Below are 234,337 nucleotides of genomic sequence, written 5' to 3'. Positions count from 1 at the left end.
CAGAGATTAGCATGGCCCCTGCGCAAGGATGACACGCAAATTCGTGAAGCGTTCCATATTTTTTTGGGAACGCATGTAAGAATTAAAGATTTTAAAATTAAAAAAAAAAAAAGAACCATGAAAAAGAAAAAAAAGAAAAAAAAAAAAAAAAAAGAAACATAGGCTCTAGGGTCTCCGCTTCAGTAGTTTCAGCTCCAAGACTCCAGAGCACAGGCTCAATAGTTGTGGAGCTCAGGGCTTAGTTGCTTGGCTGCATGTGGGATCTTCTCAGTCCAGGGATTGAACCCATGTCTCCTGCATTGGCAGGTGAAGTCTTTACACTTAGCTACTAGGGAAGACCCTTAGGGCAGTTTTATATTACAGAACCCTCCAGAATTTTGAGTGAGGCCGTGAAATTGTGTCTATATGGGGAGAGCGCCAATACAAAATATGTTAGTCCCCCGAAAGTGCTGTTAATAGTATGACAACAACAACAATAAAGCCAAAATAAGTCCAATACCAAACTGCCTTCTTTTGTAATACAGGGTGAAATGTAAAGAAGAGTCTACCTTAACTTTAAGATGTGGTACAGGTCTTCCTTGATGGTCCAGGGGCTAAGACTCCATGGTCTCAAGGCAGGGGCCTGGGTTCCATCCCTGGTCCAACAGTTGGATCCCACATGCTGCAACTAAGGATCAGCTAAAGATTCCACATGCCGCCAGGAAGATTGAAGATCCCAAGTGCTACAACTGGAAAGAAAAAAAAAAAAACCTCAAAAAGATGTCATTCAATAAATACCGTTTGAATGCCTGCTGTCTTCTAGATATTGGGGATGTGCCTGTTCCTCTTGAAGCTTTGATTCTAGTGGAGTAGATGGATATTAAGTAAAACAAACTGTCTACTCTCAGGTAGAGACAATTGTAGATATTGACAAGTGCTATGAATAAAAATAAATCACTAAAGAGTTAAACTTTCCAAGTGTGGCTCAGTGATAAAGAATCTGCCTGCCAAGCAGGAGGTGCAGGAGACACGGATTCAATACCTGGGTCAGGAAGACCCCCTGGAGGGGGAAATGGCAACTCACTCCAGTATTCTTACCATGGACAGAGAAGCCTGGCAGGCTACAGTCCATGGGATTGCAAACAGTCGGACAAGATGTAGCAACTCAACAGCAACAACAAGGGAGTTAAAGGGTGTGAAGGAGCCAGTTTTGGATGGAGTAGTCAAGGCAAGACCTTGCAGAGGTGACATTAGAACAGAAAACTAGGTGAAGAGATGTCTCAAATGAAGCATGTGAAAAATCTAGGGTAAGAACACTCCAGCAGAAGAACAAGGGCAAAGCCACTGAGGTGGAAACACATTTGGCATGTTCCAAAAATAGCCAGGAACCTGGCCAGGACCCGGGTGCAGGAAGAAATAGGGGGAGAGTGGTAGGAGAAGCTTTTGGAGAGACCGTGTCAGACTTTGGGAATTCATTCTAAGGGTGATTGGAAGCCTGAGCCAGGGTTGTATTTGGCTCCATGTCATAGAAACTTCACCACAGCGACTTAACCAAATAAGGGATTTATTATTTTCTCACATAACCAGGAGTCCAAGGATGGGCATACAGGGGCTGAGGCAGCTGCCTTCTCATTACTTTCCTGACATCTTTGTTGTGGCTGCTCTCCTGTTGTGTATTTGCTTTCTAGGCAGGAACAAAGAAGAGCAAAGGTCGAAAGATACAGAGTGGGACTTCCCTGTAAAGCAGTGGACGGGAATCCGCCTGCAGTGCGGGGGACACGGGATCACTCTCTGGTCCAGGAGGATCCCACATGCCTTGGAGCAACTAGGCCCTAGAGCCCCAACTACTGAGCCCATGCTCTAGAGCCTGCGTTCTGCAACTGCTGAGCCCCTATGCCACAAGGACTGAAACCCATGTGCCCTGGAGCCATTAAGTTGCAGACCCTGCTCTCTGCAACTAGAGAAAGCCCACGCGCAGCATCGAAGACCCAGTGCAGCTAGAAATAAATAAATAGTAAATAAGATGCAGTAGTGTGTACATATCAAATAAAGTTAAAGCCAAATGAACTTAAAAAAAAAAAAAGGTACAGAGGACAACAGACTCTACTTTTCTAAGGAAAATAGTGGCTTCCTTAGAATCCCTATCCAGTAATTTCTTATGTCTCATTGGTCAGAACTGTGTGTCACGTGGCCTCCCTCACTGCAGAGGAATCTGGGAAATAGAGGTTGTAGCTTTGCCTATATCTCTTCCCAAGAAGTGGGGCACAGGATGGGAGTGAGGGTGGGCATGAGGATGTGGGGTTGGTATTGGCTAGGAAACTGGCCAGCCAAAAAAGTCATCATGGAGGATTCTGAGCAGTGGATTGACATGATCTGATTTATGTTTTAAAAGTGATCACTGGCTGCCGTGTTGAGCAAAGGGGTCAAGTATGACTGCACAGATGACAATTAGGAGGGTATTCAGGTAGCTTAAGAGTGAGATGATGGTGGTTTGGCTAGGGTAGCAGTGGTGGTTGAATCTGCAACACGTTTTGAAGGTAGAACTAACAGGAGCTGCTGACAGATTAGGTGTCAGGGAAAGAGGAGTTCAGAATGAGTCCCAAGACATTTATTCATGTGGTTATGTGAATAATGTGCCATTTCCAGACTTGGGAAGGCTGGGGGAGGATTTGTGGTGGGAGATTAAAAGTTCTGTTTTGGTTGTGTTAGTTTTGAGATGCCCATTAGTTGTTGAGGGAAAAATGGGAGATAAGATTCTGTACCCAATGGGTGAGGTGAGGACTGGAGCTTGAATCTGATGAGATATCAGTCAGCATGTGGAATGCCATTGAAGCCACGGGCTGGATGAGAACAAGTAGGGGGTAGGTGTCGGCAGAGAAGATAAGGATAGACGGAGAGTTCCCTGGGACACTCTGCTGTTTAGAGGAGACTCTAGTAAAGAAAGCTGAAAAAGAATGTCCAGAGAGGCAGGAAGAAAACTAGGAGGGCATGACATCGTGCAAGCCACGTCAGGACTGTATTGCAAGACAGAGAGTTATCCATTTTGTCTGGTGCTGGCGAGAGATCCAGGGAAGTCAAGGAAGGTGAAGAATTGACCATTAGATGTAGTGACAGTCATGGATCACTTTTTAAAGCTACTTTTCACTTAATATCTTTGAACATATGAACACACACACACATACTTTTATCAAAATGGCTAAATGTGATCATGTATTTCCTTTCATTTGAGGTAACCTTTTTTTTCTTTGTTTGGCTCCCTTGAGCTTCCCTGGTGGCTCAGATGGTAAAGAATCTGCCTGCAATGCAGGAGACCTGGATTTGATCCCTGGGTCAGGAAGATCCCCTAGAGAAGGAAATGGCAACCCACTCCAGTATTCTTGCCTGGGAAATCCCATGGACAGGGGAGCCTGGCGGGCTGTAGTCCATGGAGTCAAAGAGAGTTGGACACAACTGAGCGATGAATACTTTGGCTCCCTTACCTCACCTTTGACCTCCCCTTTTCCCTCCATTCCTCTTGAAGTTTTCATTCTAGTGAAGAGATAGACAAAGAGTAAACTCCCAGTGGAGAGGCTGTGATTGCACCCTGGGGTGTATCCTTCACTGGTTTTCTCCATACATCTCATACATCCCCATTCTACAAGACTCTAAGTACATAGAGACCCATAGCAGGTTGCTAAAAGGTGACTCCAATTTTGGCTGAGGCTTTAAAGTCTGACAGCAGGTGTTGAGTGTCTCCCAGAGTCTAGTCCATTCTGTAGAGCTTATGTCACCTGGAAGTTATCAAAGTGTCACGAGGTTGCAGAGGGAGAGAGAATTTCTTTGGAGAGCGTGCTGTTTGCTCATCTCGGGTCAAGTGAGAGATGGGGCTGCAGAGAACTTGTTCCCTGGCATTTGGACAGCCCTTGTTTTCTTTCCTTTTAAAAATTATTTATTTATTTATTTTTGGCAACACTGTCTTTGTTGCTGTGTGCGGACTTTCGCCAGTTCCGATGAGCAACTCTATCTAGATGCTGTGCGAGGGCTTCTCATTGCTCTGGGCTCTTGGGTGTCAGTAGTTGTGGCACATGGGCTTAGTTGCCCCAAGGCATGTGGAATCTTTCTGGACCAGGGATTGAACCCCTCCCTGTTCCCTGCGTTGGCAGGCAGACTGTTAACCACTGGACCACCAGACAAGTCCAGCCCTCATTTTCAAAGTGCACCTTTGGAGATGATGTGCTTGAATTCTTAGTTTGGGGTTCTGGAGGAGGAGGAGGATGTATTCTCAGTTGATGAAAAAATGAAGATGAAGTGGAAATAACCTGGATGGAAGGACTTTGTATTCTGGGTGCGAATTAATTTGACTGAAATAACAAAATCCTATTCTAATGGCAACAAGACAGTATGAAAGTTGACAGTCTAGTGATGGTATGGTGGCTGAAAAATGGCCTCATGGACCAGGATCTTTATACCTTTGTGTCTCTGCTTTCCTAAGGTTTAGTCTTTGTCCTCAGGCTTGTTACCTCATAGTCGCAAGGTGGCTGCTGTGCCTCCAGGCATTATGCTCGCAATTAAAGAAAGAAGAAGGAAGAACAAATGGCAATTAGGAAGGTATTCAGGTAGCAAGATGATGGTGGTTTTCTCGTTGAGTCTGCACTCTTTAAAAAAGTTAATATTATTTGATTATAATTTAACTATAATAGATTGTAAGTCTTTGAGTTTTGGACAATGCATAGACTCAAATACATTTACCATCCTACCACCTTGCTCAAGTTACTGAGGGTTCCCATTACCCCGAAAGTCCCCTCATGGTTCTCGGAAGTTGCCTCTTTCCTACCCCTGGTCCCCAGAAAACTGTTATACTTTTTGTCACTCTAAATTAGTTTGCCTGTTCTAGAATTTTATACAAACAAAATCACAGAACATTTACTCTTTTGTGTCTGGTTTCTTTCACTTAGGATAATATTTTTAATATTTATCCATATTGTGGGTATGAATAGTTCATCCCTTTTTTATTGCTGAGTTGCATTTCATGGATAATTATACCAGGACTTCTGAATCTATTCACCTGTTGATGGTGAATTGGGTTGGGCTGTTTCTAATTTGAGCCTGTTATAAACATAACTGCTAGAAATAAAACTTTGTGTGGACACATGTTTATATATATGTTGGGTGAATACTTAGGAGTGGAATTGCTGTGTAATATGGATATATATTTGTATTTATATGTCTGTATCGGTGTCTGTGTCTACATCTCGCACACACATAGCCTCTCTTGGTTCCTGGTTTCCTGTTTTTCTCTTTTTTAACGTTTTCTCTAATATTGGAATATAGCCAATTAACAGTGTTGTGACAATTTCGGGTGTGCAGCATAGGGACTCAGCCATACAGTATCTGCGTATCCATTCACCCCCAGACTCCCTTCCCATCCAGGCTGTCACATCGCATTGCTGATTTCCTGCTTTATTCAGTTGGCTATACTCTGTTACTATTATTGTTTAATTCTGATGTTCCAGTTGTCCTTCGTTTGGTCACTGGGGGCCGCATGGAACGGGCCCTTTGGACCACCTCTCCCCTCCTCTGAGCTCTGCCTCACTATTTTAGCACCATGACATGTTCCCTAGTGCTTATTTTGCCAATACTACTTCATAACCATCAAATATTACACACATTCTTTTGTGTGTATTAAAAAAAATTAAAAGTCCAGGGAACCTCAAAAAAGTTGTTTCTCTTTGCACCTGAAAAATTGAGGGCAATATTGGACCACCCTCCTGGCTTTCTGGGCCTTAGATCTCTGGGTGGGGCTTTGGGAGAATCAACACCCAGCACTTGGGTAGGCGCCGAGTTTCAGGGATGCCGCTGTACCGTACCTCCCCACCCAGGGAGCTGCAGCCTAGGTACGGAGACCGTCCTGTCTAGTGCTTTTTGTCTGTTCTTTAGCAAATATAATCATCTCATTTTAATTCACGACTGGAGCCAGTGAGTCCATACCCTAAACTGATATCAGGGAGGCGGCAGGAACCACGAGGCTTTACAGCAGGTCTCCTTTCTGTGTGAAGAGACTCTATGCCTCCTCTGTGCGCAGAAATGGCCTTGCCTCTCCTTCTGCACCAGCTGTGTCGGGTCCTGAGCCAGGGCTTCCTCAGCCTCTGTGTTTCCTGAGCCTCTCTGGGAGGTGCTCCATCCCTTTACAGCCCGTGACTTCTCTGAAGAGTCTTCTTCACATGTGGGTCCACTGGACCCAGTTCAAAGCCTGGTACCCAGTAGGTACTCAATAAATTTCAGCTCTGTCTCCCTCTCTCCTGGCACATGCCTGCAGACACGCATGCAAACACACGTTCATTTACTCTATAAATAAGTAAGTTAATGAAAGTTCCCTTATACTTGCCTTGGGGGCTTTCGTTTCTGTTTCCAGGTGAGAGAAATAAAAAATGTGAACTGCTTTACATTTCTTGGGTATAAGTACTATATAAATTTGGGATTATTATTATTATGGTAGATTATTGAAATACTTTGCTTTATGACTTTCATTTTAATTAGGGGAGGTTGACTTCAGACGGCTTAATATCTGGTCTTTGGTCCTGAAGGGAGCAATATGACATTGGCAGGGGCCAGGCCTGGATGACCTAAGAGTAATTTTTCTCCTGATTCTGTGACTTAATGCAATAAAACCTCTCAGTTGAAAAAACTTAAAGAAATACACTTGACATACTTCAAATCCTTTCTATAAATTGTTGAAAAGATTTAATATAACCGCCAGTCATAAAATCTTTAATTTGACTTGACCTTCCATGGTCCCAATTCTTACACATGCAGTTTTTATTACTAAAGAGTAAATGATGGATTTCCTGTTATTCGAGGGAATAAAAATGCCCTTCAATCACCTCCTCCTACAACACAGAGATCTGAACATGTTCGGTTCAACTCTAAAAGATAGGAATGATCACAAAATGGATTGTAATCTGGAAGTATTTTGTCTTCTATGAATGCAGGCATCCCTTATTTTTATTATTGTCTTTTAAAAAGCTCTAGCCAAGGATAAGGTTCAGCAAGTTTGGTTTAGGGCAAGATCAATAAAATAAAATTATTTTTCATCAGTCCCCATTAGAAAGCCTGAGCTGTGCTTTCAATATAAAAAAGTATTTCCCAGCGGGTTGAAGATAAAACTTTTGGCAAAAACAATGAAACAAGGATGTGGCTTAACTAGGACCTTTTGTCTTCATTTGGCAATGTCCGGCATGCAGGCTTTGGGGAGGCAGTTGTGTGGTGGAAAGAGCGCTGATTTTGAAGTAGGGCAGAATTTGAAATTAGCTGACCATCTTAAGAAGATTACTTATACTCTTGGGCTTAGTGGGAGCCAACATTCAAGATGGTCCCATGACTTTCACTTCTTGGTTTTCATACTCTTGTGTAGTTCCTCTGGCACTGAAGAGGGCTGACCTATGTAACCAACAGGATAGTGAGGGATATGTGACTCTCTGAAACTGGGTCATTAAAAAGAGACATTGTAACTTCTGCCCTCCACTCTTGTTGATCGGTCATTCTGGGGCAGATCAGCTGCCATGTCCTAAGGACACAAGCCACCCTATGCAGAACCTCATGGGGTAAGAAACTGAAGCCTCCTGTCTACCGACTGGCATCAACCTGCCAGCCACTGTGAGTGACCCACCATCCTGGGTGGGTCCCCCAGCTCCGATCAAGCCTTCAGATGACTTGCAACCTGGCCAACATCTTGCTTACAACCTCCTGAGAGATTCTGAACCAGAACCACCCAGCTAAGCTATTCTCAAATTCCCAACCCGCAGAAACCTAGATAGCAAGTGTTTATTGTTGTTCTAAGGTGCTAAAGTTTTGGGGCAATTTGTCATGTAGCAATAGATAACAGAGAACCTTAGTGTCTCACCCAGTGAAAGGATTCTAGACCAATCCTGTAGGGTTGTTGAAAGTGAAAGTCGCTCACTTGTGTCTGACTCTTGCGACCCCATGGATTATACAGTCCATGGAATTCTCCAGGCCAGAATACTAGAGTGGGTAACCTTTCCCTTCTCCAAGGGATCTTCCCAACCCAGGAATCGAACTGGGGTCTCCTGCATTGCAGGCAGATTCTTTACCAGCTGAGCCACAAGGGAAGCCCAAGAATACTGGAGTGGGTAGCCTATCCCTTCTCCAGGGGATCTGCCCGGCCCAGGAATCAAACCGGGGTCGCCTGTGTTGCAGGTGGATTCTTTACCAACTGAACTATCAGGGAAGCCCTGATAAGGTTGTTAGGATTGAATGAGATGAGACATACAAGCAATCCAGTCCAGTTCCTGGTACGTTAGATGGTTGGTATCGGACAATTACCATCGCTTGTAATACTTTCAAATCTTTGTAACACGTGTGATGCTTTTTCAGTTCAGTTCAGTTCAGTCACTCAGTCGTGTCCGACTCTTTGCGACCCCATGAATCGCAGCACGCCAGGCCTCCCTGTCCATCACCATCTCCTGGAGTTCACTCAGACTCACATCCATCAAGTCCGTGATGCCATCCAGCCATCTCATCCTCGGTCGTCCCCTTCTCCTCCTGCCCCCAATCCCTCCCAGCATCAGAGTCTTTTCCAATGAGTCAACTCTTCACATGAGGTGGCCAAAGTACTGGAGCTTCAGCTTTAGCATCAGTTCTTCCAAAGAAATCCCAGGGTTGATCTCCTTCAGAATGGACTGGTTGGATGTCCTTGCAGTCCAAGGGACTCTCAAGAGTCTTCTCCAACACCACAGTTTAAAAGCATCAATCCTTCGGCGCTCAGCCTTCTTCACAGTCCAACTCTCACATCCATACACGACTACTGGAAAAACCATAGCCTTGACTAGATGGGCCTTAGTCAGCAAAGTAATATCTCTGCTTTTGAATATACTATCTAGGTTGGTCATAACTTTTCTTCCAAGGAGTAAGCGTCTTTTAATTTCCTGGCTGCAGTCACCATCTGCAGTGATTTTGGAGCCCCAAAAAATAAAGTCTGACACTGTTTCTACTGTTTCCCCACCTATTTCCCATGAAGTGATAGGACCGGATGCCATGATCTTCGTTTTCTGAATGTTGAGCTTTAAGCCAACTTTTTCGCTCTCCTCTTTCACTTTCATCAAGAGACTTTTTAGCTCCTATTCACTTTCTGCCATAAGGGTGGTGTCATCTGCATATCTGAGGTTATGGATATTTCTCCCAGCAATCTTGATTCCAGCTTGTGCTTCTTCCAATCCAGCATTTCTCATGATGTACTCTGCATATAAGTTAAATAAGCAGGGTGACAGTATACAGCCTTGACGTCCTCCTTTTCCTATTTGGAACCAGTCTGTTGTTCCATGTCCAGTTCTAACTGTTGCTTCCTGACCTGCATACAGATTTCTCAAGAGGCAGGTTAGGCGGTCTGGTATTCCCATCTCTTTCAGAATTGTGCTAGGTCCTAGTTGGGGCATATGAGATATTTTAGTTTGGGAATGTAGGCTCTAGTTCCCTGACCAGGGAGCGAACCTGGGCCCCCAGCTTTGGGAGCACCAGAGTCTTAGCCACTGGACCACTGAGAAAGTCCCTTGTGATACTTTTGATGCACTCTTTCCATCCCCATTGATCACAAGAGTTTTCCCACTACACTGATTGTACCTTTTGAAGATTGATCTTCCTTTGCTGAGCCCCCCTCTGCCCCTGTATTTTGGAGGAAAGAGCATTCGTATGCTTAACCTTCAGATATACTTCTGTTAAAATTTCTTCTTAGACAGTTACTTCACTCTTGCTGAACTTAGCTAGTTTCCTGCTTTTTTGTTCCAAATTCTGTATGTTTTCTGAAAATGAAGGCTACTGTTCATTCTAAAGGCTGGCGGGTGGAAGGGGATGGAGAAGAGAAAGCTCGAGAGACCTTGCGTTAAATGGGATACTCTGCTACCTGCTCACCAGCTTTCTTCCAAAAAAAAAACTCAAGGCCAGCTTTTGTTTTATTTGTGCTTATTTGTGTGTTTAAACAGGTAACAAATTCACATGGTTAAAAATAAGAATGTCAAAAAAAGAAAATTCCCGAGGAAGTCTCTCTCCCACCTGTTCTCATCCACCCCATTCTGTGCCTCCTCCCCCAGATAAAGAACCACCTTTCATGGTTTTTCATGTATTGTATAAGCAAATATTATCAATAGCATGTGGCCTTATTTCTCCCTTTATTGCAAAAAGGCATTAAGCTCTATATATCCTCCTCTATGCCTTCCTCTTCTTCACTTAGCAGAATAGCCTGGAGAGCTTTCCGTATCAGTGTAGTGAGAGCTTTCATCTCCTTTTCATGGCTGCATAGTATTCTGCCATATGGATGTACCATACTTTGATTAACCAGATCCATTTTGATGAATACCTGGAGGTTTCCAGTAGGATATTATTGCAAACTGAGCTGCAACGACTAACACTGTGTGCATCTCATTTCTGAAACATGCCCTAGGATAAATTCCCAGAAGTGTGATTACTGCTCAAAAGGTATATGCACTTTTGAATTGAATAAATAGAGCTAATTTGACCTTTACCTAGACTGTGCCACTTTGTATTTCTATCAGCAATGTATAACAGCCTCTGTTTTCCTGCAGTGTCAACTACAGAGTATATTATAAAGTTAGTTTTCCAAGTTCCCACATTAATGATGCCTGTGGCTTGGGAATAGGGATATTTATGTTGAAAACATCAGCTGATTTCTATGATGTGTTTCTTCTCTTACTTATTATCAGGTAGTAATTCATATACCATCTGCTCAGTGGGCAAGGTGTTCAGTGGGCTGGTGATTACTTGACATGAAAGAGGGGAATAGACCCTGGATGGGGTTGGACTAGGGCTTCACCGGTGGCTCAGCAGTAAAGAATTGCCTGCAGTGCAGGAGACATAGGAGACGCGGGTTCCATCTCAGGGTCAGGAAGACTCCCTAGAGGAGGGCATGGGAACTCACTCCAGGATTCTTGCCTGGAGAATCCCATGGACAGAAGAGCCTAGCGGGTCACAAAGAGTCGACATGACTGAAGCGACTGAGCCCAAGCACGGGGTTGGACTAATGTCCTGAGATGCTCCTTCCATCCTAATTATCTGGTCTGATGCTCTGTCTCATCCATTGATCTCATCTTCTTTCCTCCCAATAAAACTTACATATTGGAGTCATGTTCTAAAAACATTTGGTAATTGTTTCCTCCAAAGGCGTACTTTGATATCTTAAGTACGCATCAACATTTCACATACAAGCCCATGGTGGACCTGACCGTATGAGTTTCCTTTTCCTCGGGTGACGGCCAGGCTGGAGGAAGACTTGCCTGGGTGTGGAGCGGAGCCGGGTGATTTTGGCAGTCCCTCCAGGAGACATGTTTGGGGAAACAATTTCTTTCCTACAAGAAACAGCCCAGCCATTCACTGCCCAGAGCAGATCCATTCACTGGCCTTAAACACTGTCTAAAGTCCTTTGGGAATCAACCCAAACACAAATCTAGGATGTTTCCTCCTTTGCTTCCCTTCAAAGTTCTTTGCTCCTATTATCTAATCAATCTTCATAGCAGGTTTTGGAAAGGAAGATGGTTTTCCTCCTGTCATGGGGACTGCAAGTCCGGAAGCAGGAGGAGAAGAAGGCGGGTTTCCTGTAACTGTCCTCCCTTTGGGGCCTCTGGGAGAGTCCTGTTCAGTGTCGACTTCTACCTTCTCTGTCTCTAGGTGGATGTTTGGGGCTCAGACATGTTCTCTAGTCAAGTGGTCCCCAACCTTTTTGACACGAGGGAGCAGTTTTGTGGGAAACTGTTTTTCCGTGAACTGGGGTTGGGGGCGGGGAATGGTTCAGGATGATTCTCATAACGAACAGGCAACTGAGATCCTCGCACGCACAGTTCACAGTAGGGTTTGTGCTCCTATGAGAATCTAATGCCGCCACTGTTCTGACAAAGAGGAGAAGCTCAGGTGGTAATTCGAGTGATGGGGAGTGGCTGCAAATACAGAGGAAGCTTCTCTCACTGGCCTGCTGCTTATCTGCTGTGGCCTGGTTCCTGACAGGCCATGGACCGGTAGCAGTCTGTGGCCTGGGGGTTGGGAACCCCTGACCTACTCCATGAACTGAAGCCCCTCTCCCACTGGCGCTGGCAACTCAACCTTGTGAATTCTGTCTAAATGCTAGTAAGATGACTTTGGGTAAGCATAAGTCTTTGAGGCTCTGTTAGATAGGAATAGTAATCTGCATGGTCATGGGATAATTGGGAGGAAAAAATGAGATCATGTACATGAAGCTGCTTGACATATCATAGCCAGGATTCGTTGTCAGGGAAAATAACCGACCAACCAGCCAAATAAGCAAACACCATCATTTTCATCATCAACAACAAAATGATTTGGTCCAATCAGTTCAGTAGCCCTCAGAAAAACATCCCAGCCAATCAGATGGGACCTTTATAGTCCCTGGCTGCCCCTATTGGGTGAGTCACTGTGCAAAGCAGGGATACAAGGAGTTTGGGCTCTGCAGCTGGCTGCTCTGAGTTCAAAGCTTGGCTCCACCACTTCCTGGGTGGGTGTCCTTGGAAAAGTTACTTAACTGCTTTGTGCTCCAGTTTCCTTGCCTGTAAAATGGCCATAATAATAGTGACCTGCTTTGTAGGACTCTTGTGAGGATAAATGTGCTAACTCATCCCAGGCACTCAGCTCAGTTCCTGGTACCTGCCCTTGTTGAGCTCCATCACCATCCGATTTTAGAACTGTGCAAAGTTGGCCCAGCTCCAGGGTAATGCTGTTTCATGGACTGGTCTCTATTCATAGCATGAAAAATTGCTAAGAAAGGCAGTTAAGATTACTACGAATTAGGACCACAAGAAGAGCCAGGAAGAGGCTTGACTGTGTTGTGTAATGCCATCAAATGTAAACCGGCTAGTTATATATCTGTCCTGCGAAGAACTGGTATGCGCAGATGAAGACCAATGGGTCAGCACAAGACTCCTTTCAATGTCTTTCATGGGCTTTTAGCTCACAGCACAGCAGTCATGCAAAGGCTGGACAGGAAGCTGGGCTGTAGGATAGCAGAGCAGATCATAAATCAAAGGCATGCTCCCTCCTACACAGACGGCAGGAGGGCCTGGTGCCACAGGACTTGAAGTCCCCGTTCCCCCAGGAAAATGAAGTATCAGGGATCAACCATCACATCACTTCTGTCATCAGCTAGTTATAAGGAAAGGTCAGAGAGTTTGGCAAATTCTTACTTGAAAAGAGATCTCTTTGGCCCATCTGAAGACTCTCAAAATGGTGAAGGGGATTAATCAAATTGTTTCTGACAAAGACCATGAAAACAAGGGAATTTAATTTGAAAATTAGGAGCATGTGAAAACTAAAAGGCACAGTTCGAGCCAAACAATTTGAGGCGATTCTCAGCATTCATATGGATTACGTTACGAAGTCCAGAAGAGGCTAGGGAGCAGGAGGCAGGAACATGATGGTCACCAAGTTATCATGGCTGGGGAATGCATATTAATGGCAATGAAATCACCTAATGTGTGCTGAGTCCTTACAAAGTGCCACAGGGGAAGCCCAAAAATACTGGAGTGGGTAGCCTATCCCTTCTCCAGGGGATCTTCCCAACCCAGGAATCAAACCAGGGTTTCCTGCATTGCAGGCGGATTCTTTACCAACTGAACTATCAGGGAAGCCCATACTGAGTGTCACATGCAACCTGAAGCATTTTACACATATCAGCTCCTTTAAAATTCTCAACAACCTCATAGGTATGTGCATGCTAAGTTGCTTTATTCATGTCTGACTCTTTGCAACTCTATGGACTGTAACCCACCAGACTCCTCTGTCCATGGGATTCTCCAGGCGGGAATATTGGAGTGGGTTGCCATGCTCTCCTTCAGGGGATCTTCCCCACCTAGGGATCAAATCTGGGTCTCTTATGACTCTCCTGCACTGGCAGGTGGGTTCTTTACCACTAGCACCACCTGGGGAGCCACTAACAACAACCTCATAGGTAGGTACTACTTCTACCTTCATTTCTAAGACACAGAGACTGACCTGTTAGGAGTCATCCAGGATTTGAGTGAAGGTTGTGTGAGAATGGGACCCAACTCCCTGCCACTACCCTGGCCTGCTACCTTGCTGGTGCCATCATTATGGTGGGACGTGTGTTGCTTGGTGGCTTCGCAATGAGTCTTTTTTGTAGTATTTATTTATTTGGACGTGCCAGGTCTTAGTTGCAGCACGCAGGATCTTCGATCTTCATTGCAGCTTTCGGGATCTATATGATCTTTTAGTCGCTGCATGCGAACTCTTAGTTGTGGCATGTGGGATCTAGTTCCCTGACCAGGGATCGAACCTGGGCCCCCTGCGTTGGAGGTTCAGAGTCTTAGCCATTGGGCCACCAGGGAAGTCCCTTGGTGAGGAATCGTGATCATTGACCATTTCTTGATTATTTCCCTTGATCAGGGAAACAAAGCAAGTTGGTGACCAGACTTGCATTTCAGGGGGACGCCTCTAAACCCATTAACAGGGAAGAGAGGGTACAGACATCCTCCTCCCGCCACCTCCCCCAACCCATGTGTCTTCCTTCCCACCCCCTCCTTCCCCCTTCCTTCCTCTTCTTAACTTGTCAGTATGGACAACTTAAAATGCATACTCGTCATCTGCTTTAACCATTATCAACCATTTTCAGCCTCATTTTATCTACCATCATCACTTTTTTTTTCCTGGAGTATTTTACACTAAATCCCAGAAATCATATCATTTCACCAGTACATACATATGTTTAACAGATAGGGGCTTTTTAAAAAGCATAACCACTATGTCATTATCACACCTAATAAAATGAACAATTAATCCTGAAAACATCATCTAATCTCCAGTCCATATTCAATTTTCCTCTATTATCTTAAAGATTTTTTTTTTTTTATAATGGATTTGTTCAAACCAGGATCCAAACAAGGGCCATCCATTGCATTTGGCTCTTGAACTTTCAAAGCCTCTCTCTCTTTTAAAAATTTGTTTATTTGTCTGCCCTGCTCCAAGGATCCTAGTTCCCCGACCAGGGATCTACCCTGCACCCTCTGCCTTGCAAGGTGGATTCTAAACCACTGGACTGCCAGGGATGTCCTAAACTTTTTATTTTGGAAAAATTTTAGGTTTATAACGAAGTTAAAAAGCTTGTATAAGAGTTCCTATATATCCTTCACATCATTTTGCTTAATGTTAATCTCTTAGGCAACCATGGTGCATTTGTTGAAAGTAAATTAACGTGAATACATTACTATTAACTAAATCTCAGAGTTAGTTAAGATTTCATCATTTTCCCCCCCACTAACATCTTTTTTTTTTGTCTGCCCCAGGATCCAATCCAAGATACCATATTGCATCTGGCAAGTCTCTTTAATCTAATCTAAATTTTGATATAATTTAATCACCTCATTTTTTTTCCCTTCTCCTGCCAATTATATTGGGAAGAAAGCAGGTTAATTGACCTGGGGAATGTCCTGCATTTGTACTTGACTGATTGCCTCTGGTGTTTTAAAAAAATATTTATTTTAATTTAATTTATTTATGTCACTTAGTTGTGGTATGCAGGATCTAGTTCCCTGACCAGGGATCAAACTCAGGCTCCCTGCAGTAGAAGAGTCTTAACTGGTGCTGGACCACCAGAGAAGTCCACAAATGATTTTTTTTCCATATTTCTTTATATTGAAGGCAGTTGAACTGAGCTGTAATTTACATCAAGTGAAATCCACCCCTTTTAAAAAACATATTGATTTTTATTTATTGTTTAGCTGTGGTGAGTCTTAGTTGTGACGCACAGAATCTTCAGTCTTAGTTGCAGCATGTAGAATCTTGCTCCCTGACCAAGGATCGAACCTGGGCACCCTGGATTGAGAGTGCCAGAGTCTTAGCCACTGGACCACCAGGGAAGTCCTGCTCTCGTATTGTTTAACATGTTCCTCTGTTTCCCATATTTCCTATAAATTCATGATTAGACGTTGAGTCTTCGTTAGACTGAGGTTCCATGTCTTTTCAAGACAGGGCTTCTTCGTGGATGATGCTGTGTATTTCCCATTGCATCATCTTATGAGGCACATAATGACTGGAGGTCCCACTTTTGGTGAATTTTGGAGGAGCTTTTTGAGCCTGCCTAGCATATTTATTTTCCAACGCACTTTTTCAAAAAAGCCCATTTGCTCTCTTTGGATTAGCATCATTTGCGTTAGACAGAGTTTCTTCTTCTTTTTTTTAAGTCTTTATTGAATTAATTACAATATTGCTTCTGTTTTATGTTTTGTTTTTTTCTGGCTGAAAGGCATGTGGGGTCTTAGCCCCCGACCAGGGGTCAAACCCATATCCCCGGCATTGGAAGGTGAAGTCTTAACCACTGGACCACCTGGGAAATTCCTAGACAGACTTTCTTTCTTTCTTTTTTTCACACTGTCTTCTTAAGCGTTTTTCTAACCAGCTCTCACCAGAGGCAGAGTATCAGTGCTAGTCATTCTACCCTTAAGGTTCTCCTCATTGTCAATGGACTTCCCAGCTGGCTCAGTGGTAAAGAATCCGCCTGCCAATGCAGGAGATGCAAGTTCGATCCCTGGGTCAGGAAGATCCCCCGGAGGAGGAACTGGCAACCCACTCCATTATCCTTGCCTGGAAAATTCCATGGACAGAGGAGCCTGGCAGGCTACGTCCATGGGGTCACAGAGTCAGACGTGACTGAGCACACACACTGTCAACGGCAAGAAGGCCCTCTGAATTGGCATTCAAAGCCTTCATGATGCGTCTGTGGCAGTCCAGCTGTACTGGCCTCATCTGCCCTCGCCCACATCCTCTCTGTTCAGCCCCCTTCTGCTCCTTCTCCTTCTTTCCCCTTCTGGACACTGCCCCCACCTTTCTCTCTGGCAAACTCCTACTCATCTCTTGGTCTTAGCTCTCAAAGGGCTCTTCTGTGACCTGTGACATCTTTAACTCCCACAGGCTGGTCTGGCCATCAGTCCCTCTCTTGGGACTCCCTATACACCCCTTGAAGGTGTCACACTGCTTGTACCTGTGGGTTCACTTATTTGTCTACTCAAGTCTTCTGGGTCCTGAGCACCAAACCATGCACAATCCATCTTAGCTCATGCAATTTCCCGACACTGTGTATATATGGCTTGCTCTGGGATATGTGCATGTAAGGAAGTAAGCAGTGAGAGATGATTCCAGAAGGGTAGTGAGGCCAGTTCATGAAGGGCTTTGAATGCCAGTTCAAAGAGAGTTCAGACTTTGTTCCGTAGGTAGTGGGGAGCCACAGCAGGTGTTTGAAGGAGAGCAGCCAGGGCAAGGGCTGAGGCCAAGAGGGCCTTTAGCGCTGAGTGTCAGGCTCAAAGTGAGGTCCAATCTAAATCCTTGACACTCTCTGCAAAGTCCTGGAGGGCAATGATATGATCTGCATTCTAGAACCATCTTTACTGAAGGTCACTTAGGGAAGAATTGGAGACGAAGTGAGGAAGAGAACCAACAGACACGAAGCTTCTGTAGACCTGTGTGTACGTGTGTGCTCCGCTGTGTCCGATTCTGTGCAACCCCATGAACTGTAGGCCACCAGTCTCCTCTCTGCATGGGATTCTCCAGGCAAGAATACTGGAGTGGGTTGATATTTCCTCCTCTAGAGGATCTTCCCAACCCAGGGACTGAATCTGCATCTCCTGTGTCTCCTGCATTGCAGTCAGATTCTTTACCTGCTGAGCCATCGTCTTATATGTTTGAATGTAAATAGGTATATATGTTCCTATTGACCCTCGATGGGAATATGCTTTCCGCCTCACAGACAGAGAAGGAAACTGAAGTTCAGGGAGGTGAAGAAAGTTGCCTGAGGCACCCTGTTGTCAGTGTGTGAGCTGGGGTTCTGTTGGGCCTGGATGCTCGCTGGAGGGTCGGCAGGCAGCAGTGGGAACATCGGCGAGAGATTCCAGTGAGGCCAGACGTGCGGGGCGGGGTGGCATCCTGAGCCCCACCCCCACACCAACTGGGGAGCACTGAGGGATGTATACTAGACTCGGGGGCTGCTTCCCCATGGCAGAGCCCCTCTGGGTGGCTCTGTGAGGGGGCCCAGGCCAGCCTGAAAAATGCCCATGCATGGAATCAGACAGCCACGCAGGCTTTGAAACAAAACAGGTCACTTACTTTGTCCCCCTCCTCCCCATAAGATTTTGATTAAATTGACAGGGTCATCTGGTCACCACCAACGCCTTAGCTTTAATAGTGTCTTAATGTTAAAACCCTTGAAATAATTTTTGGCTCTCCTTAAGCATGAAAAGACTTTCCCCCAAAGCCTTTAATTCTGCACTCATCTATTTTTCCAATCAAAGGCAACTCCATGGCCTTTCATGGTCTTAATTAATGGCTCTGTAATCAGAATTCCACTCCAGTTGCCTTCTCTCCCCACTCCCCCCTTTATCCTGGTTTCTCAATGAAGAGCTTATCTAGAACTTGTCCCGACTTCAAACAGACACTTCATGATAGTAAATTGCAATGAGGTTTTATCAAGTGGAACAGCCTTTTCATTCTCTTTCTTTTGGGTCTTGGTATTGGTGCAAAACCTCCTTTAGGGCACATGGTCTGCCTTGCTCTCTGCTTTTCAGCAAACCATGCCTTCCAAGAAGCATGGGGAAGGTGTTTTTGATTATGTACAACAAAGACCTTATAAGATGTTGGTAAATCCTTATAAGACGTTGGCAGGCTGGTGTTTATGGGGTTATGTGGAGCCTTTTGGTTAGAAGCTTGCACCCGACAGCCCTTTCTGAAGTACTAAACTCAATTTTGGATAGAGATATGAGTAGGAAAGGTATCAATCTCTCTTGAAATGAATGTCAAATTCCTTCTTTGGTCTGGCCATCTATAGGGCCCACCTGGCATTTTCATTTATGGTTCTCTCTTTTTCTTTTCAACTTTTCTTTAAAAAAAAAAATGTATTGGACTGTGCTGGGTCTCACAGCTGTGGCATGTGAGATCTTCAACCTTTGTTGCAGCATGTGAGATCTAGTTCCCTGACCAAGGATCAAGCCCAGGCCCCCTGCATTGGAAGTATGGAGTGCTAGCCACTGGACCACCAGAAAAGCCCCTATTTGTGGTTCTCTCCTTTGCTTTGTCACCTACAAGGAAGGAAGAATACAGAGTAAATAGTTGTGTTGCTCAGGTCCCCAACTTTATTGAATGTCCTCCAGAAACCATCCGTTGGAGGGCAGCTCTGTTCTCTGTTCTCTTCCTGGGGACTTTGGAGAATGAACCAAGCGGTTCACTGATTTACTCGGAAGTCCAGCCAATATTTATTAAGCTCAGACTGAGTGTGATGCTGTTAGGTCCAGGGAGACAGAAATGGGTGGGAAACTCCCCTTGTTCTTAGAGTGTGTGGTGTGGGAAATAAAAAACAGGCTAAGAGGTAAGCACGGCAGGTGGAAGTGGGTGTGGACATAGAAGGATCTCTGGGAGCACAGCATGGGTATCAATCCTAGTTGGGGGATTTGGTGAAGGGCTGTGTCCTGAAGAACTCTCACCAGGAGGAGACTGGGTGGGGAGGGAAGAGTGTCTTTGTTCATTTGTGCTGAGATAATACCATGAATTGGGGAGGTTTACAAGCAGCAGAAGTGTGTTTCTCATGGTTTCTGGAGGCTGGGAAGTCCAAGATCTAGAAGCCAGCAGATTTGGTGTCTGGTGAGGGCCTGATTCTTGATTCATAGAGGGTCATCTTCTTGCTGCATCCTCATATGGCCAAAGAGGGGAGGGAACTCTCTGGGGTCTCTTTATTAGGGCACTAATCCCATTCATGAGGGTTCCATCCTCATGACCTAATCATCTCCCAAAGTCTGCACCTCTAAATACCATCACATTGCTGATGTCCAGTTGCTCAGTCATGTCTGACTCTTTACGACCCCATGGACTGCTGCATGCCAGGCTTCCCTGTCCTTCACTATCTCCTGGAGTTTGCTCAAATTCAGGTTCATTGAGTTGGTGATGCCATCCAACATCTCATCCTCTGTTGCCCTGTTCTCCTCTTGCCATCAATCTTTCCCAGCATTAGAGTCTTTCCCAATGAGTTGCCTCTTTGCATCAGGTGGCCAAAGTATTGGAGTTTCAGCTTCAGCAACAGTCTTTCCAATGAATAGTCAGGGCTGATTTCCATTAGGACTGACTGGAGACAAACTAAGACATTCCCTTTCTTCATTTTTTCACCTAGTAATCTCATTAAAAGGGGCTTCCCTGGTGGCTCAGATGGTAAAGAATCTGCCTGCAATGTGGGAGACTCAGGTTTGATCCCTGAGTTGGGAAGATCCCCTGGAGGAGGGCATGGCAACCCACTCCAGTATTCTTGCCTGGAGAATCCTTATGGACAGAGGAGCCTGGAGGGCTAGAGTCCATGGAGTCGCAAAGAGTTGGACATGACTGAGCACACACACACACACACACACACGCACAATCTCGTTAAGTTTTTAGGGGAGCATTTATTTAGCTGTATCTACCTTAGTCCGCAGTTTCTTCTTATCACCATATTTGAGTTGGGCCTTTGGTGTTGGCAGCTGGGCAGACTCCATGTTTTTAAGTGTTTTGTCATTGCTGTTGTGTTAGTTGCTCACTAGGGAAGTGCATTTTAGGGTTTGCTTTATTTTTGGCCGCATTGCACAGTGGTGTGCGGACCAGGGATGGGACCCGTGCTTCCTTGCAGTGGAAGTGTGGAGTCTTAACCACTGGACCATCAGGGAAGACCTAACTTTCACTTTTGATACTACTTTTTCCCCTTTCAAACTCGTGTTTGTTTAAGATCCTGGGCTACTGTGGTAGCCGTCTGATTTGCTGTTGTCTTTGTGTGTTTGATCATTTTTTTTTTATTCCTTATAAGAGAACACAGAGAGAGTTGACTTGCTAAAGCCATATGTGAAGGTTAACAATGCTGAAAAGATCTAGATGCCTGCAGTTGTCTCCTAAATGTCTGCTTCACTAGGGAAACCGGTAAGCTTGCACTTGTACGTATGCTGAGCAAGGAGGGGTTCCCTTTTATGGGAGTGGGTGGAATTTTACGGGTGTCCAGGTAAAGAAGAAAACAGAGTCAGCATCTTCCATTCTATCCAGGCTCTGCTCATATTTTGCCCCTGGCCAAGTACAGAGAGCTTGGAACAAAACAAAGAAGCCCCTTTGTTGCGACCATAAAGCCACCTTGAGTCCATCCAGCCCGCTCCTGTGCCGGTCTGGGATCTGGAACAGCTGGGAAGGAGGGCTGTTGGAGCAATCAGTATGAAAACCAGCCGGTCTCTACCATTGCTTCCCTGAACTTCTGGGAGAATTACAGGATCTGTGTCCTAGAAGGGGACTGGTGGGGGAGGGGAGATTTCTGTTTTAGATTAACAGGAGGATTTATCATGCCAGAAGGTCAATATTTACCTTGGCTTCAGCTTGATGAGTATTTACTTCTCTGTTCAGTTGTTCTCTTTGCTGACTTCAGCAGAAGCGAAGATCTGCTTTTTGTCTCTCCAAGAGGATGCTGACTGATATTTTCTTATCAGAAAGGCCTGGAAACAGTTGCAGAGGAGCCCACTTCTCAAGGGTGTGTGTGTGTGTGTGTGTGTGTGTGTGTTGGGGGGCTTGTCTACTTCCACCAAGAAATCTGATCCCTCTTTGTACAAACAAGCCCGTTTCTAAGGCTCTTTTGAACTTACAGACCGGCGAGAAAGCACAAAATCACAGACAAATCACTTCTCTCGTCTCCTCGTATGAAAAATGGGGAGATTATGAGAAGCCTGATGGTCTGTGTCAGAGTTGTGGTGAGTGGTCAAGGAGTTAAGGGCTCAGTGGCACCCTGATGACCCTTATCTGTCCAGTTTCCATTTTATTGAGGTCCTGGGGCAAGGGGCTAGGTGATGCCCCAAGATTGCCACGGAACTAGGGAGAGGGAGCCCAGCAGTACGAGCTGTATACCAACTCCAAGGCTTTAATGCTTGACTTCTCGGACTCTTGGAACAGTGGCTTCTGCCTCTCGTGAGGCTTTAACACATATTCGGTGAGTGCCGTGGGCATAGTTTAGAAATACAGAGATGAGTACTTGTGTGGCGCATGAACCAGAGACCCGCTGGGGTGGCTAGACTCTGAGGAGTCCCTGGATCTTTCTGAGGACACCAGAAGGCCCTTTATTTCAAGGCTGCTCAAACTTCCCCATTCTTGCTGCCACCCCCAATTATGTTTAATCTTGAAAAATAATGCAAATGGCACATTCTACTCAATGATGTTCCCGTATTTGTTTTAAAATGAAGTTTTTTTGCTTTAAATTGTTGACCACAGTGAAAGATACACCAGATTTATCCCAGGCTCCAGATTCTTTTAAGAAAGCTCCCAGCACTCCTGGGTTATGAGCCCGCTTGGGGGGTTTGAGAAGGGAAGAGGGGGGCATAGTTTAATTTTAATCCCTCACCAAAGCTCTGCAAATAATAACCATTAACATTTATTGAACATTACAATGCATCAGGCACATGATTCCATGAACTTTGTGTGAATAATTCACTAAATTCTTTTAGCAAATCCATACATTGGGTACTGTTATTCTGATTTTACAGATGTAGAAGCTCAGAGAGGTTAAGTAACTTGCCCAAGGTCACAACGCTGGTACCCTTTGGAATTAAACCCTATTACCTGGTGTCCTCTGGAGGTGAGGGAGGGGTTAGAATGTGATACCACACATTCCATGTGATACCACACATTCTAAGAACGGAGAATTCTTCTCCATTCTTCTTGGCTCCCATGCCCTCTTTGGAGCAGGGGAGAGTGGGTACTGGAAAAGACTTTAGAGACAAGCCAGTCCACTCTTCATTTTCCAAATGAAGGACCAGAGAGGGAAAGGGTTTACTCTAGGTCACCCAGCAAGTCAGCAGGGGCACCAGGAGCAGACCTGGGGCTTCTGGGTCTGAGTGACCTGTGTGATATCACATTTCTTTTCTTGATTTTCAGCGTCTTTGCATTTTTATCCCTTGCCGTCTAAGTGGAATCTCCTCTTGTTATCAGAGCATTTGTCCCGACTTCCAGCTGGTTTAAAAAAAGTTCTCTCTTTACTCATGGCTGTGCTGGATCTTCGTTGCTGCTCGTGGGCTTTCATTAGTTGCTGCGGGTGCGGGCTCCTCTCCGGGTGCGGGCTCCTCTCCAGCTGCAGTGCACAGGCTTCTCATCGTGGTGGCTTCTCTTGTTGCGGAGCACGGGCTCTGGGGCACATGGGCTTCGCTGCTCCACGGCTTGTGGGGTCTTCCTGGACTAGGAATTGCATCTGTGCCCTCTGCTTTAGCAGGCAGATTATCAACCACTAGACCACCGGGGAAGTCCATGCTGTTGCAGGAAAAAAAAAAAACCAAAACAGTTATTTTAACTCTTCCTAAAAACTAACGTAAGCACCCTGAGGGTACTTGCTTCTCTTAGAGCATTCACTGCACCCAGCAGAGTGCTGGGCTTGCAGAAGTTTCTCAATACACATTCATGGGGCCAGAGTGAACTTTTTGTCTTAGAGGTGAAACAGAGGACCAAACTCAACCAACCGCCTTAGTCCTGAGGTTTCTAGGATGTATTAATCCTTTCCCTAAAGCTTTTCATCCTAAAAGAATCATGCAGCTAGGGAAGAGTGTTATCCCTTTCTCTCCTTGGTCCCTCTAGCTTGGGTGCCACCCATGGCACCGGAACAGTGAGTTTAAGATAAAAAGTGAACTCTTGTTCCTCTGCTGCGATGCCTACAGCATAAAGCCAACTTATAGCAACGTGGAATTCCTCTGGTCTTTAAGGTCTCATTATGCAAGTGAAGGAGAGAGAGGAAGAAGACAGATGCTCACAAATTCCTGGTAGGGGGGAGGGATGACCTCATCATTTATTGGGTGTTGGAAAACAGCCCAAGGAACACAGTTCAGATTCCATTTGGGGGAGGCACTGAACATTCCCTGATAACCCAAATTCTCCAAATCTTTTAAGCCTTGAGAAAAGGATGGAAGGCAAGATGAAGAAAGTGGTCCTTGGTCCAAGTGATGTTTCCCATTAGGGGCTGTCCACTCAGAGATGGACTCTGTGCATCCTTATTCCTAGCTGGAAACTCTGGACTTGGGAAGTGTGGAAGTCCCATTTGAAAGGCTGAGGCATAGGACTTTCCTGGTGGCCCAGTGTTAAGAATCCACCTTCCAATACAGGGGACATGGGTTTGATCCCTAGTCAGGGAACTAAGACCCCACAAGTGCGGGGCAACTAAGCCCATGTGCCACAACTAGAGAAGCTCATGTGCCACAAGTAAGACCTGATGCAGCCAAGGAAATAAAAAACAGATCTGTGTGCAGGTCAGGAAGCATCAGTTAGAACTGGGCATGAAACAACAGACTAGTTCCAAATCGGGAAAGGAGTACGTCAAGGCTGTATATTGTCACCCTGCTTTTTAAACTTATATGCAGAGTATATCATGTGAAATGCTGGGCTGGATGAAGCACAAGCTGGAGTCAAGGTTGCTGGGAAAAATATCAATAACCTCAGATATGCAGATGACACCACCCTATGGCAGAAGGTGAAGAACTAAAGAGCCTCTTGGTGAAAGTGAAAGAGGAGAGTGAAAAAGTTGGCTTAAAGCTCAACATTCAGAAAACTAAGATCATGGCATCCAGTCCCATCACTTCATGGCAAATAGATGGGGAAACAATGGAAACAGTGAGAGTAGATTTAAAATCTTCTTTATTTTGGGGGGCTCCAAAATCACTACAGATGGTGACTGCAGCCATGAAATGAAAAGATGTTTGCTCCTTGGAAGAAAAGCTATAACCAACCTAGACAGCATATTAAAAAGCAGAGACATCACTTTACCAACAAAGGTCAATCTAGTCAAAGCTATGTTTCTTCCAGTAGTCATGTATGGATGTGAAAGTTGGATTATAAAGAAAGCTGAGCACCAAAGAATTGATGCTTTTGAACTATGGTGTTGGAGAAGACTCTTGAGAGTCCCTTGGACTGCAAGGAGATCCAACCAGTCCATCCTAAAGGAAATCAGTCCTGAATATTCATTGAAAGGACTGATGCTGAAGCTGAAACTTCAATACTATGGCCACCTGATTCGAAGAACCAACTCATTGGAAAAGACCCTGATGCTGGGAAAGATCAAAGGCGGGAGGAGAAGGGGATGACAGAGGATGAGATGGTTGGATGGCATCACCGACGCAATGGACATGAGTTTGAGTAGATTCCAGGAGTTGGAGATGGACAGGAAGCCTGGCGTGCTGCAGTCCATGGGGTTGCCAAAAGTTGGACATGACTGAGTGACTGAATTGAACGAAATAGTAAAAAAAATAAGATAAAAAGCCCAGGCAGGATTTGAGGGAATTGAGTGGATAAGGATGGGCAGTTTAGGGAAGGGGTGAAGAGGACTGGATGTGAAATCTTGGGGCTTGTACTCATGAGAGTGGTGATGATTTAGTCACTAAGTTGTGTCTGCCTCTTGCCATCCCATGGGCTGTAGCCCACCAAGCTCCTCTGTCCATGGGATTCTCCAGGCGAGAATACTGGAGTGGGTTGCCATTTCCTTCTCCAGAGGATCTTCCCGACCCAGGAATTGAACCCGGGTCTCCTGCATTGCAGACAGATTCTTTACTGACTGAGTTGGGGAATCCCTCAAGAAGGTACATATAGGAATTGTATATATGGAGACACACTGAGATATGTAACAGGAGGGTAAGAGTCATGGAACCTGCGTGTTCCCTCCACATTTTCAACAGCACCTTCCTGTTCGTCTTCTAACAACAATCCCACAGTTCTTCTGTAAAATGGGTCACAGTCCACCAAGCATTTCCATACTTGATGGCTTCTCTCTAGTCCTACCTGCATTTGAGGAACTAGGAGCTTCCCACTGTTAGCAGGCTTAGAGCCAGCTTCAGGATGCCAGCCCCTAGGATGCTGTGGGGAGAACTGGAAAAAGATGTCAACCTGGGGAGTGGGGCACAGGCTGGATTTCAGCTCCCACTGGCCCTTTGTGCTGGGTACAAGCTCCGAGGGGATAACACGGTCCAGAAAACACCAACTTGGGGTCACGTTGGCCTTGGGCTCAGTGTGTGATCTGGGACCCACTTCTCACACCTGTAAAAGGTGGAATTGTATCATGTCCTCCCCCAGCTCCTTCCCAGATATGATGCTTCACAAATCTGTGAGTCTAGGGACAACTTTGCACCCCATACGGAATGCCTCCTTCCTCCAAAGTATCTTCTTGGCTTAGATAGCTGGCAGGTGACAGAGTCTGGAGGTAAAAATGGGAGATGATTCTGCAGACATCTGGATGTGAAAAGATTTAGTTCAAAGAGCCTTGGACAAGGAGCGTGTATCTTTCCTGCTTAACATTTTTGAGCATCAGTTTGTACCTCTGAAAAATGGGAATGGCACCACTTAATACAGACCACCATGCTGTAGGGATTAAACCACACTGCCCAGGTGAGCACGCGAGGAACAAGGTGGGTGCTCCGGAAGGTTTGCGACCTGAAGGTTTGGTTGGGAGGTTTCTAAAGAGCTTGTGTGCAGGGACCCAGGCACAAGGTCTGGCTTTCGGGGCGCGCGGGTCCCGGGACCCCCAGCGGAGCAGGAACACCCTCTCCCCCGGCTCGGCCTCCATGGCGCCTCCTCGGCCCCGGACCGCCGAGGGTTAATGAGAAAGCCCCACGCCCCCTTTGACGGCGCAGAGCCCACCTCGCCGAATTTGAAAAGGCGGCCCTGAGAGGCGTGGGCGCCCCCCAAGCACTTCCAGCTCGGACCCCGGCTCCGCTCTCTCGTCGGCGCGCTCGCTCGGCTCCGGCGGGGGCCGCCGGTGCGCTCCCGACCGTCCTCCCGCCCGGGACTCCGGGTCCCCGCGGGCGGCCGCGCAAGATGAAGCTGGCTCTGCTCCTGCCCTGGGCGTGCTGCTGCCTCTGCGGGTCGGCGCTGGCCACCGGCTTCCTCTACCCCTTCCCGGCCGCGGCCCTGCAGCAGCACGGCTATCCTGACCCGGGCGCCGGCTCCCCCGGCAGCGGCTACGGGGGCCGCCGGTGAGTAGCCGGGCGCGGGGGTGCGGGGTGGGGGGGTGGGCGGCGGGCCCGGGGGACTCGGGGAAGCCGGGGTCTGGAGGCGCGCGGGGGTGGGGGCTTAGGGGCTGCAGATCATGGGGTTGGGGGTTGGGGGCGCGGGCGGCCGGGGCAGGGGACGCCGGGTGGTTGAGAACTGGGGGCCTGGGGACTCGGGGCGGTCCGGGGCTGGGGGCGCGGAGGTGGAGATTGGGGCTTGGGAGGGTGGGATTGGGGGCTGGGGGCGCAGGACGGTCGAGGACTGGGGGGTGAGGACAAGGGTGATCGCGTGCTAGGGGCACCGACTGTGGGGGCTGAGGGCGCGGGGCCGTGGGACCGGAGGTGCGGGGCTGAGACTGGGGTGGTCTCTGGCCGCGTCCACCCCCCTTCGTTTCCTTGCTCTCCGAACCTTCGCCCCTTCGGCTCCCGAATCCGAGCGGAGGCGGCTCAAACCTGCAGCGGGGGTGCGCGGAGGGGGGCGACCGTGGCGGGCCGGGACTCGGTGGCCCAGTTCCTGCAAGTTCACCGGCTCACGTGGCTCCGCCGCGCTCACCTGCACGGCCGCGGCTTTGTGTTGGGGAGCAGGTTCCCGCGACGCCAAGGCCTTGCATTCGGGCCCCCCACTCACACGCCGGCCGCCAGAGACACCGGAGGGGCGACTCCGTCCGGCCTTTGGGGCTGGGCCCGCGGAGCAGCCTGGGCTGCGACTCCCCAGACACCGGGGAACGGGGACCCGGCTCGGATCGCAAGAGTCCGCGGCGGCCTGGGAAAGGGAGCTGGGTCCCCGAGCCCGCGGTGCCGGGACGCTCCCGCGGCCACCTCCTCTGCCGGCAGGTGGCGCGCTGGCCACCCCAGGACGGTTCGGGCAACGTCTCCTCAATCCGTGATTGGATCCCCCCAGAAAACGCGTGAGCCCGCGAGTAGAAGTTGCCAAGTTTTTCGTTTGCGCAACTCGCCCGAATTTAGCCTTTCCCATTTAATAGTAATTACGACTCACACAGCTGTGTTACCGTTCTTGAACACATCCTGCGTTGGTGCCAGCCGTCTCTTTTGATCCTAAAACCACCCCAGGGTTAGCGATTAGAGTATAATACTGTATTTTCTTTAGCCGAGGAAACATGGGCTCCGAGAGAGGTCCCCAGGTTCAGTGGCAACTCAGGACTCACCTCCTGTCTTCTTTCTCCAAATCCTGTGCTTTCTAGGGTACCACGGGGCTTATTGTTTACGGAGCAAGGCAAGAAGCGACAAGTCCCGGTTCTTTTGTCTTCCTTGGTGTTTCCCAAGCCTGGCAGGGCTGCCAAGGTGAATTCTGGCAGAGGCTTGTGTTGAGGAGACCGGGAAGTTTTGTGTCGGTACACTGCATGCCTGGTTCAAGCAGTTCTCAGAAGAGCATATAAAAGTACTTCTGGAAAATTTTGCATGCAATTTAATTTCCTTCCTTTTGCTTGGAAATGCTCACCCAAGGCTTCTATTAGTATTATTCTCCAAACACCCAGAGTAGTGTGGAATCTGCACACTTCCACAGGAGAATATTTTAAAAACTAAGTTTTTCAAGTTGAAAAATGATATTTTTAAGAACTCTCACTTATGAAAAATTCAATCTATATGTAGGTGTATACATGTATGTATGTATGTATGTATACAGTTGGTAATAATAATAGTGTGTGTGCTCAGTCATGTCTGACTCTTTGCGACTCCGTGGACTGTAGCCTGTCAGGCTCCTCTGTGTATGGGATTTTTTCAGGCAAGGATCCTGGAATGGGTTTTCATTTCCTCCTCCAGGGGATTTTCCCGACCCAGGGATTGAACCCACTTCTCCTGTGTCTCCTGCTTTGGCAGGTGGATCCTTTACCACTGTGCCACCTGCGGAGCGCGTATCAAGTTGGTAGGAAACCATTTTTGGCCGTTTCCCGCATGGAGAGACCTGGGCTTGACCAGGTCAGAGGAGAGAGTGAAAGAGAACTCCCATTGCCTCCACCCCTGCCCCCGCTCTGTCTGCATGTGTCCCGTTTGCATTTTTTACAAGGAGCATATACCCATGCGTTACTTTTGTAATTCAAATGTGTGTGTGTGTGTGTGTGTGTGTATTGGGGTTGGGGAGGGGAGGTGTAAAAGGCTCCTGCAGCCTGGACTGGGCATGCTGAGAGGGACCAGATGGGAAGTCCATGCAGGGAGCCGGTGAATGGGGGATGTGGGTTCTGGCGTTTGGTAGATTGGAACTCGGGGACTTCCAGAGATAATTTGGAAAGGATGGTTTTGGCACCAATAAAAAGAGTCCCAAACAAATGTCATCTCGCAGAACTCTTTCCACCAGGTTAGGAGCAGGGAGAAGGTGTATTACGTTCATGGAGGAACTGGATGACTGTGGGAAATGGGTTTCCAAATGGGATCCTGGGAGGTGCTAAGGAGGTCTGGGGCAGGTTGAGATAGTTGCTTTGAAGCCTGACTGAGCCTTCCCACCTGAAGGCCTGCGTGGGCACTGCAGGCACTGGAGTCGGGTCTGGGCGAGTTGTGGGCGGGTGTCACACGTTTCTGAGTCTGATTCACTCCAGCGGCAGCAGGCTTGGGGACAGCGTTTGGCACCGGGCTCTTCACAGCGTTGGCCTCTGCTTGGCTCCATACATATGTTTACAGTGGCTTGGTTTCAGTTGATGGGCAGGGTGACAGGGCTGTTTCTTGACAAATGGTCTTCTCTTATTTCACGGTTATTGGTCCCGTGTTCTCTTTTCTCTGTGTGTGTATGTGCCTGTGCCTGCCCTCCTGGACCGGGCATCTGGGTCTGACATGTTCTGGGTGCATCTTGCTTTTTATGCCGGGGTGCTCTGCTCTGGTCACCTCCATTACAAGCCCAGCGTGGGCCTCTCGGATGAAGCTAGTTTGGCAGAAAGAAAAGGACATCAATTCCTTAGAGACCCATTTCCAGTAAAATCTTGCAGCCCTGTGTTTGGGCCACTAATGACTTTTGTCAGCCACAGAGGGTTCAGATGCCAAGTAAAAGCTAAAGAGAAATGTAACATTAATTGACCAGGAGGCTTGCATAAGGATGGAGCCCCCAGCTCCACACCCTTGTCCTTCCATTGGACCTGAATAAGGCTAACACATTGGTGAAGCTCTTTGAAGTGAAAGTGAAAGTCACTCAGTCACATGTGCCTCTTCATGACCCCATGGGCTATACAGTTTAAGAATTTTCCAGGCCAGAATACTGGAGTGGGTACCTGTTCCCTTCTCCAGGGTATCTTCCCAACTCAGGGATTGAACCCAGGTCTCTGGCACGGAGTGGGTACCTGTTCCCTTCTCCAGGGTATCTTCCCAACTCAGGGATTGAACCCAGGTCTCTGGCACGGCAGGCGGTTTCTTTACCATGTGAACCACCAGCCTGTGTATTACAGTCTCCTTCCTGTCTCCCTCCCCTGATCATTCCCTCCCTCCCTTTCGCAGATGGTGATTAGACGTCTCATCTGTTATCACCTCCTCATGTCTGTATCCAACTCTAAAGGGTCCAGCACAGCAGTGAGTGACCAGAGCATGAGTGAAGACCAGAGACAGGGCCCCTCCACCCGATTCTGGGTGCACAGTTCTCAGCTGGGGAGGGAGAGGTTTTAATTTGAATAAGAGTTTTAATATTAATTCTTGGAGTGAGAATGTTCTGCTAAGAGAAACCTGAAGAGTGGTGAAGATCTGCCCAGATTTTAAGCAGAAGAAGGAATGAATATACCCACAGGGTGGGGTCATGGGGCAGGAGCGAGGGACAGAGTTGCTTTTGCTTCTGCCCTGAAGAATGGCTTGCGTCCCGTAAACCTGTTCCTCTTGTACAGGGTGTGAGGCTTGAGGACAAAGGGAGACCACGTGCTGCAGGGCTGGGTGTTTATAGGTTATACAGTAAGCTAATGGATGGTTAAATAAGTAGGTTTGATCTTCCAACCTTGAGTAATTGCTCCATATACTCAAAGGTCCGGATAGTCAAAGCTATGGTTTTTCCAGTAGTCATGTACAGATGTGAGAGTTGGTCCATAAAGAAGGCTGAGCACTGAAGAATTGCTGCTTTTGAATTGTGGTGCTGGAGAAAACTCTTGAGAGTTCCTTGGTCTACAAGGAGATCAAACCAGGTAATCCTGAAGGAAATCAATGTGGAAAGCCAAGTCCTAAGAAGAATTCTCAGATACTTTAGAATTCGCTGCTCTGGAAAATGGTGGTAGGAGGAGGAAGGCTTCGCATGGACCAGCTGTCTTCACTGCTTTTTTTGTCTTAATTTTTTTGGCAGGGAAGCCTGGCGTGTGGCAGTCCATGGGGTCAGAGAGAGTCGGACAGGACTGTGAGACAGAACAACCTCTTCTTTGTTGTTGTTTAGTTACTAAGTCATATCCAACTGTTTTCGAGGTTATGGATTGCAGCATGCCAGGCTCCTCTGTCTTCCACTGTCTCCCGGAGTTTGCTCAAATTCATGTCCATTGAGTTACTGATGCTCTGCCACGCCCTTCTCCTTTTGGTTCAATCTTTCCCAGCATCAGGGTCTTTTCTAATGAATCGGCTCTTCACATCAGGCGATCAAAGTATTGGAGCTTCAACTTCAGCAACAGTCTTTCCAATTAATATTCAGGGTTAATTTCCTTTAGGATTGACCTGTTTGATTCCATTGCTGTCCAAGGGACTCTCAAGAGTCTTCTCCAGCACCATAACTCAAAAGCATCAATTCTTCGGCATTGAGCCTTTTTTATGGACCAACTCTCATATCCGTACATGACTACTGGAAAAAACATAGCTTTGACTAGATGGGCCTTTGTCAGCAAAGTGCTGTCTCTGCTTTTTAATATGCTGTCTAGGTTTGTCATAGCTTTTCTTGCAAGGAGCAAGCGTCTTTTAATTTCATGGCTGCAGTCACCATCCTCGGTGATTTTGAAGCCCAAGAAAATAAAGTCTGTCACTGCTTCCACCTTTCCCCCCTTCTGTTTATCATGAAGTAATGGGACTGAATACCATGATCTTAGTTTTTTTAATGTTGAATTTCAAATCAGCTTTTTCACTCTCCTCTTTCATAGTCATCAAGAGACTCTTTAGTTCCTCTTCACTTTCTTCCATTAGAGTGGGATCATTTGCCTATGTGAAGCTTTTGTTATTTCTCCTGGCAATCTGGATTCCAGCTTGTGATTCATCCAGCTCAGCATTTGGCATGATTTACTCTGCATATAAGTTAAATAAGCAGGCTGACAATATACTCTTTTTGCAGTTTTGAACCAGTCAGTTGTTCCATGTCCGGTTCTTACAGGAGGCAGTGACCAAAATCATCCTCTTCTTTAAAAGGAGGCTTTTCCCCTTCTGCCATTAACTTGGTGAAGAAGGGCAGTTGTCCTGTAGGATCCCAAGTTCTAGATTTGGCTGGCTACTCCCAAGTGGTGTAAATAACTTGATCCACTATCCCCTGTATCTCATCTATATTAGAGATTAGGTGTGAATGTTTGATTAGATTTAAGATCTTTTATTTGGGAGAGTGGGGGAGGGCAGAATGTTTTATAGTTGGTCCGGTGGATCTTGTAAGATCATGTGTTATGGACTGAATGCTTATGTTCTCTCCACCCCCTAATTCATATGTTGAAGCCCTAACGTTCAGTGTGATGGCATTTAGAGATGGGGCCTTTGGAAGATAATTATGAAGATGAAGATTTAGATGAGGTCATGAGGGTCAGGTCCCCATGATGGGAATAGTGTCCTTATAAGAAGAGGAAGAGAGACTAGAGTGTCCTCTCTCACTCTCCCTTCCAATGTGTAGACCCCAGAGTCAGCTGTCTGCAAGCCAAAAAGATAGTCCTTATCAGGAACTGAATCGGCACCTTGATCTTGGACTTCTCCGCCTCCCAATCTGAGAAATAAATGTCTGGAGTCTAAGCTAGTCAGTCTGTGGCATTTGATAAGGCAGCCCAAGCTGACTAGTACTGGTGGACATGACTTTTTTTTTCTCCTGAAGCGTTGGGTTTTAAACCTCCACCAGAATACCACTGTCCACAGGTTCTCACTTCCTCCCCTCTCTTTTCTTCTCAATTCATTTTGAAGAAACTAGGCCTTGATAGCATTCTCCTTGTTTAAGGTTTTGTTGATTATAGAGCTTTCCCCTGGCTCAGCAGTAAAAAATATCCGCCTACAATGCAGGAGACTTGTGGGAGACGAGGGTTCGATCCCTGGGTTGGGAAGATCCCCCGGTGAAGAAAATGGCAACCCACTCCAGTATTCTTGCCTGGAAATCCCCTTGGACAGAGGAGCCTGGTGGGCTATAGTCCATGGGGTGACAAAGAAGAGGACACAACCGAGCAATTAAGTCTCATACAGAGGTGGTGTACTAGCTATACTGTTCTGCACTCAGCTTTGTTGTTTCACGATGGACTGTGGAGACTGCGCTAGATCAAGGCATAGGTAGCTTTCTGCATTTATTTCATTTTTCACAATTTAAAAATTTGTGGTTAAAAATTTTTTTAGCTACATAAACCATAAAATTTACCGTCTTAACCATCTTTAAGTATAGAGTTCAGTGGTATTAAATACATTGAGTGTGGCCTACCTGTCAGCCCCATCCATCTCCAGACTGTTCATCTCGCCTGCATTCATGTTTGTAGCTCTATAGTGCTTGGTGGTGCCAACGACTGTAGTTTTTTTCAGCGAGCCCCTAATAATAGACATTGTGTTACTCTAACCTTTTGTGTCACGTGTAATGCCACGGTAAATAGCCTTGTGAGTTGTTTGTTTCATGTTTTTAAATTTTTTAAAAACCTTTGTGTTTGGCTGTGCTGGGTCTTGACTGCCGCACAGGCTTTTCTCTACTTGTGGCGAGCGGAGGCTGCTCTTGAGTTGTAGGGCGAGGACTTCTTATTATGGTGGCCTCTCTAGATGCAGAGCACAAACTCTAGGGTGTGTGGACTCAGTCGTTGTGGCTCCCAAGCCCTAAGGCACGGGCTGAGTAGCTCCTCGGCATGTGGAATCTTCGCGGACCAGGGATCGAACCTGTGTCTCCTGCATGGACAGGTGGATTCCTTACCATTGAGCCACTAGGAAAGCCCCTCATTTCATATTTTTGCCAATGCCTCTTTAAGATGCATTTTAAAAAGTGGGCTTTCAGAGTGAGAAGGTAAATACGTGCATAATTCTGCCAGATAGTATCATAGAAGTTATACTGTTTTGTATTCCCATCAGCAGGTTTTTCTTGGGGTGTATTTGAAGATGACACTTCAGTGATGCTGGGTCAAAATGGCCTTGGGGAGGAGATGAAAACAGCCTTCCCTGGCCAATGCCACCTGTCAGTTCCGCCCACCCCTCACATTTGTGAGGTCACAGATGGAAAGCTGAACATTGTATGTATGTATGTATGGTAAAGAATCTGCCTGCAATGCAAGAGACCTGGGTTTGATCCCTGGGTCAGGAAGATCCCCTGGAGAAGGGAAGGGCTACCCACTCCAGTATTCTTGCCTGGAGAATCCCATGGAGAGAGGAGCCTAGCAGGCTACAGTCCGTGGGATTGCAAAGAGTTGGACACTGAGGTCTAACACTATCTGTTCAGTTCAGTCGCTCAGTCATGTTTGACTCTTTGCTATAAATTATTAAAATAAATTCTGTCACTGACCTTGACAAACACATCCTACTAATGACCTGGGGGTAGGGGGCTGAGGCTCACTTTTAGAAATCTTGCCTCCGTGAATTTTGTGCGGGACTTGGCGATGCAGGAAGACCCCCCTTTCTCTTCCCTCCTTGTGCCCCAGACAGCTCGCCCTGGTCCGGCCTCACCCACACAGCCTGGACGCTCCCATCCAGCCCACCACCTGCTCCTCATCCAACCACTGCCACCTGGCCGCATCTCCTGCCTGAGTGTGTCGGGGAGGGAGTTCTGGGTCCCTGGGTACCCACACTTGCTCTCAGCGGGGCTGGGCTCTGGGGGTCATATCCCCTCAGCCCCATGGTCTCCTTGCTCTGTGGGGTGGGATGTGGCCAGAGGGGGCCAGACTGGGGCTGCAATAGCTCACTGCCTAGGATGGGGCTCCTCTTGCCCAGGTTTAAGGCAGTTTTGGGGGGATGTGTAGTGAGTCTTGGGGATGGAGCAGGGATGTGTGTACCCCAAATCCTCAAAAGTTGGATGGCCTTTCCCCAGAAGACCATTGCCAGAGAAGGTCGCGGTGACTGAGCTAAGCCATCTGCATCCAGGTGTTCCCACCCCGCATGCTCTTCCTGGTCCCCTGTTAGACTGTGAGGACTGCAGGGGATGTCACCTGCCTGTTGGGGGCCTGGCCCAGGGCTAGGAATAGAGTCGGGCCCTGCCAGTTGTGTGGAGTGAACCAGATTGTATCCACCAAGGACTCACTGAGGCTGCGAATTCAGAGCGGATGCGGGTCCTGCCAGGGGTCACTTTGCAGGTGAGTGGCATGGGACACACAGGAGCTGGGGATGCAGAGATCCCTTCCAGAGATGACGGGGAGCTTTGGGGAAGGAGGGTCCAAGGTGGCTCACAGGGATTTTGTTCTGGCTCCTTTAGAAACACATCTGTATTCTGGCCTGACCTTCAGAGCTTTTACCGATTTTCACACTGTTTTAAGAAGTGACAGGATGGAGTTCAGAACTTGCAACTGCTTTTGGTTTTCCGTTTAGAAACTCTCTGGCCAGTCAAGATTTTGGAAAGGGTCTGATCTCTGACATGCTGATAGTGCTGGAGCCGGGCTATTTCTTCCTTCTTCCTCCGGGCCTCCCACCTGCCTCCCTCCCCCGGCTTCCCAGGCAGGACCCTTGGACCTGTGCAGGAACCAAGGTGCAGTGCTCAGCAGGGCCCACACTTGGAGTTCAGGGCTTTGTCTCCAGTGCTGTCTCCCACTTCTCAATGCTCATTAGCCTTGAATGCATGCTTTGTAAGGGAAGTCTGATGGGACCGTGTCGCACCAGGGACTTGATCCTCAGTGTTGACCATGAGCCACCTCTTAACACCTCCCACCACCTCCCTGGTGTTTGTTCTCTGCTACTCACTCCCCACCCTCTGGCACCACAGGTCCACCTGGCCTCCCCCTCTCCACCCCTGCCCAGTGACCACTGCCACCCTCTGCCTCTGGCTGGAGTCTATATGTGCACTCCAAGAGGGCTGGGATTGGGTGCGTGCGCCCTGTGGCACCCTGAAGTGGGGCATGGCAGTGGTAGACCCCACCCTGAGCTGGCAGCGCCATAGTGTGCTTAGTGGGCGACTCAGCAGGGCAGACCCTGATCCTGGCATGTCCTGGGGAGAGATGGTAATACCCTGAAAGGGTGCCCATGCACTGTATAATGATGGGCCTTTGGGAGGGGGAGATGCCTGGTTTGACTCCCCTGCCGCTGACCTGGGCGATGCTCCAGCCCGCTGGCTAGTGGGAAAGGTGGCGTGCGTGTGCACTTACACCCCGTGGAGTTGCAGGGAGGGGTCTGCCCTTGCTAACCACGAGGGTCTCCGTGCATAAAGGAATACACGTGAAACACTGAACAAATGACAGGTTGAGAAAGAGATAGTAGACAGTATCTATTATCTTTACTGACCCAGCTCTTTGAATGAGGGGTCCCGTAACTTCAGTTTGCACTACGTCCCACAGATTATTTAGCTGCTCTTCGATACAGCATCCCCTAAACAGCAGGGCACTGACTGGCTCATCAGGATGAACTGGGGAGACTGAAGAACTGGATGACCAGACCCATGCAGACTCAGGAAGTCTAAGGCCTGGAGAGCTGTATCTACTGGCCTCCCCAAGTGTTGTTTTTTTTCTTTTCTTTTCTTTTCTTTGATGCAGCCAGGTTTGAGGAGCACTGCATGGAGAACAGAGGTTTTTTTTAGATTCTTTCATCGTGACCCATAGTAGGAAATACCATTTATATGGTGCTTGAGTCTGTCACACGCACACACACACACACACACACCCTTGAAATAAATTTCACAAAATCGTGCTTACTATTACCATATGTGATCCTTTCTTTTTTATTGTATTCTATCTAGTTCATAAAAAAAATGCTTGCCAAGACTCAGAAAATTGATTCCTGCAATGAGAGACCCCTTGCTCTGGGGAAATGCAGGGGTCTTTTGGCTTCCCACCCTCCTCTTCCCAGTTCCTGTGCCTCATCCTCTAGGCTCATCTCTGACTCTGAAGTCTCTTTCTTGTTTCTGCTGAGCTGAGGCACTTGTCCTGTCCGCTCCCTACCCCATATCTCGGCTCCACCCTCTTCTGGGGCGGTCACAAACCCCCTCCTTCAGGAAGTCTTCTAGGATTTCTCTGTTCCCTCTCTTTGGGCGGTTTCCTATGCCTCCTGTATCTATGGTTGCCTGTGGGCTTTGTACCAAGAACTCACTTCCCGTTCTCCTTTCCTGAAGATAGAATCCTTTGTCTTACCTGTTTCCTCCCAAGCATGGCTCTGACTGGTCCACCAGGGAGCTGAGTGCATGAGCCAGCCTGTGCCCTGAGCCGGGCTGTCTGCCACCCACCCACGTGAACTTATCCAAGCTGGGAGTTTAACCACCCAGCCTTCTCAGCCCATGGTCAGGGTCAGTCAGCAGGCTGGAGCTGGGGGCTGAGCCTTGAGGGCAGGGGCTCTCTGCCCTGAGCCTTGAATGGGAGAGGCTCTCTGCTGATTCCACATGAGTGGATGGTCCTTTCCGCCCGCTCATGGGCCCTGTCCCTGCCACTGGATCCACGGTGCCTGGAGTCTTACCTTCAAAAAGCCACTAACAAGCACCTACTGCATGCTTAGTGCTGGGGTAGTGAGATGACTGTTGGTTCAGACTTGGCCTCTGCCCTTGATGAGTTCAGAGGCGGGTTGGGGAAGCCCCCAGAGCAAGTAGCGGAATTTGCTGTGACACAAATGTGTGGAAAGTGGGTCAGGTAGGCAAGGGGCACATGAGCAAGTGCCCGTTTAGGGAAGCTAGGTGTATGGGTGTTTGGGCATCTTTATGTCTAAGTTTTCTCCTCTGTAAAGTGGGAGTGATCAGATCTACTTTGTCAGGCTGTTAGGCTTAGGTGAGTGAAAATTAAAAGTGCTTTGAGAAATATGTCATAAACATTCTGTTCATGCTTGTGATGTGTAGTGTGCTGACCTTGCAAAGAGTGCCAAGAAGGGGGGCGGTTTCACAAACCTAGGAGGCCACAGAATCCTTTGGCTGGGATGATGTTCCAGACTCTGCTTGTGTGTGTGTGCTTCCACCCCATGGACTGTGGCCCACCAGGTTTCTCTGTCCGTGGGATTTCCCAGGCAAGAATACCATGCCCTCCTCCAGGGGATCTTCCCCAACCAGGGATTGATCCCGTGTCTCCTGCAATGCAGTCAGATTCTTAACTACTTGAGTCATCGGGGAAGCCCATTCCAGACTCCATACCTTGGGAGACGCTGGCCTGGTGGACCAAGGCTATATGCCAAGGTCTTTCTAGAAGAGTCACCTTTGAAGTGGGTCTTGTAGGGTGAGTGGAGGTGTTCTCTGCAGTGACTAGGAAGGGCATTATCGGGCAACAAAACAGCTGCCTGAGGGCTGGGAGTGTGGAGCAGGTGGGCCTTTCGGAATCTGAGGGCAAAGCCTCTTTTCTGCCACCCCAAGGAACCTGGGCTTTGTAACAAGACTTGGCCACAGTGGGTCCCATGCCAGCTTTACTGGTGTGTAGGAGATGGGAGAGAAGAAAGAGAGCCAGAGGAGAGGAGCAGCTAACGGGCCGTGTCAGGAACCCCGAAACAGGGCTGGGGCGGTAGGGATGCAGTTGAGACAGGAGTGCTCAGAGTCTGTGCGGCTGGCAGCATCGAGCCCCTCGGTGGATGGAGCACCAGCGAGAGCAGATTGTAGCCTCGAGCTCCTGGCCTTGCCCAGGGCCCGAGAGGGCGGGTAGCTGGCTCTTTGGCTCCCGGGAACCTGGCAGAGGCTCCACAGTGTTTTCTCAGCTTTGAAAAGCAACGCGGCATGGCGTTACACACCCTTTTGGCAGATACTTGTACTTTTAACATCTAGGGCAGGCTTGTGCGTATCAGGTGTTCCACGATTGCTTTTTGAGCAAGTGAATGAGCAAGTGGCTTGATCTCCGACCTCCGGGAAGCTGAGGGGGTGGCCTCTGCTCCCGTGCAGCTCTGTCATTCTAAGAGGTCCTGGCGTGAGGTCCTTGTCTGCACTTTGCCCCCACCGACCAGCTCTAGAAGCCGTGTTTAGGGGGGCCACAGAGGTCACCCTGCTCTAGGGGGTCCTGCTTCTTCCTCTGAAGTAGGAAAGTGAAAAAGTGAAAGTGTTAGTCACTCAGTCGTGTCCAACTCTTTGCGACCTCAGGGACAGTAGCCCGCCTGGATCCTCTGTCCCTGGGATTCTCCAGCAAGAATATTGGAATGAGTTGCCAGTCTCTTCACCAAGGGATCTTCCCAACCCAGGGATCCAACCTGGGTCTCCTGCATTGCAGGCAGATTCTTTACCATCTGAGCCAGCTTTGAAGTAGGAGTGGGTGGAAATCACACAGAATGGCCTGAATGTGAATATCTGGTGAGGCCTTCCCCTCAGGGCCCCGGATTTTCTGCACCTCCTTGCCCTTCATCTTGCTGTCCCCTCTCCCCCCCGCACCCCTCGCCACCCCCCGCCCCACCAGCCTCTCTGTTATTTTAAAATCCATTCCCAGAGAAACAATTCCTATGGCAATAAGAACACGACTCCAGGCTTCTCTTGGCTTGAGCTGGTCCGACACTTCATTGCCGCTTCGAGTGTGCGAGCTGGACACGGACCAACTCTGCCTGGGGCGGGGGAATTGAGTAACAATAACTAACTGTTAGAGGATTTTCGGGAATCCTGCAGTGGATCCTTGGGCAGGAGACACACAGCACACTGTTCTCCTCTCTGAAGAATCAGGGGGTCCCCAGCCTCCTTGCCTGATTCTTCCTTGCTCTGCCTCCCAGAAACATCCCAGGGTCGAAATGGTTCTTTGGTGGCCTGGACGAGACCACATTGAGAGGAGCTGGATCCAGTCCAGGTTAATTTTGTAACACTCGGGCAAGAGGCAGGGGGGCCCCCACCTCCTGGGCCTCCGTCTGCCCCACCCCTAGCCACCTCCAGAGTGATGGGTGGGAAGGTCAGAGCTGGCCACGCTGACTGCTGACCTCTGCCAGCTCCCCTGCCGCCCAGACTGATGTTGCCAAGCTTGTTCCGTCAGGTGTTAATGGAAGTTATGAGAAGCAGCCTGGGAAGTGCTCGTGAACCAAGCTTGAGAGTTTCCTTCAGAATGAGGGAGGGAGTGAAGAGCAGGCTCTGAAGCCAGGCAACCTGGCTCTGAATTTCGGCTCTGGGTGGCCCTGACCGAGTCATCTGACCTCTCTGTGCCTCAGTCTCCATATCTGTAAAATGGGCACAGTCGCAGTGTTTTCCTCCTTGGGTCGTTCTGGGGCTTCAATGAGTTTATATTCACAAAGGGCTTGGAACGATATCTAGTAAACACTCTGTGCAGCCCCATGAAGTATAAAGGCTTTCCCAGAGCAGGCAGCGGGCTACTGGGCCTTGCAGTGCTTGGGAAGAAGCAGGGGTTTGCAGACGTCTATGGCCACCAGATCCTTTTTTTGGGGAGCATGTTATTTGGGTGGGGTCCCAGAGGCTGTGCTCTGGGGAAGGCTGGCCTAGTGGGTCAAGGTTAAATGCCTCAGTGGTTATGGCAGCTTCCGCCTTTTGCAGAGGACCTCTTTCTGGGAGTCATTTGCAACCTCATGCTGCAGTTGCCCCCACCGGTGCTGTAGGGGAGCCAGAGAAATAGAGAAGGGAGAGGCCAGCTGGCTTTTCTGAATCCCTTAGACCCCGCTAGGGTCTTCATGGCCAAGAGTGAAGGACGGGGGCCCATCCTCACTCTCAGCAGAACCTCAGCCACTGGTGGGGAGTGAGCCCTGAGGGTCGCCCTTGGAATATGATTGGGGAGCAAGTTGGAGGGTCTGGAGTCCGGAGGTGCCCATGGTGAGTCAGAGACAGAGGAGTTCTGAGGAGCTTCATGTCCCGGGAATGTGACAGCTGAGGGGGCCTCATGTGGCCCCAGGATCAGGGAGAAGGGACCAGGGGATCCACAGTCAAGCCGGCCCTTCCCTTCATGGACTCAGTGCCTCACGTGTAACGTGAAACGAACAGGATTGGGCTGAGATCAAATGAGGAACGTGTCTGTGAAATATGCAGGCTAATTATTACTCAGTGTGGCCTGCTTACCGGCCGAGGGCCCCAGCTCTGCAGCTCCGCTTGGCCCAAGTCCACCCTCTGAATAAGACCAGGGGCACCAACACTTGCAGAAGGTTGGATGTTTACTGTGTGTATGTGTGTGTGTGTGTGTGTGCGCGCGCGCGCGCGCGCGCACGCACCCACGTGGTGTTTGCGGCCATGCCTGGCTGCGGTTTGCAGTGGAAACATCTTTTGTCTTTGAAGATATGGTCCCCTCCCCTTTCCTCATTCTGGAAGGTATGGGACTCTGTGGCATTTACCGGGAAGCGCCCTAGTTCCTAGCACTCAGGGAGGCCCAGCTGAAGGGCTGCTGTGCTTTGGAGCCCTCGTGAAGGCTCAGGCTTTCCTCTTCCCCAGAAGGTAGCTTCTGGAATCAGGCCCTGCTGCAGGCTGCAGGCTGCCCACTGACCCTGCCACTGCTGCTGGCCCCCCTGAGGCGCCAGGGCCTTTGGGGAGAAGGGTGGCAGTTTCCTTCTGATTTGGCTCCAGCTGTCTGCACCCCCACCAGTTGCCTCTGGCATCTGACATTTTTGTCATTCTTGCAAGGGCTTATCTGGGGAGTCTGCAGGTACCTCTTCCTGTCCCTCTGTGATGGACTTGGCTATGTGGCTGATTCTCCCTTCTGAGAGGTCTCAACCTGCCCAGATACCCTCTATTTGGGGGGTCATGAGTTCCTGGGTCTCTTCGGGCTTTGCCAGGCTCCTTCTCTCTTTTGTCCCTTGGGTGATGATAACAATTAGCTCAGATCCTGAAAGTCTTCATGTAAGAAGTATGAAAGTGTGCCTTCCTGGAGAGGCAGCTGAACAAATGGGAGAGACCCCTGTATCAGGGGCTTGGAGGGAGCACAGTCTGACCCTGCCTAGCTTGCTTCTTATCTCTCTGGGTGCTCTGCTCATCTCTGGCTACCCTTTAATCTCAAGCTGCTTCCTGCCCCAGGGCCTTTGCACTGCCTTGACCAGTCTTTGCTTTCTCTTAGCCTAGTTAGTTCCTGCTCAAAGCTTAGAGATCAGCTTAAACATCACATCTTCAGGGAACCTTTTGCTGCCACCCCCTCAAGGTGTTAGGGGAAGCACACTGATTGAAACCTCCCACCCTGGCCAGGCACCGTAGTAACCATTTGCATGAGTTGTTTTATGACAGGACATCCTGATAAGGAATGCGGAACTAATAAGCCACCACCAACCGGAAGAGTTCGGGAAAGGTCTAAAGGAGACACCGCATGTCCGTCCACTTCCCGGAATTCCTCTCGCTAGCATCCATCTTGGCTGAGCGATGTGTGCCCCACCAGGAAAGACGCTGAATTAGAATGATTGGCCAAAGACCACCTGGAAACTAATCCCATCACCATAAAACCCGAGACTGCGAGCCTTGCAGCAGAGCAGTTCTCCTGGGTTCTTTTACCCTACTGCTCTCCACCCGGGTGTCCTTTCCCAATAAAATCTCTCGCTTTGTCAGCACGTGTGTCTCCTCGGACAATTCACTTCCGAGTGTTAGACAAGAGCCCAGTTTCGGGCCCTGGAATGGGTCTGCCTTCCTGCAACAAAGGTCCTTTGTTAAATGCCCTCAGAGCTTACTCTCATACTTAGAATTTCATGATAACTATAAGTCAATCATATAATTAATTGATTGATAATTAGTTAATAGCTGTCCAAGACTACAAGTCCTCTGAAGATAGGAGTCCCTGCTGTATCTCTAGGTTCTTGCAGAGTGCCTGGATTACAGAGAGCATCCAGGAAAGGACTAACCACTCTGCAAGCTGTACTAGTTTCTTACGGCTGGTGTAACAAATGACCGTGAACTTTGTGACTTAAAACAGCCTAAATGTATTATCTTACAGTCCTCAAGGTTAGACGTCTGAAGTGGGTCTCACTGGGATGAAAGGTATTCTCAGGATTGATCCTTCTGGAATAGAATCCATTTCCTTGCTTTTTCCAGTTTCTGATCTCAGGTGGCCTCAGCCTGCAGCACCTTGGAGCAGGGCTCAAGTTCCTAGCCAAAGACTGAGGCTGGGTTGAGGTGCTGAGAATGCCAAATCTTAACCACTAGACCAGTGGTCAGTGACAAGGGCCCTGGCTCTTGGACTTTGCAGAAAAGAATTCCCACAAAGACACAAAGTAGTGAAACAAGTAAAGTATTTATTAAAAGGGAAAACAGGTACAGCACATGTGCATGGACGCATGGGTGGATTCAGAGAGAGAGAGTTGCTGAGCTGTGCCCTCACAGCAGTTTGAATTACTGTTATGGGGCATTTCTTCTGGTTTTTCTTTGGCCAATCATTTTGATTTGCCTCGTTCACAGCCCATATTTGGTTCATCCCAGGATCCTACCATGTGTGCGCATGCGTCTGTTAGCTAAGATGGATTTTACCAAAAAGGTGTCTGGGTAGGACATGCCTTGGCATCACTCCCCTTTTCACCTCCAAGGAGCCTTTTCCGCATATGGGTGGTTGGGGAGATCTCCTGACTTGGAGAATGAGAAACACATGGTCTGGGCGGGGCCCAGCCACCTCCCTGAACTGTCCTGCTCTTCTCATCACCAGTAGGCATGGAGGGACCAGAGTTGGCACACACAGCCAGTCCCCAGTCTAGGGGAGTTTAAGGCCACAGGAAGTGAATCTCCAAAGGCTTTACGCTGGTGGTAGTGGTGGGGGTGGGGCCTGTCTGCCTCCTGCCTCAGTTCTAGAGGCTTCTGGCATTCCTTGACTTCTGGCTCCTTCCTCCATCTTCAAAGGGCATTCTCCAGCCCCATCTCTGGTTCTGATTCTCCTGCCTCCGTTTTATAACACCCTCGTGATTAGGTTGGGCCCACCTGGATAACTGAGGCTCAGCTTCCCACTTCAAGATCCTCAATTTCATCACAACTGCAAAGTCTCTTTCACCATGTGAGACAACATATTTGCAGGTTCCCAGGGTTAAGATAAGTACATTTTGGGGGACTGGGCCTTTTTCTGCCCCCCATCACACAAATGAAAGTGCGAAGGGAATGATGCGGCAGACAGTTGGAGCCTGGAGAGTTGTATTGATCCTAGATTTCAGACAGTATTAAGATTGAAAGTGTCTTTGAACTTCAAAAGCCTGTTAAGACTCAGTCTTGTGGGAAGAGTTGTGATAAAGACATGACTTCCCACCTAAGTTTTTACATAGGTTGTGAGGTAGGGATTTAACTTCAGTTTTTTTTCCCCCCAAATCTCCCCTTATACTTCTACTGAATAATCCATCTATTCCCAATAATTTGAAATGCTTTTTATTTAGTTGCATACTAAATTTTGCTATATACATAGCTTTTTTTTTTTTTCCTGAACTCTTAATCTGATCTGGTGCCAGAAATCACACTATTTTAATTACTGTATCTTTATTCATTGTTTTGTTAGTTGATAGAGCAATTCTTCTTTCGCTGTTCATCTTTATCAAAATATTCTTAGCATGTGTTGTACATTTTTCTTTTAGGTGAATTTTAGAATCATCTTGTCTAGCTCTAAACCCTGCAGTTGGGGTTTTGATCTAGACTGTGTTGACTTACTGGATTAATAGAATTCAATGTTTATAATACTGCATGTTTTTCAAGAACAAGGAACACTGCTCCATTTATCCAGACCTTGTTAGATTTATTCCTAGGCATTTTGTAGTTTTTATTGCGGTCATGAATGTGTTCTGTTTGTTCCCTGACACTTGTAAATGTTTATGTCTGGCAAATAGGAAAACTTGATTTGGAGTAGGTTGGTTTTATATACTGCTACCTTCAGGTATTAAAACATGTTTTAATGGTTTTTCAGCTGGTTCTCTAGGATTTTTGAGGTAGAGAACCCTGTTGTCTTCCAATGTGTATGTATGTGTGTTTGTGTGTTGGTCATGTGTAAGTCAGCATTTTGGTTGAGTTGGAAGAATGGGGTTTCATCTTTCTCATGAAGGATGATGAGGTAGAGGGCTCTGAGGAGAGAGAAAAGAAAGCGGGCTGTGTGGTTTGGTCTCACCCAGAATCATCTCTGCTCCCTCTTCTCCTCCTTGTCTACAAAGATGATGATATGTTCACCTCACCCCTCGGTTTATAGGTAGAATATTTTTGGAGTCAGAGGACCTAGGATCCACCTACTTCTCCCTCCCCTCCATCCCCCCATTTATTAAACAGCCTAATAATGGACTGTGGTTTCTCAACTCCTTATAGGGTCAATCATTCTGATTTGAGGCTAAATTATTCTGCCATAATCACCCATCTGTCCTTTCCTCCCCCATCAGCAACCACTTACTCTTCCTGAAGACAGCCCTGGTCCTAGACTGTGAACTGTCAGCTTCTGTTTGGTCTATCTCTTTCTGTCTAACAAAGCCAGCATCTGTTTGAAACGGGAGAGGAGGTGAATGCTGAACTGGGGGTGGAGAGTGTGTGAATTCCTCCCTTCCCCTGCCCAACTTGTCCTGTGCTGGGAAATTTGGTTAAAAGGAAAACCAAAGGCCATCTTGATTAACAGAGGCAAGAACATGAACCTATGTCCTTCCACACAGATATCCCAGGTAGGTGGTGTCCACTCCCCCCGCCCCAAACCTCAGGTGTCCCAAAGCATCCCAAGGACCAGAGAGCAGTGTTTCAGACTGGCATGGCATCTGTTACAGACTGGTGCCAGCTGCATTTTAGTCCCTGTTGCTTCATAAGGACTGGGGACTGGCTGTGTGTGCCAGCTCTGGTCCCTCCATGCCCACTGGTGATGAAATCACAGGGACATGTAAGACTGAGTCACAACTGTGTCTCAGGTAATACAGAAGGCCAAATCATCAGTGCCTCAGACCTTGGCATGCTCTAGCAGGGAAGCTTCTTGGAGCCTGGGATTGTCTGCCTTGGTTATCACAATATGCCTGGAACCTGTCCATTTAGAGTCAGAAATAGGTGATAAAGCCAAATAGGTTCAGGCTGGGTGGGCATCGGCCATCTGTGAGTAGTTGGGCAGGTCAGTTTATAAAGTTTCAGCTAAGTTGGACTGTGGTGGATGGTCCCAAAAGCATAGACCTAATACTCAGTACTTTGGAGAAAGGCAAATTGGTGTCAGAACCTTGGCTCCTCATCTAGCTGTGGGCAAGTTCCAGTTACCTTGCATCAGTTTACACATCTGTGAAATGGGACCTAACCAGTTCCTGTGGAAGCTTTCAGTGAGTTTGAATTGGGGCCGTGTGTTCCGCTTGGAATCTAGCGTGAACAGTGGCCCCTGGGGTGGGTCGTGCTGCCTTCTGGATAGTGGAGCACCTGGCCACGAGTCTGCCATGGGCTGTTTTCCCCATGTCCTGTCTGGCTTGCTTTATTCTTATTTCATGCTCTTGTTCTGCACCTGGGCTGTGAGCCTCTTGGGGTCAGGAGCCCCATCCTTGATGGCTTTGTCTGCCCCAGCAAGTAACCCATGGCTGAGCATTGATTCAGCCGTGGCAAGCCCAACTTGGACATTGCAGTGTTTACTTTCCAGGCTGAGGAGTTTAAGTCGCTCTGGAACTCAGGATCCTGGAGTTACATTCTAGCCTGGAATGAACCAGGGAGTGAACAGGGGGGCCGGGTGGACTCTGATGTGGTGTGAGGGTCCAGGCATTGCATGAGCAAGGGGTTTGGCAGGAAAAAGATCAATTCCCTGCCTGGCTGTTGGCAGGGAGGTGGGAGGGCTGGAAGTTGTCTGCCTGCCGGCCTGGGGCAGCTGCACGTGGGGACAGCTGTCTCAGCTTTGGACATAGGATCTGCCCCAAGATTAATAACAGAGCCTGGGCCATGCCCGTGGGGAGCAGAGAAGGGCTTGGGTTACCACGCACCAGGAAATTCGCCTGCCCCGCTGACAGTGGGTGGGTAGCCCGGCAGGATGGATGGGCTCTGGGGGTTCAGGGGGTGTCTGGGCAAGACAGCTCAGGGCTGGCCCAGCCAAATGCACCCCCATGGGATGCAAGCCGACCCTCCCAAGGGCCGCTTTCTTTCCGCTGGACCTGAAACCGGCAGGAGCTGATCTCCAAGAATTATGTGAAGAGTTGAGAATGGAAACCAAATGTTGGTGTCAGGTAGAGGGAGCTGATGGAAACCCAGGGCCTGGCAGGCCTGGGAGCAGCAGGGGTTGGGGCTCTGGTGGCCAACACAGATGTTTAGGTGAAAGGAGCCTGACACATCTTCTTTCAAAAAAGGTTTATTTTTTTTCCCCCCGATTATATTTATCATAGATCATTTGGGAAATATGGAAAAGCAGAAAGAAAGAAATCATTTATAGCTCCTTTTTTTTTCTTCTAGGTTTTGAATTTTTAATTCTTTATACTGTGATGGAATTCACACAACTTAAAACTTACCGCCTTAACCACGTTTAAGTGTACAGTTCAGCGGCATTAAGTATATTCACATTATTGTGCAACCATCAACGCCATCCATCTCCAGACCCTTTTCATCTTGCAGGACAAAGACTGTACACCCCCTAGACACTGACTCCCCATTTCCTCCTGCTCGCACCCCCAGCCCTTGGCGTCTGCCATTCTGCTTTCTGTGCCCATGGTTTTGACTACTCCGGGTTCCTTGTGTAAGTGAAATCATACAGAATTGTTCCTTTGGTGACGGACTTATTTCACTCAGGCTTCTGTGGTGGCTCAGACAGTAGAGAATCTGGGTGCAATGCAGGAGACCCTGTTATTATTATTATTATTTTTAATGTCCTCAAAGCTCATCCATGTTGTAGCAAGTGCCAAAATTTCTTCATTTTTTAAAGACAGAAAAATATTCCATTGTGTAGATGGACCATATTTTGTGTATCCATTTACCCGTTGATGGACACTTGGGTTTCTTCCAAACCTTCTGGCTGTTGTAAATAATGCTGTTAAGGGACATGGGTGTACAAACTTCTTTTGGCTAGATACTTGGAAGTAGAATTGCTGGGTCATATGGTGGTTCTATTTTTAACTTTTCTGAGGAAATATCATACTGTTTTCCATAGTGGCTGTACCATTTTACATTCCTAACAACAGTGTGAAAGGGTTCCAATTTCTCCACACCCTCACCAACACTTGTTATTTTGTAATTTTTTTTTTTTTGGATAATAGTTATCCTAATGGGTGTGAAATAGTATCTCATTGTGGTTTTAGTTTTTGTTTGTCCAGTGATTAGTGATTGTTAGCATCTCTTCATGTGCTTAATGTCCATTTGTTTGTCAACTGTAGAGACATGTCTAAGTCCTTTGCAGAAATTTTTTTTTTTTCTTTTAAAGATATTTACTTATGTATTTGCCTGTGCTAAGTCTTAGTTGCACTATGCGAACTCTGAGTAAATGCCTGTGGGATCTAGTTCCCTGACCAGAGACCCAATTTCAGCCCCCTGCCTGGGGAGCATGGAGTTTTAACCAGTAGACCACCAGGGCAGTCCCTTTTGCCCAATTTTGAATCATGTTTCTCCCTGTTATTTTTGTTCCCTTAGCTTTTCTGAGTTTTTACCAATTCATCTCCAAACTCTCTCCCACTTTGGGCAGATTTCTCCTGACGCTGTATGAGATGCTGCACAACTCTCACCTTCTGGGAGCAGCCGCTCCTGGAACCTCTGACCCGCTGTCATCTGTTATCCTTGCAAGCTTGTGCTTTCTATTAGTTTCTCAGTTCAGTTCAGTTCAGTCACTTAGTAGGGTCTGACTCTTTGCGACCCCATGGACTGCAGCACATGGGGCTTCCCTGGCTATCGCCAACTCCCAGAGCTTGCTCAAACTCATGTCCATCGAGTTGGTGACGCCATCCAACCATCTTATCTTCTGTCGTCCCCTTCTCCTCCTGCCCTCAATCTTTCCCAGCATCAGGGTCTTTTCTAAGGAGTTCTTTGCATCAGATGGCCAAAGTATTGGAGTTTCAGCTTCAGCACCAGTCCTTCCATTGACTATTCAGGACTGATTTCCTTTAGGATTGACTGGTCTGATCTTGCAGTCCAAGGGACTCTCAAGAGTCTTCTCCAATATCACAGTTCAAAAGCATCAATTCTTCACAGTCAGCTCAGCTTTCTTCACAGGCCAACTCTCACATCCATACATGACTACTGGAAAAACCGTAGCTTTGACTAGATGGACCTTTGTCGGCAAAGTAATGTCTCTGCTTTTTCATATGCTGTCAGGGTTGGTCATAGCTTTTCTTCCAAGGAGCAAGCGTCTTTCCATTTCATGGCTGCAGTCACCATCTGCAATGAGTAGTTTCTCACCTCTTAGATAAATCCCTTTCCTTTCTCTCCAACTTAGCCATCAGTTCAGTTCAGTCGCTCAGTCGTGTCCGACTCTTTGCGACCCCATGAATCGCAGCACGCCAGGCCTCCCTGTCCATCACCAACTCCCGGAGTTCACTCAAACTCACGTCCATCGAGTCAGTGATGCCATCCAACCATCTCATCCTCGGTCGTCCCCTTCTCCCCCTGCCCCCAATCCCTCCCAGCATCAGAGTCTTTTCCTATGAGTCACCTCCTCGCATGAGGTGGCCAAAGTACTGGAGTTTCAGCTTTAGCATCAGTCCTTCCAAAGAACACCCAGGACCGATCTCCTTTAGAATGGACTGGTTGGACCTCCTTGCAGTCCAAGAGACTCTCAAGAGTCTTCTCCAACACCACAGTTCAAAAGCATCAGTTCTTTGGCATTCAGCTTTCTTCACAGTCCAACTCTCACATCCATACACGACTACTGGAAAAACCATAGCCTTGACTAGATGGACCTTAGTCGACAAAGTAATGTCTCTGCTTTTGAATATGCTATCTGGGTTGGTCAATAACCCTCCTTCCAAGGAGTAAGCGTCTTTTAATTTCATGGCTGCAATCACCATCTGCCATGGTTTAGGAGCCCAAAAAAATAAAGTCTGACACTGTTTCCACTGTCTTCCCCATCTATTTCCCATGAAGTGATGGAACCGGATGCCATGATCTTCGTTTTCTGAATGTTGAGCTTTAAGCCAACTTTTTCACTCTCCTCTTTCACTTTCATCAAGAGGCTTTTTAGTTCCTCTTCGCTTTCTGCCATAAGGGTGGTGTCCTCTGCATATCTGAGGGTAAAAGTGGTAAAGGTGAAGTCGCTCAGTCGTGTCTGACTCTTTGCGACCCCGTGGACTGTAACCTACTAGGCTTCTCCGTCTGTGGGATTCTCCAGGCAAGAATACTGGAGTGGATTGCCATTTTCTATTTCTCCCGGCAATCTTAACTCCAGCTTGCGCTTCTTCCAGCCCAGCGTTTCTCATGATGTATTCTGCATAGAAGTTAAATAAGCAGGGTGACAATATACAGCCTTGATGTACTCCTTTTCCTATTTGGAACCAGGCTGTTGTTCCATGTCCAGTTCTAACTGTTGCTTCCTGACCTGCATACAGGTTTCTCAAGAGGCAGGTCAGGTGGTCTGGTATTCCCATCTCTTTCAGAATTTTCCACGGTTTATTGTGATCCACACAGTCAAAGGCTTTGGCATAGTCAATAAAGCAGAAATAGATGTTTTTCTGGAACTCTCTTGCTTTTTCAATGATCCAGCGGATGTTGGCAATTTGATCTTTGGTTCCTCTGCCTTTTCTAAAATCAGCTTGAACATCTGGAAATTCATGGTTCACGTATTGCTGAAGCCTGGCTTGGAGAATTTTGAGCATTACTTTACTAGCATGTGAGATAAGTGCAATTGTGTGGTAGTCTGAGCATTCTTTGGCATTGCTTTTCTTTGAGATTGGAATGAAAACTGACCTTTTCCAGTCCTGTGGCCACTGCTGAGTTTTCCAAATTTGCTGGCATATTGAGTGCAGCACTTTCGCAGCATCATCTTTCAGGATTTGAAATAGCTCAACTGGAATTCCATCACCTCCACTAGCTTTGTTCGTAGTGATGCTTTCTAAGGCCGACTTGACTTCACATTCTGCAGTCAATAATATAATACATATTTTTGATATTTTAGCCAGTCTGATCAGTTGTCCTGAACTGGATTTTGTGAGCAAAAGAAGGGCCTCTGGTGAGGAAGGGAAAGCGGACCATTCAGGGAAGATGAGAACCAGAGCCTTTCTCCAGAGTCCCCAGCGCAGAGAGAAGACTGGACAGTTCACACTCAGACGCTCTGAGAGGGTCCGTGAACGCCAGGAACTGTGCAGCCGACTGAGGCAAAGTCAGCCTTGCCTGGTCTGGGGGCTCATATGGGTCAGACATCCCCTGGGAACAAAGACCCAACCTTCAGCCCAGTCACCCACCGGTGCAGGTAACTGGGGACAAAAGTAAGGGACAAATGTGAACCCATGAGCAAGCGCCTGATCCATCCTCTTGCAGGAAACTGAGGCACTGGCCTCCCTCTCCTCCAAGGCGGGTCTGTAATTCAGAGGGGTCCTGGAGCAGGGGCCTCTTCTGCGCTTTGTTCCCACCAGACCCGCTTTCCAGAAGCCACTTTAAAGGAGCCACAGAGGCCACCAGCTTTAGGGGTCTGGCTTCTTCCTTTGAAGTGGGAGTGGGTGGAGGAGGACTTTTCCAGAAAATTCTTTGTGGCAGCCTCAGTATAAATATCTGGTGAGGTCTCCGGAACTGGGAACTGCTTCTCTAGGGCTGGGAAGCTGCAGGGGGCTGTTCTGGGGTGGAGGGGGGAACTGATGGGGCTGGGGGGAAGGGCCTGGCCAGCTGGGGGCCCCCCACACCCCCCAGAGCTCCTCGCCCTTCTCTCCTCCCCTGCGGCTCCAGGGTTCCCTCCCACAGCATCCCCCTCCATAGGTCTCCTCTTGGGCCTGTGCCCTTTGCCCCCCGCCCTTGGTCTCCTGCCTGACCCGCTAACCAAAGCCTTCTGTGCGGAGGTCAGCGCTGCCTGGTGGTGGTAACAGAAGCCACATGGGGGATGGGACAGCGGAAGGAAAGAGGGAGTGGGAGGGGGAGGGCCCCAGCCCTCGGAGCTGGAGCAGATGGCGAAGAAAAGAAGCTTGTTTGCCTTGCCGGGGGCGTCCGGTTCCAGCACAAGATGGGAGCTTCTCCAGTCTTGGGTGTTTGCTTACATACAAGCCCATGTGGGAATATGTGTGTGGGTCACCCCCTTTGTGCTGGAAGTGCTGGGGCCTGCTGGGGATCCTGGTTGTTGCCTACCTTCCTGAAGGGCTGACTGTGTCTGAGCCATGAGCTCATCCAGGGCAGGGGCTGTGACACCCCCCGCCCGAGGCCCTGCATATCCTGGGTGTGCGTCCACCCATCCGGTTGAGTGACAGATGGACCCAGGAGACTGGAGGACAGGAGAGTCTGTGTCTTCCTCGCCGTCCTCCTCGGTAGTACTCTGCAGGTCTCCTCTAAGGCTCTCTGGGGCAGGGAGCCGTCTCTGCATTTGGACCAATTCTAGAGGCCTGAGAGCTTAGACACAGTCTCTCCTGCCCACTGCGGTTCCTGGAGCATCCTTGACGACCAGTTACAATGGCAAAGCCTTCATTCATGCTTATTCTGTGCCAGCTGATCTTCTACCTATATATCAACTCATTTATTCCCCACAGTGACCTACAGGGTGTGCTGTGCTAAGTTGCTTCAGTTGTGTCCAACTCTTTGCGACCCTGTGGACTGTAGTGCACCAGGCTTATTTGTCCATGGGGATTCTCCAGGCAACAATACTGGAGTGGGTTGCCATGCCCTCTTCCAGGGTATCTTCCCGACCCAGGAACCAAGCCTGTATCTTCTTACGTCTCCTGCATTGACAGGTGGCTTCTTTACTACCAGCGCTGCATGGAAAGACCCACAGGTTAGGTGCTGGTATTATCTCCATTGTTTAGGTAGGGAAACTGAGGCACAGGAAGAAGTAATGGATGTATTTGTGGCAGAGATTGTAGTGATCGTTTCCCTAGAGTATACTTGTCTCTGAATTCATCAAGTCGTATCCATTAGATATGTACAGCTTTTCATATGTCCATCATACCTCAGTAAAATGGGTTAAAGAAAAGAAAAGTGGTGGGTCTGCAGGCCTCGCCGTCATTTGATCTCCGGTGTCCTGTTGTGAGGTCTCTTCTGGAGAGGAGAAAACCTTATTCCGAGGAATTCTAACCAAAAGCTCAGCCATCCCACCACAGACCTGATGAAAAGAAACCTTTCTAGCAGGAAGACTGCAAGTCATTAGTTTTCAGCTTTGTCTCGTGTGACCGACCGTTGGGTGGGCTGCTTCATAGCATCCTGCAGCTTGTGATGGCTTTAATTTTCCGTCGCGATCTCATGGTGAAGCCCACCTGTAGGAGGGCATTAGCCGGGCCAGCCCTGCGCCCGTGCTCCCGGGACAGACAAGGTGCAGATGGAAGGGCCCTCCTGGGGGGCTCTGTGGGAATCGCCTGTCTGCAGAGGTTCCTGGGAGGAAAGGCCTTTCGTCAGCGGGACACTGGGGGAATGGCTCTGCAGAAACAAAGCAAGAACTTGAAAGAGCATTTCTCTGCCGGGTGCCAGGGGAGAGGGGCAGCTCTTCTCCGGTGATCCTGTCTCTTTTTTTGTGGCCGACCCCGCGGTGCCTGGAGGACTTGGGCAGAGCAGCAGCATGAGAGGGGAAAGGTGAGGGGAAGGTGGGCTGCACGACGAGGGGGACATCTGCCTTCAATCATAGTGGAGAACACAGCAGGGCCAAGGGATTGCCTTCCACCCGGCTTCTCCGGAGGCTGCCGCCTTGGGGTGGGGTCTCAGCCCTGGGGTCATGCACACAGGGGCTGCTGGAGAAAACCTTCTGGAACTTAGCTGTGTTCACATCCTGCCCTGGCTTACAGACTGTTCTGAGGGCTCCCCTGTCCTCAGGCCAAGGCTGGGACCACATGGCCCCTCCAGCCCCACGCAGCCGTTTCTCTGGCCGTTCTAGAACCTCCAGGCTTTTGCAAATGCCCAGAGTCCTCCTCAGGAACATCCCTCGGGCCTGAGTGATGCTGATGCTGGATGCTAAGGATCATTTCCCACCCTGGTGTGGAGGTGGGGGGCACTGGAGGAAGCCAGACTGTGTCCTGGGAGGGATCATGAGGCGGGGACCAATGGCAGCAGGAGTGAGAAGGGGAGGCCCAGTGGGTGCTAAGGAGACAGCATTAAGCCCCGGTGCAGGTGCGGTGGCCGAGATGCTGGGGGACGTTTGCTGAGCAAAGGGCCGAGGGCCGAGTCATGGGGAAGGGGAGCCGGTTTGGCGTGCAGGACGCTGAGCTTGTTTTTGAGCTTGGGGACAGTGCAGTGCCTGGACGGCCTGGAGAAGATGACTGGGGGCCTTCCCTGTAGACACCTGGCGTGGACGAGCTCCCTCAAGGTGGGCATAGAGGGAGCGGGAAGGGTTCATGGGACCTGGGGGACCCCAACGTCTAGATGAGGCTCAGAGAGGAAGGAGGAAGAGGAGGTGTTGATGGGGCTCAGAGGGTCTGGAGACTTGGGAGGCCGGGGCATGTGGACTCCTCTTTTGAGAACTGTGGCCCCGAAGAAGCGGAGGAGAGAGAAGGGCGAGCCTGGGCGCGGGGGCCGGGATCTGATGCAAGAGCCTGGAGTGTGTGGGTTGCTGGACGAAGATCCAGTGGAGGATGGATGTGAAAGCCTGGACTGTATGGGGCTTGGGGGGCAGGGGGACAGCTGGCATGGCCTCCTGACCCCAGTGAGCTGACAGGCGGAGAGGCCACCTCTTCCAGGTGAGTAGGAGGGGGCGGATGAGCCAGGTAAGCCCGGAGGAGGCGGGGAGAGAATCCTAGGGAGTGCACACGGTGGGGCTCAGCGTTCTCTGTGGATTGGGAGGTGGGCAGCCTGTGGTGGGGGGAAAGGAGAGGAGGGGAAGGGGAAGCCAGCGGAACATCTTGGGGAGGGGAACCAGGGAAGACTGAACTGCCACCGGCAGGAGGGCCCCCGCCCAGGTGGGCGTGGTTTGAGGGGATCAGAGTGGTGGTGTGGGGTGAGGAGAGGGGGTTGACCTTCCCGTCTCTCCCGGGCAGAGCCAGGCATCTCCTCAGGGCATCCCAGGTCCTCACCTGTTCTCATCACCTGCCTCCTATTTCTGTGGTTCTTCTGTGTCCTCCTCTCAGGTTGCAAGTCTCCCTTCCTGCTCTGTCAGCCAGTGACCATGCCAGGGGCTAGTGCCAGGAGAGAGCTTAGTAAATGTGAATGGACCAAATGGCTTAGATCCACCGTCAGGAGCTCAGAGTGCCTGTTAGATGGGGCAGGGGGACAGCGGCTCACCTGACATGCCCCACATATGCTTTGCTGGAAATTCTCCTGGCTGGGGGACGATTCTGCAGACGCAGGTGTTTGCCGAACTACCTGCCTGGAGAGGGTGTAGGGCAGGGCTTTCCCCGACACTGCCAGCCCCGTGGGCGGCAGAAGCCTGGCCCTGGACGGCTGGAGGACGTGGGACCTCACTGGGCCAGTCTGGTTTCCTGGCTGTCTGACCTCTAGGCGAGGGACAGTGTTTCTCAGGCCCTTCTGCCGAGGTGGAGGGTGATGGTCTCGATAACAGTCCCTCAGCTCTGATGCTGTCTCGTCTGTTCCATCTGCTGCTGAGGAGGAGGTGGCAGCCCAGAGAGGGATGGGGTCTGAACAAAGTCACACGGCAATTCCTGCAGCTGGACCCCCAGTTCAGGGCTCTGGAAGCTCCTGTGAGAAAGATCCCTGGAACCCACTGGCTCGTCTTGGATGAAAAGTGCAGGATCCATTGGTTTTAACCCATGTTTCCCTGATACCTGCTGGAGGGGTTGATGAGCTGCCAGTGAAGGGTGCTGAGGGCAAGAGGCCGCCAAGAGGTTAGGAAGCAAAGACAGGCTTGGGAAGTGGGGATCCCAAAGGAAAGGCAGAGTTCACGAACAGCAGGATTTAATTCGGAAGGCGACGTTCATTCTCCCGAATTCTGCCCTTTGCAGGGGAATTGACGAAGCCCTTAGAGGCTCCGACAGCTGCAGGATTCTGGGGTGTCATGGACCACCCAGCTGGGTCCGGTGTTGAGAGCTGGAACCCTGTTCCTTTGGAACTGGACGCAGGTCCAGAAGGTGTTTGGTTCCCGGGAGAGTCGCTTGGTCATGATTGTGTGTGATCCTCCGGCGGGTATCAAATGCCAGATTCCACAGTCAGTCGCTTTCAGCCGTCACATTCTTCAGATTCTTATCAGCTTTTTTTTTTTTTTTTTCCCCTCGAGTGAACACTGGGAACCACTAGCCTGGCTGATTGTAGGAGGATGGGAGAAAATTGAAAACAGGAGTCCTGGCTTTTGTCTGGACTCTGCCACCAGCTTGCCATCTACCTTGGGTCCTCCCCTTCTCTTCTCACCTGTAAAGAGTCGGGGTAGGGACAGGATGATCTTTGCAAAACTTCTTGAGGGTACAAAGCTTTCATAATCCTCCATCTAAGTCCATAGCAAGACGCTGTCCAGAAAACACACCTAAATCACATCCCGACTGGGTCACCAAGCACGAGAACCTTCCAGCACATCTACAGTGGCGGGGGCTGAGGAGAGGTGGGCGTTCCACGTGTCCCCTTCCTCGTGGGGTGCCATTCCTCCTCCTGAACGTCACAGCAGGGATTCTCAGAGATTCTCAGGAATTCTCAAACACTCTTGAGTTCCAAGGGGCTGGGCTGTCAGGGAATGCTCCAGTGAGTCTGCACCCCGCCCCCCCATCTCCTCAGCAGTCTGCTGTATGGCCACTGGCCATACCTGATGGCGATAATAACCATGGCAGTCACTATCACTGATGCTCCTTAGCAAGTGACAAATGGCTCTCACATTTGTTTATTTTTTGTGGATCCTGGTTAGCATGTTATTATTCCCATTCTATAAAGGAAGTCACAGAGGCTCGGATGCCATGCAGCCCGTTCAGCGAGGTGGAGCAGAACCAGGACTGTAGCCTGACTCTCCTGACTCCCCAGGACCTGGGCATTTTCTGCATCCTGGAGTGTGCAGGGCCACCCACAGCTAATCGGGGGAACTTGCATGAGGCAGGGGGCTCCATGGACATTGGCGGGATCAGTGAGTGATGCCCGCTTGGGCCCACCAGGCAGAGTCAGCGCTGTGGTTGGCACTCAGCTGTGGGAATCTTGGGGCACATGCTATGCTGATGTTTATGGAGTGAAGCATTTACATCCCAGGGATCCTAGGACCCCAAACCAAGGTTAGTCAAGCCACAGCAATGTAACCCTCACAGCCCCAGACACAGCCTCTGAGACCGTTCGTCATCTAGTGGGGGAAGAAAGATGAAGATCCCAGGGACTTCCGTAAGAATTCACCTTCCGACAGGAGAGGAGTTTGCAGGAGAGTAGACACGTGTATACGTATGGCTGAGTCCCTTCGCTGTTCACCTGAAGCTGTCACAGTATTGTCTGTTAATCAGCTATACCTCAGTACAAAATAGGAAGTTAAAAAAACAAAAAGGATTTGTCTTCCAATGCAGGGGACACGGGTTCACTCCTTGGTCGGGGAAATAAGTCCATGTGCCACAGCGAAAACTCAGCACAGCCAAAAAATAAGCACATAAATATTTTTAAAATGCAGATACCACTGGGTAAAGAGCAAAGTCCTCTTTCATCCCAGAAAAGATCAAGCTAGTTCAGGACCGTGATTTATGAAGTAAATCTTAATAGTTTTAAAGTAACGCCTATTATCTCCCTAGAGATTTGCAGTCTGCAGATTACATTCATACAGATGTTATTTCTCTTGAGACTTCAGGCAGTCCTTGGAAGGTGGGCTCCCATTTGCAGATGAGAAACTGAGACTCCGAAGTTGCGATTTGCCCAGGGTCATGCAGGTGGTAAGTGGTGCAGGTCGAACACAAGCTGGGCCTCCTGGTGTCACATTCTTGTGTCTCAACAGTGTTGTATGATAGCAGGTTTCCATTTGATAGCAATTTCCAGGTTGATTTTCAGTTTAGTTCAGTCGCTCAGTCGTGTCCAACTCTTTGCGACCCCATGAATCACAGCACGCCAGGCCTCCCTATCCACCACCAACTCCCGGAGTTCACTCAGACTCACGTCCATCGAGTCAGTGATGCCATCCAGCCATAGATGGTTGTAAAAACCTACTGGTATGGGCTTACACAACAAGGTGATTTTATATTTTGCATATTAGGAAGTGGGTGGCTCCAAGGTTAGCTGATTCAACAGCATCACATGCTCAAGGGCCTTGTTCTTCCCTCTACCTTCCCTGGGCTGTCTTTCCTCATGGCTCTAACATGGCTGCCACAGCTCCAGACATCACACTCTCATATAACTCTGTCTAGAAATAAGGATGAGCTTCCTATCTTGCACTCCCTGCTTTCTCCCATGAGGGATAATGTTTTCCAGAAGTCCTTTAGCCAACTTCCTCTTGTCATTGACCAGAACTGGGTGAACTTGCTTGTGCCTCAACCAATGAGATTATGATTTTGCCTACTTTTCTTACTGATGCCCAGAGTCTGAAGAAACCCAGAGGTCTATGCCTAAGGGAGGAGGAGGAGGAGGAGATGATTACTGGGGACGCACGTGTCATCTGAGAGGTCAGCTTGGGCCGGCCTGTCTCACAGTCTGTTCTAAAGGCCACAGTTCCCCAGAGTACCTGCTGCAAGGGTCCTGGGCCCCCTTGTTTTGTACCATGTGACTCCCCCTCCCCTACAGCCACCTAGGAGTGAGCATCTGACCCAAAGCAACTAGACCTAATGGGGCCTGGTGTGGGTGAAGAAGCTGGGCCAATCCTTGTCTCTCCAACTCAGGAAAGAGACCTGGGGGAGAAAGAACACTTTCTCATTAGTGCCCCTCCTCCCTACTCAGCACCACCTGGGAACCCATTACCCCTGCCTGTTCCTGGGCCCATCCCCACAGAATCTGAGTCAGGAGGTGGTTCTGAGAGATGCACTTGAGAAAGACTGCAAAGAACCATGTCTTCTGAGAAGAACACTGCTGGATCCATCCTGATCTTGGACACAAGGAGGCTCCACTTTCCACAGGGATCACTCACTGACCAAATGCATCCTGGTCCCCTGTGGACACCGAGGACCACTGGGAGATCCAGAAGGAGTGCACAGCACCTTGTTGACGCGCTGTTGGCACTCAGGAAAGTGCTGGTCAGTCCCAGTGCTGGTCATGGGAGGGGCGGCCTTTGTGGCCAGAGAGCGTCTCAGCATGTGGTCCCCCTAACCGTGTGCAGGAACACTGATCCCACACAACGCATTTGGCCCCATCTTCTCACAACTCGCTGACTCTGGCGCTCCCATTAAGGGGAGTAGATGCGGATCGATATAAATGCTCAAAAACCACACGGTCAGCTCGGCCAAATCATATACTCCCTTAGCTGCCCTCCTCTGAATGAGAAATTCAACTCCTAAGTAGCTGATGTTCCGTGCAGGGCTCTCTCCAGCCTCCTTTCTGGTGGGGGCGGCCTCAAGAATTCCCCGCTGTGGAAGGTGCTAGAGGATGAGTGCAGACAATAATGAAGTGGGAGGAAGCCCAGAGGCTGCCTGCAGCACAGCCGAGATCCCTGGGGTCTGCCGGCTCTCCAGCACACCCCCCACCCGCCCACGAATCCAAATTACCCCTCGAAGTCTCCATTCGGCACCCTGGAGTCTGTGCCAGCGCGCTCCTTTCTTGCAGAAACATTTGGTCAGTTGCCACGGGGCTTTCCGATCAGCATCCTTTCCCTCTGAAAGTCAGTGACCTCACATGTACTTAAATTCCTCCCCAGTGTTGCCTTGAAAGGGAGAGTTCCAGTAAAAACGATTGGGAGGAGATGCAGGCAAATTGATCTGCTTATCCAAACACTCCTATTGATTTTTTGCCCTGAAAACCCATCAGGCCTTAGCGTAACACACACTCAGTGATCCTTACATAAACAAAGCCCTAACTCCGGACAGTGGTTTAGGTGGATGAGAGATGAGAGATGGAGAGAAATGTCAGCCAGTTTCTTGGACGATTAACTTTGTTGCGAGACGCCACATGGTGGCCCATGGATGGGTCCAGTTTCGACCTAGGTGGTAAAGGCCATTTCAGGGGGCCTCTGTGGGGCCTTGGCTGATGCTTTCAAGGACTGTGCCTGTTTATCCCGAATGGGCTCAGCCTCTGGCCTCTGCCACCAGCTGGTCCTCCTGGAACCCCATTGACCGGGTTCCCATCTCATTTAAAAATCTTCTGTGTCTTACCCCCTCTTTTCCAATAGGGTGAGTCTCCTCCAAGCTCTTTGAGGGCCAGCTGTGTATGTTCACCCTCCATCCACTGAGTGGGTGTCCTGCCTCTGCTCGCCCATCACCTCCCAGGACGGGGCACCCACTACAACCATATGGGCAGCTCATTGCACCATGGCCCACCCTTCTGGGAGCAGACACCTCCCCAGCCTCCGTGGAAGTCTATCTTCTGATGGTCTCCATATTCTGACCCTGCTCTGGGCCCTTGGTGGCCCCACGAGCAAGGGGTCATCTGGCTCCCCTGTACTTATCTCTGGGGGGAGAGTTGGGCTCCCAAGCCGCCCCACCCCACTGTGGCCCTCAGCTTATTTCTACTCAATATATCTGAAGTGTTAGTTGCTCAGTCGAGTCTGACTCTTTGTAACCCCGTGGACTATAGCCTGCCAGGCTTCTCTGTCCAAGGGATTCTCCAGGCAAGAATACTGGAGTGGGTTGCCATTCCCTTCTCCAAGAGATCTTTGCGACCCAGGGATTGAACCCGGATCTCCTGCATTGCAGGCAGATTCTTTACCAACTGAACCACCAGGGAAGCCCATATATCTGAATATATCTGAATGATCCGTTGCCAACAGGTCTCACCTACTGGAGAGGGCAGGTGGGAATCCGAGGGGCAGGGGCTTCCCCTCTCCCTCCCCAAATCGTGGGCTTCTGACCTGTGGCCTTCCCTTGGCTGCTCACTGGTCCTCAGCCCTGCCCTGCTCCCAGCCCTGTCGTCCCCTGCTCACAGGACGGCGGCCAGCAGCCCTCTCCTCCCAGCACACCTCCTCTCAGTCTGTTCCTCTCCTGTTGGGGCTCCAGCAGACACCGGGTGGAGTCCCCAGGAAGCAGATTCTGAGACGGGGTCCAAGAAGGAGGATGTGTATTGGGGGTGGCTCTTAAGATTGATGCCTGTGGAAGCTGGGGCGGGGCATGGGGTGGGGCAGAAGCAGGAGTTAGAGGGAGAAGCTGAGCTGTGATGTGGACCCTGTGCCTCCAATGGCCCTCCCACTTGTCCCACGGTCCATATGGCTGGGCCTTTCATCTCGTGCAGGGAGCAGACACTGGACAGGGCCCCGGCAAGACCTGGGACCTGGGGAAGGTGGTTCCGGGCAGCCGAGGCTGAATGACCCCTGGCAGTGTTTCTAGCACCTGGGGCTAAAGGCCTTGCATTGAGGGGCTCTGGGTGGCGCAGCCCAGGGTCCACTGTATTTGGGCCGGTGCAGAGGCAAGCAGGGATGTTCTTGACGTTATTCTGCTGTTCAGATGGCCTGAGATCGCCTTTGCTTCCTGTAGACCGCACACTCTGCTGACTCACAGTGAACTTATTGTTGGCGAGAACCACTGCACCCCATCTGGGGCTCGTCCGCTGGGTTTTGGGGCCTGCAGTGCCGGACTCCACGTTTGCCTGGTCGTGTTTCCTCTTGTTAGATTTGGCTCCTTGCTATGGGCTGGGGAGATCTAGCTTGGATCCTGACTCCCTCCCAGGACCTAGGCCTCTGCATCTGCCAACTCCCGGGCTTCCGCAGTTTCCTTCAGCAGCACTACGCCCACCCCCGCCCCCCGCGTACCCTGCTGCCTCCGGCCATCATGGTCTGCGGCCCCGTCCCCTCCTGGCAGCACAGCCCCAGGTGGACAGACCCCTGTATGCAGAGACCCAGGCTCTCAGGGTGAGCTTCAGGTCAAGCCAGCAGGGTAGCCAGGTGGCAAAGGGCTGGGCTTGAATCTGGGTTGTCCGTTGACTTGTTGGGTGGCCTAGGATATGCCTTGGCTTTCTTACCTGGAAAACTGGCATGATAGAAGTTCTGACTGCCCAGGGTTGTGTGAGGAGGTCTTGATTAGGTAACCGCAGCGGGGAGGGGGCAGGGGACAGGACCCACTTGGAGCCCACCCCGTGAGCCCTGTTGTGGCCTGAATCGCCCTCAGCAGTTGTCCCGATGGTTTCACACCAGAGGCGGGGGCTGGCCCCTCTGCCTGCTGTTTGGCGTGTGAGGTGGTCCCCTGAGGGCCTGCCGGAGTATGCGGTATTTGCTAACTCTCCGCTGTCCTGCACGGCCACGTGGACACCGCATGACGTTTGGAATTAGAAAGCTGCCCTTCAAGACCCAAGATAAAAGGGATAAACTTACAGTTACCAAATAAATGAATCTCAGGGATAGAAGGTGCAGTCCAGGGAATATAGTCCATGATATCGTGAAAACTTTGCATAGTGACAGATGGTCACAAGACTTACTGTGGTGATCATTTTGTGAGGTGTAGAAATATTGAACTACTCTGTTGTACACCAGAAACACATAGTATTGTAGGTTAATTATGTTTCAATTAAAAAAAAAAAGAACCTACACTGATCACTTATCACTGTGTGACCTTGAATCTCCCCTGCACTCTGGGTTCCTTGGTAGGATTCCTACCTGAGACTTGTTGAGAAGTTGAACAAGGTCATGTATGTGAGTGAGTTGACCCTGATGGCCATAACCAAGTACCGCATGGGGGCCGCTAAAACAACAGAAATTACTTTCCTTATGGTTCTGGAAGCTGGAAGTCCAAGGTCAAGGTGCTGGCAAAGGTGCTTTCTCCTGAGGCCTCGCATATGACTACCTTCTCCCTGTGTCTTCAGTCATCTTCCCTCTGTTCATGAAAGTCAACAGTTATATCTGACTCTTTGAGATCCCGTGGACTGTAGCCTGCCAGGCCCCTCTGTCCATGGGGTTCTCCAGGCAAGAACACTGGAGTGGGTTGCCGTTCCCTTCTCCAGGGGGTCTTCCTGACCCGGGGATCGAACCTGGGTCTCCTGCATTGCAGGCAGATTCTTTACCATCTGAGTCACCAGAGAAGCCCCCCTCTGTTCATATCACATATTTCCTCTCTTTTATAGAGGCACCAGTCATATGGATTAGAACCCACTGTAAGGACCTCACTTTAATGTAATTATCTCTTTAAAAGATCCTATCTCTAATACAGTCAGATTTTGAGATAACTAGGGTTAGGGTTTTAGCATATGAATTTGTGGGGATACAAGTCAGCCTACGACAGTGTGTGAAACTGCTTTGTCAGCCATGAAACAAGTCTTGAGGGGCTGGGCCCAACTCTGTCTGCAGGAGGTCTCCGTGTGCTCAGGACCCTTGGGCTGACTCTGTTTGGGCCAGAGTTGTTCTTTCTGTCCCTGGGAGGGGCTGGGAGCTGGCTCCTCTGCCCGCAACTCTCTGGGGACCAGCCCAGGCTCTGTGGGCTCTGTGACACGAATGTGGCCTCAGCATCATCCAAATCACCCATCCATCTGGCGGTGGCCTTCAGGTTACAAACTTCAGTTCTCACAGAGTTTCTTGAGCCCAGCTGGCAGGCAACCCCGCCCCCCAGCATTGGTCCCCCCTGAAATTGATCAGGCAGGGTGTGGTCAGGTAATTAGAACAGTGAGGGCCAGCTGGAGAAGGGCCTGAAACAGGACACCCCCAGCCTGGAGGTAGGTGGCTGCAGCCACGGGAGCAAACCCCACAGGGCTGAGCCGGAGAAGCAGCTCAGGGTGAGCGAATGTGGACAGGAAACGGTCTTTCTGGGATGTGGGGCTTGGAGTCACACAGATGAGGACACCTTTACAGGGCCTGCCCCGAGCCCACTGTCCTCGGGAGTCTGTGGTCCTCAGGTACAATGAAGGCTAAGACAGAGGCATGCAGGGGGCCCTGTGGGGCAGAGGATCAGAGAGGGCTTCCCCGAGGGGATGGAGCCTGACTGCAGGCTGGTAGGGTAAGAGTTGGCTGAATGAAAGAAGGTGCGATGGCATGCCAGGGAGGACAGAGTGACAGGGTAAATGGCAAGATGGAGCGTGCTTGGAGGTAACACCCTGGAGGTGGGTGGTGGAATCCTAAGAAAGGATTTCCAAAGAGGAGGTGACTGGGCCAGATTTGTGATTTAGGGAGCGCCCTCTGGTGGCACTTCGGGGAGACTGCAGGGAGACTGGCAGACCAGCAGGGGCTGGACTGTGGGAATCAGGACCCTCCGCCCAGGGCCGGGGTGCAGGCAGGACTCTCCCGATGTAGGGCTGGTCAGCCATGGAGCATGAGGGAGGGAGGAGGTGGAGGGTGGGGCAGCTTCCCCCTGGGGATTCTGGGTAAGGGGACCGGAAGCTTAGTGCAGCTGGTCACCAAGATGGAGCGAGAAGGGGCTGGAGGGCAATGGTCTCAGTCGTGGATGGATTGCAGTGGTGTGTCTTGAGGTGTTTCACGGGCTGTGACGAGGTGTGTCCGTGCAAGTGGGGCACATATGTTGGGGGTTCAAGAGGAAGCATTGAGGTGATGTCACGTGGGGCTGGAGCAGAGTGTGGGGGCAGGAACATGGGGGCAGACCGGGTGGTCCTTGTGGGAAGGAGGGCACTGTCAATGCCCCCAGGCTTGGGTCAGGCTCAGGGGTCGGTGGGGGAGGTGAGATCAGGTCCCAAAGCAAAGCTCAGACAGGACTGGGGCTCAGAGGTCGCTCGGGGAGGGGGTCCCAGGGCTAAGGCGGGGAGCGCTGCTGTGGCATCTCCCGGGTGCAGCATCAGAGGTGGGTTGGTTAGTCCTGTTAAGGGGAGGGCATGGGCTGGGGGTATTCTAAAGACCTCTCCGTTTCATCGTGACATGGTTTCCTAAAGCCATTTAGCACTGGTTTTTCCCAAAGGACTCAACGAAGGATTACACAATTCACCAAATCAGGAGAGCCAGACACTTAGCGTGGCGAAAGCTGCTTGGGAGCAGCCCCTCTGGGGGCCAGGTGGAGCAGGGCCAAGTCAATTGCTCTTCTCCGTCAGGGGTAGGTTGGGCTTCCCTGGTGGCACAGATGGTAAAGAATCCTCCTGCAATGTGGGAGACCTGGGTTCGATTCCTGGGTTGGGAAGATCTCCTGGAGGAGGGCATGGCAACCCACTCCAGTATTCTTGCCTGGAGGATCCCCATGGACAGAGGAGCCTGGTGGGCTACAGTCCATGGGATCACAAAGAGTCAGACACGACTGAAAGACTAACACACATCAGAGGTGGGGTGTGTGTGTGTGTGCGTGTGTGGGTGTGTGTGCACACGTGCGTGCTAATTCGCTTCAGTTGTGTCCTACTCTGTGCGACTCTATAGACTGTAGCCCTGGGCCTCTCCTCCTAAGGAAACAAGCCTGGAGGAGAGCAGGTTTGTCCCCAAAGCTGGGAGTCAGTTTCTCTTCCTGGACGCTCCATGAAAACTCAACCGGAGGGTGGATGGCAATGCTGAACGGATATTGCTGAGATGATGTCCCCAAATAATGCCAGTCATCCCCCCTCCCCCGATCCTGATGGAGACTGCTGAGGCCACCCTCACTTCCTAGGCAGTTTGAAGACCAGCCCTGCCACTCCCAAACTCTGTGCCCCAGGGCCAGTCCTTCCCTCGCAGTCACGAGTTGAATTGTTCCGCTGTCAAGCTGGTCTCTGGGTGGAGTCATTCTGTAGCCCGTACAGCCTTGTTCACCCACCATCGCGCACTCATCATGGTCAGGGGTGGGGGTGAGGGTGGGCAGTGGTGCGATGCCACCCACCACATGGGTGTGATACTCAGGACCTGGGGTCCTAAGGGGGACCCCGTGTGAAGGCAGAGTGTGTCCTCCCAAGATTCCCCAGAACCTCGGGAGCCTGGAGATGAACAGGGTTTAGAATTCCATCTGAAAAGACCCGGAGCCCTCCTTCCTTGTCTCTGCCTGCCTTCTTGGTTGTTTTTGGCCAGGTTTTGATTTTGGGAAGCCATTTACAGCCCATTAAAAGATCAAATGTCTGGAGATGATGAATCGAGGCATTTGAAAATGTTTTCCAATTCATAGCTCATTTCCCTATAGAAAGCGCTGACCTAGGAGTGGCTGGACTTTGTTCCAGATCACCAGGGGCAACTCTCAGGGTGGAGCATGGTCCTTGGATTGGGCAGCAGTTCAACCCTCAAGATTCTTGCTGATGCTCCCAGGTAGAGATGGAGGAAGGGTCCAGGCCCGATTTCCTGAGTAACTGGCAGAGACAGTGGTTTGTATTGCGTAGGTACAACCCTGGGTAGGAGAGCTGGATTCCCTTCCCAACTCGGCCTCCGATTTGAGTCATGGGCAGTGGGAATTCATCTCCCACTACTTATTTTCCCATCTGTAAAAACAGAAAGGACAATTTTTACACTTTTATGCACATCGTGGGGTTCAAGTGGCCAGCTAATCAGTCATGACACCTTGGGGTAGGTTGTGCCGTGTCGTTCACACACCAGTAGCCTGGACCTACTCATTTAATCCTCACAATAACCCTGAGAGGTAGACTTTCCTATTTCACTGAGGCTTGCTTCAAGTCATGCAGTAGACTGGTGACAGAACCAGGTTGCTTGGTGCCTTTGGGGAAAGGGATCGACTTTTGACTGCTTTTTCATGTTCTTTCATGGTATTTTTGACGGTGCCAAAATATTTTCCTAGAAAATTGTCCAGTTGTCGAGATTTTGAAAAATTCTGATGTCATGATCAGACACAATAGTTACTTACAATGTCTAATCTCTATATGGAATTTTTTTCTTGTTCTCAGTGTCTACTTATGTATTTTGTTGTTTCTCAATAATAATTATCTAAATTTTGTCTATTTGAGTTTTTAAAAGCCTGTGTTTGATTTTGTTGATTCACTTTTGCATGTACTCTATTTTCATTCATTTCTTTGTTCATCTTGCTTAGCACTCAGTGGGCCCTTTCGAATTAAGAACTCATGTCTTACAAATATCATAGGATATCACTCATATGTAGAATCTAAAAATATACAAATGAGCTTCTTAACAAAACAGTAATAGACTCACACAGATAGAAAACAAGCTTGTGGTTATCAAAGGGGAAAGTTGGGAGGGGGATAAATTAGGAATCTGAATTAACAGATACACACTACTATACATAAATGAACTAAACAACAAAGACCTACTGTATAGCACAGGGAACTATATTCAATATCTTGTAATGATCTATCATGGAAAAGAATCTGAAAAAGAATATATATGTATGTATACATATATTTAAAACACTGAATCACTTTGCTGTAAACCTGAAACATTGTAGATCAACTGTACTTCAATAAAAATATTTAAAAATGAAAAAATTATTCATACATGCAAAAGAATTCATGTCTTTCTTCAGCTCTGGGAAGGAGTCTTTATTATTGCTTCAAGTCTATACATTCCTGTGCTCTCTCTGGTCTCCCCTAATAGATGGGTGTTGGAACTTGGTCTATCCTCTGGGTACCTCACCTTTGCTCACACATTTTCCATCTCTGTGTCCCTTTGCAGTGCATCCTTGGAGAGGTCATGGCTCACATCCACTCATCAGCTCATTCCTTAATTTGTCTGCTCTGAATTTTCAGCCCATCTGTTGAGCCTTTTTTCTTTTCCCAGTCATATTTCATTTCCAAGGTATCTAACTTTTTCATTTCATAGTATTTCTTATGTGTGAAAAATGATGTCTCCTTGAGGACATTAACTATACTGGAGACAACCATCTCCATAAGGAAGTATCTCCAATTGCTTTACTCATTGTTTTTTCTTGAATCGTGATGTATTCTCTGTTGAGTCAGTGCCTTTCAGGGTATTGGCCTTTTTTTCTTAAATAGTTTGAAATTCTTGGCATTTGGGGTTTTCCATTAGCTGTTTCTGTTTCTCTGTTCATTGCTGCTTTGCCTCTTGGTGGATTGGTGGGATAGGTAGGGGATAAAGAATGTTCAAGAATTCAGCTGTCTGACCTTGAAAGAGTCCCAGTTTTTCCTGGAGGTCATCTGCCTTTGAGGCGCCCATTCTGATCACAACTGCCACGAAACAGGAGAGTTCAATGCCTGATTCTTTTTTTTTGTTAGTTAATTTTTAATTGAAGTATTGCTTTACAATGTACAGCAAAATGAATCAGCCTTATTTATACGTCTATCCCCTCCTTTCTGGACTTCCTTCCCATTCAGGTCGCCACAGTGCATTAGAGTTCCCTGTGATTTACAGTATGCTTTCATTGGTTATCTATTTTATACATAGCAGCAATAGTGTATTTGTGTCAATTCCAATCTCCCAATGCCTCCCCCACCCCCGCCCCCCGCTTTCCCCCCGGTAGTATCCATATATTTGCTCTCCATGTCTGTGTCTCTTTTTCTGCTTTGCAAATAAGATCATCTATATACCATTTTTCTAGATTCCACATATATGTTAATATACATATTTGTCTTTCTCTTTCTAACTTACTTTATCTGTGTGACACCAATGCCTGACTCTTGAGACCAGCAAGGATAGGCATCCTGGTCCTGCCCGTCTGGCTCCTTCTACTGTGGCCCTCTGACAGTCGCCTCTGTGCCCCTCCCCTATCCCGTTAGCCACATTTGCTGCTCCTATAAGTGCACCCACCTTGAACCCAGTCTTCTCTGTGTGTTTTGGACGTGCTTCCTCCTTCAGTTAAGTCCCTGGTGCTTTCAGCTCCTCAAATTCCTCAAAGTACCTGTCCCACTGCTTTTTGTTTTCCAATGCTCCTAGGGACTCTTTTATTTGTATTATCTGCTTTATTGAATTCTGATTGACAAATTTAAAAAGTGTTTATTTAGATTGTACAACTTGATTTTTTTTTTTTTGGTTTACAATATGGTGATTTAATTGCATATACATTGTGAAATGATTACCATGGATTATTAACACATCTATCATTTCATATAGCTACCTTCTTTATGTATAGAAGAACACAAGTAAGAACACTGAAGATCTACTCTCTTAGCCAATTTCAAGTGTACAGTATGGCATTATGAACCATAATCACCCTGTACAGATCTAAACTGTACATTAGATCCCCAGAACTTATTCATCTTATAACTGGAATTTTGTATCCTTTGACCAACATCTCCCCATCTCTCCCATCCCCCTCTCCCCTGACAACCACTGTTCTCCTCTCTGGTTCTATGAGTTTGACATTTTCAGATTCTTCTTACAAATGAGATCATACAGATTTGTCTTTCTCTGTCTGACTTATACCCTTAGCATAATGCCCTCTAGATCCATCCATGTTGTCACAAATGGTAAGGTTTCCTTTCTTTTTTATGGTTGAATAGCTGCATTCCATTGTGTGTATACGCTGCATTTCTTTATCCATTTATCTGTCGATGGATGTTTGGTCGCTTCCTTCTTGGCTGTTGTGAATAATGCTCCAATGAACGTGGAGGCGCAGATATTTCTTTGGGATACTGATTTTGTTTCCTTTGGATAGATAAACCAAAAGTGAGCTTCCTGGATCATATAATAATTCTATTTTTAATTTTTTTGAGGAACCTGCCATAATGGGTGCACCAATTTACCTTCCTACCAATACTGTACCGTGGTTCCTTTTTTTCTCCACCTTCAACAACCCTTGTTGTCTCATGTCTTTTTGATAACAGCCGTCCTAACAGGCGTGACGTGATATCTTATTTTGATTTGCATATCCCTGATGAGGCTTCCCTGGTAGCTCAGCTGGTAAAGAATCGGCTGCAGGAGACCCCGGTTCAATTCCTGGGTTGGGAAGACACCCTGGCAAAGGGATAGGCCGCCCACTCCAGTATTCTTTGACTTCCCTGGTGGCTCACCCGGTAAAGAATCTGCCTGCAATGCAGGAGACCTGGGCTGGGATGATCCCCTAGAGAAGGGAATTGCTACCGACTCCAGTATTCTTCCCTGGAGAATTCCAGTCCATGGGGTCGTTTCACAGAGTCGGACATGACTGAGCGACTTTCACGCACTGATGTTGAGCACCTTTTCGTGTGTCTGTCGGCCATCTGTATGCACTCTACATGTATTCTTTAGGAAAATGTCTATTCAGATTCATTGGCCATTTTTTATTGGATTATTATTAAATTTTACTATTGAGTTTTATGAGTTCCTTATATATTTTGATATCAGTCCTTATCAAATAAATAGTTTGCAAAAGTCCCGAAGCTCCCACAAAGACATTTTTGTCTGAGGACTACTGCCAAATTATTGTTACTGGGGGGTATTGAGTAAGGGACCTCCTCTGCCACCATCTTGATGAGTTCATGGGGGACTGACTTTTAGATTTTCAATTTCTAGGATCTGGAGATGGGAGCGGGGAAGGTGCCTGCCATCTTGATCCAATCACCATATTGTTTGCACATGTTCTGCACCCCCACCTCCCTGGGTCCCAGCTCAGGCCTCCTCAGCTCTTACACACTGCACCAGAGGGGCTTTTCTGAAATCAGAGCCATCTGAGTCATTGCCCACAGCTCAGAGTCTTTCAGTGGCTCCCACCAAAGTCAGGATGTGACCCACTTCTAGCCTGGCAGGTTCCAGGCCTCTTCCCGTCTCCTGGCTCCTCCCCTTCCTCCAGTCGGCTGGCCGCAGGCAGGTCTCTGAACCCACGACGGTCGGTCTCAGCTCCTTGCCTTTGCTCACTCTGCTGTCTCTTCTGCGGACTGTCTCCACTCTTAGCCCCTACACTTAGGGTTGGCTGACTCTAATCTTTCCCCTTTCTTAGGACCTGGGTTGGGGGCCCTGCTGGGTTCCCACAGTTTCACAGCCCCATGCTCATCCTGTGATTATCCCTATGACCCCACGTTCCAGTATGTTCTGATCATCTCCCCGACAGTCTTCCCTTCCAGAGGGGGATTTCCTGGCAAGGGTACAGCCCCATCCTGATTTCACACGGAGTTGTTGGAAGACTGGAATGATGTGGGGGGCTTGATGGCTACAGGGTGTGGCTACTCTCTCCCTTTGACCAAGGCAGAGGGTCTCAGTGTTCTCTTGGCCAGCAGCGGTGGCGCTGCAGGCGTGTGGAGGGCCCCCTTCTGGCCTCGGCCGGCCTTGATTCACAGTCAGATGCCCCAGCAATGGGCGGGACTGATGTGACTGTCGCTCTCCCCACAGGCACTGGTGCCATCACACGGTGACACGGACGGTGTCCTGCCAGGTGCAGAACGGCTCGGAGACGGTGGTGCAGCGCGTGTACCAGAGCTGCCGGTGGCCCGGGCCCTGCGCCAACCTCGTGAGGTAACGGCCGCAGGGCTGGCCAGCTCTGCCTTTCCTTACACTTCCTCTGGGTGAACCCAGCTCTAGCAGAGCTGCTGGGGTAGGAGGGCTGATGCCTGGAAACAGAGTCGGGCACGCATTTATGGAGCACCTTTTGTGTATGGAGTATGGGGACAATGTGTGTGCAAAGATGAAAGGGACTTGCTCCCCAGGTGAAAGGTCCTCGTAATCCAGTGGATATTTGATGAGCAAAAGGGCCAGGCGAGGCCATTCACACATGCACACATACACACACAACCCCACAAGCCCCTCTTCTCAAGAGCTGCCCACCTCAAGCCCCACCCCTCACAGCCCCACCCACCACCAGCCCCGCCCACCTCACAGCCCCGCCCCTCAAGTCCCACCACACCACAGCACGCCCCCCCCCCCCGTCCTTTCAAGCCACACCTACCCAAGCCCTGCCTCTGCCCAGCCCCACTCCACCACGGCCCTGCCCCTTTCATGGCCCCGCCCCCACAAGCCCCGCCCCCCTCCACAGCCTTGCTTCTGTCTCCAGTGTCCTCCACTCCCAGCTCTCACGAGCTCCTCAGCATTCACAGAGCGAGGTCTAAATGGGTGACTAGACGTCCAGGGACTCTGAGACCTAGCCTTGCCTGCCTCCTTGTCCTCTTCCCCTTCAGGTCTTGCTCCAGCTCCAGGAACTGGACTCCTTACCCTGTCACCCCTACTCATCTCCAGCTCTAGGTTTCTGCTTCAAAGACCCTTCCTCATCAACCACCCTCCTCAAACTCCAAATCCCTCTCCCTTCTGTGTTAAGAGAACACTTTGTGCCCTCCACTAAGAGGACATTTGCGTGGGGGGGGGTTCTGTTTTCAGCAAGGTTCTTCAGAGAAGCAGAACCAGTAGTAGATATATATATGGGAGATGGACAGATTTTTAAGGAATTGGCTCATGTGGTGGTGGGGGTTGGCACTTCCAAAAGCTACAGGGTAGGCTCCAGAGACCCAGGGAAGAATTGCTGTTGCAGCTGGGGTCAGAAGGCAACCCACTGGCAGAATTTCCTCCTCTTCAGGGGAGGGCAGTCTTTTTCTGAAGGTCTTCACCTGATTGAATGAGGCCCACCATATTATGGAGGCATACAGGGAGGCCTGGCTTGCTGTGATTCATGGGGTCACAAAGAGTCGGACACGACTGAGCGACTGAACTGAACTGAACTGATCTGAATCTGCTTTACTCAAAGTTCACTCCCTCAATCTCACCTAAAGAAATGCTTTCATGGCAACATCCATTCATATTTGACCATAGAGCTAGGTACTGTGGCTTGGCCAAGTTGACACATAAAATTAACCATCATAGAGTCATCATGAGTTGGATATGTTTTCATCACCAAAGATGAAGAGTGAGCCCCTGAGTTGGGGCCTGTGCCCACACAGTGCTGCCCACTATAGGGCTCAGCATGGAGCTGACCCCAGAATCAGCCTGCAGCACGAATTGATGGAACCCACAGGAGAATGCTCCTAGGCCAAAATTATTATTGTGTCTTTATTATGAAGATAGTGATATATCCTTACTGCTAAAAAGAAGTTTAAACATTTGGTATTAACTGAGTAAAGTAAAAAATGAACATTCTCCCCTCTTCCAGTGTCACTTCCATAATCCCATTGTTAAAATGTCATTCCAGATTTTTTCTCCACATACATATGTATTTTTTTCTTTTTAAATTTGTGTTTTATTGAAGTATAGTTGAATTGCAATGTGTTCATTACTGCTGTGCAGCAAAGTGACTCAGTTGTACATATACGTATATTCTTTTTCATATTCTTTTGCATTTTGGTTTATCACAGGATATTGAATATAGTTCCCTATGCTAAACAGTAGAACCCTGTTGTTTATCCTTTCTGTATATGCCAGTTTGCATCTGCTAACCCCAAACTCCCAAGGCTCCCCACCCTTGGATGCTACCAATCTGTTCTCTTTGTCCCTGATAGTAAACATATTTTCTTAAACAAATATTAAGTGATGTTATTTTGTTCTATGACTTGGTTTTCCCCCAGGAAAAATATTTTGCAGTCTATTCCCATAGAGACACCTCATTTTTAACAGCTGTGTAGTATTCCACTGTAGAAGAGCTTCATCAGTTATTTTCCATTCCCTCAATTGATGGGTATTTAAGTGGTTGCCTAATTTAGTCACTCCAGACCATGTTTCAATCACATTATCATATATATATATATGTTAACAATTTTACAAGTGTTTTTTCAAACTTTTTTAAAGTTTAATTTTATATTTACATAAGTGTTGCAAAAACTAGTAAACAGAGTTTCTGTGTAGCTTTTCCTTTCATCAACTTCCCTGTCTTAGTCCATTTTGGGGGCTGTTGTATCAAACCACCATAGACTGGGGGGCTTAAATGACAAACATTTATTTCTCACAGTTCTGGAGGCTGAGAAGTCCAAGGCCAATGTGCTGCCAAATTCATTATCTGGAGAGAGCTCTCTTCCTTGTTCATAGACAGTCCTCTTCTCAATGTATCTTCCCTGGGGTCTTTAAAAGGGTGCTAATCCCATTCATGAGGGCTCCACCTTTATGACCTAATCACTTCCCGAAGGCCCCACCTTCAAATACCATTGCACTGGGGATTAGGTTTCAACATAAGAATTTAGAGGTGGGGGATGGGCGAAACAGAGACATTGAGTCTTTAGCATTTTTCCTAAGGTTAATATCTTCTGCAACCATAGTACAATTGTCCAGGCCAGGAAATTAGCAATGATATAATACTGTAAACTAAGACATTATTTAAATGTTACCAACCATCCTACTCATGTCATTTTCCTGGTTTTATTTTCCCCATTTTACATTTAGGTTGTCTCCTTAGTCTCCTCCAGTCTGGGGCCATTTCTTGGTCCTACTTTGTCTTTCACGACCTCAGCGCTTATAAAAATACTAGCCAGTTATTTGATGGAGATTATGCATTTTGGGGGAGGAGACTGTGAAAGGCATGTTGTACCTTTCTTGGGGCACATATGAAGAGGTGCATAGAATCAATACTGCTGATGTTGACTTTGATCACTTGGTTAAGGTGGTGTCTCAGCCAGGTTTCTCCACTGTTGTGTAATTATTTCCCCCTTTGCCATTTATGAGTATATTGTGGGGAGACATTTGGAGTCTAGACAGATACGCTGTTCCTCCTCCTCCTTTCTCCCAGTAATTTTAGCATCCATTGATGATTCTTGCTTGCCATAATTATTATTATGGTGTTTGCCAAATAGCGACTTTTGATTTTCATCATTTTTTTTTAGTAGTAGATGTTCTTTAGTTGGGGTCTGCGTTGTATACAAGTGTTTTGATATACTCATTCTGCAGGAGGAGTGGTAAGTAAATGGATTTTGCTGCTGCTCCTTAGTCGGTCAGTCTTGTCCAACTCTTTGCGACCCCATGGACTGTATCCCACCAGGCTCCTCTATCCATGGGATTTCCCAGGCAAGAATCCTGGAGTGGGTAGCCATTTCCTTCTCCAGGGGAATCTTCCTGACTCAAGGATCGAACCTGCATCTGCTGCTTGGCAGGCAGATTCTTTACCACTGAGCCACCTGGCAAGCCCAAGTAAATGGATATATCCATTAAAAATTGAAGGCAAAAGGCTACTTTTAAATGTTGTGCTAGAGGGTGACCAATGGATTGATGATGAAGAAAAGATGCTAGCCCCCCTTTCCTCTTTTAAACGATTATTTATTTGCTTGGTTGCACTGGGTCTTAGCTGTGGCATGTGGGATCTAGTTCCCTGACCAGGGATCAAACCCGCACCCCCTGCATTGGGAGCGCAGAGTCTTACCCATTGGACCACCAGGGAAGTTACCCCTAACTCCTTTTCCTTTTCAGCAGAAGGGACAGAGACCCCATTTTCCCTCCCTCCCTCATGTCCCAGAACCCAAATTCCAAGACTCTTCTGCTTTTCTCATCATCAGGGGTCATCAGAGGACCAGGTCACCATCATCTGATCCTGGGAGCATCTTCTGAGAAGAAGGGTCTTTGGAGTCGGATCTATAAGTGACCCTGACAGTGTGGGTCTTGCTCAGTGTGAGGAATGACCGCTCCAACAGGGAAGCTGCTGGTTGGGGCTGGAATTCAGGCCATGAGGAGTGAGGCTATATCTGTCTCACAGTTCCAATCCCACCAGTCTCGATTTGTGCAAGTAGGGAGCCAAGCTCGGAAACGGCTCTCTACAAGACACAGGATTTGACTTCAGTAAACTCATATCTATGTCTTCGGAGTTGAGGCATAAACGTGAGCAGTTATATTTTTGTTTTTCCAAATTGGGGTTTAACTGCAGTCCTGTGTGTTGGGTACACTCCACAGTCAGTTCCCAAGGAGGAAACAAGGGCTTCCAAAGTGGCACTGGTGGTGGAGAATCCACCTGCCAATGCAGGAGACCCAAGAGACAGAGGTTCAATCCCTGGGTCGGGAAGATCCCACGGAGTAGGACATGGCAACCCACTCCAGTATTTCTTGCCTGGAAAATTCCACAGACAGAGGAGCCTGGGGCCTCAAAGAATCAGACATGGCTGAGCGTGAGTGGGCTATACATCAGGAAATCTGGACAAACACAAAGCACTGAAGGTGGAAAAAACAGCTCCTGCCCGCAGGCACACACGCACACTCCACTGTGTTGGATTTGGGTTTAGAGAATGAACTGTCAGGATTCCCTTTACTAGAAAACCTTGGAAGGAAGGGAGCAGTGGGCCGGCTTTCTTAATGTCAAAATTACAGCTCGAGGTTTTTATATTTTCTAAAAACAGTAAGGCACCTTTAAGAAAAGCCAAATGAGCTAAGTACTGAATCACTGACCTCAACTGAAAAAATGTCAAATGTTCATTGATTTTCACAAGGGCCCTTTGCTTTATGACTGAAGAAATAACGAGAACAATGGTTCAGGAGCATCGGGGTCTTGTCTTTGGAATGGGTGTTTACAGGCCTTTCAGGGAGGTCTCTCCCTCTCCTTGGCATCAGGAGTCAAGAACAGAATGTTCAATCATGCGTCTGTCATGAGCCTGCCCTCTGCCTTCAAAACTTCAGCCAGCAGGAGCTTTGTGAAGTAAAACTCAATCCCCATTCTTTCAAGGAATACTGCATTTCTGATGTAACTGTCCTCGCTACTTCTGTTACTGTTGTTTGTTAAGGAGGGAGGGGTTAACCCCCTTTTCTTCCTTGCCAGTAACTCATGTCTGAGTTAGAACTGGGGTGCCTGCCCTCTGTGACCTCAGGCTGCTGGCCAGGCAGGTGGGGTGGCGGGTCGCTGCCTGGTGACCTGGGGAACCAAGTGCAACCTGTCCCAGTTCTGCAGTTTTCGCATCTAAGAGGCATTGTCCTGGCTGCAGCACCACGCTTGTCTTCCCGTATCCCTCCGGTCCCCTTCTAGCTCCCTCTGGCTGATCATGGCATGGCCCTCCTCCAAATCTTCCAGGAGCTTCCATCTCACTTAAAAGCCCATCCCTCTGTGGCTGACCATTCTCTTCCTGACCCCATGAATGGTCTCGCTCCCTGGGCTCTGGGCACATGGACCAGGCTGTCCTAGAGGCTCAGACTCTCCCCGGGGCATCACCTTTGCCATCCTTTCACCTGGACTGTTTTCACGCTGCAGCAGCTGGAAATGCTGGGTTGCCTTACGGGATTCCATCCTCTGTTCCATGGTCTCTCTTCTCTCTCTCTCCCTGTAACTCTCCAGCCCTTTATCCCACTTAATCTCATTCTTAGCACTTGCTGCTGTGAGCCACAGCATTCATTCCATGGTCAGCCTGGTCATCGTCTGCCCGGCCTACCAGCCTGGGGGCCACAGGAGAGGAGGCTGTCTCAGGCCCTCTAGGCTCCCAGTGCCTGCTGTTCAGGGGCTCAGGAAACATCACTGAATCAATGATGTGATGTCGGGAGGATGAAATGAGATCAGAGTTGTCAGGACACGTAGAATTCATGCACAGCGAGCTCGTGATGGTGAGCTGTGAACACATCATTATGGAGCAAAGTTCTTGTCTGATAAACCAGGCTACAAACTTGCGATGAGGCGATGGAGGCTCAGAGAGGCAAAGGGGCTTGCCCACGGTCACAGGGAGTCACGGGGCTGGGATGGATTTGACTCCAGCCCATCAAACAGGCCCCATTGGGATGCTCCTGAGGTTTCAAGGCCCAGCTCCCCTTTCCCCTCAAATGAACATTTGTGGACCTCCTCCTTTGTACACACCCCAAAGCTCCCAGGAGAATGCAGGTGAGAACGCAGACCAGTCTTTGACTTGGGGCGATGACAGTGGGGTGGGAAGGGGGGCCGTTAGTCAGAGCACCGTAACGAGTAACAAGTGCAGTTACATCTGCCACTGATGCTGTGTGGACATGCGTGGGGGCCCAGACGCGAGGGGCGGGCTTTCCTGAGCTGGGGCTTTCTGCGAGGGGCATTTACCGAGGTAAGAAAAAGCTCCAGGGATGTCCCTGGTGGCCCAGTGGTTACGACTCTGAGCTTCCAATTTGGGGTGTGTGTGTGTGTTCAATCCCTGGTTGGGGAGGTAAGATCCCACATGCTGCATAGTGTGGGCCAAAAAATTAGAAAAAAGAAAAAGCTCCAGATTGTATTGTTTTGTCTCAGTGTGCTTATTATTTCTTAGTCTAGTTTTTTAAAGCATACTTTTTAAATAGCTTACAAATTTTATTTATTTATTTATTTTGGCTGCTCTGAGTCTTCATTGCGGCGTGGGCTTTCTCTGGTTGCAGTGAGTGGAGGCTGTGATGCAAGGGCCTTTCATTACGGTGGCCTCTCCCGTTGTGGAGCTCGGGCTTCAGGAGCAGGGGTATGTGGACTTAGTTGCTCCTCGGCACGTGGGATCTTCCCGGACCAGGGATCGAACCGGTGTCCCCTGCATTGGCAAGTGGATTCTTAATCACTGGACCACCAGGGAAGTCCTGAAAAGCATCATTCTATAGTTTTCTTAAGAGTCTGCATGCTTCAAAAATTTGTTCGCTGGGCTGGTTACCCTCAGCAGAGCCTCAGGGCAGGAGGAGCTTGGGAGGTTCCTGGGGGCCCTTTGGGGCAGGCTCTGTGTCTTATGCGTGTGTTCTCCCGTGTCTCACGACATCTTGGGTCGAACCCAGAAGACAGCGTTTGCAGCATTTGCCAAAAGAGTCTTTGATAACGGGAGCCTATTAACCTCACAGCAATCTGGAAGAGGTGCTTCCACGTGGGGCTGACAATATGCTGAAGATCTTGGCCTCCTTTGACCTCCTTTTTGCCAGGCACCTCATCCTGATGGCGGGGCGGGGGTGGGGGATCAGGAAGTCTCCTGGGATGAGGTGACGTCAGAGCTGAGGGAGGGACTCACAGCAAAGAAGCAGTAACAGCTAGTGGTCATGATGGGAAGATCTCAAGGGCTCCAGACCATGGGGCTGGGTGATGACAGAAGGGACCTCTGCGCTGTCACACAGCTGAGGAGTTGGGCTTTAGCTGGTCCTTCCATAGATTTTGCAGCGTCTAGTCCAGGAGCCTTCAGGTAAATAGATTTATCTCCCCTATCCTTCCCACCAAGACAACTGGCTGAGGCATTTCTTTCTCTTTGATGGGAGCACTTTGGGCAGTGAGGACCCAAAGCAGGAGGCAGGAGGCAGAAAGGAGGGTGAGCTGAGTGAGGAGCCCTCCACCCATCACTTTGTGCCTGGGGAGTGTCTTGCTGGCTCTGAGCTCTGGTTTTTTTCAGAGCAGCAGTCTCGCCATGTTCTTTAGCATCTGTGGAACCATAAGAGAGGGACAGGCGTGAAGGAAGGGCCTGCCTGCACCCCTCCGCCACCCTGCAGAGCAGAGTGCCTAGGGAAGATGGCCTTTCCACTCAGGTCAAGGAGACCCTTTAGTAAGGCCATTCTGGTCCTCCAGCCATGCCCATCCTCACGGAGTAGAGTCCTTGAGGCCAGGAGGATGTGTCATCTGGAGCCCATGCCCCTTCTCCTAGACCATTCTCTGGGCACCTGGCTAAATAGCCTTGACTGGCTTCCAGGCATCCACTGGCCTCTCCCTTGAATCTAGGGGACCGTGCCTATGGTGGGTGCACTGCAAGGCTTTAGGGTGGTGCTGAAGGATGGCTCTTTGTGGGAATGAGAAGCGTGGTTGGAGCACGAATGGAACTGGTACACGTGGGCTGGGCCCACACAGGGAGGAAGAGAAGGGAAGGCGGTTGGGTCTGGCTAGTTTCTTCTGTAAAAACGATGCGTCGTCTGAAGTTACTGGGGGGATTTGGCGTTGGGGTGACGGCACGTCCAGGCCAGTATCTTGCTGGTGGTACGCCCTCGGTACGTTGGCTCCGACTCTCAGAGAAGAGCTGTAAATACCCAGTGACTCATGAGCTGATGCGAAGCTGTTTTGCTGCCGAGCGCTCGGGGCACCTGCGCTAGCTCCTGCCGCCCACCCGGCTCTGTGTGAAGTCTGGGCTGGGGCCACGGCAGGGAGGAGGGGTCTCTGCAAGTCTGCAGAGTGAGATTTGGGGATCAGCAGGGCCATAATCCTTGGCGGGGCCTCTCTTTGCTGAGCACTGTGAAGTCATCACGTTATTTCATTACACCCTGATGACATTTTTATGACAAAACTGCGCAGGTGGGGGAAGGGAGGGTGTGGTTGTGAAAACATGAGTGTAACCGAATCTGGGCACAGTGAGGCCGATTTGGAATGCACTGGGGGACTGGCATGTGTCCCCAGTCCCTCCCTGTGCCCCCACCCTCTCCCCCAGGAGCCCCACGTAGGCCTCTTTCTCTGTGTTTGTTCATGAACTCAAGGGTCTCAGCAAATGTTTATAAAGCAACCTACTTTGTGCCATGGGGGCAGAAGTGGAATATGATGGTGAATAAGACTAAATCTCCTCTCTGATGGAGTTTGAAAAAGTGAAAGCGAAAGTCACTCAGTCATATCCGACTCTTTGTGACCCCACGGACTGTAGCTGCCAGGCTCCTCTGTCCATGGAATTCTCCCAGCAAGAATATTCGAGTGGGTTGCCACGCCCTTCTCCAGGGGATCTTCCCAACCCAGGGATCAAACCTGGGTCTCTTGCATTGAGGGCAGATTCTTTACTGTCTGAGCCACCAGGGAAGTCCCCCAGTGGAGTTTATGTTCACCTAAATATGAAAACACGAAAAGAAAATATGCCCTCCTAATGAGTTCAGGAAATTTTAAAAGGGTAACGTGACTGAGTAAGACTCAGGAACTTTAGAGAACATGAGAGAGATTCTTTGAAGAGATGACTTGGATGCTGAGTCATGAATGGGGAGAAAGAGCCTCTGTGTGAAGATGGGGTGGAGACAGTTGGTGCAAAGGCCCTAAGGCAGCAAGGTCCTGGATAAAGGACCTTGAGAGAGAAAGGTCCGTGTCCAGAAGCAGAGCAGATGAGGACAGTACAGAGGCAGAGACTGATCTCAGCACGGGTCAGTTTGGAATTTATTGTAAGAGAGTGTTGGGAAGCCATTGAAGGTTTTATTTTGAAAGTATGTGTTTATTTGGCTGTGTCTGGTCTTAGTTGTGGCATGCAGGATCTTTGCCGTGTCGCGCAGGCTCTTTGCTTGCAGCCTGGACTCTAAACTTGTGATGCTTGGGCTCAAGTGTCGCAGTGCACGGGCTTAGATGCTCCGCGGCACGTGGGATTTTAGTTCCCTGACCTGGGATCGAACCTGCATCCTGTGCATTGGAAGATGGATTCTTAACTACTGAACTACCAGGGAAGTCCCCATTGAAAGGTTTAGGTACTGATGATAAATGCCTTGCTTTAGGATTTCTTTTAAAATTAAACTTTATTTCAAGGCCATTGTAAATTTACATTGTGTTAAGATACACATAAAGTTTGCCATCTTAACCATTTTAAGTGTACAATCAGAAGTATTTGTACACAGTATCTATACTATTGTGTCCAGATCCCACATGCTGTGCTCAGTACACACACAAAAAGGACTTCTTCCTTTTTATAGCTCAGTAGTATTTTGTAGTATGGATGTGCCACAGTTAGTTTAACCATTTGTCTGTTAATTTAAAAACAACTGGGTCATTTCCAGTTTGGGGCTGTAATGAATAAAGCTGCTATAAACATTTGTGTACATTCAAGTTTTTGTGTGAACATCGGTTTTTATTTCTCTGGGTAAATGCCCAGGAGTGCAATTGTTGGGTCATATGGTACTTGCATGTTTAGGTTTTAAAGAAACTGCCAGACCGTTTCCAGAGTGACTGTACCATTTTACATTCCGACCAGCAATGTCTGAGTGATCCAGTTTCGTGTATCCTGGCCAGCATTTGGTGTTGTCACTATATTTTATTTTAGGCATTCTGTGTAGTCTGTTTCACTGTGGTTTTAATTTGAGTTTCCCTAGGGGCTAATAATGTTGAACATCTTTTCATGTGCTTATTTGCCATCTGTGTATCTGTTTTCATTAACTGTCTCTTCATGTCGCTTGCCCATTTTCTAGTTGGATTTTTTCCTTTACTGTAGAGGTTTGAGGTGTCTTTATACATTGTAGATGCCAACCCAGTGTCAGGTATATGGTTTGCAAATATTTTCTCCCTCTCTGTGACTTGCCTTTTCATCCTCTTATGAGCCTTTTGCAGAGCAAAAGTTTTTAATTTCAACAAAGTTCAGTGGATCAGTCTTTCATTTTATGGATTGTGCTTTTGGTGTCAAGTCTAAGAAGATTTTCCCCTGTGTTTTTTTTTCTAAAAATTTTTATAGTTTTTTTATTTGGCACACAAGTCTGTGGTCCAGGTTAGGTTGATTTTTGCACGAGGTGTGTAATTTAGGGCAAGGTTCATTTTATTGGTCGATGTAATGCCCCAGCTATTTTGGTACCATTTGTTGAAAACATCCCTCCTTCATCGAATTGCTTTTGCATGTTTGTCAAAAATCATTTGGGCACAGTCGCGTCCGGCTCTTTCTAAGTTCTCTCTTCTATTCTGTTGATACGTGTGTCTATAGTTCTGCCGATACGACACAGTCTCGATTTCTGTAGCTGTGTAAGACTTGGAATCAGGTCGACTGGTTTTTCCCACTTTCTTCTTCTCTCTTTTTACATTTTTTTTTTGTGGGGGCTGTACCATGGGCCTTGTGGAATCTTAGTTCCCCTATCAGGGATGGAACCTGCGCCCCTTGCATTAGAAGCTTGTAGTCTTAACCACTGGACGCCAGGGAAGTCCCCATTCTTCTCTTTTGGAACTGTTTTAGCTACTGTAGTTCCTATGTCTTTTCATATAAACTTTAGACTAATTTTGTCTCTATCAACCAAAAATCTTGATGAGATTTTAATAGAAATTGCATTAAGCCTGTATAGCCACATGAGGAAAATTGATATCTTTACTATGTTGACTGTTCCAACCCAGAAATATGGATTTCACTTATTTAGATAATTTTTTGGTTTCTTTCATCTTTCTTCATTGATTTCTTGGATTTCTTATAGTTTTTGGCATATAAATTCTCTTCTTTATTTTTTTTTTTGGAATGATTGTAAATAGGGTTTTTTTTTTTTAAATACAATTGGTAAAATTGAGTTTTTAATTTTGATATTCATGTGTTCATGACTAGTACATAGAAACACAATTGATCTTCTAGGATCCTATGACCTTGCTGAACCCATGCATTAGTTCTGGGAGTTCGGGTATAGATTCCTTGAGATTTTCTACAAAGACAATCATGCCATCTGTAAATAGAAACTTCCTGTCTATTCCTTTCTAACCTGTATGTCTGTTATTTCCTTTTCTTGACCTTTCACTGGCTAGAACTTCCAGAACTCATAAATAAGAGTGGAGAGAATGCTTTGTTCCCAATTATAGAGGGAAAGCATTTCACCTTCAACTGTAAAATTTTTGTATTATCCATGTTCATCAGATTGAGGGAGTTCTCTCTATTACTGTTTTTCTCAGAGTTTTTAATCATGGGCACTGAGTTTGGTCAAAAAAAATTTTTTTTCCATTGATTGACATGGTCATGGGATGTCTTTAGCTTGTGAATATGGTGATTACATTGAATGGTTTTGGAATGTTGACCCAACGTCGCATCCCTGGAATAAACTCCGGTTGGCCGTGATGTGTAACTTTTAAAAATGTAATACAAATTCCGTTTGCTAATATTTTGCTAAGGGTCTTTGTGTCTGTCTTCACGATGGATATTGGTCTGCAGGTTTCTGGTTTTGTACTGTCTTTGTCTGACATTGGTATCAAGGTCTCATATGATAAGTTGGGAAGTGCTCCCTCTTTTATTTTCTGGAAGAGATTATGTACAATTGCTATTAATTCTTCTGAAACATTTGGAAAAAGTCTCCAGTGAACATCTGGGCCTGGAGATTTCTTTATGGGGAGTTTTTCAGCTACAAATTCAATTTCCTGAATAGTTATGGGGCTATTCAAATGATCTATTTCCTATTGAGTCAGTTGGGGTAATTTGTGTTTTTTGATGAATTGGTCCCTTTTTTCCAAGTTGTTAAATTGATGTGTGTCGTGCGCTTCCCTGTGTCATTCCTGATATTGATAATTTGTGTCTTCTTTCCTTTTTCCTCTGTCAGTCTTGCTAGAGGCTTGTCATTTTTGTGATCTTCACAGAAAACCAGCTTTTTGGTTTCATTGAGTTTTCTCTGTTGTTTTTCTCTTTTCAGTTTGACTCCTGCTCTTCTGTATTCTTTGTCCTTCCTTGTGCTTGCTGTCCAGTTGCTCAGTCTTGTCTAGCTCTTTGCGACCCCATGAACTGCAGCGTGCCAGGCTTCCCTGTCCTTCTGTCTCCCAGAGTTTGTTCAAACTCATATCCACTGAGTCAGTGATGCTATCCAACCATCTCATCCTCTGTCGTCCCCTTCTCCTTTTGTCTTCAATCTTTCCCAGCGTCAGGGTCTTTTTCAATGAGTTGGCTCTTTGCTTCCGGTGACCAAAGTATTGGAGCTTCAGCTTCAGCATCAGTCTTTCCAATGAATATTCAGGGTTGATCTCCTTTAGGACTGACTGGTTTGGTCCCCTTGCTGTCCAAGGGACTCTCAAGAGTCTTCCCTGGCACCATAATTTGAAAGCATCAGTTCTTCACTGATGCATTCAGCCCTCTTTATGGTCCATCTCTCACATCCATACGTGACTATGGGAAAAACCACCATAGCTTTAAGTATATGGACCTTTGTTGGCACAGTGATGTTTCTGCTTTTTCATAGGCTGTCTAGATTTGTCATAGCTTTCCTTCCGAGAAGCAAGCATCTTTTAATTTCACGTCCGAGTGACTTTGGGCCCCAAGAAAATATAACCGGTCACTATTTCCTTTCCTTATGCTTGCTTTGGGTTTATAGTTTCTCTCCTCTTTGGAGGTCCCTGAGATGGGCTAATTCAGGTTTTGAAAAGATCACTGGCTGCTGAGGGAAAAGAGGACATGGGCTCAAGATGAAAGTGGGTGAGAGAAGCTGAGATGACCAGAGTGTCTGATCACTTATGCGTGGAAGCAACTAGGGATAACCCTAAATTTTCGGTGTGAGGCTTGCTGGTTGGGCATGCCATTCATTGAACTGGGGACACTGACCAGGGATCATCCCCAGGAGGTAGAAACCAACAGCTCTACTTGGGCCAAGTGAAGTCTGAGATGCCTGTGGGGGATCCATAGGGAGCTGGGTATCAGGTAAGTGGTTGAGTAAGGAAGTTTGGAGTTCCAGGAAGACTCTGGGGCCATACTGAATTTCGTGGATTCTCATATGCCCTTGGTAGGAAGAAGTGCATTATACTGTGGCCCCTAAGAATGTTTCAAATTAAGCCATAGCACACCATCAACTGTTACATGAATTTCAGTATCAGAGATGTTAAAATTTAACAGTATGTGCAAGCCCCCTTGTGGCTCAGTGGTAAAGAATCTGCCTGCCAATGGAGGAGCTGCAGGACACGTGGGTGTGGGTTCAACTGCTGGGTCAGGAAGATCCCTTGGAGGAGGGTATGGCAACCCACTCTAGTTTTCTTGCCTGGAGAGTCCCATGGACAGAGGAGCCTGGGGGGCTACGGTCCATGGGGTTGCAAAGAGTTGGTTGGACAGGACTGAAGCGACTTAGCAGGCATGTGCAATGGTATGTTTGTGTAAACATGATATGATTGAGAATCACAAGCATTCGGATGGTATTTAAAGCTATGGGGCTGGAAGTGAACTTGGGGATGAGTAGATGGAGAAGGGGTGCTGATCCCAGAACAGTCTGGGAGGTAGGGCTAAGGAGATGAGAAGCAGCAGCCAGGTCGGAAGGGGCATCAGAAAGCCCGGCGTCCTGGGAGGAGAGTTTTGGGAGGGAGAGTAGGAGTCTCTCAGGGCTTCTGGGTGGCCAGTGGGAGGAGGGCCAAGGAGTGACCGTTGGGTTTGGCAACATGGAGTCACTGGGGACCCTGGCAAGGGCAGTTCTGGGGAGTGGTGAGGATGGATGCTGAGAAGGCATGGGTGGAGGAGAAAAATGAGGGGCGAGGGAATGAAAACTGGAGAATAGAACACTCTTTCCAGAAGTTTTGCTGTGAGGGAAGCAAGAAATGGGGCTTGGATGCTGGAGGCGCAGCACGAGGCCCAGGGTGGTGTTTTGGTTGGTTTTTAAGACAGGAGACACAGGAGCATGTTTGTAAACTGCCAGCAGTGAGGTGGGAGAGCGGGGAGGTGGCTGGCAAAGATGGGCAGAGGCCAGCCATAGGAGTAAAGGGCTGGGGAGCCTGGAGCTGGGTGTGGGTGGCAGCGGGGGAGGTGGGAAACGAGGGAGTGGGGCGACTGGGGTTTGGACCCCAGACGGGAGTGGGGGCGCCTTGTCAGAGCAGCACTGGGAGAGAAGGCCGGGGCGGGGGCACCCATCCCCTGTGCAGGTCCAACCACGGGACAGCCAGGCGGTCTGATTTCAGTGCTGACTCTCCAGCCACCCACGAACACATCACTGTGGCAGGACCACAGTGTCCTCATCCCAGAGCCTGGGCACTTGAAGGTGCTCAACAAATGTTCATTAGGGAAACATATCCATCCTCTTAAATATAGAAAAAAAAAATTGTATTACAACTGTGTCTGGTGTGGATTTTCCCATTCTATGATTTTTTTATGTAGGATTTTTGTAATGTGTGTGTGTGTGTGAGGGGTGATGGCACCCAAAACTAATGTTCACAGACAAACATGAGACCTGGAGGACTGAGCCTGGGGCCCAGTCTGTCCACGCTAGTGTGGAGCCGGGTCCTGTGATGCCTGCTCTGGCTTCAGGACCTGCAGCCCTGACTCAGGTTTCTCTGAGCCTGTGTTTGGTCTGTTTAGCTGTTTAGTTCTGAGTGAGCACTTAAGTGCCAGGCACTAGTGTGCAAAAAGATCAGGACTCCTCCCTCTCAGAGATGGGGGTGGGGTGGGGGCGTGAGGGCCATGTCCATCCAAGACTCACAGCCAATGGGGGGAAGGGTGTCTGTGCTGTGAGCCCTGGTTCTGGGGCTTCCCTGGGGGACACTTGAGCTGAGATCTGGGGAAGCAGGATGGGGAGAGGGAACAGCAGGACCGAAGACCCTGGAAGGGGCAGTCTCCTCCTTGGTGGCCTCTCCTTCGGGCTTGTAGTGAGGGGGCTGGACCCCGACCCTTGCCCGGAGGGCCCTCAGAACCAGTCCAGAGAATGAGGGGTGCTGCCCGCTCCCCGTGCCTCAGTTTCCCTACCTGGGAAATGAGCATAAACGGCCCCATCTTGCTCCAGGGTGGGAACCACAGCCCAGGCCTGCAGCCGGATGTCTGCGTGTTGTCACCCACCGCGCTTCCGCCCTCCAGAGCCCCTGGTCAGCGGGCTAGACGCGGTGATCGCAGGGCCAGACAGATTCGGAAGGAGTAGCCCTGGGGCTGTGGGGGTTAAGTTTTCCTCGGCCTGGTTTCCCTGCCCTCAGCTCTCTGCCTGGCCCCTCCGAGCTCTTTGATGGCATTAGAGCCAACCTCTTCCAGATGTGCTGAGCCGAGGGGTTTGCCGGAACTTCTGCCTTCTTCATTCCTCTCCGCCAGACGGCCCCCTGCCAGCCAGCCTCCCACCTCGGGCTGGGTTGCCTGCAGCCCACAAGGCCACAGGAAGTCCTGGACTTAGTGCTTTCTTAGAACGTGGCCTTCTTTCCTGCCCCTCCTCAGCCAGCCTGCGTGGGTCCCCCGCCTCGGCGCTCCTCCCCCGCAACCCTCCCCACCCCCCGCCCCATCATCTCCCGTCCCCCACCAGTAGACTCTGGTCCCGGGCTTAAGTGAGAGCCACGACCTGGGTGGGGGACACTGCCCCCTGGGCCTGCTGTTCCTTGGGAACGCCTTGGCGTGGACTGTGGGGAGGCCAGCGCCGGGAGGACCCTGCCTCCTGCCTGAAGAACTGCGGTGGGACCGCCCCTGCCCCGCCCCCTCCCCGCCGGCCCGCTGCTATTAATCAAGAGATTAATAATCTCCTGCCTCCCTTTCTGAAACCCCCACTCCCGTTTCCTGTTGAGTCTCCAGGCTGTCTCGGTACCTCCCAGTCTGGTCCTCCTCGTGGTGGTCCCCGGTGTCGAAGCGGGGTCGGGGCAGGAGCCGCCGTGCCCAGTGAGGGTGGGGGCGCCTGCCTCCCCCAGATGAGGTCATTGGCCTGGCAGAGTCATCCCCAGCAGACCCTGCCCAGGACGATGGCACCCACTCAAGGGCCTCACAGTGCTGTAGGAACATCGCCTTTGGAGGCCAGAGAGCCATGACCTTGGCTTGCATACCTCCAGTGACGGGCATCTCATCTCTCTCCAGAGGTCTTCCTTCATATTCCCTCTCATGTGATCTTGGGCACCCAGGGCCGCCTTTGGGGACACACAGGACTCATCTGCTCCCCCTAACCAGGACAGTCTTTGAGCGGCTGCTGGAGGACTGTGGCCAGGTGTCTCCAAGGACCTCATGACAACTCTGCTCACTGAGTGGGTCCCAGGGGGCTGCAGAGGGCAAGGCCCTCCTCCAGTTCCTGGGAGAGAACATGGGGTCCCTTCAGGAGATCAGGTTCGGTCCAACCTCTGCCACTTTATAACTTGGAATCTGACCCCGTGCTCCTCTTTGGCCTCAGTTTCCCCTCTGCCGCCTGCAGCCATTCATCCCTGCCCGCCCCACACCCTTTCTCGGCCAGCACCCTCCTGGCTCGCCTCCCCACCTCCCATCTCTTCTGTCCCATCCGGCCTCCATGCCAAAGTAAGTGGGGTCTCTCTTGATAGCAGATCTGATCACGATGTTCCTCTGAGCCACAGTGCCTGGGTGGCTTCCCCATGGCTGGGAAGGGTGGTCTCCCAGTGGGTACACGAGACTCTCTTGTCGAGGGGTGGAAAAACCACATCAAATCTCTTGTTTATTTTTTAATCTACAAAATAAGAGAGAAATTAAGCTTTACTGATTTTTTATGTATGCAAAGATGGTAAATAATATGTGTTTATATACATGTACAAATTAATATGATCTCATGCAGGCTCAGAAATATTTTACTGATCAGCATCCGTGGATGCCTGGAGAGCACAGCCAGTCTCCAGGGACGCAGTCCAGACTCTTTGCCTGCACTCCAGGTTTTCACAGCCGCCCCGAGTGCTGTCTGCCTGTTAAAGCATTCTGCCCCCGAACACCATCCAAATCTCCTAGTTCTCCTGGTGCTGGCTGCCTCCTCACCTTGTCAGCTCAGCAGGCCTCCCTCCAGTCTCCCCTCACGTGGGCAGTCTTTTCTGGGCCCTCCTGGTGGATGGAAGTGGCCATGCCCAGCTCCCCATCCCTGCATCCATCAGTTTCCACTAATGTCACCCTGAACTCCTCCTGGGAGCTACCCTGTCAGTTAGCAATGAAGTTCCCAGCCTGGGACTCCATCTGGTGCAAATTATTCATGGATTGTTTCATTCATTCCATCAATTTTTACTGAGCACGTATGATATGCCAAACCCTGAACTAGGCCTGGGGGTTAGTGGAGGAGACAGATGTCAGACAAATGATCGCCCAGGTGGGTGTATACTTATAAGGGTGATAAGAGTTTAAGAGAGAAGTCAGGGTTCTATGAAGGTTCTATGACAGTGAAAGTCAAAGACTGTGGTGGAGTGGGCGGAACTGAGGGATGGGCTGATCAAGGAGGGCTTCTTGGAGGAGGCAGCACTGGGGGCTGCATTGGTGTTAGTGGGTGTCTTGGGCAGAGGGAACAGTGGATGATGAGCCCTGATATGGGAAGGAGCCCTGTGGGTTCAGAAATTCAAAAGCCAGTGACTGCTGGAGTTCGGGGGAGGTGGTAAATGTGGGCATGAGCAAGGGTGGGCAGCCAGGAAGGACAGTGGCCAGATCTTAGAAGTCTAAGTGGTCATACTAAGGATCTGGTTTTTGTCCTGAGATTGAATGGAAGCTGGGAAGGGTTCATGGAGGAGACCTCTGCTTTGAAAACATCACTGGAGCCAGCTGCTGAGTGGAGGATGGAATACCAGGGGTGGGGGTGGAAATTGGGGCATCAGTCAGGGCCCATTGCTGCTGTCTGGGAGGGTGTTGATGGAGGCTGGACCAGGGCAGGGTGAGGGAGTGCAGTGGGCAGGTAGTATCTACTTGGTGGAACTGATCTCCCTGGACTCGTTGATAGGAAGGGCCAGAGAAGGGTAGGGTCCAGGTTTCCATGGATATTTGTTGAGTGAATAACCACCCTCTGGGGAATATATGTCCCTGAATGTGCCGAGTGGCAGTGAAGGAACTCTCAGGATCTGCCCTATGGAGAGAGCTAAAACAGAGAGATCAGAAGTCCCTAGAATTAGTCTGTCTTGGGAAAAAACAGCAACAGCAACAACCAGGGTTAGTGAGACATAGACGGGAGACTCCACATCATATTTGGAGAGTCCCAGCGTAGCAAGAGATCTGTATGCCGCTGCATCTTAGCCCAGACTTCACAGCGGGCTCAGAGAGGCAAGGACAGACTTTACAGGGGGCTCAGAGAGGCAGGACTTGCTCAGTCAGTGGCTCACAGATGGGCAGGGATGCATTGGGATCAAGTGTTGGTGAGGATGTTTTAAACCATCCAGTCTACTATATTTCAGTATGGCAGCCTGAGCAGGGGAGTATAAATACCTAGGGATAAATTTAACAAAAGATGGCACTCTGCTGAGAAAAATTATAAGAAGACATATTAATGGAAATTTATGCTGTGTTTGGGCTTCTCTTCTGACTTGGATGAAGAATCCACCTGCAATGCAGGAGACCTGGGTTCGATCCCTGGCTTGGGAAGATCTCCTGGAGGAGGACCTGGCAACCCACTCCAGTGTTCTTGCCTGGAGAATTCCATGGACAGAGGAGCCTGGAGGGCTAGAGTCTGTGGGGTTGCAAAGAGTCAAACATGACTGATTGACTAAGGACAGCACAGCATCTGCTGTATTTATGGATAAGAAGCCTGGAATTATTAAGATGCCAATCCTCTACGATCTATAGATTCCATCTAATCTTATCAACATTGTAGTGGTTGTTTGTTTGTTTGTTTGTTTTTGCAGAAATTGATAAAGACAATTTAAAAAGGCAATGGGAATATAAAGGACCTAGGTGCCAAGACAGCCTTGAAGGAGAACAAGATTGGAGGATTTACATTACCATATTTCAAGACTTATTAGTAAGCTACATTAATCTAGACAGTGTGGTTTTGGTGTAAGAATGGACAAATGGATCAATGGAACAGAATAGAGTCAAGAAATAGACTCACATTTAAACACTCATTTGATTTTTTTCAACAAGGCACTGCTGCTGCTGCAAAGTCGCTTCAGTCATGTCTGACTCTGTGCGACCCCATAGATGGCAGCCCACCAGGCTCCGCTGTCCCTGGGATTCTCCAGGCAAGAACACTGGAGTAGGCTGCCATTTCCTTCTCTAATGCATGAAAGTGAAAAGTGAAAGTTTAGTCGCTCAGTCGTGTCCGACTCTTTGCGACCCCATGGACTGCAGCCTACCAGGCTCCTCCGTCCATGAGATTTTCCAGGCAAGAGTACTGGAGTGGGTTGCCATTGCCTTCTCCACAACAAGGCACTAAGATAATTTAATTTGAGTGGGAAAATTTAGGCAAAAAGGTCTTTTCAACAATTGGTGCTGTGGCAAGTGGACATTCAAATGGAAAATAATGAACTTTGACTCCTGCCCAGCAGATAGTAAAATTTAAAAAATGGTAATTGAACTTGATAAAAACTTATAACTGATCAGTAAAGATATACTTTAAGAAAATGAAAAGGCAAACCACCAGTTGGGAAAAAACATTCAGCATACATACGTTTGAAAAAGGTCTCTCTTGTATATCTTACAAACTGATAAGAAAGACCCAAAACCCAATTTAAAAGTGGGCAAAAAACCTGAGCAGATACTTCACAAAAGGAGATGAATAAGTGGCAAACATGAGAAAGTGTTCAACTTGGGTTAAAACTATAATGAAAGAGTTCTGCGTACACCTTGAAGTGAAGTGAGGTCGCTCAGTCGTGTCCGACTCTTTGTGACCCCATGGACTGTAGCCTACCAGGCTCCTCTGTCCATGGGATTTTCCAGGCCATAGTACTGGAGTGGATTGCCATTTCCTTCTCCAGGGGATCTTCCCAACCCAGGGATCGAACCCGGGTCTCCTGCATTGCAGACAGACGCTTTACCGTCTGAGCCACACCTTCGAATGACTGAAATGAAAATGACTGACAGTATCAAATGTTAGCAAGGTTATGGAGAAGCTGGAACTCATACACTGTTGCTGGGCCTTGTTCATCCAAATAGGTTTGGGACATGTGTTTGTAGCATCTACTGAAGTTAAACATATATCCGTCCTATGGCCCATCAATTCTATTTCTAGGTACATACCTTAGAGAAGTGGACAAATACCTTAGAATTTGTCCATAAAGACTTGTATAAAAACACTCATCACATGTTTATTCATCACCAGTGAAACTGGAAATAACCCCAGAGTCCATGAACAGGAGAACAGATACACTGTGGTATGTTTATGTAATGAAATATTATTTAGGAATAAAAAGAAACAAAAGATGCTACCCTTAACAATACAGATGAACCTCACAGACAGGATGGTTGAGAGGAAGAATGCAGACAAATGAGTGCATGCTGTATGATTCCATTTATATGAAATTCTACAACAGGCAAAGCTAATCTCTAGTGAGAAGTCAGAAGAATGGTTATGCCTGGGGGCTAGAGAATCAACTTGGAAGGCGTTCAAAAGGACTTTGGAGCAATGGGAATGTTGGTGTATACACAGGTTCAGAGTTCATTGAGCTAAACGCTAGATTTATCTACAGATCTTCCTTGACTCACAATGGGGTTACATCACCACAGACCCATTGCAAGTTGAAAATACCTTAAGTCAAAAATGCATTAACCTATTGAACGTTGTAGCTTTGCCTAGCCTACCTTAAGCATGCTGAGGACACTTCCACTAGCCTACAGCTGGGCAAACTCACCTAACACAAAGCCTGTTTTATAATGAAATGTTGACCATCTCATGTAATTTATTACATGAGAGCGAGAAGGTGAAAAGTGAGAAATAGAATGGAGGGTACTCACCGTTAGCATACACTGCTGAAAGCACTTTGAAGAATGACGGCAGCACTCAGCTAAGATTAATCGCTGGATGATGCGGAAGCTACAGAGACAGGGTGGTCCATTCCTCTCTTCGGATGAGGCTCCAGAATAGCTTGGGAGAAGGCACCGGGTCATCAACACTCGATAATTTAGCAGGTGGAGTGCTCTTGGAGAAGATACCAAGTTTTGACTATATGGTGTGTGTCTTCTCTCCATTGTATATTTCTCTAGAGCAAGCTAGAACATCTTGTATCTGCCTGTCAGCTCCTGTGGACCTCCCGTAATTGACATCCATTTCTTCTAACATCCTTCCACCATTGCTCATGGCAGCAAACGTCTCTGCCAGTTTCTTTGCTGTGAACTTTCCCGGTGCCCCGGGCATAACTTCTTCCTCTGCCTCAACTTCTCTCCCTCTTTCTTTCTCCAGTTTGAACAGCTCCTCACTGGCAAGTTCTTCACCCTTGGTACCAACAAGCTCACGAATATCCTCTTCTTCAAATGTCCAATTCTAGGTGTTTCCCAAGCACTCATATCTCGGGACTGTTTCATCCACAACAGAATCTTGGTTAAAACCTTTGAACATGTTCACATATGTCTTTAAAACTCTCTGCAAAATGCAGTTCACTGTTCACTCATTGCTGTGTGACTTCTTCCCATGGGCAGCGATGGATGGTCTGGGTAGCATGTTTAATGTTAAAACCTTTCCAAAACTCTCAGAGCGTTTGACCAGTTCCCATTGCTTCAAGGGCCTGCACAGACATTTGGTGTCAAGAGTATGGTTTGAATGTAGCTGTGGTGCCTTGGTCCTTGGGTGGAATGAGTACACTTGTGTTCAGTGGCAACTACACAACCTTGACATCAGGATGCCTGTCCTGATATGCTGTGGATGCCCCGGAGCCTTGTCTGAGATCAGCTGAATCTTGAATGGGATGTTGTTTTGCCTCCAATATTCTCTTGCCTGAGGGATAAAATACTTCAAAAGCCAGGCTTCAAACAATGTTAATGTCATCCAGGCTTTCTTGTTATGGCGATAACAAACGGGAAGTGAATGCCTGGTTCACATACTTGAATGCTCTGAGGTTCTGCCACTGGTAGATTAGGAAAAACTTTCATTCGAGCCCTGTGACTTTTCCACCCCCAAAGCAGCCTTCCACGCGGTCTCTGAAAGCCTTGAATCCTGGCATTGTCCTGGACTCCTGATGAATGTATGTTCTCTCTGGCACACGCTTCCAGAACAAGCTCATTTCATCGACATTCAATATTTGTTCTGGCAAATATTTCTCATCCACAATTATCCTCTGCAGCTCTTCTTTAAAAGCTTTGGCACCTTCAGTATTGGCACTCACTGCCTCACTGCTGACTTTCACATTATGAAAATTATGATACCTTTTGAAGCGTTGGAACCAGCCATGACTTGGTATAAACATGTGTGTTACTTGTAGGATCATGGGCATGCTTTTTTAGTGTATTGAAAGACGTCTTGCGTTAGCCTGGATTGTCAGTTGGCGAAGTGGTATGAGCTTCTGAACCTGGTCTTCCATCCACATGGCAAGATAGTTTTCTTTCTTTCCTTTTTAAATATTCATTTGTTTATTTGGCTGCGCCAGGTCTTAGTTGCATCGTGCGGTATCTTTGATCTTTGTTGCAGCATAAGGGAACTAGTTGCCTGATTAGAGATGGAACCTGGGCTCCTTCTTTGGGAGCTTGGAGTCTTACCCACACTGGACCACCAGGGAAGTCCCTGTAAATTATATTTTAATTAAAAAAAAAAAAAGAAAACGAATCCATTGCAATGCGAGGAGTGAGCTAAGCACTTTCTTCCCTGGCACTTACCATTGTGTGTGTTGGTCGCTCAGCTGTGTCCGACTCTTTGCGACCCCATGGACTGTACCTGCCAGGCTCTTCTGCCTGTGGAATTCTCCGGGCAAGAATACTGGAGCAAGTTGCCATTTCCTTCTCCAGGGGGGGTCCTCCCTACCCAAGGATCGAACCTGGATCTCCTGAATTGCAGGCAGATTTTTCACCGTCTGAGCCACCAGGGAAGCCCCACGCATAGGCACATATTCACACCTATGATACAGAATTTGTGCCGCCAGCTCTTGCACAGGGAGCTCTTGCTGCCTCCTTCATTCTTGTAATCCCAGCGCTGGGTATACAGCAGGCACCCTGCATGTAAAGCCAAGCTCTGTGCAGGGTGTGGGGGTGCTGAGGAAGGAGCCCATCTGCTCTGGCCAGGACTGGGGGTGTTTCACAGGGAAGAGGACGTTGGCGTCACACCCTGAAGGCTCTTGGGGGCTTTTCTCTGCGGAGTACAGGAAGATGGGCCAATAGGCAGAGGAGCCTGCACGTGCAAAGGCCAGGAGGCAGGAAGAGCTGCTTGTCGTGCTGCGGTGGGAGGAGCCTTGGCTGGTGGTTGTGCAAGGAGGGGAGGGGAGGATGCTAGGTGGGGCCTTATTCCCTGACCTGGAGAGTGTGGTCTTTGGTCTATCGGAGCCGTGGAAAGTTTTGAGAGAGGTCAGCCTGGTTCGATCCCTGGGTTGGGAAGATCCCCTGGAGAAGGAAATGGCAACCCACTCCAGTATTCTTGCCTGGAGAATCTCATGGACGGAGGAGCCTGGTGGGCTACAGTCCATGAGGTCGCAAGGAGTCGGACACAACTGAGCGATTTCACTTCACTTCACTTCAGCCACAAAACAGAATCATTTTATAAAGATCAGTGGATCTGTGAACTGGACCCCAATGGAAGGGCTGGGAGTTCTTCATGGACATAGGAGGGCAAAGTGATGGGAATAAGCCCAGGGACACTTGCACCAGCCCTGGGCATTCAGGGGAGGGTGGAGGGGCTGAGCCCTGGCCTGCTGGGCTGGTGAAGCAGCGCCACCTACTGGCAGGCCCTGCTCCTGGACTTAACAGCCACCCAGATGCTTCTGGTCCCACATGGGACAGACCAGCCCATGGCCCTCGCTCGGAATGAGGGGCAGAACAAGACCTTCTCTGGGGACTGAGCTCTCCCTCTGGCTCAGGGGCCGCGCCTCAGTACCTTGACCAGATGCAGAGAGGAACAGGGTGCCCTGGTACGGCATGCACACGTTAGCATTCCCAAGTTCTGCCAGTTCTGCCTGGGTTTGGAATGTAGTTCCACCACCTTCTAGCAGTGTGACCTTGTAGAGTTACTGAAGCTCTCAGTGCCTTGGTTTCCTTATCTGTGAATTAGGAATGGTGATAGCATCCCCCTGTTAGGGTTGTTATGTGTCAGAACAGTGCCTGGTACATGGCAAGCACTCAAAGCTCTCATTGTATCTGCTATCACTTTGTCACCGTCATCACTCAAGGCACACAGTGAAGAGCTCTTTGGAGGGCTCCCGGGCTGGAGGCCGAGGGGCAGCCTACAGCACAAGGGGCCTGGGCGCAGCCATGGCAGCTGGAGAAGGGCTGGTCCCCGGAGCTAAGCAGCTCAGACTGTCTCCTGACCACAGTGGGGATGACCAAAGGATATGGGCCAGGAGGAATGAGGTCAGGTCTGTATTTTGCAAACCTAGCATCTACACATCCCTTTCTGCTGTCACATGCGCCCTTCCATTGAGCATCACGCCCAGCATCCTGGTCCTCAGCATGCAAACCAGGAAAGAGGCTCAGGGAGGTTCTGGAACGTGCGCCATTCCCATCGTGAATTAGGGTCAGGACTCTAAATTCTCAGCTGGTGCCCCCTCCGCCCGGGGCTCCATCTACCCCTTGGTGCTGTGGTTATGGGAGGAGTTCCGTCGCTTTCCCAGCCCTTCTTAGCCAGAGCAACAATCTGCCTTTAAGAATTAGTTTTAGAACTGAGATTGGGCTTGGCATGCAGGCGTGTGTGCCAAGTCACTGCAATTGTGTCTGACTCTTTGGGACCCTGTGGACCATAGCCCACCAGGCTCCTCTGTCCGTGGGATTCTCCAGGCAAGAATACTGGAGCGGGTTACCATGCCCTCCTCCTGGGGACATTGGCATAAATACACTATTAATGTGTAAGATGGATAACTGATGAGAACTGAGGGACTTCCCGGGCAGTTCAGTGGTTAAGACTCTGCCCTTTCAATGTGTGGGACATGGTCAAGGAACTAAGATCCCATACGCCATGCAGTGTGGCCAGAAAAAGGAGAACCAGTTGTGTAGCCCAGGGAACTCTACTCAATGTTCTGTCATGACCCAAATGGGAAGGAAATTCAAGCAAGAGGGGATGTATGCTGACACATATATGAATCAGTGTGGCTGATTCACTTTGCTGTACATTGTGAAGCAGCTATGGTGGTCGTTTAGCCGCTAAGTCGTGTCCGACTCTTGTGACCCCATGGACTGTAGCCTACCAGGCTCCTCTGTCCGTGGGATTCTCCAGGCAAGAATACTGGAGTGGGTTGCCATTTCCTTCTCCAAGGGATCTTCCCGACCCAGGAATCAAACCTGGGTCTCCTGCATTGCAGGCAGATTCTTTACCTACTGAGCTATTAGGGAAGCCCCAAAGCAACTATATACTCCAACTAAAAAAAAAAAAATGACATTTTAAATTGAAATTAAAGCATCTTCCTTTTCCCAGATGGGCCTTTTCCTGGCTGGGAGATCTGCAGCAAGAAGCAGCTGTGAGAGTGTGAGTGTGTGTGTGTGTGTGTGTGTGTGTGTGAGCATGTGAGTGAACGCGTGGGTGAGAAATGGTGTATGTTTCTTATCAGTTCAGTTCAGTTCAGTTCAGTCGCTCAGTCGTGTCTGACTCTTTGCAACCCCATGGACTGCAGCACGCTAGGCCTCCCTGTCCATCACTGACTCCCAGAGTCTAATCAGACTCATGTCCTTTGAGGCAGTGATACCATATTTCTTATGCAGACAGTCTATTTGGACTCCTTGGACCCAGGCTCACCTACCCTGTTGTGTCTCATCAGGTCCCTTGCTGTGAGGAGTGGTGACATTGACTGGTCCTCTGCCCTCCCACCCTCTACCCCAGTGGCCTATGCCAGCTGCTTCCTGAGATCTTCCTGCCATGGATCTGAGAGTCCCCAAGGCCTGGGTTTGCCCCTGGGCACCTCTCCCTGCAGACTCCCGTCCCCTCACTTCGAAGGTTCCAGCCCCTGCCTGGCTGCGCCCTGCCAACACTTCCGCCTCCCCTATCCCCAACTTAGAGCTCCAGGGGGAAGCGGCCTTGCTGGAATGTTTATGAAACACAAGGGAGAGGATTTTTTTTTTTTTTTTCCAAAGAAAAATTCGTGTAACAGGATTTTTCAGATTTAGCGCACTATTTCTGAAATTCGAAACGTGACTTATGTGTTTTCCTGTCAACAGTGTGCCTAAAAACATCACGCCTGCTGCTCTCAATTAATTCATAATTTTCCCATTCATGATTAAGTTGCTTGGTGTCAGCAGATGCAAGTTCTGTGAAGTCACGCAGTTTTGCTTTCAAGAGGAAGCTGTGCAGACTTCATCAAGCCGGGATGGAAATTGAATCATAAAGCTGGACTTTTGCCCCTTGTGAAAATCAGTCATATGTATGTTTTCTTTTTTTAAAGTATAGTTGATTTCCAGTGTGTAAATTACACTGTTTCAGGTGTGCAGCAAAGTGGTTCAGTTTTATACGTACGTGAGGGTGCTCAGTCGTGTCTGACTCTGCGATCCCATTGTAGCCCGCCAGGCTTCTTTGTCCATAGGATTTCCCAGGCGGGAATACTGGAGTGGATTGCCATTTCCTGCTCTGTGGGATCTTCCCAACTCCGGGATTGAACCCCCTGTCTCCTTTGTCTCCTCCATTGCCAGGCGAAGTCTTTACCGCTGTGTCACTTGGGAAGCCCGTACATATATTCTCTTTCAGATTCTTTTCCCTTAGAAGTTATTACAAAATACTGAGTGTAGCTCCCTGCGCTATACAGTAGCTCCTTGTTGGTTATCTATTTTATTTGTAGTAGTGTGTATCTGTTAATCCTAGACTCCTAATTTATCCCTCCATCCCCTTTGTGTGTGTGTGTGTGTGTGTGTGTGTGTGTGTGTGTGTGTGTTAAGTTGCTTTGTTAGGTCCAACTGTTTGTGACCCCATGGATTGTAGGCCCACCAGGTTCCTCTGTCCATGGGGTTCTCCAGGCAAGAATACTAGAGTGGGTTGCCAGATCCTTCTCCAGGGGATCTTCCAGACCCAGGGATGGAACCTGGGTCTCCCACATTTCAGGCAGATTCTTTACCATCTGAGCCAACCATAAATTTAGTTGCTATGCGTGTGGGGTCTGTTTCTGTTTTATAAATAAGTTCATTTTTGTTAGATTCCATATAAAAGTGATATCATATGATATTTGTGTTTCTGTGTCTCGCTGGGCTGGGTGGTCTCTGCAGGAGTGGGGTCTGCGGTGGGTGGAGGGGGGCCCTCACATTGTCCTGATGCTGCCCTTGTGTTAGTTACAGGACTCTGATCAGACCCACATACAGAGTGTCCTACCGCACGGTGACGGCGCTGGAATGGAGGTGCTGCCCTGGCTTTACCGGGAGCAACTGTGATGAGGGTAAGTCTCTGGGGAAAATTTCGATTTGGAGAAAATAAAATCGATAAAAATTCTGGGATGCCAGAAGACTTTGACTACATGGACTAAAATGGTCAGTGTTGATGAAGGAGCTATGTGCTTGTGAATATGTAAATTTTTATATTATCCAGCTAAATGTACTGAATTGTCATTTACCTGTAACTGTGTTTATCATTTTACTAATTTTAAATAAGGGGGTCAGGGGATGGCTGCTGGCCAGACCGGTCCTCAGGGTCTCTGGATGCTCCTCTCCCACCTGCCCTCCTTCTAGGAGGAGTTCCTCTCTTTTTCACATTCTTTCTTTCTCCCAAGCATCTCTGAACTAAATGCTCAGGACCGGCCAGCTGGGGTGAGCCTGACACCCTGCCCCGGGGGGGCACTGAGGTGGGGTCTGTGTGTGCACTGCTCAGGCCAGGCCTAGAGGAGAATCATAAGTCCCGGCCTGGGGAGGAGATTCAACGCACAGCCTATTTCTTCTGCTCTGGCTCCGACTCACGCAGGAGCTGCGGCAGGCAGAGCTGGGTATATCGGCTCTGAGTAGATGCAGATGAGGACCTGTGAGCCTAGAAGCCGCACCTGTTGTAGAATAAGGCAGATGGGCCTGGTAGATGGAAGGAGCAGGAGGGCCTCACCCCAGCAGCTCCTCTGCCCAGTTGGTGCTCAGAGAGAGGGCGAGGCCCAGGGCCAGGTATCCCTTCCAAGCCCCGGGCCCTGGGCTCAGTCTGGCTCTGCAGCCCGAAGGGGCCAGAAAGCAGCGCTCAGGCAGGAATCAGAGGGGGTGTCAGAGCCCACTGCTACCTGGCTCACGTCCAGCCTGATGAACAGGTTTGCAGCTCACCCGGTTCTCCAGAAGAGCTGGGCTGTCCCAGCTCAGGAGTCGGTTTTGTATCTGGGAATAGTAGCTGTCCTCAGCCTTGACTTTTTGACAACATGATCCTTCCTCTTCTTTTTTATTTTATTCCCTGACTTGCTGATTTTACTTATGTGTGTATGCACAGTCCCTCTGGTCATGTCTGGCTCTTAGTGACCCCGTGGACTGTAGCCCGCCAGGCTCCTCTGTCCCTGGGTATTCTCCAGGCAAGAATACTGAAGTGGATGGCCATGCCCTCCTCCAGGGGATCCTCCTGACCCAGGGATTGAACCCGAGCCTCTTGCATCTCCTGCATTGTAGGTGGATTCTTTACCCACTGAGCCACCGGGAAGCCTGATTTTAGTTATATGTATGTTAAAACACTATTTGCTGTTGTTTAGTCGCTAAGTCGTGTCTGACTCTTTGTGACCCCATGGACTGTAGCTTGCCAAGTTCCTCTGTCTCTCTCCACTGGCAAGTGGGTTCTTTACCACCAAGCCATCTGGGAAGCTCAAGTTAGATCCTACAGAACAATAAAAACAAAACCTTTGGGGTTGCCCTCTCTACCGAGAAATCATTTACATCTCTGCAGTTTTGTACAAGTTAACCTTCAACTTCACAGAACCTGAGCTGTAACCTGTGATGAATGGCAAGGAAACAAGGTGACCTTCTCCCAGGATAACCCGGCCCTGAAGTGGGCTCCACGACATTGAAAGGTTGGGCCATCACCTTTGGGGCCACACACATGTTTTGGGTAATTCTTGTAGACTGCATGGACAAAGCACAGCATTTGGCAAGCAGCATCAGGCCAGGGGTGTCTGGGGGTCAAGCTCTGTTCTCAGGGAGGTTCTGCCCACCAGGACAGCAGTAGGTTCCAGCAGGACCAGAGGCGCACCCTTCCTGGGAGAGGAGATGGGGTAACTCTGACCTGGTCAAATGCCCCCAGAGGTACCTGCCCTTGAGAGTGCGTGGTACCTCCCCTCCAGAAGAAAGGTCATCCCTGGTCAACAGCACTGATGTGGGTTATCAGCGCACTCACCGGAAGTGTCTGGGCGTCCTGAGCTAATTAGTGAGAGGTGTCAGCACATCGCAAGACACTCTCAGAGCCTCAGAGCCTCTGCCAGCCCTCCGCTCTGGAAGGATCTTCCAGATTTGCCCGCCTCGATGTGGACGTGTGTGCATCTTAGGGCTTGGGATGAGGTTTGCCTCTTTCAGGGAGCCTTGGGGTTGAGCAGTCCCTGTCCAGCTGTGAGCATGAGGGTCCTGGGGATCCTATGGGCTTGAGGGATTCCTGGGAGCAGGAGGCCCTCGGCTGAGGTTGGGACTGGCTTCTGGAAGCCCTGGTAATGACTTTACATTCCCAAGGATAAACCCATAATGTCAGGTGAAGTCAGAGCGGTGTCTGTGACTTCAGACACATTCCTGAGATGGTTGTGGAGGGGCCTGGACTGTGAACTCCCACTCAGTTCCCAGGCCGACCTCTCTGGAAAGCCCGCAGGTCAGAGGTGCCCTCCTCCGTGGTTTCGCTTTGCCTCAGATGAGATTCCCCAGGAGAAGTGCCTTATTTTTTCTGATGTGTCTGGCCTTCCTTCCAAGTTGTCAGGTCTCTGGTTTTACGACTTGGGCTGGGATTGCCTGGGTAGGTGGCTCCCGCCTCCCAGATAGCCTGTCTCTGGACCTGTTTCCTTCTGCTCCGTCTCCCCTTCTATTTCCTCCCTGGATGCCCCAGGAGTGCTGGCCCGAGACTTGGGAATGCTCTCCTTCATAGACGCATCTCCTGCATTGCAGGCAGAGTCTTTACCAACTGAACCACAGGGAAGCCTCACGTCTATATACTGTCTATCCTAATTACTTAAAAAATATGTTTTTATTTAATTATTTGCCTGTGCCAGATCTTAGTTTCAGCATGCAGGATCTTTAGTTGGAGCATGCAGACTCTCACCTGTGGCATGTGGGATCTAGTTTCCTTACCAAGAATTGAACCCAGGCCCCCTTCTTTGGGATCATGGAGCCTTAGCCACCCGGACCACCCGGATGAGGGAAGTCCCCCATCCTAATTATTTGAGGATTCTGCATTTGTGAATTTTACTAAAATTTATTTGTAACCCAGATTAATACCTGAAGCATTTCTGTGGCCATTCAGAGCTGTGTGCAGAGTGAGAAAAAATTTGAGTCGCCTCGTGTGTGTTCCCATGTTAGGAGGTTGAACCGGATGGCCTCCCTGCTTCCTGGTTTCAGTTCTCATGCAAACAAGCGTCCTTTTCAGTCTGTTTAGTGCCGTGTTTTTCGTATTTTTGTGCTTTTCTTTTTTTTGGCGGGGGGAGTGATATCCTTGTCGAAAATATCTTCAAGCATAGCGCCGGCCAATGCTCTTAGTGCAAAAAGACTGATGTGACTTCCTGAGAAAATAACATGTGTTAAGTAAGCTTTGTTTGGCATGAGTATACAGTGCTGCTATTGGCTGTGGGTTAAATGTTAATGAGTCTACAATATATATTCAATAAGATGTCCTTAGATGGAAGCCCACATAAAACAAGGTTATGTATTGATCGTATTGATCAGTTGATGAAAATGCTGTGACCTGATACTCACAGGAATCTAATCCTGTATTTCCCCTACAAGCGATGGTTCAATAGTCACTGATTCAGGATTCTCCCGGGGACTTGATGAAATGTGGCTACCCTGAATAAGGAGAATTAACTGTAATATCTGCATCTATCTAGAAATATTTTTTCCTTATTGCACAAGGAAGTACGTGTTGGGTGTAGAAAAGTGAAAACATCCAGAATTTTACCTCTCAAGGTGACCTCCAGTCTCACTTTGAAGAAAAACCCCCAGACCCTTTATTTAGTTGGGGAAGGGCTGCCCTGGGTCTGTGCTGTGGCATGCAGGCTTTCTCTCTTTGTGGCATACAGGCTTCTCTTATTGTGGAGCGGGGCTCTCTAGTTGTGGTGTGGGCTTAGTTGCCCAGTGGCTTGTGAGATCTTAGTTCCCTGACCAGGGGAACACCCTGGGTCCCACACCCCCTGCGTTGGAAGGTGGATCTCAGCCACTGGACCGCCAGGGGAGATCCACAGACCTTTCTCTGTGCTTTCGTGTCTGTTACACTCTGCACACCATTCAATAACTTTCTTTTTCACGTTGACTGTCATGAACACCTCTCCTTGTCAATAGATTGCTTTCTCTAGTAATCATTTTCAATGGCTGTGGAATTTGGGTACACACTTTATTAACTAACCCCCTACTAGAAAATATTTAACTTGTTTCCCTTAAAATTTTTTTAATAATCTTGGTGCAAACGTCTTTCTTTAACTGACAAAAAATTTACGTATACCAGCGGACACCCATTTTAAGTGTACAATTTGATGAATTTTGATACATGCATATATCACCTCGCAGAAAATCCCCACCCCTTAACAACCTGTATTCTGATTTCTAACATCATAGATCAGTTTTATCCATGCTTGAACTTCACGTAAAAGGAGTCATACAGTATATACTCTTTGTGCATGCTTTCTTTCACTTAGGATGTTTCTGAAATTTATTCATGTCCTTATATGTGTATCAGTGGTTTCTTTGCTACTGAGAATTGTTCCATTGTATGCATACGTATGTGCTAAGTCGCTTCAGTCATGTCCGACTCTTTGTAACCCTGTGAACGGTAGCCCATCAGGCTCCTCTGACCATGGGATTCTCCAGGCAAGAATACTGGAGTGGGTTGCCACTCCCTTCTCCAGGGGATCTTTCTGACCCAGGGATTGAACCCATGTCTCTTCTGGCTCCTGCGCTGGCAGGCAGATTCTTTACCAGTACTGCCGCCTGGGAAGCCCGTCCAGTTGTAAAAATAACCAGTTTTATTCACCCGTTTTCCTGTGGATAGATGTTTGCGTTGTTTATAGTTTTGGCCTTTATGAAGAAAGCTTCTGTGAACAGTCTTGTTTATGTCTTTCTATCAACATGTCTGTTTTTATTTCCCTTGGGTAAATCCGGAAGTGGAATTGCTAGGCTGTGATGTACGTTTAACTTTTAAAGAGTCAAACTGTTTTCTAAAGTGGTTTTACCATGTTACACTCTCATCAGCAAAGTATGTTCTAATTGCTCCACATCCTTGTCAACAGTTGGTGTTGTCAGCGTTCAGTTGTAGCCATTGTAGTGGGTATGAAGTGAGACTTCCCTGGTAGCTCAGCTGGTAAAGAATCCACCTACAATGCAGGAGACCCTGGTTCTATTGCTGTGTTGGGAAGATCCCCTGGAGGAGGGCATGGCAACCCACTCCAGTATTCTTGCCTGGAGAATCCCCACGGACAGAGGAGCCTGGCGGGCTACAGTCCATGTGTTCACACGGAGTTGGACACGACTGAAGTGACTAAGCCGCAGCAGCAATGGGTATGAAATGCTTCCTAATTGGCTCTTGCCTGTTGACTTAAGATGTTGAGCATCTTTCTGAATGCCTATCTGAGTGCTTACTAACCATTCTTATATCTTCTTTTGTGTCTGTTCAAGACTTCTGCTCATTTTTGAATTGTTTAATACTACTAATAATAAAACCAGCCAAACTGTTTCCAAAGAAGTGTTAACGTTTTGTGCTCCTACAAGCATAGTGTGCTCCAGCTGTTCCCCATTCTCACCAACATTTGGTGGTGTTAGTTTTTTTCACTTGAACTGTTCTAGTAAGGATGGAATGATATGTAAATCTAGTTTTCTTATTTTTGAAGTCTGGTTTGACCACTCTAGTTCTTTTGCATTTCCATAAAAATTTTACAGTCCATTTATTAATGTCTACAAAAATGTTTATTGGGTTGAGATTAGGATTGTGATGAATATGCAGACCCAGTTTGGGGAGAATGGATCTCTTAATGGTGAATCTTCTGATTCATGAACATGATGTTGCTCTGCATTTATATAAGGCTTTAATTTTTCTCAGCAATATTTTGTAGTTTTCACAGTAGACAGCTTTCTTATCTTTTTTTAGATGTATTTATAAGTATTTCTTTTTTTTTGGTGCTTCTAAAAAATGGGATTAAAGTTTTCATGTTATAATTATTTTGTTGATAGTATATAGAAATATATTTGATTTTTGATTATTGACTTTGTGTCCGAAACCCATGCTAAGTCCATTTTTTAATTCTTACATATTGATTATAGCTTATATATTGATTTGTTTGGATTTTCTACATAAACTATCATGTTTTCTGTGACTAAAAACATTTTTGCTTTTTCTTTTCAAATATTTTGCTTTTAATTTCCTTTTCTTGCCCTACTGGACTGACTAGAATGTCTAGTAAAATGTTTAATAGAAGTTGTGAGAACAGATACACTTGTTCCTGATCATAGGGGAGAAGGTCTCAATATTTCAAAATTTATTATTAAATATGTTATTAGCAGTAGGTTTTCTATGTATTGGCGAAGGAAATGGCAACACACTCTAGCACTCTTGCCTGGAGACGTCCATGGATGGAGGAGCCTGGCGGGCTACCCATGGGGTCACAAAGAGTGGGACACGACTGAGCGACTAACACTTGCTACGTGTGCTATTTATCAGATGAGGATATTAACTATTTAACTTCTAAGTTGGTTGGGAGTATTCATCAGGACTAGGAATAGGTGCTAAATCTTATCAAATGCTTTTTCTGCATCTATATTCAAGTCATAATACTTTTATCCTTTGTTATGTTAATGCCACACGTTGATTGGTTTGGAATACTAAACCAATCTTTGTTCCTGGGAGTAGCCTTATTATTACTGGAATGAAGTTCATTTGGATACTTTATTCTTTTATATATTTCCATGTTTGATGTCTATCTGTAGTTTTCTTTCCTTCTACTATCTATCAATTTTTAATTATGCGGGTTAAGCTGTTCTCATAAAAAGAACTGGGAAATTTTTCCTCCTGTGTTTTCTGAAAACTCTTTTTTTTTTTTGAAGATTGTATTGCTTTTTCCTTAAGTGTTTAATTAAAACTTTGAAATCACAGGGAAACCATCTGGACCTGTAGTTTTATTTGTGGGGAAATTTTTGATAACAAATTCATTCTCTTTCATCTATATAGGGCCACGCATGTTTTCTATTTCTTAATGTTAATAATTATTTGCACATTTTTAATCTTTATAGAAGTGTAATTTACATACAACTCATTACATGTATTTAATTTACATACAGCAGAAGTATACAGTTCAATAACTTTTGACCCCATGAATGAATAATTTTCTATGTAATTCTCTTTTCTCTGGTATTCTGCCCACCAAATTTGCCTTAGCCTCCCTGTACTCTGATTTCTCTTTCTTCTGTTCAGACAGATGGCTGTGTTCTGCTTGGTGCCACCACCACCACGTGCCCCAGTCTGGAGAGTGCTTCCAGGAGCCACCCTGTTTGTTTTCCTTCTCTCAGGAATCACTGCTCCACATGGTTCAGTGTCTGTAAACATTCGTTTCATAAATTTCATCTCATTTTCTAGTTGTTTATAATGGGAGGGCAAGTTCAATATGATTTAGTCTGCCACGACTGGAATCAGAAATTACATATTTGCCTTTATTGGCCTTTTAGTTATACTTCTCTGTATGATATACTAGTACTCCAAAGGGCTACAATCTGTATCCTTAACTTATCATAGCAAACTTAAATATGGGACTCTTCCGTGTAAAATGAATGAACATTTTAACAGTTCATTTATCTGCTCCCTCCATTCTTCGTGCCATTGTTGCCATACGCTTTAAATATGAATGTGTTAGACATTTTACAATTCGACATTATACTTTTTGCATTAACAGTCAGATTACTATTTAAGAAGTGAAGAGAAGGAAAGACAGTCTTCCCTTTATTCTTAGTTATCATTTCCAGTGATCTTTCTTTCTTCCTGGAGCTCTTTCTTCTAGAATCCTTTTTCCTCAGCGCCAGCATTACTTATAGTACAGATCTACTTAGAGTGAATTCGCTGAACTCAAAAAGAATTTTTTGGTATCTACTTTGTGTTAATGTTTATCTATCTATCATCTATCTGTCTGTAAATCTATAGATATTTGTATCTATAGAAACATACATTTGTCGTTTAGTTGCTAAGCCATGTTCGATTCTTTGTGACCCCATTGCCTGTAGCATGCCAGGTTCCTCTGTCCTCCACTATCTCCCAGAGTTTGCTCAAATTCATGTCCATTGAGTCAATGACTTAACATAAAATTTACCATTTCAGCCATTTTAAAGCATGTGATTCAGTGGTATTAAATAGATTCACAGTGTTTTGCAACCATCATGCTATCTAATTCCAGAATTTTTTATCACCCCAAAGGGAAACCCTATACCCATTAAGCAGTCATTGCTCATTCTCTCCTTCCCTTAGCGCTTGGCAACCACGAATCTGCTTTCTGTCTCTACTGATTTACCTACTCTAGATATTTCATATAAGTGGAATCATTCAATATGAGGCCTTTGTGTCTGGCTTCTTTTACTTAACATCATGTTTTGAAGCTTCATCCAAGTTGTGGCATGTATCTGAATAATGAATAATATTCCATTAGATGGATACACTCCTTTTGTTTATTCATTCATCGGTTGATGGACAATTTGGGTTGTTTCCACCTTTCGACTATTGTGATTAGTGCTGCTTTGCACATTCACATACAAGTTTTTGTTTGAACACCTGTTTTCGATTCTTTTTGATGTATACTTAGGGTTGGGGTTTCTGAGTCATATGGTAATTTTCTGTTTAACTAGCTGAGGGACTGGAAGACTGTTTTCATAATGGCTGCCCCATTTCACATTTCCACCTGCAATGTACAAGGGCTGTAGTTTCCCCACTTTATCTACAATACTTCATTTTCCATTAACTTGTGGAATATTTTTATTAAGTTTATAATTGTGGATTGATTTTTTTTTTTCTTCTTTCTGTTATTTTAAACAGCTTGGTCATTCTATTGTCTTTCTGCATCCATTATTTCAGGTGAGAAGTCTGCTGGAATCATGTTGTTTCCCCACTAAGAATGTTTCCTTGGGTTGTTTTTAAGATTTTTCTTTATCTTTGCCTTTCAGCAGTTTGACTATAATGTTACCAAGTGAGATTTTAAAAATCTTGCTTGGGTTTCTTTGAACCTCTTGAATCTGCCAGTCAGTGTTTTTTGAGCATATTTGGAAAATCTTGTCCATTATTTCTTCAAATGTATTTTTCTGCCTTATTCTCTCCCCTCCTCTTAAGATTCCATTTGCATCCATGTTAGATTGCTTGAAATTGTCATTGAGGATCTGTGTTTTTTCCCCTCCTTTCTTCAGGTCAGATAATTTCTATTGATCTGTCGTCCAGTTCATTGACTCTTAAGACTTTACAAGCTGCTGTCAAGCCCTCCAGTGAAATTTTCACTTCAGATATTATACTTTTCAGTTCTGAAATTTCCATGTGGGTATATATGTGTAGGTTTTTGTTTTGTTTATATTTCCCTGATAAGCTCTCCCCATCTGTTCACTCATTGTGACCATAACTTATTTTTGTATCCAAGAATGTGTATGTAATAGCTGCTTTTAAGTCCTTGTCTTCTATTTCCAACATCTGGGTCATCATATGGTTTGTTTGTATTGACACTTTTGACTTGGGTAGCATTTACTTCTTTCTCTATCTCTCTCTTTCATTCCCCTTCCTTCCTTCCTTCCGTGTTAATAGCTTTTGCTTGTCTACTGGACACTTTAAACGATATGCTGCAGAGATTCAGATTTTGGGGGAGAGTGTTGACTTTTGTGTAGCAAACAGGTAAATCACTGTACATTTATGAAGGCTTGGTTTTTATACTTTATTGGGGTGGATATGTAAAGCTCTTAGACCTGGGATACAGCTTTTTTACCTAAGGCGTAGCCTTTCTGTGGTTTCAAAGGCACACTATAATAATAAACACCTAACTAAGGTGTTTATTAAGCCCCCTAACTTGGAGAGACTCAAGCTCTCGGTCATCTTCCTTTTATTAGACAGCAGCTGATACATCTGCTCAGCTTTCGTAGCTTCCCCACTGTTGTTCTCTGCTAAGCTCATTGGAATCTCCCCTGCACATGCACAGTTCAGGGGTCAGCCAAGGATTTCAGGCTAGTTTGTACACAGAGTTTAAGGCTCTCAGCTCCATGTTGTTCTTCTCTAATCAGATTTCTTTCCCCAGTTTCCAGGTTCCCTGGCAGCCTTAAGACTAAACAACTGCAGTTTTTGATTTGCATTCTGGCCAACCCTGCATTGCCTGAACTGGGGTATGCCCTTGAGGGAAAAGCCATGTACTGTGGTATTCACTCAGTGCTATTCTCTTTTTTTTTTTTTTTTTTTGCAAGTTTTGAATTCCCACCAGTTTCTGCTGGCTTTTTGTTATTCTTTAGTGCCTCCAAATAGTTGTTTAAAAATTTTATCTAGAGTTTGTTATTTTTATCTTAAGTGGAATTAGTCTGACACAAGCTACTCCATCCTACTGGCACTCGAACTTTGTGACCATCTTTTTAGTTAGATCTTTGTCCACACCTTTAGTGATTTCCTTAGAATAAATTCCTAAGCAGAATTATTGGGTCAAGGAGCATATACATCACATCAAGGATTATGAATCATACTGCCAAACAAGTCCCTGGAAAGGTCGCTTGTTACAGTGTTGTGGACAGGTTGAGAAATTCTGGAGGATAGAGTGTTGTCATGACTGACTTCCCATTGTGGTACCTGACACAGTGCTGGTACTTAGTATCTGTGAAGGCTGTTGACTGACTGTACCTGGAATACGATTGCTGCCGGTGCTGATCAAAGGAGTCGGCTTTAATCCTGGGACAGAGGACCACTACTTCATCACTAGAGCTACATTTGAAAGTGTTCCTTCAGCCGCCTTCTGCCAGCAGATGTCCCTTCAGTGAGTTCAGCTGACTGGCAGCAGAGATGATACCAACACCTTTATCAACATCGTATAATTACGTCGGTATTCCTCATGTTTGAAATTTTGTACTTTCAGGAGGTCTTCCAGTCACGTTATTTTATATTTCCACAGTACAGATGCTGCTACAGACTATCTGTGTCCACCTCCCAGACGTATATGTTGAAATCTGTTCCTCAAGATATAGGTATATTAGGGGACTTTGGAAGGTAATTGAGAGAAGCCTGGTGGGCTTCAGTCTATAGGGTTGCAGAGAGTCAGACGCCACTGAAGCAACTTAGCATGGGAGGTAATTAGGTCATGAAGGTAGAGCCCTTATGAATGGGATTGTTGTTGGTTGTTGTTGAGTTGCTAAGTCGTGCCTGACTCTTTTGCAACTCCACCGACTGTAGCTCACCAGGCTCCTCTGTCCATGGGATTTCCCAAGCAAGAACATTGGAGTGGGTTGCCATTTCCTTTTCCAGGGGATCTTCCTGACCCAGGGATTGAACCCATGTCTCCTGCATTGGCAGGAGGAGTCTTTACTGCTGAGCCACCTGGGACGCCCTGTGAAGGGGGTTAGTGACCTTATAAGAGACTCCAGAGAGCTCCCTCACCCTTTCTGCCATGTGAGGACCTGTGAAGAAGACAGATGCCTGTGAACCAGGAACTTGGCCAAGGTCCATCCAGCTGAGAAATTGCTGATACAGAGCTGAAAGCTGAATCTCTTGCTCCTGATTAAATGCTCCTTATTCTAAATTACCGGCAACCTTTAAGGTATTGGAAAATCCCACTCAAAGTTTCCCCAGCACAAAGGACAGGTTAGCTGGACTCTCACCTGGCACCTTCATGGACTACCTGCTGTGGTCTGGTCCCTGGTGTCTTAGAAGTGAGATCTCGTGTTGCTTTGGTGTCATGGAGGAGCTTTGCACAAACTCATCAGGAGATGATAAGTTTCATTCAACCAGGGGATACTTTCTGTGTGTTGTGTGTGTGCGCGTGCGTGCACTGGAGTCCTGGCCAGGACAGGAAATGAATCCTCTGGGCCTCCATATGGGGAAGGGCAGGCCTGGGGCGAGGTAGCTCAGCTAGTGCATCCAAGCACTGAACTGACTGATTTGAGTCCAAGATGATGCTGACATTTCACCTCTGGCTAGAGCTCTGTGTATGAGTATGTTTGTGTTTTAAATGGCTGAGTGTTCAAAGCCAGAAGGAGTTCTCCTGGGAGGAGGCTGTAGCCTCCTGGGTAATCTGCAGAGCTCAGCATTTTAGGGAATCTGATGATGTTTCTGAGACGTGCTACCACGGCTGCCATTAAAGGGAGGGGGACAAGCCAGTAGAACCATATATTCAAATTAGCCTGGAGGTTCTGGACGCTGTGCAAGATGCTTGGGTCACACTGACGAAAAGGAGACCTCAGGAGCTCCTAAACAGAAGGGGCAGGAGTGTGTTGGAGGGTGCCGGGGATAGAGGTGTGAGCAGATAATCAGAATACTGCCAAGTAAAGGGCTTTGCTAAAGGCATGTTAGGAACTTCCCTGGTGGTTCAGTGGTAAAGAATCCATCTACCAACGTAGGAGACGCTGGTTCGATCCCTGGGTTGGGAAGATCCCCTGAAGGAGGAAAGGACAACCCACTCCAGTATTCTTGCCTGGGAAATCCCATGGACAGAGGAGCCTGGCTGACTACAGTCCATGGGGGCACAGAAGAGTGGGACCCGACTAAAGAACAGCAACAAAAGGCAAGTTAGAGGTGCTGTGTGGCCCACAGAGGGCAGAGGTTGGGAAGGGTGCTTCCTCCAGTTCATGACCTCGCCCTCCATGTCCAGCTCAGCTCACTTTCTCAGATCTGCACTCCCCCAAGCATCCCTTCACCCTCATAAGCTCCATCTTCTCACCCGCTGGTTTCTCAGCTTTGAGAAAACAGTCTTATTGACTCTGCGTCATCCTTTACCACCATCCCGTTTTGGGCTTCCTTTCTTGGACAAGCCTTTTGGGAGAACTACCTTCCCCGCCTCAGCTTCCTTGCTTCCAGGGTCTTCTGGCAACTTGCAAGATAAAGCCTTTGCCCCACTTACCACTCAGAGGGTCTTTTCACTATTCACTGGCCAAGAGCTGGAACCCAATACATTTCTTGAATGAATGAATGAAAGATTACAAAGGCAGTTTTCACAGGTGTGTGATAAGAGGTTCAGATGGCTGATTCTCCCCATTATAGAGGCGAGTAACTGAGGCTTAGAGAAACGTTATTATCTATGTGAGGCCTTGCTGGAGCCCATGGAGGAGCAGGAGACCAAGTGATGGGAAGAATAAAGGGCCATTGCTTTCTCACTGGCTGAGCTGGAGAGAATTGCTTAGGCTGCTTCTAACACCTGCTTCTTTGCTGGCATCTCTGGTACACTTCTGACCCTGGCCTGTTGGGGAGAGTGAGCTGAGAATCTGTTCTGTTCAGCATCTGCTCCTGCTCACAGCCTCAACAGACAGCGTGGCCTCACTGATGAGATTCTGGGCCCTTTGATACTCTGTCCCAGCCTGGAGTGGTTCCAGCCGTCGAGATGGGTTTTGCTGTCAGGCGAGCATCTTTCAGCACCTCCCGTCATGCTGTGTGGGGCTGTAAATATCCACAGATGTCACCTGCCTGTTCTTTTTCTGGAAAGAGCTTGCACAGGGGCTGGCCCAGGTCACAGGCGCAGCACTCAGCTGCTGGGCTGTCTGCACGTCCAGAGGGCTCCCAGCACTCCCTGTGGCCACTGCTGCTTCATTCATGGGCATTTCTCAGGGCGTGGCTGGGGCCGCCGTGGTGCCACAGGAGATGGTTGCGAAGCTGGTTAATTTTCTGAGACTCTCCTGGCCAGAGTTACATGACATCTGGGGGAACCCGGATGTTTCCCGCTGGGATCCAGGGTCTCTCCAGGGTGGAGGCTCCAGGTGCAAGACAAGGCTCTCCTGTCACTCCCTCTGATGTGCTGAACACGAGGAGGGAGATGGGCCTCCGCTGAGATCTAGGAAAGGCTGGTAGAGCCCAGGAGTCAGGCTCTGTCTCTCTGTAGTCAGTCACCTCCTCAAGAGGTGAGTATCGGCCAGCCCAGAGACCAGGGGCCGGACCACTTGTGCCTGGAATGGCACAAACACGCTGCGGTGAGATGTCGGGGTAGACGGGGCTGTGCATGGGCGAGGAGGAGGGGCCGAGCAAAGGACAGCAGATGTGTGTTCCACCCGCTGAGCGCAGCCTTGGGCAGGGGGTGTGGGGAGGACCGGGTCCCTCAGTTAGTGTCTGAGGCTCCAGGGAGAACATGTTCATCCCCTAAACGACCTGCAAGATGCCAGTGGGCTTCTCTCCAGAGCACTCAGGAAAGGAGTGGAAGGGCTGTCTAGCACATGGCCTGCGTGCTGGCGGGGAGATGTCGGCCGTGGGGGTGGGTGCTGATGTTAGAAGAGGGGAAAGTATAAAGAGAGGAGGAGTCTCATGAATTCAGCAGATCTGGGAGCTGGTCTTCCTCTTCCTCCTGCTTCGTGTTAGGGTCCTCTGTGGGGCCAAGTTCACACGCCAGGGCTCAAGGTCACATACTTCGGCTTTGGGTGACTGGGGTTGGCTCCGGTGCACTGGAGAGGAGTGGGGTGGGCCGTCAGCCTGCTGCAGGGAAGCATTTCCAGAACCTTCCAGCTGGGGCCAGGGTCCCAGGGACTGAGCACATCACACCCACACCGTGGCCGGGAGAGGGGAAGAGGGCCTTGGCCAATATCATCAACCGTAAGCTCATCCATATGATACTGTCTCAAACTGGGTGGAGCCAGTGGCTGGCAGAGGCGACTGGTCTACCCCAGTCTCACCCACAAGGGCTATGCAGCTGACTGTTTGGGACGTGCCTGCGCTTGAAGCCTTGGCCTGTCGTGGTGGGTGGTGCTGGACAGGCCCCATTCAGGGAGCCTTTTCAACTCGACAGCCTCGTCTTCTAGATGCTTCTGCTTCTCTTCCTGGGACCCCCAGGACTGCAGTGTCTTCAACAGCTCCTCATGTTCTCTTCGGGGGCCTCTGTGTCTTGACCCCAGGTCACAGATGGGGAGGGCTGGGGGAAGTCTGGACCCATCACGACAGTCCTAGAACCTGGATGTACTGAGGACTGGAGAACACAGGCGTCTGCTGGGTGAGATGGAGCCAAGCCAACCAGGAGCCTCCCGCCGAGGAGGGGCTTCCAGGGAGGGCATCCCACGTGACCCAGGAGCTTAAGGAGTGACGTGACTCTGCTACCATCCTCTCCTTCCCCAGAAGAGTGGACTGGACATCTCAGCAGACAGCAAGGACAGACCAGGATTGACAGGCAGAAATGGGTTCCCTGGACTAGGCTTTCTCTGCTGAAACCTGCTGCCATCCTGATTCTCAGCTCAGTCTTTTCTTGAAAGAGAATGGAGGTGGGTGGGACCCAGCCCTTCTGAAGACTGGACAGGACATTTTCTTAGTTGCTCCTAAGGTGGGGTTGAGAGGGGCCACCTCTCAGAATGGGAGGTTAAGAGCCTTCCTGGAGAGGAAGGGGTAGTGGGAGCTGAGGCTCCTGGGATCGCGGGAGCAGCTGTGCAAATCACCTGGCAGAGCTTGCAGGAGCCTGTGCTCACAGTGCCTGCTGTAATCCTCGCCGGTCACACTGGAGCCATGGCAGGAGGTGGTGCGGAAGCCGGAGTCCTGCCCGGTGTCTCCAGGCTCACTCTTCCCACCCCCCAGGCACTGTTCTGTGAGCTGTGACCAGGCTGTCCTCCAGGCAGCCACCCTTGGGCTGCACTAGTGTCCTGGGGGTAAGCTGGACCCACTTTGCCTGCACGAGGTGGCAGCACACTGTGTATTCTCATGTCCTCGATGACGGGCTCACTGCATCTGCTTGCTTAGCTCAGGCTATTGTAATAGAATTCCACAGACTGGGGGCCTTAGTGAAAATGAAAGTCTCTCAGTCGGGTCCGACTCTTTGTGACCCCATGGATTGAACCCCACCTGACTCCTCCGTCCATGGAGTTTTCCAGGCCAGAATACTGGAGTGGGTAGCCATTCCCTTCTCCAGGGGATCTTCCCAACCCAGGGATTGAGCCCAGGTCTCCTGCATTGCAGGCGGATTCTTCACTGTCTGAGCCACCAGGGAAGCAAGGGGACTTAAACCACAGACATTTGTTTTGCAAATGTTCTGGAAGCCGTGCAGTCCAAGATAAAGATACTGGCAGATTCGGTTTTCAGTGAAAGCTGTCTTCCTGGTCACCTTGCTGTGTCCGACACAGGGACAAGGAGAGAGCTCTCTGGTGTCTCTTTAGGTGGAAGTTATTAGTTACTCAGGAGAAGGAAATGGCAACCCACTCCAGTACTCTTGCCTGGAAAATTTCGTGGACAGAGGAGCCTTGTAGGCTACAGTCCATGGGGTCGCAAAGAGTCGGACACGACTGAGCGACTTCACTCACTCATTAGTTACTCAGTTGTGTCCTGTTTTGTGACCCCATGGACTGTAGCCCGCCAGGCTTCTCTGTCCATGGGATTTCCCAGGCAAGAATACTGGAGTGGGTAGCCATTCCCTTCTCCAGGGATCTTCCCAACCCAGGGATTGAACCTGGTCTCCTGCATTGAAGGCAGATTCTTTACCATCTGAGCCAGCCCCTCTTCTTGTAAAGGCACACACTAATCCCATCATGGGGCCCACCCCCGAAATTTGCTTGGTGATGTATCTATCCATTCCTCTATCCCTCTCTCCATCTTGCTTTTTGGTACCTGGGTCCTCATGTCCTGGGTGGATGGGCTCAGACAGACAGCTTCTTCTTCTTTTAAAATATTTATTTATTTTTTTGGTGCAGCAGGATCCTGCGTGCAGTATCTTTACTTTCGGCATGTAAGCTCTTAGTTGCGGCATGTGGAATCTGGTTCCTTGACCAGGCATCAGACCGGGGCCCCCTGCACTGGGGATGCAGAGTCTTACCACTGACCACCAGGGAAGTCCTGAGAGGCAGCTTCTTTAATATCTCATCTGCACCTCACCCCAGGCTTCCCAGCTGGCACAGTGATAAAGAACCTGCCTGCTAGTGCAGGAGATGCAAGAGACTCAGGTTTGATGCCTGAATCAGAAAGATACCCTGGAGCAGGGATTTGCGAACCCACTCCAGTATTCATGCCTGGAGAATCCCATGGACAGGGAAACCAGCCGGGCTGCAGTCCATGGGATCACAAAGAGTCCAGCACGACTGAGCTTGCACGCATACATACACACTGCGTCTCATCCCGGGCCTGTGTCTGTGAGTGAGCCCTGCTGTGTACTTTCAGTTTCCCATCATACAGTATCTCTGCCTCTCTCTTGCTGAGCAGACTCGGTTTCCCGAATCCTCCTCCAGATCAGACAGGCCACCCTGGCCGCCATCCTCTGCCGGGGTCCAGCCCCGGTGGATCCAGGGAATTCGAAGGGTGGACGGCTTTGGCATGGAAAGACTTGTTTATTTATTAATATAAGATTAGATTAAGAAACTATAGTGTAGTAAGAAGATTAAGTGGAGGAAGAGGGCTGAATAGCTTGGTTTACACGGAAGGCCAATAAAATTCCAGACAAGGAATTTGCACCATCTACGTTGGGCCACCGGCGCCCGCTTGAATATCTAAGGGTGCTTCGCCTTAAGCTCCCTTTCGCGCGGGTCTTAACAGCCGGGGCAAGTAAGTAGACCTGGCGAGCCTCCGCGCCCCAGGTGGAGATTCAGCCTGAAGTTAAAGTAAAGAGCAGAGAGAGGGATAGGGAGAGAAGAAGAAAGAGAGAGAAAGACACGGGGGGAGCCAGAGTCCCAAGAAACCAGGCCGAGAGACTAGTTCGAGAAACTGGTCCGAGAAGCTGGTCCGAGAAGCTGGCCCCATCCTTTATTGTTCAGAAGGCCTTTTATACTTGATAAAATATGGAGATCAATGGGTAACACAAAATTATGTAGCTTTCGCAGCTCAGACTCTTTCTATACATCATTTTGTATACAAAAGGTCTCAGGTGATTTACATTATCTTCTGGCCAAGAGGCTTGTTAACACTTTTTGGCTCTCTTCCTTAATGAATGTTAATTTTGTTTCCCCTGAAGTGCTTTTCTTTAATCTGCATCTCCTTAAAGCATTAAAGTTACATCTCTATAGAACAAAGGTGCAGTGGGATATAACAAAGAAGGTACTTAACTCAAAGATCTAATGTTGCTAATACCAGGTCTACTACTTGTTTTTCTATATACCAACTATATCTAAAAATAAAGGATATGAAAATTTGGCAGCAAGCACTGACTCAACAAATGAAACCTTTAATCAGTTCTATTCTAAAGATTTTGACTCCTCGGAAGCCCCTACATTCCTAGGATGTTTTAAGCTTCCTGTGCCTCCTGCGGTCAGGAGGCCTCAAACAATCACATGCTAGAAAGCCATCGGAGGGGTTTTTGGATTGAAACACTCTTTCAAATGCAGAAGACTAAAGCCCTGAATTGACTTTTTCCAGAAAATGTCAGAAGAGTGGAAAAGCAGAGCACAAAACCCGGCAGATTTTTGTTGGGGTACATGCTTAGGAATTTCCAGAGGGGTCCCTGAAGTCTGAGCACGCCTTGCGTGTGTCAGCTTCCTTCCTCATGACCTTGTCACGGGCGGGATTCCTCACACTGGCTCCCGGCAATCCTCGTTGCCCTGCCTGGTTCTTCTGTCCCTGGGGATGGTGGTGGATGAACCAAACTAGAATCAGTGGGTGGGGCTTTATGGGCTCCATTTAAATATTTTTCTTCCAGTGCCACGTGACCAACAAAGGCCAGCTTGGGGTCCACTGGGAGCTCAGGAAGGTTCTCTCTGAACCATTTAAACAGAGTTAGCTCCTGGGCTTGGGCTGGGGAGGGGAGGAGAGAGCCCCAGCCCACACAGATATGAGGAAGAGCCTTGCAGTGATAAAAGCATCAGGACCCTTCCCATGTAACCAGAAACCCATGGGCAGAGTGTGGTCATGTTACAACAGGACAAGCAGAGTGGAGAACAATGTCTCACCTCCCCAAGGGCCCACCCATGATCCCCTGGAGTGTGGGGTGAGCCAGGCCAGCTGGCTGAGGGCAAGGGTACCCTGGGCAGTGTGTGACAATGGCTTTCCACCCATGCCAGAGGAAAGGAAAGGTTGGTTACACACACCCTGCTTCCTGTGGTCCTGCTTTGCCCAGGGTGGCCATTTCCCAGTTAGAGCTCACAGACAGGGGGTCTGGGCTTGGTGCCCAGCACCATGAAACAATCTGTCTATCCCTGTAGAAGGATTCCATATCTCTCACTCTCCTGTACAGTGGAAATACCACAGATGTCAACCCAGGCCAGGAGCTGAAATGCTGTCTCCTCCCCTCACTCTGTGGGCAAGTCACTTCCTATCTCTGAACCTCAGTTTCCTCATCTGTAAAGTGGGCTCAATGACACTTGTCTTACAGACTTATTAATTCTATTGCACATCAAATGAGATGAATTAAAAAGTACCTGATGGGCACCAGCAGCCCTTAATAAGTGGCTCTTGTTACTATTATTGTTCTTTCAACTTGCCCAGTGTTGGGTACAATGCCAAGTGCTAGGTATCAGAAATATACATCCACTGAGCATGGTGTCTTTTCCTTCTGCAGATGGGTGCTTAGGGCTGAAATGGACCTGAAAATCTCTATTAGGGCCTTATGTGTGCGTGCGTGCATGTGTGTGTGTGTGTGAGAGAGAAAGGTGGGGGGAGGAGGTTGATTTAATCTTTGCTGTTTTTGAACGTGACTGAAGGGTCTGAGCACAGCGTGAAATTTAACCCATAGATTCCCAGGCACCAGGGGCCACGGAAGTGGGGTTCACTCAGCTGCCAGAGATGCTGAGCAGCCCCGAGAGGGAGAGGGCCTCAGGGTCCTTAGTCCTCCTGCGTCAACTGCCACGTATGATCTCACCTGCCGAGGTGCTGTTCTCCTTGAGGGAGAGGAGGTCTGCAGCCAGGAGCTGGGCTCCAACCAGATTCCGCTTCAAGGCAGCTGATCAGCACCAAGGATGCTAGGAATGGAAGCTGGGAGGTGACAGGCGGTGTGGACAGAGCTGGGAGCATGAGGCCAGAAGCCGAGACTGTTCCTGGGGATGTGACCTTCGTTAAGCCACCTGCCCCTCAGTTTCTCCTCTGGAAACGGGGTTGCTCTGCTGGCGAGGGGTGAGCCTTTGAGGTCTGGAGCCTGTGGTTCTGGGCTCTCCTCCGCAGAAGCAAGGCTGTTGTAACAACGAGGCTGAGCTCTGGTTATTGTAAACTTCCCGCAGAACGAGGCATACCTTACCATGATGTCATGTCTAGACACCCAGGTCAGGTATAAATTATGGAGACAAAGTAGCATGTTCAGTGGTTAGACTGTAAAACTTTAACGAGAGATTTCTGGGACTCCAGCATGTGCTGGGGAAGACTGCTTTCGGAGGAGGAGAAGGAGGAGAGGCCCTTTCTTCCTTTTTCACTTCCTTTCCGGCATCTGTGCTTGGGGCAAGGCACTCAGGACTCATGGAGACGCTGGACCCAGGTGGCGGCTTCCTCCAGCGCAGGAAGTGACCAGTGCTGGTTTCCGGAGACCTGGTAGCTGAGCTGGGTGGACCTGGGGCAAATCTCAACCTCACAGGGCCTCAGTTTCCTTATCTGTAAAATGGGGGTGGAAGAGAGAGAACATCACAGCACAAACGTTTCCATCTCCTGATCCTTAAGGACCTGGCAGAGCAAAGCAGTAGACACGTGTGTGGAGCAGAAGGAATGCCTTTTTGCATTTTAAGACCTACCTCCTGTGGCTTTGGTGATGAGAAATGTGGCAAGGCAAAGGAGCAGCTTCAGAGGCTGTGAAGTGCCGTGCTGTCGAGAGGGGGGCCTGGCCTGGAGATCCTGGGGTCTCCTCTGAAAAGGGCTGAAAGTTAAGCCGGTAGCAATTGAGGGGAAGGGAACAACAGAGGGTGAGATGGTTGGATGGCATCACTGACTCAATGGACATGAGTCTGAGCAAACTCTGGGAGCTGGTGACGGACAGGGAGGCCTGGCGTGCTGCAGTCCATGGGGTCACAAAGAGTCAGACATGACTGAGCGACTGAACGATGACAAATTGAGGGGACGTCTTTGTAAACGATGGACACTGTTGTGCTTTTGTTTTTTTCCTTTTTGACACCAAATACATTGTTCCAACACCAATTCTCCAATTCTCTGACTGTGACTAGGGGTTCCACACTCCAATTCCTGTTCTGATACCAACTACCTGGAGTTAGTGGACACCCCACACGCGAAGGGCTCAGTCCTGCAAGGCTGCTGCCCACTTCAGCTGCCAGCTGCACTGAGGTCCCTAGGCTACATGGCCTTCTCTGCCACCCTGCTGACTACAAATCTGTGGGTTCCCATGACACCCCCTCAAGTGCGATAATTCACTAGAGTGACTCACAGAACTCATGAGAGCACTGTACTTACCATTACAGTTTTATCATAAAAGACACAACTCAGAAACAGCCAAATGGAACAGCCGCAGGTTGAGGGATGGGGAGGGTGCTAAGCTTCTGCACCCTCTGGCGTGCACCGCCCTCCCAGCACCTCTGTCTGTTCACCCACCCAGCTCTCTAAACCCCATCCTCTGGGATCTTTATGGAAGTTCCATTACATAGACACGGTTGATTTAATCATGGCCCCTGGTGACTGAAGCCAGTCTCTAGCCCCTCTCCCCTCCCCAGAGGGCTTGCCTGGGGCTGAACATTCCAACCTCCTGATCAAATGGTTGGTTCCTTCAGTCACCAGTGCCCAACCTAAAGCCCTCTAGGGACCCACCTGGAGTCACCTGATTAGCATGAACTCAGGTGTGCTTGAAAGGAGCTCTTTATGAATAATAAAAAACAGGCTTCCATCACTCTGGAAATTCCAAAGGTTTTAGGAGCTGGATTCCAGGAACTGGGGATGAAGGTCAAACATAAACATTTTATAATACCGCCTCTGTAAGCTGGTGGTACTGAGTACACTGAGGATGCCTACCTTGGTCTCTAGATCTGAGGCGGGGAGGCCCTGGCATCTGGTGGAATGACATACCACGGCTCCAGCAGCCATGGGGCACAACGCAGGAGTCTGTTTCCAGATGCCCCAGTGTGCATCACGGCAGGAGGGCTCCACTGCAGTCACCCACATGGCAGAGGAATGACCGAGCATTTGAATGGGGCGGTTGGCATTGCAGGATGCTCAGACCTTTGCCGTGTGGGTGGAGCCATTCAGTCTCGGAAGGCGGTGCCACAGGATAGTATATACCGCATGAGCGAAGGATACAGGCTCTGTGATCCCAGGATGTGTGGACCACGGTCATGTTCCTCATGTCACAGGAGAATGACCCCCAAGGGGCCGCGGAGCAGCTGGGATGAGGACAGTCTGTCCTCAGCCAACTGTTTCACCATCTTGTCGCATTTATGAAGTGCCCACCTGCTCTGCGGAGCCCGTGAACACTGGAGTCCATGCGCAAACCCTCACTCTTTCCCACTGAAGTGTCGTGGGCAAGAGAGGCCTCGCTGGGACCTTCGGGCTCTGCAGAGGGAGTGCATTTGGCCCTGGGTCCCCTGTTCCCACAAGAACCTCTCACATGTTCTTTAGGGCCAAGCATTGCCTGAACTTCCCCTCAGAGGGGGCTGTATTTCCTGACTTGGGTTGGAATGTTCCAGAACCCCCATGCCTCACTCTGCTTTGAACAGTTATTTATTGCCTGGGCCTCTCCTTCAGCGCTTCTCTCCCAGGCTCGGGGTTTCTTCCTCCCGCTCGTCCCCGCTCTCTCCCTCCCACCCTTCTTCTCCTCATCTCAGTTGCCTACATCTCCATCTTTCCAACTTTTCTCTGAGCTGCCTGGGGGTTGCATCTTTCTCTGCTGCTTTTTGGTTTGCAAGGATGCCTCCCCTAAGGAGAAAAAAATGGGGTTTCACCTACAGTCAAATCTGGCCCCACCACTTCCTAGCTACGAAATGTTGGACAACCAAATGATTTCTTGGAGCCTCACTTTCCCTATCAATGAAATGGGAAAATTGAGGCTTACTCTGCAGGGGTCTTAGGAGGTTCTAGAGACTCCTGAGAAATGCCCAGCTCCTGGGAGTACCCAGGGAACCAGACCAGGGCCTGGCCCATGAGAAACACGTGCTGCCTGGCACCTGGCCCTGGGACATGATTTCCTTTTACCTTCCTGGTAACCCCATGGAACAGGCAGGCATCACGGTGCTCCCATTTTACAGATGAGAAAGGTGAGGCTATGTGCTTAAGTGGGTAGATGAAGGCCACACCGTTAGTAAGTGCTTGATCTTGGAGCAAGTCACTTTGCTCCAAGAGCACATCACAACCAGGTCCTGCCTTTGGACTTCCTCCGCACTCAGTAAGGCATGAATGAATGAATGAATGAATGATTCTATGCAGGGTTGCTCCGTGGCTGTAGCCAGCTCTGGGCTCCCCGAGCTGTGAGGGAGAAGCCCTGGGCAGGGTGAAGAAAAGCAGGTCGCCAGCTGGGTTGGTTTGGCAGAAGGATGGGTCTCCAGAGGCCTCATTCAGAGACCAAGGGCCAGGGTCAAGGTCACAGGGTGGGCTCACAGAGCAGGGCTGTTCGCATCTGTGTTGTGTTCATGATGCATGCGTGTGCCTCGTGAGTATGGGATGTGTGCAGTGACTATCATATGGTCCGTGTATGTGTAGCACTGATGCAAGTGCAGACGTGTGTGAGGGGTGGCTGCGCTGTCTGTGCGTGGTGGGTGCCTGTGATGCATGTGAGCACATGGGGGATATGTGTGTTGGTGAGTGGACTGTGCATCTATGTGGTATATGTGTGCTGTGTGTGTAGTGATGTGTGTAAAGTCTGTGCACATGTGTGTGTTAGTGTGTGAGGTTTGTGTGTGAGTGTGCAGATGTGCAGTGAGTGTGTAATAAACCCTCTGTGATGTTCTCGTGGACTGGTTAGATTCCCGTGAGATAATCTGTCTAATCTTGAACTTGGAGGGTGTGCGTCTGGCCACCTGCACAATGGAAGCTGAGGCGGGGCGGTGTGGGGAGCAGAGGGATGGGTGGGGCAGGTCTGACCCTTTGGTGTTAACTTGCACTTAACCCGCGGGCTTTCAGAATGGCTCCCTCACCCTCCTTCACACCTGGTATCATTCCATCACAAGATCCTTCTTTTTTCCTCTCCGGAGAGTAAGTTTCCAATTTTCTGCCTGAGAGGATGTGAGTATCTTGAAACTTCTTCTTCCTTGTAGACTTCACTTCTGTCCTATTTTTAGCACCTCTGTAGAACTTCCCTTTTCTCAGCACCTGATGCACCGCCCTCTGCGGAAGGGAGATGAGCTTTCCTCTGCCTGCCGTCTCCCTGCTGACTCAGGAGGCAACCCCTGGGTCAGCAAAGGCAGCTCCCATTTCTGCATTTGTCTTGCAGTTTTCACGTTTCTGCTGCAGTCACTTTCTCTCCTATTTTCTTCATCCTTGTCAATTTGTATCTTAAAAAAAACCCCAACCCCCAGAATGCTTCCTGTCACTTCAGTGGGGTTTCGGGAGAGTGTTTAGTTGTTTGTTTTTCGGCTGGGCCAGGTCTTAGTTGTGGCACAGGGCATCTTTTTGTTGAGGCAGGCAAACTCTTAGTTGCAGCATGTGGGATCTCCTTCCCTGACCAAGGATCAAACCTGGGCCCCCTGCACTGGGAACGTGGAGTCTTAGCCACCAAACCACCAAAGAAGTCCTCAGAGAGTGTTGATAAATGTGTACCTTCCATCTCTGCAGAAAACACGTAAGCCAAGGAAAATGGCACACTGTTCCTCTGGAGGCAGGTGAACTTGGCTCAGTAACCCTTAGTACCTCTTACCATCCAAATAGTCAAGTTAAACTCTTAATTTAAAAATTATACATAGGAACTGTTTCAAACTAACTAAAAAGTGCATAAAAAGTACCCCATAAGAGACATAGGTACCCACTACTGAGATTTAACGGTGGCAGTCAGCATTATGTCCTATTTGCTTCAAAACAATTTTTTTGAACTTTAAAATTTTTTATTTTAAAATAATTCAAAACAGTGTCTCAAAGACATGAAATGTTAACAGGTATGACTAAAGCCAGGTACAACTGAAGTCCCACCATCCATGCCTTTTCTCTTTTTCCTTCCCGGGCAAAACACTAACCTCAAATTGGTGTGTGCCCTTCTGAGGCAAATTTCTGTATCATTATTTTACGTATTTATACTTCCCTCCCGGCTCAGATGGTAAAGAATCTGCCTGCAATGCAGGAGACCCAGGTTTGATCCCTGAGTCAGGAAAATCCCTTGAAGAAGGGAATGGCTACCCACTCCAGTATTCTTGCCTGGAGAATTCCATGGACAGAGGAGCCTGGTGGGCTATACAGTCCATGGGGCCACAAAGAATCAGACATGACTAGATGACTGTGATATGTATATATGTATCATAGTATATATGATTGTGTGTTTTAAAATTTGCATACATGGTGTTCTGCTGAATGCATGCTTTTACAGTTTGCTTTTTCACTTAGAATATCTGTGAGCTCAGTTTGTAACGATCTTTGCTTATTTATTTGGCTGCACTGGGTCTTTGTTGTGGCCTGTGAAATCTTTAGTGGCTGCATGTAAACTCTTAGTTGCGGTATGTGGGATCTAGTTCCCCGACCAGGGATTGAACCAATACCCCCTGCATTGGGAGCTTGGACTCTTATCTGCTGGACCACCAGGGAAGTCCCCATGATGACCTTTTAACCTCTAGTTCATTTGTTACTTTCTAGGGGTCTCCTGCATGAATGTACTACAGTTTATTTATTATTCTTCCACTGAAAGACATATTGCTTTCACTTTTTCACAAATGCAAATGGGACTACAGAGAATGCGGTCAGATCCTTCTGCACTCAGGCAAGGGCTTGCCCAGCCTGAGAATGCTGATCTTTAACTCTTCTGTGATGATGCTGGTTTTGTTGCTCGGTTGTGTCTGACTCTTGCAACCCCATGGACTACAGCCTACCAGGCTCTTCTGTCCATAGGATTTCTCAGGCAAGAATACAGGGTGGTTTGCCATTTTCCCTCTCCAGTGGATGTTCCTGAGCCAGAGTTTGAACCTGGGTCTCCTGCATTGCAGGCAGATTCTTTACTATCTGAGCCACCAGAGAAGCCCCTCAGTTCAGTTCAGTTCAGTCTAACTCTTTGCGACCCCCTGGACTGAAGCACACCAGGCTTCCCTTTCCATCACCAACTCCTGGAGCTTGCTCAAACTAGAGCAAGCCCCTAGATAGTGTTGAATTGCTCTCCAGTCCCATTCTTTCTATTCCACTCCACAGCATCAGTATGAAAGTTCCCCATTGCTCTATATTTTTACCAATATTTGGTGTCAAATGTGATTTTTTTTTGTACTCTGGTATATGAGAAATTGTATATTGATTTAAAGATCTTCATTCCCCTAGTATATCTTAGTTTCAGCTTCTTTCAGTTTTTGTTTGTCCAAAAATGTTTGTATGTTGTCCCAACTCTTGAATGATAGTTTAGTTGGATATAAAATTCTAGGTTGATAATCACGTTCCCCCTGCACTTTGGAGATGCTTTACTATTGTTTTCTGGACTATTGTTGCTGTTGAGAGGTCTACTGAAGATGTCTTTGGAGATAGTTCATCTTTTTGCTTTGGCTGGTTATAAGATTTTGTCTGCAGATTCACTGTGATCTGTCTAGGTATGGGTCAGCTTATTTATCTGTTTGTGACTCCTTGTAATCCTTGAATCTTTGATATATGAGGATTCATATATTTTAAAATCAGTTCTAGAAAATTCTGTCATAATCTTTCCAGATTTTTCTTCTTAATCATTTTCTCTATCTGTTGCTTCTGGAACTCTTTAGAAAGATAAGATCCTCATTCTGTCCTCCATGTCTCTTAACCACTCATTCTTTGTGGTGTTTCACCTTTGCACCTTGGACAAAATTTCCTCAGATACAACTTTTATTAATATTCTCCTCAGCAGTATCCCAGAGAAGGCAATGGCACCCCACTCCAGTACTCTTGCCTGGAAAATCCCATGGACAGAGGAGCCTGGAAGGCTGCAGTCAGTGGGGTTGCTGAGGGTTGGACATGACTGAGCAACTTCACTTTCACTTTTCACTTTCATGCATTGGAGAAGGAAATGGCAACCCACTCCAGTGTTCCTGCCTGGAGAATCCCAGGGATGGGGGAGCCTGGTGGGCTGCCGTCTATGGGGTCGCACAGAGTCAGACACGACTGAAGTGACTTAGCAGTAGCAGCAGTATCCAATATGCCTTTTTACCTGTCCATTTCATTTTTATTTTTAATAGCATATTTTTAAATTTCCATAGGTTTTATTTTGTTCTTTTCTATTTCTATCCAATTTTTAGTGTTTTCCTTTTAGCTCTCTAATATTTTGTTTTTTAAAAATCTTATTTATTTTTAGCTGGGGCACGATGCAGCATGGGGCATCTTAGTTCTTTGACCAGGGATCAGACCCATGCCCCTTGCTTTGGAAGTGCAGAATTTTAACCACTGGACCACCAAGGAAGTCCCCACTCTATACTATTTTAAAACATATATTTTTTTTTTCTTTTTTTTACATTAAAATTTTATTTATATATTTTTTAATGTTCTTTACTTATTTTTCAATTGAAGGATAATTGCTTTACAGAATTTTGTTGTTTTCTGTCAATCTTCAACATGAATCAGCTGTTTCATATTTTCTTTATTATTTTCTCCTGTTGTTGGGATTAAATCTTCCTGGTTGTCGTCTTTGCTCTCTCACTTATGGTCGCTGTTTTCCTTGTTTTTTATGTATCTTTTTTTAATAGTGAGCTCTTCTTTGTTACAGCTTTTTTGTTTGTAAGAATCCCCTGTAGGCTGGTTTGTGGAACCATTCTCCCACAGAGTGTTATAAGGCACTCCAGAATATCTCTAGCTAGAAACAGATTTTTATGTTAATTTCTTGGTTTGCGGATTTCTGGTAAATTGTTCTGGGCTTATAATCTCAGTTCAAATCCCAGATCCACACAAGGCACAGGCTTGAGATTTGGCTGCGTCAGGAGAGATTTTCTGTTTAAATCTAGGGAAAAGAGAGAAGCTTCACTATTCCCTCCCTGTGCTGACTGACAGATAGTCTTCTAGAAAACCTCTCATGGGGCATGCTGCCCTTTCCCCCTTCGTGGACACTCACAGCAGAATGGCGTGTAAGCATCACAGTGAAGCAGCCAGTGTTACAATTGTGATAACCCCCTCCCTTGTTCCCCGAGTCCAGTTAGAGCATCAGCTCATATAGTATCTACTCTATGTTCAGTTTCCGCTTCATTCTTGTAAATACTTCCTTTCTTTCTTTGGAACTCAGTTATGCATTTAAAATAATTTTCATATTATTTTATCCAGCATTTCTTCTTTAATCCAGTATTTCTAAGTGTTTATAGAAACAAGTGTTTCTGATTTTCTTATACACCATCTATTAAGACCTGAAATCTATTCTTAATTTCCTTTTGTCTCCATTTCTTCACTTAGAACGTAGGAATAAAGTTGCCTTCTACAAAGAGTAATCAGAATCAGGTAAGGATTTATGTAACTGATCTAGCCATAGAGTAAGTGCTCAATAAATGCTAGCAGTAATTATTACTGTTACATTGAAACCATATGTGGTTTTTCTTTTTGATATTTGTGGGTAGCCTAGTTGGAGGTCTTTGAAAATAAAATAACTAATTTTTCTCCCAGTGCAGATTGTAATCTTTAGTTTTGCTAAATTTATTCTAAGAGGGAATAAATTAAGGAAAAAACAATAAACTAAAAGTTAGTGTTCACATGGTATGCTAGTTGTTTGTTGTTCAGTTGCTAAGTCCTGTCTGACTCTTTGTGACCCCAGGGACTCCAGCACACCAGGCTTCCCTGTCTTTCTCCATCTCCTGGAGCTTGCTCAAACTCATGTTCATCGAGTCGGTGATGCCATCCAACCATCTCATCCTCTGTTGTCCCATTCTCCTCCTGCCTTCAATCTTTCCCAGCATCAGGGTCTTTTCCAGTGAGTCAACTCTTCGCATCAGGTGGCCAAAGTATTGGAGCTTCGGTTTCAGCAGGGTTGATTTCCTTTAGGATTGATTGGTTTGATCTCTTTGCTGTCCAAGGGACTCTCAAGGGTCTTCTCCAGCACCATAGTTTGAAAACATCAGTTCTTTGGTGCTCAGCCTTCTTTATGGTCCAACTCTCACATTCTTACATAACTAGGGGAAAAATCATAGCTTTGACTATACAGATCTTTGTTTCAAAGGTATGCTAGTTACAATAATATATATTATTTCATATCATCCATATAATAACGCCATGACATAGGATATTGTGACAGTCAGGATAGACCAGGTTACACTTGGTAACAAACAGCCTCATGATTTTAGAGGGGAGTTGATCCAACAAAAGTTACTTTCTTGCTCAAGCTGCATGTCTGGTGCAGGGCAGTGGAGGGCTCAGCATGTCAGAGCTCTTAAAGGCTCCAGGTTGACAGAAGTTCCACCATCTTGCACCTGCCCCCAGTATAAGTCGGGAACTGAAAAGCCATGGACTTTTCACTGCCTCAACCTCTTACAACTTAATGTCCGAAGCTAGTCGTGTGGCCCTGGTCAACTCCAAAGGGTCAAGGAAATGGAGGGATTTGGGGTGATTACATCTGTCTCTGCCTCAGGCAGAATAGAAAGGTAGGAACTTTTCTCAGACACCTTCTAAGTGTCTGGCAGTATACCAGGAAAGTGTCCTATTTCTTGAAAAAAAGAAATTGTTGGTTGCTCAGTCGTGTCCGACTCTTTGCAACCCCATGGACTGTAGCCTACCAGGCTCCTCTGTTCATGGAATTCTCCAGGCAAGAATACTGGAGTAGATAGCCATTTCCTTCTCTAGGGGATGTTTAACCAGGGTCTCCTGCTTTGCAGGCAGATTCTTTACCATCTGAGTCACTGTGAAGCCTGTCCTACTTTCTCAGTTCTCAGCAAGGCTTCAAGGTAGCATCGCATGTGAAGAAACAGGAGCTGGAGAGATTAAAGAACTCATGTGAGATGCCACTTCTCATCTGGTAGAGCCAAAATTTGGATTCTGCCTTCTGACTCCATGTTGTCTGTTTCTACCAGGGGAGGAAAAGGGCGAGAGACACTCAAGGGGGTGGGAGGCAGCCAGAGGTCAGCTCTGGACACATTGGCCCTGAGAGGCGATGCTGCCTCTGCTGGAGCCCCAACAGCAGGGGAGCCTGGTTAGCCTTTCAGCGCCCCTGTGTGAGGGGTACTCTGCTTGGCTTCAAGGGCTAGTCATGTCATGCCGTACCAGACACGTGTGTAGTTGTAGACACGTTCTAAAGTTGGGTGTGAGTGCTCTGTGATAAGTGTGAGTTCAGGTCCTTTGTGCCATAGACTACTGTGCTATCAGAGGATGCCCAGACTCCACTGGGACATACACTTAGGAGCTCATGGACCAGCACGGATGTGGTCCTTGTGGTCCAGGCCTCTGTCCCCTGACCTGTTTTTGCATGACTGCTTTGGCCAGGATGCTGGTATCATCATCTGGTTTATCCCAGTATCTAGGACAGGGCCTGACCTTGAAGAGGGCTCGGGAAAGGCTCTTTGGTGGGACAGAACTGACTGTTCTGACACTCTTGCGAGCAGGCTGTTACAAAGCTCTATTGCCTAGGCTGTTGGAGAGTGGACAGGGGAGGCTAGGGTCCACCCCTGGCCGCTGTGTTCGTGTGACTCTGGGATGGCTCCATGCTCTCGCTCAGCCTCTGACTCCCATCCTGGATGGTGGTGTGGGCAGCAAAGACGTCCCAGCAGATCTGAGATTCTTTGAGGTTCTGGCATCTGTCCTCACCTTCCAGCCTGCTTGAACTTGGAAAAGGTTTGGTCAGGGATCAAACCCCGCAGAGGACCTTAATGAATTCTTGATTCCGAGTCTCCTCCAGAGCCCAAGCCTGCCAGTATTTACCTTACCACAGTCTTGGGGTTTGCCTTGGGCCTCGGGGTTCCCAGACCAGGCTCAGCTGACCTTGAGATAGGAGGAGGCTGGGGGCTCTGACCCTGAGCTGGGGGTCCCCCACAGGCGATTCTGCAGGGAAGAGTTGGAGCCAGACCCCCACCCCTCCAGCCGACTGCTGCCTCTGTCCCCAGCAGCTGTGGGGGACAAGACCCCGGCTGCATTTATAGCATTTCTGTCTGCAAAGGCCATGCGGTTGTTTTAGATTAGCATACAAATCGACATTAGTGTAGTACATCTGTTGTTAATCCACGTCCCGGTGGAAGGGGGATGCCAACACGTCGTTTATAAGGCACGTCGATCCCATAATGTCCCTTTTTTTTTGCTGCCTTTGTCTTCTATCAGAGTCCATAATGGGTTCCAGGATGTCTTTTATTTTGCTACAGACCACGTTTCCTCCTGCCTAACAGATCAGAATGTAATGGATTCCAGGATGTAATTTATGCTATTTTGGAATCAGACTCTGTACTATTAATTCTAAAGCCTTTGGGCAATCTCCAGGGAGGCCAGAGTTCTCTGTTTGCCCCCGTGGTCATCAGACAGGCACTGGGAACTCAACACAGTCCAGGGGCTGGAGGGGGAGGGAGCCCAGGCCGACAGCTCCCAATTAAGGGAATTCCAGGCAGGCGTGGGAGAGGAGGCCAGAGGGTGCTGGGGGAGACAGACGAAGGGAGCCGAAAGGATGCAGGGCTGGGAGGAGGAGGCACAGATGTTCGAAAAACCCAGAGATGAGCAGAATCTCTGTGGGGCCGGTCACAGACACTGGACCCTGATTTTTGAGCCCCTGGGGAAGAGAAATTGAACTCTGGACATTCAGGAGGGATAAAGCCCCAAGGAGGTGTCTCCTGGAGGAGGGCAAGGCCACATGAGCAGGAACACTGCCCTGGGAGCCACTGGGCCTGGACCTGAGGCTGAGCTTGGTGACCTGAGTCCTCTTGCTCATGGCTGACCCTGGGATGGTGGCTGCTCCTCGCTGAGCCTGGCATTCTCTGCCCAGCACCATCACTGAGCTCTAGAGAGACAGCAGAGGTGTTGCAGGTATGTGCAAGACCTGGACAAGCCTGTGGATCTCGATCCTGAAGGCAGAGTGTGTCCAGGGCACAGGGAAGCCTGTCCCAGCTCTACCAGGTCCCCTGCGCCCAGGGTGCCTTCTGTGACTCAGGGAAAGAGCCTCTAGGAGCATGGGTTCTGGGGACCTCTCTCCCTCCAGGCTCTGGGAGTGGAGGAGACCCAAAGGTCTCTTTGGTACCCTGTGCCTCAGGGCTACACACAATCCAGACTCTCAGCCCAGGGGTACACAGCCCGCCAGATCTCAGGGGCTTTCCCTTCCCCAGGGTATTTAGTACCTGGGAGGCCGAGGAGGAGGCAGCTGTCTGCATCCTGAGCCCTCTCCTCACCAGGCAGCCTGCCCTCTCTGCCTGCTGCCAAGCCTGGGGGCTAGAGATTGACCTGGCACCCGGGGGTGGGATGGGGGAGTGTCCTCCACGTGACCCTTCACCTTTTCCCTTCTGAGCAAGCATTCAGTGTTCTTCCCCACCAACGTGGACACCTTCTTGGGTGCACTTGATAAGAAAGGGAGGGGCTAGGGCCAGCTGCCCTGCCTGGGGATATGCTTTGAGGGACTTCAAGGAGAGTGGAGTCCAGGGGTCCCCTCCCTCCTCCAAGATGGTCAAATTCGTGTGCAGGCCTGAGGCCTCCAGCCCACACCCTAGCCCTTGGGTTGCCCACCCTCTGTGAGGGATGCTTACCCTCTAAAGCTGGGTATGGAGGGGCTCTGAGCAGAAAGGAGCCCCCAGGGCAGGTCAAAGCCCTTTGCAACTCTGGTCTCTTTGGCCACAAAGCGAACCCACCATGTCACCAATGCGGCGGGTACCGTATCTTTTGCATGGAAACTTTTTAAAAAAAATAATTGTGGCAAAAACGTACAGAACAAATTGGCCATTTTGACTAGTTTTAAGCACACGGGGCAGGGGTATTAAGTCTGTTCACGCTTGTTGTGCAACCACCGCCCGGCATTGGTCTCCAGAGCTTTTCCATCATCCCAGTGAAGCTACAGACTTTGAAAGGGGGAAAAAGTTGACCATGTCTCCTGTCCAATGTGTTCTTCTGGGTGATCTCCACCTCTCAATGTCTCTGAGGTATTTTACAGCCCTTGAAACTGTACACCAGGAATAACGCAAACAGTCCTTTTCCGTATTAACGTAAATTAATGGAGTCCAGGGGAATGCAGCTGGTTATCGCCCTCGGGATGGGCCAGTTTGCCTGTCTTTGTAAATTCATCCCAGCATCCCTTATTTGCCTATACGGGCTTATGGCTCTAAAGAGCTTTCCTTTGAACTGCTTGTAGTGTCTTAATGGTTTGTTCCCTCTTTAATTAATGTGTTAAATAAACTCTTTGACACATGCTCATTTAATGTTCGTACAAGAACCATATTTTCCCCCCTTTTGTTAGAATGGATCCTTTAGCAATAAGATTTTAGTCTGCGGAGCCAGGGGCGCTGTGGTTTCAACCCTGGAATTTCTCAGCCAAAGTCACGTTTCCTCATGGAGTTGGAATGTGTGGACACTCAGCTGGGCTGGGGATGTTCTCTGTTGTAGCCTCACTGGGAACCTGTGAGCTCAGGTCTGACAGGTGAGAAAGTCACGTGGGGGTGGGGGTGCTGGGGGGTGTGAGCCTTGACCCAGCTGTAGGAAGTGCGAGGCCAGGGGTCTTCTCAGCTGTCAGAGCTGGGGAAAAGAGATGCCAGATACATTCCATCCTTTGTCACCCTGGGAGAAAATGACAGTAACTACACAGTCAGCCACCCAGAGCTCAACACGACCCTGAGACCAAGTCACCTGCCAACTTGCTCCTGTCCCTGCCAAGGCCCCAGGGCCACTTTGGACCCTGCCGGGCTCCGAGCTCTTCCCCGTGTGCCAGCGCCCACTCTGAGCCCATCACATCTGTCTTGCTAACCATTGGACATCCCTGTGAGGTGTGGGGATGAACATCCCAAGGACGGTCAGGTCCCAGCCTCCAGCTCTGTCCTCCCACTGACTGTCCAGAGGCAGAGGGACCCATGTGGTCCCCAGGGGAGCAGACAACATTCCAGGGTGCCTGGGACTGTTCAGACAAAAGAGCTTTTGTTTGGTTCAGAAGAAAGGCGGTTGTTAAAGAAGAAACCAAAACAATAAAAAGCATTTGCAGGGGAAATGTAAATACCGCCTGCTGGGTGGCTGCTCATGTGGTTAAAAAAAATGTATCTGTACCGAGGGGAATTGCAGGCTGGTCCCTTCCACAGCTGTGTGAGCCAGCAGGTCACCTGGGGCCCAGGGCTGCAGGGGGCGGTGTGGGTGGTGGCGGGCTGGCCCCTCTGCCCAGGGGCCTGCGGATGGTGGAGCCCCCCTTGCAGCTGGCTCCTGGCCGTCACGGCATCCCCCATAGCCCATAGTCTGTTAGTCTCCTCTGCCAGCTCTCCAGGGTGGTTCTGAGAAGAATGCGCTTTTCCTGGAGGCCTCGTGGTAAAGGAGAAAGACATCAATTCCAGGGAAGTCTCCAGGGAAGCTCTTTGAGCCTCAGTTTCCTCATCTGTAAAACGGGGCAGCTGTGCTTTTCCCCCTTGTGGTCTTGTCAGCTGTGCTCCAGAGCCCCTGCCTGCTTGCTCAAAAGGGCCGATTGTTCACTTCCCCTCCCACCTTTGCATTCAGTGATGTCGTTTTGGTGGCTTGGGGCACAGGGGGAGTATTTCCACCACATGTGTGTGTGTGTGCGTGTGTGTGCAAGCTCAATCACTTGGTCATGTCCAACTGTTTGCAGCTCCGTGGATGGTAACCCGCCAGGCTCCTCTGTCCATGGGGGTTCACCAGGCAAGAATACTCGAGCTTGCTGCCATTCCCTTCTCCAGGGGATCTTCCCGACGCAGGGACAGAACCCTGGGTCTCCTACATTGTGGGAAGATTCTTTACCATCTGAGCCACCAGGGAAGCCCTTGAGAGGATAAGAACTGAACTTTTGTGGAAGTGACATTTCTTTCTCTCTCCTTTCTTGCTCAGACAGTGGGACCTTCTAGGAAAAGCCTTCTTTGTTTTTTCTTAAGAACAAAAACAAGGGCTTCCCTGGTGGTTCAATGGCCAAGCTTCCGTGCTCCCAATGCAGGGGGCCCGGTTCCATCCATGGTCAGGGAACTAGATCCCATATGTCGCAACTAAGACCCGGCACAGCCAAATAAGTAAGTATATATATATTTATATAAAATACAGATATTTCCAACTCTGCATGGTTCATGTTGCTGTTGATGTGATCACCGTGAAACAAAATGCTGAATTTCAGTTAGAGGTTGGTGAAAAGGCTTCCCTGGTGGCTCAGTGGTAAAGAATCAGCCTGCGATGCAGGAGACACAGGTTCGACCCCTGATCCGGGGGGATCCCACATGCCGTAGAGCAACTAGGCCTGTGAGCCACAACTACTGAGCCTGTTCTCTAGAGCCAGAGAGCCGCAGCTACTGAGCCATGTGCTGCAACTTCTGAAGCCCACGCAACCCAGATCCCATGCTCCCCTATAAGAGAGACCACGGCAGTGAGAAGCCCGAGCACACAGCTAGGGAGTAGCCCTCACTTGCTGCAAGTGGGGCAAAGCCCGTGCAAAAACGAAGACCCAGCACAGCCAAAAATAAATTAAAAAAAAATTTTTTTTTAAGACGTAATTCTATTTCCCATCATAGTTCACAAATTCCTGATTTCTATCCTTAGACCCTGGCTAAGAACCTGTGCTCCAGAGTCGGGGTTCCTTGAGGGCCAAGATTGCCTGTAATTTCCAGGACGTTGAGTTGTGCCTGATTTGGACTGTGCACCCGAGTCAAACCTAGCAAACGGCAGGTTTGTTGAATGAGTGAGTGAGCGAATTAAGCGAAGAGAGGCGTGGCAGGGGGCCAGGCCTCGCTCCTCCCCAGGCTCTGGTTCCCCAGCTGCACTGGTTTAATGGCGTGAACGTGACTTGGCTTGGCCCTGCTCCCTGATGGGGAGCATATGCTGGCTGCCCGGATCACCGCAGGTTGCAAGCAAGACCCCCTCTCTGAATCAGAACTTGTCACTTGCTGCCCCGCGCTGGCTGTGATTCATCTTATCTCTGGGGGAGGGGGGCTGCGCTCATCATGCCCCAGCTTCCCCGCTGCCTCTAAACCTGCCCCCTGGCAAGCACAGCCTGAAGGAGCTGCCATGGTTGGAGAATTAATTGACCTGATACTCTTCTGGCCCAGAGAAGAAAAGATTTTGCGGGCTGTCTTAAAGAGGCATTACACTATCCGCTGAGAATGTCAGACTGTCAGGGAGCTGCCCGGAAAGAGGAGCCGCCCCTCCTTGCTGTCACGGGCACGCAGCACCAGGCCGTAATGTTACCCGAGCTCTCACAGTTCGTGGTGTTGCAAAGCACGTGGCCTCAATTTCCCTTTTTCCCCGAGAGAAGCTGTCCAGCTCTCCAAGTTCCCAGGGGACTTCTGGCCATGGGATTCGGCGCAAGGGCACAGGCGGGCTGTGTGGACAGCCTCGGGGGTGCTGAGCACCCGACCCAGACACTCTGGGCCCGGGGCCTTCCGAGGTCCCCTGCATAAACCAGAAGAGGCTTGACGTCCCTTGATGTGACCCGGCTCCCATCAGCCCTCTGTCTCTGGGCAGAATTGACATTACACTTTCCAAGATCATTTGCTACTGTCTGGAATGGAGCAGGGTCTTAAACCAGCTGACTCCTGGACCCGTAGGCTGTAGCCAGGGCCGTGGGTCTCATGGCAGGCCACGTCCCGTCCAGCAGGAGCCATTCAGGTCTCAGGAGCAGAGTGGCTTCGGCTGTTGACCTCCGTCAGGGGTTAGCGGGAAGGAACATATACGCCGGTAGCTTAGCTGGTAAAGAGCCCACCTACGATGCAGGAGACCCCGGTCAACTCCTGGGTCAGCAAGTTCCCCTAGAGAAGGCATAGGCTACCCACTCCAGTATTCTCGGGCTTCCCTGGTGACTCAGACGGTAAAGAATCCACCTGCAGTGCGGGAGACCTGGGTTCAGTCTCTGGGTTGGGAAGATCCCCTGGAGGAGGGCATGGCAACCCACTCCAGCATTCTTGCCTGGAGAATCCCCAAGGACAGAGGCATCTGGCGGACTGCAGTCCACGGGGTCGCAGTCAGACATGACTGAGCGGGTAAGCACACACACGCACAACATATACCTGCTGGGCACCAGAGGCAGCGTGGCCTCATCAGAGTAAGATGCCCCCAAGGGGTGGGTGCTCATGGCTCACAGCATGCTGTTTGGCTGTCTGGAAAACTTTCATCATCTTTAGCCTTCATTTTTTTTTTTCTCTTCTTCTTAATCTAGTTTGTTATCAAAATGGGTCTGCAGCATTTGGGAAGCAAAGTTGGGCGTTGACAGGCGATCGCTCCGCACTCCCAGGGTTTCGAGCTGCGCTTGGTGGCAAGGGCGGCGGGAAGTTCATCCTGTTTCACGTTCCTCTCATTCTGGCTGTCCCCGAGCACCTCGCATGCGAGGAACCGGGCTCAGCCTTATAAAGACGTTGAATCTTCACTGAATCCTGCAGCTACCGTGAGAGGCTGACACCACTTTGTAGCCAGGGAAGCTCATCTCTCAAGGCCGAGAGAAGTTGAATAGTTTTGCTCGAGCTCACCCAGCACCTAAGCGAGGGCCAGGCCCAGGACCTGAACTCATAACCTGTCATGATCTATATGGCCCAAAGCATGAAGGTAGTAAATAGAAAATTAGGAAAATAAGACCCCGTCCCTGTCCTTGAGGAGCTCATGGCAGTCAGTCAGGTGACAGGCAGAGATGGGTAAACTACACACGGCTTTCCGTGCGTGAGTGCTGAGTCGTGTGCGACTCCTTGTGACCCCCTGGACTGTGGCCCACCAGGCTCATCTGTCCGTGGGATTTCCCTGGCAAAAATACTGGAGTGGGTTGCCATTTCCTTCTCCAGGGGATCTTCCCGAATCAGGCATCAAAACTATGTCTCCTGCTTTGCAGGAGCAAATTCTTTACGTCTTGAGCCATCACAGAAGCCCTTTATAGCTTTATATGTACCGTAACAGAGGGGGTGGGGCGGCCAGCTCCCCCAGGGACCTGACAGGGGTTCCTTGAGGAGGTGGACCTGGAAAGCTGAGGAGGAATTGGCCAGGTGAGATGCTTTGGGAAAGTCCTCTTGGTGGGGGGACAGTGAATGCAGGAATATGGATGCAGATTCCAGGAGAAGTGAGCGGTTCTCTGAGTGTGTGGAGGGCATGGCCACACACCAGGATGCCGCCTGCCCAGGTTGACTTGAACTGTCGGAGATGGGGAGCCATTCAAGACCAATGAGCAGGGACTGAGCAGAACTCAGACCCACGTTTCAGAAAGAAGCCATGGAGTTCCAAGAGGAGGATTCCAGATGGGGGAGGGGATTCAGGGACAGTGGGAGTCACTGCTCTGCTCTTTTCCTCCCTTAGCACGTCCATGTGAAAAGAGCCATGTAGTGGAAGAAAGCTTCTAGTCTAGAAATTGCTGCAAACTAAAGCCCTCAGATTGCTTTATAGGAAAACTAAACCCCGGGGCTGCCTCCTGGGCTGGGTTCCCTGGTGCTTCCCAGGGCATCCATCCTCGGGGACCGTCCAAGTTGCATCAGAGTGATGGAGAGAGGAAATCCAGGTGTGAGAACTGGGCATGGGGTTGGGAGCTCTGGATTCTCACACTGGCTCTGAGGGACCTGGCGTGCCTTGGGAAGCACCCTACGCCATGAAGCTTTCACGTGTGTGCCTGCAACATGCGTGGTGTCCTCCACACACTGCCCACCCACAAGTTCCCTCCTGATGCCAGTTTGAGTTCACCGAGGGCTCTTGGAGGCTAATGAGCAGTAGCGTGTTTTCTTTGACTTGCTTGTCACTGGCTTTGGTGAAATCCCCAGTGGACATGTTCCCAGGGCGAAGGCTTTTTAAGAGACACAGACTGGAGATGGATTCTCTGGGGTTTGCAAATTTGAGGGGGATGGAGAGGCTGGACGCTGGCTCCCTGCACGTGGCACCCCCGAGGATCTGGTCTCCATCGAGCGCTCGCAGGCACGGGTGTAAGCTGATCTGCGCACGGCGACGGCACATTAATGAAAGTTTTGACAGAGAGATTTCATTTTGGAACTCACATTCCCTGAAGGGTTTGCAATAATTGCACTTGAAATGCAGCCACAGGTCTCAATGCTTTCCAGATTGGGGGAGCAGAGGTATGCTTGTTTCTGGGAAGGTTGGGCTGGAGAGGGGGAGCCCCTCTCCCTGCATGGATGCAGGGTCACTGGTTGACCCCAAGACCTGGCATCCCCAGCTGTGGTCTCTGCACCCTCCCAGCCATCCTGGAAGGTGGGCTTTATTTAGGACTGGGTTTATGGCTGAGCCATGGTGGTGATGGACCTTGTGGGGGTCCGAGTCACAGACTGAGTGGGGACAGACTGGGGGCTCCTGTCTCCTCCCGGGCCCCTCACTTCTGGCCCTAGAAATGCTTCAGGAAATGCCTCGCAGAGCCCAACTCTTGTGTGATCTGTTGTCAGGTACGTGGAGGCCTTTCTCCAATTGGCCTCCACCTACCCTGGGAATCAGCCACGGAATCAGGCAATCACGTGGGCCAGCTTGGGCAATCATGTGGGCCTTCTGGCATCTGCCTCCTACCCCCTACCCCACCTCTCAGCCCGCCTTGCTCCCTCCATCTCAGCCCCACCGACCCCCTGGTTTTACCTTAACACCACAAGCCTACTTCCACCTCAGGGCCTTTGCACTTACAGTTACTTCTAGCCAGGACACTCTCGCATCTAAGCTATCTGATGAGAGTGGCCCCTGCCCCACCTCACCTTCTCTTTCACTCTGCTTTATTTCTCCCCATGGTGTGTATCACCCCCAACATATGTTGTGTGCCACATAATTGAATATTATTAATTAAGTAGCAATTAATTATCTTGCTAATTCTTTTTTTCCACTGGAATGTTGATCATCCCTCTAGGGATGCTGGAAAACAAGCGGTGGACATGCCCTCCCATGGGGCAGACGCCTTTATCCTGGAAGGTATGAGAAGCAGGACTTCTGGGTCAGGGAGCGCCTTGATTATTGTCTCCCACACTCCATCCTGGGTTTCCCTGGGAACTCAGTGGTAAAGAATCTGCCTGTAAAGCAAGAGACACAGGAGATGCCAGGTTGATTCCTGGGTCGGGAAGATCCCTGGAGGAGGACGTGGCAACTCACTCCAATATTCTTGCCTGGAGAATCCCATGGACTGAGAAGCCTGGAGGGCTACACAGTCTATAGGGTTGCAAAGAGTTGGACACAACTGAGCAACTGAGCGTGCATGCATGCTCCATCATTGATGTTTTCAAGTTTTTTACAGATAACAATTTTTTGTTTGTTTTTTGCTGTTTTTATTTTATTGGCCACACAGCGAGGCATGTGGGATCTTAGTACTCCGACCAGGTATGGATCCCGCCTCCCCTGCATTGGAAGCGTAAAGTCTTAGCTGGTAGACTGCAAGGAAGTCCCTATACTCCCTTTAGAATGTATTCAAAGTGGGAGTTCTGTCTGGTCTCTTGACCAGTTCAGAGTAAAGTGGGCATTCTCACCTTCTCTGCCTCATTGCCACGCCCCCGCCTCTCTCAGCCTCTCCAGGGTGGGGCAGAAACAGGGATGCAGGGTGGAGGTGAAGCCAGAATGGCAGGAGAGTGGCTCCCTGTGGGATACGCCTTGTGGCTTCTTCGTGTGGGGCCACCGTGCTTGGAGTGGCCTCTCTCTTTGGAGGGGCGTGCCTCCATTCCATCACCTGGACAGATCCACTCTCTGCTGGCAGCTGCTGCTGCCTTTTGCAAAGGCCAGGCATTCGGAAGCCACCTCTGACTTCTGCTGAGGTTTGGTCCTCCACGATGGATGGATAAGAGCTGAAATGATGCCCACACAGGCTGATCCTACAATTCCTCTTGGTGCCACCACCAAAGCAACCAACCAGCCAACCAGCCTTCTAGATTTCCAGGGCAAAGACCGTCCAACAGCCTCAGTGTCCTGTGATGACAGGGAACCCCCCCCCCCAACTTTGAACTCTTCACGTGGCTGGACCAGCGGTCCTGTGGAAGCCTACTCACCAGTCTTGAGTGAGAGGTGAGCACCTCTGGGTGGCCCCCGCATGCCCCATCCTCTCTGAATGAAACTTCCAAAACCCTCTCAACCCTTGGATAGCTCTGATGGAGGCAAGCTGAGAAGCTCTCCATTACCCGCTTGGAGGGTTGTACATGATTGTTTGTAAATTCACTTTGGTGTTTGACAGCTTGGTGGTTTAGTGGGACTTCCAGTGGGAATATTCACAGTGGAAACATCACCACAGCGAGTGAATTCTTTCTCACTGCCAGCCACCGTGCAAAGCGCTCTGCTGAGATTCTCTCACGAAGCCCTCCCAACAATGCCACGAAGCAGGCTATTCTATGTTATGTATGTTATATCATTTCATCCCATTAATATATGGGTAATTACATAACCTAACAATGAAAGTGTTAGTTGCTCAATCTTGTCCGACTCTTTGCGACCCCATGGACTGTAGCCTGCCAGGCTCCTTTGTCCATGGAATTCTCCAGGCAAGAATGCTGGAGTGCATAGCCATTCCCTTCTCCAGGAGATCTTCCCAAGCCAGGGGTCAAACCTGAGTCTCCTGCATCGCAGACAGATTCTTTACCATCTGAGCCAGCAGGGAAGCCCCAACATAACAATATATATTATTATTTATTATTAAATTTTTTTAAACCTTTCATTTTATTTGCCTATTGATTTTTGGCCAGACCGCACAGCACATGGCATTAGTTTCCCAACCAGGGATCAAACCCATGCCCTCTGTATTGGAAGCACAGAGTCTTAACCATTGGACTGCCAGGGAAGTCCCTATCATATAATTGTTATCCCCATTTATTGATGACAAAACTGAGACTCAGAGAAATCAAGTAGCTTGCCAAAGTCTACACAGCTAGCCTGTGGCCAGTCGCTGCCAGGCCTTTGTTTACCCACCGGGCTTGTCTGCCTCGATCCAGGTGTAAGGGCCAGGAGGAAATCTGCCTCTTTCCATAGTTCACACGCAGGAACCCGCTCATGCCCATGAGGCAGCCTGGAGACACTAGCACAGCTGAGCGGCTGACCTGCATCTTGCCAGAAGGAGCAGGGCTGTTCTTGCAAGCCTCTCTCTTCCCTCCTTAGTATCTGAGCATCTCAGGCTCTGCTGGAAGTTGGTGTGTTTGGGAGGGTGTGTGAAAATGCCCGGTGGGTGAAGTAGGAAATGGCAACCCACTCCAGTATTCTTGCCTGGAGAATCCCATGGACAGAGGACCCTGGCGGGCTACATCCATGGGGTGGCAAAAAGTCTGACAGGACTGAGTGAGTGGGCACACACGCTTACATAAAAGGACAGACAAATCAACAACGCTTCGAGAAATATTGATAGGATGCTTCCGGTCCTCCCACAAGACCTCTGTGTGCTCCTCTCCACTCACTACCCCATGAAGGGAATCACTCTCCTGACTTCTAAAACCACAGATTGACTTTGCAAGTTCTAGTGCTAAGTCACTTCGGTCGTGTCCAACTCTTTGCGACGCTATGGACCACAACCTGCCAGGCTCTGCTGTCCAAGGGATTCTCCAGGCAAGAGTACTGGAGTGGGTTGCCATTGCAATTTCTAAACTATCATACATAATTGGAATTTTACAATACGTCGTCTTTCATATAGGACTTAATTCATTCGGTGTCTGTGTCCATGTTGCTGCATGCATTTAGAAGTTTATTTTTGTTATTACTGAGTGACATTCCATTGTATAAAGGAACCACCGGTTTATCCATGATGGACATTTACCTTTGGGTTATTTCCAGGTTTTCCAGGTTTGGGTCATTGTGAATGAAGCTGTTGTGAACATTTGGGTACAAAAATAAAATGCCCAGTGGGGGCTTTCTTTCCACTGACTGACATGCCCGGTGTCAGGGCTTAGGTATCAGAGGTTCTGGGAACCACGTAGTAGATAGACGGCCCCGTGGGCATGGAACCGGGCCTGGTGAGCTGGTGGCATCTCTTCCAGATCACAGTGAGGCCCAAGGAGTGTGCTGCACCTGGTCTTATGCAGACACCCCCTGGTCTGGAGTGGAACGGGTCTTCAGACAAACCCTACGGTGACAGGCGTCCAGGGTCATCCTGTGTCACTGACACTCGTCTTTAACATCCTCCGTGTGAGCCGACCATCTGCTCACACTGGTCCAGCAGCATCGGTTCTGGGATGAAGCCAGGCCTCTGGGGTGGGGCCATCAGCTTCATTAGAACCAGACCCTCACTGCAGGGCTTGGGAGTTGGGGCTCGTATCCGGAGGTGTTTTATTTTTATTCTTATTAAAAAGAAAATCGCCCTGATCATTTAAACACGGCCGTTAAATATCACGCAGGGACTTGCCAACTGAAATAAGCCTGCAGTATTAGGGAGGAAATGGGTTGGTGGCCGTTGGAGCTGCGGGCCTCATGGCCGGCCCTGCTCCATCCCCCACTGCTGCCCCACTGGGTCTGGAGGTGGCGGTGGGGGTGAGGCCAGGAGGGGCTGTGAGCTCAGAGGTGACTCCCCTTGGAGATGGCCCATCTCTTTGGGCCCCAGATCGTCCTCTCTTTCTTTCACACTCACTGGGCACCTCCTGCAAGACACCTACCTGGGTCTCTCCAGGTGGAAGCCCAGCTCTCCCTAGCAGTTGCCCCTCTTTTTGGCTCTTTCACTCTCTGCCTGTTATTTCTGCCCTGGGTCGGGATCCCTGCTCCGCCACACGCTCCATTTGGGCAAGGTGGTCCTTGGGTTCATCCCCACAGGGCCTGCCACAGACCCTGGTCCACATTGGTACTCAGACTCTAGGTGTATGTGCAGATGTGTGTGCATAAGCCAGGTGTGTACCCACGCCTCTTGTGCAAGCCTGGGCTGTGTGCCTAGTGTATGCCTGCTTGGGAGGTGTGTGACCTTGGGATGTGTATACATATACAAGCTCTGTGTGAGCTGTGTGTACCTGGTTCTGCAATCTTAATTCAAACAGCTCTTTAGAAAAATACACATGGGACGTATTATGCCTGAAAAGCCTTAGAGGTCATTTGGCCCAACCTACTTTGTGTTCAGGTGGAGAAACCGAGGTTCAGAGGAGGCGGTTGGGCATTCTACATGAACTGGCCCTGATTCCAAAACGCCTTCAAAACAGGAGGCTGAGCCTTCTAATGGGCTGGAGGCTGCCAGGGAGGAGATGGGGTTTGGGAAGGAGTTGAGCAGGAGCCCCACCATCCATGGGGACCCATGAACAGGGCCTGGCAGCTGCAGCCTGGGAGGGCAGCTTGGCTGGAAGCCCTCTTCCCTGGCCCCCTGTGGGGGTGTGGCTCAGCCCATGCATTCTTGGGAAAACAGTCCTCCCCTGGGCATGCCCTCCAATAGCTGTCTACCCTCTTCCTGGGCACTTCTAGGGATGGGCACTCCCCCCTCCTCCTGGCACAGCCCCAGCCCTCTGCAGGGCGCATCTCCTCGATGGGGCTGGGACCCTGCATGGTGTCTGCACACTCACTCTGGTTGTCTCCAGAACTCATCTGCTGGCCCGTGCCGTCTCGTTCCCCCAGGGTGAACTGGCCCGGTGCCTCCTGTGGCTCCCTAGGACCTTGCTTGCCTGCTCCCCACTAGAACTACCCCTATTTGCCCATCAGCCCCAAAGAATCAGGCCTGGGTTATATGTCCTCGGTCCCTCCTGTCACGCACCTATGTTATTTCTTCTTCTCTCATCAGCGATGGGACTTCATCCCGGGGCCCAGGGTCCTGGGAGCAGAGGCTCTGCGGGGCTCCCCTTCTGCTTTGTTCCTGCAACGCTTTCCTTCCTGCAGCCTCGGGGATGCAGGGCACTGGTGGCGGCACAGCTGTCACCACTCTGATGTCTCCCTGTTCCTCGTTTTTTTTATCTCAGAAACCGCGGCTGGAAAATCAGGCGTGAACCAGATCTTCCCGACCCAGGGGTCGAACCCAGGTCTCCTGCATTGCAGGCAGATTCTTTACTGTCTGAGCCACCAGGGAAGCCCGACTGAGCCAGGGCCCCCTCTTTGTTTCCATCTGGCCCCTCATCACGCTTTAAGATTTAGGAATCCAGGCTGTGTGCCCTCCTTCGTTTGGTGGAGGAGGGGGGGTTCCGCCATGCTCCCCTCCACGTCTGAGATGCCAGTGTTTCTGTCTGTCTGTCTGGGCGACGCCAATGCTGGGCGCTGCTGTGTGTGCTAGAGTCTGTGATTCATAAAACGTCCCCGTCTGCTGCCTTCTCCCTGGGTCCTGAGAAGCCATCAGGGCACAGAGGGGTTTTATGATCTTTTATGTTACACCCATGAGGCACCAGAGCTCTGAGGAATTCAGCGACTTGCGTGCAGCCCCCTCCACCAAGCGGCACAGCCTGGGCTCTTAATTGTTGTTCAGATTCTCTGACTCCCCTGCCCACTGTGTGTATGTGTGTGTGTGTGTGTGTGTGTGTGTACTTGTGTGTCCAATCTCGTGTGTGGATGGGCCTGAGTGGGTCTGGAAGTGGCGGTGCGTGTGAGCCTGCTGTGTGTGTGCCTGAGTGCGTGTGTGTGTGTGCATGCGTGTGTGTGAGTGTTTGTACACAGCGCGTGTGTGGCATTGTCCTTCCCCGGCCATGAAGAAATGGCCCGGGGACAGGGGGTAATCGCGGGGACGCCAACTGTGCAGTATTTGCTGTTTTTCTTTGCATCCCACCCTGGAACCCTTTGGACAGCCACAGCAAGTGCAGCTCCCTCGGAGCCAGGCCCCCAAAGGGTCTCTAAGCTGGGGCAGGGCATCGGGAGAACAAAGAAGAGGTGAGCAAGGAGAAAGGACCGGACCTGTGACAGGGCCCCACTGCTGGGCTGAGCCTGCCAGGTGGGGAGTGTGGGGCGTGGCTGACAGCCGCGGGGAACAGGGGCTCTGATGATGAATCGGTGCTTCCGATTCTTGGAAGCCTTCTAGAATCTGTAGGGATCTGTCATTTCTCAGAGAAGCAAATGCAACCTTCACCCCCTCCCCCAGAGGGGTCTTTTGCGAGGTGGCTGGTGGTCCCCCAGCGATCTAGTCGAGTCTGATGGAGCCGGGGTCACGTGGTGCCTCAGCACGGCACTGACATGCCCTGTGCTTTACATGAACTGGATCCCACCATAGCCCAAGGAAGTGGCTCCTATTTTACACGTGAGGCCACTGAGGCTCAGAGAAGCTAAGCGACCTGCCTGGACTCACCCAGCTGAATAGAGGTGAGGCCAGACTTGGACTTGGGTCCTAGCCACTGGGCTCCACTGCCGCCTGAGACTTCTGAGTACTACAGACGGATCAGGTGGCTTTCGGCAAGTCACGAGACTACAGAACAGGGCTCCGGAAGCGTGCCTGGCACAGCCCAGGTGCTCGAGGGATGCACTGCCCTCCACTGCCTCATCTCTCTGGATGCGCCCACTAGGTGGGGCAGCTGTTAGCAGAACAGGCTGTTGTCTGCACGAGCCTGCCCCAGGTGGGCACCAGACCTGCAGATGGAGGGCAGAGAGAGGGGGCCGCTGGGCCAAGGATACGGGTTCAGGGGAGACTCGTCCTTGCCCCCCTGACATCTGAAGGGCTGCGTCATGGATCGGGAAGGAGGACCAGAGGGCACACCCGGGGCCAGGGGGCAGAGAGGGAGAGATGACCCGCTGGTAGGTCCCCAGAGAGGCAGTGGACTTCCTCTTGGTGGAGGGACATTGAGGCGAAAGTCATGTGCCACAACGGGGTGGCTTCCATTGTATTTAAGTCACCTTCTGACTCTACAGAATTCCAAGGACTCCCCCCGCCCCCGCCTCCGCCAAGGTCCAATCAGGATGGGGGCCACACCTCCAGCTCTGCTTCACCCTCCTCCCTCCCTGCATCCCCTTCAAACCAAGAGAACCCGGGGAGTGTCAGAGATGGAAGTCACCTTTTGCATCTAGGTCAGGCACCTTCTCTTGATAACATCTCCTTGGGGCTGCTGTGGGGCTTTGTTGCTGCGCTCGGGCTTCCTCTCTGCAGCGAGTGCGGGCTTCTCTTGCTGCAGAACACCGGCTCTAGGGCACGTGGGCTTCAGCAGTTTCGGCTCCTGGGCTCTAGAGCGCCGCCTTAGGAGTTGTGACGCTCATGCTTGGTTGCCTCTCAGCATGTGGGATTTTAGTTCCCAAACCAGGGATCGAACCTGTGTCCCCTGCATTAGCAGGCGGATTCTTAACCACTGGACCACCAGGAAGTCCCGCCTTCTCTTAATAGATGAGGAGACCGAGGCCCAGCAGCCCAGAGTCGAACAGGGACTCGTCCAAGATAACACAGCGTCGTTAGAAGCTACACCTTCCGTCTCCTGATCGCCTGCTGGAGCGCTCTTCCCTCCCCACCTTGTCCTCGTCTGAGGACCCGAAGGCAGGAGGAGCCAGACCTGGGACCATCCCCCCACCTCCCTGTCTTTCCCCTCCCCTCTGCCAGGCTCCAGAAAGCCTTGGTTTTACAAGGGGAAAGGACACGGTGAAGGCGGACCCGTTCAGAGCCTCGAGGACAAATAGTTGAGAGTCACCAATTACCTGATCCTCAAAGACATGCCTTCGACTTCCTTCCTGCCCGTCTTGATTGCGCGGCCGGCGGCCTCCCGGGATGCCGGCTGTGACAGCCATATTGCACGCACATGTTCCCTAATAAGCCAATGCCGAAAACCACATTAAAATGAGCCGGGGAGACGGAGTCACTTTGTAACATGCTTTCTTTTATTTTATTTTTGACTTGGAAAGAAGCATGTCTTGGCTGCTAATCAAAGAGCCGTGGGGGCCTCTTAGCAGAAACCAAACCCATCCCAGGCCAGACCTGCCCTCCCGGCCCCCACAGACAGCGACAGTGGCTCAGGCCCGAGGGACCTGAGAAGGGGACCCCAGACCTTGGGCGGGCCAGACGTTGGGGGTGGGTCCTCGGTGCCAGCCTGTGCCTGCTGCATCCAGGCTGTGGGTCTCTGGATCGCTTTGTTCTTTCGGTTCAGCTGCAGCAGGGGTGTCTGGACTCTGTGTGTTCCCAGAAACACGGACTCCTTCCTATTAGTAAGTGGGTTCTGCAGCCCTCATCGAGAGAGTATGTTTAAGGATCTTCTTGGCACAGGAAGGGGGATAATGACTCAGGGTCCCACTCGGGTGGGACAGAAGTGTAACCCTGGCTTTACCTTGACCTGCTCCAAGACCCCAGAAAGATCCCGCTCCCTCCCAGGTTTCCCGCGATAACTCTGCAAGATGGTTAAGACCAGATGGGATTCCCAGCCAGAGGGCTAGCATCTCAAATTGATGGGTCGTGTGCTGAGATTCGGAGAAGGCAATGGCACCCCACTCCAGTACTCTTGCCTGGAAAATCCTATGGACGGAGGAGCCTGGTAGGCTGCAGTCCATGGGGCCGCTAGGAGTCGGACACAACTGAGCGACTTCACTTTCACTTTTCACTTTCATGCATTGGAGAAGGAAATGGCACCCCACTCCAGTGTTCTTGCCTGGAGAATCCCAGGGACGGGGGAGCCTGGTGGGCTGCCACCTATGGGGCCGCACAGAGTCGGACACGACTGAAGTGACTTAGCAGCAGCAGCAGTGCTGAGATTCACTCCTTTTCATCCAACCACCCTCTGGACGTCCTGCTTAGATTCACACGATCCCCTCACCCCCTGCATGTCCAAAACCCAACTCATCAACACTCCCTAGAACCACTTTAGGTTCTCTCTCCTCTTTTTTTAAAAAAATATAATTTCTTGGCTGCACCGCACAGCATGAGGGATCTTCGTTTCCTAACCAGGGATCAAACCCAACCCCCTTGGATTGGAAGCTCAGAGGCTCAACCACTGGACCACCAGGGAAATCCCAGATTCTTCTTGCTTAAGGGTGAATATTACTCTATTGACTGTTGAGTCCAGAAACCTCAAAACCCCAATACTTTCCTTTGCAACAGTTCCAGGGATCCCCAAGTCCTGTGTATTCACAGCCCTTGAACCCATCTTCTCTTCTCTGGCCCCTGGTTAGACCTCACCCACCTATCACCTGGACCGCCCCAGCAGCTTCCAGTCCAAGATGGAAACTGAACATTCCCCTCTTCCCTGTTTGAAATCCTTCTGGACAGAAGCCAAATGGCACCACCACTAGACGTGTCTTTGTGCAGATTAGGAAAAGGTGATTCTTTCTCAAGGCACTTGTCCGCCATCTGCTGGGAAATTGTGGTAATGAATACACAAATCTTGGCTGACTGGGTAGTGATGGCACCCCCTAAGGTTGTGCACTCAGTGTCCCGAATCCAGACATCTAAGGGCCTTCCTATGTCCCGTGCCTCTGACCCTCTCACATCCTACCCTCCAAGGAGATTGAGCTGTCTCAGGCTCCAAATGCAAGGTGGTTAAAGATGATTAGGGAGACAGGATACAGCTCAACCACGCACCTGCTGTCAAGTTCCTTAACCTCTGCATCCAATCAGTTTCCTTGTCTGGAAAATGGGGATAAGAGGAAGACCGTCATCATTGGGTTTTGGGGAGGATTAAGTGAGTTAATATTTGTAAAATGTTTAAAATAGGGCTTGGTGCATGGAAATGTTTTATTAGTATCGTTTGTCATCATCACCCTCAGCATCACGGTTGTCTCACATCTCCGTCCCTCGCATGCATTCCTCTGCTGGGAGAGAGCCTCTCTCCCACCGCACTCTGCCCTTCTTTGCTTGGTCAGCTACTCATCCTTCATTCAGCTACTCATCCTTCAAGGCTTAGAAAGCCTTTCCTGAGCAAGGCCAGGCAAGTCCCCTCCCTTCCCTGCTTCAGGCTCCCCCAGCCCCTGAGTGACCCTCAGGCATAGCCCTTATCCCTTAGATGTCCCTGAGCTGTAAGCTCCTTGCCAGCAGGAATGAGGTCTTCCTAGGCCATGAATGTTGAGGTCCCGGCTCAGTGTTGGCTTCAGAGCAGGAACTTCCTGGAGTTTTTCCTGCAAATCACTTCCAGCTCATTTTGAGCATTTTGCTGTTCCATACTGGGTTTTGTGTGTGTGTGTGGGGGGGGGGTGTGTTGTTTTTCGGCCGTGCCCTGTAGCATGTGGGATGTGAGATCTTAGTTCGCTGATCAGGGATTGAACCTGTCCCTCCTTAACCAATTATTTTCTACCTTGCACCGCCCCCTTCTACCTGCCTCTGGCAACCACCAATCTATGTTTTGTGTCTGAGGATTTATCATATTTATTCCTATGAATAGAATCACGCAATATGTAACCTTTTTTATCTGGCTTCTTTCACTTAGCATAATGTTTTGGAGTTTGTCCATATTATTCCAGCCTTTTTGTTGCTGAATAGTATTCCATCCTTTGTTCATCCACACATCTGTTGATGAATATTTAAGCTATTTCTACCTTTTGGAAGTAGTGCTGCTCTGAATCGCCAGTATGTATGCGTGGTTGTTTGAGGACCTGTTTTCAGTTCTCGGCATTATCTAAGGGTAGAATTGCGAAGTCGTAGGGTAGTTCAACGTTTACCTTAGTGAATAACCACCAAACTGTTTTCCATAGCAACTGGACCATTTGTTCAGTCCCAGCAGCAATATACAAGGGTTCCATATTTCTCCACATCCTCATACATACTTGCTCTTTTTTTTTCTCCAAAAAAATCATTTTTGTTAACTGTCATAGAGGGTGTGCAGAGGCAAGCTCCCTGTGGTTTTGATGCACATTTTCCTAACAACTTGTGACGCTGAGAATCTTTTCGCGTACTTGTTGGCCATTCTTATACAGAAAATAGGCTGCCCTGATGGCTCAGTTGGTAAAGAATCCGCCTGCAATGCGGGAGACCCTGGTTTGATTCCTGGCTTGAGAAGATATGCTACAGAAAGGATAGGCACCCCACTCCAGCATTCTTGGGCTTCCCTTGTAGCGATTCTCTATACAGAGAATAGAAAATTGTCTATTCAAGTTCTTTGCTCTTTTCAAACTGAGTTGTTTGTCTTCTTGTTATTGCTCTGTAAGATATGTTGGACACTAGACCCTTTTCAGATACAGGATTTGCAAATATTTTCCCCGTTCGGTCGGTAGCCTTTTCATTTTCTTGATAATGCCCTTTGATGCACAAACAGTTTTAATTGTGATGAAATCCAATTTATCTATTTTTCTTCTGCTGTTTATGCTTTTGGTGTGCTTTCTAATTAATTGCCAGATCTAAGGTCACAAGGGACTTCCCTTGTGGCTCAGCTGGTAAAGAATCCACCTGCAATGTGGGAGACTGGGGTTCGATCCCCGGTTGGGAAGATCACCTTGAGAAGGGAAACGCTACCCACGCCAGTATTCTGGCCTGGAGAATTCCATGGACTGTATAGCCCGCGGGGTCACAAAGAGTCGGACACGACTGAACAACTGAAATGAAGTAAACTGAGCTGAAGGTCGCAGAGGCTTATCCTGTGTTTTCTTCTATGAGTTTTATGATTTCAGCTTCACATTTAGGTTGTTTGACTCATTTCAGGTTAACTTTTGTATATAGTGTGGGGTAGGGGTCTAACTTCATTCTTTGCGTATAGATATCCAGTGTTCCTAGCACCATTTGTGGAAAAGACTCTTCTCTCTCCATTGGATGATCTTCTGACTTTTTTTTTTTTTTATATTATTTATTTGGCGGCACCTGGTCTCAGTCACCACATGCGGAGGCTTCGGTGTGGCACACAAATTCTTCATTGCAGCGCGTGGGATCCAGTTCCCTGGCCAGGGATTGAACCTCGCCCCTACCCCTGTGTTGGGAGTGCGGAGGCTCAGCCACTGGACCGCAGGGAAGTCCCAGTTCTGGCATTTTTAAAAGCCTGGGTTCTTGGCTCTGCCACTTCCCGGTGTGTGCTTGAGGGGGGGGAGGGGCTCTCCCTCTCTGAGCCTCCGTTTCCTTGTTTGTGAGATGAATCCCTGGGTTTGCTCAGCCCTGAGGTGGCCTGGCAGCCCCAGGGGCTCCGTGTTCTGAGTTGTAGTCACCGTGGGCAGGCTGGTTCTGGGCTGGCTCTGCCTGTGCGACACGGGGGTCGCCCTCTCCTGGCCCCCGTGCCTTGCCAGTCTCTCTGTGGCTTCTCTTGCCCGTGAGTGGAGCTGCTGCAAATCCTCCTGGTCTGCACAGCCTCCCAGCACCCTCGAGCTAGAGTCAGGCTTCCAACCTTCTATTTAGGGTGGAGGGGGCAGTGGCTGGGAGATGCTAGTTCCCCATCCAGATTCCTGTTTATTTATTCTGCAGCTCTGAAAGCACTTGCCCAGCACGTCAGAAATGAAGCCCCCAAACCAGGCCCAAGTCTTTGCTGTGTTGCCAGGGGTATACTCGGTATACCGCGATCCTGAAGATACCAGAAAATTCGTGACCGATGCCCACCCAGCATCTCCCTCCCTCTCAACAGTCCTTAATGGTGCCTTGTCCTGTCATTTTCTTTCTTTTTTTAAATTAATTTTTATTGGAGTATAGTTGCTTTATAGCATTGTGTTTCTACTGTACAGCGAAGTGAATCAACTATCTGTATACATATATCCCCTCTTTTTTGAATTTCCTATCCCTTCAGGTCACTGTCCTGTTCTTTTCATTTCAAGGAAGAAAATTCACATCTGTGTAGAGTTCCTGCCTTCTCTAGGCCTGGCTCTGTGTAGGGTGGAGCAGGGGTTCATGCCAGCTTGCTCCTGTAATTCCCACCACAGCCGTGTGAGGGCAGTATAATGGCCCACAGGACAGGTAAGGGCGCTGCCTCTCCCAGGCTTGTGCTTGGGAGCCTCGGGAAGTCCTGGGAGAGGCTCTTTGTGCGCTGATGTGGTTTTCTGCTGTGGCGGTGTTGGGAACATCACGTTTCCACTTACCCTTCTTTTTAGGAGGCCCCTGAAGGAGCTCCTCAGACTTTTACCAGAAGTGCAAGTTCCATTTTCCCTCCAGCAGTTAGTGGTTTCTTTTCTAAGGATGTGATTCTCTGCCTCTCCTTTTAAAAAGCCTAGTGCTCCATTTGTATTGGATGGTTGGCAATTGTGGCAGTCTTCCCAGTTCCATTTCTTCATCCGCTCACTCCCCCCTGATTTCTCTCTCTCTCTCTCTCTTTTCTTGGCTGCACTCGGTAGCTGAGTGGGGGCTACTCTCTAGTTGTGGTGAGTGGGCTTTGCATGGAGGTGGCATCCCTTGTTGCAGAGCATGGGCTCAGGAGTTGTGGTGCACAGGCTTAGAGACCCTGCGGCATGTGGGATCTTCCTGAACCAGGGATTGAACCCTTGTCCCCCACACTGGCAGGTGGATTCTTAACCACCAAGGTGGATTCTGGACCATCACAGAAGCCTACCTCTGGTTTGTTGACCTTTCTGCCCAAGAATTTCCCCCCCTCCACCTCTCCCCCCATTTCTGACTTGCTGCACTGCGTGTATGTGTCAGCATCTCCAGCCAGTCTTCCCTCGCTCCTCATCTGTCAGGGGTGGAACTGAACTGCACAGTCAAGACAGTGGTCTTGACATTTAGAGGAGTCATGGATCCCCAACTCTAAGAACTGGACAAAACTTCAGACAGTTTCTCCTAAAACATGCCCAGGACCGATCATCCTGCTTCTAGTTTCCAAGGGTTCCCTGATCTCTCAGTAAGAAACCTGTATCCAAGGTCCTTCAGCTTCGGTGGGAAAACAAGGAGACACCCTCTAATTCCACATGGGACAGGGGTCACTTCTCAAATTCTCAGGTCCAGAGTGGCCTGGACCTTTCTCAGCGGTTCCTTGGGCATAAACACTTTATTCTAATGGAGCAGCAGGACTTTGGGGACCCTCCTCATCCCTCATAACTTGGGAAGAAACCGAATGTCCTTGGGGGACAGAGAATTGTATCAAGCAGTTGGGCTCAAGATGGAGCCCTGCCAGCTGCTGGCTGACCCGGGACAGGGCCTGGTGTCTGTCTGATCCGTTGAAGAAAAAGTGGAAGTGTAGTCTCTCAGTTGTATCCTACTCTTTGCGACCCCATGGACTGTGGCCTGCTAGGCTCCTCTGTCCATAGGATGGATTCTCCAGGCAAGAATACTGGAATGGGTAGCCATTCCCTTCTCCAGGGGATAGTCCCAATCCAGGGATCGAACCCAGGTCTCCTGCATTGCAGGCAGATTCTTTACCATCTGAGCCACTAAGGAAGCCACTGATGAAAGGGGGCTAAACCAGGAACCCCCTACTGGGAGTGTACTGGCTCAGAGAGTTTGGGTTTCTCCCTTTATAGTGAATGGATCAAAGGTTCCTCTGCCTCTTCCCATAAGTGGAGCTCATGTCTGTTTTCCCTAGCTGGGACTGAGTCACAAAAATTCTTTTATGATCCATTTTCTGGCCCCCACCCCTGTTTTTTTTGGAAATTCGAAGCAGCATCCTTAATTTCCTCGGCCTAATTTTAGTCTCTGGAAACCGCAGCCAGATGATGTCAGACTGAATATTAGATGCCATTGGTCTTCCCAGGCTGGCCTCTGCCACCAGCTCCCTGCAGCTGCCCCGTCCCAGGGGGTCACATGTGGGCCTGGGAGATGTCAGGGTCACCGGCCACAAGTGGTGCTGAGGCTACAAGTGATGGGAGTCTTGCTTCTCCATAGGAAGTGCCCTCAGCATTTGGAACCCACTCAGGGCAGGCCAGGAAAGGTTTTCCCAAAGGGAAGGGGCAGTTCTCACTCCATTAGCAAGGTTTCCCAGAATACCCTACTGTGTGTCCAGAAAAAGCGGGCAGGATCCTCTTCTAAGAAAATGGACCCCATCCACCTCCCATACTCAGCCCGGCACCACCTTCCAACAGCAACTTTTAAAAAATGAGTTCATTTATTTTTCGCCGCCCTGCCCTGGCTCCTTTTAGGTGATCTTGTCTAACTCCCATCTCCTGTCTGAGTCTCTGTGTCCATTTCTTTCTTTAAATCTTATTTTATTAAAATATAGTTGATTTATGATGTTGCGTGAATGTCTGCTGTACAGCAAAGTGATTCGGGTACACGTACGTGAATATGTATTCCTTTTCATATTCTTTTCCGTTATGGTTTATCACAGGATATTGAATATCATTCCCTGGGCTATACAGTGCGTGCTTAGTCATTCAGTCGTGTCCGACTCTTTGTGACCCCATGGACTGCAGCCCGCCAGGCTCCTCTGTCCATGGGATTCTCCAGGCAGGCATACTGGTGTGGACTGCCATTTCCTCCTCCAAGGGATCTTCCCAACCTAAGAATCGAACCCGAGTCTCCTCTGTCTCTTGCATTGCAAGCGGATTCTTTACCTGCTGAGCCACTGGGGAAGCCAGGGCTATGCAGTAGGACGTTGTTATTTATCCATCATATATATGTATAATAGTTTACACCTTCTATCTGAGTCCATCTCTTTATCTTTATTCAAGATAAACAGTCCTTTTTCACAAAGGAAAAGATGCTTTGCTCCCTCCTGGCATTTGCACTTGGCTGGGGTGCCTCAGACGGTAAAGCGTCTGCCTGCAATGCGGGAGACCCGGGTTTGATCCCTGGGTTGGGAAGATCCCTTGGAGAAGGAAATGGCAACCCACTCCAGTACTATTGCCTGGAAAATTCCATGGACAGAGAAGCCTTGTAGGCTACAGTCCATGGGGTTGCAAAGAGTTGGACACGACTGAGCGACTTCACTCACTCACTGGGTTCTGTAGCCTTTGATCAAACCTGCAGTCCCCATGCCCTGTCCCAGGGTGGGGCTGCAGTTGGCTCATGAACAGTGGTGCTAAACATGGGCACAGTCCAGCCCTGGCCAGAGCATCAAGGAACAATGGTTTCCTCGAAGTCCCCCAGGACCTCCAACCTCCCCACATGGGCCCCCAGTCCTTCCATGCCCTTTGCTTGGCTGCGATGGAGGAGTCTGTCAGTGGGGACAAGGAGGCCCCTGTCACAGAGATGATGTGCAGAGTTCAGGAGCCAGAGAAGGGCAAGGTCTGTTTTGGGGACCACAGGCCATGAGTGTGGTGCAGAGGGAGGCTGTGGAGAGGGGAGAGGTGAGGGAGATGGACTGGACAGTCCAGAGGCCACTCTGTGAGGGTCTTTTTATGGGACTCTATCTTTTAAAAAAATAATTTATCACTTTTGGCCGTGCTAAGCTCAGTTGCAGCCTGCGACTCCTTTGTCGTAGCATGCGTGCAGGATCTAGTTCCCCGACTGGGGATCGAACCCGTGCCCCCTTCACTGGAAGGTGTAGTCATAACCACTGAACAGCTGAGGAAGCCCCCTAGATGATCTCTCGGCCTTAGAACACTATGAGTTCCACCAGCACTTATGCACCATGTATTATTATTACCCTGTGCTTGGATCTGGAGAAGGCAATGGCAGCCCACTCCAGTACTCTTGCCTGGAAAATCCCACGGAGCCTGGTGGGCTGCAGTCCATGGGGTCACAAAGAGTCGGACATGACTGAGCGACTTCACTTTCACTTTTCACTTTCATGCACTGGAGAAGGAAATGGCAGCCCACTCCAGTGTTCTTGCCTGGAGAATCCCAGTGACGGGGGAGCCTGGTGGGCTGCCGTCTGTGGGGTCGCACAGAGTCGGACATGACTGAAACAACTTAGCAGCAGCAGCAGCAGCACTTGGACCAGTAGGAAGATGGTAGCCTTTTGCCTTTTTCATCAGCATGTTCAAGAACCATTTCTTTTACATTTTAAATTGAACTTCAACTTGGAAAAAAATCAGGGAAGAAGTTGTCAATCCTTCTGTACCTCCCCTCCAGGGCAGGGACCAAGTGGGGGCCCCCAGGACTTATCCAGGCTCCGTGACCCCCCTGAAGTTCCGGTGGCCAGTAAGCCAAAGAAGCAGAGGGTTCTGACCCTGTGGCTGTGGTTGCCGTTTGGTAGGTGGGGATGTGGACCAAGGTTTATACCTGAACCAGAAGAGGGCGATGGGGTGGGCTCCTGTGTTAAGTGATAGCTGAAACGTGGTGAAAGAGGAGACCAGAAAAGTCCACCCCTGGCTCAGGACAACAAGGAAGCTTGTGTGTCTGGACTCAGGAAAGGAAAAAATAAGCCTGAGAAATCAAAGCCTTGGGCCTCAACCTCCCCTAAATTCGGGACTGAAATTTACCCTCCGTCTGGGACCACCAGGTTGGTTGGAACTATAGATGAGTCAAGTGAAAAATCCCAAATATTAGTTATTTTAAATCCAGCCGTGCACGAAAAGAAATAGATCGTGACCGAGGAGAATTTAGAAAATCTATTCATGTGATTCAGCTCACAAACAGTTTAAGGATACAATTCAACACCTCTTCATGATGGAAACTCCTGGCAAACAAGACAGAGGAAGGAACTTAGGACTGCATAGACCTCCGCCACCGATCCGACGGCCAGCATCACGTGCTGGTGCGAGTGAGTCACTAGACTTGCCCCCCTTTGAAAGTTGTGAGTGGGATATGGAGGTGCCTATCACAACTCCACACCATACCTTTAAAGGAATTAAAAGCAAATGGTTTGGGAAACTTCTGTCTGAGAAAAGGCAGTGTTACCAAACGCAAAAAAAAAAAAAAAAAAAAGCCTCACAAGCCACGACTGGGAGGAGATATTTGCAGTGCAGAGAACTGGCAACAAGTTGGCATCAGAAATAAAGAACTCCCCTGAATCAATAAGAAACAGCCAATAGAGAAATGGGTCAAGAACATGGACAGGACTTTCACAGGCTGGAGGGGAGGTGGGGGGGACAAATGGCTCAAAAACTTATGAAAAGATGTTCAGCCTCATTAGCAGTGTGGAAAATGCAAATCCAAACCACAGTGCGAGGGTGTTTCACGCCCACGGGACTGGCAGACTTACAGAAGTCTTGGATCGCTGCCTCTCGGGGCTCCGGGGTACAGGGCTGAGAGGGTGGTGTTGCAGGAAGGGGGACCGGATGCCCCCACTAATAGGGAGGCTCATTTCTGGACTCCTGTTGTCCTTCAGGACTTGGCTGAGGCTGGGCCACCAAGGGGCCCCTCCCCCCACTCCCTGCCCCCACCCCAGGCCCGTGGGGTCTCCAAGACTGTTTCCTTGGACTCTGCTGGCGTCAAGGCCCCTTCCCAGGCAGCCAGATGTGTCTCTGGCTGCAGCGCCTGGGTCTGGTGTGCAGAGCTGGGTGGAAGAAGAGAGGGAGAAAGGAACTGGGGGTAACTGGGTCAGACCGCCCCTCCCTGGCACTTGGACTGACCCCTCCGCCGAGAGAATCTGCACCCCAGACCCCACCACAGCATCCCTAAAGCTTGGAGGGGCTGGAGGGAGGAGGGCGGGGCTCTCCGACCCCCGCACAGGGCAGCCCAGCTGTGAGCAGGGAGCAAGCATCAGACTCCGAGGCCCTCCTAGGGCTGTCCCCTCACCTCCCCTGCAGTGGCCCGAGCCTTCTCGCATCTGCCACTTGGTGAGTCCAGCTGGGCTCCCAGGAGCCTGGGGTAGGACCAGTGTGGACGAGAGCCCTGCTCATGGAACAGAAGCTTCTCCCGCGGCTCTAGCCTAGCATCTGGATGCGGGGCCAGCAGGAGCCCGATCCAGGGGCCACGCTTCGTGCCTGAGCAGAAGGTTTCTCACCCCTTCCTTTAATCTGCACACACATGGAGCAGGTGACCATGGAGGCTTGGCATTTCCAGATCTTGGGCCACGTTTTACCTTTGGGGGCTGAACCATCTCTCGCCCCTCCTTAATTATGGGGATAACATTATCTCCCTGGGAAGCTCTCCTGGCAGGAGAAAGGGACGGAAGAACTCTTTGCATGGTGTTGGGCTTCCAATAGGGCTGTATGGATTCGTTCTTACTATAGTGTAAATGACTAAGGGGGAGTAATGGGGTGCCTGCCCTGGGATGATGAGAAGGTGCATACCCAGGACTGAGTTTTGGCCCTGGGTGGACCATCACCTCATACCACCTCAGATCTATTTTCTCACCTGTTAAAAGAAAGGGCCCATTGAGGTAGGCCTGAGACCCTTCTGGTCTTTACAATTGTATGGGAGGTTTGTTTTCTAGTATGGGTACAAATATAGTTGCCCCTTCTCTGCCCGAGGAGGTGGCCTTGATTACCCTCATCCTCTGGGCCAAAGTAGCTGAAGTTCAGAGAGTTAAGTCACTTCCCCAAGGTCACACAGCTTGTTGAGGTGGAGGGCCCAGAGAGATGACTAAGCCTTGAGCTATTAGGCAAACAATGTAAATCCTGAACAAATGCCTCTCTGTTGTTCGAATGTGTTTTAAACTATCGAGTCAGTCGGGGGAGGGAAAATGTCTTTAAGAAAGAGCCAGATTGTGTTCGAGTGATTGTCCAGGCTGGAAAATACAGGCAATTAGCAGAAAAATCCACCCTCAGTGAAGGTCTGTGTCTGATGTGGGGACTGGCTCTGTCAAGTGGTCCTTTAGTTGCCATGACAACCTCCTCCAGTGGGGAAGGATGCAGTCCAGGTGTGACCCTGGGAATCCAGAGTCTTGTCACCTGCCCACTCCTCCTCCTTCCTGGTTTCCCTCACCCCCTGTCTCGACAGGAGGCCAGGTGGCCTGGGCTAGGAGGGGGCAGCTGGCTAGTGCAAGGTGGTCCCTGAGAGATGGGTATGCAGGGAGTGAGGAGGTCAGACCTGAAAGAATATAAACCCCAGACATTGCCTAGGGGAGCTGAGCCCAGACTGCCCCATGTCATGAGGCAGGAAACTACTGTGTGGTCACTATATCCCCCACTGGACATGGGATGGGCCTCATCACGTGCTGTTCCCTTGAGTGGCTGAGAATTGGGGGTGGGGGCACCAAGACGCGTCTCCCTCTTGCCCACCTTGAACCTGTGGGTAGGTGGTGCCTGACATTGGGGTTCTGGGCTCCCACCCCATGCAGTCAGAGCAGCGTCTCTTTGACTTGTTATCCTTTGATGGCCCCAGAAGCCATGTGTATAGGGGAAAAAAACCACCTCTTCTTTTTAAAAAGGTATTTGAGGGACTTCCCTGGTGGTCCAGTGGCTAAGACTCCACACTCCCAATGCAGGGGGCGTGGGTTCGATCCCTGGTCAGGGAACTAGATCCCACACGCCACAACTAAGACCTGGCACAGCCAAACTAAAGAAGATTATTATTATTATCATTTTATAAAAAGAGCATTTGAAAACTGCTGCTCTGAGCCCTTCTTTGGTAGGATGTCAGGCCTGTGATCTCTCTAGCCTGGGATTCTTCCTCTGCTAAAGAACTTGGGAGCCTTTGGGATGTCCTTGGTGGCCCAGTGGTTAGGACTCAGTGCTTTCACTGCTGAGGGTGCAGGTTCAGTCCTTGGTTGGGGAACTAAGATCCCACGAGCCATGTGGTGCGACCGAAAGAGAGAGAGACAGCTTGGGAGACCTGGTGTCAGAGGGAGCACCCCACGCTCACATCCCAGCTCCTCTGAACAACCTTCAAGAGGTAGACGATGCTGTTAAGAGACCAAGGGCTTCCCTGGAGCCCAGCTGATCCATGAATTAAAGCTGAAGCCACCTTGGGCCTTCCCGTACCTTTGGAGGAGTAGAGACCCTGAGAAGGGAAGGGGTCTGCCCAAGTGCACGCAGGGAAAGATCAGAGCTGCTCCCAGGAGGTCCTCCGATGCCTGGGGGTCCCCCAGACCTCCCGCCTGGGGACTTTGAACTCTACCACCGTTTTCCTCCGAAAGCCCCAAACCCCAAGTGACTCTGCCCACTTCTGGCTGTCTTTGGGGCACCTCGTCCGTTTCCCTAAGATTAGAGCTCAGTACCCGCCTGAGCCTGGACCAGTGATGCAGGAGGGGGAGGCCCTGCCTCGGGTCCAATGCCGTGGGTGATCTGCCCAGCAGAATCAGGCAGCCTCTCCCATATTCTGGAGGCCCTCGGTCAGCCCGCTTTGCTTTAGGGCTCCTGAACGTTGACTTGGAGCTCGGAGCCCTGTTAAAAAGGATCCTTTCCCACTGACACAGGACGATAGTGGCAAGAGAGACGCCCCATGTCCGGGGGTGGGGAGTCAGAGCTGGTCTCCCTGGGCTGCGCCTGGTGTCATCTTTCAGACCCAGGCAGGGCCGCCTGCCAGCGTCCTGGGACCCTGGAGATATTTATGATTTCTTTCTGGATGAGGAAAAAAGAGAGAGAGCACTTCAAACAATAACTTCAGATTAACAACGCGAACCTCAGAAATCCACCCAAGAGAAGCAACCGGATCGGTGAACCCTGAAAAATAAAATGTATGCAGGGGTGTCCTCCCCTTTCTCAACCCCCCAAATGGCTGCAGAGACTGGATCTCTTACTTCTTTAAAAATGTGTTTTAAATTTATTTGGCTGCCCTGGGCCTTCGTCGCCGCGCGGGATTTTCTCTAGTTGCAGCGAGTCAGGGCTGCTCTGAATTTGCAGTGTGGGGGCTTCTCATTGCAGCGGCTCCTCTTATTTCGGAGCACAAGCTCCAGGGCACACGGGGCTTCAGCGGCTGTGGCTCCTGGGCTCCAGAGCACAGGCTCAGTAGTGGGGCACAGGCTTAGTTGCCCCGAGGTGTATGGGATCTTCCCAGATCAGGGATCGAACCCACTCCACACTGGCAGGCAGATTCTTTACCACTGAGCCATCAAGAAAGCCTCTGACTCTCTTATTTCTGGATAAACCCCCTCTCGAGGCCTGTGGGACAGTCCTAAGAGTCTGGGAGATCCCTCCACTGAGCAGACGGGCGCACAACCCCTTTAATCCAAGTACCCCCAACTGTGGGGACCCCGCTCCAGGAGAATTCTGAGAAGGACCAAGAAGTCCTTGATCTTCCAGAATTCTGGCTGCTACATACTCGTGGATTCCTGGAGACGTCTCCCGGCCGTGCCAGTCAGTCTGAAGGGAAGTCACTCCGCAGTGACTGGAAACAGTGCTGATGAGAAAGACATTGCATCAAACAAACGTGGGTTCAGTCCCTGGTTGGGGAACTTAGTTCCAGCACACGAGGAGCAACTAAGCTGGCTAAGAGCCAGCGGTCCCCCCACCCCCACCGCCACCACCTGACTGCCTGCTTTGAATCCAGCTGCTGGCACTTAGTAGCTGTGTGACTTTGGGGCAAATTACCTAACCTCTCTGTGCCTGGGTTGCTTCATCTGCAACACAGAGATAATAAAGGTTCTTTCCTCATTGGGCTGTTGCAGGAATTAGACAAGTATACATGAAAAGGGGTGTATTGGGTCTCGCCTTTCCGTTAGCGTCTGGCACAGAGTGAGTGCCCCATGAATGCGAGTTGCTTTTTCTTCTTTTGATCATTATTATAGCCTGCGTGGCTCCACACGGGCCAGACCCTCTCTGCTATTGTGAAATCGGAAGAGAGCGTTTCCTCCCTTCTTCCCCTCCCACTGAGACATGAGCCAGAAGGTAATGAACTTCAGCGTCCAAACGGCTTTCTTATCTCTACCTTAAGCCCCTTCCACTTCTCCTGGCCTTGTTGGAAATGGAAACCAGCTGTTCGGGGGGGCAGGAAGGAAGGTCCAGGGACAGTTGCCAGGGTTCGCTTGGGACACATGACCCCTGCCCCCTGAAGGAGGAGGACGGTCCCTTCCCTCCCCTGCCCAAGTTCCCTGAGATCCTCCAAGATGGGCCACCTGGGCAATGAGCTGAGGGTCTCCTTTTAGATCTGCTCACCTCCTGCCCCAGGGTGGCACTGCCTCTGTCCGAGAGGACACATGAGCTTCTTTGCAGCCCCAGTGACAGAGGGATATGCCTGCCCCACTTTTCAGAATACAAGAATGGATGACACATGGACCCACAGGGAAGAGGGGTGCATAAGATGTTCCCCAGCCAGGCTGCTGAGTGCTCTAAGCAAGATGTATATTGCACTCTTGGCAATTAATAGGAAGGTGGCTGCCTGGGTCTGCCTGGAGTGGTCAAGGAAGGCTCCCTGGAGGAGGTGGTGCTTCAGTAGGAATTTACTAATCATTGGAGTGGGTTAGAATCTCTTTCTGGATACGATAACAAGACAGGGAAAGGCCAAAGAACTAGAAGAGTGAGGGGTGCTCAGATCATGGCAAGCAGCCCATTCAGGGGGGACAGGGGTTTTCCTCAGGGCGGTGGGGAGCATGGAGGGTGACATGTCAGATTGGTGGTTTAGGGTGAGCAAGGTCAGGGTTAGACATGTTTTACAGAGACCACACCTGTGTACCAGCATCATCATCAAGAAAGACCGTTTTCATCATCTTAGAAGTCCTCCCCCTGCCCTTCTGATAACTGCCCTCCTCAAGGTAACCACTGACGCACAGGCCACAGCCTTCGAGCTGTCCTGCCTGTGATGGAACTTTCAAGAAATGGACTCACATGAGTGTGTGCTCTTTGGGGTCTGTCATCTCTGTGAGTTCATCCACTGGGTGGCATATGGTTTCTGCGTAATATTCCATTTTGTGAATATTTAGTTTATCCCATCAGCCACCAATGGGAATTTGGATTATTAAAATTTTTGGTTATTTTGAGCAACACTGCCTATTCTTACACAAGCCTTTTGGTGAAATTATGTTTATTTTTGTACCTAGAGGTAGAATTGCTCCTATTAGATGAAATTGCTCATACCTATGAGAAACAGCCACACTTTTAAGACGTGGTTATTCCATGGACATTGCATTGATACTGTCTTAGAGTTCCAGTGCCCCACACCCTCTTGGATACTCAGATACTTGCACTGTTAGTCTTGCCTGGGTGTAGTTTAATTTGCGTTTCCTGATAGAGCTAAGGAGTTGCGCCCCCTACGTATGACTCAGCCATTTGGCATCTTATTTTGTGGTTTTGTGTATTCCAAGGACCTTTCTGCTTGATGACATGCTTTTTCATTCTCTTAATGCTGCCTTCTAATGAAAATAAATTCTTACATTTAATGCAGTTCATGTTATCAAAGCTTTCCTTAATGTTAGTGCTTTTTTGTATTAGAAGAAATCTTTGTCTATTCTGAGGTCATGAAGGTAAGTTACCTATATTTTATAAAAACTGGATCAGGTGTCATTTTGTTTGTTTTGTGTTTTTGTTTCGGCTGCTGATCTTATTTCCCCAACCAGGGATTGAACCTGAGCCCTCCACAGTGAAAGCAAGGAGTCCTAACCGCTGGACCACCAGGGAATTTCCAAAAAACTGTTGTTTCTCTTTTAACAGTTAGATCCACAATGTACCTGGAATCGACTTTCGTGCGTGGCGTGGGTTGGGGGTCAGATTCTTTTATTTTACTTTTCCATTTTGGTATCCAGTTGACCCAGTACTCTTTACTGAAGCCCTTCCTTTCTCTCTTGTACTCATATATACCTCTTTTATAAACCAGGTGACCGTGGTGTGAATCTATTTGTCTGTCTTTGCACCAATAATACAGCGTCTTAATTACTGTAGTTTTATAAGCGATCTCAGTTCTGGTTTTGTAAGTCTTCCACTTCTGTTCTAGTTCATCTTCGCATTTGGCTATTCTTGGACCTTTGCGGTTTTGTATATATTTCAGAAAGAACCTGAGAATTCACATACACAACATACAAAAAAACCTTCTGAGATTTTGAATGGGATTGCATTGACTGGATAGATCAATTGGGAGAGACTTAACGTATATAGTATGGCACCTTCCAATCCATGAGTATAGTATATCTTTTCATTTATTTGAATCTGCTTTAATTTCTCTCACTGATGTTTTATAATTTTTAGTAGGCTTATTCCTAGATAATTTGATGCTGTGTGAATGGTATTTTAAAATTTCACTTTCTGCGTGGTCATTGTCAATGTATAGGAATATGGTTGATTTTTGAAAACTCTATAATCCTTGCTAAATTAATTTAGTAATTCCAATAATTCCTCTTTAGATTTTTCTAGGGCAAAGATGTTTTGGGGTGTGGTCCAGCCGTGGTACAAGACCCAACAATCTTGAACTCTGGGCTGCATTTGGAGGTTGAGAGGGAAGAAGATGGACTTGACCAGTCAGATTGGCAGAGTCTGTAGGGCCATGCAGGCATGCTAAGTCACTCCAGTCGTGTCTGACTCTTTGTGACCCTATGGTCTATAGCCCACCAGGCTCCTCCATCCATGGCATTCTCCAGGGAAGAATACTGAAGGGGGTTGCCTTGCCCTCCTCCAGGGGATTTTCCCAAGGATCGAACCCACGTCTTTTATGTCTCCTGCATTGGTGGGTGGGTTCTTTACCACTTGCACCACCTGGGAAGCTGGGGGGATGCAAAACCCACAGACCTCCCCCGTGTCTAGTCGTGGTCCAGACGCTGTTTGCACATTGCATGGAGAGTTCTTCCCCAGCCAGGGCACCTAGCCTAGCCCACCATGGCCGTACGGGAAGGGAAGGCCGCCTTTAATCAGCAAGCTGGGCGACCTTGACTATGTTGTTAAACCTCTCTTGAGTCTCATCTTCCTCACTCACAAAAGGAGGGACGCATGCCAGGGTATTTCTGCCTCTCACCTCACAGGTGACTGATGAACCTTGGTGAATAGTTTTCGCCCACCTGTGTTGTCTCTTTTCCCCGTGGGGGTTTTCTGAACGTTGCTGGAAGTCTGCAGTCCAGAGGATGCTGGTGGGGGAGGGTGTGGGGGGGTAGGTGGCCAGCTCCCACCGTGCTCTGAGCAGCTTCAGTGCAGCTGGTCCTTTGGGGATTTTTATTTCCACGGCAAGGACACCCATGCAAGGCTGCTCCTCTTCAAGAAGGAACTCAAATTACTTTTCAATAAAAACTCTTGGCAGAAGTTCCTGAAAAACTCTGGCCTTCTCTGTGATTCCTGATATAGAAAAGGATGGAATTTAATTATTCTGTCCTGTCCAGAGCCCCACGGCTGGGCCTGGCATGCAGCCACTTCTCTGTCCGACCAGCAGGCTCCCCACCCCCGCTGGGGTTCATTGCTCTGGTATGTGTGAGGGAACACAGGGGAGACCCAGGGCAGGGCCCCCACCTTCAGCCTGGCCTCGCCCTTTTCACTCTTCCTTTTGGGGTCTGTGTCTTAGAAAAATCCCATCTGTCTGCGGTTACCTGGACAAGCAGCTCTCTACAAGTTAACAGGAGAGGTGACTTCCCAGGCCCAGGGGAGGTATTGATATTTTACAAAATTCCCATCAGGGCCTCTCTGCGACCCACGAGGCTAGGCTCAGAGCACCAGAGGGCAGTTAAGAGCTTCAGGCAGGATTGGAAACATTAGGATTGGAAAAATCTAGAATGATCATGTCTTGGTGGCCCCAGGAGTCTGGGGGTCCCTAGAGACCCTGGAACTCCAGCCTGCAGCTGGCCTGTTTCCCGCCAGCTCATGAAGAGATACAATTCTGTATATTTTCCCCGCAGCATCATAAGCACGTTCTGTGTTTTTACCCAGTTAAACTTTTAAATTAAAGATCCTCTAGAGAAGGGCAGGGCAACCCCCTCCAGTATTCTTGCCTGGAGAATCCCAGGGATGGAGGAGGCTGGCGGGCTACAACCTATAGGTTTGCAAAGAGTCGGACACGACTGAAGCGACGAGAACGCACGCATGTATTCAATATATTCAATATGTATATTGTTTTAAAAAGGCCAATAGCCCTTCAAGGCTTACCGTGAGAAAGAGTTCTCAGTACCCCTCTTTACCACCAGCTTTCATTCCCTATAGTCCGGCTTTTTTGGGTGGGAGTGGAAAGCTTACCTCCATCGTTCTCATCACATTAGGGAAACTGAGGCAGCTCAGGACCCTCTTTTCCTGCGGTGCCCTGTGGGTAACTCACGGTTAGTCTAGCTGGCCTGCCCCACCCCTGTCCCCGCAGCATCTTACCCTATTGACCTCCTTGGAACCGTCTTCCCCTTGGAGTCTTGGCTAGGGTCAAGGGTCTCCCAGGGGATGTGGGGGTCTCCTCCAACCGGTCCCCACTGGGTGGGCTGCGGGTGACACCCACCCTGTGTATGCCCCCTGCCTGCAGACCACCTCTGAGAGGGTAGATGGGCCTCTGGGGGAGGGCCACCCTGGCTGCCACTATCAGCATCTCAGCTGCACAGTGGACCGACTCTGCCTCTTCAGGAGTCTCTGCAGTAGCCAACTCCTGCCCTGTCAGCAAAGCCCAGACCTTGGGAGTCCGATCTCATTCAGGGGGAGGGTCCTGACTTCAAGATTCAGAGCCATGACCAGAAGCAGTGCTGGCCAAAGGCACGTGGTGGGTAGACCGGCAACCCCCCTCTGCAGTGGGCGGTCTGAGGCCGAGGGGGCAGAGGGCAGGAGCAAAGAGCCTGAGACCCCTGGAGCTGGTCAGTGTAAACCCCTTTGGGGCTTCCTTGGTGGCTCAGTGGTAAAGAATCTGCCTGCTGATGCAGGAGACACGGGTTCGATCCCTGGTCCAGGAAGATCCCACATGCCTCGGAGCGACTAAGCCCGTGCCTTACAACTAGTGAGCCTGTGCTTGAGAGCCCGGGAACCGCGAGCTACTGAAGCCCGCTCAGCCTAGAGCCTGTGCTCCACGATGAGAAAAGCCACCGCGAGGGGAAGCCCATGCACTGCAGTGAGAGTAGCTCCCGCTTCCTGCGGCTGGAGAAAGCCCTCCTGCAGCAGCGAAGACCCCCGCACAGTCAAAAATAAATACAGAAATAAAACTAACTTAAAAAAATATAGACCCCTTTTACAGATGGAGAAACTGAGGTACAGAGAGAAAGTGGGCCTCAAGCCACACAGTGAGTTAGCCGCCTCTCTAGCTCTCTCTACTGATCACACTGAGCAGTCAGTTCCTCTGTCTCTCTCTCACCCACACAGCCCCTCACTTCCAATCCACATATACTGGCAAAGATCTCCAAGCTCAAGTTCTGCGTCTGTGTCCTAGCTGCGAGGAAATGCTCGCGGGCCCGCGTGTGCTGGGAAGGTGGGAATCCTCAGAACCCCAGAAAGTGAAGAGTCTGCCTCTCAGGGAGGGAAACCGAGGCCTGGAGCCAGGCGGACAGGGCCTCGGTGGTCACACAGCCAGCATTGCCCCGCCAGGCCCGTTTCCATAGTTCCACTGCCCCGAGGAATAATTAGAGAAAGTTAAACATGCATAATTTAATTGCTTGTCGGTGACAGGATGCCAGGGGAGCCATAAAACTTGCCCAGCGTCAGAGCGCTTGCCCAGGCAGGTGGCACAGGAGACCAGGCTGGCAGCCTAGGGTCCTGCCCGCTAGTTGGGCCTCTCTCTGCAGCTGGGGCACCAGACCCCTTCCCAGCCCTCCCCATGCTGGCTGACAGCCAAGCCGCTCCCCGCCGGCCGACCAGGATGCCCAGTGCCAGCGCAGACTAGGCCTGGGGCCCTGCCCGCTTTCCAGAAACAGGTTCCCATGCAAGCCCAGGCTTGCCCCTCGCTCTGCTGACCGTCCCCGCTGCAGGGCATCCTGTGTGTTGCCTCAGACCCTGGAAATATGTTCACGGGCCGCGAACACCTCGGGAACATTCACTGCATGATGAGGCCCTACTGACACCTCACCCATGGCCATCCTGCCCCACCTTCTTCCTTCGGGAGGGGGTCCCCAGGGTGGGGAGACGCCCTCTTGTGTGTGCAGGTGACGAAGCTCAAGCCGGAAAGTTCTCCAGGCCAGCCCACTTCCAGAGTCGACGCCCTTTTTGCCCCATAAGATGCTCTTGGGCCTCTGCTGCAAGGGCAGGCACCCATTCCCGCCACCCTACCCCCTGCCCATCAGTATTAGCACAAGGTGGGGCTCCCCTGCCAGTCCGGTGGTTGGTTAAGACTTCGTTTTCCCATGCAGGGGGTGCCGGTTCAATCCCTGGTGGAGGGGCTAAGATCCCACATGCCTCGTGGCTGAAATGCCAAGACATGAAAAGCGAAGAAATGTTGTAACAGATTCGATGAAGACTTTAAAAAAATAGTCCACATCTAAAACAAAACTATACCAGCACAGGGTCACCAAGGGGCTCACGGGCACCCACTGGGCCTCCAGGTGGAGGAGGGGGTGGCCGGGGGTGGGTAGGGGACGGGGTGGGGTGTGAATGTCGGGGTGGAGGACGGATGAGTGGGTGGGTGGATGGGGGGAGGCGGGTGGGTGGCATGACACATGGGACCCTTGTTTTGTTTCACTGTCTGTCTTTCCCACGAAAGGTGGCTTTCAGAGGCACCACGATCCTGCAGTATTTAGGAGGGGGCAGTGAGTGGCCCCTGGGAGTCCTCCCGTGTGTCTGGCCGTGTTGACTGGGGGCCTTCGGGCGCCTGGCCATTGTACAGGGTATGTGTGCGCCCTCAGTTGTGTCCAACTCTTTGCGACCCTTTGGACTGTAGCTCGCCAGGCTTCTCTGTCCATGGGATGTTTCAGGCAAGAATACTACAGCGAGTTGCCACTTCCTCCTGCAGGGCCTCTTCCCAACCTAGGATTGAACCTGCACCTCCTGCATTGCCAGGCAGGTGGATTCTTTACCCGCAGAGCCATTCCAGAGAGCCGCCCTCTCCCTGCCAAATTGTTCAGGGGGCCTCCCCAGATCTCAGTCCCCATGGGCCTTCCCCCTGGGGTGGATCCCAGAACCCAGAGAGGACCATCAGCCCTCGCTGCTCTCCAAGCCCTCCAGTGTCTGCAGCCTGGGACGTGGTCGCGCTCTGCTTTCCCCTGGTGACTCATCCCTGAGAAGCCCCCCTGCCCGTCTCTCCGCTCTGTGCTTTGTACCTCTTTCTTTCTTTACTGTCCCTTTTGCTGGGAGGAGTTGGAGGGAAACATGTGTGTTCAATCCCCCGCGTCTAACCAGAAAACCACCTCCTTTCCCGCTGGTCCTTTGTGAAGTCCTGCCCCGTCCCCGAGTCAGACAACTGTATACATTCTTCTAGTTGTTTCAAAGTTTCAGTGTTTATACCTCAGCCTTTAATCTCTTTTATGTATCAGGGTTACTGACAAGGTTTTATTGGGGGAAGAAAAAGAATTCTGTTTCTAAAAAAAAAGGCTTATAAACCACAGACTGGGCACAGCCCAGGGTGGATGGGGAAGGCGATGGGGATGAGGGGGCCCCTGCCAACCCACAGAAACCCAGGAAGGGCTGGTGAGCAGAAAGTAAGGGGCTGTCAGCCCCCGTGGCCCCAAGGCTGGGCACCCCTGGGGAAATCACAGCCTGAACCACCTGTTCCCAAGGTCCTAAGATGCTGGGAGTCTCATTGCATCTCTCACAGGATGGTCATTATTTTAAAACAGGGATGTTTCCAAGGTGGTTTGTGTTCAGTGACAAAGATACAGGACTTCTCCAAAGACAGACAAGGCTGATGATGGGGGGATGGGGACCCCGCTGGTGAGCATGGGGGCCTCGCTGCAGCCAGGGGGCCTCTGAACACCAAATGGGACGTGCCAAGTTACCCTAATACCTCTTCGTGTGTCTGCTTGACCAGAATGGGGTGCCTGTGGGGTCAGGCTTTGAACCGAGAGAGGAATCTAAGCATCTCTTGACTTCCAGAGCAATAAAAGCTCTTAGGAACAGCTTTGAACCATCTATTTCCTCATTAAAGCTCCGGGTCTCTGGAGGAGACAGACATAAATAGATGATTACAGCCCAGGGAGATATGTGCCTGGGAGGTTAAACATTACTGGTCTCCTAATTGGCCTTCCGGCTCCGGGGCCCTCCCACAGCCTCCCACGGTGCACTCTGCTGCCAGAGTGTGCTTTTAAAAATGAAAATCTGACCTTGGCTTTTACCCCCTCCAGCAGCTGCCCATTGGTTTCAGGACACTGCCAGGCTCCTCCCCGTAGGCTTCCTGCTCCAGCCTTGGTGGTCCCCAGGTGTGCTCCTGTCCTCTAGGCTGCTGGAAGACCCTCCCCGGTTCTGTTCTCCTCTGGTGTCAGCACTAATTCTTCCTTCTATGGAATCTGACCAATCACTGTGCATCCCTCAGTCCTCACCTTAGATGCCACCACCTCCAGGAAGCCCTCCTGGGCCACCCCCAGCCCAGATGGGCTTTGGCAACCCCAGGTAGGCTACTCACTCCGGTATTCTTGGACTCCCCTGGTGGCTCAGCTGGTTAAGAATCCCCCTGCAATGCGGGAGACCTGGGTTCGATCCTTGCGTTGGAAAGATCCCTTGGAGAAGGGAAAGGCTACCCACTCCAGTATTCTGGCCTGGAGAATCCCATGGACTATATATCCACGGGGTCTCAAAGAGTCAGACACGACTGAGTGACTCTCACTTTCACTTTCCTGTTGCTCTTTTGCATGTTCTGGTCTTACAGCCCTTACCAACCTGTGTCTTTTTGCCCGTCCCCTTCCTCAGACTGCAGTTCTCAAAGTCAAGGAGTGTGTCTCATTTACTACCCAGCCATTAACTATCAGATTTTTTTTTAATGGTGGAGTTTATTAAACATTTTTTGACGTGTGTACACTGCTCTATTTATTTATTCACTAGTTATCCGTGGCTGCTCTGGGTTTTTGCTGCTGCGCGGGCTTGGCTCTAGTTGTGGCAAGCAGGGTCTACTCTAGCGGCGGTGCCTGGGCCTCTCCTTGCAGCGGCTTCTCTTGCTGTGGAGCACACGCTCTAGACGCACAGGCTTCAGCAGTTGCAGCGTGCGGGCTCCGTAGTTGCGACTTGCCGGCCCCAGGGCACGGGCTTTGGTAGTTTTGGCACAGGAGCTCATTAGTTACAGCTTGAGGGCCTTAGAGCTTGCAGGCTTCAGTAGTTGGGGCGTACAGGCTTAGTTGCTCGCGGCATGTGGAGTCCTCCCAGACCAGGGGTCGAACCAGGCCCCCTGTACTGTCAAGAAGAGTCCCATCCACTGCACCACCAGGGAAGTCCTCAGATATTTTTTGACCCACTACTCTGTGGCCAGGCAGTGAAATTCATGAACAAACAAAATAGACAACAACCCTAAGCATATGACACTCGCAGGCTGATGAGGCATCCCAGGTGCTGGCTCAGACGAGTCACAATACTCTGTGCTGTGGATGCCCAGAAAGGAGGCTCGGAGGCCAGGCAGGCTGCCTGGAGGAGGGGGCACTAAAGATAAGGCTCTGAAGGATGCATAGGAGTTCTCCAGGCAGCAACTCAGAGATTGCCCTGCCTGCCTGAGCAGAGGCTATCCTGCCTGGCCGGGCTGCTCTCTCCCCAGGATCCACTCCACTCTCACCTCTTCTCTTTCAGAATGCATGAACTGTACCCGCTCAGCGACATGAGCGAGCGGCTGACCACGCTGGAGGCCAAGGTCAGATGGTCTGGGGATCCTGGGCCTAGGGAGTTGGAGAGGGAGGAGCTGGCGTCAGCCCCAGGGAGCCCAGCAGGCCTGAGCAGCCTGGTCCCCAGGGCTGGGTGCTGTTTGGGGCCTCAGTGGCTCTGGATAATTTTCTCTAGGCTGGGCCAGCCTCCTGGGGTGGGAGAGGGGCGTGGGATGAGTAAGAAACCCGAGGGTCCCAGGCAGCAGGCTGGTCTGGGTGTGGGCCTCGATGGCTGGGAGACCGGAAGCCCAGATGCTGACCCCTCGGTGGAAAGAGGAGGGAAGTCGCTGTCCCCCCAGGGCTGCTGGCCCCGACTCAGGCTCCCCCTTCCTGGTCTTGCTCGGGGCTGGGCTCAGGAGCTGATGGAGGAGGAGCCGCCTGGCACCTGCGAGCTTTCTCCCCATCTACATCACGGGGCAGAGGGGTGGAGCAGCTCACCCCAGAGGCAGAGGGGCTCAGTAAAAGCCTGGCCATTTATCTGGGAGTGGCCCCAGGCAGCAGCGGGGAGGAGGACAGGACTCAAAGAAGGGGAGGATGTGTGAGGTGCAGGTGTGTTGGGGAAGCTGCCCCGTGGGGACACCTGGGGCTCTGTCCCACCTGGCGCCTGGGAGACAGTGCAGAGCCCACCTCGGAGCCGGCCTGGTGCTCGCTGGGATGTGCTTCTGCGCCGCACTCCCCGTCACCACGTGCCCTGCGGACAAGCCCCACCTCCTTCACTTGGAAAGCAGGCGCAGAGCAATTGGCTGGAAGGTCTGGGTCTGGTGGAGGCAAGCTTAGGGCTGAGGCTGCTGTACTTCCAATCTCCAAGGAGCCTCTCGGGGCAGCGGGACTGCAGGGGGCTCCTGGCCCAGGGCAGAGCCAGCACCGGGAGGCTGGACTGACCCGAGCGGAGGCAGCACTCTCTCAAGGGCAGACTACAACATCTGGCGCTGGGCGCTGCCTGGGAGGGCGCTGTGAGCATGGCCGGCTGGCAGGGAGGCTGGAGTGAGGACAGAGTGCCGAGGTGGGCTGCAAGACCCCCACCGCGAGAACACGGAGCAGACCCAGAGGCTGGACCCCAGCCCAGGGGAGCCTGACAGGCAGGCCCTCCCTGTAAGCACACACACAGAGACACATACATGAACACACGTATAAACACACATGAAATCACAGAGACACACATACTTACATACAGACGCACACAGACACTCGCCGCCCTGGCCAACGCTGTTATCACCCTTCGGCCGGGCCGCCTGCCTTGGAAGCCTGACTGTGGGGACACCTGCCCGGTGCGATGGGGGCTGTGGTGACGGGCAGCTGGAGGCAGGCACGTGTGGGACCACCCCCTACCTGTGGGACCACCCCCCACCAGCTGGGTGACTCACCGAACCCCACTTCCTCCTCCTCTGTGGAGTGAGCTGAGGTGCCAGCCTCACAGGACCGCTCGGGGCCTCAGGTGACACAGTGGGGGAACCCGTGCTGGACAGGTGTGAGGCTCTGTTATCACTTATGCCTTGTCGCTGTGGCGTCTTCCTGATGGAGGTACAGGTACATGGGAGAAGCCCCATAGCAGAAGCGTGAATGGCCTCCCTTGTCCCGGCAGGCAGGAGGGTCCCCCCAGTAGCCCAGGTGCCTGGGCACAGGCCGGGGTGGAGACCCGTGTGCTCCCCGGGTCACGGCTCTGTGGGGTGGGGGCGGGAGGCCTCAGGGAGCAGAGGCTGCCACATGAGCCAAGCTGGGGCTGGGGCAGCCCTGGCAGGGATGAGAGATGCTGGGGAAGATGCTAGAAGGAACTCGTGGCACACAAGACTCTAGAAAAGGCGGGCTCCTCAGGCTCACTGGCCTGACGGACATTTTCCAGGCACCTGAAACCTCCGCGTAGTTTGGCAGAGCGTTGGCTGACTGCCTGGCCTGGCCCCGGCCCAGCACCTCGGGGTGTTACAAGTCACAGCTCTGAGGCAGGACCAGCACCATGCCAGCTGTCCCCCGCCCCCCTGGCCCTCACCCGTGCCCTCCCGCCATGAGCAACTCCTCCCTTGATGCCCCCACCCTGCGCCGCCCTCTGCCTGGGGACACCGCACCCCAGCCTGGCCAGAGCAGCAGGCTGGAGGTGGGCTTACTCTCTGGCCCTGAGAGTGAGGGTCATGACTCCTCCGCAGACCTGAGGGGTCTCCTCCGCAGACTCTGTGGGGGTCAGGCTGTCCCAGTAATAACCCAGTGACAACATGGCCCTTCTCAGCTCTGGGCCTCAGCCTGCTGCCCTATAAGGTGGAAACGGAAGGGGTCACTTCCCAGCCCCTCCCTGGCTCATACACAGAGATGACCTCAGGTGGCTCTTGGGTGGGGAGATAGACGAGGTAGCTTGAGACAGGTGTCCAGAGAGGTGGCAGCTGCGGGGTCCCTTCTGGATTTCCAGATGATGATGGGAGACTCCTGTCTCAGCCCCTGTGTCCTCTTTGGGTCACCTTCCAGCTGCCCACCTGCCTGCTTTGTGCCCAAGTGTCCCCTGGAGAAGTAGGGCCCCTGGGAGCTTCACCCGCCCCATCAGAGGGCCCTGAGGGGCAGCAGCCTGGAGAGGGCGGGGGACACGGGCCAGGCTAGCAGCCAGGCGAGCCCCGCAGCCTCAGGGGTGGGTGAGGTCAGGGGAGCCCACAGGGGTCAGAGAGAGCATGGAGCTGGGGTCGGGGGCTGGGGTCAGGTGGGTGAAGGCAGAAGCGGGCAGGCAGATCCCCGACGGGGAGTTAGAACCTGGGCAGCTAGCAGTAAGTCCAAGGCCTGGAAACTTTGACTTCTGCTTCCTCAAGACCCTGTTTTGACATATCAAGAGGGATACATTCAGTGGCAAGCAATGTGAACCCAGCCATTGGCAGCTTATTTCTTAGCATTTATTGTTAGTTCAATAGGAAGTCCAGACTTAGTGGTCTTGGGATTGGCTTGGTGACTCAAGAAACCAGACTCCCTCCACAGCCTTCCTCTCCACCTTCTTAGTGAATTGGCTTTTGTCCTCTTGTCAGTCAGTGCTAAAGGGTTAGTCACTCAGTCGTGTCCAACTCTTTGCGACCCTAAGAACTGTAGCCTGCCAGGCTCCTCTGTCCATGGAATTCTTCAGGCAAGAATACTGGAGTAGGTTGCCATGTCCTTCTCCAGGGGATCTTCCTGACCCAGGGATTGAACCCTGGTCTCCTGCACTGCAGACAGACTACTGTCTGAGCCACCAGAGTGCCTCATGGTCAGTGCCTCATGGTTACAAAGTGGCTGCTGCAGCTCAAAGCCTCACATCCTTATACACTGTATAAAGGCAGGAAGTAGAGGGTGAAGCAGAGTATCTCAAGAAATTCACTATGTCTCATTGGCCAACACTAGGCTATATGCCACCTCCTAGGTACAAGGGAGCTTGGAAAATGAGTAATTGGCCAGTGATGATTCCTTCTCTGGGGCATACTCACTGGCTCACAGTAAGGGTTCTAGAGCCAAGGAAGAGAAAGTGGCTGGAGGCCAGGCAACTGCAAATGACTGCCCCATTTTCACTCCCTGCAGCGCCCGAGTTGCCTAAGGATCCGAACCTGGGATCTGATCTAGATTCCTCCCACCCCCTTCCTGGGATAGGCTAGAGCGGCTGTTGGGGGATCATGGGGTAGAAAGCCAGCAGAAAAAAAGTTTCCTGCCTTCCTTCCTCCCCTCCTCCTCAGTTTACACTCTGACTTCAAGGACCAGACCAAGTGGGAGGGACCCCGAGGGGATTTCCCTGGGTGACGACTGGTGTCTGGTGCAGGAGGGTGGTGTCCTGGCCAATCAGCCAGGCCACAGTGACGTCATCAGAGCCCCTGAGATGGAAGGCTGGCTGGAGTCTGGTTTTCTCAGCTGAGTCCCCACACAGCCCACTGCTGCCCGCCCCGGTGAGTTCAGCCCAGCAGAGACGGCTCAGTTTCTCCAGGAGGTTTGCCATGGCCAGACCATGAGGGCTTGAACTCAGGAGTGGGCTGCTTCTAACTTGATGGTGCCCGTGGCTCCTCTGCCTGGATCCACGGGCTCTGTGGGCCTTGGTGTCTGTGAGGGAGGTGCCCCAGGAAGGAGTGAGCTTGGTCTTTTTTGAAGGGGCGGAACCCTACCACGAAAGGAGCCCAGGAGCCCAGTCTGGGTGCACCCCACCCTGATACCTCCAAGTCACGCTCCCCTTGCTCCTGGCTCCTTCCTGTTACATTTGTTCACCTGGAGGAGTCCTCCCCAACCCACCACGATGCTGTATCCAACTCGTCCCCCCAACTGGTGACGTTCACCCTCAAACCTGGCCTCTTCTGTGCCGCTGTTTGAATGGTGGCGATCCTACCATCCCCTGAGCCAGGCTCGAGACAGGGCCACCCCTGTCTTCACGTCCTGCCCCCAAGTCCTGGCCACCAGGTCCTGACAGTTCCCACCCCCAGCCCCTCGCGCATGGCCCCGGGGCCCCCATCCTCCACACCGACAGCCAAGTCTCCTTGGCCTGTCTCCCCAGCTCCACGCCTTGGCCACGGCCGGTCAGCTTCCCAGTGGACATCCCCTCAGGGCCTGGGCAGGAATTGTAACCCTCCCCTCCACGAAGAGGTTCCACCCTGAAGCCGCTGTGTGGCCTGAGCCCGCCGCTCCACTTCTCAGGGCCTCCGTGAAGCTCCACCGAGGCCAGGGCTGCAGCCCAGCTGTGGAGAGGTGGACGAGGCACCACACGGGGCCCTGGCCCCACTGACGACTGGCTGGGTGACCCTGGGCAAGTCCCTTGCGGTCTCTGAGCCTCTCTTTCCACCTCGCCTCTGGCGTGGCTGCAGTGGCCCTTCCTGTGTCATGAGCGCTTGTCAGGACCAGGAGGGGGAGGGGCTGAGAGACAGGGCCCCTGGGGGTTGCCAGAGCCTCATGGGGCCCGAGCCCACCCACCCAGTACAGATGGGGGCCTGAGATCTGGGGTGCCACTTTGTTCCCAAGGGTCTTGGGGAACTTTGTCACCCAGGCCCCGGGGACGCTGCAGAGCTGGTGGGAGGAGATGCTCAGAAGGACCCTTTCTGTGCACCCAGGAAACCACAGCCCAGCCCAGGCGTGGGCGCTATGAAGGCAGCCATTTGTTCCCGTGACTCCCCCCCCCGCACACCACCCCAGCATCAGCAGGAGTAACTGGGTGCCCACGTGCTGTGCCCCTGATCTTCTGTGGCCCTGCAGGGTCAGTGCTATCACCCCCATTTTGCTGATGGGAAAACTGAGGCCCACAAAGGTCACGATGCTTGCATATCATGGCTATCTAGTGGGAGAGCCAGAATTCAAACCAGCCTGGCTGGTGGCAGGGCCTGAGCCTCCTCCCCCATCACATGGTACTTAATGTGTGCAGGGGCCTGGGGACCGAGAGTGAGGAGGGCACCCCTGCCCAGGTGGTCCTGACACCCAAAGGCAGGGCCGGTGCTGTTGCTCCAGAGTGACTGTACAGGGGCTGGGGGGACACCCCTTCTCCCCGGAGGGTCAGACAGACTCAGGGAGGAGGGGACAGCTCTCCGGAGTCTCAGAATCTTCCAGGGGCTGGGGGCAGGGACAGCACTGGTGGAGGGCGCTGCTGGAGCCCGGGCTTGGAGGGGTGGGGAGGTCGCGGCCTCAGCGGCTTGGCGCCTTCAGGGCGGCTGGAGCAGAGCCGGTGGAGGAGACGCAGGGGAGGCCAGTGGAGGCCGAGGTGGTCACCTGTGAACGCACTGCATGGCGTCTCTGGTGGTTTTTGCTGGGGGAGCTCGGCCGGGTTTGCCTTGCATGAGGTCCTCACCCACCGCGTTGTGGGGGACTGCAGGAGGGGACGGGGGCAGGTGGAGGGGAGGGGCATTGGGCTCTAGGCAGGCGGGCTAGCGAGGACCACAGACAGGGTGAAGGCCCCTGGGAGAGGCCCGGGAGCCCATCGGGTCCTCCTGGAATTAAGGTGCCCCAGGACTCTGGTGGTTGGGGTGGGTGCAGGTAGGGTTGGGTGGGGTATAAACCGGGGCTGGAGCTTGGACGCCTTCAGGCAGCAGCATCTGCAGAATTAGACGCCAGCGATTCCACTCCCAGCGGCCCCCAGACAGCCTCGGAGCGCTTTCATCTCTCGGCGGCGCTGAGTCTGAGAATCTAGCTGGATGTGGGGTTCGGGTTTCTAAGGCGGGCGGGGGGTGGGGAGGGTGGAGGGAGGGGTGGGGGGAGACATGAGACACTGGACTTCTTCCTTCCTGTCTGGCAGATCGGGACGGGAAACCAGGCTCCATCTGATATGGCGGAGGAACCCCAGTGCCCCCCTTTTCTGGGGTGGGTGGGTCCGCGTGGGTTAGCACCTGCCCGCCGGCCCTGTGCAGATCCCGGTGTGCGGCGCCCCCTGCTGGCGTCTTTGGGAACAGCCGGACCTCCTGGCTCCCTGTGCTGTGCCATGCGCTAAGTGGCTTCGGTCCTGTCCAGCTTTTTGTGACCCCATGGACTGGAGCCCACCAGACTCCTGTGTCCATGGGATTCTTCAGGAAGGAATACTGGAGTGGGTTGATATTTCTTCCTCCAGGGAATCTTCCCAATCCAGAGATCGAACTCACCTCTCCTGCATTGGCAGGCGGATTCTTTACCACTGTGCCTCCTGGGAAGCCCCAAGTACAGTTTTGATAAGTGAAAGTGTTAGTCACTCAGTCATGTCTGACTCTTTGCGACCCCGTGGGCTGTAGCCCGCCAGGCTCCTCTGTCCGTGGGATTCTCCAGGCAAGAATACTGGAGAGTTGGTTGCCATGCCCTCCTCTAGGGGACCCTCCCCACACAGGGATCGAACACACGTCTCCTGTGGCTCCTGCATCACAGGCAGATTCCTTACCGTTTGAGCCACAAGGGAAGCCCAAGAGTACTGGAGTGGGTAGCCTATCCCTTCTCCAGAGGATCTGCCTGACCCAGGAATCGAGCTGTGGTCTGCACTGCAGGTGGATTCTCTATCAGCTGAGCTTCCAGGGAAGCCCTCCTGGGTCCCAGGTGCCGTGAATTAGGAAGTGTCTCCCTACTGAGGCTCTGTCCTTTTGGGTTTTAACCCCTGCTTTCCTGTGGGGGAGAAGATGGGCTGCTTTCCAGGCGGACCTTGAGTGACCGTAGCCATCTTTGTTTCCCTGGAGCTCCTGCTAAACTCAGGCCCTGAGCTGGGCCCGCTTATTCTTTCTTTCTCCTCTTTTTTTTCTTTTCTCTTCTTCTTTCCTTTTCTTTCTTTCCCTCTGTCCATCTCTCCCTGCTCGCACCCAGCCAGCCAGCCACAAACATTCCCTGACCACACCGTTTGTGCCCTGAGCCAGACAGTGTGGGGGACAAGCCTGCCCAGTCCTTCTCTAGGGAAGAACCAGTGAAGTGGGAATGACTGCGGTCATTATTCAGACAAGCACAGTCTAATCCCAGTGACGGCAACTCCAGGAGCAAAGTATGGTGGCTCTGAGTGTGTCCGCAGGGGCCCTGCCTGAGCCGGAGGGTCGGAGGGCTTTCTGAGGTGGGGGTGGGAGAACATCCCAGTAGGGGGTTGGTGGTCCCACGAGCAGTGGGCGGTGCTGGTCCCCTGGCGCTCACGTCCCTGCTCACCCGTGCCCCGGGCCTGACCTTCTGCCCTTCTCCGGCCCAGGTTCTCCTTCTGGAAGCAGCGGAGCGGCCCTCGGGCCCAGACAATGACCTGCCGACGCCCCAGAACACCCCACCGCCCTGGAACGAGGGTCTCCTCCCTGACGCCATCCCGCTTGCCCACCCTGGGCCCCAGAGACGGCCCACAGGCCCGGCCGGTGAGTGAGGCCTGCAGGGGGCAAGGAGTTGGCTGGGAGGAAGGTCTCCCAGGGTCTCCACCAGTAGGTCATACACACCCAAAGGGCATTTTAGAAAACTGAGCTAACGTTTAAAACCTGGGGGGTTTCACATAAAAGTCAGGATTTCTCATTTCTCCTAGAAAAATGGAAGAGCTGGCCATTGGGGTTGGCAGTCCCTTACAGAAACAATTGGCTGGGACTTCCCTGATGTTTCGAGTGCAAGGGATGAGGTTCAGTCCCTAAGATCCCACATGCCTTGTGATGTGGCCAAAAAAATAATGGAAAAAAAAGGAACAGTTGGCTGCAGCTAAGTCACGGCTGCCCCCGCAGATCTCATTCAAACTCTGCAGCCTGCCGCAGTCCTCGCCACTCCCTGCTGTCTCGCAGTCCAGCTACTGCCTGCACTGGCTGCCCTGCTGCCGCTTAGCATCTACGCGTAGGCCCCCAGCCCAGCTCATCCTTGACTGGCTCAATTTTACAGCAGCCCCTGCCTGCACTCCGCCAGCGGTGGGGGCTTACTGCCTCCCCTAGCCTTCTGGGGGACCCCTTCTGAATTCTCTGGCCAGAGTTGGAGGACACCCACTGGCCTATTGCTCTCACTCTTCCCACCACATTGTGAAGTCTCTCTGCAGTCTCTCTCCGCTGGACTGAGCTCTGCTCTCTGGGACTGCAGAACAGTAATAGTAACTCTAATACCATAGTCAGGATTGTTGAACGCCTGCTGCACGCCGGGCACTGTGCTGGGACTTTATGCCGAGTGGCGGTGTAGCCGCCACCGTCCATGTGGCTGACCTCCAGGGTTTAAGGCTGAGGTCTCATCTGACTGGTCAGGATCTGTGCTGTGCCAGTTATTCAGGATTTTTATATCACTCTAGTCTGTACAGATATCATGGCTAATCGTTCCAGTGAGCTCATAAAGCTCAGGTCACAGGAGAACTGAGGCTCAGAGAAGTGACCCCTGGGGTCACCCAGCGATCCAGTGCCGTTTTAACTCAATAATTCACAGCCCCACCGGAGCTCTTTGCAGGGGACGCCCTTCCTCCTGCTGTCCCCCAGTTGAGCCCCCAGTTTCTTAGCAATCCTGCCCAGACCCGACTCTGACCCCTCCGCTGCCTACAGACCCCCAGCAATGGGAGAACTGACTGCCAGTGGCCAGTCCCAAGGCCAGGGAAGCAGCAGATACTCTGCAGGCTTCTGAAGAGCCTGGAGGCTGTGTGGAGGGTGAGCTCGGGCTGCTATGGGAGGAGGGGGCACCTTACTTGCCCTGGGTCCTCCTCTCTAGCCACTCTCCCCAAAGTCTCACTCCCAGAAGGCCTGTCTTCTTCAAATCCTTCTTCTGGGACTGAAGAGGGAGCAGAGGTCAAGGGGAGGTAAGAGGGTTTCTCCTCTTCTGAAGGACCCAGGCCTCAGTGCCCCCTGGAGGGGAGGGAGGAAGCTGGGAGGAGCTTCTGTTCTCCCAAGGCAACTTTCTTCTTATGAGGGGCATGTAGTTCCCAATATGGCCACCAGGTGGAGCACAAACCCTACAAATGCTTACACCTGGGTGCATCCTGGAATCCCAGAGACCAAGTGGGAATCTCTGGAAACTGGCAGCCCCAGGGGGGTCCCCAAAGAGCCCTCCATCTGTTCAGGAAGCATTTTTTGAGCATCCTCCTCAGGCCTAGGCCTTCCCTAGGGAGAAGGGGCTGTCTGCAGACCACACAGTGGGCCTCCTGTCTCTCCATCTACTCTTGCCCACCCTTGGGACCTGGAGATCCCCAGGGGTCAGGCGACCCCTCCAGGACTTCCTGGGGCCTCTCAGGAGGCCTTATTGGGACGATCTTTGCCTGAATCCCAGTCCCCGAGCCTGAGCAAAGAGACAGCAGGACGTGGAGAGAGGGTTCTGACTCATTTACACCTTGCAGCAAGGGGCCACATCTTTTTGAGCCTCAGTTTACCCCACCTGTCAAATGGGAACACAAGTACCTCTTGAGATCATAGAAGTGAACAGGAGCAAAACTGGTTTGTATACTGTGATGAATGATGTGGTCCCTTTGCCCATGGCAGGTGAGGGGGCAGATCTGACCAGACAGCAATGTCATCTAGCCTGGAGCCAATGGAGGCAGCTCAGCCCACAATGTTCTCAGGCCTCATTTCATTCTATCCACAGGGCCCCCTGGACAGACGGGACCACCAGGGCCTGCGGGTCCCCCAGGTTCCAAAGGTGACCGGGGTCAGGCAGGAGAAAAGGGCCCAGCGGGGCCTCCTGGTAAGGACACCCACCCACACACATACCCTGATGTGACTTCGTCCAGTGGGGGAAGGGGGTTGGGATTTCTCCCCTGTCCGAGCAGGTGAGGCATCCCAGACAGCCTCTTTCTTAGTGGGGCTGATGACTGCCATCTAGCAGGGCTCCAGGTTGCCTCCCTCCCACCGCCACCTCCCAGGGCAGCGTCCTTCCAAGCACTTTGGGGCCTGGTCTCACCCGGGACTATGGGAAGAGAAGGCTCCAGCTGCGGGGGTGGGGCTGCTGAGGGCTGGAGGTTGTGCTCCGCCATGTAAACAATGCCGAGAGGTCACGCGGCTGCTCCTGGACCCTGTCGGGGTCAGGTACGGGGCTGGGCCAGGCTGGCAACCACCCTTGCTGCCCCTGCCCCAGGGCTGAGGTCATCTGGCCACAGCACCCGCTGACTTCACTGACCTGACCTGACCTCCCTGACCTTCCGCCTGGCTGCCCCTGAGTCCCCTCTGTACTGGCTGTGGAGGGGAAGTCATTTCATTACATCCCAGGAGAGCCCTCCAGGGAGGCTCTGGGACTAGGGGCCACCACCTTGCCCTCTCGGGTCTATTTCTCATCTCTGTAATGTCAGTCACGAGGCCCAGCCCTCCTGTGACTCCTCTTTTCCCCCCACAGGCCTCTTGGGGCCGCCAGGGCCCCGTGGGCTTCCTGGAGAGATGGGGCGCCCTGGACCACCCGGCCCCCCTGGCCCAGCAGGCAGCCCGGGGCTCCCTCCAAACGGCCCCCAAGGCGTCCTCTACTCCCTGCAGCCACCGACGGACAAGGACAGTGAGTGTCACGCTTGAGGGCTGGGGTGGGAAGGAGGGCCAGAATTTGGAGAGTCCACTGCCCCAAAAGAACCCTGTGAAGCAGACTGTCCGTGAGTGGGGCCTCGGCTTGGCCAGGCGGGGGGACAGGGTACCCTAGGTAGGGGGGTGGTCCCCCCCAACCCCAGGTTGGCCCCAGGGGCCTGTCCCTGCCTCTGTGCTCAGCTCCTGCCCCTGGGGTCTGACCCCCTGATGTCCTGAACAGGCGCTGATGGATGGAGCACCTCCCACGTGTGGGACTGTGTGTTTTAACCTCCGGGATACAGCAGTGAGCAAAAGTCTCCTGCCTGCAGGGGCCACAGTCTAGCACAAGAGGGCGCCCTTGAGCACACACAGAACCCACCGCCGGAGCATGGGGGAAGGGCGGGTCCAGGGAGGGCACCCCAGAGATGGGGCGGGGGTGGGGCCTGCGGCCCATGGTGGGCGTGGCTTTGTTTAAGGGCCCTGGGAAACGAGAAAGGTTTTGAGAAAGGTTTTAAGAAGTGGGTGATGAGATTGACTTGGGATTCTGAGTGGGTGGCACCCCGGGCACCGTGGGGGCACAGGGGCCTCTTGGTCAGCCGTCAGAGAAACCCGAGGCCTCTCCCGCTCCGCGTCCCCCGCCCCCCTCCGCCCTGTCCGCCCAGCTCCCCGGGCAGCGCCGCAGTTAGACCTACGTCTGAATCACAGGGGCCCGCTCCCGAGCCTCCGGTTCCCCATCCCTAGAGCAAGAGTGGTAATACATCCTGACGGAGTTGCTCTGGGTTGCCCAGCCCCCAGCCACGAGGGAAGGACTCATTCCCAAGGGGATCGGGGTGCCTTGTCGGCCCTCCGCGTGTGCAGGGGCCAGAGCAAAGAAGTCACTGGCAATCCAAACGTCTCACTCTTGTGGTGGGCTCAGTGGTGCCCCTTGGTGGAGGAGGATGGGTGATGCTTGGGTGTCTAAGGGTTCAACCGCCTGGCATCCCTGGGCCACTGAAAGCTCAGCCGGCCCAGCCTGGGCGTGATGCCCCACATCTGCCGCTGCCCGCCTCGAGTGCTCAGAGCCCCCCTCAGACAGGACCCTCCTTCCCCAGGCCTGGGGTCCCCAAGAGAGGGCAGACTGCCTGGAGGGTGCAGATGTGAACGTTTAGGAAGAGTGGGGGGGGGGGTTGGTTTCCTGGTGGAGGCACCTGGTTAGCCAGCACTGAGCAGCTGTAGCAGGCCCACCGGCCAGGAGGCCTATGGAAGGGCTGCCCAGGCTTCTGTGATGGGGGTAGGCGGGGAAAGACAGAGGCAGCCACCCCCAGCCCGGATGTCTCCAAGCCTGGATGTCTGCTTCTGGGTCTGAGGTCACATGGGGCTCACCCTGGAGGGGCCCAGGCCACAAGACAGACCCCACCTGGCCTGGGGGCCCTGCGGCTCAGACAAGTGGTCAGGGAGGACTTCCTGGAGGAGGCCCCACAAGAGTGAGCTAGTCAGGTGTGTCAGGATGGGCATGTGGAGGGGAGCCTGGAACAGAGTCCGGACTGGAGAGCAGGGAGGTGAGCAAGGCGGGGCGGGAGTCTCAGGACCTGGAATTTTCAGGAAGAGGTTTGTACTTTAAACAGAGCCCACAGAGTTTCCCCCGCGCTCTGATTTGGCCTCTGTGTTAATGGCTCAACAGTAAAGAATCTACCTGCAATGCAGGAGACCCAGGTTCAATCCCTGGGTTGGGAAGATCGCCTGGAGAAGGAAATGGCAACCCATTCTAATACTCTTGCCTGGAGAATCCCATGGACAGAGGAGCCTGGCGGGCCCCAGCCTATGGAGTCACAAAGAGTCGGACACGGCTGAGTGACTACACACGAGGGAGCTCCTCTGAGCCGAGGGAGCAGTAGATGCGTGAGGCCCAGCAGGGTCGGGGCTGCTCTTCCAGGCTCTGGGGGACTCAGCCCTGCTGGCCCTGTCCCGTGGGTCACAGGCCACTCTGCCCTTCCCGCAGGTGGAGACGTGCAGCTGGCCTCCGCGGCTGTGGACACAGTGTTGGCGGGCGTCCCAGGGCCCCGGGGTCCCCCTGGCCCCCCAGGTGAGTGCAGAGGGCAGCAGCAGCAGCTGGTCTCCACTGGTACCGACTCCTGGGCTTCCCCTGGGCTGGCGGTCTTGAGGGGGCCGGTTGGGGGCTCACGGCCTTGGCAGGGCATTGGGTCTGCCCCAGCCAGCAGTGGCTTGAGTGGGGGGCCTGCTGCTTGTCGGTGGCAGCTCCCCTGGAACTGGTCACAGTGTTTCTGGGTGTCCTGACACCCACATGAAGCAGCCCTGGGCCGCCCTCGAGTGAGCCAGAGCAGGGGTCTCTGGGTGCTGGAGGCCTAGGTCCAGGAGGTCTGCACAGGTGATGGTGGGTGGGGAGACCGAGGGAGCTGCTGGGACAGGTGCCTGGGAGAGATAGGAGGCCCCGGACCTTCAGGCAGAAAGCAGCGTCCTGGGAGAGGGGATGGGACTCACTGGGGGAGGTGAGGTGTGTGGGCGGGGAGCCAGAGCCCAGATGTGTGGCCATCTCCTCTGACAGGCTCTACCCCTGAATGAATGAGCAACAGAGGTCCTGGGCACTCACGGAGGTGGGGGCACCCTTGATTCGGCTCCAGGCCGGGCACTCATTCCTGTTGTTCAGTGTCTCACGCAGTCAGGAAATACCCACTGAGCACCTCCTACGAGCTGGCCCGTGTTCTGGGTTCCTGGGATCCTTAGATAAACAAAAGATTTCTGTCCTCATGGTACTTACATTCTAGTGGAGAAAGTGGGTGGTACCCTCAGTGAATCCCGTAGAGTCCCAGAAAGCAGGGCTGGGATCACGGCTGGGCCAGGGTAGCCCCATGTAAAAGGCAGCATTGAGGAGGGCGCTGGGAGGGTGTTTGCCTTTTAGTTAGACCGCGTCCAGGCCATCACCCCACCCAGGGGTCACTTTCCTGTAGGTCCTCCCTAGGCATGCCAGGGGGCACTCTGGTACAGGCTAGCAGCCCAGGGGGCACAGAGACCTCACTCTTCCAAATATTTGGGGCATTTAGTCACGAACACCACACCCTGCACTGCACCCATCGGTCCTGGCCTGATCCTCTGGGGGCTCCCTGGCCCAGAGGGAGGCTGGCATTCAAACCAGTAGTGGCCAGAAGCAGCGGCTGGTCACTGTCAGGGATTCGCCTAAAGAAGAGGCAGGGGTAGGTGCCTGGAAGGCTTCCTGGAAGAGGTGACGCTCAGCCTGAGACTAGTGGGAGTTTGCTGGGATGTGGAGGGGATGGGGACACTCCAGGAGGAAGGGACAGCCACCACAAAGGCATGGACCCAGAGGGACTTTCCAGGAGGGTGTTTGACCGATGAAGGTGGAGGAGGCTGGGCTGAGCGAGACCTGTCTGAAAAGCCACTTGATGGGGGCTGCTCTGTGGATGGGTGACCACCACTCTGGATGATGGGCAGCAGTTGTAGTAACCCAGGCAAGGACGGCCTCAGGGAGGTCCCAAGGCGGGGCAGGCTCGAGGGAGATTTGCCAGAGGACTGACCGGCTGGGGAGGGGCTGCAGGGCACCCCCACACCCACCCCCACCCCGTGGATGAAGCTGTGGGAATAGGATCAGGTTGTGGTGTAGGGGTTGCCGGCAGGGAGAGGGGCTTGCAGTGGGCTCTCCCCTCTGGGGGTGGGCAGGGGGCCGCAGAACCCATGCCCCCTCCCTCACCATTTATTCACCTCCCCTTTCTGCGCTGCCCAAGGAGACAGACCCGGGGCAGGGCCCGGGGTGGGAGGGTGGGAGGGCCCCTCTCCAGAGCTGATGAGGGGGCAGGGGGCGTCTCCGGCTCCAGGTTACCATCTGTGACTCTGCCGGCAGGGCCTCCTGGACCACACGGCCCCCCTGGACCCCCGGGTGCGCCTGGATCCCAGGTAAGGTCTCGCCCATCTCTGGCGAGGGTGAGGGCACTGTCTCCCCAGGAAGAGAGGAACCAGGCTTCTTACCAGCACACTTGCTCAGGAAGGAACCAGCTCACCTGACTGATCCCCACCTGGGTCCAGGTGGGCCCCAGGGGAAGGCAGGCATGGGATCATGGTTTTCTTAGCAACAACAGCCCTTTGCTGCCCACCCTACCTGAGCTCCAGAGAAGTTAGCATCATTCCCATTTCATAGATGAGCTAACCTGAGGCCATGCAGGCGGTGTGTGGAGCTGGGCCAGGATCACAGCCAAGGCCAATCTTTGTGAGAACTGCCTGTGGTGGGGGGGCACTCTGAAGCCTGATGGTGCAGCCCCAACCCCCAGCTTGCTTTGCCTCCTCAGCTGTGTGACCTTGGACAGAAAGGCAGCCTCTCTGGGCTCCGGCTCCTTGGCTGCTAATAAGGGGCCTCCCCGGTGGGTTGTTACAGGGAGTGAAAGAGAAATAAAGTGCCGGGGGAGTGCTTTGTGCTGCAGGGCCCCAGAGGTCTGTGGGGGACGTCACACAGAGGAGGGGGGGACTTTGGACACCAAGGCAGGAAGGGTTTCGTTTGGGGGTGTCTGCACAGAGCTTCCTGCAGCTCATCCAGACCGAGGGCTTCAGGTTCCTTGGGGGGCAGGGGTGACTGAGAAGCGGGGCTCCCACTGCAAGGCTAGACAGCTCACCCCTGACGAAAGGGCAGGAGCGGGTGTGAGGTTGACAGAGGCTCTCATGAGAAGAGCTGGGGGCAGCAGGACCCCCTCCAGAGGCCCAAGCCCACAGCGACAGGCAAGGTCAGAGAGGATGGTGTGCCCGACCCTTCCTCCACCTACCTGCTCGTGCCAACTCCTTTCAGGGTCCCCATCATGTTATCCCAGCAGTGACGGGGACGTGGAGGCTCAGAGAGCCTCCAAATGACAGCATTTGCCAGAGTCTTCCAGCAGGGGAGCAGAGCAGGGGCCCGGCAGGGCCGGGGTCACTCCAGGTCCCACTCTGGCTTTCTCAGGGTCCCTGCCCTCTGCTAGCAGGTAGTTGACGGGAGAGGCAGATGTGATAGAGAGTAACTGGGGCAGGACCTGCAGCGACAGGAGGGGGGTGGCCCGAGCGGGGTGACAGACAGGAGAAGGTGAGGCTTCGTTCGACTGAGACCCAAGGAACCAGAAAGGAGGAGTCACGCAAAGATGCCAAGAGCGTTGCAGGTAAAGGGAAGCGTAAGTGCAAAGGTTCTGGGGCCAGGAAATGCCAGGCGGGTCCTGAGCAAAGGCACGTGTCGGGGGAGGCGAGGTGGGAGGGAAGTGGGCAGGGGGCTACCTGCAGAGCTGATGCATAGACCTGGGTCACAGTGAAAGGGGGGCTTATCGAGTGTCAGGGAGGGAGCGTCTGGGACCCCATTTTCGTCTTTCCAGGGCCCCTCTGGCTGTGGCTTGAGGAGTGGAAGGCAGGGGCGGGGGAGTGGAGCAGGGAGACCCGGGAGGAGGCTGGGGCAGCGCAGAGGAAACAGACGTATCTAGAAAGTGGACCTGACAGGTCTGGCTGATGGAATAAATCCAGTGAGGGCGGGAAGCGGAAGGTTAACTGCGAGGTGCTTACAGGAGCAGCTGTGGACCGCAGAGCCATTTCATGGAAAAGAGAGACCGCAGGGTGGGGGCCGCACGGCTGGGCCGGGGGGAGACCAGGAGTTCCACTCTGGAGAGGCTGAGTGGGGGTGCTTCCTGGGCGGCCAGGTCAGGGTGCTGGAGGACGGCTCGATGCGCAGGTCTGGGGCTCCAGGGAGCCTTCTGACTGGGCCTCAGTGCTGACAGGGAGCCCACGCGGGGACCCTCGCCTTCATCACTAGTAGGAGTAGCGTTGGTGGCTCAGCTGTGTCTGATTCTTTGCGACCCCATGGACTGTAGTCTGCCCAGCTCCTCCACGCTCCTCTGTCCCTGGGATTTCCCAGGCAAGAATTCTGGAGTGGGTTGCCATTCCCTTCTCCAGAGGATCTTCCCGACCCAGGGATCGAGCCCAGGTCTCCTGCATTGGCAGGTGGATTCTTTACCGTCTGAGCCACCAGGGAAGCCTGAGATCCCCACTGCTGTCGCTCATTCGCGGAGGCCATTTCCGAGTGCTGGGGGGATGTGTGGGTGGCCATCCGGTCCCTTTCTCCAAGGGCCTCCCTGGTGGCTCAGACTCTGAAGAACCTGCCTGCCAGTGCAGGAGACACAGGAGACTTGAGTTTGATCCCTGGAGAAGGCGATGGCAACCCCGTCTAGTGTTCTTGCCTGGAGAATCCCATGGACAGGGGAGCCTGGGGGGCTGCAGTCCAGAGCCTGGGGGGCTCTCTCGCAGAGAGTCGGACATGACTGAGCACGCACGCACACACGTGCCTTCTCCAGGTGATGACCATACTTGGCATTGGCCCACTTCACAGACGAGAAGATGGAGGACTCGCTGGAGGCCCACAGTCACCCATTGGCCAGTGGCGGGGGCTCCAGGAGCAGACGGGCCCCGCTGGGGCACCCCTCATTTCCTCTCCCGCCCACCTTCCTCCTGTCCTGTTTTTCAGCTGTCTGGACCCCAGTGCAGGGGGAGGGCATGCAGAGGACTAAGGGGTTGTGAGGGGCAAAGCCTAACTTGCTTTGTCTGATTTTCTGCAGGGCCTGGCTGGAGAGCGGGGCGCCACGGGGCCATCTGTAAGTGTGGGGCCGTGTGTGTGGGCCACCCCCAGGGTAATGGGCTCGAGTGCAGGCGCAGGGTACCAACTGGGTGGGTGTCTGCCCCAGGCAGCCTGGCTGAGCTCAGGCCCCCAGCCTCCCCGGGCATGGCCAGATCCAGCCCAGCCAGGATGGAGCAGAGGGGGAAAATTGGGCAACCTGGGTGCAGCGCCAGCTGCCCAAGTTGGGAAGGGGTGACTTTGGGAAGTGGGACACCCCCCGGGCATATGCCCAAGTTGGGAAGGGGTGACTTTGGGAAGTGGGACACCCCCCAGGCATATGAAGTAAGGACTGAAATAGCCTCCTATTGAAGGGCTCGGATGAGAGTCCTGAGGTTCTTCTGGGGAGCCCAGGCCCCTGGGTTAATGTGTTGTGTGACCTGTAGAGTCCCTTGCTTTCTCTAAACTTCCCAGGAATAGATATAGACAGCTGACCACTCAATTCCCATCTTAAAAATAAGAATTCACAAGACTCAGCCCCTAACTCTAGGGCTAAGGAAGTGGGCACATGCCCAAGTCTTATGTCAGAGGCACGAGGCTGGGGGAGAAGGTGAGTTCTTTGCTGAGCGTCTTCTATGTGGAGGCCCTCTTCATCCATAGTGGGTTTAAGCTTCACAGTGCCCCCACGAGATGGTGCTTTATTTTCCCTCTTTGCCAGAACTGCCAGCTGAGGCCCAGAGAGGTTAACCAACTTGCCCAAGGTCATACAGCTAGACCAAAGTAGAGCCAAGATTTAAACCCAGGAGTGTTAGCCTCCAAAGGCAGGCCTTCCCCAAGCTTGTTATTGAGAGTGATTTATTTCATCCTCCTAATAGCTCTGTGAGGCAGGCACTGTTATCATCCCCATTTTGGAGACGGAAAAACTAAGGCACAGAGAGGTAAAGTCACATAAGAGTAACTGGCCTCCTAGGTGTTATTGTGAGGCTGATATTACTGGCCCCGTTTTATTTATTTAAATTTTAATTTTTTACATTTTATTTATTTATTTTGGCTGCTCTGGGTCTTTGCTGCAATGCATAGGTTCTCTAATTGCAGTGCGCCTGTGAGATCTTAGTTCCTTGACCAAGAACTGAACCCACGTCCCCTTGCACTGGAAGGTGGATTCTCAACCAATGGACCAACCAGGGAAGTCCCTGGCCCCAATTTTAGAGTCAGGGAAACAGAGGGGAAGGGCAGGGCACTTGATCCCTGAAAGGGCCAGAACCTGAATTCCTGACTCCTCCCTCCCTAGAAATAGAATTAAGCCCCTAAAGTCAAGCCCATGCTGGCCTGTGCAGAGGTCCCGGGTAGAGAAGCTGGGCACCCATCATTGACTGGCGTGCCTTTCTTCCCAGGGGGAACCTGGCGGGAAGGGGGAAGAGGAGGAGAAAGCCGCCGCTGAGGTAACTGTGCCCCTGGGTCTGTGCTTCCCTGCTGCCCCCTGGCTGTGTCCTTGCAGGACAGTCCAGTAGAGCTGGACCAACACCTCTTCCTGAGCGGGGCATCAGCCGCAGGACGTGTGGGGGCCCACCCAGCGGGGGAGGCAGTGGAGTGAATAGTGACTGCAGCCTAGAGTAAAGTCAGCTGCAGTTGGGGAGCACAGATGGGATGACTGGCCCAGGGCCTGAGGGTGGGGGTGACCCCGCTGGGGAGGGTGGAGGAACCACAGACCTGCTGATGAGACCCTCTGTTTGAAGGAGGCCTCAGGCTGTGGGGTCTCTCTCCAGGGATAGGACCCTCCCATGACAGTGCCTGGCACACGGATGTGCCCAAGGTCGCAGTGCTGGTGGACTGAAGGGTGTATGGGCAGGTGGAGAGCTGGCTGGTGGATGTGGGAGAGGATGGATGGAAGAGGAAGGTTGGGAGCACACAGCGGCCAGAGCAAGACAGGGCAGGGTGGGGGCATGGATGGAGCGCGAGCATGGCTGTAGGGACCATACCTTCTGGGAAGCGGAGGGGAGGCTGGCTTCCCAGGATGGCTAGGAAGGGTGGCTGGCTTCCCATCCTTCTCAGGATGATGAGAAGGGAGCGAGGCCAGTGGGGCAAGCTGAGAATGAGTCACCTGGTGTGACAGGGCTCGGCCAGACGTCCAGCACAGCAGGCATGCAGCACCCCCTGAGTGAGCTTGGGGAGATGCTAAGCCAGGATTGGGGGTGTCTGGAGAGATGGGCAGTGGGCATTGGAGGTGGGCAGCTGTTTGAGGCAGGCTGGGCTGGAGGGGTTGAAGCTGGGATCAGAGGACCTTCCAGAGGGCCTTATGGGATTAAAGAAGGGGGAAGAGGCTGGAACCATGGTGCCATGGTGGGCACAAGAGGCAGTGGGAGGAGTGAATGCTGGGGTCACTTGTGATGGAAGGCTGGGAGGGTACCCACGACGTCCCCCGGCCCAGTTTCATCAGCGTGCCTCCTGTGGCCGCTGCTGCTCACTGGGGACACCCCCATCCCAGACACTCCGCAGAGCCCAGCTTCTCATGGTCTTTGATGGGAAGAGCGCTCTTGTGTAACTCAGTAGCACGCTCTCCGGTTTTCTTCGGCTTTAAGCTCAATTAATCCGAGTGTCATGACAGAGCTGTCATGCTCCACCAGCCAGAAAGGTTCCTGTTTGCTGCTGACGCCAGGGCGGGGCTTGGCCTCTCTACCATCGCTTTTTTTTTTTTCAAAGTGACCTTGTCATCTTGTCTCCTCCATTAATCAGCCTATTCACGTGTCCTGACACACGAGGTCCTTTGCCGTGTGTAGGCCAGGCCCCAGGAACGCAGAGGCGCCATCTTTGTGCCCTCCCACGGGCCTTCCGGAAGCCTGGGCTCTGCCCTCGGGTGGGTGGGACCGGGAAGGAGACCAGCTAAGCGCCTCCCCCGCATGGGCCCGTATGAGGTGCTCTGCCCACAGCAGGATACTTTCTGGAAAGAAGGGCGCACAGGGAGGCAGCTGGCGGCCAGGGGAGCAGGCGAGCTCAGGCTGGAGGCAGACAGGCCTGTGTGAAGCCCCGGGCTTGGCCATTTCCGGCTTGTCCGCTTCCAGGCTGTGGGGCCGCAGGACTCTGGTCACCCCATCTGGGCTTCAAGTTCCATGTCTGTGAACTGGAGTTCGAACCCCAGCCCTGGTGCCGGGGTGTCTCTTATCTGTGGTGGCCGTTGTGTTGATGATGGTGACAAGAGGGAAGTGGAGGGCTTCTGGAGCAGGGCGGCCCTGACCCCACGGCTTCCTCCACCCCAGGGCGAGGGGGTGCAGCAGCTGCGGGAGGCCCTGAAGATTTTGGCCGAGAGAGTGCTCATCCTGGAACACATGATTGGGATCCACGGTGAGCAGTGACCCGGGCCGCCGAGTCCAGCATCTCCCTCCGCCCCCCGTCCCCTGCTGCCCTCGCCGTGCTGCCTCTGGTCCCCTCCCTCCCTGCCCTGATGGCCCCGCACTTGGCTGCCAGTCTGCCCCTGTCCCACCCCTGCTCAAGAACCCTCCGTGGCTCCCTGCTGCCCGAGACTGACATACAGCTCCAAAGTCCCTTCCCTAGCACAGCCTGGTGTCCGGTGACTCAGCCGTCATCCAGGCGCCCCGGGCCCCTCCCACCTCCACACCTCTGCTCAGACTGGTCCCTCTGCCTCCTGAACACCAGCTCCAGCCTCAGGGCCTGCTCTAGGATCTCTTCCTCTGGGAAGCCGCCCTCCTGTCTTCTCCCTGTGCTCCGCTGAGCCTTCTGTTCCCTTATGGGGTGGGGTGTCTTTATCTCTGGCACCTCTGCAGTGCCTGGAACCTGGCCCTGGTCAGCATTGTTTGAAGAATGAATGAATGAGTAAATGGTGAATAAGTAGATAAGTGAGTGGGAGACTGAATGAATGGAGGAATGAATGGGTGAATGAATGGAGGGATGAATGGGTGATGAATGGGTGAATGAATGAGTGAATGAATGGAGGGATGAATGGGTGGAGGGATGAATGGGTGAATGAATGAGTGGGTGAATGAATGAGTGAATGGGTAAATGAATGAGTGAATGAGTGGAGGAATGAATGGGTGAATGAATGGATGAATGAATGAGTGAATGAATGGAGGGATGAATGGGTGAATGAATGAATGAATGGGTGAGTGAATGAATGAATGGGTGAGTGAATGAATGAATGGGTGAGTGAATGAGTGAATGGATGAATGAATGAGTGAGGGAATGAACGGGTGAGGACTAGATGCTGGCATCCGCTTTGTGCCCCCTTACTGGGCACAGAGCTTCCCTGGCTGGCGGGACTGGAAGTGAAGGGGCTTCGTGGGCTCCGGAGGCCCTGCATGAGCCCACCCTCCTGCTTTCCTTCCAGATCCCCAGGCCACCCCTGAGGGGGGCTCTGGCCAGGACGCCGCCCTGAGAGCCAACCTCAAGATGAAGCGCGGAGGCCCCCCACCCGATGGCTCCCTGGCCGCCCTGCTCGGGCCTGACCCCGGGCAGAGGAGCGCTGGCCGGGCCAGTGGCGGGAAGTAAGAAGCCAGCTCTCCCAGAGGAGCCCCGGCTCCGCCAGAGACCCCGCCCCGAGGCTGATGCTGCTGTCGGCACTGAGGACGCCCCGAGTGGGACTGGGCTCCAGGCCTGGGTGCCCGTCAGGGACACTGGCTCCCGGGGGCCTTGGGGACATACGGCAACGCCAGAGGCAGGGGCCAGAGGGGCCCAGCGCCCCCGGCCGAGCCCTGCCCTGGTCCCTGCCCTCCCCACCCCCACTCCCTGCTGGAGACGGGGTCTGGTGGCTGGGCGGGGTGCAGGAATCGTCATAATACTCGTCATTTACTGGGTCCCTGAGCCGTCTGGGCCCATCCGAGGAACTTCCCTGCATCGTCTCATTTACCCCTTAGGACGTAGGCTTGTTCCCCCCACTTTACATGGGGGCAGAGGCTGGGAGAGGATCACCTGCCCAAGGCCCCTGGACTGTGGAGGACCAGGGCAGGATTTGAACCTGTGTTCTCTCTACCTGCCAGCTCCCCTCTTCACGGGGACACTCAGACGGGGCAGGTGCTGGGCCGGGCAGTCCCGGAGGCTCCAGCCGGGAAGGAAGGCAGGCCCTGCCCTGCTCAAGACCCTGGGGACCCTCTGGCCTCCTTCCTTGACACCCCTCCCTGGGCTTGGGGGTCTGCTTCACAGGTGGGGAAGTGGGCAGCTTGGCCTGTAGCTGCTCTTGGAGGCCCGGGAAACCTTGAATAAACCCCTGACAGTCAGTGGACTTGGAGACCGTGAGAGAGGAGCATTGGGGTGCCAGGATCCTCAGACTGAATTGGCATCACCCCCCGCTGCATCCTAATCCCTCTGACCCCACCCACCCTGCCAGGGCCTCCCATCACTGAGCAGCGAGGAGGAGGATTGAATGGGACGGTGCACCCGCTGGGGGCGTCCCTCCAGCCCTGGCCTCTCCCAGACTTGCTGAGAACCAGCAAGGTTAGGGTTAGTTTGAGTTACAAGGCAAGTCCTGTGTCCCAAGGAGAAGGAGGGGTTGTCACCTGATTCCCAGACCCTGCTGGGGACAGACGCTCCGCGCTTGGTCCTGTGGGCCCAGCCTGGCTCCGGTCCCTGGTCCCAGTGCCCCAGAGCAGCTCAGACCACAGCCCTCAAGGCCTCTTGGGCATCAGGTCCTCTCTGCCCTGGACCCGCCCTGGTGCTCCTCTCTTGCCACCTCGGCCACAGCAGCAAATGCAGACACTCCCAGGTGCTGGCGCCGCCCCCGTGGTCTCTCCTTGTGGCAGGAGTGACTTGTCCCCACCGCCCTTGGTGCTACTGGGAGGCTGTGCCCCCTCCCTCTGGGCCCTGGTAACCTCTCCCTGCCCTCGAGTCCTGGACTGCCCCTCAGGAGGCAGGGCTGGCTGGGTGGGGGGCCAGGATGTGGCTTCTCGCAAGCCTGTCTTCACGGAGGGGCGGCAACCCTCCCACAATAAAGGTGCTCTCACCCTGTGGTCTGGTGTCACACGGTAGCTGGCCGTTGGGGAGGCCGGGCCAGCTTCAGCCAGGCCCAGCCCCGGGGGGATCTGACGGGAGCCCCTGGGAGCCAAGGGGACCACAAGGCCCCGAGACAGGGTGGCCTGGTTCTGCCCCCTGGGAGCCCCATGAGGGGGGCTAGGAGAGCGAGGAGCTCTCTTCAGAGGCCGCCCCACCCTCCAGTCTAGGCTGGGCCCTGGGCCAGCTCTGCTAGTGGGAGAGAGTGAGGTGGGGAGGGTGCTGGGCCCTGGGCAGAGAGACCCATACCTGCCACGCTCCTGCCTCGGGCCTGGGGTCCTGGACTTTTTCGCCTGGGCTCAAGTTCAGGTGGTGGCCCTGGGTCCGTCCCCTGAGTCCTCAGCTGAGGTCAGGGACCGACCAGGGCTTCCTGCAGGCCGTGTCCCACCAGAACTCAGGGCCTTGCTGGGCCCACCACCACCGCACACGCTCCGACGGCAGCCCCCTTCCACACAAGATGGTGTGTTTCCAGCTGGAAGTGTCCGGCTGAAGCAGGAGCCAGGGGCCCGGTCTGGGAAGACCCTAAACATTGGAGGGGGAGATGCCAACCCAGAGGGGACGGGCAGCTGTGGCTGCTTCTCACCGTCACTCCAGCCTCCCCCTTCCACCTGGATGGTGGCATGACCTTCCTGAAGTGCACGCGGGCAGCACCCCCTTTACTCATGAAGTAGCGGTGGCCCCTTGTTCCTGCTTCACGACTTGTCACTGTCATCCAAGCCTCCATTCTCCTGGCTGCTAGCCGCACGGAGGCACCACCTGGTCTTGTCTCTGTAACACCCGTGGGTGCAGGTGCCCCGCAAGGAGCTTTGTGCCTGCATGGCGTGGGAGAGAACAGGACACAGGGGGCCGGGTGTCTGGGGCTCACAACCCAGGGGGATCACAGCTCTTGGCTTCAGGCGAGAGCCGCAGACGCATCGCCTCCTCTGACGCCCATGCCCCTCAGCTGGCTCAGTCCCTCTGGTCCTTGGTTCTGTCGTGACTATGAGTGTCCGTGCTGATGTGTGGAGGCCCTAACCTGCTCAGCCTGCAGGTCCCGCGATGGATTTGAACAGTGAGGCATGTCACCTGGAGTGCCCCTGGGATCTGGGATGGGGCTTCCAGAGCGGGCCCCCTTCCTCTGCCCATCTCCCCACAGCCCCTGGAGAGGGGGTTCCTAAGGGTCAGCCCTGTGCAGGGGGCAGGCATCCCTGAGCCCCCACCCCACCCCACGCCTGCAGGGCCCACCCAGGGGGATAAGGAGGGAGAATTGGCTCAGCCTCTCCCCTGGCTCAGCTCGCCATCCCCCTGCCACCCTCAGGGCACAGCCACCCTCTCTCCAGGCATTGCCTCCTGTGCCCTGGTGTCCAGATCAAATCAGAAGGAACAGAGGAACAGAGGAACAGAAGGACAGAGGAACCTGGAGGCCTACAGTTCATGGGGTCACAGAGTCAGACACGACTGAACAACTAACACTTCCACTTTCAGGTCACACAGTGACACTTGGCAAGCGCCTGGATGTGGTGGCCACAGTGTGGAGGGGACTCCAGCTGTGCTGACCTTCAGTGGCTCCCACCGGGTCAGCGGCACCTGTGGTTAAAACCTCCAAAGGCCCCTGTGCTGACTGACCACAGCTCCCCGCATGCCCCCGCCATCCCGACCTCTCCTCTAGCCTCCCTGGAATCTAGGACCTGGCTCCAGCGCCAGGGACAGAACCTATGGTGATGGATGGACTCCTCTGCTACACTGATCATAAAATATTTTTAGTGTTTCTCCTGACACAGGCAATGAGAAGCTGATGGCAGAGCTGGGGGCCAGAGGGTACTTCTCCCTCTGCCTGGGGGAACATGATGGCCTCAGGCAGAAATTCATTGCTGATGTGCTGCCTGGGGGCTAACCTGGTAGCTTGGATGGTAAAGAACTCGCCTGCCAAGGCAGGAGACATAAGAGATGCAGGTTCGATCCCTGGGTTGGGAAGATCCCCTGGAGGAGGGCGTGGCAACCCACCTCCGTATTCTTGCCTGGGGAATCCCATGGACAGGAGCCTGGCGGATTGCTGTCTGTAGGGTCACACAGAGTCAGAATGGAGTGACTGAGCACGCACACATGTGCTGCCTTGGGATGGGCAGTGGAAGGAGAGCTTGGATGGTCAGAAACCCGGAAGTGGGCCAGAAGCCCCAGTGAGCCCACGCTAGGGTTCTTGGGGCATTCCAGTAGGACCCCTGTTTTCTGGGGCACCCCCTTGGGACTTGAACGAAAGAGAACACGGTGACCTGTTTTCTGGGACCAGGAGGGAATCAAGGTGAGGCTGGAAATTAATCAGACATTCGCCTGATCCCACCCCGGGGGGTTCAGGGGTCACCGCTGAGCATCTCCTTTCCCAGAATGCACCAGGCGAGGCTGGCCCCTCCAGGCTGGGTGGGAAGGGCGCCTGGGGGGCACTTTCTTCTCATCCTGCACTTGGTGTGTCCCAGAGACACATAAGGGGCTATGAAACTATTCTGCCTGCAGGCTGGGAACCACCCAATTCTGGCTCAGCCCCAGCCAGAAGTGGTCCAGATGCCACTGGGGTCCCCAGCCCAAGCTCTCACCTTCCTGGATCAAAACGTTACCCTCAGGTTCTCCAGCCCCCCACCCCGCCCCATGTCACTCAGCTGTGGTCTTCTGGTGGGAAGGGTCACACGTGTCTCCAGTGTCCAGCTCTGATCACCGCAGTGAGTCACAAAGGAGAGAGACTCCTTCCCAGATTCCGGAGGCAGTGACCGAGGTGGTGGGAGGGGGGCCTCGGTCAGACCCAAAGCCCTCTCCCCACTCTGACTAACCTGCACCCACAATCCCGGCTACCCTGAGGTTTCTGGAACCTCTCCTCCAGACCTGGTTTATGGATTATAAAAAAGAGAATTTCATGAGATTTGCAATTACTTGAATTCCAGGGAGATTTATTTCCAATGTGATTAATAAATTCTAATGTCATCTATAACTTTTAATTGCCAGTTAATTAACATGCAATGGGTGCATTGTAAAAGGCAAATTAAATGCTTTCGCAGGCAGGGGCTGGTACATCTAATGAGCCAACGTGTCCTGAAGGAGACAGCCAGGCTTGCGTGTGCCAGTCCCCGCCTCCTCCATACTGATGGATGTGTGACATTTTGATAGCAAGTGACAACCTGGCTTGGTGTCATCGTAAAAGGTGATCATAGAAGCTGCCTCCAAAACCCATGGTATCTGAGGTTGAAGCTGGTTTCTATTCACATACATGCAACCTGAAGGGGATTCAAGTGATAATTGGAGTTAAAAGTCCGGCTCTGGGAATTCCCTGGTGGTCCAGTGGCTAAGACTCCATGCTTCCAATGCAGGGGGCCCCGGGTTCGATCCCTGGTCAGGAAACTAGATTCCACATGTCACAACTGAGAGTTCGCGTGCCGCAACTCAAGAGCCCATATACTGCAAAGAACATTGAAGATCCCACTTGCCGAAACTAAGACTGGTACGGCCAAATAAATACATACTAAAAAAAAAATAGGAAACAGTCTGACTCTTTGCTCCCATGGGCTGAGTGACTGTACCAGTCTCCCGAGGCTGGGCTAACATATGGCCAACAACTTTCCCCCACATTTCTGGAGGCTGAAATCAAGGTATGGGCAGGGTCGTGCTCCCTCTGAAGGCTCTCTCCAGGGGAGAATCTGTTCCTTGCCTTTTCCAGTTTCTAGAGGCCCCGGGCATCCCTTTGGCTCAAGCTTGCATTGTTCCAACCTCTATCCCTGTCTTCATGAGCTTCTCTCCTGTGTCTGTCTTGTCCTCTGTGTTTCTCTCATAAGGACACTCGTCTCTGGGCCATCCAGAATGACCTCTTCATCCTTGACTTCATCCCATCCACAAAGACCCTCTTTCCAAACAATGTCATGCTCAGAAGCTCCAGGTTTAGGACTTGGACATATATTTTGCAGGAGGAGGGGAGGCGTTCTTCAGACTATGACGGTGACCTTGGGCAAGTCACGTAACCTCTTGGGGCTTCCATTTCCCACCTCTTCCAATAAAGTGCCACTTCAGTGAACTAGTAAGAGCAGCTTCTACTCTGTGTCAGGCACCGTTCTGAGCCCATCACATGCATTGACTTATTTAATCCTCACACCAACCTCAGGAAACAGGTGCTTTAGCATCTTTGTTTTTCTGGTGAGCAGATTCAGGCACCAGGGTGTTATAGTGACTCACCCCAGGTACCAAGTGGTGGGGCCAGGATTTGAACCAGGCCACCTCACCCTGCAGCCTGACAATAAAAGTGGGGCTTCCCTTGTGGCTCAGATGGTAGAGAATCTGCCTGCAGTGCAGGAGATCTGGGTTCGATCCCTGGGTCGGGAAGGTCCCTTGGAGAAGGGAATGGCTACCCACTCCAGTATTCTTGCCTGGAGAATTCCATGGACAGAGGAGCCTGGTGGGTTACAAAAGTCCATGTGGTTGCAAAAGCGTTGGACACGACTGATCAACTAACGCTTTCACTTTTTTCACTTCACCCTACAACCTACAGCCCCCACCCTTTTCTGTAATTGAGCTTTTTAAAATTAAGCAACAGGTCACATACCATTCAACTCTCCCACTTCAGATGCAATTCAGGGGATTTTACTGTGTTCAGAGTTGTACAACCATCACCACAATTATTTTTAAAACATTTTCTTCCCTCTGAGAGAAACCCCTTACCATTTAGTAATACCCCCCAATCTCCCGTTTCTCCCATTCCTGGGCAACCGCTAATCTGCTTTTTCTGTCTCTATGAAGTTACCTGCTCTGGACATCTCATAGAAATGGAATCAGACACCTTGGCCTCTGGCTTCTTTCATTATGGTGATTTCAAGGTTCATCCATGTCGTGGGAGCATCAGGGCTTCATTTTAGTTTGTGGCCAAATAAGAGCCTATACAATTAACCACTACGATGACTTGTAAGGTTCCTGGTCACTCTGAAAACTTCTCTGTAAGATGGACACAATCCAGAAATCTCAGTCAAACCCTGAGGTTTGATCTGTCAGGATTCTCTAGGACTGGGGGCACGGACTCTGTCACCCCTCTGCCCACGGCACTGCCCTCTCTCTTGACTGGATTCCTGGCACAGTGAGAACCCCAGCGAAGGTGGTGGGTGAGCCAGAATGCCAGCCGTCAGGCCCAGTCACTCCCCAAGTGCACCTGTTCTGACCCCCCCTGGGTCAGCGCTTCCTGGTCTTTCCCACGACACAGCTCACAGAACACCGGATACGATTGCACCGCACTCAGGGTAAACAGCCAGAGCTGCCCTCCGCAGTGTGCCCGGCTTGGCTGCCTCAGCCCCTGCCTGGTAGCCTCCAAGGACTGCCATCTGAGCTTATCTAGAACCCAGCTGCAGTCCAGGCCTGGGAAGCTCTGACCTCGGGTGTCAGGGCTTGCACCCAAGGGATGCTCCTGCTGGGTAGGAGGCAGGAGGAGGTGCTGGCTCTTCACCAGCCAGGTCTTCAGACCACCCTCTGTCAATGGTTGAGGAGGGGGAGGGAGGGCATGAGAGGAGAGATGGCTGGACCAGGCCTCTACGGGCCTTGGTACCCGGGTCCTCAAGGAGAAGAGGGAGGGGGTGGGTGGTTAAGGCTGGAGACCCAGGGCCACCAGCACTGCCTCAGCCATGCTAAGTGAAAGGTCAAGGGCACCACTCTGGGGCCCCTCACGCTGACTGCAACAAGGTTGCTTTGGTCTTAAGCAAGATGAATCCATGCCGAGTGCCTCCAAGAGTCACGGGGCTAATCACAAGGCTCCAGGAAACCCAGTGGACCCCTGGGATAGGGGTGGGAGAGGGCAGGCCCCAAGGGAATAGCACCGGATCTGAGTCAGCCCCCAGGACCTCTGCGGCAGGAGGAGGCTGCTGATTCCCATGGCTCTGTTGCTTGTCCATCCCTCCTCTCACTGAGATCCACTGTTCTGTCTCCGGCCTCATGGCTTCTGCCTGCTGGTGGCTCCTGCCTCTTCCCACCATGCTCCTGCCTCTTCCCACCATGCTCCTGCCTGTTCCCATCATGCTCCTGCCTCTTCCCATCATGGTCCCTGCCTCTTCCCACCATGGCTTGCCATGACCCCTTGCTCACTCTCCTCTCACTGTAGGTGGCTTTGGGGTCACCCAACATTCAAGGTGGTTGTCAAACATCTTCACTATCTTCCTGACAGCTCTCAGACTCCCTGGCACCTCCTAAAGGAGGAGGACTCCTGCTCTTGGAAGATGAACTCAGGCCCAGGTATTGTGCCTTCCAGGCTGGACACAGGTACTTGGCAGGGAAGGAGGACTCTGGGAACCTAAGGCCAGAAGCCCCAGAGAACCTGCAGTGTGGGCTTTGCTGCCTGTTGGTGGCAGAAGCTGCCCCCCAGAGGAGAAGGAATGCTTAGGGCCCTAAGCTGGGCTCCTGTGGGACAACAACAGTCTCTGATTTCCATCAGAGCTGTGTTATCAAACATGACCACTCCAGCCCTGCTCTCCAGCTGTTCAAGGACCTTGATTGCATCCATCCAGGTCCTCAGGATGCGTCAGGAGCACATCGCTGTCCGCTTTCTCACCCCACCACCCACTGCCCTCCATGCTCCAACCACCCTGGCAGGTCCAGCTCATAACAGATTGGGTTTGAAAGGACTTGCTCTTAACTTTTCTTCAGCATCATGATTATAAAAGAACTTAAAAAAAAAAAAAGACAAAACCAAAAGGTGCATTGCAGTTAGGGAAGATGTGCAGTGAGGCCAGACTGAGCCCTGCTGGGCACAAGCCCTCCTCTTGGTGAGAACAAATGTTTTTAACGCAGCCCTGTTGCCATGGTGATCACTGCATCTCAGCTTACTGAGGTGGCATTGCAGATCTGTGGGGAAAGAACAGGATTAGTCAATAAATGATGCTGGGATATTTGCTTAGCTATTTGGAAAGAAATAAAATTAGCTCTTTCCTTCACACCATACTTCAATAAATATTCCAGGGGATTTAAGTAATTAGATGTAAAAAGAGAAATTATTATTATTTTTTTAATCTTTGAAGAAACTATAGACAAATATTTATCTTGGGGTGGCTAAAGACTCTTAAACATAAAAGTAGTGGGGGAAAAGTAACAAAGAATAGGATAGGTAGAATTTAATACATAAAATATCAATCTCTTAGTGTTTTAAACAATCATTTAATTAAATTTATTGGGCAACTACAAATAAGGTTCAAATAGTTGCAATAAATATGACAAAGAATTAACACTTCTAATATATAAAAAGTAATTACCAATCAATAAAAATAAGCATTCCAATAGAAATTTCCAAAAAGAAATGTACAAAAAAGGAATTAAAATAAACAATAAGCATATTTTAAAACATTTAGCTTCACTGATAATCAAAGAAATGCCCAGTGGAATACCAATGATATTTTCCTCTCTCTGACCACTTATATTAAACATTTTACTGGAGATCATACCCAGAGTAACTAGGCAAGAAAATAAATAAGTTCACCTAGATTGGTGATTGTTAGGAATTTGCCCATTTCATCTAGGTTAGATAATTATTGGCATACCGTTTTTCCTGGTATTCTTATAATCCTTGTTATTTCTGTAAAGTCAGTAATAATATTCCCACCTTCTAATTTTAGTAATCTGAGTCTTCTCTCTTTTTTTATTGATCAGTCTACATAAAAGTTTGTCAAATTTGCTGATCTTTTCACAGAATCAAATTTTGTGTTTTGTTTTTTCTCTATTGTGTTGTTATAAGGTAGAAATTTAGGTTATTAGTTTGAAATCTTTATTCTTTTTTAATATAGGCAATTAGAGCTATCAGCACTGTTTTAGCTGCAGCTTACAAGTTTGGGCATATTGTGTTTTTATTTTAGTTCATGTCAAAATACTTTCTAATTTCCTTGTGATTTCTTCTTTGGCCTGTTAGTTATTTTGGAGTATGTTATTTAATTCCCACCTATTGGCAAATATTCTTCTGCTCTTGATTTCTAATTTCATTCTGTTGAGACAAGAGAACACATGCTATATGATTTCAATCCTTTTAAATTTATTGAGTCTTATTTTATGGCATAACATGATTTATACTGCAGAAAGTTCTATGTGCATCTGAGAAGAATACTTATTCTGCTGTTGCTTGGAGTGCTCTGTAGTTGTCTGTTTAGGTTCAGAGGGTTTCTAGTGTTGTTCCTTTAATTCTTTAGACCTGGTTTCCTTTAGTTCATTGCACATATTTATGATAGTGTAGTTAAAGTCTTTGTCTAGTAAGTCTAGTGTTTAGGCTTCTTCAGGGACAGTTTCCTGTGAATGAGCCATTCTTTCTTGTGTCTTGGCATATCTCATAAATTTTTGTTGAAAACTGAATATTTAAAATAATATAATGAGGCAAATCTGGAAATCAGATCTCCTGTCTCCCATGCACCACCATTCCCCAAAGGTTTGCTGTTATTGGTATTTGTTGTTATTGTTGCTGCTACTGTTTATTTCTTTAGTGACTTTCCTGGACTAATTCTGCAAAATCTATGTTCTTTGTTGATTTTGGCCACTGAAGCTTCTGCCCAGTTAGCTTAGTGGTCAGTTAAGGATTGGATAGAGATTTCCTTCAATTGTTTAAACCATTACGTCTCCCAGATTTGTTAAGGGGTTCTGTATATGTGATGGGGCATACCTTCAATTTGATAGCTTTAACTTTTACTTCCTGCTTGTGCAATGCTTAAAGGTCAGCCAGAGGTGAGAAAAAATAGATCCATTATGAGACTTTCCTGGGCATGTGCAAAGCTATGCATATGGACTTCTAGGATCACAAGAATATGTTGGAGCTTTTCAAAGCCCCCTAAGGACATCTCATTCCCACTTTTCCTTTTAAGATTTTTGTTTAGGAACTTTCCTGGTGGTTAAGACTCTGTGCTTCCAATGCAGGGAATGTGAATTTGATTCCTGTTCGGGGAACTAAGATCCCACATGCTGAGTGGTACAGTCACAACAACAACAACAACAGCTTTTTGTTTAGCCTTTCTTTAGCCCCAACTGGTAGTGCCACTTCAGGCAGCTACAAAATTAAACAGTTGCCCTTGACTGTTTTTGACAAATGCCCTGGAGCTGGGACCAAGAGCAAAGACTGAGTTCAAATAAAGAGACTCCCTGAGAATGCAGCTTTTCCGGGGGAGCTGCCAGACAGGTCAAGGAGTGACAGTTCTCTGGGGATGGGACTTTTGGGGCAGCTCCAGATCTGTTCTTTCCCTTTTAATAGCTGATGGGCTACTGGTTTTCACAACCACCATAGTTGTGAGCTATTGCTTTTCAAACCTGCAATGGAATTGTGAAAAGGGACATGGGAATAAGGCAAGTTAAAACTCCACAAAGCTTGCCATTCTGATTGTAATTCAGCCATATATTCTTAATTTTCTTTTTGGCTGCACTGGGTCTTTGTTGGGGAGTGTGGCTTTCTCTAGTTGCAGTGTTCAGGTTTAGTTGCCCTAAGGCATGTGGGATCTTACAGTTCCTTTAGAAAGGATTGAACCCACGTTGCCTCTGTTGGAAGGCAGACTCTTAACCACTGGACCACCGGGGAAGTCCCTTGGCTATATATTAAAAAAATAAATAAATAAACACAAACACTCCTCAAGTTTCTAAAAGCTTTAATTTCCAGTCATGGAAAAGTTGATTTTGACCATTTTTACCAGCACTGTCATTGCTGCTATGAAGAAGCATATTTTTGGAAGTCCTTACTCTGTTGTCCTGGAAGTGCTTCCTTTCCACCTGTTCGTGTACAGAAAATTGTATTGGAACCCAGCCGTGCCCATTTATTTATATTATCTATAGCTGCTTTCACACTGCAATGGAAGAGCTGAATAGTTGCAACAGAACCCATATGGCCAGCAAAGCCTAAAATATGTACTATCTGGCCCTTACAGAAAAAGTTTGCCAACCCCTATGGTAAGGCAAGAAAATGATATAAAGATTGGAGGAAGCAAATTGCTGCTTTTTTGCATTAAAAATCATTTTGCTCTTGGTGCTGCTGTACCAAAGGGCTTCTTCCCCCCTGCAAAGGACATGCTAAGGAGCCTTGAAACAGCACCCCCTTTGCCCTAATGGTCTCTTGATGTCATAATGTGTCTAGATCTAGTAACGGGTCTAGTCCCCAAAGTCCCATTTTGGGAATTTCCCTGGCGGTCCAGTAGTTAAGAATCCACTTCCCAATGCAGGGAAGTAGATTTGATCCCTGGTCAGGGAACTAAGATCTCACACGCTGAGGAGCAACTAAGCTCGTATGCCTCAACTATAGAAGCCTGCATCCCACAACGAAAGGTCCTGCATGCTGCAACTCAGTCGCAGATAAATAAATTTTTAACATAAATAAAGTAGAAGGTACCAATTTAAAAATTGCTTTTTAAAATCTATGAACAATCTGTTAGCATAAACAAGTGAGTTTAATGAGGTCATCAAATGTATTAAACAAAACCCAATTTTAGGACTTCTGGATCCAGCTGAGAGAGTGTAGGCACACTCCACCTCACCTCTCCCACTGATCAGAGTTGAAAAGCTTGGACAGAATCCATAAAGCAGCTGTCTGCGGACTCTGGAAAGTAAATCACAGGATGTGGGCTGGAGAGGGAAATCCAAATGCAAAGAATGACCGAAATGGCTGTGAGTTGTCTGGTTTGTTTGTACTTCTCCACCTCTCCTGGCTTAAACTTTAGTACAACCCAAGTCTTAAAACAGTAAAGTCAGTGAAAACGGAGTAAGTTCTAAGGAAAACCTCTTCTTCTGACAGGACAACTAGGAACAGGGCATCTTGCAAGACTGAGAGCCTGGGGAGTGGTGGGGGGAGGAGTGGGGATCTGTATTTTTTTTTTTTATAAACAGTCGCACCATTATTATTCTTTAATAATTTTATTTATTTATTTTGGCTGCACGGGGTCTTCAGTGCTGTGTGGGTGTTTTTCTAGTGGCGGGTGGGGGTCACTCTCCGGCAGCGTGCTAGGCTCCTCGTGGCGGGGGCTTCTCTTGTTGCAGAGCACAAGTTCTAGGGCGCGTGGGCTTCGTAGCTGCGCCCCACCCCGCTCTCAGTTGTCATGGCACATGGGCTGAGTTGCTCCTTGGCCTGTAGCATCTTCCAGATCAGGAGTCGAACTCATCTCTCCCGCACTGGCAGGCAGATTCTTTACCACTGAGCCATCAAGGAAGCCGCTCAATATTCTTTTCCTTTCAACTGTCTCTACCCTGAAACAAGCCCCAGTTTTGAATCTGCATTCCTGGGCTGCCAGCAAACCTAGATGCACCTTAAATCTCTGAGAGGAAAAAAAATTTCTCTCCGATCAGAAAACCTGGGCTCTTCACTGGCAATATCTTGTTTCCTCCTAATTTATTGCCTGGGTTGGGTGGGGCGGGTAGCCCTGTTCGTCCCATTTTCTTGGTGAGGAAACTGAGGCTCAGCGAGGTTAAGTAGTGCACCCACGGTCACCCAGCACTGAAGTGACAGAGTTAGTGTTTTCTCCCTCCCTCGGCCTCCTTAGTGTAACCGTGAGCTCCAGCACTGGCCCAGTGCCTGGCACAGCACGGTGCGGGCAGTGCCCTGTGAGATGAGCCAGCACAAGGCCAGGTTCAGAGCATCCATTGCTTCAGGAACCTGTGCAGACACAAAGGAGACCAGCCCCCAGCCTCCCTGGCCGACTAGGAGAGGCCTTGAACTCTGCTCTGGATCAGCTCTTCTCAGTGTGGATGAACTGCTGTTGATGTTCTTTGCACATAATTTTCCGCGAGACAGGATCATTTGGAAAGCCATAAATACACATTCAGATGCACGTGATGGATAATAAACTCGGCTCCAACGAGTCACTTGAGCCCCCATAAATCTTGGCTGCATTTTCTTCCCTGGTGCCCGTAAATCAGGCCCTATCTCTGCCTCCATCTCTGTCACCCTGGAAGCCCCTACCTGCCATGCGTCACACTGCAGGTGGAGCGTCTGGCAGCTGGCCCCACACGCTGCCCTCATGCCCCGCGTGGATCCTGCCACTCTCCTGAGGGACCCAGGCATCTTAGGCTTCCTTTATGCTTTTCTGAACAGGAGCCACCCTGCACGTCGTGGTTTACACAAGCCTGATGGAGTTTTCACAACATGCAATTTTTTAAAAGCAGGCTGTAGCTGTTCTCCACCTCTCGCCTCTCCTGGGCTTGAGCTTCTCTGCAGGTTATGGTCAACAAGCAGACAATGCAGGGGCAGGGGAAACCTCACAGGGTCTGGAGTTGGACTCAGTGGGCTGACAGTGGTTCTATTGACAGAGATTCAGCCAAGTCCCTGAATCTGGGCCTCAGTGTGCTCATCTGCAGGATGGGGACAGTAATCCTTGTTTCCCAGGACTGTGTTATTCAGGATAATAATATGCAGGTAACCAACGTTTGAGAAAGCCTCAAACCTCGGTTTTTGCTGAACCCAATACAAAAGTTTAACTTTTGCCCCTGCAAAGTCCAATGTGGAGGCCTTCGTCCATCTCATAGCCTTATTATCTGGAACGTGAGGTCCTCCAAGAGATGGAGAAGAGAGAAATGGAGAGAGTTCATTGGCTCATAATAGCTTCAGCCCCAGAAGTGACGTGGGTCACTTCCAATCGCATCCGATTGGCCAGGACCAGTCACGTGGCCCCAGGCTAATCACAAAGGATGCTGGGAAATGGAGAAGCACATGGCTGATAGGTGAGCATCTACTTTCTTGCCAGAGTGCCTGTGAATATTTAATTCAATGCAGTTCACTAGAGAGAGCAAGGAAGGGCTCTAGTAGAACCTCAAAATGTCAGAGACAGAGACTTCCCTGGTGGGCCAGCGGTTAAGATGCTCCCAACACAGGGGGCTCAGGGTTGGATCCCTGTTCAGGGAACTAGATCCTGAATGCTGCAACAATGATGGAGGATCCCCATTATCACAACTAAAACCCACCAGCACAGCCACATAAATAAATATTAAAAAAAAAAAAAAAGAGATGTTAGAGATGACCCTAGATCAGTTTTGGCCGGTGCAGAATTTACACCCAGCTCTCTTGCAAAATGGTGTATGGTGGTCCCTGCTCATGGGGAGAGCCTTTGCCATCACGCTTCCCTTGGGGCTTGGTTGTGAAGGGCCCAGAGCCAGGTTTCTTGTAGGTGCTCAGGAAGTGGGGCTCCCCCAGGTCACATGGTTTTCTGGGATATATTGCATGCTCTCTCCCCTCACATTCCCACCACCCACTCCTCCTAGCAGCACTTAACAACTCCTATTCTCTCCTAACCCCTGCCTCCTCCCAGCCTCCAATGTGGCTTCAGGCTCCCATTGCTCTAGAGGATGAGAGGTTGGCTCCCACCCATAGCTGGGTCCCACCTGCAGGAAGCCTCCTGTGATTTCCCAGGCTCTTGTGTTTGGGGAGAGGCTGGGCGGTCCTCTGGAGTTTGACTGGCTAGGAAGGAGGTGATCAGACATATGAGGGTTCCCCTTGTCTCAGAGCCTGCCTGCCCACTGAACAGCCTCCCACAGCTGGGCCATGTGGTTTCACAGCTGGAACTCCTCAGCCTTCTGTCCCCCTTCTTCAAGCATAGAAGCAGTGGGTCATTGTAAGACTTGAAAGGAAGAAGTCCAGGAGGGCAGGGCCTGGTGTGGCTACAGGAAATAGACTGATTTTGTGACCTTCACTATCAGGATAGGAGGTTGGAGACCCCCCGGGGCTGCCTCTCCTGGGACTGGAGACAGATGGGCTACAAAGAATCAGGCTAAACTGTAGGGGCAGATATTCTGTGTCCTAATCCTTGCCTGGCTACTAACTGAGCATGCAGCCCAAGCCAACGCTTTCATTCCTCGGCCTCAGCTTGCTCATCTATAAAATGGGGATCCGTATTCATTCTACCCACTTTGCAAAATCAGCTACAAAGCACTTGCAAATGGAGGTTCAGAGTGAGAGTGGGCTTGGGGTGGAGAGTGTGGGAGCCAGGGGACCCTCTGTCGGGATCTAAAATCCTGCCTGTGACCAGCTCTGGGCTAGAATCAGCTCTTCTGAAACCCAGGTAGAGCCCAATGGTGAGAACTGGACCAGAGGGGCTGTTTCTCCTCTCTCCCTCCACCCAGCCCAAGGGTGAAATCTGTTGCTTATTCCCAGTGGAATCCTCTTTTTCCATCTCCCATTCCCAAAAGCACCCCATAAAACACCAAAAATAAACACTGTGCCTGGCTTTCATTTGGGAAGGGTTTGTCTGTCCCCTTTTATTACTTCTTACCACGACACTCCAGCCTTTCATCTTTGTGTGCCCAGGTTGGTGACCCTGAGAGGCAGAAGGGGGGGTGTGTCTGGGCCTCTTTGGTCAAATGAGGACTCAATTCTTAGAATGCTCGGGTAAGCACGGGGGCTGCCTGGACGAGGCAGCCAGTGCAGAACAGATGAGGAGACCCGGAGCCTGAGTTTTGAAGGATGAGTAGAAGTTTATCGGGGGAGAAAGATGAGGGAGAGCATTTCCAGCAGAGGGAACAGTATATGGGAAAGGATAGAGAGAGGAATGAAATGGAATGTTCTGGAAGGGAGTGGAACTTCAGCGAGGCTAGATATTAGGGTGCCCAAGGGAAGAGAGGCAGAGAGGGCTGCATTGCACAGGCCTTGAATGCCAGGCTAAGGAGCCTGGACTTTATTTTGAGGGCCATGAGGAGCCAAGGAAGAATGTAAGAGGGGCGGGGACACTTCAGGACAGCTGGCCACCAGGGCCAGTCTTTATGACACAGTCACTTCTTGTGTCGGTGGAGGTTTGGGGGGCTTAGGGGTGGCAGGGTGACCCTTCTCCCCAAACTCGACTTCCCTGGCAGAGACCAGTCTTGAAAGAATCTCAAAGGAGCCTCCACATAAAATGACTCTCTTAAAAAGTCAACATTTCCGTGATTTTGTAGAAATTAATCAGGAACACATGCGTTCTATTTTTCATAAATTGCGAGGGATCAAAAGGGAAGGAAAAATCTCTCAGGGTAAAAGACGACATGAGATCCACCACCCGCTGAAACCGTCCACGCCACTGCCGTGCAGCCCGGGGCCTTCCTTCCACCGGGCGTCCCCGGTGCACCCCCACGGCGGGGGCGCGGAGGAAGCGCGGAAGCCGAGGGACCGCAGACGCAGCCCAGACGGCCGAGGTGCTCCAGGTGGGAGGGAGCACCAGCCGGCTAGCGGCTGTGTGTGCCCAGTGATGGGGGTGGAAACCTGGCACTAGGGGGAGGGAGGACCCAGAGGAGGCCTCCAGCCCAGCTGACGAAGGGAACAGGAGAAGGGACACTGAGAGAACAGATGGCGGGGGCCGAGGCGGGGGCAGATAAGGACTGCCTTGAATACACTGCCAAAGAATCTGCGCTGTCCCCTGCACTTTCCCCCACAGCTTTCTGAGGACCCAGCTGTGATGGGAAAAGCGCTGGAGCTTCTGAGGGACAGAAGCTCTGTTCAGCCTCCCTCTTCCAGTGGGACCTGTCCCAGACCTAGAACCTCAGTGTTCTCCTCTGTCAAATGGGTACAATCATGAGGCCCACCTGCCCCAAGGGAGCTGTGCAGAGCTGTGGACGGGCGGGTACTCGCTAGGGCCTCTGTCACCCTGGCCTCACCCTTGGTGGCCTCGCCCACAAAGGTGGGGGCGAAAGTCAAGGGCACAAGAAGTGTGGAAGTAGTTTCTCAGGCTGCCACCTGCTGATGCCCTTTGTCCAAAGCCCAGTGGTTCCACAGCAAAGAGGTTCCCGGGCCTCCCGGGGCCCAACATCTCTGTGTCCATCCAGGCTGGAGCCAGGCCAGGGAGACTGGCCCAGGTACAGAAACCCTTGCCCCTTGTTCTTCAGTCCCCAGGTCAAGGGCTTCTTTCCTGCCTGCCTACCCCCCCGACCCCACCCTCCACCACCCCCTGAGCTGAGCAGCACCCAGCCTGCCTCTGCGGTGGGCGCCGTGCCAGCCCTGCGGGCGGGCGCTGAGATAATCCGGCTAGACGAGCTGCCACCTTGGCACGTCCTGGGGCGCCTGGGGCCGCGGGGAGCTTCAAAAGGAAAATGAATGTCTCTTACCAGCAATTAGAGGAAATTATTTCGATAGAAATCTTGTTTTATATCTTCTCATCCTTGTTTTTCAATCCCCAGCCTTTGATTTCTTTCTTCTTCAGGGATTCTCAGAAAGAGGCTGAGAGCCTGGGCCGCGCACCGGGGCCTAATGAGCGCCGGGCCCACCTGGCGTCGCAGTCTCACCCTTGGAGGCGGAATCGGAGGAGCTGAGCTTCCGAGACCCAGCCCTGGGGTCTCCCAGTGCGGCTGGCGGCCCCTGGGCGGCCCAGGCCACACTCCCAGGTGGGCAGTCGTGGGTGGGCCCCTGGCTGGCTGGCTTTTCTGCTGCCCGAGGCAGGTGGCTCTGGGGCCCAGGCCTGGCCAAAGTCACAGTGTCCAGGAGCGGCATGGTGCTGAGGGTGAACCCAGGGCAGGGAGGGGCCTAGAGGCCATCTGGGTGAAGGCCAGCACCCTCTCACATCCACATCCTTCAGCATCTCCCCAGTCCCTCGGAGAAGGTCCCAACTCTGCAGCCCGAGTTCAAAACCCCATGAAGTCAGGCCTGCCAGCTCCCCTATCTTGCTCCACCCCTCCACCACCCATCTCCCTCTTCAGCTGCCCAGGAGACCTGCTGTGGCCTGGGGTCCCCTGCAACAGCCTGGGCCTGGAATCAACCCACCTCTTCTTTCTCTGTCTGGCCAGCCCCAGCAGCTTCTTTGAGGTTCATCCCTGTCTCAACGCCTCTGAAATCCTCACCCAGAGAGAGTCTACCTCCCAGGATGTCTGGGGCCTCCACCATCCACCCAGACCTCTGCCCTGATCCTGTCAAACTGTTCAAGGGCTGGCTGCCCTAGGAACTCCTTGAATCCAGGGAGCAGGTTTGCTTCAGCCTCAAGTCCCTAAATGGGCTGCAGCCAGCTTCTGCTTGAATGGATGGGTTATGCTTAACCCATAGGATGGCCTGGAAGAGACACTGAGCTAGTTCCAGTCCCGGCCTTTACGGAGACTAGCTGCTTCTGTTTCCTCCCTCGTAGTACACCCACTCTTGGAATCTAGCCGTCATCTGCTGAGCAGGTGGAGAAGCCATCTTCAGGCACTCTGGTGGACAGCCCCAGCCAAAGTACCAGCCAACATCCAGTATCAGCTGCCTGTCACTGAATGAGCCACTGGATGTTCCAGCCCAGTCAAGAGCCCCTGGGTGGCTGCAGCCCAAATGAACCTCACTTGCAGAAGAACCTCTGAGCTGAACACAGTCAACCCACAGGCTCACGCTTTACCAAGATCATTCCTGTTTTAAGTGACTGAGTTTTGGGGCACTCTGTTGCAGCAATAGGTAACGAAAACATATAGTAGACCAGATGGGTATGCATGTCTAAGTATTTCTCTACTATTTTTCAGAAGATTAACCATTCTACACTCTCGAACAGGAGTTGGAAAACTACAGAAAACAGCCAGCTGCCTGTTTTTGTTCCGCCTGCAAGGAAAGAATTTTTTTTTTTTTTTACATTTTTAAATGCTGGAAAATGAAAAGAAGAATATTATTCGGTGACCAGTACATGAAAGTCATATGAAATTCAAATTTCAGCCCATAAATAAAGTGTGACTGGAACACAGGCACGGTTCATTTGTCTACATATCATCCATGGCTGTTTTTGCACGACAAGGGCCAACTTGTGTGGTGTGGCAGAGACCATATGGCGGCAAAGCCTAAAAGATTTACTGTCTGGCCCTTTACAGGAAGTTTACCAACCCCTGCTGTAGAACATTAAATATGCATCACCATTTTGAACTTAAAACACAGCATCAAAAGATTTCTCTGTGTTTCTAAGCATTTATTTCCTTAGTCCACTAAGTTAAAAAAAAAAATGTGGACTTTTGGGCTTATTTATTTATTTTAAAGCTTGAAGAAGTCTAAAAATGGTGAAAGAGTGTGCAAAAATTTAACAAATCATGGGTGGAATGCTGAGAAAGCATTCAAGGAAAGATCAAAATGAAACTTTCTGATGATGGGGAGGGACAGGGGATTTTGAAGAGAGATTAAAATTGAAAAGGGGGCCCAGCTGGACAGGGTCACCCCTGAAGGCCTTCAAAACATGGTGACAGCCTGTCTCCTTCATCCCCTCCCCTCACCTGCCCCCAGCATTCTACCCAGGCCAGTGTTCCAGGACTTCACACCTCTCTCTGGGAGGGTCACAACAGGCGGTGTCCCCACCCTTGTCCCCAGCTTGCCTCCATGCCCTTCACTGGTGCCCCTGCGGGCCTTTGAGTCAGCCAGCAAACCTGCCCCCACAGTAACTCTTCAGCCATGAAGATTTCCGCCACCCACAGGCCAGCTTCACCCCCTTCTCTGAGCTTATCCCTTGAAGATCCCACTTGCCAGGTCATACTGTTGAGACCCACTTACTTGTCCTTCTGCTTCTTGGGCTGGGAGCTCTCAAGGGCAAATGGCTGGATCCCAGGGGAGGCATCAGGGCCCAGCCAGTGAACAAAGGAACTCTGCTGAGCCCTCACTGAACACTGAGGATCAGAAGCCCCAAGGATGCTTAAAGGGCCAGACAGTGTAGCTACCGCCTCCCCACCCCCAGCCTGCGGGGACCAGGATACAGCGAGAAAAGGGCCCTTCAAATGGTGGGCACATTCAGGGTCATACCTGCCCTGACCCACCCTCGCCTGGCCTCTGGCAGGGCCTCAGGCCAGGCAGGAGCGGCCGTCAGAACCACCTCCCATTCACAAGCCAGGACTGACAACCCGGATCTGGAGAACAAGAAGCCCATTCAGGGCGCAGGGCCGGGCGGGCCTGCTTTCAGGTGCATGATCTCAGCTCTCGGAAACCCAGCAGGCCTGCCAGCGGGCCTCGTAAAGCCTTTGATGACCCATGTGCAGGACACAAATCACAGGCCCCCAGGCCTCTAGGCCTGGCCAACACCTCGCTCCATGGACTCACATTCCAGTCCAGAAAGGGGCACAGACGGGTGGGGCCACGGGCCGTGTAGCAGGCGGCAGGGCGTCCACTCTGGACGCTAAGCCCAGGCCTCATCAGGGCCCAGCCCTGCCGAGCTCCCCAAGCACCTGGCAGGGCAGCCCAGGCCCCCGGGCACTGCCTCCCGGGACACGGCAGCCCACTTGCTGTTTGGCTGACTTTGACAAAGCTGACCGGTAACACCAGGCAGATACACACCACCCCAGACCAGTGGCCCCAAAACACTGAGCACAGCTCAGGGCTGGAGCTAAAGGGACTTTGGATCTAGGTTTTGTCCCCTGATGGCCACCAGCTCTCTGCAGGGGAGGGACCAGCCAAGGAGAGCAGCCGACTCCATCTTGGAAGGAATCTGCCAGAATTTCCGGGCCAGCAGCTTACGGAAGGCCCTACATTTCTGTGAGCTCACAGGGCCTGGCCCCGGAGCCAAAACACTCCCAGAAGAAATGGAACTCAGATGGCCCAAGAAGCCACAGCCCTCAGCCCTCCTGGCGTGCCTACTTGGCCCCTACTTGCCTCCGGCTTCTCCCAGTGCCTGCAGGGCAGGAGGCCAGGACAGGGCAGGCACACCAGTCCCCGAGCCCAGCCTCGTGAGCGGCAGCAGCTTCTGTCACCACCTCTGTGGATGGCAGCACGGCCTGACATCCATTCCTTAGAAGGAAGGCCAGGCCGCAGTGCCCATGCGGGTCCCCAAGCCCTGGAGGGTGGTGCCCGCACCCTCAGGCTAAGTGTCCAGCTCTGGCTGGAGGCCCAAGGCTCTGCTGTCTGACCCCGAGGGCCTCAGGGCCTGCCTTCCAACCACCCGGGAACTTGGCCGTCTGCTGCCCTGGCTGCCCCTCCCCGGAAGCTCCTCCTGTTCTGGCAGGCCAGGCCCAGTGGTGCCCAGGCTTCTGCCCCTGGCCCTGGCTGCTCCCTCTTCTGGGCCCCCCAGGACCCTGTTCAGCCCATGTGTGAGCAGTTTCTGGCTGCACCCACTGCTCCCAGGACACCGCTGCTCCGGAACAAAGACTGGGGTGAGCCAGCCCTGCCTCCCAGTCCCCCAGCACAGACTTGGCCAGAGGACCTGATGGTTTGCAAAGTGCCTGATGCCTTCAGGAAGTCTCCGGTCAGCAGAAGGCAGTCTGACGACATCCACAAGTGTACGAAGATGGCGGGCTTGGAGGGCAGGCAGCCCCAAGCATCACTGGCTGTCAGACGGGTGTCAGCGTCTCTGAGTCTGTGTTTCCTCATCGGCAAGATGGGGATACTAACACCCACCTTTTTCATTTCAGCCCTTCTGGTAGATGTGTACCGTATTGACACTTTAATGTGAATTTCCCTAATGAGGAATGATGTTGAGCATCTTATCTTTATTTACCATTTGGCTTTTTTTTTTTGGTCACCTACCTGGGTTTTTGGTAAATTGGGGGTTATCTTTCCATTATTAACATGAAGTATTTTTTTTTAAGTGCATTTGGGAGGTAATGTCTTTATCAAGATCTATTGTCCGTTATCACAGGGCTGATGAGCGGTTCAGAGACATTAACCACGTGGAGCCCAAGGCACAGGGCGTGGCACCCAGCTGTTCAAAAAGTGTTAGTTCCTCTCCCTCCTCAGGCACCTGCCTCTCAGAGCCCATCTCTTTGCTTCATCCCGGACCATCAAAAACACCCCTTCTGGGACTTTCCTGGAGGTCCAGTGGTTAACAGTCCGCGCTTCCACCACAGGAAGGCAGAGCTGAGATAACACATGCAGCAGTGTGGCCAAAATAAACAAATACAAATAAAACACCCCTTCCTCTCCGACCTTCACCTTTCCCTGTTGTCTGCCTCAGAACCTGCCCCATTCCCATGCTTTGACAGTTCCAACTCTGAGCACTCTTTGGGGACCCCCAGGAAGCAGCCCAGAGGAGCAGCTAGACTCCTGGGCAGGAAATGGGGAGAGCACTGGGCCCAGAGTCCTGAGACCTGGCTTCTAGGGTTTATTCTGCCACTTCCTGCCTGCATATCCAAAGGAAGTTTGCTTTTCCTCTCTGGGCCTCAGCTTTCTCATCTGTAAAATGGGCTCTCCTGCCTGCCTGGCCCATCTTCCAGGTGGTGGCAGGCCTAAACCTCAGAGTAGGGGTCCAAGTGTTTTGGAGACTCAGCACCCCCTCAGCACTCAGGGACAGGGGGCTCACCCCCTCAGGTTTGCACAGAGACAGGCTCCTCCCAAGATCAGATGTACTCCCAAGATCGGGCACACTCAGGGTGGTATGGCCATAGACCCCCGATGCTAGGAAAGACTGAAGACAAAAGGATAAGAGGGTGGCAGAGGATGAGATGGTTAGATAGCATCACTGATTCAATGGACATGAATCTGAACTCCAGGAGATAGTGAAGGATAGGGAAGCCTGGGCTTCTGTTGTATCTCAGTTGGTAAAGAACTTGCTTGCAATGCAGGAGACCCAGATTCTTTCCCTGGGTCAGGAAGATCCCCTGGAGAAGGAAATAGCAACCCACTCCAGTATTCTTGCCTGGAAAATCCCATGGACAGAGGAGCCTGGTGGGCTATAGTCCATGGGGTCGAAAGAGTCAGATACGACTTAGCGACTAAACCACCACCACAGGGAAGCCTGGTGTGTGGCAGTCCACATAGTCACAGAGAGTCGGACATGTCTCAGTGAGTGAACAACAGCAACAGGCCAGAGAACCCAGAGTGACCTCCACTCCTGTGCTGGAGTCCCCGCGACGAACCACCTGAGCTCAGGAGTCTCAGCCCGGCAGTTCCCAGCACTGATTCTTATTCGCGGTCTCACAAGGCATGCTGCATGTCTTAGCCGGTGGTGACAAGAAGATGAAGACCTGGACTGCCTGGGTTCAAATCCTAGCTCTGCTACTTACGGCACAGCCTAGGGCCAGGGGCTCAGCTTCCCCATCTATAAAAGGGGATAGAAGTAGGCTCCACTTCTCTCGGTTGTTGAGCTTTCAGCCAGAAACTAAGGTGAGGCAGCCATGACTCACAGGAAAGCTTGTCTGTTCCCAAACCGTGATTTTAACCTTGCATCCACGGCTCCCAAAAGACGCCAGCCCCAGAAGTCTTGTGGAAGACGGAGCGGGGTGAGGCTGCTCAGCCATCGGTAGATGGCGCTGTGGAGCCATAAGGGCCGCCCTTGTAGCCCGAGTGCGCGCTCACACACCAAGTCTTGCAGACTGCGTCCCCACCGGTGACCAGATCCTACACCAGGTGCTACCCTCAGAGGGAGGTACCACTCGCCTTGTTTCTCTGATGAGCAAAACAGGGCCCAGAGTGGTTAAGCCCTCGGCCCGAGGTCACACAGCCACAAGGAGCTGGGGCTCTCCCGTCCGACCCCAGTTGGGATTTTCAGCCCTGTCCTCACGCCACGCACCCCACCCTTTCAGGGGGCCTCTGGAGCTTGATGGGAACCAGGCGGCCCCTCTCCACCCCCACCATGGCTGGACATTCCAATGAAGCTGAAGCCTCCCGCTTTGAAGTCAGAGCTAAGCCCCAGATTACGGCGGCTCCAGGCTGGCCTGTCCCTCCCGGCCCCATTGCGGGTCCCACGCCACTGGCCTCCCCAGCCCAGTCCAGTGTCCTCGAGGTACTGAAAGGACTGGGGCCCAGAGACTGAAGGACCTGCTCAGCAAGACACAGCCCCCTTCCTGGACACCCTCTTCCTGCTCACCAAGGAGCCCCAAGTCCCCCGTGACCCGCCACCAGGCCCAAATCCCACCTCATGGCCCCCCATCATCACCCGAGAGGCTGCATGTTAACAGGCCCCCCAGCTCTGCCCCACTGACACCCACGTGTCAGCACCTGTCACCCTAATAGCAGGTATTGGACAGGAGATTGATGCTGACCTTGCTCAGGCTTGTGAAAGGGGGGAATGAACCTGGAAGTCTGGAGCTGGGAAGGGGGCACGCCCGCTGGGCCTCGGTGCCCTCATCTCTTCACCAAGGGTCCCACCTTCCGGCTCAATCTGCCCTGGGGTCTGTGGTTTGGGTGGGGCCACACTGAAGCCAGGTGGGTGTGAAGGGGAGGGTTACCCCACTGTGCACCAGGCAGTGAGGTAGCTGATTTATGCACCCCTAACTTTCTGCCCTGAGGAGTGACTCAGGTTCTAAGAGCTAGCCAGCCCCAACCCTGCAGTGTAACTGTCTCTGGCTTGCATACCTCCAGCCATGGATAGCTCACTCCCTACCAACACACCCGTCCCTGGGATGGTTCAGAAAGCTAGAGCCATCCCGGGGGCTGGGTCCCTGTTGCTCCAAGACGCCTACCCGGTTTTGCCTTGCAGGATACCCCAGCCAGTTTCACCGTCTGCCCTGGCGCAGGGCCTTGAAGATAAGGTTCCTCACTTGCCAGCACAGGCTCAAAGGACACTCCTCAACTCCCTCACCTCCCCATCCTGGCCTCCCTGCCTCCAGCTTCCCTTTGCCTTTGTCAAGGGAGACTTGAGGGCTGAATGTGTGAGACAGACAGGAGGCTCTGGAGGCCCTAACGAACCCTCAGCCAGACTGAAATCTTGGCCCAGCCCAGGGCTCAGCTCACAGTGGGAATGGAGTAGTTTTCCCACCAAACAGACTCTGTGGCTACTGGGGCACCCCCTCAGAACCTCACCGCCAGCCTTCCCACCCCTGAGGTCTAAAATTCCATCGGGATGTTTCATTATCGCTGCAGGGTCAAGCATCCCTGTCTGAGGACAACATCGGCTCACCCAGCCCCGGCCCCAGCCACTTCCCGGCTGTGGAAAGGTGCAGAGTCACCCCCAGGGTTGCCACGGAGATGCTGAGTGGTGACGGAGCGGCGTCAGGCGGGGTCTCTCCAGCAGCCACCAGGCCCTGGAGGGCCCCCCCTCTCCCGCGGTCAGCAGAGGCTCCTGGGAGATTACCCACCCACCGGCTCCAAGCCCCGGGTCCACCCTGGAAAGACCTTCAAAGGCCATTCTTGAGTGAACGCCAGGAGGAATCTGCTCTCAGAGTCAATTTAGCCAGCCACACGGGTGGAAGGAATTTGCCGTTTCTCTTAACAGCGACCCCCTTGTGATTTATATGGGGGCCACTGTCCGAGGGCCCTGGTTAACGGATCACAGTGGAAAATGAAACGCCAAGACCCAGGCGTCTCACTGGGCTAATTACCCTCAATGAGACCCAGCTGGCTCGGCAAGCCGGCGGGTCGAGGGCAGGGCGGGATCCCTGCACCCAGCTCCCGGGGGACACGGCGGCCTGCCACGGCCTGGCCTGGGCTTGCTGCCCATCATCGTTCAGGCCACTGAGAGTTCCAGGAGAGCCAGTCTGGCTAGCTGATGAGACAAGTGCCCTTTGGGGATGGCCACAGCTTCAGGGTTTGCTACTGCCCAGGAGGTGGTGATCCCTGAGACTCAGAGAGCCGCAGGGTCCCATTCTGCCTGGGCAGAGACTAAAGCCCAGACAGCTTAGGGCAGGTCCTGCGGGGCCTCGGGCATGACTCTGGCCCGGCTGCAGGCCCCGGCCAGAGCCTCTGGCCAATGGTACCTTCCTGGAGGCCCAGACCTCAGTGCTGACCCCGGAAGCTGCTTCCAGAGGCTTCATGCAGCCGAGATCAGCTCTCTGGCCTCCTGGAGTTGGTTAAATGTCTCCCAAGAGTCTGCTTTGTGCCAGCCCAGTGCAGGTTGCTGGGGGTACAGTGATGGGCAAAATCCAACCCCACCCCCAGGCTTTTAGCCCTCTGTGGGGGAGGATAAACACGTGTCCATCTCCCCAGTAGAAGTGCTTGGAGCCATGAAAGTACACAGAAGGGGATCAAGGGCTGGGCATGTGGCATGAGCTGAGAGCTAGCTGAAGGCTGAGTTTGGCTAAATGGGCACTTCACCAGTGGGAGAATGAGTGGGTGTGTGTCCCAGGTAACAGAAGCCGCATGTGCAAAGGCACTATGGCGGCAGGCAAGGGCGAGTACTCAAGGAACTGGATGAAGCTGTGCCGGGGAAGCACAGGGCCAAGAAGATCGAAGTGAAGGGGCAGGTGGGGGAGGCCACAGGTGGATCTTCTTTTTTTTAAAGCTATTTGGCTCTGCTGGGTCTTTGTTGCCACACAGGCTTTTCTCTAGTGGTGGAGAACAGGGCTCATCTCTATTTTGGGGTGCGCAAGCTTCTCACTGAGCTGGCTTCTCTTGGTGCAGAGTGCGGGCTTTGGGCTTGAGGGCTTCGGTCGTTGCGGTGCGTGGGCTCAGTATTTGCAGTTCCCGGTCTCTGGAGCCACAGCCGTGGTGCACGCTTGGCTGCTCCTCAGCATGTGGGATCTCCCCGGACCCAGCACGGAGCCTGTGCCCCCTGCACTGGCACGCAGGCGCTTTGCCCCTGAGCCCTGAGCCCCCAGGGAAGCCCCGCAAGTAGTTCCTGCGCCTTTACTATTATTTTTTTAACATTTTTTACCAATGACTTATTTATTTGTTTGGCTGTGTCTGGTCCCCGTTGCGGCATGCAGGACCTTTGCCGCGGTGAGAGGCCTTTCTCCATTTGTGGAGCACAGGCTCCAAGAGTGCACAGACTCAGTAGTTGGCAGCCATTGGGTAGTTGCCCCCACGGCTTATGGGCTCTTAGTTCCCTGCCCAGGGATTGAACCCACATCCCCCACATGAATGGCAGACTCTCAACCACTGGACCACTAGGAAAGTCCCCTCTTGTGTCTTTAAAAAGGTGTTTCCAGATATGACTGGGGAGGGATGAGTCCATTTGTCTCCAGCTTTCGGGAGCCTCAGGCCCCACCTCTGGAAGGGGCAGCTCTGTAGATCAGCCCAACAGCCTGGACCATGGGAAGACCTGGAGGAACCCATCAAGGGGTCATGGAGAGCCAAGCCAGGGGTCCCCTGGGAGCTAGATAGAGAGTCGTGGGGACTGCAAGCAGCTGGTGGTGGGCCCAGGTCAGGGGTAGCCAAGACCACCAATGACCCACAGCTGGAGGGAGAGGGGCCCTGAGGAAGCAACATGTGAAAATGCCCTGGGAAGCAGAGACCAGGGCCTTGGGGCCACCAGCAGCCTCACAACTCGTCCCTCCCACCTTCTTTGCCCTAAGCCACTGAGCCCCCCGTTTTATGTGGGTCCTCCACTTGAACCCCGGTGGGTGTTACAGGTGCTACTAATCCCATCTCTGGGCCCTGGAACAGAGTGGGTGTAGGTGGACAGCTATCTGAAGGGTGGAGGAATGGATGAGAAAAGCAGTGGCTCCCAGTCGCCCATCCTGAGCTGCGTGGAGCCCCTCTGGCCTCCCCAGTGGCCGCCCCACATCCTCGTGGAGACCCGGCGGTGCAAGGCCCCACAGGCCTGCTGTGACAGAGCAGGGCTGCCGTGCCCGCCAGACTGGAGAGCAGGTGCCCAGAGCTCCCACTCCCTCCCAAAGCTTGGCTCTGACCTGCTTCCTGGGGACACAAACAGGTCTGACGAGTTCCAGCTGAGTCCTTGGTTTCCAGGAAAGTCAGGCTCTTCGAGAGCAGAGGGAGCAAGGCCTGGTGGAAGAAGAGCGCTTTCCGGAATGTTCCTCCCCCTGCAGCTGGGCCATCCCCACACGTGCTCCCGGACTTTGCCCCTTGGGTCCAGCTCCTGGGAGTCCCAGGCTAATAGGGGGTCACCTCTCTCCCCACCTTCCCCAGGGGAGAAGGTGGGGGAGGGTCGAAGAAAAGGACCTCCTTGTTGAGACCCCAAATTCAGTCCCTGCCCCCATGTCCCACTGCATGGGGTAGCAGGCGGGGTTAGAGCTTACAGGTGCAGGCTCAGAGCCATGCTGTCCAGGTCCCAGCTCTGCCGTTGATCCTGTCACCTACCTCCTTTTTGTTTTCCATTTTGGTGGTTGTCGTTTAGTCGCTAAGTCGTGTCTGATTTTTTGCGACCCCACGGATTGTAGCCCACCAGGCTCCTCTCTCCGTGGGATTTCCCAGGCAAGAACACTGGAGCAGGTTGCCATTTCTTCCTCCAGGGTATCTTCCTGACCCAGGGATGGAACCCAGGTCTCCTGCATTGGCAGGTGGATTCTTTACCCCTGAACCAGCCGAGAAGCTCAGTTTTGGTTGTTATCGTTCCCTTATTGACATGTAGGGTTTTTTTTTTCAAGTATATTCAGGATTTAAGATCTTTGTCAATATCTATTTGGGGGGACATTTATTTATTTCTCTATTTACGTATTTGGTTGAACTGGGTCTTAGTTGCCGCACTTGGGATATTTTAGTTACGGCATGCGAACTCTTGGTTGAGGCAAGTGGGCTCCAGTTCTCTGACCAGGGGTGGAACCTGGGCCTCCTGCATTGGGAGCGAGGAGTCTTAGCCACTGGACCACTGGAGAAGCCCTTATTGACGTCTCTTGCCAGTATCTTCTCCAGCCTGGGCCTTGCCTTTACAGGCTCTTCATGGCGTCCTTTGCTGAACGGAAGTTTTCAGTTGGAGGTCCGATTTCTGCCCTTTTATTATATGGTGGGTGCTATGTGTGCCATGTTTAAGAAATCTTTGCCCCCCGACTTAAGCATCCCTGGAGTCCTCCTCTCTGCCTTCTCTGCCTCTGTCTGGCTCCTAGCTGCCAGGTCTCTGCTGGCCCAGTCCCACCTCCTCCCCACTGTGTCCCCACCCCAATTCTTGTCCTCCTTAAGGCACGATCTTCCCGCCCCAGGACAGGGCTGGCCCCTTTCCGTGTCCCCAGGACTGGTACCAGGGCTGGCACGCACTAGGTGCTCAATAAAAGCTTCATAAATGAAGGCAGTGTCTTGTGCCCCAGCTGGGGATCATTAAAACTGTCAATTAGTTCTAAACATCAGCTCATCAGGAACATTTGAGCAAAGCCAGGAAGTAAAAAGTTTTGGAAAAACCAACAGCATAGGAATGTTTCGCTTTCTCCCCAACTGGAGCATTAATCACGAGAACTCAGACCTTGTTAGCATTATTTATTCTTGCTTTTGCCCCTGACCCACAAGCCAGGGAGTCTTCTCTTCGCACATGTTGACCACAGGGGCTCCTCAAAGGCCACCCCTCCCGTCTGAATGTGGGGGGGGTGGTTCGGGGGGGAGGGTCCGTGGTCTCCGTCTAGTCCTTCTCTTCGCCATGCGTGATGACGTAACACAGGTTCCTGTAGTCCAGATTGCCACACACATCGGGTGGGAAAGCGGCAAACATCTGCTTGACCTGGGGAAGGAGCCGGGAGTCAGCCTGGACCAGGGCCGAATGGGGTCAGAGCCAGGGGTCACCCAAGGGCGTCATGCAGAATGTCCCTCCCCTTTTAGCAGATGTGGGGGGGTGAGCACTAAGGCCAGGCCGGCAGCCACCCCCACCCATCCTTGTTCCCTTCCAAGGAGTCAGGGGAAACCCTGTCAGCAGACCCCTGAAAACAGGGCACTTCCCAGGAATGCTCGGTCGGCAGGGGCGGGCAGTGGCCTGAAAAGCTTGCTCGTACCTCCTCCTCACTGAACCGGTCTGCCTGAGTCATCAGCTTCTCTTTGATGCTGCTCAAGGGAGAGAAAGGGTCACCTTCAGGGGAAGGAGGGAAAGGGCCACTCTGTGTGTGGACACACAGACCCTGAGGGGGCAGCCCAGGAGGACACCAGCCGGGGCCAGCCCTGCAGCCCCCAGCTGGCCGTGCGGCCTCAGGCGACCACTGCAGCGCGCAGCTTCCTCTATAACCTGGACTCTCCCCTTTGCATCGGGGGAGGGCCCAGTGACATAAGCTGGGGCCCCGGCATGACGCGGCGGCCACTCCGATGTTGCCCTGTGCACTCTGCAGGTACAGAATGTGTGCGGCTGCCGCATCGTGTGTGACTCTTTGCGGCCCTGTGGACCGAGTAGCCCACCAGTCTCCTCTGTCCATGGGATTCTCCAGGCAAGAATACTGGAGTGGGTCGGTTGCCGTTTCCTCCTCCAGGGGATCTTCCCAGGTTACAGAGGAGAGCCTCTTTGCCCTGGTTCTAGACACGCTGCTTCTTCAGCTTGTGATTTTTGCTGACATCTGTAAGGTGCTTTGGAGCGTGATGGTGCTTGCACTCGGCCAAGGGGCGGGAAGGTTACCCAGCTCCGTGTCTCCTGGGCCAGCCCAAGTCTCCTTTGCTCCTCCCGGCCCTGGGAAGTGAGCACTTTCATGCCCCTTTTGCAGAGTCAGCGGAGGTTCAGGAGGGGTACCGATTTGTAGTGGCGGGGCCCTGTCCTCTTGAGTGGTCAGGGAGAGCAGCTGCCCACGGTGGGTCAGGCCTGCCCGGGGGAGGTGGGCGGGGGAACTGGAGAAGTGGCCCGAGGGGATGTTTGAAGCTGTCGGGGAGGGCCTGGTGCCCCCAGGAGCTCGGCGTTGGGGGGCGTGGTGGGCGGGGCCGCAGTGCGCAGGGGCGGGGCCAGAGGGCTGACCTGGGCTGTGAGGATCCACGTGCCCCGCGATGCCACAGCCTCGTTCCCCCTGAGGACCGACGCACATTTTCCATTATTTATGTGAGTACAGGACAGTCACAGTTTCCAGCTCTGCACGCCGGGGATTTTTCACAGACTCTGTCTCAACCAGAGCCTTCTCTGTGGCCTGCCTGGCGGGCAGCCACGTCTTTCAGGTCCCATAGCCTGGGGATGGCGGCTTCGGGTCCAAAAACGGGGTCCCCCGAGGGTTCCTCCCAGCCCTGACTTTGCTCTGGTGGGAGTGAAGGTGGGTGACAGGAGAGGGGTGGGTGGAGGCCACTCCAAGGGGTACCCCCAGTGCTTCCTGAGGTCTCCAAGATGGGGGTGGGAACATGGACTCTGGGGGCTGGGTAAACGGGAGGGCTGCAGCCTGGAGAAGCCCTCAGGAATACCTCCCCCACCCCTGAGGAGAGTGTGACTCAAAACTTAGGGGGGCGGGGGGACTGTAAGAATGTCTGGGGGACAAGACATTGTCCCCCACTTCCTCCCTGGCCCCCTGCCCTCTCCTGCCCCACCTCCATCACGTGCTGATGCTAATAGAAAGCAAAATTAGCCTCTAGCCGATGCCTGAAGCAACCCCGCCCAGGGTCCAGGGCTGCCCAACATGGGCCCTGCCTACCACTCTGTGCTGTCTCCCCTACCACCCACCCAGCCCCCGGCACACACAGCCCTCTCCTCCTAAACAGGCCAAGGCCTGGCTCTTCTCTCGCTGTATTCCTGCATCTAGAATGTTCTCTGCTCCAGCCATGACAATCCTCAGTCATCCTTCAGGGACCACCCACCTCTGCCCCCACCACTTCCTCCCTTGCCACTGGGAAGCCATCCCCTGGGGACCCCACATTCCTGGCATACTTCCCCACAAACGGAGACCCCGAGGCCCAGGAAGTGGAAGGGAGATCGAGGGATGACTGAACTGGGCAGGGCAGCGGCCTCCTGGCTTCTGGCTGGAACCTACCTGAGTTCTGGGCAGGAGAGGAGCCTGGGCCACCACCCCCACGTCCCTACCCCAGTCCATCTCTCCCCTGAGCCTCTGGGAAGAGAACAACCAAAGCAGAAGGCGGAACAACTTACAAGTCAGCCTTGACGAAACCTTTCCCTTCAGTGTCGAACACCTTGAAGGCGTGGAGAATGGTCTCCTCGGGGTCTGTACCTAGAAGCAGCAGACACAGGATAAAGAGGGCAGTCAGCGGTTGGCACTGGGTCCCAGGGCCCCTGTAGAGGCCAAGGGTTCAGGGAGCTTCTTCCCCAGCTTCTGGTCCACAGTGAGGCCAGAGAGAAGGGAGTTTTCTGAGAACCAAGGAATAGTAACAGTCGCCAAGGACGCCGTGCTGAGAGCCAATCAGCCTGCACTGGCTCTGGTTGTCGTTCAGCCGCTCAGGCATGGCTGACTCTTTACAACCCCAAGGACTGCAGCAGGCCTCCCTGTCCTTCACTGTCTCCTGCAGTTTGCCCAAGTTCATTTACTAGGCATTTTCTACCTGCTTAATCCTCCTAACCACTGGCCCCATTTTACAGATGAAGAAACTGAGGCTCAGGGAGGTTAAGTGACTTGTCCAAGTTCTCATAACTGATGCCCTGTGATTAGGCTATGGGTAAAGGAGAAAGAGCTCTTACTTGGGAGCTGTAGGTTCTGGCAGCGACATTGGAGGAGTCTGAGAGGTTGTTTAGGCCAGAGGAGGGGCAGGTGGGTCAAAAGTGTGGGTAGGGTGGAGGTGGGGGGCTGGGAAAGGCAGAGCGCAACCAGAGCAGTTCTGGTTTTCTCATGTTTATAGTGTGGGCTTTGGGGACAGATGTCGTTAGAAGACCTGGTTCTGCTAACACAGTGGGATTGAATACCCAGCCCCCTGGTGGTACAGATGGGGAAACTGAGGCCCAGAGGGAGGAAGTGTCTCACCCAAGGCCTCAGGGACTGTGTGAATGGCAGCGGGTGATCTGGTAACCCTTACCTGGCGCTCTTTCCCCTCTGTCACACTGCCCTCCCTATTCACTGGGAACCAAAGGGCTGTCCCCTTCCTTCTTAAGGCTCAGCTCTGTCATCGCTGAAATGGAGACCAAGGTGGGGTTTGCTGCCTGTCTACCAGGACTGGTTAAGATAACGTGTCCTTGATGGTAAAGTGAAGTCGCTCAGTCGTGTCTGACTCTTTGCGAGCCTATGGACTATAGCCTACGAGGCTTCTTCCATAGGATTTTCTAGGCAAGAGTACCGGAGTGGGTTGCCATTTAATGGTAAAGGGCTTGCCAAACATTACTCTATCGTGACCGCAAACATATCTAAGTACTCTGTGCCAAGTCCATCCTGCAGCTTCACCATGTAACCCTATGCAACCCCAGCACACCGCATGTGGTAGGTATTGATGTCTCCAGTTTGTCAAAGAGGACACTGAGGCTCAGAGAGGTTCTGTGGCTGGCCTGAGGTCTCCAGTTGCAAGGGGAGGAAGGTTTGAAGACGACTGTTTGAACCTCCAAAGTCCCCCTATTTGTTCTGCCCCTTTGTGTTCCTGATTCTCAGAGTGGGTCAGGTCATCCGTATCTCTCCCATCAGACTGGGTCAGGGCTGTCTGTATCTCCTCTTTAGGATCATCCAGGACAGGACAATGTCTGAGTCTCTCAACATTTCTGAGACTGGCCCTGAGTGACTGGGCTGGGCTTAGTGCTGGCCTGGTGGCCTGGGAGCTCCTGGAAGCAGAGGTGTGGGCCTCTCCTAGGCAGGATGACAGAAAGCCAGTGTGCCCAGGCCAGAGGCTCAGCCTAGGGTGCATTGGAGCCTGGCCTTGCAGGAGGAGGGGCTGGCCAAGGGGTTGTGGTGAGGGGCCTGCTGTGTGGTCTCAGTTTCCCTGGGTCTCTGGAGGGGCCTCTCTGCTGGGGCAGGCTGGCTCTAGCCCACCTTCCTGAGGGCCAGCTGTATGTGAACTTGTTGCCCTGGGTTCAGGCCCCATGGCTGGACATCTACCACCTGCTAGTCCTCCCCTCCCTCCTCTCAGAGAGGGCCTCCCCTCTGCCGACTGCAAACCTCATCCAGTGGGTGGCAGATAGGCCACCTCCCCTGGTTACTTCATGGCAAAATGTCCTCATCCCGATTAGAGGGATGAAGCGGTGCCTGCCCAGCCCCCCAGCCCCTGTCCCTACTGCAGGCTTGGCCAAGTTTGCATGACAGGCTCAGCTGGAGCCCCAGCCGCGGCGCCCCTGTGAAAATGAGAAAAAGGTGCGGTCTGGGGTCAGAGCGCTTAGCTCAGTCACAGACTGACACGCGTTCCGGGACTCACTTTGAAGTCACTGGCTGGAGTCACGCACATCTTTCCCTGGGACTGAGCCCCCAGCCCCGCCCCCTGGACTTCTGCACCCCTTGAGGAGGTGACTGTGGTCCCAGGAATAACCCCTCACAGCTGGCCAGAGTGGGGCCCGGTGGCACTCCTCTGCCGATTGGACAGCACTGATTGGTGGCTGTGGGTTCAGCAGTGGCCCCCAGGTCCTCATGTCAAGAACCTGGAAATGTCACTTGGAAAAAGGGCCTTTGCAGATGTAAAGAAAGGGTCTTGAGATGGAGTGACCATCCTGGTTCATCGAGATGGGCCGTAAAACCAGTGACAAGTGTCCTTACGAGAGTGAGACAGACAGAAACAGAAGAGGAGGGGGCGGTGTGACCCCCGGAGGCAGAGATGAGAGCAAAGTGGCCACCGGAAGCCAGGAAAAAACGGGGAGGCGTTCTCTCCTGGAGCTACTCAGTAGAGTCCGACCTGTCAGATTGCGGACTTCCAGACTGCAGAACTGAGGGGACACACGGCTGGTGTTATGAGCCTTCAAGTTTGTGGTCATCTGTTTCCGCGGCCTCAGGAAACTAACACAAACCCCGTCTTAGAGACGGGGAGCCACGGTGCAAAGCTCAGATAAACCTTGCCCAAGGCCACCCTCAGGGCCTGTGGGGGGCCTGCTCTTCTTTTTTTTCTATATTTAAAAAACATTTTTACAAATTTTTGGCCATGCCACAGAGTGTGTGGGATCCTAGCGCCCCAACCAAGGATCAAACCTGCGCCCCTTGGAAGGGCAGAGTCCTAACCACTGGACCGCCGGGGAAGTCCGAGGAGGCCCGGGCTTAAACCCAGATGGAGCTGAGGCCCAGAGAGAGTATCAGGCATGGACAGCCTGAGAGTGGGATGATGATAAGACCCACCCCTCAGGGCAGCCCCCGCCCCGGCTGGCCCTTCCTTCTGACCACAGAATCCCAGCTCCCCTGATGCCACATCTCAGGGGAGCGCCGTGGTTCGAGCTGGAGAGGGGTCGGGGCTCCATTCCTGCCGCTTCGATGCTGGGGCACCTGGGCAGGTGTGTGGCCCATCTGAGCCTTGACCTCCTCACCTATGAATCCTTCCCCAGAGGAGAAGCACAGCCTGCTCTGGGGTGGGCCATGGCAGCTTCCGGGACCCCCAGCCCACCCACCCCCAGTACCACCGCCTCCTGTCGGCCACAGGTGGTAAGACAGAACACGCAAGATGAACCCAGGGCCAGGAAGGTGAGACCAGGGCGGGAGCACTGTCCTGCAAAGGGCTTTCTTGCAAACTGTCCCCCTGGGCCCCTCAGTTCAGTTCAGGTCAGTCGTTCAGACGATTCCGACTCTTTGTGACCCCATGAATCGCAGCATGCCAGGCCTCCCTGTCCATCACCAACTCCCAGAGTTCACTCAGACTCACGTCCATCGAGTCAGTGATGCCATCCAGCCATCTCATCCTCTGTCGTCCCCTTCTCCTCCTGCCCCCAATCCCTCCCACCATCAGAGTCTTTTCCAACGAGTCAACTCTTCGCATGAGGTGGCCAAAGTACTGGAGTTTCAACTTTAGCATCATTCCTTCCAAAGAAATCCCAGGGCTGATCTTCAGAATGGACTGGTTGGATCTCCTTGCAGTCCAAGGGACTCTCAAGAGTCTTCTCCAACACCACAGTTCAAAAGCATCAATTCTTCGGCGCTCAGCTTTCTTCACAGTCCCAACTCTCACATCCATACATGACCACAGGAAAAACCATAGCCTTGGGCCCCTCACAGCCCCGCAAATCGGAAGTCATGACAATTACCCTGCTCTGTGCTGTAGAGGTGGGAACTGAGGCAGGATCTGGTGTGTGCCCCTGGGGGTTGGTGTCCGGGGCTACACCATGCCCCCAGCTGGGGTGTGCATCGGTACAGGGCATGTGGACACACGGGACCACACCTACCCATGCCCACTCGCCCATCCCCTCCTCGGCAACCCCCACCAGGGCCTCACTCACCCTTCAGCTTCTCCCCAAACATGGTCAGGAAGACGGTGAAGTTGATGGGCCCAGGGGCCTCCTTCACCATGGCCTCTAGCTCCTCATTCTTTACATTGATGCGGCCTGGGGGAGGGGAGGGGTGGAGACACCCACACATACAGTGAGAGTCAGAGGGGACCCTGCCTGCAGGCAGCCCAGGAGCCCAGATCTCAGGACCCCAGCGTCTTGCAGAATCTCCCAGCCCTACTGTCTCTCCCATCCCTCCACTCAGCCCTAAGGCCCTGCCCACCTTTTGGTGGGGGCGGTCTCAGGATGGGGGCACATTTAGCCATGGGCTGCCTCCAGCCTCACCATCCCCCTGCCACCACCTCAGCCTCCCTGGAAATGAGAGCAAGTTGGTGGTTATCCCCATTTTACAGATGAGGCCGCTGAGGCCCAAAGAAGCTGCAGCACGTTGGAGTGGAAGACCTGGGTCCTAGGGGCTCATGTGCCGCAGGAGGGATCCACTGGCTGCCTAGAGGCGAGGACTCTGCGATTCCCTGAGTCCCACCTCTGAATGTCTCTAGCCTCTTCCTCACCCCCAGCATTCCCCCAACCCCACTGCCCTGCTGACTCTTCCCCCATCCTCCCACTCCAGGCCTCTGCAGGGGCCACTTCTGTCCCTGAAATACCCACCTCCCTCCCCTGACCAGTCCTCTTCTAACACTGGGGAGTCCTCCCTTGACCTTCCAGGCAGAGCCCGCCCCTCCTGGGAGCCCCCAGAGCACACCAGCCCCCAGAGCACACCCCTGCGCCAACCACCCTGACCTGCCCACAGCCGCCCATTCTTTCAGAAAGGCCTGGACTTGGCTCCGCCCCAAGCCTCAGGCCTCTGGCTCCCAGTCACCCACCCAGGGCAGCAAAGGTGTCCCTCAGGTCCTCCTTGTCAATGAAGCCATCCCGGTTCTGATCCATGATGGTGAAGGCCTGGCAGAGACACGGGCACTGAGCAGCCACCCGCCCTCCCGCCCCAACCCCTCCCCAGCGGTCCCTGCTCCCTGCGAGGGGCAGTCCTCCCACCCGTTGTTATCTCAGCAACCTCAGTGCAGGCCCTGGCCCTCCCATCATGAGAGTGATAGCTAACGAGCTGGGCTCCTACTGTGCACCAGCACCCCCTGGGGCTTCGTGCCCATCCCTCATTTCATGCTTCCCGCAACCCCATTTTACAGAGAGTGAAACTGAGGCACAGAGAGGGGAAAGGCTTGCTGGAGGTCACACAGCAAAGACTCGGGGATAGAGGGGGCGGGGCTGCCTGAGGACAGCTCATCACATCTGGGGCTAAGCTGCAGCCTGGCAGCCTCTAAGAGTGACATCACCACCCCCCAGGGACTGAGGGCTGACCCCACATCTAAAGGCTTTCCGTGCATCCCAGTAACCTCCCAAAGCCCCGGGGGCAGCTGACCGACCTCTTTAAACTCCTGGATCTGGGACTGATCAAACATGGAGAAGACGTTGGAGCTGGCTCCTCCTTCTGCTTTTTTCCGGGCTCTTCTGGGTGCCTGTGAGGTTCCAGGTGAGGCTTTGCAGCAACCCTTTGTTGGGAGGTACCCTGTTCGTGGCACCCAACCCTCAGGCCTTATCTCCTGAACAACACTGCCCCCCCGCCCCTGCCAGGACCCCAGCAGAGACACCAGGCTCCTGAAGCCTTGCAGGGAAGCAGGGGGTTTCCCAGCCCCCAGCAAGAAGCCTGCAGAGAGTGAAGCCTGCAGAGCGCCCACCCTGCAGGGTCACCCTGCCGCTTCTTGCCCCGCCCCTGCCTCCAACTCTGGAAGGCAAGTGGTCAGCGCCCAGGATGTGGAGCAGAGAGGAGTGTCTTTTCTAGCACCAGCCCCCACGTGGAGGGCCCCTCCTTTCCTGCCACCCTCCCCAGTGTTCAGGGTAACACCCAGGTCCCTCGGTCCCGTGAGGTCTGTCCCTTGCCCCCCTCCCAGAGTGTCCCCCCCAACCTGGGTCCCCCACACCTGCTCTGCATGCCCCGCTCTCCCATCATTTGCTCCTGCCCTTCCCACTACATGGGGCACCTTCCCTGCCTTCCATCAGCAAGTAGCTTCATCCTTCAGGCCCAACTCCTCCACCACCGCCTCCGAGAAGCCTTCCCTGATCAGCCTCCACCCAAGGCCAACTAAGAGCTCCTGCCGCCCCCACCTTGCCTCCCCACTGGTCTTGGGCTTCCACGCCCCGTAGCCCAGAGCACGCCGTCCTGCCACACCTCCCTGGGTCTGTCCCATTGAAGGGAGTGGTGGGCTGCCTTCCCCCACCCAGGGTCTGGCTCCGAGTGGGGGTCGGTTTGGAAACTACGGCCCTGGAGCTCAGGGCCTATCTTAGAGCAGCGGGTAGAGCAGGTGACCATCCTTGTGGAGGGTCTCTGGCCAGACTTCCTGTCTCCACGTGTTTCTCTCCGATGTCATGGTGCTGGAGAGTCCACTCTTGGGCCTTTGCTCTCTGTCCCCAAAGCCCTCCGTTGCACCTTTCCCTCAGCAGCCATCACTAGGGCCCCCGTGTGCAAAGGAGCCCCAGACTCGGCTCACGATGGAGGAAAGGACAGCCGGGACTTCACACAAAAGGGGGAGGTGGAAGGGGAGCCCTCGCAGAACCCCCGTGCCCACTCCACCCGGCCTGCACCACCCTCTGTGTCCAGCCCCTGCTACCCCACCCCAGAGCTTCACTGGTACCTGCCCCAGTGCCTGTGTGGTCCCCCCTCCCTCCCCTAACTCATTCCTGTCCCTGAGCCCTACGTCCCCACCCCCACCCTCACCTCCATCTCCCTGGGTCCCCAGGCTCACTTGAGGAGCCTCAGCGCCTGGCTGACTTATAATTAGCTTTTACTCAGTCTTTTGTCTCCACTAATCCTTTGAAAGGGGGCTGGCAGGGGCAGCCAGGACGTTCTGATGCCGTGAAACCCCTGTAATATTTATAAATCCCTTCAGACATCATAAAGAAAGGAACCTCCCTGCAGAATTCATCTCACATAATTACAGATACATTTCCTTCTGATTAATAAAAGCGATCACTTCCGTCTGGGGGGCATATTCTGCCCTCGCTCTCCTCAGACCTCCCCCATCGGCCAGGGCGTGTCCTGCCCCTGTCTATCCCCAGCCTTTCGCGTTATCTGGGGAAATGTCACCCTGTTGTGTGCCAGACCCTGTTCTAGAACCCCAGAAGGAAGGAAGAGGTTGTTTTTCTGCTATTGCACAGGCAAAACTGAGACCCAGAGCCCTGCCCGGCTTTCTGATCTCCTAGCTGGGACCCCTCTTCCAGCCCAGCTGTCTTAGAAATTCCCTTTTATAATGTGTTTCCGAAGGAAATATCTCAGAGCAGAAGGTGGGTCACCCAGACCTGAATTCTAATCCCAGCTTTGCTGTTCACAGCCTCTGTAATATTAAGAAAATCAGTTTTCTGCCCCAAGTCTCCTTTATAAAATGGATATCACGCCTCCCTCAGAGCATCTGGGCAGTTTCCCTGGTAGCTCATCTGGTAAAGAATCAGCCTGCCATGCAGGAGACCCTCGCTCGATCCCTGAGCTGGGAAGTTCCCCTGGAAGAGGGATAGGTTACCCACTCCAGTATTCTTGGGGTTCCCTGGTGGCTCAGATGGTGAGGAAACCACTGACAATGCAGGAGACCTGGGTTCGATCCCTGGGTTGGGAAGATCCCCTGGAGAAGGGACCAGCTACCCACTGCATTATTATGGCCAGGAGAATTCCATGGACAGAGGAGTCTGGCAGGCTACAGTCCATGGGGTCACAAAGAGTCGGACATGACTGAGAGACTTTCACTTTCAGAGCATCTGGACGTTTATCAGGTACCCGCTGACCCAGGTGCCCAGTCCCAGGACCCGGAGCTGAATCAGACCTGGTTCTTGTGCCCAAGGAGCTCACAGTCCAGCTAGGAGACAGACAATTGGTAGAAGGTGGTGGAGGGAGGGAAGATGCTGAAATTTCAGAGAAGCCACTGTACTCCTGGGCACTAAGGGCAGACCTCCCGGAGGGGGTGACTTTCAGACTGAGGCTTGGATGAGTTAGCATTTTCAGGTCAAGAGGACTGATGAGAGCGTATGAAATGGAAGCATGAAAGGATAGCCCCAGTGAAGGCCCACAGGAAGCCCCGAGGGACTGGAGCCCAGGGACAAGGGGAGGGCGGGAGGGCAGGCCCCACATGGCCTGAAGGACCCTGCAGCAAGGCCAGCAGCCCTCATGCCAAGCTCCATAGGACACCGGCTGGCCTAGAATAGCGACCCCAACCCCCACTAAGAAGTATGTTCTCTCAGTGGGATCAGAGCCCCTCTTCTGTCCTGAAACCTCCGAACCTGGCCCACCCTGGCCCCCTCCACCCTCCTCTTCCTTGCCTCCCCACCTTTCACCTCGTCAGCAGGCCCCACCGAGTCCAGGAAAGCAGAGACCCAAGTTAGGACCCCCATGGGTGGACTGGCTGGGAGCAAGGATCACATCAAGGGAGAAGAAAAGGTCAAAGATGTCAGTGAGAGGGACAAGCTCAAGGTCAGGGTGAGTTCAGGCAATGAGGTGAAGGTCAGTATCACAAATGAAGTCAAGGTCACAGGATGAGGTCAGGGTCAGCAGGCAGGGCAGCGCCAGCCTACCATGGTCTGGAGGGCTCCCTCGAGCTCCGGCAGGGCTGGGGGAGCTTGGTGACGGCTCTTTAAATAGTGCTCCAGGGCCAGACCACAGTTTGGAAGGTGACAGAGGACACGGTGGGGGCAGCCCTGCCAGGCACCTGTCTGGGCCCATTCAGAGTGGGTGGGATTGTGGCTTCCGGAGACCGTCCAAGCCACAAGGATTTCTACCAGTGGGGGGCCAATCGGATCTCTGCAGCCAAGGGCCCAAGGCCCAAGAAGAGGCTCCTGGCCGAGGACACACAGTAAGGTGAGGTCTGGAACCAGCTGGGAAGACTTGGCCTTAGACCACACAAGTTCGGGAGAGCTCCCAAGGCAGGGCCACCCACGCCAACTGGGGAGCCAACCCCTCGAGCCGTGTGACCTTGGGTGGGACCCCACCCTCCAGAAGGCTCGGTCCTCTCATATGAGAAGTGGGGAGAACGTGATGCCCCTCCGGTCAGCCTGTGGAGGGGGTTTCTGCATCAGCGTGGCCCCCAGGGACCCCTCAGCCAATAGGACCACTGCCACCATTACCAGGGAGTTGAGAAAGGAAAGAGACAAACAAGAAGAATGGAGGTGACTCTGGAGAGGGACAACGGAGAAATCACAGCCCCATCCATCCGGCCACACGCACACACTGGGACGGGGCCCGTCCCCACCAGGCCTGGTCCAGCCCAAGAATTCTCCAGTTCGTGTGCCAAGCCGAGCCTGCACCTGCCCCTGGCAGGCCTCCCATGTGTCCAGTGCCGCCCGGCTGCCCGGTCCGTCCTGCCAAGTCGGCCCCCGCCCAGGACCGCCATGTCTGATGGGCTGCCAGGCCC

At 51.5% G+C, this 234,337-nt stretch overlaps 2 protein-coding genes across 2 annotated transcripts; one reads left to right on the top strand and one right to left on the bottom strand.

The window, feature by feature from the left end:
* COL26A1 (collagen type XXVI alpha 1 chain) lies at positions 26,647 to 194,283 on the top strand. Its single transcript, XM_018041048.1, is given in 14 exon segments — positions 26,647 to 26,972; positions 71,066 to 71,188; positions 99,103 to 99,200; positions 170,894 to 170,911; positions 170,914 to 170,954; positions 178,547 to 178,700; positions 180,871 to 180,969; positions 181,615 to 181,767; positions 183,748 to 183,831; positions 185,620 to 185,672; positions 188,333 to 188,368; positions 189,723 to 189,770; positions 191,583 to 191,667; positions 192,668 to 194,283. Coding segments are annotated over 14 exon segments (1,311 nt in total). The 5' UTR covers positions 26,647 to 26,814; the 3' UTR covers positions 192,829 to 194,283.
* Positions 222,138 to 233,544, bottom strand: MYL10 (myosin light chain 10). The gene is made up of 7 exons (XM_018040099.1): positions 233,502 to 233,544; positions 230,312 to 230,404; positions 229,757 to 229,832; positions 228,885 to 228,989; positions 224,700 to 224,778; positions 222,652 to 222,700; positions 222,138 to 222,383 (listed from the first exon to the last, which is right to left on the bottom strand). Exons 1-7 carry the CDS (start codon positions 233,502 to 233,504, stop codon positions 222,285 to 222,287), a joined length of 504 nt encoding a protein of 167 aa, XP_017895588.1. The 5' UTR covers positions 233,505 to 233,544; the 3' UTR covers positions 222,138 to 222,284.

The sequence above is a fragment of the Capra hircus genome, chromosome 25, assembly GCF_001704415.2.
Source record: "Capra hircus breed San Clemente chromosome 25, ASM170441v1, whole genome shotgun sequence".
Taxonomy (NCBI): domain Eukaryota; kingdom Metazoa; phylum Chordata; class Mammalia; order Artiodactyla; family Bovidae; genus Capra; species Capra hircus.
This window is presented reverse-complemented; position numbering and strand designations above follow the sequence as displayed.

Bases quoted from the DNA above. Each gene is read 5' to 3' on its own strand.
- MYL10 (XM_018040099.1), bottom strand. The intron at 222,701-224,699 runs GTAAGTTGTTCC...TCCCTTGAGCAG, and splicing joins GGTTTCGTCAAGGCTGACTT to CATCAAAGAGAAGCTGATGA. The intron at 222,384-222,651 runs GTACGAGCAAGC...CTCCTTCCCCAG, and splicing joins ACCGGTTCAGTGAGGAGGAG to GTCAAGCAGATGTTTGCCGC.